We start from the raw sequence: 269,334 nt of genomic DNA, 5'->3' as shown, positions 1-269,334 counted from the left end.
ACTATCATAGAACATGAGTAGAATTGGAAGGTTTCCATATGCAACTTGATATTACATGTATCACTTCTGTATTGAAATCAAGTCTTTTCAGGAGATGTGATACATTTTTTTCAAATTCCTTGTATTAAAAACCTGCTTGTTGGTCAGCAAGGGAATATTATTTCTACCACCTTAATAAAATTGGAAATTGGATTATGTAACATACAATATGTTCTAAATAATTCTTTACCCATTTTATTAAAGATACTCAGATGTTCTAGCATCCATGTTTACATTATATTCTGTTGTAAGAAGAATAGCAATCAGAATATATGATCACCACTGTTTATGTCAGAATGGGAACTCAGAGGAAAGCATGATAGACCATATGCCATGAGAGGCGAGTAACTGGAGTCTAACACGCCCAGTGGGATGGCCACTTTGGAATAAGTTTAGTTGCAGATAATAAAAAGACACACTGAAAGGCAGGTGGGAGTGTTTAGAAGGCATAGTGGCAGCTAAGAGTTGGTAATCAAAGTAGTAATAGGGAGGTAGTAAATGAGTGTTCCCCAAATCAGATGAGGGCCTAAGAGGAGAAGGGAGGGAGGGCAGGAGATCAGGGCAGACATAAGGAATGAGTGAGAAGGTGGCAAAAGGTTAGGGGACTGGGCCTGATGAGAAGGGAATGAGGGAGTAAGGAGAGAATGCAAAGGAGAGAGAAAGGGTGAGTTCTTGAGGGAAGAAGCACGGTAGAAGGGCATGGAGAGAGTGCAAAGGGGCTCAGGAAGCCTGAACATGGAATAGGGAGAGAAGGAAGTGGGAAGGCAGAAGCAGGAGGGGGTTGGGAAGGGAGATTGAAGGAGATGAGGTATTGTGGAGGCAATCAGCTTGTTATTACAGATTTTATGTTTTGCAAGCAAAGAGGATGGATGACATCTATGGATAATTTAATTTCTATTAATTTGAGTCACTTATTTAATTCCTATTTCTTTGCTCCAGTGAGTTTAAACAATGTGGCTCCTCAAATTGTTTTGGGGCATAGGCAGAGTAAATAAATTATATATGTAAACAAAATATTAATAAATAATACAATTCTTTCACTACTAATCTACCTTCTAAAAAGAGGTACAATTAAGATTAAGCAATGGGATAATTAGCAATGGCATGTAGCCACCTGTTTGAAAGAGATGTTAGTTACTGAGAAGACTGGTATTATAGCTATCTTTTCTTTTCAAAGAAGATTAAAGTGTTGCTTCTTTCTCTGAAATACTTCCATCTTGAATTTGTGATAATGTGAGAATGTGCACAGGCTTAAATGGTCATAAGAAACTACAAAAGGCAGTGTGCAAGAAGTAGCGTTAGCTTTTACTTTAAGAAAATATTTGCAATATCGGTGTTTATTAAATCTGTATGTACAGCATATTTATTTCTCTGATATTGAATATGAATGTTACATTTTAACGATATTGTCTTTCCCAAACATACATTCTTAACTATACATATTTCAAACACTTTCTAAAGGAAATTAAGATCATTCAAATAATGATTTTTATTCCTTTTGTAAAATATGTTAAAAGGTAAGCAATTTCTTTGCCATTTAATAAAGCAATTTATGCTCTACTGTGGCCTCATTTAAAGAAACATATATAAAATGTAAAATATCTAAATTTGAATGTGCTCCTTTCTGGGTATATCCAACAAAAATTTTTTAGGTGGAACAGTTGATGCTAGGGTGTAGCATATCAGAGCTATCCCTCTGGGCCTCCCATTTTAGGATGCTGTGCACTATTGTAGGGAATGTGTTGCTTGCACTGCACAAATACTCTGGAAGGACAGTGACTCAGTATGTTAGTGGGAGGGAAAAATCAGGTGACAGAACAGGCTATTGCTAAAAGGATATGAGGTATTCTTGTATAATTAGCACATAAACACCCACACCCATAACCAAGGTAACAAGGCTAGTTTGGTCACAAGGTTTCCTGCCCTTTAAATACTTTCCTTGGGCCTCAAAATGCCCTTTTGCAAAATCCACTCTTTATACTTCCTTACACACTCCTCAACTCTCTTTACATTACCCTTTACTATTGTTCACATTGTGTGTGTGTGTGTGTATTTCCTTTATTTTGGTCTGTTTGATGCCCTTTTTAAAAGTCAGGTTTATTGAAGGATACTTTTTATACAATAAAACACTATTTTAGGGTATAGTTCTATGTTTTGATAAACACATAAAGACATATAATCAAAAATACATAACTTTTCCATCACCCACCAAAACATCTGCCTCTTTGAACAAAGCCCTTCCTTTCACCTCCAGCCCCTGGCAACCACTAATCTGTTTTCTGCCCCTACAGTTTGCCTTTACCAAGTTGTCACACAAAAGGTATAAGAGAGTATGAAGCTTTTTGAGGGTATGATTTTTCACTTAAAATAATGTATTTACACTTCATTCATGTGTTGCAGGTACCAGTGGTTCCTTCATTTTTATTTCTGACTAATATTCCTTTCAATATACCACAGTTTATTTATCCATTTTCCAGTTGAAAGGCATTTTGGTGGTTTCCAGTTTTTGGAGATTAGGATTAAAGCTGCTATAATCATTCACATGCAAGTTATTATGTGAAAATATATTTTAATTTCCTTGGATAAATCTAGGAGTAAGGTGCTAGGTTATTTGATAATTACATGTTTAACTTTACAGGAAACTGTTTTCCTAAGTGGCTGTAAAATTTTGCATTCCACTTAGCAATCAAAGACTGTTCCAGTTGCTGTGTGTTCTCTTTAGCTTTTGGTATTGTCAGGTTTTTCTTGTTTGTTTTTTTAGTCATACTATTAGGTATTGTCTTAGTCCATTTGGGCTGCTACAACAAAATACCATAGATTGAGAGGCTTAAACAAAGAGCATTTATTTTTCACATTTCTTGAGGCTGGGAAGTCCAAAACTAAGGTGCTGGCAGATCCGGTGTCTGGCGAGGGCCCACCTCCTGGTTCTTAGATGGCTGTCTTCTCATTACATCCTCACACGGCAGAAAAAGGACAAGAGAGCTCTCTTGAGTCCCTTTTATAAGGGCACTAATCCCATTTATGAGGGCTCCACCCTCATGACCCAATTATTTCCCAAAGGCCCCATTTCCTAATACCATCACATTGGTGTTATGGTTTCAAAATATGAATTTTGGGAGAAAAGAAACATTCAATCCCTAATAGGTGCTCAGTGGCATCATATTGTGGTTTTCATGTGGATTTCCCTAATGACTAATTGTGTTTAGCATTTTCTCATATGCTTTTTCTTCATCAGTATATCTTTTTGGTGAGTTGTCTGTTCAAACAATTTGCACTTTTAAAAAGTTATTTTTCTTTTTATTATTGGGTTTTGAGAGTTCCTTATGTATTCTGGATACAAATCCTTTGTCAGATATATGATTTGCAAACATTTTCTCCTACCCTGTGGCTTGTCTCTTCATTCTCTTAATCATATCTTACAAGAGCAGACATTTTAAATTTTGATGAAGTCCAATTTTTTCTTTTATGGATAATGCTTTTAGTGTTAAATCTAAGAAACATTTGCCTTAAAAATGTCACAAAATTTTTCTTCCTTTTTACATTCCTTCTTCTAGGAATTTTATAGTTTTAGGTATTACATTCATGTTTATGATCCATATTGAGTTACTCTTTGTATATGCTATAGGGAGTGGATCAAAGGTCATTTTCTTCCACATGGATACCCAATTTTTACACCACCTGTTGTTGAAAAGTCTACTCTTCCTCCACTGAATTGCTTTTCCAACTTTGTAAACAGTTGACTATGCATGTATGGTTCTATTTCTGAGTCTATATGTGTTCCATTGATCTATATCTAATAATACACTCTCTAGATTACTGTATTTTTATAATAAGTCTTGAAGTCTGACACTGCACATTTTTTAACTCTTGTTTTTGAGTTGTTTTGGTTATTCTAGGTCTTTTGCCTTTCTATATCAATTGTAGTATCAGCTTACAAATTTCTATAAAAATCGTGCTGGGATTCTCATTTGAATTGCATTGAATCAATAGAGTATATTGGAGAAAATTATGTTAATAATATTGAGACTTTGAATCCAAATGCAGTCCATCTCTCCATTTACAGAGGTTTTCTTTGATTTCTTTCATCAGTGCTTTGTAGTTTCATCACATAAAGTCTGAAAATATTTTGTTAGGTTTATATCTAAGTGTTCCACATTCTTTTATGCTATTATAAATGGTAGTTTATTTAATATTAATTTCCAATTCTTTGTTGCTAGTATTTAGACATAAAAATGATTTTTTCATATTGGTCTTGTAACCTGTTACCTTGATAAACTCACTTACTAGTTCTAGTAGATTTTTAATATATATTTTTGGTTTTTCTGAGGAGATACTCGTTTTCTATGAATAAAGAGTTTTAATTTTTCCTTTCCAATCTATATGCCTTTTAGTTATTTTTCATCTCATATTTCATTGGCTGGAAGTGCCAGTGTAATGTCAAACAGCAGTGGTGAGAATGGACATTCTTACCTTTCTTCTCCCTGACTTTTTTTTTTTTTTAATTTAAGGTAACATTGGTTTATAACATTATATAAGTTTCAAGCGTACAACATTATATTTCTACTTCTGTATACACTGCAGTGTGCTCACACACACAACATTTTAGTTTCCATCCATAACCATCTGGTTGACCACCTTTACGCATTTCACCCTCCTCCCCACCCCTTTCGCTCTGGTAACCACTACTCTGTTCTCAGTATCAACATGTTTGTTTTTGTTTGGCTTCATTTGTTCATTTATTTTGTTTTTGTTTTCTGTTGATTTGTTTTTTTATATTCCACATACAAGTGAAATCATATGGTCTTTGTCTTTCCCCATGTGACTTATTTCACTTAGCATAATACCCTCAAGTTTCATCCATGTTGTCACAAATGGCAAGATTTCATCTTTATGGCTGAGTAGCATTCCGTTGTGTGTGTGTGTGTGTGTGTGTGTGTGTGTGTGTTTGTGTGTGTGTATCTTACATCTTTATCCATTTGTCCATTGATGGGCACTTAGGTTGGCTCCATGTATTGGCTATTATAAATAATGCTGATGATCTTGGTCATGATCTTAGGGGGAAAGCATTTGGTATTTTATCATTGAGTATGAAGTTAGCTGTATGTTTTTCATAGATGTCCTTATTCAGGTTGAGGAAGTTTCTTTCTGTTCTTAATTTTCTGAGAGTTTTTATCATGAATGGATGTCAGATTTTGTCAAATGCTTTTTCTGCGTCATTGAAACAATGTGATTTTTTCTTCTTCAGTCTCTTAATTTGTTGAAGTACACTGATTGTGTTTCCAATATTGGACTAATCTTTCATTCTCATGAGAAATATCTTTTGGCCATAATGCCTTTTATTTTTTTAATTTACTTGTGGACTCTGCTCATATTTTGGAGAAGATATTTGCTTCTATGTTCTTGAAGTATACTGTATTTTTATTTTCTTGTTATTTCTCTCTGTTTTGGTATCAGGTTAATATTGGAATTAAAAATAACTTGGAAAGTGTTTCCTCCTTTTATTTTCTGGAAGAGCTTGTGTAGAACTGGTATTAGTTATTAACTAAATATGTGTTAGAACTCACCTATTGAGCTATCTGGACCTAAATTTTCTTTGTTGGAATGTTTTTAACTATGAATTCATTACTCTAATAGATACAGGATTATATTCATGATATCTATTTATTTTTATTGATATATAATTCACATACTATAAAATTCACCCTTTTGAAGTGTAGAATTTAGTATATATACAAGATTTTATCACTGACACCACTATATAATTCCAGCACATTTTCATCTCCCCCAAAAGAAACCCACTACCCATTAGTAGTCACTCCTCATTTTCCCGTCCCCCCAGCCCCTGGAAACTACTAATCTACTTTCTATCTTTATGAACTTGCCTATTTTGGACATTTATATAAATGTAATCATAGGGGACTTCCCTGGTGGTGCAGTGGTTAAGAATCTGCCTGCCAATGCAAGGGACACTGGTTCGATCCCTGGTCTGGGAAGATCCCACATGCTGCGGAGCAGCTAAGCCCATGCACCACAACTACTGAGCCCGTGCTCTAGAGCCCATGAGCCACAACTACTGAGCCTGCATGCCACAACTACTGAAGCCTGCGTGCTCTAGGGCCTGCATGCTGCAACTTCTGAAGCCTGCACTCCTAGAGCCCGTGCTTCACAACAAGAGAAGCCACCACAATGAGAAGCCCACACAGTGCAATGAAGAGTAGCCCCCTCTCACCACAACTAGAGAAAAGTCCACACACAGCCAAAAATTAAAAATAAATAAATAAATAGAATCATGCAATATGTGGTCCTTTGTGTCTGGCTTCTTTCATTTAGCATAATGTTTTCAAGGTTCATCCATGTTGTAGCATGTTTCAATATTTCATTCCTTTTATAGCTGAATAATATTCCACTGAATCTTGAGTGAGCTTTTGTTTGCTTCTTTCAAGTAACTGGTCATAACTAACACAACATTATAAATCAACTATACTCCAATATAATTTCTTTTTAAGTAAAAAATTTAAAAAATATAAAATGAAAGAAACTGGTCACTCTTATCTATTGGATTTATTGGCATAAAGTTGATTTAGTATCCTTTATTATACTTTTCATATATATAGAATTTTTAGTGATATTTCTTACTTCATTCTTGATATCTGTAGCTTGTGCCTTCTACCTTTTTTTCTTGATCGGTGAAGACAGTGGCTGATAAATTTGATTCACCTTTTCAAAAAGTATCAGATTTTGGTTCTATTGATTTTCTATATTGTTTTCTATCTTCAATTTCATTGATTTTCAGTCTTATTTTTATTATTTCCTTCTTTCTGCTTGCTTTGAGCTCAATTTGTTCTCCTTTTACTACTTTATTAAGGTAGAACTTTAGGTTATTTATTTGAGAAGTTTCTTCTTTTCTAATATAAGCATTTAATGCTATCGATTCTAAGTATTTATCTAATATTGGGGAGACAAAAACATTCATACCATAGCAGTTGAATATCTTATTTTTAAAAAAATAGACACTTTAAAGAGCAATTTTAGGCTCACAGCAAAGTTGGGAGAAAAATACAGAGATTTCTCATATACTCCCTGCCTGTATATATGAACAGCCTCTCCCACTATCAACATCTCACACCAGATGCATTTGTTACAACTGATGGACCTACACTGAAACATCATTATCACTAAAGTCCATAGTTTGCTTTAGTGTTCACTCTTGGTGGTGTACATTCTATGGGTTTTGACCAATATGTAATGGCCCGTATCCACTATTATAGTATCACACAGAATAGTTTCACTGCCCTAAAAATCCTCTTTGCTCCACCTATTTATCCCTTCCTCCTCACTGACTCCTGATAACCATTGTTCTTTTTATGGTCTCCATAGATTTGCCTTTTCCAGAATGTCATATAATTGAAATCATAATCTTTTCAGATTGACTTCTTTAACTTAGTAATATACATTTAAGGTTCTTCCATATATTTTAATGGCTTGATAGCTTATTTCTTCTTAGCACTGAATAATATATTATCTGGATATACCACAGTTTATGTATCCACTCACCTACTGAAGGGCATTTTGATTGATTCCAAGTTTTGGCAATTATTAATAAAGCTGCTATAAACATCCATGTGCAGGGTTTTGTGTAGACATAAGTTCTCAGTTCCTTTGGGTAAATAGCAAGGAGCACAATATCTGGATCATATGTTAAGAGCATGTTAAGTTTTTTAAGAAACTGGCAAACTGTCTTCCAGAGTAGCTTGTACCATTCTGCATTTCCATTAGCAATGAATGAGAGTTCCTGTTGTTCTACATCATTGCCAGCATTTGATGTTGTCAGTGTTGAATATCTTTTCATGTGCTTATTGGCACATATGTTCTGTCTGGTGGAGTGTTTGTTCTAGTATTTTTCCTATTTTTAAATTCAATTTTTTTGGTATTTTTTTTCCTTTTGAGTTTACAGAATTCTTTATATATTCTGGATCAAGGCTTTTGTCAGACACGTAATTTGCAAACATTTCCCCCAGTTTGTGGCTTATGTTTTCATACTTTTAATAGGATCTTTTGCAGAAAAAAATTTAATTAGATGAAGTCTAATTTATCAATTTGTTCTTCTATGGATCATAGCTTTGATGTCATATTTAAGAACTCTTCATCTATGACTTGTGACCCTAAGTCACAAATATTTTTCGTATGCTTTCTTCTAAAAGTTTTATAATTTTAAATTTTACAATATGATCCATATTAAATTAATTTGCTGTTGCTTTTTATTTGGTACATGCTAGCATAGTGGTAGGACAAGGGGATTTCTCTGTTGTCCCGGTGTAGCCTCAGTCTTAGACAGACCTTGTGTACCTTGGTTTACCAGAGTGGAGTTTTCTCAGCCATACTGCCTCTCCTCTGCATGGCAGCTAAATATTGCCTTATATCTTTGGTGGGCCTTTGAAGGAGAGTTTTCTGCCCCTTCTCATTGCTAGGAAGCCTCTAATTGTCTGGGTCTGGGACAGCTTTCTGCCACTCTCCTAAGGAACAGGGGGATTTTTTTTTCCTTTTCCCCTTCTTTGGAAACAGTGGGTGTTCACACATTTCCTGAGGGGCAACAGTGTGCACTGCCCACCTCCCCCTACCACCTAGTAGCATTTGTGCAGAATTTTTGCCTTTTCTGTAGCAATGGCTTCCCCTCTCTTCCAGGCCTGCAATATTCAGAGAGGCTTTACCTGGTGTTCTGCCCTGCCACCCATCATTCTCATGATCACCAGGTGTAAGTCTGTGGAGAACAGCCTGAGAGTGGATGCAAACTTCCCTGGTCTTTGCAGTTCCAAGTTTTATAATATCATGGCACTCCACATTTGGACTTTAGAAAAATCATTTTAAAATTTAACTCAATTCTCCTTACTGCTTTATGGCATCATATATCTTTTACTCCTGTGTTGTGCTACGGGTGAACCAGTGCTAGCATTCCATCTCTCCTTGGAAGGCTTGTCTTTGGATTTTAGGCTACTCTGTTGCCCTGTAACCTCAGCTTTCTGATGGGTTCAAGAAAAGTTATTACTTTGTTCTTTATTTGCCTTTTTTGTTGTTGTTAGGACAGAAATGATGCAGTTACCATCTTTTCTACATCCTAGGCTGAAGTGGAATTCTGGGTGATATCTTTTAAAAAATCAATTTGTTTAAAGAATATTTAGGGAGAGGTCATATAGGAGTTTCCTTTGGCACTGTATGTCCTTGTGTATAAGCCTAGTCATCTATTTTAGTTCTAAGATGTATTGCAATGTTAATATTTTATTATTTTTAAAAGGAGGTCAAATCTTCCTTGAGTTAAGGTATAATATTTATGTTTTTAATGAGATTTTTTCTCATTTAAATGCCATTTGATAAACAACAAAGTGTTTCTGAGGTATGAAATTAGATTCATTTTGAATAGCTATTAATTTAAGTAAGGCTTTAACTTAAATTCTTTTCTTGAAAGGGATTAAAATCCAAAAGATAAGAAATGCCATTGCAGGACCTCTGATTAAGGGTCAATTTTACTAAAAATTGAATTACCATATGAACCAGTAATTCCTCTTCAGGGTATATACACAAAGGAAATGAAATTAGTACTTCAAAGAGATATCTGGACTCCCATATTCATTTCGGCATTAGTCACAGTAGTCAAGATATGGAAATGACCTAAGCGTCTATTGATGGATGAGTGGATTAAGAAAATGTGATATTTGAAATATTATTCAATCATAAAAAATAAGGAACTCCTGCCATTTGTAACAATATAGATGAATCTGAAGGACATTATGCCAAGTGAAATAAGTCAGCCACAAAAACAAAGTACTGCATGGTCTCACTTATACGTAAAATCTAAAAAAGTTGAATAGGGCTTCCGTGGTGGAACAGTGGTTGGGAGCCCGCCTGCCGATGCAGGGGACATGGGCTCATGCCCCGGTCCGGGAGGATCCCACGTGCCGCAGAGTGGCTGGGAACATGGGCCATGGCCGCTGGGCCTGCGCGTCTGGAGCCTGTGCTCCGCGGCGGGAGAGGCCACAGCGGTGAGAGGCCTGCGTACCACACACACACACACACAAAAGTTGAATACATGGAAACTGAGAGGAGAATGGTAGTTACCAACGGCAAAGAGGTGAAGGAAATGGGGAAATATTGTTCAAAGGGTACAAAGTTGCAGTTATGTAGGATGAATAGGTCTAGAGATTATCTTCAACATGATGACTCTAGTTAATAATACTGTATTGAATCCTGGAAATTTGCTAAGAGAATAGATTTCAGGTGCTCTCATCAGACATCAAAAATGGTAAATGTGAGAATATATGTTAATTAGCTTGACTGTAGTAAACCTTTCACTATGTATATCGAATTATCGTATTGAACACCTTAAGCATATACAATTTTTATTTTAAAAATACATTTTATCTTGCTTGTATTAAATGTCCAATTACATATACTAGATCATACTCAAAGATGTAGAAAGCACAGAAGTTAGGTAGAAACTGTGTTGCCTTTAAGAACTTTTCCTGATTATATAGGCTGTATTTTCTAAGAGTGTGCTAAAGAGTTACAAGATTATTCTCTATAACATTCACTTTGAAAATCTCTTGAAACTAGACTTCAGGTCAATTCAATAAATAATTTAGGAGCTAAATGAACTCTGAACCAATAAATGCAGGAACAAAATAATAAAAATAATCTTCATTTTTAGGATGGAAAGCCAATTATTGTTTTTTTATTTTAACACCTTTATTGGAGTATAATTGCTTTACAATGGTGTGTTAGTTTCTGCTTTATAACAAAGTGAATCAGTTATACATATACATATGTTCCCATATTTCTTCCCTCTTGTGTCTACCTCCCTCCTACCCTCAATATCCCACCCCTCTAGGTGGTCACAAACCACCTAGCTGATATCCCTGCGCAATGCAGCTGCTTCCTACTAGCTATCTATTTTACGTTTCGTAGTGTATATATGTCCATGCCACTCTCTCACTTTGTCACAGCTTACCCTTCCCCCTCCCCATATCCTCAAGTCCATTCTCTAGTAGGTCTGTGTCTTTATTCCTGTCTTACACCTAGGTTCTTCATGACCTTTTTTTTCCTTTTCTTAGATTCCATACATATGTGTTAGCATAAGGTATTTGTTTTTCTCTTTCTGACTTACTTCACTCTGTATGACAGACTCAAGGTCCATCCACCTCACTACAAATAACTCAATTTCGTTTTGTTTTATGACTGAGTAATATTCCATTATATATATGTGCCACATCTTCTTTATCCATTTATCTGTTGATGGACACTTAGGTTGTTTCCAGGTCCTGGCTATTGTAAATAGAGCTGCAATGAATATTTTGGTACATGACTCTTTTTGAATTATGGTTTTCTCAGGGTATATTCCCAGTAGTGGGATTGCTGGGTCGTATGGTAGTTCTATTCGTAGTTATTTAAGGAACCTGCATACTGTTCTCCATAGTGGCTGTATCAATTTACATTCCCACCAACAGTGCAAGAGTGTTCCCTTTTCTCCACACCCTCTCCAGCATTTAATGTTTCAAGATTTTTTTGATGATGGCCATTCTAACAGCTATGAGATGATACCTCATTGTAGTTTTGATTTGCATTTCTCTAATGATTAATGGTTTTGAGCATTCTTTCATGTGGTTGCTGGCAATCTGTATATCTTTTTTGGAGAAATGTCTATTTAGGTTTTCTGCCCATTTTTGGATTGGGTTGTTTGTTTTTTTGTTATTGAGCTGCATGAGCTGCTTGTAAATTTTGGAGATTAATCCTTTGTCAGTTGCTTCATTTGCAAATATTTTCTCCCATTCTGAGTGTTGTCTTTTGGTATTGTTTATGGTTTCCTTTGCTGTGCAAAAGCTTTTAAGTTTCATTAGGTCCCATTTGTTTATTTTTGTTTTTATTTCCCTTTCTCTATAAGGGGGGCCAAAAAGGATCTTGCGGAGCTTCCCTGGTGACGCAGTGGTTGAGAGTCTGCCTGCTGATGTGAGGGACATGGATTCGTGCCCCGGTGCGGGAGGATCCCACATGCCACAGAGCGGCTGGGCCTGTAAGCCATGGCCGATGAGCCTGCACTTCAAAAATAAGGATCTTGCTGTGATTTATGTCATAGAGTGTTCTGCCTATGTTTTCCTCTAAGAGTTTGATAGTGTCTGGCCTTACATTTAGGTCTTTAATACATTTTGAGTTTATTTTTGTGTATGGTGTTAGCGAGTGCTCTAATTTCATACTTTTACATGTAACTGTCCGGTTTTCCCAGCACCACTTACTGAAGAGGCTGTCTTTTCTCCACTGTATATTCTTGCCTCCTTTATCAAAGATAAGGTTACCATATGTGCTTGGGTTTATCTCTAGGCTTTCTCTCCTGTTCCATTGATCTATATTTCTGTTTTTGTGCCAGTACCATACTGTCTTGATTACTGTAGCTTTGTAGTATAGTCTGAAGTCAGGGCGCCTGATTCCACAGCTCTGTTTTTCATTCTCAATATTGTTTGGCTATTCGGTGTCTTTTGTGTTTCCATGAAAATTGTGAAATTTTTTGTTCTAGTTCTGTGAAAAATGCCAGTGGTAGTTTGATACGGATTGCACTGATTCTGTAGATTGCTTTGGGTAGTAGAGTCATTTTCACAGTGTTGATTCTTCCAATCCAAGAACATGGTATATCTCTCCCTCTATTTGTATCATCTTTAATTTCTTTCATCAGTGTTTTATAAATTTCTGCATACAGGTCTTTTGTCTACTTAGGTAGGTTTATTCCTCGATATTTTATTCTTTTTGTTGCAGTGGAAAATGAGAGTGTTTTCTTATTTCACTTTCAGATTTTTCATCATTAGTGTATAGGAATGCCAGAGATTTCTGTGCATTAATTTTGTATCCTGCTACTTTACCAAATTCATTGATTAGCTCTAGTAGTTTTCCTGCAGCATCTGTAGGATTCTCTATGTATAGTATCATGTCATCTGCAAACAGTGACAGCTTTACTTCTTCTTTTCCGATTTGGATTCCTTTTATTTCTTTTTCTTCTCTGATTGATGCAGCTAAAACTTCCAAAGCTATGTTGAATAAGAGTTGTGAGAGTGGGTAACCATGTCTTGTTCCTGATATTAGTGGGAAGGGTTTCAGCTTTTCACCATTGACGACGATGTTGGCTATGGGTTTGTCATATATGGCCTTTATTATGTTGAGGAAAATTCCCACTATGCCTACTTTCTGTAAGGTTTTTATCATAAATGGGTATTGAATTTTGGCAAAAGCTTTCTCTGTATCTATTGAGATGATCATACGGCTTTCTCCCTTCAATTTGTTAATATGGTGTATCACATTAATTGATTTGCATATATTGAAGAATCCTTGCATTCCTGGAATAAACCCCACTTGATCATGGTGTATGATCCTTTTAATGTGCTGTTGGATTCTGTTTGCTAGTGTTTTGTTGAGGATTTTTGCATCTATGTTCATCAGTGATATGGGCCTCTAGTTTTCTTTCTTTGTAAACTCTTTGTCTGGATTTGGTATCAGTGTGATGGTGGCTTTGTAGAATGACTTTGGGAGTGTTCCTCGCTCTGTTATATTTTGGAAGAATTTGAGAAGGATAGGTGTTAGCTCTTCTCTAAATGTTTGATAGAATTCACCTGTGAAGCCATCTGGTCCTGGGCTTTTGTATGTTGGAAGATTTTTAAACACAGTTTCAACCTCAGTGCCTGTGATTGATCTGTTCATATTTTCTATTTCTTCCTGGTTCAGTCTCGGCATGTTGTGCATTTCTAAGAATTTGTCCATTTCTTCCAGGTTGTCCATTTTATTTACATAGAGTTGCATTTAGTAATCTCTCATGATTCTTTGTATTTCTGCAGTGTCAGTTGTTACTTTTCCTTTTTTATTTCTAATTCTATTGATTTGAGTCTTCTCCCTTTTTTTCTTGATGAATCTGGCTAATGATTTATCAATTTTGTTTATCTTCTCAAAGACCCGCTTTTAGTTTTATTGGTCTTCACTATAGTTTCCTTCATTTCTTTTTCCTTTACTTCTGATCTGATCTTTATGATTTCTTTCCTTCTGCTAACTTTGGGGTGTTTTTTTCTTCTTTCTCTAATTGCTTTAGGTGTAAGGTTCGGTTGTTTATTCAAGATGTTTCCTGTTTCTTAAGGTAGGATTGTATTGCTATAAACTTCCCTCTTAGAACTGCTTTTGCTGCATCCCATAGGTTTTGGGTTGTCGTGTCTCCATTTTCATTTGTTTTTTAGGTATTTTTTGATTTCCTCTTTGATTTTTTCAGTGATCACTTCGCTATTAAGTAGTGTATTGTTTAGCCTCCATGTGTTTGTATTTTTTACAAATCTTTTCCTGTAATTGATATCTAGTCTCATAGCGTTCTTGTCAGAAAAGATATTTGATATGATTTCAATTTTCCTAAATTTACCAAGGCTAGATTTGTGACCCAAGATATGATCTATCCTGGAGAATGTTCCATGAGCACTTGATAAAAATGTGTATTCTGTTGTTTTTGGATAGAATATCCTATAAATATCAATTAAGTCCATCTTGTTTAATGTATCATTTAAAGCTTTTGTTTCCTTATATATTTGCATCTTGGATGATCTGTCCATTGGTGAAAGTGGGTTGTTAAATTTCCCTACTATGATTGTGTTACTGTCGATTTCCCCCTTTATGGTTGTTAGAATTTGCCTTATGTATTGAGGAGCTCCTATGTTGGGAGCAAAAATATTTCCAATTGTTATATCTTCTTCTTGGATTGATCCCTTGATCATTATGTAGTGTCCTTCTTTGTCTCTTGTAATTTTATTTTAAAGCCTATTTTGTCTGATATGAGAATTGCTACTCCAGCTTTCTTCTGATTTCCATTTGCATGGAATATCATTTTCCATCCCCTCCCTTTCAGTCTGTATGTGTCCCTAGGTCTGAAGTGGGTCTCTTGTAGAGAGCATATATATGGGTCTTGTTTTTGTATCCATTCAGCCAGTCTGTGTCTTTCGGTGGGAGCATTTTATCCATTTACATTTAAGGTAATTATCAATATGTATGTTCCTATTGCCATTTTCTTAATTGTTTTGGGTTTGTTATTGTAGGTCTTTTCCTTCTCTTGTGTTTGTTGCCTAGAGATATTCCTTTAGCATTTGTTGTAAAGCTCGTTTGGTAGTGCTGAACTCTCTCAGCTTTTGCTTGTCCTTAAAATTTTTAATTTCTCCATCAAATCTGAATGAGATCTTTGCTGGGTAGAGTAATCTTGGTTGTAGGTTTCTCTTCCTCATCACTTTAAATATGTCCTGCCACTCCCTTCTGGCTTGCAGAGTTTCTGCTGAAAGATCAGCTGTTAACCATACCCTTCTGTGTTATTTTTTGTTTTTCCCTTGCTGCTTTTAATATGTTTTCTTTGTATTTAATTTTTGACAGTTGGATTAATATGTGTCTTTGTGTGTTTCTCCTTGGATTTATCCTGTATGGGACTCTCTGTGCTTCCTGGACTTGATTAAATATTTCATTTCCCATATTAGGGAAGTTGTCACCTATAATTACTTTCAGTATTTTCTAAGTCCCTTTCTTATTCTCTTCTCCTTTGGGACCCCTATAATTCAAATGTTGGTGCATTTAATGTTTTCCCAGGGGTCTCTGAGACTGTCCTCAGTTCTTTTCATTTTTTTTTCTTTTTTCTGCTCTGCAGTAGTTATTTCCACTATTTTATCTTCCAGGTCACTTATCCGTTCTTCTGCCTCAGTTATTCTGCTATTGATACCTTCTAGAGTATTTTATACTTCCTTTATTGTGTTGTTCATCGTTGTTTGTTTCCTCTTTAGTTCTTCTATGTCCTTGTTAAATATTTCTTGCATTTTCTCTATTCTATTTCCAAGATTTTGGATCATCTTTATTATCATTCTTCTGAATTCTTTTTCAGGTAGACTACCTATTTCCTCTTCATTTGTTAGGTCTGGTGGGTTTTTACCTTGCTGCTTCATCTGCTGTGAGTTTTTCTGTGTTTTCATTTTGCTTATCCTACTGTGTTTGGGGTTTACTTTGCGCAGGTGCAGGTTCGTAGTTCCCGTTGTTTTCGGTGTCTGTCCCCAGTGGCTAAGGTTGTTGCAGTGTAGGGTTCCTGGTGGAGGGGACTAGTGCCTGTGTTCTGGTGGAAGAGGGTGGATCTTGTCTTTCTGGTGGGCAGGTCCACATCTCGTGGTGTGTTTTGGGGTGTCTGTGGCCTTATTATGATTTTAGGCAGCCTCTCTGCTAATGGATGTGTCTGTGTTGCTGTGTTGCTAGTTGTTTGGCATAGGGTGTCCAGCACTGTAGCTTGCTGGTCATTGAGTGAAGCTGGGTGTTGGTGTTGAGATGGAGATCTCTGGAAGATTTTTGTCATTTGATTTTACATGCAGCTGGGAGTATTCTTGTGGACCAGTGTCCTGAAGCTGGCTCTCCCACCTCAGTGGCACAGCCCTCACACCTGGCTGGAGCACCAAGAGACTCTTCTCAACACGGCTCAAAATAGAAGGTAGAGAAAATGAAAGAAAAAAGAAAGAAAGACGATAAGATAAATAAAGTTATTAAATTAAAAAATAATTATTAAGGAAAAAAATTTGTTTTATTTTTTAGCATCTTTATTGGAGTATAATTGCTTTACAATGGTGTGTTAGTTTCTGCTTTATAACAAAGTGAATCAGTTATACATATACATATGTTCCCATATCTCTTCCCTCTTGCCTCCCCCTCCCTCCCTCCTTCCCTATTCCACCCTTCTAGGTGGTCACAAAGCACCGAGCTGATCTCCCTGTGCCGTGTGGCTGCTTCCCACTAGCTATCCATTTTACATTTCGTAGTGTATATATGTCCATGTCACTCTTTCACTTTGTCACAGCTTACCCTTCCCATATCCTCAAGTCCATTCTCTAGTAGGTCTGTGTCTTTATTCCCATCTTACCCCTAGGATCTTCATGAGCTGTTTTTTTTTTCTTAGATTCCATATATATCTGTTAGCATACAGTATTTTTTTTTTCCCTTTCTGACTTACTTCACTCTGTATGACAGACTCAAGGTCCATCCACCTCACTACAAATAACTCAATTTCGTTTCTTTTTATAGCTGAGTAATATTCCATTGTATATATGTGCCACACCTTCTTTATCCATTCATCTGATGATGGACACTTAGGTTGCTTCCATCTCCTGAGTATTGTAAATAGAGCTGCAATGAACATTTTGGTACATGACTCTTTTTGAATTATGGTTTTCTCAGGGTATATGACCGGTTGTGGGATTGCTGGGTCATATGGTAGTTCTATTTGTAGTTTTTTAAGGAACCTCCATACTGTTTTCCATAGTGGCTGTATCAATGTACATTCCCACCAGCAGTGCAAGAGTGTTCCCTTTTCTCCACACCCTCTCCAGCATTTATTGCTTCTAGATTTTTTGATGATGGCCATTCCGACTGGTGTGAGATGATATCTCATTTTAGTTTTGATTTGCATTTCTCTAATGATTAATGATGTTGAGCATTCTTTCATGTGTTTGTTAGCAATCTGTATATCTTTTTTGGAGAAATGTCTATTTAGGTCTTCTGCCCATTTTTGGATTGGGTTGTTTGTTTTTTGGTTATTGAGCTGAATGAGCTGCTTGTAAATTTTGGAGATTAATCCTTTGTCAGTTGCTTCATTTGCAAATATTTTCTCCCATTCTGAGGATTGTCTTTTGGTCTTGTTTATGGTTTCCTTTGCTGTGCAAAAGCTTTTAAGTTTCATTAGGTCCCATTTGTTTATTTTTGTTTTTATTTCCATTTCTCTAGGAGGTGGGTCAAAAAGAAAAAAAAAGTAAAAAGTAAAAAACAAAGAAAAATACGGACGTACGGATCCCTAGGACAAATGGTGAAAGCAATGCTATATAGACAAAATCTCCCACAGTAGCATACACATACACACTCACAAGAAGAGGAAAACGGGAAAAAATAATCTATCTTGCTCTCAAAGTCCACCTCCTCAATTTGGGATGATTCCTTGTCTATTCAGGTATTCCACAGATGCAGGCTACATCAGGTTGATTGTGAAGATTTAATCCGGTGCTTCTGAGGCTGCTGGGAGAGATTTCCCTTCCTCTTGTTTGTTCGCACAGCTCTTGCGGTTCACCTTTGGATTTGGCCCCGCCTCTGCGTTTAGGTCGCCTGAGGGCATCTGTTCTTTGCTCAGACAGGACGGGGTTAAAGGAGCCGCGATTCAGGGGCTCCGTCTCACTCAGGCCTGGGGGAGCGAGGGGTACGGATGCAGGACGATCCTGCGGCAGCAGAGGCCAGCGTGACGTTGCACCAGCCTGTGGCGTCCCGTGCGTTCTCCCGGGGAAGTTGTCCCTGGATCTCGGGACCCTGGCAGTGGCAGGCTGCACGGGCTCCCGGGAGGGGCGGTGGGGATAGTGACCTGTGCTCACACACAGGCTTCTTGGTGGCGGCAGCAGCAGCCTTAGCGTCTCATGCCCGTCTCTGGGGTCCGCGCTGGTAGCTGCGGCTCGCGCCCGTCTCTGGAGTTCCTTTAAGCAGCGTTCTTAATCACCTCTCCTCACGCACCAGGAAACAAAGAGGCAAGAAATCTCTTGTCTCTTCGGCAGCTCCAGATTTTTCCTGGGCTCCTTCCCAGCTAGCCATGGTGCACTAACCCCTTCAGGCTGTGTTCACACCGCCAACCCCAGTCCTCTCCCTGGGATCTAAGCTCGGAAGCCCGAGAGCCTCAGCTCCCAGACCCCGCCCGTCCCAGCGGGTGAGCAGACAAGCCTCTCGGGCTGGTGAGTGCCGGTCGGCACCGATTCTCTGTGCTGGAATCTCTCTGCTTTGCCCTCCGCACCCCTGTTGCTGTGCTCTCCTCCATGGTTCCGAAACTTCCCCCCTCTGCCACCCGCAGTCTCCATCCGTGAAGGGGCTTCTGGTGTCTGGAAACCTTTCCTCCTTCACAGCTCCCTCCCACTGGTGCAGGTCCCTTCCCTATTCTTTTGTCTCTGTTTTTTCTTTTGCCCTACCCAGGTACGTTGGGGAGTTTCTTGCCTTTTGGGAGGTCTGAGGTCTTATGCCAGCATTCAGTGTGTGTTCTATAGGAGCAGTTCCACGTGTAGATGTATTTCTGATGTATCTGTGGGGAGGAAGGTGATCTCCGCATCCTACTCTTCCGCCATCTTCTCCTGTCTCCAATTATTGGTTTTAAATGTCTTGTTTTGTCTAAATATGTCAGGACCCTGACATAGGCCTACTTGGGATTCTAGATGTCTCTGATACGGGTTCTGAATGTTACTTGGGAAATTAAAATAATCCTCTGCCCCCTAGTATCCACGGGGACCCCTTTCATAAATGTGTGAGCTCCTTGAACATTCATAATTCTAACAAAGTGTGAGGTTCTAAATAGAAAATAAAAAGTCTTTGGTGAGGCTAGACTTAAACTCAAAGCAAATTCTCCTCCAGGGAGCTATCCAGGGTACTACACTACGTTTACCTGAAGTTGTCCTGATCCCCTGGACAAGAACCCTCTGCCCATATCAATGTCTATGTATCTTCCTAATTTCAACTTGCTTATCTCTGACTTGTTGACCATAAGTAACCTAGAAGCTTTGTCACCTGTCCCGGTCTGTGCCCAATCTGAATCTGAATATATATACATATATATCTTTTTCTTCTGTAGCCACCCCCAAATTTGCCTATTTTCCCAGTTGAACTCCTAATATAGGGCATCACAAAAAAGGCACTTTTATTACCTTCAACTGTATATACTAATAATAATTTGTTAGCTTGCCAACTGTTTTTATATAATGAGGTCTTAAAGGGCTTCAGTGGAGTTTGTACCTTTTATAAGATTTCCTTTGTAGATTTTTTTTTGCAGTTTAAATTCGCATTTACTGTCCAATACCTATAATTTTTTATATGAGTTTAAAAATCTGAAATTTGAATGAATCATATAGGCTTTTTGAACAAAATTACTCTCTAAAATATCTGTCTCTTACTTTGGCTTATTCTAACTTAAAACAGTGGTTCTCAAAGTTTGACTCTAAGACCAGCAGCATCAGTATTACCTGGGAACTTGGTAGGAATGCAAACAGTCAGTCCCCAATCCAGATTTAATGAATCAGAAATACTGGGGCTCAGCAACCTGTGTTTTGACAGAGCCCTGCAGGTGATTCTGATGTGCACGAATCTTACCAACGACTTAGAGTACAATGTTAATAAGACCATGACCATAAGTCTGAAATTATCTGGTTCAGTTTAATACAATTCCTATTTAGAAACTTTAAATACCAGGGGAACCTAGTGAACATGTATGGATGGGCCCAGGGAAATCTTTTATCATTACCTCAGTCATGGGAACTCTAATCACATGTTTTATTGTAGGTGACAAGAGTCTTGAAAATTATATGCAAAAGACAGTCTGACACTAGGTAAATTGGTGGATGCACAAATTTACATTTTTTATTGCTTTACAGATTTATGAGTTATGTTTGAAGGCTTAGCAGGGTAACATGATTACTCTCATATCCTTAATCAAAGAATGGTCCACTTTTATCTCAGAAAGAACTCTCCTCAAAAAAATTCTAAGATTTGCAAGGGACCCAATTGAAAAATTGTGAGCTAGGGAAGAAACATTATATAACCAGTCAAATTAATTGGCTCTACCTTGGTTAATAATGCTGTGAAGGATGTGGGCAGCCAGATTACCTTCAAATCTGGTGCTATTGCTTGGGCTTATAAAAATGTATCTGTTTTGTCAACTATGGCTGGTTATTACATTTATGTATGTCATCCTCGGAATTCATTTCCTGTTTAGTAGATCCATCATTCTAACATTTTGGCAAACCCACTATTAAGATCAGCTGTTTTTTTTTTTTTCCAGAAAATGTCATTATAACCAAATATGTTGGCTGGATTTAAAGGTATTTAGAAATAAAAAGAAAATAAAATTTTACTTTTTGATATTTTGCTTGTACATAATACAGAAGAACTCCTTTGTAACCTGTGCCATTGTTAAAATGAAATGAGTTGGAGTTCTAGCTAAATGGTAAAATGTAAGTATCTTTCATAAAAATCTTAGGAGTTAGACTACAAACAATGGTTAATACTCTTCCCCCTCTCTAGTATTATTAAGTGATTTTACTCTCTGTGTACTATAAACTTTACTGTCCAAAGAGGAATAACTACTAAACTGTGGTCATATCTATCATCTATTTACTGTTTAATCTCATTCATCTCAACAAAAATGCAATAATGAAACATATTTCACAAGTATGTGTGACTTGCTCCCCCTTTTGAAGTTGATTTGTAGAGGGACCGAAGTTACTTAGTATTTTTAGAGAACAAAAGTTATCTGACAATCCTAAGGAATGATTTAAATATAAGTATTTGCTAAAACAAACGTTTCCTGTTTCTCTACATAGATCCCGTTTTTATATTTTTCAATCAGAGTATCTCCAAAATAAAATATTTGAATATCTTTCTAATAGTGCTTTTATGCTCTGTGTTGGCTCATCACTTTCCAGCTATGGATTATAAACTTCGGGGAACTAAGCAGAGATTACTGAGAGATTGTGTGGCTCTTTCTATAATTATACACTAAATATGCATTACTTTGTATATGTCACAGTTTTGGAATCAGAACCACAATGTAGGATCTGTGGGTGTTATGTGATCTTCTGATCAACGGTCCTTGGTTCATATTTCACACCCCCTTAGTGGAGCCAAGATGGGTTGTGTTTTATCTCCATATGGGTCAGTTAACTTTTTTCAGCTAAATTGCATGATCACCCACTTTCACACCTGACCCTGATCATCCAGTGTGTGCCATTTGTCACAGGCCAAAGAAGTCAGTGTGGAGGTTTGTGTACCCTTTCCCTAGTCCTGGAAATACTCAGAAAACATGCTCTAATGATGGTAGAGTCCATCTTATCTTTTTTTTTTTTTTTAGTTTTTGTAGCTGAGCATTATTTTCTTAATTTTTAAATGTATTTTATATTGGAGTATAGTTATTTTGAACAATATATTATTTAGAAACTAGTTATAGTACATCCCAGTTACAGAACCACCAAAATATTGCCAAATATTTTGTAAACTTTTAATGCTATGCTACAATAATTGGAAATCCAGAGATACATAGGCATATAGAAATTTTGAGGCAAAAATGTCCTGAAGACTGAAGGGAAAGCAACAAACTCTGCTGTGTGTACTTTGTAGAAGATTTAGAATTTCCACTCTTCATGTACTTTGTAGAAGATTTAGAAGTTCCAGTCTTCCTTAGTATATGCCTTTGTGCTTAAGTAAAGTCATCATATTTTTCACCAACAATTCAAGGGTCTTCTCGGCTAGTAGAAATTAGATCTAATAGTCCCTGGTTACTAATAACTTAAAATCAGACAATACATCTTTTATACAGGGAGTCAACACAGAACAAATAGGCATTAAACTTTGCAGAGTTAAGTACTGTCATACATTTTTATATCAGATCACAGCTTTAATACAGTGTCTGGCTAAAGTAGAGACGTGTTGTTTGTCCATCCAACATATTTATTGAGCACCAGCCATATGCTGTGAATGCAGAGCTCAATATGTTAATACAGTAACATAAAACAGCTCAAAGTTCTCTGGTAAAGAAAGATAAAGAAGTGCTAAAATTAGTATATGGAAAAGATATTATGGAAGTACAGAGGAATGGGTGACTAATTTATCCCTGGGATGAGTGGAAGGATGGAATGAAGAGGGGAAGTTAAGCTCAGAGAGGTTTCACAGAGCACCAGAGTGGGGTAGAAGGTTTGACACCAGGTAGACCTGGTTTTAATTCTAGATTTTTCATTTAATATCTGTGAGGTCTTGGGGAAATCACTGAACCTTAGGCTCAGGTTCCTCGTCTGTAAAATATAGATAATATAAATTTTCACAAGTTGTTATGCGGGCTAAATGAATTCATGAAGAGCATATGTCTGGAGCATAGTCAGCTCTCAGTAAGTAGTAGTTAATGTTGACTGCTATTAAGAGAAAGTTGTCTAGGAATACTAAGATAGGGAGGAGACAATAACATATGCATAAATTTGACTGGAATATGAACTGGTAGATGAAGCTAGGAAGATAGTCAGAGACCAGATGGGGAAAACATTTAAACATTTGCATTTAGAGCTAAGGAGTTTGGATATTTTACTGGAGATGATAGAAGAAACATTGGAGAATTTTGATCAATGGGCTGCCAAGTGAGGAGGATGGATTGGGGACAGTATAAATTTAGAGTCAGAGAGATCAGTTAAGAGGAATCATTGTTATCATTGGTTCAAGTAAATATTTTACAAGGTGGACTGAGTCAATGGCAGTGGGATAGAGCAGACATTGAAAAAATATTTGAGATAGAAGAAAAAAGACTTGTTAACTGATGGAAGATTTGAAAAATGGGAGTCTATTAAAATCATTGAGTTGAGGAAGGGATTTTCATTAATTTTTTAATAAGAGAGACATATATATGTTTATATGCTAAGGGGAATGTTGAATGAATGAACATATATGAAGGTTAAATTGTATATAGAAGCAGAGTAATACATTCATAGTGAGGAAGCTCCTTAATATAGTTGATGTGGTGTATTTATCAAATGCATAAAACAAGAGCAAAGGACAAATTCATTCATTCAGAAAATATTTACTAAGCCTCATTATGTTCCAATTATTGTGCTAGGTGCTGGAGGGAATAAATACATAAATAAATAATATACCACATGTTGATTGGTGTTATGAAGAAAAAGCAGGGTGAGGTTAGATAGTTATGGGATGGTGTTTTAAAATGGATGGTCATAGAAAGACTCTGAGGTGACATTTGAGCAAAAAACTAGTGGATGGTGGAGGTCATTAATTATTCTGAAGAAGACTAGGTGAGGAGCTGGTTGGTTAGGGTCGAATCAAGAATTCAGTTTGAATGGGTTGTTTGAGATCCCTACCAGGTATCCAAACAGAATAGGCAGTTGCATGTACAAGTCTTGATTTCAAGAAAGAGTTTATGGTTGGAGGTAAAATTTGAGAGTCCTCAGCATACAGATGGGATTTAAAGCCATGGAACAGGATGGGATATGGAAATGCCTAGAATGTTGGGGAAGGTAGAGGTCAAGGACTAAGCCCTGAAGTTCCAACTTTTAGAGATTAGGAAGGCGAAGGATGATCTGGCAAAGGACACTGAGAAGAAATGGCCAATGATGGAGGAGGAAAATGAACAATGTTTTGTTCTGGGGGCCAAGTGAAGAAAATGTTTAAAGAGTCATGAACTGCATCAAATGCTAATGAGTGGTCCAGCAAGTTGAAGTCAGTAACAGCATGTTTTTTGTTGTTGGGAAATGTCCAGTAAAGGGAGGAAAATAGATGTTGTGAAAGGGGCGGGTGGGGGATTGCAGAACAAAGCCTTTGAGTAGGCAAGAAAAGATGATATCCAAATCTCAGAAGCATTGGCCTAAGACCGTTGTCAGTTCAGCCAAAGGGGAGTTTATGTGCGTGTGCGCACACACTCACATATTTTCACTGTTTATAGCCCCATGCCCCCACTACTTTCAAAACTTTCATTTTCACAGAATCATATTCATAAAGCTCACTTTCTCCCTGGAATTTTAAGCAGAGTAGGTGGGAGTGACCTACTAGTGATCTTTGTTTGCGATTCAGGGACAATCTCTGTGGTCCGCTTTACTTTGCTAACGCTGGACACTAGATGGTGAAATAAATAGAGGGCACAGTTCAACGTTTTCCGCGAGCACAGCACCACAGCCCTAGGTGTAGTAGGTGGGAGGGGGTGCTTTATGTCTACCATTAGAAACCTCTCCAAGATACTGAGCTGGCTTAGTCGCTGTTACAGTTGCTTTTTAAGTTCTTTTAAGTGTCAAATATGGAATAACTTTTTAACTTTAAGTTCTGAAGTATTTCCATGAGCAGGATCTTGATCATCTCCCATGTATGAGGCTGTCCTTTATCTCAGTTAAATTGCTAGTGCCTAGTACAGCGTGTGGCTTAGAGTAGCAAAGCAGTAAATGTTTGATTTGGAGAAGAGAGAAAAATGATAATTACTGTCACTATAGGTCCAATATACTCAGAGCGGGGTGGAGGTGAGGTTAGCTTCATACATTCTGCCTTTACTGCCACAAGTAGAGTCCAATAAGTGGTGGTGTATGTGAATACTGGAAACATTGTGTGTCATCAATAATATGAAGACAACCAGCGTAAACACCAACACCGTGAGCAGAACAAGCGGGGGGCCGGGAGTTAGGGAGCGCAGGTGTATTGATTTATTTTAAAAGGATTTTATTCCTGTCACCAGCTTCTAGGAGGATAATGTAAAATGGATTAAAACCCCCGCCCTAGTATTTGTCACTAAGTACCAAAACGGGCGTGGTTGGGTGTATAGGGCGCCTGCTTTTGCGAGCCCGGCAAGCAGATATTCCTGGAGTCCTCCCCTGACACTGACCCCTCCGACGCTCAGGAGGGTCCCCGGTTCCCCCAACCTTTTTGGGAATCCTCCCGCCGGCAAGACTGCTCGGTAGACTTGAGAGGGCCTGCTGAGCATGTGTGAACAGCGCCGCGCATGCTCCGTGGAGAGGGCAGGTTTACCGAGGAGCTAGCAGAGGATTTTACTACTCCTCTCCCGCCTCCCCCGCCCAGCACGCCCCCCTCCCCTCTTTCCCACCCCCCACCACGCCGTCTCCCACACCCACCCACCCCCTCTTTCCCACCCCCCCCTTCACCCCAGGCTGGGGAATCTCCATTGACGTTCGGGTGACGCTGCTGTGCCGCCGCGGTGGGGGGTTCCAGGCGCCGCACAGGTAAAGCCGCCGCTGCCGCCATATTGATAGAACTGGGAGCTGGGAGGGGGCCCGAGGAAGCGGGGTGGCCGCGGGGGGAGTCACCGCTGAGCGACTGTCGCGGAGGCTGCAGCGGCGGCAGTGGTGAGCACGAGCCAAGCGGCAGCTCTTGGAGAGGCAGCACAGAGTTGTCTTCTCTATGGGGAGCAGCAGCCTGCGGCGGCGGCGACCCCTCGCTCCGAGTCTCTGAGGGACCCCACGGCGAGGGCAGCTGTCGCAGAAGGCAAGGCTGGGGATTCCGGCGGCGGCAGCGGCGGCGGCAGTGGCAGGCAAGCTCCAAAGACGGGATGCGCGGCCGCGCGGGCGGTTGGCAGCTCCTGTTCGAGTGCTCCTGAAGGGGCGATGCTACCGTTCGCTCCTCAAGACGAGCTCTGGGACCGAGAAATGGAGCTGTTCGGCGGCAGCGCAAGCAGCTGCGAGGTTAGTGCGGTGGCCAAGAGGGGCTGGAGCTGCCACCCTCCTTCTCTCAGGACCATTGCCGGGGGCCCGAGAGAGAAGGGGCGTGGGGCTGGGAAGCGAAGTGCCCAGGCCAGCCTCCTTGAGGCTGCGGGGCGGCGGAGCACGCTCTGCCCAAACCGAGCTTTCGCCTGGGAGCCGGCGGGGACTGGGCGGCGGGCTCTCGAGTTGGGAGTGAGTGCAGCCCGGGCCCGGGCTCGGCCTCGGGCGGAGTGACTGCCTCGCGGGCCACGCCAGAGTTGTGACTAAGTTTCTTCACTTTGCGACCTGAAGTGGAACTGGGGGAGGCGCCAGGTGCCGCGCCTGGCTCCGCGTGTCCCTCTTTCTACGCTGCGCCAAGTTTGCTAGTTGGGAACATTTTGGGGGACAGCTGCTGACTGCAGCTCTCTATTGAACCCCGGGCGCCTTAGGAACCCAGCGCAACAGAAACACAGCAGAGTGACAAACTCTGGGGAGATATGCACATAGGGATGAGTGCTCCTTACTTTTCTCATTTCTTTGTGGCTTATTGTGGTTCTTTGTAACAACCTAAGTGGAGATTAACTGGAGGCGAGGTTTCTTTATCTACATTCAGGTGATGTTCTGCAGCCTCCTTTGCGGTCCCCTGAATTCTACTGCCCTCTTCCTCCCGCCCCTTCTCCCTTGCCCAACTGTTGTCCCCGCCCCGTTGGTCAGTAAAAGAACACGCAAAGTAAACCCCAGCCCTTATGAGACCGATCTTTGGTAAGACAGCGAGGTTCAACCGAAGTATTTTGGTTCGCCTCTTTTCCGTTCTTCTTACTTTGAAACTGTTCTGGTTGGGCTTTGGTCAGCTGTACAGTGAGAACTTAGATGTGCACAGGTACTTTGTTTTTATTACTGCTGCTTTGTTGTTTGTTGTTCTTGTTATTAAAGCAAGAGACATTTAAACACAAAAACGAGACTTTGTGGATAGAAAGTCAGATATTTTTCTGATAACCTAATCATTGACAGCCTAGTAGTACAGTAGAGACCATCACAATCACAGACCTAAAAATACTGAATGCCAAATTGATTCACAGTAGGATATTTTGAGGTAGGACTTGCAAGCCTCCACATCTCTAGGTGCAAATTTGTCTTGAAGTACTTGCTTCATCCTTAAAAATACACGTTGGACTGCTGTCTAACTTGTTCTTTTTTCTTTTCAAATTTCCAAGTGAACTGGGGTTAAAGTTACATGCCAGAATAACATTTAACAAGAAATGTAGTGGAAACATGGAAGGAGTCTAAAGTTGAACCCTCTCTACTTATAGGAAATATTTTACTAGTACAATAAGGAATTCCTAAGTACATTTTAATATTCTACATCTCTTAAGAATGGGATAAATGAAGAGGGGTTTATTTCTTCTTGGAATGTTTCATAGTTGCAAGAATTTTCTAGAAGACTATTCAAGGGGAGAGGAATTTTGTTTTATTTATGTATGTAATCTATTGACTTGTAGTTCCAGGCATCTGGTTTATAAAAACAGTTAAATGCTTGGATATAAGGTTGGGATGGGGGGGGGGAGCTTTCGCATGCCTACTCATTATTTTTGTTAACTTTGAATGTAGAAATGTTTTAAATTGTAATTACTGCATATGGTTTTTTTTATTGTTTGCAGTATGTTTTAGGTATTATAGAGATTTAACAATGGGTCTCTCTACCTCAGCAATTTGGAAAAATACTGGAGTGGAAATTGTTAATCCCTATGAAGTAAAACGAAAGGTGAAGGTAATGTGGTAAAGATAGTATTTCTGCCTTCTTTGTCTAAAACAGTTATGATTGGTTAGATTTAACCCTGCAAGTGACTTAATTAAAAATATTCTTGGTGAAAACTAAATGCTACATCTGAATCTGCTTAGACCTGCTTAGTACTTAGAAGAGGGTTTTGTTGTTGTTGTTGTTGTTGTTGTTGTTGTTGTTATTGATGTTTGTTTATAATGGTATTCTTTTGATAAGAAGGAAACAATTTTACTTCCCAGAATTTATATTTATTTTAATTACATGTTTGTTGATGTTGGCTTTAGAAATGTTAACCTTGAGCATGAGCTTTGCAGCCCTCAATCGTGACAGTTTTTAGGACTAAGGGTGCTTTCATTGTAGAATATATTTTTTGAAAATGTGTTGGAGTCCTTAAAGAAAATGTAAGTAAGAATCTGTTAACTTTAATGTCAAAGGAAACTTTAATATCTATTTCTGTGTGTGTTAAATCTTGGTAAAATTAAAGATTATATACACTATTATATATTGTGGAGTGTTTTTCAACATCTTTTACCTGTCTTGTTTCATGGGCAGCTGTTAACCTTTGAATTATCATTCAGAAGTGTGAGAGTTGGTTGTTTAGACTCAACATATTTTTTCACAGGAAAAAAATTATTAAGGATAGTTACATTTTTAGACCAGTGCACAATAGTGAGGTATAGTGATGAAGAGTCTAATCATTGTTTGTAAAATTGTCCTATGGGAAAATGTGTCAGAGGTTTCAAACAAGAATTAGGTCGGCTCCAGTGAGAGGTGGAGAATGGGCCTGAAAAATGGAAATATGGGCTCTATTGACTCCTGAGAAGAGGGTTCTTGGGAGAGGGGAAATAGGATAAGCAAGAAGCTTTGGTTGTGAGAACTCTTACAGGGACTGTCTCAATTAGGTCTACTGGGAATAAGGACTTCAAAGGGTATCAACCCTCAGGCAGCCATATTTTACCTGTTGGCTGGATTCTGTCAGGATCAGGGAAGAGGTATAATGATGAAGAGCCTAATCACTGTTTGTAAAATTGTCCTGTGGGAAAATGTTTCAGAGGTTTCAAGCAAGAATTAGGAGGTGTGATAGGTATTGGTCATTCCTGGACAAGGGTCATTAAGAATAGCCTGTTTTAGTAAAGTGGACTTTTCATGAGGTAGTGCCATGTACATGGTTTGTGCGTTTTGTGTTTTGGTGAGGGAGTGCTTGGTTCCTGATGGAGTTTACTATAGAGTTTTCAAATTGTATATTATGTCATATCATCATATTATATTAAATTTTAATTGATACTTATTTCTTTAGCAATACTGCTTTTGTTTAAGAAGTTAGCTTTGAAAATAATACAGTTCACTGCTAAAAACAGTTTGGAGCTAAAGCCACAGACTCTAAAAATTTAACTAGGATGTCAAATATATGTCAGATTGGGAAAAACTGCTAGTTTTAATTAACTTCATGAGACCCTGTAGTAATAGGGGAAAGAATATGGGCTTTGGAGGCCAGTTTAATCTGGGTTCCAATCTCACCTCCAACGTATACTAGCTATGTGGCCCAATGCAAGTTACCTAACCTCTCTGAGCCTCAATTTCTTCATCTGTAAATGGGAGAAGAACCATCTTCAAGAGTTGTTATGTAAAAACTGAATACTGTACTGTGTTTAATTCACTTGGCAAGGTGCTTTGCACATAGTAGGCCTCCAGTTCCTTCTCTTTCCCCACAGTCATCATCATGCCCCTTGCTCTGCCCCTAAACTCTGAATTATTGTCAACTATGTTAAAATCTTAGGATTTAGATAGCCATGGTCATAGCTCCAGCTTTCCCTTTTATGAGCAGTTTTTCTTAAGACCTCCTTCGTAGATCTGATTATTTCATTTAAGTATGGTGATCACATTTGTAATCACAGGATGATTAAGGATGAAATATGAAGTCATATTTAGGACTACTTTGGGGGATAAAGAGAGAAAAATAATTTAATTTGTTATAACTGGCCAGTGAGGTGTTTCACTGACATTTATTTTTTCCTATTCTAAACTTTTGTCATGGTAGGAATTGGTTCAATTCATGAAGTGTTTATTTGGTACAAGGCAGTGCAGTACATAGCATTGTAATGTGAAGTGTCTAAAGATATAACATCCTGAATCCCATCCCAGCCCCATGGGTTTACATTCACGTGGGCTAGATAGACATACACAGAAACTGCTATTATACGGATCACAAGACCATCAACAATGGGGTGGTTGTGGTGGTGGTTTAGGGATGGATCTAGTAAGGCCTTGTGAAACAGGTGGAATTCGAGCAGGGCGTTGGAGAATGGATTATATTTTCACAGACAGATTAAAGGAACATATTTCTGGTGGATGGGGACAATATAAACAAAGGCATGGAGGTGTTCTTGGAGGAAGGAGGAATCTGATATTGCTAGGATATGTCTGTGATGTGAGAATGGGGATATAGTGTGAGATGAGGTATTCATCTAAAGGTAGGCAAGGCCCAGATTGTATGGGGCTTTTAAAGCTAGTTTAAGGGTTTTCAGTGTTGTTCTGTAAATGGGAGCTACTGAAGATTTTTGAGTTCATGAATGACATGACCAGACCTATGCTGGCGATAATGGATGGCAGTGTATAGGATAGATTGGAGTTGGGGAGAGACTGAGGGTAGGGAATATTAATCAGTGGAAGTAGTAATGAGATTTTTAAACTAGGACAGAAGGGGTAAAAGGTGAAGACTGATGGGAGATACCTTGCAGACTTAAAATAGTTTGGCAACTGATTAGATGTTGGGGAGTAAGAGAAATTAGGAGTGTTGTGGTAGGACTTAATTCAATATAACAGATATTTAATGCTTGTCTGCCAATAAAAGGGTCTATGCTAGCCACTGGACAAATATAAATAGATATTTGCAGCATAGGGAGATAGAAAGCTAAAATGACCCCCCCCACCACGATAGTGTCTTGAACAAGAGCAAGCCACTCTAAAGATTTCTGGTTATGCTTGGCATGTTTAAAATCTTTACTACTAATGGTGAATGCACTTACTACTAGCTAAAAAGTTTTTCAGTGCTTTTAAAATGGTGCTCAGGCCTGTAATTTTTGCTTTATCAATATTCATCTTAAATAGCAGCCCCCAGTGCAGAGGGCTGTGCTGAAAATAGTGACTGGTGCTTCTTTCTAGAATGTGGAAAAGAGAACAGGGACATCTGTATTTCTTATATACTTTCACCAGGTTTATTTGGACTGGAAAGTGGGGAGTGGCCAACAGGGCCCTGACCCTTCACCACCACTGGTGCCTTCCCAGTTTCTCCAAGACTATCTTCCTTTGAACCAGCCTGGTCTGGAAATATTCAGGTCAGTTCCTTCAGGGCAGGACCTCTATATTTCCCTACCTTGATTATTTCATCAAGAGGTAATCATTACCTCACCATTCCAAAATAAGGCCTGACTTGGTGCCGTTGCTTTCTCAGGCCATATTGTTGTTTCAGTACCACCCCTCTCAGTCTCTCTCATGTATAATTTTGAGAGGGAAGTATAAGATTTTTTCCCTTCTTGTTATTTCTCTCTTGGTGGATGCTGTCATTATCTTTAGCAGCAGTTCTCAGGATCTGGTAAGTACTTCGAATCTTGAAGTCTTACATTTTAGTACTTTGTCAGAATTTGCAGTATAATATTTACACATTTATGGTATTTCTAAAGATTATTTACTGTTCTTGATGATAGTAGTTTTTTTTCTTTGTCTATATTGTTTTATTTTGTTTGTTTTTAGGTGGGAAGGGAGTTGGATGGGAGAGAGATTTAGAGCTAAGCTTAAACTGGCTTTTGTAGATAATAGAGATGTTTTCTGAATTGCCCTGGAGGCATTCTATGTAACTGATTTTGCTGCTGGATTTTAACTTATATCTGTACATTTGAAGTAGGTCCTGCTGTGTGTGTGTGTGTGTGTGTGTGTGTGTGTGTGTGTGTGTGTGTGTGTGTGTGAGAGAGAGAGAGAGAGAGAGAGAGAGAGATTGAGAGGGAGAGTGTGTTTTGCTTATTCCTTGCTTCATTTCATCAAGTATTTGAGATGGTTTATAGGAAATAAAATCCAATAAAAATCATTTTGATATTCAGGATACAGGAAAACATAAAGTAGAAGGTATATGGAAAGGATGGAGGATGGAGTTGGAGGGCGAACTAGAACACAGGTAAGCAGGTTCTAGAGGTTTGCTACACATTTAAAATATAGTTGAATTGCAAATTTGGCCTTGAATTTCCTTGGGCTGGTAGTTCTCAGTTCTGACTATAGATCAGATATACCTGGGAATTAAAAAAAATTTTTTTCCATGCTAGTGCCTAACACAGAGATTCATATTTAACTATCTGGTGGGTGCCTGGGCATCATTTCCCAGATGATTATGATGTACAGCCAAGGATAAAGAACCATAGCTCTAGGCCAAAGTAAAAAGAGAAATAGTCATATAGTTCTCATTATTCAACAGGAAAAAAGCATATCAGTTCCTAAGCTAGCAATTAGCTCTAAAATAAATTTTCTGTGAATTGTAATGATTTTCTGTATGTTTTATTCTGTTGTTGTTCTAAGATATGACTGGGGCAAAGGAAGTATTTGAACTGTCTTGTATGCTCTTGCTGTGTAGTTTTGAGGAATTTGCTTTTCCATAAGAGAAAAAAAATATAGTGTCCCAGCTGATTTTTGATACAGTTTAGCCTTATAATTTGGAAGCTAAATAATCTGCATACCTTATTTCTAGCTAAGTAAGGGGATAGTGACTCCGTTGTGAATAAAATATCCTATCACATCTCTAACAAAAATTTCAAAGGCGGCAAATAATTATTCTTACTATAGGACCTGTCTCTCTCTCCTATAAAGTGGTTGGGGACAGACTTTAAGAGGAAATAGTAATTTTAACACCCAGTGTAAATTTTTTTACCCAAAAAGACATTGGACTCCATTCCATCTTAAATGTATCGCTTAACTTAAGGGAGAAATAAATGACATTTATTGAGCATGTATTATCTTTTCAGTTTTATTCACTCTTCAAAACAGTTTGGTGAGAAAAGGTGTATCTTTTTGATACATCTCATCTTTTAGACAGATGAGAAAGACATATAAATCAGTGGAAGGCACAGCTGGAATTTGAACGTAGATCGTTTTAAATTCATGCTTTTTCCTCTATACATTGTTGTCTCCCTTATAAGGACGATATTGAAGATAAGGAGAAGATACAGACAAGTTGTTGACAACCATATCAGATCAGTAAATCAGAGCTGCTGATTCAATAGCTATTTTTACTCAAAATGAAGGTCAATAAAATCCAACAAGGTTTTATGTAGACATAGACAAGTTTATTCTAAATTTCATATGTAAAAGTACAGGACCTAGAATATCTATAACAATATTGAAAAAGAAGACTAAAGTGCAAGAAATCACTCTATATGGGATGGTAATGCAGTAACAAGTAATTAAGGCAGTGTCTTATTGGAAGAATAGACACATAGATCGGTGGAACAGAATAGGGAACCCAGAAACAGATATACACAAATAGGCTCAACTGATTTCTGAGAAAAGTGCAGAAGCAGAGTAAAGGTCTTCAGTTTCCTCATATATAAAATGGAAATTAATGTGTTTATCTCTGATTATTTTGAGAATTAAATAAAATGTTCTTTATGTATAATATTTGACAAGAATAATAAATTTATTGTTTTCAACTCTTGTCTTAACTCTAAGATTTAGGTGTCCTAGACAAAGTACTTCTTTTAGCCAGATAAATAACTCAACGGACAATTTAGACTTATCTCACATTCCCCAAGGTTATATTTTAATGAAATTTCATGGACCTCATATCTCTAAGAGGTTACTACGGTGAGAAGAATTACTGCTAAAGAATGCTATGTGTGTACACATGTCATATATATATGTGCATTCATCTGTACTACACACAATACGTGTATCCTTTGAAAGTAAAATTTCCAAAGCATATGTTGTAGTTCCTATGAGACTGGCCAGATGGCCAGTGCCTTGGCATGGGGAACATTTTGGAGCTATTTAGAACCATTAAAGTCATTAGCTCTGATTTCAACCACACAGAGTAAACATATTCCTGCCTGAACAGTAACCAGGGAAGCTGCTTTACTGTCACTGGACCAAAGTTTTAAAATGTTCCACAGATACCTTCTAATGTATATATAATATTGATATGCTTAGCTCAACTCATAGTAACCTATCATTTGCACAACTACCAGTCCTTTTAAAAGCATGATGATACTTAGATTGGTTTTAATTGGTTCTAAATATTATTTTGCATGCATTAATTAAGCAAATGATCATTAAATGCCTACCTGTGTAAGTTATTGTGTTAGTTACTAGATAGGATTCATTTGGTTATTGCTCCGGGTTTCTACTGTGATAACTGAAAGCCAATTAACTGTATATCCATCCATTCTTCATAGTCACAAGGAAATGTCTGAAAGGACAGTATATTATGTCACAAAGACCAACACATTTAGGCTGACAGAAAGCTTTTTAAAATTTTAATTTTTCTGGGGTATTAATGTCTTAATTCCATACTCCTGTGAAATTACTCACAGGTTCACTGATAACTCCTTCCAACTCCTTTGCTTTTTAAAAATATTGATAGTTTTAAAAAATATTAATAGATTTCCTCCTATTCAAATCAGCTATCAAGAGTGGAGCCTCAGTATGTATGGCAATTCTATTTGTCTTATTTTTGCTTTATGTACCTCCACTCCTGGCAGTGGATTATGGCAGTTGAGGAAGATTATTATTTGGGGGCATGTGTCCCTTTTGCTTTTATTTAGTACTCTTCTACAGCCATTTTTGCTACATGGGAAAGGAAATATATTTTCTTAATGAATTGTCTTTGAATTTGGGTCTCTTAGTTATTGATATAGAAATAATGAAGAGTCTACATGTTGGTTTTCTGGGTTAGCAAGTTACCCTTCAAGTTGCTAGTGATGGTTGTGTTTGATCTTGTGTATTTCACCTCCAAGTTTCTGAGGTGTATGCTAAAATATGGCAGAGAACATAAATGGCTATTGTAGTAGTAGTAGTAAAATTTTGAAATTAGGTTTATCCTCATTGTTTTCATAATGAGATTATTCAGAAGCTGGGTAGCAAGATAAATAATAGCTTGTGTGACCAATTTTAACAGATAATGTAAGCAGTGGCTGGGAAACATGGGCTTGGCTAGATAACATAGGACTGACTTAGGCCCTTTTATTTAAACTTTTGGGCTCTGTGTTGCAGAGAGATTATTAAGAGGGCCATGGCATGACTCTTTTTCTAGAAATAACAACGTCTCTGAAGATACAGAGTGATCCTGAATTAGGGTATTATTTTGAAGACTCATCCCAATTGAATAAATTTAGTAACTTTAGAGTTATTGTTTCTTTTTAATTTGAGAGAAACAGAAATGTCATCATCATTATTTCAGTTTTTACATTTTTAGATTCTTTGTTTTTAAAAAGCAGTGTACTTGACTCTATTTGTTTTAAATCCTTGTAACACTTAGTATGACCCAGTGAAATACTGAAAATGATTTGACTGAATTATGCCAGTTCCAAAAAGTGAACTAAATATTCATTAGTCTCTTATTAGGGCTAACAACTTCTAAAAATCTAACATACTCTTCTTCCTGCCTTAAGGGAGGTGATTATCACAAGTTTCTGTCAATAAAGTTATTGGTTTCAAAAAGCATGGAAAATAAGAATCCATTCTGATGGCCTTTTTTTTTTTAATTTACAGGGTACAAGGGACATTGGAGTAAAAGTAAATTGAAAATACAGGTGGAGTGGTATGAAATTATGAATATAATCTGGATGAAGCAATATTTGTGTGTACTGCAGCAATTATAATCCCATAGAGTAGATAATTTTAGTTTGTTATTTCTTTGCTAGGCCAATTTGGTACTCTTTTGTGCATTTTTAAAAGTAAATGCTTCTAATTACTAAAAAATTATATAGTTTAGACCAAGGAGTGGTAAACTTTTTCTGTTAAGAGTCAGATAAATATTTTAGAGTTTGCCTTTTATAATCTCTATTGAATATGTTTTAAACAATCCTTTAAAAATATTAAAAAAAATTTAGCCTATGGGGCCCAGTTTAGACAATTGGCTTTAAAATGTGGTTTGCAAAGTTAAGTTTGTACTTATCTGCTGACAAAATTTAGGGTTATGAACCTTACTGAAAAAAAAAATGAACCTTTGAAATAACTCCCATGCAGTATATGAATTATCAAGAATTTATCATTTTTTTCTGAAAAATATCTTACAAATGACCAAAGCTATGTGTTTTCAAAATGATTTTGAAGAAGTTCAATTTCTGTTGGCTGTTAGAATTTAAAATTCAGTCAGAAATGATAAGCAAGATGACTACTGGAAATACTTCATGAAATTAAGTTTCAAAGTTGCTTTTAAATGTTTCAAGTAAGAAAATTAATAAAAACTAAGGAAAACCTATAGCAGCTACTTATTACTGAAGTTATTTTTACATTTAATTCTTTCAGATTACAAATTCAGTCATTCCATTCCACAAATATTTTTCCAGGATCAATTATATTATAGATAATATGCTAGATATTGGGGTTACAAGAGTCATAAGACATGATCCTTTCCTCAGGGAACTTACAGTGTGATAGAGGAATGCGACAGACACCTAAGTAAGACAGTATTTATGGATAGAAGTCTGTGTGTGGTAAGGTGGAAGGAAAAAAGGGAAGATGTGACATTGAGTCTTGATAAAGGTGAGTTAACATTCAAAAGCACAGGTATTTTAGAGATTAATCCTTTGTCAGTTGCTTTGTTTGCAAATATTTTCTCCCATCTTTAGGGTTGCTTTTTGTATTATTTATGGTTTCCTTTGCTGTGCAAAAACTTTTAAATTTAATAGGTCCCATGTGTTTATTTTCGTTTTTGTTTTCATTACTCTAGGAGGAGGGTCAAAAAAGATCTCGCTGCAATTTATGTCAACGAGTGTTATGCCTATATTTTCCTCTAAGAGTTCTACAGTGTCTGGCCTTACATTTAGGTCTTTAATCCATTTTGACTTTATTTTATTTTATTTTTTTATGATGTTATCTATAGGTTTTTTTGACATCTTTTTTGGAGTATAATTGCTTTCCAATGGTGTGTTAGTTTCTGCTTTATAACAAAGTGAATCAGTTATACATATACATATGTTCCCATATCTCTTCCCTCTTGCGTTGCCCTCCCTCCTACCCTCCCTATCCCACCCCTCTAGCTGGTCACAAAGCACCGAGCTGATCTCCCTGTGCTATGTGGCTGCTTCCCACTAGCTATCTATTTTATGTTTGGTAGTGTATATATGTCCATGCCACTCTCTCACTTTGTCAGAGCTTACCTTCCCCCTCCCCATATCCTCAAGTCCATTCTCTAGTAGGTCTGTGTCTTTATTCCCATCTTACCCCTAGGTTCTTCATGACATTTTTTTTCTCTTAGATTCCATATATATGTGTTAGCATACGGTATTTGTCTTTTTCTTTCTGACTTACTTCACTCTGTATGACAGACTCTAGGTCCATCCACCTCACTACAAATAACTCAATTTCATCTCTTTTTATGGCTGAGGAATATTCCATTTTATATATGTGCCACATCTTCTTTATCCAGTCATCCAATGATGGACACTTAGGTTGCTTCCATCTCCTGGCTATTGTAAATAGAGCTGCAATGAACATTTTGGTACATGACCCTTTTTGAATTATGTGCCCCTCCCTCCCCCCGGCCTGAGTGAGCCAGAGCCCTTGAATCAGCTGCTCCTCTAACCCTGTCCTGTCTGAGCAAAGAACAGATGCCCTCTGGCGACCTACACGCAGAGGCGGGGCCAAATCCAAAGGTGAGCCCCGGGAGCTGAGCGAACAAAGGAAAGAAAGGGAAATATCTCCCAGCAACCTCAGGAGCAGTGGATTAAATCTCCACAATCAACATGATGTAGCCTGCATCTGTGGAATACCTGAATAGACAACGAAACATCCCAAACTGAGGAGGTGGACTTTGAGAGCAAGATTTATTATTTTTTCCACTTTTCCTCTTTCTGTGAGTGTGTATGTGTATGCTTCTGTTTGAGATTTTGTCTGTATAGCTTTGTTTTCATCATTTGTCCTAGGGTTCTGTCCGTCTGTTTTTTTTTTCCTTACTTTAAAAAAAACTTTTTTTCTTAATAATTATTTTTTTATTTTTTATTTCAATAACTTTATTTTCTTTTATCTTTATTTTATTTTATTTTATCCTCTTTCTTTCTTTCTTTCTTTCTACTTTTTCTCCCTTTTATTCTGAGCCGTGTGGATGAAAGGCTCTTGGTGCTCCAGCCAGGAGTCAGTGCTGTGCCTCTGAGGTGGGAGAGCCAACTTCAGGACACTGGTCCACAAGAGACCTCCCAGCTCCACGTAATATCAAATGGCGAAAATCTCCCAGATATCTCCATATCAACACCAGCACCCAGCTTCAGTCAACGACCAGAAAGCTACAGTGCTGGACACCCTAGCAAACAACTAGCAAGACAGGAACACAACCCCACCCATTAGCAGAGAGGCTGCCTAAAATCATAATAAGGCCACAGATACCCCAAAACACACCAGTAGATGTGGACCTGCCCACCAGAAAGACAAGATCCAGCCTCATCCACCAGAACACAGGCACTAGTCCCCTCCACCAGGAAGCCTACACAACCCACTGAACCAACTTTAGCCACTGGGGACAGACACCAAAAACAACAGGAACTATGAACCTGCAGCCTGCAAAACGGAGACCCCAAACACGGTAGGATAAGCAAAATGAGAAGACAGAAAAACACACAGCAGATGAAAACGCAAGATAAAAACCCACCAGACCTAACAAATGAAGAGGAAATAGGCAGTCTACCTGAAAAATAATTCAGAATAATGATAGTAAAGATGGTCCAAAATCTTGGAAATAGAACAGACAAAATGCAAGAAACATTTAACAAGGACCTAGAAGAACTAAAGAGGAAACAAGCAACGGTGAACAACACAATAAATGAAATTAAAAATACTCTAGAAGGGATCATTAGCAGAATTACTGAGGCAGAAGAATGGATAAGTGACCTGGAAAATAAAATAGTGGAAATAACTACTGCAGAGCAGAAGAAAGAAAAAAGAATGAAAAGAACTGAGGACAGTCTCAGAGACCTCTGGGACAATGTTAAATGTACCAACATTCGAATTATAGGGGTTCCAGAAGAAGAAGAGAAAAAGAAAGGGACTGAGAAAATATTTCAAGAGATTATAGTTGAAAACTTCCCTAATATGGGAAAGGAAATAGTTAATCAAGTCCAGGAAGCACAGAGAGTCCCATACAGGATAAATCCAAGGAGAAACATGCCAAGACACATATTAATCAAACTGTCAAAAATTAAATACAAAGAAAACATATTAAAAGCAGCAAGGGAAAAACAACAAATAACACACAAGGGAATCCCCATAAGGTTAACAGCTGATCTTTCAGCAGAAACTCTGCAAGCCAGAAGGGAGTGGCAGGACATATTTAAAGTGATGAAGGAGAAAAACCTACAGCCAGGATTACTCTACGCAGCAAGGATCTCATTCAGATTTGATGGAGAAATGAAAACCTTTACAGAAAAGCAAAAGCTGAGAGAGTTCAGCACCACCAAACCAGCTTTACAACAAATGCTAAAGGAACCTCTCTAGGAAAGAAACACAAGAGAAGAAAAAGACCTACAATAACAAACCCAAAACAATTTAAAAAATGGAATAGGAACGTTTTGAGTTTATTTTTGTGTATGGTGTTAGGGGGTGTTCTAATTTCATTCTTCTACATTTAGCTGTCCAGTTTTCTCAGCACCACCTAATGAAGAGGCTGTCTTTTCTCCATTATATTGGGTTGGCCAAAAGTTCCGTTCAGTTTTTTCTGTAAGATGGCTCTAGTAGTGCTTAGTTGTCGTTAACTTCATTCAAAACAATTTTGTTAGATTGCATTGTGACAGCTGACATAGCATGCATGTAAAAAAAATCTTATCAAAATAGGTGAATTTTTGTGTAGCCATTTTAATATTGAAGATGAAAGGAAAAAAGCAACGTTTTCAGTGTATTATGCTTTATTATTTCAAGAAAGGTAAAAGCGCAACTGAAGTGCAAAAACAGATTTGTGCTGTGATTGATCAAACATGTCAAAACTGGTTTGTGAAGTTTTGTGCTGGAGATTTCTTGCTGGACGATGCTCCACAGTCTGGTAGATCAGTTGAAGTTGATAGCGATCAAATCGAGACATTAATTGAGAACAATCAACATTATGCCATGTGGGAGATATCCAACATACTCAAAATATCCAAATCAAGCACTGAAAATCATTCGCACCAGCTTGGTTATGTGAATCACTTTAATGTTTGGGTTCCACGTATGTGAAGCGAAAAAAACCTTCTTGACCGTATTTCTGCATGCAATTCTCTACTGAAATGTAACAAGAACGTTCTGTTTTTAAAACAAATTGTGATGGGCCATGAAAAGTGGATACAGTACAATAATGTGGAATGGAAGAGATTGTGGGGCAAGTGAAATGCACCACCACCAACCACACTAAAGGCCAGTCTTCATCCAAAGAAGGTGATGTTGTGTATATGTTGGGATTGGAAGGGAGTCTTCTAATATGAGCTCCTTCCAGAAAACCAAATCATTAATTCCAACAAATGCTGCTCCCAAGTAGACCAACTGAAAGCAGCACCCGACAAAAAGCGTCCAGAATTAGTCAACAGAAAATGCATAATCTTCCATCAGAATAATGCAAGACTGCATGTTTCTTTGATGACCAGGCAAAATCTGTTACAGCTTGGCTGGGAAGTTCTGATTCATCTGTCATATTCATCAGATATTGCACCTTCAGATTTATTTCAGTCTTTACAAAATCCTCTTAATGGAAAAAATTTCAATTCCCTGGAAGACTGTAAAAGGCACCTGGAAGAGTTCTTTTGCTCAAAAAAATAAAAAGTTTTGGGAAGATGGAATTATGAAATTGCCTGAAAAATGGAAGAAGGTAGTGGAAGAAAATGGTGAATATGTTGTCCAATAAAGTTCTTGGTGAAAATAAAAAATGTGTCTTTTATTTTTACTTTAAAACTGAAGGAACTTTTTGGCCAACCCAATATATTTTTGCCTCCTTTGTCATAGATAAGGGGACCATAGGTGTGTGGATTTATTCTCTGTGCTTTCTATCCTGTTCCATTGATCTATATTTCTGTTTTTGTGCCGGTACCATGCTTTCTTGATTACTGTAGGTTTGTAGTATAGTCTGAAGTCAGGGAGCCTGATTCCTCCAGCTCCATTTTTCTTTCTCAAGATTGCTTTGGCTATTCAGGGTCTTTTGTGTTTCCATACAAATGGTAAATTTTTTTTCTAGTTCTGTGAAAAATGCCATTGGTAATTTGATAGGGATTGCTTTGAATCTCCAAAATATACAAGCAGCTCATGCAGCTCAATAACAAAAAAACAAACAACTCAATCAAAAAATGGTAGAATACCCAAATAGACACTTCTCCAAAGAAGACATATAGATGGCCAACAAACATATGAAAAGATGCTCAACATCACTAATGATTAGAGAAATGCAAATCAAAACTACAGTGAGGTATCACCTCACACTGGTCAGAATGGCCATCATCAAAATCTACAAACAGTAAATGCTGGAGAGGGTGTGGAGAAAAGGGAATCCTCTTAAACTGTTTGTGGGAATGTAAATTGATACAGCCACTATAGAAAACAGTATGGAGGTTCCTTAAAATACTAAAAATAAAACTACTGTATGACCTAGTAGTCCCACTACTGGGCATATACCCTGAGAAAATCATAATTCAAAAAGAGTCATGTACCACAATGTTCCTTGCAGCTCTATTTACAATAGTCAGGACATGGAAGCAACCTAAGTGTCCATTGATAGATGAATGGATAAAGAAGTTGTGGCACATATATACAATGGAATATTACTCAGCCATAAAAAGAAACGAAATTGAGTTATTTGTAGTGAGGTGGATGGACCTAGGGACTGTCATACAGAGTGAAGTAAGTCAGAAAGAGAAGAAACAAATACTGTATGCTAACACATATATATGGAATCTAAAAAAAAAAGTGATTCTGAAGAACCTAGGGACAGGACAGGAATAAAGACAGATATAGAGAATGGACTTGAGGACACGGGGAGGGGGAAGGGTAAGCTAGAATGAAGTGAGAGAATGGCATGGACATATATACACTACCAAATGTAAAATAGATAGTGAGAAGCAGCCACATAGCACAGGGAGATCAGCTCGGTTATTTGTGTCTACCTAGAGGGGTGGGATAAGGAGTGTGGGAGGGAGATGCAAGAGGGAGGAGATATGGGGATATATGTATATGTATAGCTGATTCACTTTGTTATACAGCAGAAACTAACACGCCATTGTAAAGCAATTATACTCTAATAAAGATGTTAAAAAAAGACACATGCACCCCAGTGTTCATAGCAGCACTATTTACAATAGTCAGGATATGGAAGCAACCTAAATGTCCATCAACAGAGGAATGGATAAATAATATGTGGTACATATACACAATGGAATATTACTCAGCCATTAAAAGGAACGAAATTGGGTCATTTGTAGAGATGTGGATGGACCTAGAGAGTGTCATACAGAGTGAAGTAAGTCAGAAAGAGAAAACAAAAAACAAATATTGTATATTAACGCATATATGTGGAATCTAGAAAAATGGTAAAGATGACCTTATTTGCCAGGCAGAAATAGGGACACAGAGGATAAATGTATGGATAGCAAGGGGGAAAGGGATGGAGTGGGAAGAATTGGGATATTGGGATTGACACATATACACTATTGATACTATAAATAAAATAGACAACTGAAGGGAACATACTGTATAGCACAGGGAACTGTACTTAATTCACTGTGGTGTCCTAAATGGGAGGGAAATCCAGAAAGATGGGGATATATGCGTATGTATGGCTGATTCATTTTGCTCTGCAGTAGAAATTAACACAACATTGTAAAGCAACTATACTCCAATAAAAATTAATTTAAAAAATAACGTTATTGTCAACAATACGAAAGAAAAAAGCACAGGTAACCTGAAATGGTAAATACTTCAATGATCATTCATATTTAAATTTGGACTCTGTTATTATGCTTTGATTTGAACATGGATGTGTTTTATCAGCTATTTTACTTTATAGCAGAATCTCATATTTGTTTTTAAATACCTGACTAACCGAATAGCTCAGAGGTGGTTCTCTTTTTCCCAACCCGAGACTCTCTTTTAAAAAGATAACTCTTTCAGAGGAATTCCTGTGCTGTCCAGTGTGTGACCTACTAGCACATGGACTTGAGGATATGGGGAAGGGGAAGGGTAAGCTGTGACAAAGTGAGAGAGTGGCATGGGCATATATATACTACCAAACGTAAAATAGATAGCTAGTGGGAAGCAGCCGCATAGCGCAGGGAGATCAGCTAGGTGGTTTGTGACCACCTAGAGGGGTGGGATAGGGAGGGTGGGAGGGAGACGCAAGAGGGAGGGGATATGGGGATATATGTATACTTATAGCTGATTCATTTTCTTGTACAGCAGAAACTAACCCACCATTGTAAAGCAATTATACGTCAATAAAGATGTTAAAAAAAAAAAAAAAGACTCCACTCTTCCTATCCCTGGTCAGGGAACTAAGATCTCACAAGCCGTGTGGTGCAGGCAAAAAAAAAACCCCAAATAATAACTCTTTCAGATCGATTTGAAACACAATTGCCCTTTCTTAAATCTTCCCTGAAGCAGTGACAGTGGTTAGGTGGGTATGTTTGAAAGGACTAACCTATTGGGATAAAAACAACAGGAATATTGTATAATTAGAAAACCATAAAGATCAAAGCAAATCATTTTAATGAATATTGCAGGTGCTATCAAATCATCTATAAGTAGTCTGTTGATTGTAGAATTCAATCTAAAATATTAAAAATATAAAAAGTCTACTGGGGAAATGGCCATAACTATTAATAAACCTTTGAAAATATTTAGTAGTTTAAAACTCAGGATACAAATTAAACCTTCTATGTGGAAAGCAAAACAAAAAGACTTATTTTTGGAAATGCCCAACTAAAAGACTGTTAGTGAAATGGATAAAGTGTGTTATAGTAAAAATATGCAAAGATAACTTCTCACTTCACTCCAATTTGTGATTCTTAAAGTAAGGCATCTATGCATGAATGTATGTACCTTTATGGGTTGATTTGGAAGATTGTTTTCAAGTTGACCAAAAATGATTCTATCATTATTTAAGAGTAATGTTCCCACGATAGAATGTCAAAACTAAATCTATTAAATCAGTAGCATATGATGATGTAGCAGTAAGTTTTGACTCACAGATATATTATTTTGCACACAGGTAGCATTATGCACCTTTGGTGAATTATTAACTAAAATGTTTCATATACTTTTTTCCTGTATTTTCTTTTTGGCAAGAAAACATTCACACATCAGGTATTTATTGAGCACATGTCAGACACTGTGCCAGCTGCTTTAAGAACATTATATTAATCCTGAAAACAAAATGGGGGTTATCATGATAATATGTTTTGTTGTTGCACAGTGAGGTAAATGTGGGTGTTTGGAAGCTGGATCTGATGTTTCCAGGTAACCTCAGGATTCTCTTGGAACAAATGTTCCTAAGGAACTGTTGGGCATTTGGTCTAGTTCTGTTGACCAAACAGGGAAAGGGAACTGTGGATTTGAGTAGATGGACACAATATGCTAGGAGAATAGATGAATTCTAAACAAGACATGGTAGGGGGATACCAGTAAGATTGGAGGTAACTAAGGTAAGGGGATCTCAGTACTCAGTGAGTAGTCTGGAGCACTGATGATATATCCAACAGTCTGTTTGATTTCCTGCAGTGGCTAGACTTTGGGAAATGTGGACTAAGGGATTATTTTCCCAGGCGTAAGGGGTCTGTATGGATATTAAGAGAGACATTATAACAATATAACTCTAGTGAAAGAACTATGCCAAGAAAAGTCAGCCATTTTAATATAAAGGGGAGTAAGGGTGCCTCATTGGCCTTGGTTATTGAAAGAATCCCAAGCTGAACAGATTAATCAGATGGCCAAGAATTGGGGCCAGAGGCTTATTCCCAGCAGAGTTAAAGCAAGATCTATGGTTTTCATAGAATTACCACCAACAGAGGATGCCCACTGTATGTAGTAGGGCACAGAGCATTAAGAAACCTGTAGCCACAAGGAAGAGTCCCAAAAGTTCAGTTCTCCAGTCCTTCAAAATTAGGGGACCAAAGGGCCAGGGTCACTTTTTCTGAACTGTCATTCTAGGTGTAAACCCATTCATGAAAATTTTCACTCTTTGAAAATGTGTCTAATATAAGAAGGAGTATAAGGAGAGTGGTAGGTTGATGCATCACCAGATATTACATGATGAAGGAGATATCACAACTCTATGGTGACCACAATTAGAACAAGGGTAATGAGAGAAATTTCATTTCTGGGGATCATGGAGAGTACTGGCCTGGTCCAGAGTCTTGAAAGAGCCATCTATATCAGGTGTCATCTGTTTCACTTCTGGGTCAATTTCAGCTTTAGGTCTCCAACTGTTTCAGAGGCCCACTCAGGTGGAAACACCTTTTTAAAATGTGAAAAATGAATCCAAGAATCAGTGCTTTTAAGTTTAGCAACATAGGGGTTGGTTAAAAGTATTATGATAGGGTCCCTTCCATCTGGGCCGTAAGGAGTCCTTTAAAAGATGTCTTTTCCAATAAACATAGTCCCCTGGTTGTAAATTGTGGTGGTCTATACCTTTGTCCCCTGGGAGCACAGTGTGAAAAGATTTTTCAACCAGGTGCTCATTTTTCTTTAGAGCTGTAGTGAGACTTTAACAATAATGTAAAAGGTCTCCCTCGACTAGAAGTGGCTCATACAGTCCTGAGTCGTGAATCATGGGCCTTCCAGTGATTATTTCAAATGGTGACAGTTTCTGTTTTCCAAAGGGTATAGATCTTCAGTTTAATAGAACTATGGGTAGCAATTTAAGCCAACGAAGGCTGAAGGCCTTAGAGAGTTTTGCCAATTGAGTTTTGATTATGCCATTGGTCTTTCTACTAGACCAGAAGATTGAAGATGATAGGCACAGTGGAAATGTAATACAGGCCAGATCACAAACAGCATTTAGAATTTGTCCAGTGAAGTGGGTACCTTTATCTTTATGTAATTCCAAGGGCATTCCCCAAGTAGGAATTGTCCTTTCCAATAGTATTTTGTCTACTGCAAGGGCATTTGCTCGTTTGTAAGGAAATGCTTCTAACCAATGGGAATACATGCAGACCATCACCAGAACATATCTGTATCCTTGAGAGTGAGGCAGCTGGATAGAATCCAGTTGCCAGACAGCAAAGGAACAAGGAGGCAAAGGAAAGTGGCCTTGAGAAGTATGAGTAGGTTTTACTTAGGACAGATCTGACACCTCTGACATATTTTGGTTGCTACTGTGGGAAAAGGTTTCAAAAAGTATTGTTTTCCCCAGGCTTTCATTTTATCAGTTCCCCAATGAGTCATTTCATATGTTAATCTTAACATGGTTTCTTGAGTGACTTCAGAAAGAGCAGGGCAACCATTTGGCCCATACCAAAGCCCAGTATGTTGATCAAATGTGCATCCTTCAGAAACTCACCTCTGTTCCTTAGCTGTAGCATGCAATTGCCCATCTCTGATAATACCCTTTCAATCTTGGTGTCCTTCCAAGTAGTAGGTAACATGGTGTAAATAGAATGAACAACAGGAGGAGGTTCCTTTATGGAGCCTGAATCTTGTAATGCTGCCACCTTAGTGGCTCTATCTGCTCATTAGTCCCCTTTCCTTCCTCAGTGTTGTCTTTGGGACATGCTAGGACCATTATTATTGTCAGTTGTTGTGAGCAAGATTGCATCCTGTAAGGCCTTAATAAAGGGGCCACTTTAAATTTAATTCCCCCCTGAGGTCAGGAGACCTCTGTTTCCAAAGCATTCCAAAGTCATGAGCTACTCTAAAAGCATACCTGCTTTCTGTGTAAATGTTAGTGTGTTTGCCAGAGCCCAGAGTACAGGCATGAGTGAGTGCTTATAGTTCAGCTTGTTGGGCTGAAGAAGTAAAGGGCCAAGCATTGGATTCTATTAAAGTGAAGGGAATAGTGATAGCATACCCAGTTTTCAGATGCCCATCATCATTTCGTAAGTAGAGGTCATCGGAAAACTAAGAAGCATCGGAGTTGTCTAAAGGTGTTTCTTGTAAATCTGGATGTGGACTAGTCAAAAGATCAGTTGTGGTTATGCAGTCATGTGGGGTCTCATCTCTTGGTGATGGTAAGAGAATAGCAGTATTTAGGGAGTTACAGTGAGACAAAGTGACATTTGGAGAGGAAAGCAATAAGATTTCATAAGATGTAAGTCAGCTAGCAGATTGTGTTGTGTATAGTGTGAGTTACTGAGTATCTCAACAGAGTGAGAGACAAACACTTGTAAAGAAGACCCTATAACTGTCTGTTCTGTAGTCTGCAGAAGGGCAGCAGTGGCTGCTGTTGCTCAAAGGCAAGGTGGAAGTCCTTGAGTTAAGGGTTCCAACTGTTGGCTATGATAGCCGATAGGCACGCTTTTGTCTCTGTGCAGCTGAACGAGCACTCCAAGGGTATTTCCATTAACTTCATAGTATAAAGGGAAGAGAATAATTAGGATTTCCTAAAGCAGGGGCTGTGGCCAACTGAGTTTTTAAAGTTTTAAAAGCTGACTCAGCCTCATGATTCTAAACAAGAGGATTGTGTCTCTTGTCCTTTAAAAGGGAATAAAAGGGTTTTGCATAAAAGGAGAAATTGGGGACCCAACTCCTATAATAGCCTGCTAGCCCGGAAAAGCCTCTCAACTGGCATTTGGTGACAGGAAGGGGAAACTGTGATATGCCTTGGATGTGTGTAGTATCCAGCATTAGCCTTTGAGGGGTAAACAAATGACTCAAGCATCCTACCTTGGTTTTGCTGACTTAAAGAAAAACACACAACATAAGAGTTGTGAGTTGAAGTTTTATTCAAGGACCTTAATGAACACCTTTTTATATGCCCAGGAGACAGCCTCTCCATAGGTCTGAGGGAACTGCTTCACGGAGGTAGGGGAGAAGCCAGTATATATATGATTTTTTAGCTGGAGAATATGTGCAGGCAAGCATAATGCATCTTCCTTAAAGATTACTGCTAGTCACGAAGAACAGATATCTCAAGTTATGATTTCAGTGCTTTTCTATGTATGGGAAGATGCAAGAATCTGGGTTCATTAAAATTCTTCCTGAGATATATATCTAACTATTTAAGGGGCCTGCTTGTCCAAAGCACAGAGCATCCTGTTATTGTCTTAATTTCCTCTCAGACCGTGCTGTTGGTCAGTGACTGCAGTGGGTTGTGACTTAATCCTTGTAGAACTGGGTGGTGAGCAGAAACACTCTTTGCTCTTCTTTGTTTATATCTCGAACAAATTGGAACTTAGCCCTTGAGACCTTATGTTCTTTATGTGCTAGCTGAGTGAGGAGCTGTAGGCTATCCTTGAGGCTTGCTTTCTCAATGGGGGGAGCATAACAAAAGGTCATCACCATATTGGAGTAAAGTAGAGCCTTGGGAAAAATATAAATTGGCCAAGTCTTGTCTCAGGATCTGTGAAAAATAAGTAGGGCTGTCTGTGTAGCTCTGAGGCATAACGGTCCAAGTAAATTGATGTCCTTCCCACATAAAGGCAAACAGGTACTGACTATCTGGGTGGAAAGGAATGCTGAAGAAAGCACTACATAAATCTCTGACTGTAAAGAACTGTGTGTTTAGAGGGATTAACTTGAGAATGGTATGAGGGTTGGGGACCACAGGGTGACACGGTATGACTGTATTGTTTATAGCTTGAAGATCTTGAACAAAATGCCAACCTTGACCATGAGGCTTGCACACGGGAAGAATTGGTGTGTTGCAGGTACTGGGGCATGGGCTCATTAGGCCCTTCTGGAGGTGTGCCTCTACATTGAGATAAATTCCTTCCAGGACCTCAAGCCTGAGAGGGTATCATCCGAGGTGAGGCAAAGTTTTATTAGGGTCTACCTGGATCTTAATTGGTGGTGCTGAATGAATGCATCCTATGTTATTTAAAGAGGTGGGCCATAGATAGGAAGAACAGAATTTAGCAAATCCTTGTGATTGGGAGTTGACAAGACAGGAGCAAGGAGGGGATCTCAATATTAGGACTAGAGTTAGAAGTAGATCTTGAGGAGTCAAGGATATGTAAGTGTATTTCCCCTTTTGGGAAAGAGGAAATATTAGGTTTTAATTTTTCCAGGAGGTCTCAGCCCAAAAGGTGTACATGAGCAGAAGGAGCAAGAAGGAACTGGTGAGTTCCCTAAAGAGAGCTTATCTTGAAAGACAAGGGGGCCACCATTTGTACTTTTTCTGTACTCTGAAGAAGGGGGGCCTTGAGGCTGGTGGGATTCAAGACAGACAAAGTTGCTCCTGTGTCCATAAGAACAGTAATAGCCGTGGCTCCTATAAAAAGGTCCAGTTCTCCCAATGGGAGTGCTGGGAAGACCCCGACACTTTCCTCAGAGCATCCCTATTCATGAGTCTACAAAAAGGAGGCACTTCTCAAATTTCTCAGAAAGTTCATGAAAAAAGTCAGAGCAAGGGGTCTCGGGCTGCTAATAGGACCTTCTTTTTAACTTTAGGCAATTCTTCCAGTGGCCAGTCTACTTACAATAGTGGTGGGCACTTGGCTCCTGGAAGTGGCCCTTATGGGAACTCTGGTCTTTCCATTGAGGTGGTCACTGAGCAGCAGCAGCCAGTTGATGCAGTTGCAAATTCATGATTTTAGTGGTCTTACATTTTTTTGTACATTTGATTGTTAGATAGCTGATTAGCCAAATTGACTAGATCAGGAGAGACCACTGTTTCCCAATTTGATCGTACCCATTTCATCAGCAGTCCAAGTTCCTCATCTAGTCCCCAACAAAGATTGAATTAAAGAGGGTTGAATATTGTTTACCCCAGCATGTAGTCTGGAGTTTTCCCAGAATACTAATTTTAGGTATGAATGATAATCATGGACAGTTTTATCAGGTCTTTGTGTAGTAGACTGAATTTTCCCGTCAGTGGGGTGCGGAAAAGCCTAAGGAATTGCTTCATGAAGGGCTTGAGCCACCTGAGAAGCTGGTGCCATCACACTGATATCCTTTCTGTGGATATCATCTAAAGGGTGAAGCCAGCTGGCAGTAGTTTGCAGTGTCTGGCTTGATTTTCTCCAACTAAGATTCCTTTTAGTTGATATAAGTCAGAGAAGCCTGGATCATAGGTTTATATCACAAGGCTAAATTCTTCTGCAAAGCGGAGGGGATCCTCAGTGACCTTGGGAAATTCCTTGGCTATGACCCGTAATTCTGCAGGGGATGAAGGCCTGTAGTCTACCAGATGGCAAATGCCATCAGTGTTCAAAGTAGTGACAAAGGGAAAGGTTTTTATTGGAGGGCTAGGAGGTGGGGGTAAAGATTTTGGAGGAGGAATAGGAGAAACAGAAAGATAGAATGGCAGCTCAGCAAGTTTAGGATACGTAGGAGCCAAAGGAGAAAGAGGGGAGGAAGAGGGCCCTTGAGCCTTTTCTGGAGTATTTAGATGAGAACATAGATCTTTATTTGCAGCAGTGAGTTTGGAAACAGTATCCTGAAGTGAAGCAGTTTTAGATTTGCAAACCTTTTGGGTTTCATGAGCTCACTGGGAGGCTTCAATGTACTAATTGAAATAGGCTTCCCATTCTATTTGTTTAGTTTTAAACCCTTTAGCTTCTAATTGTGCACATAAAAAGACCAATTTTGAAATTTCAGAAGTTCCCCATTGTAGCCAGATGTTATCTCTGGTATACCATTGCCATTCATCTAGCTAAGCACAAGAGGCAGCACCATACTTTTTGTACAGGTACCCAGCTGGAGGCCCAGATGGGCGAGAATCCTCCCCCAAAACAGTCTTAGACTATGAACATCCCATTATAGTGCACTCACCAAAAGGGAGCAAGCCCTTAAGCAATTGACCAAACAAAAGACACCCACAATATGGGCCTGACTCTCAACCTAGGAGGGGGGTTTGGGACTGAGAGGACTTATTACCCAGACCCAACGCCACTGGGGAGGCGACAGAGCACAAGGGGCTCATGCAAGTATCTTGCTCGAATCCACGGCGGCTTTGGAGATGGGAGGAAGACTGCTTTGGATCCCAATTCTGACACCAAAAATGTCAACCAAAAGGACCATAAACTGTAAAGAGGTAGAAAGACAGTTTATTTGGGGTCTTAGAATTGCAATTCGGGGATCACAGATTCTGGAGGAACCCAGAATAGTGTCCCACTGGAAGAAAATAACAGGTTTTTTAATAGGAAAAAGAGGGCAGTTAGCATAGGCTTTCATAGGTTGTTTACCAAGAATTTGGATTGGAGGGTAAAATTGTTCTTTACATGCAATTGGGTTTTGAAATGTATCTCATTCATTACTAGGGAAAGGTTTGTTTTCTTTAGTCCAGAAAAAATCCAGTTCTCAGCATTATTCTTTGCTTTTAGCAACACAGGAACTATTCAGCAGTTTTAACTTAGAGCGTTCAGCAAAAGTCCAGCATGAACAGCAAACATGGAGGTCCTCAGGTCACATGTCATTCATTCCTGACATAGTTCTTTTCACAACTCATACCAACTTTCCCAAAGTAACCTGGATGATATTTGTAAAAGTTGATCCTGTGTTGATGCATGCCACCAGCATTACCCTGGCCTCCTGGATACTTCTCGTGTTTGCCAGTGCAGTCATGGCTATGGCTCACATGGCCCTTAAGTGTTTGGGTCTTCCTTAGTCTGGATGGCATGTCGGCAGCTAAGATCTGTGATCAGTGATCTTTGATGTTACTGCTACAATTCACTGAAGGCTCAGATGATGGTTAGAAGTTTTTAGCAATAAACTATTTTTAAATTAAGGTATGTACATTGTTTTTTAAGACAATGCTATTGCACACTTAATAGACTACAATATAGTGTAAACATAACTTTTATATGCATTGGGAAACCAAAACATTTGTGTGACTTGCTTTATTGCAATAATCTCTTTATTGTGGTGGTCTAGAACTGAACCTGCAATATTTCTGAAGTATGCCTATATACAGACAAAGACCTTTGTTTTAGGCAGATGTGGACCCACCTCAAAATTTAGATCTGATTTGCTGTAGCTATTTAAATGAAGTGAAAATAATTGAAGAACTCTTGTTTCTGAATCTTTTAGCAACTAACCTGTAAACATGAAGCTTATTTGAGAGAGAACATTTTCTTTATATGTGAACTTCTTAAACATTTTTAACATTAGGTACTATATAAATATAGGACTTTTGTCTACTGGGTGGAATTTGGGGATCCTGGAGACTACTTGAAAGTTTATAATACTATCAAATTTGTTGTGAATACTGGTGTCCTAGGTATGTTTTGTTAATGATTTACATCACCCATACTTCTCACTTACCTTGTACCTTGTTCTTCCTTGCTTGTTTATCTCTCTACTTCTTTCTTCAGTATATCTGTCAACACCAAGTCATGAGCTTCTTGAGTTTGACACTGAGAAACAGATGTATGCTTAATAGTGTTAGCATGGCCAGATTGCAGTCTTTTTACAAAACTCTGTGCACTTATGTGTTCATTTCCCACACCACCTCCAATTCTAAGGATCTGAAGGGAAAATATTTTTTCTCAGTTTAATTTTCCATGATGAGCTGCTTTTGTCATTAGCAGTAAGAAAATGATAGTTTTGGGGTGACCTATATGATTTTCTGAGATCAGGTGAGTACTTTGACTCAGTTTAGTATTTCTATTTGTCCAGAATCTTTTAAAGTGATCTATTTAATTATTTTCTGAGAGGATGAAAATAATTTAAAAGAATTCTCCACTAGGCTCTGATATGAGAGGGTGTTCACTTGGGTTTGAGTATTTGAGTAAATTATTACTATCTTTATAATTGTTGATAAGCTTTTCAGAATCTTATGTAGGAATTTTTTTCTTCCCTATTTGGCACTTAATTGGGGAAAACAGCCTATCTGCCTGCTTTTTCAAATTATAAATTTTATTTTTGAAATAAAGGTTTATCATCCCAGAGTATTCTGAAAATGTTTTTGTTTTCATGCAGGTAAAAATGACTTAATTTATAGTAAATATCACTGAATACTGAGGTCCTTTATAGGAATGAATATTCTTATGCTTCATGCTAAATTAATCATAAGATGGTATGAATTGGAAGTAACCAGTAACTGAGGTAACAGAGGAAAGCAGTATTACCTTTTTCTACAGATAGTCCTGAGAGCCATTTTGTAGTAAAATTTCAGTATTCTGAAATTTCAGTATTTCTGTCTTAATATTGGTTTGTGGACTCTCTTGCTGAATGTGCCTTTTCCTATATGCTAGTGATGATTTCATTACCGTGTTTTTTTTCATTCCCCATCGTCTATATGTGCTTTTGAGTTAAGATGATAAATAGTGGTGCTGTTTATTGAAATCGGGAACCCTGGGGGAAAGCAGATTTATGTGTGTGTGTGGGGGAGATCACTAATTTGTTTTTGTATTGGTTATTTTTGAGACATGTGAGATGAGCAAGTGGAAATGTCAAATAGGCAGTTCGTTATATGGATCAGGAGCTCAGAAGAGTAGTGTCTGAGTAAATGTTAGTCATGTCAGTAAATTAGCTATCTGGGGAAAGAATGAGGAGCGAGATGAGAAGGTGAGCCAAGTCCATTTCCTGAGGATCTACAATGTTTCAAGGATACTGAAAAGAGCAAAGAAATTGGAGTAAAAGAAAATTAAAGTATGATATCACAAAAACGCAAATAGAAGACAGTGGTTGGTCAACTGTGACATGCTACAGCAAGGTCAAGTAAGATAAGGACATAATTGGTGATGAACCATCATTTATTTGGTTCTTGTTGAGATTTTAGAAGAAAGATGCTAGCCAAGTAAATAATGCAGGGTAAATTACTATTTAATAAGTTAATTTTAAAATTTACCTACAGTAAAATTCACTCTTTTTCATGTAAGGTTCTGAGCTTGGACAAATACGTAGAGTTGTGTAACCACCACCACAATCAAGGTATAGATTAGTCCCATCATTCCCCCCCGCCACCCCCCGTGATTCCCATTGGTGCCTACCCCTGGGCCTAACCTCTGACAACTGCTAATCCATTCTCCATGCCTTATAGTTTTACCTTTTCAAGAATGTCCTATAAATGGAATCATACAGTATGTAGCCTTTTAAGGCTGTTTTTTCCCATTTACTATATAATGTATTTGAGATTCACCCATGTTGTTGAATATATCAATAGATAATTCCTTTTCATTGCTGGATAGTATTCCGCCTTCCTCTCTCCCCTTCCCCTGGAAACCAGTGATATGAATTCTTTCCCTATAGCATTTTTCAGTCTCATATACATGTAATCATACAATATTTAGCCTTTTGGGTTTGGATTCTTTGTCATCACAATGCATTTAAAATTTATCCATGTTGTTACAAGTATCAATAGTCTTTTCCTTTTTATTGAGTAGTATTCTATTCTTTCTCCACATTGAAGGACATCTGGAATGTTTCCAAAAAAGTTATGAACAAAGCTGCTATACACATTCATGTATAGAGATTTTTATGTTAACATAAGTTTCCATTTATCTCAGGTAAATATTCTCTTACTGGTTTCTGACCTCCATGATTTCTCATAAGAAGTCTGCAGTTATTTAAGTTGATGTCTATGTAATGTGTTTTTCTCTCATTACTTTCAAAACTTCTTCCTTTTTTCTTTTGATTTAGAGTAGTTTAATTCAGGTATGTCTTGAGGTGGCTTTCTTTAATTTTATACCTTTTGGGTTTCACTGAGCTTCTTAAAACTGTAAATTTATAGTTTTCACCAAATTTGGGAAATTTTCAGCCTTTTTTTAAAAAAAATAGCTTTATTGAAGCATAATTCACATATCACATAATTCACCCTTTTAAAATGGACAACCTTGTGTATACTTAGTATACAGTTCACAAATATGTACAACTATCACCACAGTCAATTTTAGAACTTCTTTGTCACATCAAATAGAAAGCTTTTACTATAGTTTTAGCTATCACCCCCATCTCCCCATCCCCCAGCCCTAAGGAACCACTGATTTACCTTCTGTCTCTACAGACTTTCCTCTTAACATTTTATGTGAATTGAATTGCCATTATTTATTTAATTTTTTCTGTGATGTTAATGACATAGATTTTAGATCTTCTGATATTGTTCCACGTGTCTCTAAGACTCTGTTCATTTGCTTTTAATAATTTTCACTCTCTTCTTCGTATTGGTTAATTTCTATTGATCTGTCTTCATTTATGATTTCCTCTGCCATCTCCATTCTTTTATTGAGCCCATCCAGCATTTTAAAAATATTTCATACATTGTAATTTTTAGTTTTAAAGTTATTTACATTTGATTTTTTATAATTTCTTTTTCTCTGTCTATAACTTTTAATCTTCCCATTCAAGTGTATTTATTTTCACCCAAAAGAGCATAGTTATAATAACTGCTTAAAGTCCTTGTTAGCTATTTCAACATTGGAGTTGTCCTGGAATTGATACCTGCTGATTTTGATTGTTTCAGCAGACAGTCTGTGTGGTTAGGTTCAGACTCCCAAGTTTTATCTCTCCCTTTTGGATGTTGGTTCCAATGTTAAATATGTTTTCAGAGTGTTTGGGTCAGCACCCTGCATTTGCCACTTAGTGCCTGTGCTAAGTCAGTGGTTTAGTCTGAGACTTGAGCAGTGATTGATATTGCAGTTCCATTTTCAAAGCCTGTTTTAGACTTCTTTGGTTCTATTCTACACATGTGCAGTTTGCTGTTGAGGCCAGGACTGTGTCTGTTCATACACAGAATTAGGGAATATCCTTTTCCCATTTGATCTCCTCCATGATTTCCTCTACGGATTCTCCAGTTGACATGGACCTTTTATTCTTCTTCCTCTGACCAGAAATTTGAATTTCTTGCATAGTCTTAGCCTTTCATGCTGTTACATAGCTTTGCACTGTTGGGGCTGCCTGTTGGGGTGAAGTGAAGGAGAGAGTGAAAAAAACAACAACAGGGATTACTCCCCATACTATTCTTATACGAGCCTCTTTTTCTGGTTCCTCTGACCAGAGAGAGAGGTTTTCTCATGAATGAGGCTTGCCTTGGAGCAGGAATAGCAGTCAAAAAAGGGGAAAAAAGTGGGAAAGAAAGAAAACGTAGGGTTCTCATTATGCTCACCAGCTTAAAAGTGTGTCTTTTTCTGGTCCTCTGTTTAGGAAGTGGGATTTCTCTTGGAAATTTTGTTCATACAGGTGTTCCATGACTCAGTCTCTCCTTGGTTCAAAATCAAGAGATAAAGGTGAAAAATAAACCCAAGAAACTCACCAGAGTACTAGTTACTATTCAAATTTTGATTTCCCTTCCTAATCTGCTTGCTATTATTTAGTTTTCAGAGTCCTCAGGTAGTTGCTTTTTGTGTTTTGTCCAAAGTTTTTAGTTAATAATCAGAGGAGAGATGGTCTTATTCCATCTTGGCTGTCGTCAGAAGCTCTATTTAATTTACTTTTTTCTTCTCTCTTTCTTTTTTAATATTTAAAAAATTTTCTGTGGACTCATAAATAGACAGTGGTAAAAATTATTTTTTAGACCATCTTGCTGTTGCTTAATTTTCAAACATTTTAAATCAGTGGTTGGCAGACTTTTTCTGTAAAGGGCCAAACAGTAAATATTTTAGGCTTTGCAGGCATAGGTTCTCTGTCAACTGTTCAACTCTGCTGTTGAAGTGAGAAAGCAGCCATAGATAACATGGAAACAAATGGATGTGTCTGTGTTCCAGTTAAATATTATTTATAAAAACAGTGGGCCAGATTTGGCCCATGGGCTACAGCTTGCAGACCCTTGATCTAAGTTCTCTATGCTTACTCATTCCTGAAGTATTGCTTGAAGAGTAGTATTATACACTAAGCTTTGTATTTTGAAATAATTTTGTTTCCATGGCCATTTATATTTTTCTCCTATAGTTTATTATTTCTTCTGTAGAGTAACTCAAATTTTAATTGAACTGATCGAAAGGAAAGGAATTCACAACAGTGCAATTATATGAAACTCTTCCCATCCTAATTTGCTTTGAATATATCCTCACAATAAATTTCCTCTGTGGTATTTTTCCTGTCTCATATATATTTGGTTTGGGACAGTCCTAGTGAATGTATACAGGTCATATGTTCAGTATATGTTCATTCACCATAGCAAAGCTCTAAACAATATGAAATGAAATACACAGCTCTGAAATTCAAGGATTTTCAAAGACAATCTGGAAATCATATTAATAATGTTCCTTTTTTAAGTACCTTCTATGTGTCCTTTGTCCTTTTGTGTTTCAGTAAGTGTGGATCTTGTTAAATTGTGAAGGGCAGTGCCTAGGGTTATATTTTTCTTAGTTACTACTCTTGTTCTATTACTCTTGAACTTCAGTTTTTGAACAATATTTTTCAGGTGAATGGTCTTAAAATGGTTGATGAGCCAATGGAAGAGGGAGAAGCAGATTCTTGCCAAGTAAGTACCCATGTTAACTTATTAAGCTACATTTTTAGACTATAAGGAAAGAGAATAATATGAAAGGAGAAAATCTATCAAAGAAATGTATTTAGGTAAGTTAATAAGCAAATTCAATTATTAATAAAACGGCAACAGTTCAAAATATAGGCCAGATTTTCTTGCCAGAAATTCTTATCCATAAAGTTTTTTTTAACAACTTTATTGGGGCATAATTTGCATGCCATGAAATTTATGCATTTTAAATGTAATGGATGAAATTTTTATTACCAGTATATGAGTAACTGGATTATTTAAATATAGAATCCACTGAATTAAATAAGACTGTCTTCAACTTTAGGGTAGAAAGGAGATCTAACGAGAAAACATTTAACTAAAAGGATAAACTGAGGTCATTTAAAATCTATTTCCTGGCTTTCAAAAAGGATTGCATGTAAATTATTTCAGAAATTTCTAACTAGTTTAAAAGACTGCTTAGCTATTAGGTCATTCTATGCAAGGCCTGCAATCCTAGTCTCTCATTTTACAAGATCTAGTTATACAGAAGAGAGTTCTTAAGATTTTAGGGAGGGTCTGACTAAAGTAGACATCCCCATCGATGTTGTTATTTTGATTATCATTTCTGTAGATATTTTCATAGAATTGTAGATTTTGTTTAAACCTGGAAGGAGCCTCAGAGATAGTATTCTATAATACCTTCATTGTATAGATAAGTCTACTGAGACCTGTAGAGGTTATTATGATTTATACTAGGCCATAAAACTAACAAGTAGCAGAATCAAGGCTTAATGACCCAGTGTGCCTCATGTTAGGCCAGTTGTGTATTGTGTAGATGCAAAGAAGTGGAAAATAAGGCAAGCACTGTTCTTTTCTTATTTAGTTGTGGATAAAATCATCCTTCATGTCTTTATTTTCCCCCTGAAACCGGTTAAAGTGAATTTTTCTCAGATAGGAACCAGCAGAGAGATTAAAATTGGGTTTGTCCAAGACTCTCCTTTGAATTGTCCTATGTAAAAATCAACTTTCTCTGCAGATACTGACGTTATAACAATAATCTCAGTTCTGATTAACAAGATGGGAGGTAAAATGTTGTCATTTTAGCTTTTGTAATTTACATAATAACTTTTATGTTAATTTTGAATGTAATTAAATGTAAACTTCTATCAAAATCATCTAGAGCTTTATCTGCAGATCATATGCGCTAAGGCATAGTAATATTTATGTTGTTAGTTTATAAACAATAGAGTGTAAGGAAATACAAAGGCAATGGGGAAGTGTGCATTTCAGTATTAATAAATTAACAGAGAAATACCATGCCCCACAACACAGGAGGGAAAAAAATGTGTGTGTGTATGTATGTATGTGTACATGTGTAGCCAATGTAAACACATAGACATATACATAGGGTTATTGCTAAATATTTACCTTTCTAAATTTAATTAAAAAAAATGATGGTACAAAAGAACTTATTTACAAAACAGAGTCACAGATGTAGAAAACAAACTTATGGTTACCAAAGGGGAAGGGGGGAGGGATAAATTGGGAGATTGTGATTGACATATACACACTACTATATATAAAATAGATAACTAATAAGAACCTACTGTATAGCACAGGGAACTCTACTCGATACTCTGTAATGACCTATATGGGAAAAGAATCTAAAAAGTAGTCGATGTATGTATATGTATAACTGATTCACTTTGCTGTACAGCAGAAACTAACACAGCATTGTAAATCAACTATATTCCAATAAAAATTAATCTTAAAAAATGAGCCAAGAAGTACAGTTTTAATGGAAAGACAGTAAAAATATAGTGCTCGATGTTAATGTGATTTACATTAGGCAGTCAACTTCAATGGCTAGAAAGGGGAATCTAAAGTTTTACAGAATAAGGAACCTAGAATCACTTCCAAGGATTTGATTTAATTTGTGGCCTGAGTTATTGGTCCTTAAAACATTATGTATTTCTGCTGTGTGAGAGTTCAAATATTCATTTTGTGTCAGTTAAATGATCTGGGTGATAAGAAACACTAACCATATAAATTTTATTTTATTTTAAAATTATTTTGCCTTGCCTCACCTGGCTCCTGAGTCTAGCCCATAACTGATCACAGGGCCATGGGAATACTTGGTGCTGCGTGGATTGGATTTGACCAAAATCCTGGGTAGAGAACAGGGGAAAAGTGGGTTCCCAAAGGAAATTCTGGGAGCTGTTTTACCAGATGAGTGATGCTCCCTACTCTCTCTGAGGGAGGCAGGACAGAGAGAGCACTGGATTGAGAGGAGGCCTGGGTTCCCATTCTGGTTCTGCTGTGGACTCACTGTGTGACCTTGAGCAAGTTACTTATTAACTTCTCTGGGCCTGGCTGTAAAATGAGGGGATGAGGTGGGATGCTCTCTAAGGGACCTTCCAGCATCAACAAGCTTACCACTCGGGGGCCTTTCCCATCTGTTTAGTCCATCTGTTTTCTTGTGCCTCTAGATTCTAGTAGTAAGAATCTTTAGAAAACCCAGTGGGTTTTTTGTAGGGAAAGTTTTGGAGAGTAGGGCTAAGTTTGGGAACTGTAGCAGGGCTAGAGAGGTTTAATTTTCCACATGAAAGACTGGGTTCATGGGAGAATTTGGGGCCTGAGCATATGTCCAGGGGCTACTAAGATTTAGGGCTTGTCTGCCACTGGGGTTAAACCTCACCCTGTGCCAGGTGTCAGGGCTTAGTATGTGGCCAGAGTTGGGGTCATTGTGAGTGTTGGGTTTTTTTTTTTTTAATTTTCGAATTTTACTTTATTCTTTTATACAGCAGGTCCTTATTACTCATCAATTTTATACACATCAGTGTATACGTGTCAATCCCAATCGCCCAATTCATCACACACCCACACCCAAACCCTGACGATTTCCCCCCCTTTGGTGTCCATATGTTTGTTCTCTACATCTGTGTCTCAATTTCTGCCCTGCAAACTGGTTCATCTGTACCATTTTTCTAGGTTCCACATATATGTGTTAATATACGATATTTGTTTTTCTCTTTCTGACTTACTTCACTCTGTATAACAGTCTTTAGATCCATCCAATTCTCAACAAATCACCCGATTTCGTTCCTTTTTATGGCTGTGTAATATTCCATTGTATATATGTACCACATCTTCTTTATCCATTCATCTGTCGATGTGCATTTAGGTTGCTTCCATGACCTGGCTATTGTAAATAGTGCTGCAATGAACATTGGGGTGCATGTGTATTTTGAATTATGGTTCTATCTGGGTATATGCCCAGTAGTGGGATTGCTGGGTAATATGGTAATTCTATTTTTAGTTTTTTAAGGAACCTCCATACTGTTCTCCACAGTGGCTGTATCAATTTACATTCCCACCAACAGTGCAAGAGGGTTCCCTTTTCTCCACACCCTCTCCAGCATTTACTGTTTGTAGATTTTGATGATGGCCATTCTGACCAGTGTGAGGTGATACCTTATTGTAGTTTTGATTTGCATTTCTCTAATAATTAGTGATGTTGAGCAGCTTTTCATGTGCTTCCTGGCCATCTGTATCTCTTCTTTGGAAAAATATCTATTTAGGTCTTCTGCCCAGTTTTGGATTAGGTTTTTGTTTTTTTAATATTGAGCTGCATGAGCTGTTTATATATTTTGGATATTAATCTTTTGTCCGTTCATTTGTTTGCAAATATTTTCTCCCATTCTGAGGGTTCTCTTTTCATCTTATTGTTTCCTTTTCTGTGCAAAAGCTTTGAAGTTCTATTAGGTCCCATTTGTTTATTTTTGTTTTTACTTTCATTACTGTAGGAGGTGGGTCAAAAAAGATCTTGCTGTGATTTATGTCAGAGAGAGTTCTTCCTATGTTTTCCTCTAAGAGTTTTATAGTGTCTGTTCTTACATTTAGGTCTCTAATCCATTTTGAGTTTATTTTTGTGTATGGTGTTAGGGATTGTTCTAATTTCATTCTTTTACATGTAGCTGTCCAGTTTTCCCAGCACCACTTATTGAAGAGACTGTCTTTTCTCCATTGTATATCCTTGGCACCTTTGTCATAGATTAGTTGACCATAGGTGCGTGGGTTTATCTCTGGGCTCTCTATCTTTTTCCATTGATCTATGTTTCTGTTTTTGTGCCAGTACCATATTGTCTTGATTACTGTAGCTTTGTAGTATAGTCTGAAGTCAGGGAGTCTGACTCCTCCAGCTCCGTTTTTTTCCCTCAAGACTGTTTTGGCTATTCGGGGTCTTCTGTGTCTCCATACAAATTTTAAGATTTTTTTGTCCTAGTTCCATAAAAAATGCCATTGGTAATTTGATAGGGATTGCATTGAATCTGTAGATTGCTTTGGGTAGTATAGTCATTTTCAAAATATTGATTCTTCCAATCCAAGAACATGGTATATCTCTCCATCTGTTGCTATCATCTTTCATTTCTTTCATCAGTGTCTTATAGTTTTCTGCATACAGGTCTTTTGTCTCCCTAGGTAGGTTTATTCCAAGGTAGTTTATTATTTTTGTTGCTATGGTAAATAGGAGTGTTTCCTTAATTTCTCTTTCAGATTTTTCATCATTAATGTATAGGAATGCAAGAAATTTCTGTGCATTAATTTTGTATCCTGCAACTTTACCAAATTAATTGATTACCTCTAGTAGTTTTCTGGTGGCATCTTTAGGATTCTCTATACATAGTATCATGTCATGTGCAAACAGTGACAGTTTTACTTCTTCTTTTCCAATTTGTGTTCCTTTCATTTCTTTTTCTTCTCTCATTGCCATGGCTAGGAATTCCAAAACTATGTTGAATAATAGTGGTGAGAGTGGACATCCTTGTCTTGTTCCTAATCTAAGAGGAAATGATTTCAGTTTTTCACCATTGAGAATGATGTTTGCTGTGGGTTTGTTGTATATTGCATTTATTATGTTGAATTAAGTTCCCTCTATGCCACTTTCTGGAGAGTTTTTATCATAAATGCGTGTTGAATTTTGTCAAAAGCTTTTTCTGCATCTATTGAGATGATCATATGGTTTTTGTTCTTCAATTTGTTAATATGGTTTATCACACTGATTGATTTACATATATTGAAGAATCCTTGCATCCCTGGGATGAATCCCACTTGATCATGGTGTATGATCCTTTAATGTGTTGTTGGAATCTGTCTGCTAGTATTTTGTTGAGGATTTTTGCATCTATATTCATCAGTGATATTGGTCTGTAATTTTCTTTTTTTGTAGTATCTTTGTCTGGTTTTGGTATCAGTGTGATGGTGACCTCATAGAATGAGTATGGGAGTGTTCCTTACTCTGCAATGTTTTGGAAGAGTTTGAGAAGGATGGGTGTTAGCTCTTGTCTAAATGTTTGATAGAATTCACCTGTGAAGCCATCTGGTCCTGGACTTTTGTTTGTTGGAAGATTTTTAATCACAGTTTCAGTTTCATTACTTGTGATTGGTCTGTTCCTACTTTCTATTTCTTCCTGGTTCAGTCTTGGAAGGCTACACCTTTCTAAGAATTTGTCTATTTCTTCCAGGTTGTCCATTTTATTGGCATAGAGTTGCTTATAGTAGTCTCTTAGGATGCTTTGTATTTCTGCGGTGTCTGTTGTAACTTCTTTCTCATTTCAAATTTTATTGATTTGAGTCCTCTCCCTCTTTTTCTTGATGAGTCTGGCTAATGGTTTATCAATTTGGTTTATCTTCTCAAAGAACAAGCTTTTAGGTTTATTGATCTTTGCTATTGTTTTCTTTGTTTCCATTTCATTTATCTCTGCTCTGATCTCTATGATTTCTTTCTTTCTGCTAACTTTGGGTTTTGTTTGTTCTTCTTTCTCTAGTTCTCTTAGGTGTAAGGTTAGACTGAGATTTTTCTTGTTTCTTGAGGTAGGCTTGTATAGTGATAAACTTCCCTCTTAGAACTGCTTTTGCTGCATCCCATAGGTTTGGGATCGTTGTGTTTTCATCGTCATTTGTCTCTAGGTATCTTTTGATTTCCTCTTTGATTTCTTCAGTGATCTCTTGGTTATTTAGTAACGTATTGTTTAACCTCCATATGTTTGTGTTTGTTATGTCTTTTTTCTCTGTAATTGATTTCTAATCTCATGGCGTTGTGGTCAGAAAAGATGCTTGATATGATTTCAATTTTCTTAACTTTACTGAGGCTTGATTTGTGACCCAAGATGTGATCTATCCTGGAGAATGTTCTGTGCGCACTTGAGAAGAAAATGTAACCTGCTGTTTTTGGATGGTATGTCCTATAGATATCAATTAAATCTATCTCGTCTATTGTGTCATTTAAAGCTTCTGTTTCCATATTTATTTTCATTTTGGATGATCTGTCCATTGGTGTAAGGGAGGTGTTAAAGTCCCCCGCTATTATTATGTTACTGTCGATATCCCCTTTTATAGCTGTTTGCAGTTGCCTTATGTATTGTGGTGCTCCTGTGTTGGGTGCATATATATTTATAATTGTTACATCCTCTTCTTGAATTGATCCCTTGATCATTATGTAGTGTCCTTCCTTGTCTCTTGTAACATTCTTTATTTTAATGTCTATTTTATCTTATATGAGTATTGCTACTCAGCTTTCCTTTGATTTCCATTTGCATGGAATATCTTTTTCCATCCCCTCCCTTTTAGTCTGTATGTGTCCCTGTGTCTGAAGTGGGTCTCTTGTAGACAGCATATAGATGGTTATTGTTTTTCTATCCATTAAGCCAGCCTGTGTCTTTTGGTTGGAGCATTTAATCCATTCATGTTTAATGTAATTATTGATATGTATGTTCCTATGACAGTTTTCTTGTTTGTTGTGGGTTTGTTTTTGTAGGTCCTTTTCTTCTCTCGTGTTTCCCACTTAGAGAAGTTCCTTTAGCATTTGTTGTAGAGCTGGTTTGGTGGTGCTGAATTCTCTTAGCTTTTGCTTGTGTGTAAAGCTTTTGATTTCTCCATCGAATCTGAATGAGATCCTTGCCAGGTAGAGTAATGTTGGTTGTAGGTTCTTCCCTTTCATCACTTTAAGTATATCATGTCACTCTCCTCTGGCTTGTACAGTTTGTGCTGAGAAATCAGCTGCTAACATTATGGGACTTACCTTGTGTGAGTTTTGTTGTTTTTCCCTTGCTGCTTTCCATAAGTTTTCTTTGTCTTTAATATTTGCCAATTTAATTACTATGTGTCTCGGTGTGTTTCTCCTTGGGCTCCTACTGTATGGGACTCTGCATTTCCTGGACTTTGGTGGCTATTTGCTTTCCCATGTTAGGGAAGTTTTTGACTATAATCTCTTCAAATATTTTCTCGGGTCCTTTCTCTCTCTCTTCTCCTTCTGGGACCACTATAATGCGAATGTTGTTGTGGTTAATTTTGTCGCAGAGGTCTCTTAGGCTGTCTTCATTTCTTTTCATTCTTTTCTCTTTATTCTGTTCCACAGCAGTGAATTCCACCATTCTGTCTTCCAGGTCACTTATCTGTTCTTCTGTCTCAGTAATTGTTCTATTGCTTCCTTCTAGTGTAGTTTTCATTTCAGTTATTGTATTGTTCATCTCTGTTTGTTTGTTCTTTAATTCTTCTAGGTCTTTGTTAAACATTTCTTGCATCTTCTCAATCTTTGCCTCCATTGTTTTTCCGAGGTCCTGGATCATCTTCACTATCACTATTCTGAATTCATTTTCTGGAAGGTTGCCTATCTCCACTTCATTTAGTTGTTTTTCTGGAGTTTTATCTTGTTCCTTCATCTGGTACCTAGCCCTCTGCCTTTTAATCTTGTCTACCTTTATGTGAATGTGGTTTTTCTTCCACAGGCTGCAGGATTGTAGTTCTTCTTGTTTCTGCTGTCTGCCCTCTGGTGGATGAGGCTATCTAAGAGGCTTGTGCAAGTTTCCTGATGGGAGGGACTGGTGGTGGGTAGAGCTGACTGTTGCTCTCCTGGGCAGAGCTCAGTAAACCTTGAATCTACTTGACTGCTGATGAGTGGGTCTGGGTTCCCTCCCTGTTGGTTGTTTGGCCTGAGGCAACCCAACACTGGAGCCTACCTGGGCTCTTTGGTGGGGCTAATGGCTGACTCTGGGAGGACTCACACCAAGGAATATTTCCCAGAGCTTCTGCTGCCAGTGTCCTTGTCCCCACGGTGAGCCACAGCCATCCCCCACCTCTGCAGGAGACCCTCCAACACTAGCAGTTTGGTGTGTTTCAGTGTCCCCTGGGGTCACTGCTCCTTCCCCTGGGTCCCGATGCGCACACTGCTTTCTGTGTGCCTTCCAAGAGCGGAGTCTCTGTTTCCCCCAGTCCTGTTGAAGTCCTGCAATCAAATCCCAGTAGCCTTCAAAGTCTGATTCTCTAGGAATTCCTCCTCCTGTTGCTGGACCTCCAGGTTGGGAAGCCTGACATGGAGCTCAGATCCTTCAGTCCAGTGGGTGGACTTTTGTGGTATAAGTGTTCTCCAGTCTGTGAGTCACCAACCCACCAGTTATGGGATTTGATTTTACTGTGATTGCACCCCTCCTACCATCTCATTCTGGCTTCTCCTTTGTTTTTGGATGTGGGGTATCTTTTTTGGTGAGTTCCAGTGTCTTCGTTTTGATGATTGTCCAGCAGCTAGTTGTGATTCTGGTGTTCTCAGAAGACAGAGTGAGAGCACGTTCTTTTACTCCCCCATCTTGGTTTCTAATCCTAAGTGTTTCTCAACCACATAAATTTATCTTCCCCCTTTTTAATATTTTCATATATAGGATTTGTTTTTATTTATTTATTTATTTTTTGTTGTGGTTGTCTATTCCAATGTGATGCTGGCAGCTGTGTGTTTTTTTGTGGGTGGCTTTGTTTTTTTTTATTTTTTTACATAATGGTCGATTGTAGAGACTGCTGTATGATGCATAGATTCTTTGAAACAGTATTCTTTAAATTTGAAGTTTACCTATTGCCTATCCTGGCCTGATGCTGCTTTGTGATTGAGTGTTTTAGATAACCAGTCTGCTCCATTGAAATTATTGTCACTTTAGACTTTCATGGCCATTTGATTTCCTCAATTAAAACAAGCAAAATTAAATAAAATGCTTCCCACACTCCATATATATAGCATATGATTGGCAAAGCTGAATTATAGTTAATACAATTTTAATATGTCTAGATTTGTTATGAGGAATTTGTCCATCTCCCTGAGGGCTGAAGACAGCCTTCACATTTGGTAAGCATTCAGTAATAGGTCACTGATAAAACATACCTGATATCATATTTCACCATTTGGTCCCATAATTCTCCAAACACTCTCCAGGTTAGAAAAAATACATTATGATTTTTCATTAGTAGATGACTGAAATGAGTTAATTTTTTACATTGTCAAAATAAGCATAGGTATCATATTTGGTAGATTATGACCCATTTATATTTAATTTTGTGTGTGTGTGTGTGTGTGTGTGTTGCAAAGAGTGGCTATATCTTTTTTTTAACAACTTTATTGAAGTATAATTGCTTTACAATGTTGTATTAGTTTCTGCTTTATAACAAACTGAATCAGCTGTACATATATCCCCATGTCTCCTCCCTCTTGCGTCTTCCTCCCACCCTCCCTATCCCAGCCTTCTAGGTGGTCACAAAGCACTGAGCTGATCTCCCTGTGCTATGTAGCTGCTTCCCACTAGCTATCTTGTTTACATTTGATAGTATATATATATATATATATATATATATATATATATATATATATATATATACACACATGTCCATGACACTCTCTCACTTCGTTTCAGCTTACCCTTCCACCTCCCCATGTCCTCAATTACATTCACTACATCTGTGTCTTTATTCCTGTCTGGACTCTAAGTTTTTCAGAACCATTTATTTTCTTTTTTAGATTCCATATATATGTGTAAACATAAGGTATTTGTTTTTCTCTTTCTGACTTCACTCTTCATGACAGACTCTAGGTCCATCCACCTCACTACAAATAACTCAATTTCATTTCTCTTTTCGGCTGAGTAATATTCTATTGTATATATGTTCCACATCTTCTTAATTCAGTCATCTGTTGATGGACACTTAGGTTGCTAACATGTCCTGGCTATTGTAAATAGAGCTGCAATGAACACTGTGATATATGACATTTTTTGAATTATGATTTTCTCAGGGTATATGCTCAGTAGTGGGATTGCTGGGTCGTATGGTAGTTCTATTTTTAGTTTTTTAAGGAACTTCCATACTGTTCTCCATAGCGGCTGTATCAATTTACATTCCCATCAACAGTGCAAGATGGTTCCCTTTTCTCCACATCCTCTCCAGCATTTATTATTTGTAGAGCTTTTGATGATGGACATCTGACTGGTGTGAGGTGATACCTCATTGTAGTTTTGATTTGCATTTCTCTACTGATTAGTGATGTTGAGCATCCATTCATGTGTTTGTTGACAATCTGTATATGTTCTTTGGAGAAATGTCTATTTAGGTCTTCAATCAATTTTTGGATTGGGTGGTTTGTTTTCTTGATATTGAGCTACATGTGCTGCTTGTAAATTTTTGAGATTACTAATTTGTCTGTTGCTTCATTTGCCAATATTTTCTCCCATTCTGAGGGTTGACTTTTTGTCTTGTTTATGTTTTCCTTTACTGTGCAAAAGCTTTTAAGTTTCATTAAGTACCATTTGTTTACTTTTGTTTTTATTTCCATTTCTCTAGGAGTTGGGTCAAAAAGGATCTTGCTGTGATTTATGTCAGAGAGTGTTCTGCCTATGTTTTCCTCTAAGAGTTTTATAGTGTCTGGTCTTACATTTAGGTCTTTAATACATTTTGAGTTTATTTTTGTGTATGGTGGTAGGGAGTGTTCTAATTTCATTCTTTTATATGTAACTGTCCAGTTTTCCCAGCACCACTTATTGAAGAGGCTGTCTATTCTTCATTGGATATTCTTGCCCCCTTTTTCAAAAATAAGGTTACCATATATGACAGGGTTTATCTCTGGGCTTTCTATCCTGTTCCATTGATCTATATTTCTGTTTTTGTGCCAGTACCATACTGTCTTGATTACTGTAGCTTTGTAATATAGTCTAAAGTCTGGGCGCCTGATTCCTCCAGCTCCGTTTTTCTTTCTCAAGATTGCTTTCACTATTTCGGGTTTTTTGTGTTTGCATACAAATTGTGGATTTTTTTGTTCTACTTCTGTGAAAAATGCCATTGGTAGTTTGATAGGGAGTACATTGAATCTGTAGATTGCTTTGGGTAGTACAGTCATTTCCACAATATTGATTCTCCTAATCCAAGAACGTGGTATATCTCTCCATCTGTTTGTGTCATCTTTAAGTTGTTTCATCATTGTCCTATAGTTTTCTAAATAGAGGTCTCTTGTCTCCTTACGTAGGTTTATTCCTAGCTATTTTATTCTTTTTGTTGCAATGGTAAATGGGAGTGTTTCCTTAATTTCCTTTCAGGTTTTTCATCATGAATGTATAGGAATGCAAGAGATTTCTGTGCATTAATTTTGTATCCTGCTACTTTACCAAATTCATTGATTAGGCCTAGTAGATTTCTGGAGCACCTTTAGGATTCTCTATGTATAGTATCATGTCATCTTCAAACAGTGACAGTTTTTCTTCTGCTTTTCCGATTTGGATTCCTTTTATTTCTTTTCCTTGTCTGATCACTGTGGCTAAAACTTCCAAAACTATGTTAATTAATAGTGGTGAGAGTGGACAACCTTGTCTTTTTCCTGATCTTAGAAGAAACAGTTTCAGTTTTTGACCATTGAGAATGATGTTGGCTGTGGGTTTGTCATATATGGCCTTTATTATGTTGAGGTAAGTTCCCTCTATGCCTACTTTCTGTGGGGTTCTTATCATAAATGGGTGTTGAATTTTGTCCAAAGCTTTTCTTCCATCTATTGAGATGGTCATATGGTTTTTCTCCTTGAATTAGTTAATATGTTGTATCACATTGATTGATTTGAATATGTTGTAGAATCCTTGCACTCCTGGGATACACCCCACTTGATCATGGTGTATGATCCTCTTAATGTGCTGGGGATTCTGTTTGCTAGTATTTTGCTGAGGATTTTTGCATCTATGTTCATCAGTGTTATTGGCCTTTAGTTTTCTTTCTTTGTGACATCTTTTTCTGGTTTTGTTATCACGGTGATGGTGGCCTCCTAGAATGAGTTTGGGAGTGTTTCTCCCTCTGGTATATTTTGGAAGATTTTGAGAAGGATAGGTTTTAGCTGTTCTCTAAATGTTTGATAGAATTTTCTTGTGAAGCCATCTGGTCCTGGGATTTTGTTTCTTGGAAGGTTTTTAATCACAGTCCCAATTTCAGTGCTTGTGATTGGTCTGTTCATATTTTCTATTTCTTCCTGGTTCAGTAGAAGGTTGTGGTTTTTAAAAATTTGTCCATTTCTTCCAGGTTGTCCATTTTATTTGCATAGAGTTGCTTGTAGTAATCTCTCATGATCCTTTGTATTTGTGCCATGGCAGTTGTTACTTCTCGTTTTTTATTTCTAATTGTATTGATTTGAGTCTTCTCCCTTTTTTTCTTGATGAGTCTGGATAATGGTTTATCAATTTTGTTTATCTTCTCAAAGAACCAGCATTTAGTTTTATTAATCTTTGCTATTGTTTCCTTCATTTCTTTTTCATTTATTTCTGATGTGATCTTTATGATTTCTTTCCTTCTGCTAACTTTGGGTTTTTTTTTTTTTCTCCTTTCTCTAGTTGCTTTAGGTGTAATGTTTGGTTGTTTATTTGAAATGTTTCCTGTTTCTTGAGGTAGGATTGTATTGCTGTAAACTTCCCTCTTAGAACTGCTTTTGGTGAATCCCATAGGTTTTGGGTCATCCTGTTTTCATTGTCAATTGTTTATAGGTATTTTTTTTCCTCTTTGATTTCTTCAGTGATCTCTTGGTTATTTAGTAGTGGATTGTTTGGCCTCCATGTGTTTGTATTTTTTACAGTTTTTTTCCTGCAATTGATCCTAGTCTCATAGTGTTATGGTCGGAAAAAATACTTGATACAAATTCAGTTTTCTTTAATTTACCAAGGCTTTATTTGTGACCCAAGATATGATCTATCTTGGAGAATGTTCCATGAGTACTTGAGAAGAAAGTGTATTCTCTTGTTTTTGGATAAAATGTCTTATATGTGTGTATATGTGTATATATATATATATATAAATTAAGTCCATCTTGTATAATTCAAAGCTTGTGTTTCCTTATTTTTTTCATTTTGGATGATCTGTCCATTGGTGAAAGTGGGGTGTTAAAGTCCCCTTCTATGCTTGTGTTATTGTCAATTTCCCCTTTTAAGGCTCTTAGCATTTTTCTTATGTATTGAGGTGCTCCTATGTTGGGTGCATAAATATTTACAATTGTTATATCTTCTTCTTGGATTGATCCCTTGATCATTAGGTAGTGTCCTTCTTTGTCTCTTGTAATAGTCTTTATTTTAAAGTCCAGTTTTTCTGACATGAGAATTGCTACCCTAGCTTTCTTTTGATTTCCATTTGCATGGAATAACTTTTTCCATCCCTTCACTTTTAGTCTGTATGTGTCCCTAGATCTAAAGTGGGCCTCTTGTAGACAGCATACATACGGGTCTTGTTTTTTATCCACTTGTCCAGTTTATGTCTTTTGGTTGGAGCATTTAATCCATTTACGTTTAAGGTAGTTACCAATATGTATGTTCCTATTACCATTTTCTTAATTGTTTTGGTTTATTGTCGGTCTTTTCCTTCTGTTATGTTTCCTGCCTAGAGAAGTTCCTTTAGCATTTGTTGTAAAGCTGGTTTGGTGCTGCTGAATTCTCTTAGCTTTTGCTTGTTTGTCAAAGTTTTAATTTTTCCTTCGAATCTGAATGAGAACCTTGCTGAGTAATCTTGGTTTATGTTTTTCCCTTTCATCACTTTAAATATGTCCTGACTTTCCCTTCTGCCTTGAAGAGTTTCTGCTGAAAGTTCAGTAGCTAACCTTATGGGGATTCCCTTGTATGTTACTTTTTGTTTTTCTTTTGCTGCTTTTAATATGTTTTCTTTGTATTTAATTTTTGATACTTTGTTTAATATGTGTGTTGGCTTGTTTCTCCTTAGATTTATCCTGTATGGGACTCGCTGCACTTCCTGGACTTGATTGACTATTTCCTTTCCCATTTTAAGGAAGTTTTCAACTATAATCTCTTCAAATAATTTCTCAATACCTTTCTTTTTCTCTTCCTCTTCTGGGACCCCGATAATTAGAATGTTGGTGCATTTAATGTTGTCCCAGAGGTCTCTGAGACTGTCCTCAATTATTTTTATTCTTTTTTTCCTTTGTTTGCTCTGCAGTAGTTATTTCCACTGTTTTATCTTCCAAGTCACTTATCCGTTCTTCTGCCTCAGTTACTCTGCTGTCAATTTCTTCTAGAGAATTTTAAATTTAATTTATTGTGTTGCTCATTATTGTTTGTTTGCTCTTTTGTTCTTCTCAGTTCTTTCTAAACGTTTCTTGTAGCTTCTTCATTGTATTTCTAAGATTTTGGATCATCTTTTCTATCATTACTCTGTTTTTTTCCAGGTAGAGTGTCTATTTCCTCTTCATTTGTTTGGTCTGGTGGGTTTTTACCTTGCTCCTTCATCTGCTGTGTATTTCTGTGTCTTCTCATTTTGCTTACCTTACTGTGTTTGGGGTCTCCCTTTTGCAGACTGCAGGTTCGTAGTTCCCTTTGTTTTTGGTGTCTGCTCCTAGTGGCTAAGGTTGGTTCAGTGGGTTGTGTAGGCTCCCTGGTGGAGGGGACTGGTGCCTGTGTTATGGTGCATGCGGCTGGATCTTGTCTTTCTTGTGGGAAGGACCATGTCCGGTGGTTTATCTTTGGGGTGTCTGTAACCTTACTTTGATTTTAGGCAGCCTCTCTGCTAATGGGTGTGGGTTTGTTCCTGTCTTGCTAGTTGTTTTGCATAGCTTGTCCAGCACTGTAGCTTGCTGGTCATTGAGTAGAACTGGGTCTTAGCATTGAGATGGAGAGCTCTGGGAGAGCTTTCACCATTTGATATTACATAGACCTGGGAGGTTTCTGGTGGACCAATGTCCTGCAATCGGCTCTCCACCTCAGACTCACAGGCCTGACACCTGGCTGGAGCACCAAGACCCTGTCAGCCACACGGCTCAGAAGAAAATGGAGAAAAAAGAAAGAAAGAAAGAAAAACATACAGTATAATACAATACAATAAAGTTATTAAAATAAAAATTTTAGATAATTATTAAAATTAAAAGAAATGTAAAACATAATTAAAAAAACGGACAGACAGAACCCTTGGACAAATGGTTAAAGCAAAGGTATACAGAGAAAATCACACAAAGAAGCATACACATACACCATCACAAAAAGGGAAAAAGGAAAAAAAAATAGCTATATATAAAAACATTTTAAAAGGAAGAGAGCAACCAAATCAATAACCAAATCTACCAATGATAATAAACTCTAAATACTAAACTAAGATAAACATAAAACCAGAAAGAAATTAGATGCAGAAAGCAAACCCCAGGTCTACAGTTGCTCCCAAAGTCCACTGCCTCAATTTTAGGATGATTTGTTGTCTATTCAGGTATCCCAGAGATGCAGGGTACATCAAGTTGATTGTGGAGATTTAATCTGCTGCTCCTGAGGCTGCTGGGAGAAATTTCCCTTTCTCTTCTTTGTTCACAGAGCTCCTGGGGTTCAGCTTTGGATTTGGCCCTGCCTCTGTGTGTAGGTCCACTGAGGGCGTCTGTTCTTCTCTCAGACAGGATGGGGTTAAAGTACCAGGTGATTAGAGGCTCTGGCTCACACAGGTCGGGGGAAAGGCAGGGTGTGGAATGCAGGGTGAGCCTGCGGAGGCAGAGGCTGGAGTAATGTTGCAACAGCCTGAGGTGCGCTGTGTGTTCTCCCAGGGAAGTTGTTCCTGGCTCATGGGATCCTGGCAGTGATGGGCTGCACATGCTCCTGGGAGGTGAAGTGTGGATAGTGACCTGTGCTTGCACACAGGCTTCTTGGTGGCTGCAGCAGCAGCCTTAGTGTGTCATGCCTGTCTCTGGTGTCTGCACTGATAGCCGTGGCTCATGCCCATCTCTGGAGATCATTTAAGCAGTACTCTGAATCCCCTCTTCTCTTACACCCCGAAACAATGGTCTCTTGCCTCTTAGGCAGTTCCAGACTTTTTCCCGGTCTCCCTCCTGGCGAGCTGTGGCACACTAGCCACTTCAGGGTGTGTTCACGCAGCCAACCACAGTCGTCTCCCTGGGATCTGACCTCGGAAGCTGGAGCCTCAGCTTCCAGCCCCCACTCGTCCTGGCAGGTGAGCAGAGAAGCCTCTCAGGCTGGTGAGTACTGGTCAGCACTGATCCTCTGTGCAGGAATCTCTCTGCTTTGCCCTCTGCACCCCTGTTGCTGCACTCTCCACCATGGCTCTGAAGCTTCCCCCCCATCACACCCTGTCTTTGCCAGTGAAGGAGCTTCCTATTGTGTGGAAACTTTTCCTCCTTCACAGCTCCCTCCCAGAGGTGCAGGTCCTGTCCCTATTCTTTTGTCTCTGTTTTTTCTTTTGCCCTTCCCAGGTATGTGGGGAGTTTCTTGCCTTTTGGGAAATCTGCGGTCTTCTGCCAGCGTTCAGTAGGTGTTCTGTAGGAGTTGTTCCACATGTAGATGTATTTCTGATGTATTTGTGGGGAGGAAGGTGATCTCCACGTCTTACTCCTCCACCATCTTGAAGGTCTCCCCTATATTTACTTTTAAAGTTTGTATGGAATGGTTATCATTCCCTGAAATAAAGTACATATTTTTAATGCTACCAGTGTTTTAGAAATTTTAAAAGAAGATTTTGTATATTTTATTAGCACAAGGTCAGCAATATTTTAGTCTCTAATTTGATTTATATTTTTATTATCCAGAAATGTAAATGTAACTTTTAACTGAAAATATATATTCAAAAAATAAAACTGATTTCCTGACATTTTTAAGCCATCAGTTTCGAATTTTAGAAACCATTCTTGACGTGTATCTCTCATAAGAATCTTTTAAAAAATAGTCTCACAAGGGTGTTTTACTTAAACTTTTGTGTAGCCATAAGTAGGGAGTATTTTAAGATGGAGGGTCTGCTCCTTATATGGTGTTTTTCGTTCCACTATTTGTCTTTCCATTTTGATGGACATTTAGCCTTTCTCTGCTTTAGTATTTTTCTTCCCTTTCAAAGTTGATGCTTGCTTCTGCTTTTTATTCACTCACCCTGTTTAGAAAGTAATTGGGGGACTTCCCTGGTGGCACAGTGGTTAAGAATACGCCTGCCAATGCAGGGGACACGGGTTCGATCCCTGGTCCGGGAAGATCCCACATGCCACGGAGCATCTAAGCCCATGTGCCACAACTATTGAGTCTGCACTCTAGAGCCTGTGAGCCACAACTACTGAGCCCGCGTGCCACAACTACTGAAGCCCACGCACCTAGAGCCCATGCTCCTCAACAAGAGAAGCCACCACAATGAGAAGCCTGCGCACCACAACAAAGAGTTGCCCCTGCTCACCACAACTAGAGAAAGCCCGCGTGCCGCAGTGAAGACCCAATGCAACCAAAAATAAATAAATAAATAAATAATTCTTTAAAAATTAATAATAATTGGAACCCTTCTACTACAGATTTGCAAAACAATTATTGTTCAGTTAAATGTTGGTGGGCAGCAACTATAAAGTGGAGTTGTATGCTGCACCACAAGGGATGCAAAGGTTAATAGTACAAATAAGTTTAATAGCTTTAATTTTTATAGGTGTTTTGTGGTGTTTCAGAATTCTCAGTTGACTCTTATAACCAAGATCTGAAATGGATTGGGTAGGTTTTATTCCCATTTTATATATGAGGGAACTAAAGAGCTGACTCTAGTAAGTATTGAATAGAATAAACCAACCCCAGTGGGAACTAGTTTGTCACCCTTTTTTGTTTTTCAGACATCACTACAAATTGATACAATTTTGCAAACCTAAGTATCCTGCAATTACTTTCCAGTGTGTACATCATTTGATGTGTTTAGTTCACTCTAGTGGCGTTTTGACATGTAAATTATTATTACTGTTAGCCTTCTTTCAAAGTATGCTGACACTTGGCTTGGTTTTCAATGACCCTGGATTATTCATTGCATGAAAACGGTATGTCAAGATGCTTTTCCAGAGCTCTGCATGTATCTTCTAACAAATCTGTAGTTTTAATGCTTCTTGGAATTTCAGAGTGATCAAACTGGCCTATCTATCCACAAATAAAGCAAATGTTTGAACAGGTAGGTGGATGTTGCATTATTACATAAAAACCAAAAAATTTAGGCTTTAAAAATCCCTCCTTTTGTTTTGTGTGTTTTCTGTGGGTATCTATGCTGAGTTCCACAGTCCTATGAAACTGTTGTAATAGAGTTATATAGTATGGCTTCCTAATAGATTGTCATCACAGTATGTTTCTCCAGTGTTATAGCATTGTTGGCTCCCTGAATTGAAAAAGATGATTGCAGATTTTAGAGGTCAGAGCACATTATTTTGGTTGTGGTTAAGCCTTCATAGTTTTTCTGTTTATCAACAATTACTATGAAGATCAAAAAAAAAACATCTAACATATAATGATCCTTGCCTCAAATTTGTCATTTGATGTTGGAAAGAATAGTAGTCCCTATTTCAAAGTCATTAAATCTTAATTTTATAGTACCAACTTTTTTTACACAGATACCTATGATTAGGTATACTGAGTATAAGTTTTCTAGGGCTGTCATAACTAAGTATCACATACTAGGTGACTTAAATAACAAATTTGTTTTCTCACAATTCTAGAGGCAAATTCGAGATCAAGGTGTTGGCAGGGTTTGTTTCTTCTGAGACCTCTCTGCTTTGCTTGTAGATGGTTGTCTTCTCCCTATGCCTTCACATGCTTTTTCCTCTGTGTGTGTCTGTGCCTAATCTCTTCTTCTTATAAGAACACCAGTCATATTGGATTAGGGCCCACCCTATTGACCTAATTTTACCTTAATTACCTCTTTAAAGGCCCTATCTCCAAATACAGTCACATTCTGAGGTACTATGGGTTAGGACTTCAGCATATGCATTTGAGGGGACATGTTTCATCCCATAACATATTGTATACCTTTTTGTTTTATTAAGGGACATGATACTTCTAACAACATTTGCTCTCCTCAAGTCCACATTTTATCTCTGTATCCCCAGTGTGTAGTATAGTGCCTGATACATAGCATGTGCTTCATGAATGTTGTTGATTTTTTGAGTGAGAGAATATAGAGAAAAGAGTGTATTATGAGAAGAGAAGGTGATATATCACAACTTTATTATACCAGAATAGGAAGAATTTTTTGGAAGATGATTCACTCAGGAAAAACAAATGGATCACTGATAAGTACATTACTACCTTATTTTGAGCTAGATTGCTGACACTCTTAAGCTTTCAGAATGGTGCAGAACCAGAAGAAAGGAAGGTAGAGGGAGGAAGGAGGATTGCAGATGAGAAAAAAAAAGAATATTTTAATAGTAAGCATCAATAAATATAACCTCGGGAAAGCTGAGAATTTTTAGGCAATAGACAAGGATGGGGCAGGGAGAAGATGAAATAAGAAAGACCAATATTGGAAGTGATGGAACAGGAGGATACCAGATAATTTGGCACTACAAAAGAGCTAGTGGCATACAAATACAACAGCACTTCTGTAATAAGTAGCCATTTGTGTGTGTGTGTGTGTATATATATTTGTGTGCACATCTATCTATCAATCTAACTATATATCTTAGAAGCACCTAAATAGTGTTCCCCAATTCTGACAATTTATTAGAATCATCTGGGAACATTTTAAAAAATACATATGCCTGAGCCCCATCCTACATCCTTTTTTTTTTTTTTTTTGGAATATAGATTCTTTAGGCTGCTGTGTCAGTTGCTGCTGTACAGCAAAGTGAATCAGCCATATGTATACATAATATATCCCCTCTTTTTTGGATTTCCTTACCATTTAGGTCACAACAGAGCACCAAGTAGAGTTCCCTGTGGTATACAGTAGGTTCTCATTAGTTATCTATTTTATACACAGTAGTGTATATATGTCAATCCCAATCTCCCAGTTCATCCCACCCCCACCCTTTCCTCCTTGGTATGCATACTCTTGTTCTCTACGTCTGTGTCTCTATTTCTGCTTTACAAGTAAGATCATCTATACCATTTTTCTAGATTCCACATATATGTGTTAATATACAATATTTGTTTTTCTCTTTCTGACTTACTTCACTCTGTATGACAGTCTCTACATCCATCCACGTCTCTACAAATGACCCAATTTTGGTCCTTTGAATGGCTGAGTAATATTCCATTGTATACATGTACCATATCATATTTACCCATTCCTCTGTTGATAGACATATAGGCTGCTTCCATGTCCTGGCTATTTTAAATGGTGCTGCAGTGAACAATTGGGGTGTGTGTATCTTTTGTGTGTGTGTGTGTGATACACAGGCCTCTCACTGCTGTGGCCTCTCTGGTTGCGGAGCCCAGGCTCTGGACGCGCAGGCTCAGTGGCCATGGCTCACGGGCCCAGCTGCTCCGCGGCATTTGGGACCTTCAGGGACCGGGGCACGAACCTGTGTCCCTTGCATCGGCAAGCAGACTCTCAACTACTGCGCCACCAGGGAAGCATGTATCTTTTTGAAATATGGTTTTCTCTGGGTATATGCCCAGCAGTGGGATTGCTGGGTCATATGGTAATTCTATTTTTAGTGTTTTAAGGAACCTCCATACTGTCCTCCATGGTGACTGTATCAATTTACATTCCCACCAGCAGTGCAAGAGGGTTCCCTTTTCTCCATACGCTCTCCAGTATTTATTGTTTGTAGATTTTTGATGATGGCCATTCTGACCAGTGTGAGGTGATACCTCATTGTAGATTTGACATACATTTCTCTAATAATTAGTGATGTTGAGTGTCTTTTCATGTGTTTGTTGGCCATCTGTATGTCTTCTTTGGAGAAATGTCTATTTAGGTCTTCCACCCATTTTTTGATTGGATTTTGTTTTTGATATTGAGTTGCATGAGCTGTTTGTATATTTTGGAGATTAATCCTTGTCAGTTGCTTCATTGGTAAATATTTTCCCCCATTCTGAGGGTTATCTTTTCATCTTGTTTATGGTTTCACTTACTGCACAAAAGCTTTTAAGTTTATTTAGGTCCCATTTGTTTATTTTTGTTTTTATTCTTATTACTCTAGAAGGTGGGTTAAAAAAAGATCTTCCTGCAATTTATGTCAAAGAGTGTTCTGCTGTGTTTCCTCTAAGAGTATGATAGTGTCTGGCCTTACATTTAGGTCTTTAATCCATTTTGAGCTTATTTTTATGTATGTTGTTAGGGGGTATTCTAATTTCATTCTTTTACATGTAGCTGTCCAGTTTTCCCAGCACCACTTATTAAAGAGGCTGTCTTTTCTCCATTGTATATTCTTGCACCCTTTGTCATAGATTAGGTTACTATAGGTGCATGGGTTTATCTCTGGACTTTCTGTCCTTTTCCATTGATCTATATTTCCCTTTTTGTGCCAGTACCATACTGTCTTGATTACTGTAGCTTTATAGTATAGCCTGAAGTCAGGGAGCCTGATGTCTCCAGCTCAGGTTTCCTTTCTCAAGATTGCTTTGACTATTCGGGGTCTTTTGTGTTTCCATTACAAATTGTAAATATTTTTGTTCTAATTCTGTGAAAAATGCTGTTCGTAATTTGATAGGGATTGCATTGAATCTGTAGATTGCTTTGGGTAGTGTAGTCATTTTCACAATATTGACTCTTCCAACCACGAGCATGGTATATCTCTCAATCTGTTTTTGTCATCTTTGATTTCTTTTATCAGTATCTTACAGTTTTGTGCATACAGGTCTTTTGCTTCCTTAGGTAGGTTTATTCCTAGGTATTTTATTCTTTTTGTTGCAGTGGTAATTGGGATTGTTTCCTTAATTTCTCTTTCTGATCTTTTGTTCTTAGTGTATAGGAATGCAGGAGATATGTGTGTATTAATTTTGTATCCTGTGACTTTACTAAATTCATTGATTAGCTCTAGTAGGTTTGTGGTGGCATATTTAGGATTTTCCATGTATAGTATCATGTCATCTGTAAACAGTGACAGTTTCACTTTTTCTTTTCCAATTTGGATTACTTTTATTTCTTTTTCTTCTCTGATAGCCGTGGCTGGGACTTCCAAAGCTATGTTGAGTAATAGTGGCGAGATTGGATATCCTCATCTTGTTCCTGATACTAGAGGAAATGCTTTACAATTTTCACCATTGAGAATGATTTTTGCTGTGGGTTTGTCATATATGGCTTTTATTATGTTGAGGTAGGTTCCCTCTGGCCACTTTCTTTAGAGTTTTTATCATAAATGGGTACTGAATTTTGTTAAAAGCTTTTTCTGCATCTATTGAGATGGTCATATAGATTTTATTCTTCAGTTTGTTAATATGGTGTATCACATTGACTAATTTGCATATGTTGAAGAATCCTTGCATCCTGAGAATAAATCCCACTTGATCATGGTATATGATCCTTTTAATGTGTTGTTGGATTTCCTGAGCTAGTATTTTTTTTTGTACTACACTATCTCACTCTTTTTTTTTTACATCTTTATGGGAGTATAATTGCTTTACAATGGTATGTTAGTTTCTGCTTTATAACAAAGTGAATCAGTTATACATATACATATGTTCCCATATCTCTTCCTTCTTGCATCTCCCTAGCTCCCACCCTACATTTCCCACCCCTCTAGGTGGTCACAAAGCACTGAGCTGATCTCCCTGTGCTATGCGGCTGCTTCCCACTAGATACCTATTTTACGTTTGGTAGTGTATATATGTCCATGCCACTCTCTCACTTTGTCACAGCTTACCCTACCCCCTCCCCATATCCTCAAGTCCATTCTCTAGTACGTCTGTGTCTTTATTCCTGTCTTACCCCTAGGATCTTCATGACATTTTTTTTCTTAGATTCCATATATATGTGTTAGCATACGGTATTTGTCTTTCTCTTTCTCACTTCACTCTGTATGACAGACTCTAGGTCTATCCACCTCATTATAAATAGCTCAATTTTGTTTCTTTTTATGGCTGAGTAATATTCCATTGTATATATGTGCCACATCTTCTTTATCCATTCATCCGATGATGGACATTTAGGTTAGTTCCATCTCCTGGCTATTGTAAATAGAGCTGTAATGAACATTTTGGTACATGACTCTTTTTGAATTATGGTTTTCTCAGGGTATAGGCCCAGTATTGGGATTGCTGGGTCATATGGTAGTTCTATTTGTAGTTCTTTAAGGAACCTTCATACTATTCTCCATAGTGGCCTTACCAATTCATATTCCCACCAGAAGTGCAAGAGTGTTCCCTTTTCTCCACACCCTCTCCAGCAGTTATTGATTCTAGATTTTTTGAAGATGGCCATTCTGACTGGTGTGAGAAGATATCTCATTGTAGTTTTGATTTGCATTTCTCTGACGATTAATGGTGTTGAGCATTCTTTCATGTGTTTGTTGGCAGTCTGTATATCTTCTTTGGAGAAATGTCTATTTAGATCTTCTGCCCATTTGTGGATTGGGTTGTTTGATTTTTTTGTCATTGAGGTGCATGAGCTGCTTGTAAATTTTGGAGATTAATCCTTTGTCAGTTGCTTCATTCGAAAATATTTTCTCCCATTCTGAGGGTTGTCTTTTGGTCTTGTTTATGGTTTTGTTTGCTGTGCGAAAGCTTTGAAGTTTCATGAGGTCCCATTTGTTTATTTTTGTTTTTATTTCCATTTCTCTAGGAGGTGGGTCAAAAAGGATCTTGCTGTGATTTATGTCATAGAGTGTTCTGCCTATGTTTTCCTCTAAGGGTTTGACAGTTTCTGGCCTTACATTTAGGTGTTTAATCCATTTTGAGCTTATTTTTGTGTATGGTGTTAGGGAGTAATCTAATCTCATACTTTTATATGTAGCTGTCCAGTTTTCCCAGCACCACTTAATGAAGAGGCTGTCCTTTCTCCAGTGTACATTCCTGCCTCGTTTATCAAAGATAAGTTGACCATATGTGCATGGGTTTATCTCTGGGCTTTCTATCCTGTTCCATTGATCTATATTTCGGTTTTTGTTCCAGTACCATACTGTCTGGATTACTGTAGCTTTGTAGTATAGTCTGAAGGGAGCCTGATTCCTTAAGCTCGGTTTTTCGTTCTCAAGATTGCTTTGGCTATTCGGGGTCTTTTGTGTTTCCATACAAATTGTGAAATTTTTGTTCTAGTTCCGTGAAAAATGCCAGTGGTAGTTTGATACGGATTGCACTGAATCTGTAGATTGCTTTGGGTAGTAGCGTCATTTTCACAGTGTTGATTCTTCCAATCCAAGAACATGGTATATCTCTCCATCTATTTGTGCCACCTTTAATTTCTTTCATCAGTGTCTTATAATTATCTGCATACAGGTCTTTTGTCTCCTTTGGTATGTTTATTCCTAGATATTTTATTCTTTTTGTTGCAATGGTAAATGGGAGTGTTTTCTTGATTTCACTTTTAGATTATTCATCATGAGTGTATAGGAATGCCAGATATTTCTGTGCATTAATTTTGTATCCTGCTACTTTACCAAATTCATTGATTAGATCTCGTAGTTTTCTGGTAGCATCTTTAGGATTCTCTATGTATAGTATATGTCATCTGCAAACAGTGACAGCTTTACTTCTTCTTTTCTGATTTGGATTCCTTTTATTGCCTTTTCTTCTCTGATTGTTGTGGCTACAACTTCCAAGACTATGTTGAATAAGAGTGGTGAGAGTGGGCAACCTTGTCTTGATCCTGATCTTAGTGGAAATGCTTTCAGTTTTCCACCGTTGAGGATGATATTGACTGTGGGTTTGTCATATATGGCCTTTATTATGTTGAGGAAAGTTCCCTCTATGCCTACTTTCTGCAGGGTTTTTATCATAAATGGGTGTTGAATTTTGTCGAAAGCTTTCTCTGCATCTATTGAGATGACCATATGGTTTTTCTCCTTCAGTTGGTTAATATGGTGTATCACATTGATTGATTTGCGTATACTGAAGAATCCTTGCATTCCTGGAATAAACCCCACTTGATCATGGTGTATGATCCGTTTAATGTGCTTTTGGATTCTGTTTGCTAGTATTTTGTTGAGGATTTTTGCATCTATGTTCATCAGTGATATTGGCCTGTAGTTTTCTTTCTTTGTGACATCCTTGTCTGGTTTTGTTATCAGGGTGATGGTGGCCTCGTAGAATGAGTTTGGAAGTGTTCCTCCCTCTGCTATATTTTGGAAGAGTTTGAGAAAGATAGGTGTTTGCTCTTCTCTAAATGTTTGATTGAATTCGCCTGTGAAGCCATCTGGTCCTGGGCCTTTGTTTGCTGGAAGATTTTTAATCACAGTTTCAATTTCAGTGCTTGTGATTGGTCTGTTCATATTTTGTATTTCTTCCTGATTCAGTCTTGTCAGGTTGCGCATTTCTAAGAATTTGACCATTTCTTCCAGGATGTTCATTTTATTGGCATAGAGATGCTTGTAGTAATCTCTCATGAACTTTTGTATTTCTGCAGTTTCAGTTGTTACTTCTCCTTTTTCTTTTCTAGTTCTATTGATTTGATTCTTCACTCTTTTTTTCTTGATGAGTCTGGCTAATGGTTTATCAATTTTGTTTATCTTCTCAAAGAAACAGCTTTTAGTTTTATTGATCTTTGCTATTGTTTCCTTCATTTCTTTTTCATTTATTTCAGTTCTGATCTTTATGATTTATTTTCTTCTGCTAACTTTGGGGGTTTTTTGTTCTTCTTTCTCTAATTGCTTTAGGTACAAGGTTAGGTTGTTTATTCGAAATGTTTCCTGTTTCTTAATGTAGGATTGTACTGCTATAAGCTTCCCTCTTAGAACTGCTTTTGCTGCATCCCATAGGTTTTGGGTCGTTGTGTCTCCATTGTCTTTTGTTTCTAGGTATTTTTTGGTTTACTCTTTGATTTCTTCAGTGATCACTTCGTTATTAAGTAGTGTATTGTTTAGCCTCCATGTGTTTGTTGTTTTTACAGATCTTTTCGTGTAATTGATATCTAGTCTTATAGCATTGTGGTCAGGAAAGATACTTGATAAAATTTCAATTTTCTTAAATTTACCAAGGTTTGATTTGTGACCCAAGATATGATGTATATGATCTATCCTGGAGAATGTTCCATGAGCACTTGAGAAAAATGTGTATTCTGTTGTTTTTGGATGGAATGTCCTATAAATATCAATTAAGTCCATCTTGTTTAATGTATCATTTAAAGCTTGTGTTTCCTTATTTATTTTCATTTTGGATGATCTGTCCATTGGTGAAAGTGGGGTGTTAAAGGCCCCTAGTATGAATGTATCACTGTCAATTTCCCCTTTTATGGCTGTTACTATTTGCCTTATGTATTGAGGTGCTCCTGTGTTGCATCCATAAATAGATACAATTGTTATATATTCTCTTTGGATCGATCTCTTGATCATTATGTAGTGTCCTTCTTTGTCTCTTGTAATAGTCTGTATTTTAAAGTCTATTTTTTCTGATATGAGAATTGCTACTCCAGCTTTCTTCTGATTTCCATTTGCATTGAATATCTTCTTCCATCTCCTCACTTTCAGTCTGTATGTGTCCGTAAGTCTGAAGTGGGTGTCTTGTAGACAGCATATATATGGGTCTTGTTTTTATATCCATTCAGGCAGTGTGTGTGTTTTGGTGGGAGCATTTAATCCATTTACTTTTAAGGTAATAATTGATATGTATGTTCCTATTCCCATTTTCTTAATTGTTTTGGGTTTGTTATTGTAGGTCTTTTCCTTCTCTTGTGTTTCTTGACTAGAGAAGTTCCTTTAGCATTTGTTGTAAAGCTGGTTTGGTGGTGCTGAACTCTCTCTACTTTTGCTTGTCTGTAAATGTTTTAATTTCTCCATCAAATCTGAATGAGATCCTTGCTGGGTAGGGTAATCTTGGTTGTAGGTTTTTCTCCTTCATCACTTTAAATATGTCCTGTCACTCCCTTCTGGTTTGCAGAGTTTCTCCTGAAAGATCAGCTATTAACCTTGTGCGGATTCTCTTGTGTGTTATTTGGTGTTTTTCCCTTCCTGCTTTTAGTATGTTTTCTTTGTATTTAATTTTTGAAAGTTTGATTAATATGTGTCTTTGTGTGTTTCTCCTTGGATTTATCCTGTCTGGGGCTCTCTGTGCTTCCTGGACTTGATTAACTATTTCCTTTCCCATATTAGGGAAGTTTTCAACTATAATCTCTTCAAATATTTTCTCACTCCCTTTCTTCTTCTCTTCTTCTTTTGGAACCCCTATAATTCGAATGTTGTTGCGTTTAATGTTCTCCCAGAAGTCTCTGTACCTGTCCTCAATTCTTTTCATTGTTTTTTATTTCATCTGCTCTGCAGTAGTTATTTCCAATATTTTATCTTCCAGGTCACTTATCTGTTCTTCTGTCTCAGTAATTCTTCTATTGATCCTTTCTAGAGTATTTTTAATTTCATTTATTGTGTTGTTCATCATTGCATGTTTCATCTTTAGTTCTTCTAGGTCCTTGTTAAATTTTTCTTGCATTTTCTCTATTTTATTTACAAGATTTTGGATCATCTTTACTATCATTATTCTGAATACTTTTTCAGGTACACTGCCTATTTGCTCTTCCTTTGTTAGGTCTGGTGGGTTTTTATCTTGCTCCTTCATCTGCTGTGTGTTTTTCTGTCTTCTCATTTTGCTTATCTTACTGTGTTTGGGTTCCCCTTTTTGCAGGCTGCAGGTTCTTAGTTTCCATTGTTTTTTGGTGTCTGTCCCCAGTGGCTAACGTTGGTTCAGTGTGTTGTTTAGACTTCCTGGTGGAGGGGAGTAGTGCCAGTGTTCTGGTGGTTGATGGTGGGCAGTTCCACGTCTGGTGGTGCGTTTTTGGGTGTCTCTGGACTTACTATGATTTTAGGCAGCCTCTCTGCTAATGGATGGGGTTGTGTTCCTGTCTTGCTAGTTGTTTGGCATAGGGTGTCCAGCACTGTAGCTTGCTGGTCATTGAATGAAGCTGGGTGTTGGTGTTGAGATAGAGATGTCTGGGAGATTTTTGCTGTTTGATATTACGTGGAGCTGGGAGGTCTCTTGTGGACCAGTGTCCTGAAGTTGGCTCTCCCAACTCAGAGGCACAGCACTGACTCCTGGCTGCAGCACCAAGAGCCTTTCATCCACATGGCTCAAAATAAAAGTGCGAACAAATAAAAAGAAAGAAACAAAGAGGATAAAATAAAATAAAATAAAGTAAGGTGAAATAAAATAAAGTGATTAAAATAAAAAAAATATGATTAAGAAAAATGATTTTTTAAAAAGTTAAAAAAAAGAAAAAACAGATGGATAGAACCCTAAGACAAATGGTGAAAACAAAGCTATACAGACAAAATCTCACACAGAAGCATACACATACACACTCAGAAAAAGAGGAAAAGGGGCTAAAATAATAAATCTTGCTCCCAAAGTCCACCTCCTCTATTTGGGATGATTCGTTGTCTATTCAGGTATTCCACAGATGCAGGGTACATCAAGTTGTTTGTGGAGATTTCATCCGCTGCTCCTGAGGCTGCTGGGAGAGATTTCCCTTTCTCTTCTTTGTTCGCACAGCTCCTGGGGCTCAGCTTTGGATTTGGCCCCGCCTCTGCTTGTAGGTCACCTGAGGGTGTCTGTTCTTCACTCAGACAGGACGGGGTTAAAGGAGCCACTGATTCAGGGGATCCGGCTCACTCTGCCCGGGCGGAGGGAGGGGTATGGAGTGTGGTTCAAGCCTACGGTGGCAAAGGCCAGCGTGACTTTGCCCCAGCGTGAGGCGCGCCGTGTGTTCTCCCGGTGAAGTTGTCCCTGTATCCCGGGACCCTGGCAGAGGCGGGTTGCACAGGCTCCCCGGAAGGGAGGTGTGGAGAGTGACCCGTGCTTACACACAGGCTTCTTGGTGGCAGTAGCAGGAGCCTTAACGTCTCATGCCCGTCTCTGGGGTCCACGCTGTTAGCCATGGCTGGCGCCCATCTCTGTAGCTCCTTTAAGCAGTGCTCTTAACCCCTCTCCTCGCGCACCAGGAAACAAAGAGGGAAGAAAAAGTCTCTTGACTCATTTGCAGGTCTAGACTTTTTCCTGGACTCCCTCCTGGCTAGCCGTGGTGCACTAACCCCTTCATGCTGTGTTCTCGCTGCCAGTCGTCTCCCTGCGCTCTGACCGAAGCCAGAGCCTCAGCTCCTAGCCCCGCCCATCCCGGTGGGTGAGCAGGCAAGCCTATAGTGCTGGTGAGTGCTGGTCAGCACCGATCCTCTGTGCGGAAGTCTCTCCACTTTGCCCTCTGCACCCCTGTTGCTGTGCTCTCCTCCACAGTGCCGAAACTTCCCCCCTCCGCCACCCGCAGTCTCTGCCCGCGAAGGGGCTTCTTGTGTGTGGAAACCTTTCCTCCTTCTCGGCTCCCTCCCACTGGTGCAGGTCCTGTCCCTATTCTTTTGTCTCTGTTTTTTTTTCTTTTGCCCTACCCAGGTATGTGGGGAGTTTCTTGCCTTTTGGGAGGTCTGAGATCTTCTGCCAGCATTCAGTATGTGTTCTGTAGGAGTTATTCCACGTGTAGATGTATTTCTGATGTATCTGTGGGGAGGAAGGTGATCTCCACATCTTACTCTTCTGCCATCTTCCCCTCGATCCAATTTGCTAGTATTTTATTGAGGATTTTTTCATATATGTTCATCAGTGATATTGGCCTGTAATTTTCTTTTTTGTGATATCTTTTTCTGGTTTTGGTATCAGGGTGATAGTGGCCTTGTAGAATGAGCTTGGGAGTGCTCCTCCCTCTGCAATTGTTTGGAAGAGTTTGAGAAAGATAGGTGTTAGCTCTTTAGGTTCGTTGCTTTAGGTTTGTTTTGGTAGGTCATTTTCTTCTCTTGTACTTCCCGCCTAGAGAAGTTTCTTTAGCATTTGTTGTAAAGCTGGATTGGTTGTGTTGAATTCTGTTAGCTTGTGGTTGTCTGTGAAGCTTTTGATTTCTCCATCGAATGTGAATGAGATCCTTACTGGTAGAGTTATCTTGGTTATAGGTTTTTCCCTTTTATCACGTTAAATATATCCTGCCACTCACTTCTGGCTGCATAGTTCTTGCTGAAAAATCAGCTTGTATCCTTATGGGGATTCCCATGTGTGTTATTTGTTGCTTTACCCTTGCTGCTTTTAATGTTTTTTCTTTGTATTTAATTTTGTTAGTTTGATTAATATGTGTTGGCATGTTTCTCCTTGGTTTTATCCTGTATGGGAATCTCTGTGCTTCCTGGACCTGGGTGACTATTTCCTTTCCCATTTCAGGGAAGTTTTTGACTATAATCTCTTGAAATATTTTCTCAGACACTTTCTCTTCTGCTTCTTCTTCTGGGACCCGTATAATTCAGATGTTGGTGCGTTCAGTGCTGTCTCTAAGACGTTCCTCGTTTCTTTTTCTTTCTTTTTTCTTTATTCTGCTCCATGGCAGTTATTTCCACCATTCTGTCTTCCAGCTCACTTATCTCTTCTTCTGCCTTAGTTATTCTGCTGTTTATTCCTTCTAGTGTATTTTTCATTTCATTTATTGTGTTGTTGATCACTGATTGTTTGTTCTTACTCCTCTAGGTCCTTGTTAAACATTTCTTGTATCTTCTTGATCCATACCTCCATTTTATTTTCACGATCTTGGATCATCTTTACTGTCATTACTCTGAATTCTTTGTCAAGTAGATTGCCTCTTTCCTCTTCATTATTTGGTCTTGTGGGATTTTACCTTGCTTCTTTGTCTGCAGCATATTTCTCTGTCATTTTGTCTAACTTACTGTGTTCATGGTCTGCTTTCCGCAGGCTCCAGGGTCGTAGTTCATTTCGCTTCTGTTATCTGCCCCCTGGTGGGTGAGGTTGTGCAGGGGTTTGTGTAGGCTTCCTGGTGGGAGGGACTGGTGCCTGTGCTTTGGTGGGTGTAGCTGAGTCTTTTCCCTCTGATAGGCAGGGCCCCAACAGTTAGTGTGTTTTGGGGTGTCTGTGAGCTTAGTACGATTTTAGGAGCCTGTCTGCTGATGGGTTTGGCTGTGTTCCTCTGTTGCTGGTTGTTTGGCATGAGGTGTCAAGCAGTAAAGCCTGCAGGCAGTTGGGCGGAGCCAGGGCTTGGTGTCGAGATGGATACCTCCAGGAGAACACACACCAATTAATATTCCCTGGGCCTGGGGCTTCCCTGGTGGTGCAGTGGTTGAGAGTCTGCCTGCTGATGCAGGGGACACGGGTTCGTGCCCCGGACCGCAAAGATACCACATGCCACGGAGCGGCTGCACCTGTGAGCCATGGCCGCTGAGCCTGCGCGTCCGGAGCCTGTGCTCCGCGATGGGAGAGGCCACAGCAGTGAGAGGCCCGTGTACTGCAAAAACAAAAAACATAAAAAAAACGGTAGTTTAATATTCCCTGGGCCTGGGAATCCTCTGGTGATGTAGCATCCTGGACTCAGTACTCCCACCCAGGAGGCCCAGCCCTGACCCTTGGCCAGAGAATGAAGAGCCTGCAAGCAGCGCATTGTGGCCAGAGAAAAAAGAAAAAAAGGGAAAAGAAAACCAACAGACAGACAAAACCCAATGCAAATAGCAGAAACAAAACCCAAAAAACTGCAACAACAACAACACAGGAAAAGAAAGAAAACAAACATACAAACCAAACCCAAGACAATTGATTAAAACAAAAGCAAACAAACAGAAACAAAGAAACACACCAAAAACCCCAAGAAAACATAAAACGAGAACAAACAAAATAACTCAAAAATGAAAGCAGTCAATAAAGGCTAAACTAGGAAAAAAAAAAAAGAAAAGCAGAATAAGAACAGAAAGCAAACATCAAAAAAAGCAAAGAAACATAAAACACATAAAAATGATCAAAAATGGAAAAAAGGGCTAAATACAAGAAAAAAACACAAAACAACAAAAAAAATCAAAGTAAAAATAGAAAATATATATTAAAAAAAAATTAAAACAACAACAAGAACTTCACCTTCCTGAGTCCCCTTTACTTTTTTTCTTTCTTTCATCCTACCCCATTGCAAGGGGGTTTTTCTTGTCCTTTTAGGTGTCTGAAGTCTTCCACTAATGTTTATCCGGTGCTTTATGAGAATTGTTCCATTTGTGGATGTATTCTTTATGCACTTGACAGGAGAGATGAATTCTGTCTCCTCCTATTCTGCCATCTTGACTCCTTCCCCCCACCCCATACTAATTCTAATGAACCATAATCTCTGAGGGTGGGAACCAAACATGCATATTGAATGAATATTTTATAAGTGATTTTTTTGAAACTAGAGCATTGTAAACAACTGTCTACTTAAAGGCAAACTATCTATAATTTAGTAATATACATATAGTTGTTTGTCTAAGAACATATATCTATAACAGGCAGATGAGCAATCAGTAAGTTAATATCAGCATTTTTTTAAAAGTGCAGATTCTGGGGTCATTATACCCTTCATTTGTGTTGAGTACAACACAGTGTAATAAAAATACTGATCATGAGGAATTCCATGGTGGTCCAGTGGTTAGGAGTCTGCACTTCCACTGCAGGGAGTGCGGGTTTGATCCCTGGTTGGGTAAATAAGTCCTGCATGCCATGTGGCGTGGCCAAATCATGAATTATCTGGAAAAATGTTTATTTATATTCATCATATCTAAGGAAAAATGCTTATATTATTCAATTTAGATATATTGTCATCACAAAGTCAGTTATATTCAAAATTGACATAATTCCATTATTCAGAATGAATCTCCTGTTTCCCTATTACCTTTATATGTTTAAAAATAAATTATTCATACATATTTTTCTGTTATTTAAAAAGGTATTTAAAAATAATTTTGAAGTTTCTTATTGATTAATTTTACTGTTACAAATCTTTATTTTAGAAAATAAGTTTCTCTTCATTCCCTTTTTATGAAATTGGTTGGATTTTTTTGGCTGTCTGCTCCCATAAGGTCAAACAAATATTGTGCTAAGCATTATGAATGCAGACATGAATGTGATATTACCTGGATACAGGTTGCTTACCTGTCTAGTGGGAGAGAAAGACAAGGTAATAAGTTGTTAGGACACAGTGTAACAATATTCTTTGCTGGCTGTCTGCTGGAAAAAGATGTCTTTTCTTATAGCATTTTCATGTTTGAAATTTTATAGTGTAATGCTGCTGAAAATTGAAAGAGATATTGCATTTTTAAAAGATGGGCATATGTGGATTTTAATTAGAAGAGGCATTGAGCAGACATTTCCTTTTGAAGACTTGCTTAGGTTTGGTGAAACTAAGTAGGATAGAGTACAGTTGTTTCCTAGCTCTGAATGTTTTTAAAAACCGATGTCATGACCCATGTTTATAATGATGATCTTAAATGTGGCAGAAACTGAAGTGCCTTCTTAAACATAAAAATATTATATTGTGTTCAATATAATATCACAGACTTGAAGGGGACTTTAAAGAACAGTCTAACATAATCTGTTTGTCATGTGAGAACACTGAAGTAGAGTAGTTTGTGATTTGGCCAAGGCTGCTTAGCTTATGCATGGGAGAACTAGGAGGAAAAATTAGGCTGTGACTCTTCCGTCAGTGTTCTTTACACTGGAGAAAACTTCCAGTATGCTTTTGTTATATACCATTCTTTGAAGACTATTACTACATTCATAATATGTGGTATAAAATCAGTTAAAATAATATTAATAAGAGTATACAATTTGACGTTGCTTTTGATGTACATGTATTGCAAAAGTGCATAAAGATATGCCATACTTTAATATAATTCCAAAATGTCAGCTACAGAACATATGTATGTGCATTAAAAAAGGTCCTTGACTTTTTACAAAAAAGACGCCTTGAAAAGGGGAAACTCACTCTCATAGCTATTTAAAAGAGTCCAGTGAAACCCTCAGAATGGGAGAAAATATTTGCAAATGAAGCAACTGACAAAGGATTAATCTCCAAAATTTACAAGCAGCTCATGCAGCTCAATAACAAAAAAAAAAGCAACCCAATCCAAAAATGGGCAGAAGACCTAAATAGATATTTCTCCAAAGAAGATATACAGATTGCCAACAAACACATGAAAGAATGCTCCACATCATTAATCATTAGAGAAATGCAAATCAAAACTACAAAGAGATATCATCTCACACCGGTCAGAATGGCCATCATCAAAAAATCTAGAAACAATAAATGCTGGAGAGGGTGTGGAGAAAAGGGAACACTCTTGCACTGCTGGTGGGAATGTGTATTGGTACAGCCACTATGGAGAACAGTATGGAGGTTCCTTACAAAACTACAAATAGAACTACCATATGACCCAGCAATCCCACTACTGGGCATATACCCTGAGAAAACCATAATTCAAAAAGAGTTGTGTACCAAAATGTTCATTGCAGCTCTATTTACAATAGCCAGGAGATGGAAGCAACCTAAGTGTCCATCATCAGATGAATGGATAAAGAAGATGTGGCACATATACACAATGGAATATTACTCAGCCATAAAAAGAAACAAAATTGTTATTTGTAGTGAGGTGGATGAACCTAGAGTCTGTCATACAGAGTGAAGTAAGTCAGAAAGAGAAAAGCAAATACCGTATGCTAACACATATATATGGAATCTAAGAAAAAAAAAAGTCATGAAGAACCTAGGGGTAAGACAGGAATAAAGACACAGACCTACTAGAGAATGGACTTGAGGATATGGGGAGGGGGAAGGGTAAGCTGTGACAAAGTGAGAGAGTGGCATGGACATATATACACTACCAAACATAAAATAGATAGCTAGTGGGAAGCAGCCGCATAGCACAGGGAGATCAGCTCGGTGCTTTGTGACCACCTAGAGGGGTGGGATAGAGAGGGTGGGAGGGAGGGAGATGCAAGAGGGAGGAGATATGGGAACATATGTATATGTATAACTGATTCACTTTGATATAAAGCAGAAACTAACACACCATTGTAAAGCAATTATACTCCAATAAAGATGTTAAATAAAAAAAAAAAGAGTCCAGTGAAATACTCTTTTGATGTATAAGAAACATCCATGGACATATTTTCAGAACAGATACTTCATTTCTGACTGATTAGTGGTTCTTAATACCTAAAGCTAAAACTCCTCTGCTGGATACCCTTCTTTGAGAGTAAATGTCTGACTACTTATGTAACATGGCAGTTATTTTAGCTGCCATGAAGCCCCCTTACTTGGGACCATGCTCTTGCCCATTATGACCACAGTCGCCATTGATTAATCAGTTAATTAAAGGGTGAATGGATTGGGAACATTCTTGCCATCCAGACCAGAATTGATATGATATAATGGAAAGCTACCAAGACTTCTAGACATCATGATTAACTAGTCATGTGAACTTAAACTCTGTGTGTCTCAGTTTTCTCCCCTATAGTGTCAGAGGTTGGATAATATATCCCAGCTTTTGTTATTTTGTGATATATAATACATTTGAGGTTTTTTTTTCATCCTAGCTACTGTGCTAGGGACTAGAATTACAGTTCACCTGAGTGTAGTCTTGATATAGAGTCCTCTATGAAGGAGCAGAAACACTTCCAAGGTGACTTCCTTCTGCCTGACCCAGGTGGTAGTAAATCTGGCATATAATTTATATATAAAGTTTCAATAAAAGTAGGCTCATGGCCTGGAAACATATTTTTGGGCTTTGCAGATTTTGTTTGTCTAGGCTAGTTTCTTTTTCATTGATATGGCTAGCTGGACATTTAAATATTCATATATTACTGACTACTTAAAATGGTATAGTGAAATACTATTTAAAAGAACTCTTGAGGTTCACATTTTTTGTCATGTCCCACAATTTACAAGGTTTTATCTATCTCTTGACTTTCTCTGCATCTACCTCATAAGTCATACTCCATTGAGGTTCTTAAGACTCTGTTAGTTGTTGATGTTTTACTTCTGTCTCTACCTAGTTGGAACAGAAGCTGAAGCATAGATTTTACATGCTTCTGTTTACATGAAATTATATAATAGGGGTGGTGGTGGTGATGTTCTATCTCTATGTGTTAGAAAACCCAGGAAATGGGGATGCTAGTAGCCCATAAAACTCTGTGCTAGATTTAAGGAGTTAGGTATTAAATTATTTCTGTTGTGATTTCTGGTTCTTAATGGAGCTAATAATAAGATGTTGTAAGTATATTTGAGTATTGCTTGGATTTCTTTTTTCAGGATGAAGGAGTTGTTAAAGAAATCCCTATTACTCATCACGTTAAGGAAGGATATGAGAAAGCAGATCCTGCACAATTTGAGTTACTCAAAGTTCTTGGTCAGGGATCCTTTGGAAAGGTAATGGATGCCTTTTTCCCCATTTGTTTTTCTTCTAAACATTTAACAAAAAAAGTATACACATAGGTAGAAATCTGATAAATGTGCTGTTTCTAAATTGTCAAAGGATACACACAAAGGCGGCTCTAATTTTACTGCTTTTTATTTCTGTTGTATTTTTAGTTCAATTTCTTTATTCTTCTCTGTAATAATAAAGGTTTTCTAATCCCCTGGGATCACTGATATCTCTAGGACAAAATATAGCATGCTATTTATTAGCTGCCTAAATCAAGAAAGTTTGAATTTTGTAAAAGAGATCTTGTTTCTCTGTTCACATGCTGGCATGACCTTAGCTTTCTTTCTTGGTGATTTCATCTGTATTCCTTAGCTCTATCACAGAAGCCAGAATGTATGTATCAATTCATGTACTGAATACATAAATTAATCTATCATCTTTTAAAGCAAATATGTGTGTAAAGTACAGCTATGGTAAGTACTGGGTGATATATGGATTATGTGAAACTCCTGCCTTCAAAGGGCTTAAATTTCAAGGGAAAAAGCAAAACTGAGGAAGATAAACTCTGACACTCATTATTAAAATTGGTTATTAAGGGCTTAATGGTATATGATTCTTGGAAAAGATGTATGTAGGTCTGGTTCCTGACTTTTGTATACCTAACATCTAAGACATGAAAAGTATTGCATACACATATTAAGTAACAACCTTTAGGAAACAGCAACAGTGGCAATTTAAGGGGAGGAAGTTAATGAGAAACTACTAATTTCAGGGTGGCTGAGATTTAGTTTCAAAGGGGAAAGTAAGGAAGTTGAGCATTGCTTATTTATTATGCTCTGAAACATTATAAAAGAAAGACATTTATTGAACACTTGGTTTGTGTATAACACTTTAAAAAACAACATTGGTTAATATAAAGTAGACATAATTGTTTTAAAGTAATCTGATACCTGTGTGGTATAGAATACAACATGTAAAATATAGAGAAACATTTTCAGGACACAAAAAGTACAAGCTAAGGTGGATTATGGTTTGGCAGTGAATTGGTACAGGAGGTATGTGATGACAAGGAGATAGGACTTGAATAGTTGTGCTAGGGAGAGTAAAACTAGAAGGAGCTTTCAATAGATTGTATGTGTGGGAGGTGTATTTATAGAACTGACCTGTAGAGTAGGCATGTGCATTTTGAACACCTTTATTTTTTAAAGTTACTAGAAGTACAGTATATAAACAAATATTTTACATTATATTTTATGATGTTAATTTTAGAACAGAGATGAAGTTCTTTTACATCCCCAATATATAAATGCTTACATAGTGACTCAAATAAAATATCACCAGGCAATCATTTCAAGCCATTAAAAGTATTTGTTTTGTCATTTGATATATGTAAATTTATTCATATGTGTATTTATTTATATCCAGCTTTGTTCCAGAAAGGATTTAAGGCTTTCATAGATGAATACTAAATAAAATAAAATTTAAAATAAGTGGGGAAGATGATGGAAGCAGAAAAATTGGAGCAGGAAAGATGAGATGAAGCCAGGAATAAACTCTGTTGTTCACAGATGCATGGTATAAGGGCCTAGAAATGGGGCAAAAGTGAAGACAAATATTTTGGCAGCCATTATAAAGAGGCTGAAACATTTAATTGTATGATTATTGACAGTATCTTTAAGAAACAGATCAAACAGACCAGAGAAATTTTTCTAATGGGGCTTCATGAAGAAAATACAGTATAATATAATAAAATGTCTTCAGTAACATCTTCACATTAATTATAGCAACATGCTGACAAGTTGTCAATGCAGTCCTTAAAAAAATCAGGGAACACTCAGCTTTGTACAGGAACTTTGGTTTAACAAGGATATCATAGAAGCCTTTAAAAAATTCCTAATACTAAAATACAGAATAGTGATCCTTGTGCAGTTCATCAACCAAAGAAATATTAAGGAGGTGGCTTATTTTTTTCTTCCTAGGATGTGAACATACTTGCTTGTCAGTATTATGTCATTTGCGTAGGCATTGTGTGGGTGGGACTTGTTATATGCTGAACCTATTCAGGAATTTGGCCAAGGCTGTGAATCAGATAAGTGTAGGAGCAATTCCAAGAAACTTTGGGCTGCAGTCTTATTTATAAGTTTTTCTGTGAAAGTCCCATTGTTAAAATGCAATAAATGGAATTTTAACCTATATAATGCTTTGTGACATTGAACATCTATATAGTCTATTTAATCGGGAAAATCCTACGAAAATCAGTTGTAAAATTGTACTTTAAAGAAGCATGCATTATCATAAAAGATGCATATAAAATTCTGTACTAAGCACATCAAGTAATGTGTGAATTTAAATGAAGTATACCAAACAACTTACATTACTTATTTTAAAACACAATAAAATAAAACACTTGAAAACATGTTTGACATTGTCAGACTAGCCTTTCGTATATTTCACATGTCAAATCATTTACACAAAGCATACATACATTTTAACATTCATGCTTCATATTATTTTTGCTTTTGTGATAGTAAAGCCTTTAAATATAGGACTTAAAAATGGATTTTTGAAAATGTCAAACCCTTGCCCTCCTTAGTAATTGATTAGCTATCAAGAGATAGTTTTAAAAATATATGTTTACAACTTAAAATTTCTTGCAAATGGTCCTTTCTCTTCAATCAGTGTTAAAGCTGTGCAGTTCTGCAGTTCACTTCAGCAAACACTTCTTAACGGAAAATATAAAAGTCCATATGACAGAGAGAAAAGTATATTGGAGTAATTCACTCATTCATTTCTCTTCTGAACAATTTCTGAGAATTGGATTAGAGTGACTGAAAAGAAACCTCTCTGATCAGGAAAGAGATGTTTTTAGAAACAGTAGTTTGAAGTCATGCAGCTTCTTCTGTAGTTGATGATGGGAAGAGAGCAGAGTGAGATGATGTTTTCTTGTGCTAGGAAAGTTCAGTCATTAGACCTGAAAAGAACAAATCAGGTAATGAACAAATAAACAGTTATATCTCTAGACTGTGAATGATGGCTTCTATTAGATGCCATATTGAGATACTAGTGAGTGTTTTAAGAGATAGGGGAAAAGTGGCTGCTTTGTGCTTTGGGTTTTTCTTTCTTCTTTAATTGTCTCTTTTTACCCTCTGTATTCCATTCTTTTCAACTCCACTAAAGGCTGTGTTCTAGAACAGTGGTTCTCAAAGTGGGGTCTACTACCCCTGGATATCCACAGGACACTTTCAGGGGGTTCTCAAGGTCAAGACTGTTTTATAATACTAAGATATTATTCGTAAAACTTTTGGCACTTTGGCACAGTCAAGGAAGTGATTTTAAACTACATCAGTAATCATATTCTTCACTGTCACCCACTTACAGTTAAAAAAATGTGTTTTACTTAAGAATGTCCTCGATGAGGTTTTAACAGTGATTAAATTTATCAAGTATCAACCCTTGAGTACACATCTTCTTAATATTGTGTGATGAAATTGAGAAGTACACAAAGTACTTTAGCTGCATACCAAAAGTATGATTGTCTCAAGACAGAGCACTTTTGTAATTTTTTGAGTTGTGAGCTAAATTAGACACTTTTTTCATGGAAAAGCATTTTTACTTGAAAGAATGATCGACAAACTATGGTTACTTAGACTTGGGTATTTGGTAGATGTTTTCTCAAAAATGAATGGAGCGAACCTGTTATTTCATGGAAAACAACTGATAATATTTTTGTCAATGATAAAATTCGAGCTTTGAAGCAAAAAATTAGAATTTTGGAAAATTTTTATTTGCCACTGTAGGCTCAACTGTTCTCAATACTCAAAAGACTTTCCTGATGAGATTGCTACTGTCAACATTTGGAAGATCTGAATAACTCAGTGACCCAATGTTTTTGAGTTGACCAAACACATGATGTTATCAAATCAGACATCAGTACAAAATCCATTCAAAGTGTCAGGTAGATCATGGATTATTATATAAAAGAATATGGACAGTTAATTGATGTGGTTTCAGATTTTTCATTGCAGCTAATCTTTAAGAAACTGCCACTTGTCAAATTCTTGTGTCGTATCAAAAAAGAATAACTACAATTATATGGAAAGGCTATTAAAATAGTACTCCCTTTTCCAAATACATATCTGTGTGAGGCCTGATTTTCTTCTTATAATTTAAGCAAAATAACTTAATTGCAACAGATTGAATGTAGAAGCAGATATGAGAATCCAACTGTCTTCTGTTAAGCCAGATATTAGAGACTTGCAAAAATGTAGATCAGTGTCAATCTTCTCATTGATTTTTTTGTTTTGGAAAAAATATAGTTATCTGTATAAAAATATTTATATTCACATATAACAGGTATTTATTATTTTTAATGAATTAATACATAGTTAATTTTTTTCTGTTTTAATTTTTAATATAGTAAATATCAATAGATAAAACCCACAAAAACAAAAGTACTTTAGAGTCATCAGTAATTTTTAGGATTGTAAAAGAATTCTTTTTTTATTATGTTTATCATCTTTAAGGTTTTTATTTTTATTTTTTTAATATTTATTGGAGTATAGCTGCTTTACAATGTTATGTTAGTTTCTACTGTACAGCAAAGTAAAAGAATTCTTGAGACCAAAAATATTGAGAATTGCTTTCTTGGAAGAGACTGAGAAAGATAGTTCTCTTACTTGTGGTGTAGTCAACACTCACGAAATGACTTGACTCCTTTGTTGTCAACATCTTGGTCACATGATATTGATTAGGAAAGAGGAAACTGTTTATCTACCTTTATTTGCCCATGTCAGTAAAACTGAATGAAAACTTTAAGTCTGGTGCTTAGGGTTAATGCCATTTGCTTAGCTTTGAAACGTGTGTGTGTGTGTGTGTGTGTGTGTGTGTGTGTGTGTGTGTTATGGCAATTAATTTAACCTGCTGTTTAAAAAACTGATATAGACTGAAATCAGCTATACAAATACGTACAAGTCCACTTGTTTGCCAACAGCAGAAAACTTGAAAAATACAGGTAAGAAAATGTGCATCTGGGGTCATAGCTTCTTTAGCTCACTCAATAAGTTTTATATGACATTTAGAACCCCATGGTAATCTAGTTTGTGTTTGTATTCTCTCTAACCCAGATTGAATATATTCTTCTGTGATTAAAAAGCCTGATTTAGCACTGTTCATTTATAAAATACTAATTTTATTTTCTAGTGAATCTTCATTATAAAGGAGACCGAGGGTAGGCTATAGGTGTGTTAAATTTGACATTCTGTTCCATTGCTTACTATTTTCATCAGTGAAAAATCATGGATTTTTAGGACTATCCTCTCCAAGTTTAAATGCACTAAAAATAACTCCATGGAATGAAGCTACTGAAATCTTCTGTGGCAATGCACACTTCCTTGGGGTTCTACATTGTTTGGGGAGATCTTGTTGGAGTTCAGAGTAGATATTAGACATGAAAGTAACATAGGGTAGTAGCTTTGTTAGTTCTTTCAGTACAGAAATGTTTATGGTGATATGCAATTTTATGATTTGGTTCAAGCCCTGAACTTTTCTTTTCTCCAAAGATAGTTTTATGTTGCAAAACCCAGCCATCTGTTAATATGTGAATTCTCTTGATTAGTCTACTCCAAGTGTGGTATGAACTGTTACTGGCTTACTGTAAGACATGTTCAAAAACTGAGAGTAAGCATTTAGCAACTTTTACAGAAATTTGACAAAGTAATTTTATGTGTAGAATCAATTAGTATAAAAAGGGATTGTATTTTATGACATTTAAATTTCAATTTTCTAAATAATTCATTTTGATTATATTTTATAGAAGTATGGTCTGCAATGGACTTGGAGAAAAGGGGGAAAAAAGACTGGTTGGTCTACACAGAAAGTGTGAGAAGCACTACACTAGATGAGTATGAAAACTGTAAACCTGAAATGGTCCTTGAGTTTAGGTCTGATATAAAGAATAGGAGAAGCAGAGATTAAATGAAGTAAAGATTCCACCCCCTCACCTGCCCAGTTGGCTGATACATAATTATCACATAAAATATTTGGATTAAAGGGTTTTAAGCTCTACCTTAGGAAAGAGGCAAGACAAAAAATTAGTTAAAATCTCTCCCATCTGCAGTTTTGTGTGAACAAGTTAGTTACTTGACCACATTTTAAAGTTAAGCAACACTTGAATAGAACTTGTTAGAGTTGAGGATGGCAGGTAAGGCAGTGAACACGTTTTACTAAATAGTTAAAAAATTGAAACAACCCTTTGCTAATAAATAACTCATAAAACTGTAATATACTCATAATTATCTTCATAACTGAGGCTTTTTAAAACTTAGCTTTTAATGAGTCATAATACTGGTTTGAAAATATGAGATATTATTACTTAAGCTTACTTGGTAACTTTAAATAATTTAACTTTCATTTCTTTATTGAAATATTTGCCATCTTGATTCTTTTTCTTGGCAGACAGATAAGAATTGCCTGATTTCTTATTAGAAAATAAAATACCTGGTAACTTCTAAAATGGACCAATAGGGAAGTAGAAATGAAGGTATCAAATTAATGGTCATCACATTTGTTTGCTCCTTATTAAGGTAACAAAAAGGAGCTTGGGTCTTATAAGGAGCTCCCTTAGCTCAAATTGTCTTTCGTTATATTATTTATCTCTTACATCAGAAACTTCTCAAATGTTCTTTTAAATTTTCTTTTCCACAATAGGATGTACGGGAGTGTGATTCACTAAGTGACTGAAAGTGAGAAAATATTAACCAAGTATAATTTATAGAGAAAGGTATATCTTTATAAAATTAGAGAAAATGCAGGGCCGTATGTATGTGCTAATGTATATGTTTAGCAGGAATGGCTTGGGATGTGAATTTCACTGTTTTAATTTTAATTCTCCTATTAGGTTTTTCTTGTTAGAAAGAAGACTGGTCCTGATGCTGGACAGCTCTATGCAATGAAGGTGTTAAAGAAAGCTTCTTTAAAAGGTAGAAAATTGGAAACCTTATTAAAATAGAATGTGGTAAAGCTTGTTTTAAGAAATATGCTGTGCACTGCTTATATAAGATGAGTAGATTTAGTTTCCTTTTAACATTAGTAATTGTTACAGATTTCTAGTGGTAAGTGATATTTCTAGGTTTGATATTGGCATATACCCTAATTTAGTGAGAGTGTACCCTAGTAAAAATTTAATGGGATAAAAAGTGACATGTTTTATTTAAAGTGAACTTATTTTATTAAACTATATTCTTTTATTTCAAGATTCTTATTTTTTCTATCTGTTTTGGTATTGCATATTGAGAAAGCACAGCCACCTGCATACACTTATATACACTGTCTTCCAGGCTGTGATAACAATAACACTGTGCTCAGTTTTAATCAATAAACTCATTTGAACAATTTGGAGACTAATATATAATAAATGCTTATTCACCAAATAACTTTGTGTCTCCTTAACACATCTCTAGATCTAAACTGAATTTGTTAGCTTTCTGAGAATATGGTAATTACTGTCTAGGAATATAGACTGCAAATTTGGGCACTTATAAAGTTATGTTTTATATTTCTGTATTTTTGTTGGGTGAATTACTGATGGGATCTCTACTGAAATTATATACGAGAGCAATATATTCTACCCTTCTGTAATTTTTAGTTCGAGACAGAGTTCGGACAAAGATGGAGAGGGATATACTGGTGGAAGTAAATCATCCATTTATTGTCAAGTTGCACTATGGTATGTAATCTTTTTTTAAAAAAAATATGGAATTAGAGAACTAAGATTTCCTTTCAGACAATAATATAACAGGATATAAATACTTCAAACAGGAAATGAATATGGAATGATTTAATACATTCAGCTATGTAAAATGTATTTATCTGAAATAAGAATTAATATCTAGCTTTTAGTTGTCTTTCCTGTATTTGTTGGTTAACTTGTCTAAGGTAACAAGATAGTGTCTTCTGATTACTTGTCTAGTAGTATTTCTGTACTAGGCTATACCTCCAGGGATCTTAGGCTATAAACTACTGTGACAATTTCTTCAAAACATTTTTGTGTTTGGAAGGGCCCCTCTTACATGTTCATAATGAGCATATTAATCTTACTTCCTCATTCTGTTGAAGAGGACCATATGGTATATTAGTCTATTTGAGTTATTTTTTCTTATGTTTGGCAGGAGAGGAATACAAGTGAGAAGCAATAGGTACAATGGAAAGAACATGAATTTGGAGTCAGACAGTTCTGAGGTTTTTTTTTTTTTTTAATTGCGATATAGTTGACTTACAGTATTATATAAGTTTCAGGTGTACAATATAGTGTTTCACAATTTTAAGGTTATATCCCATTTATATTTACTATAAAATATTGGTGATGAATCCTTGTGTTGTACTATATATCCTTGTAGGTTACTTATTTTATACATAGTAGTTTGTACCTCTTAATCCCCTACCCCTATCTTGCCCCATCCCCCTCCCTCTCCCCATTGGTAAACACTAGTTTGTTCTCTATATCTATGAGTCTGTTTCTTTTTAGTTATATTCCCTAGTTGGTTTTATTTTTTAGATTCCACTTAGAAGTGATATCATATAATATTTGTCTTTGATTTTCACTAAGCATAATATTCTCTGTGTCCATTCATGTTGTTGAAATGGCAATATTTCATTGTTTTTTATGGCTGATTAATAATCTCTGTGTGTGTGTGTGTGTGTATGTGTGTGTGTGTGTGTGTGTGTGTGTGTGTGTGTGTACGCCCCATCTTTTTGTTTTTCTCTTATTTTTTTCTTATTGGAGAATAATTGCTTTAAAATGGTGTGTTAGTTTCTGCTTTATAACAAAGTGAATCACTTATACATATACATATGTTCCCATATCTCCTCCCTCTTGCATCTCCCTCCCTCCCACACTCCCTATCCCACCCATCCAGGTGGTCACAGAGCACCGAGCTGATCTCCCTGTGCTATGCGGCTGCTTCCCACTAGCTATCTATTTTACATTTGGTAGTGTATACATGTCCATGCCACTCTCTCACTTTGTCACAGCTTACCCTTCCCACTCCCCATATCTGCAAGTCCATTCTATAGTAGGTCTGTGTCTTTATTCCCGTCTTACCCCGAGGTACTTCATGACATATGTTTTTTCTTATATTCCATATATATGTGTTATCATATGGAATTTGTCTTTCCCTTTCTGAATTACTTCACTCTGTGTGACAGACTCTAGGTCCATGCCCCTCACTACAGATAACTCAATTTTGTTTCTTTTTATGGCTGAGTAGTATTCCATTGTATATATGTGCCACATCTTCTTTATCCATTCATCCGATGATGGACACTTAGGTTGTTTGCATCTCCTGGCTATTGTAAATAGAGCTGCAATGAACACTTTGGTACATGACTCTTTTTGAATTATGGTTTTCTCAGGGTATATGCTCAGTAGTGGGATTGCTGGGTCATATGGTAGATCTATTTTTAGTTTTTTAAGGAACCTCCATACTGTTCTTCATAGTGGCTGTACCAATTCACATTCCCACCAGCAGTGCAAGAGTGTTCCCTTTTCTCCACACCCTCTCCAGCATTTATTGTTTCTAGATTTTTGATGATGGCCATTCTGACCGGTGTGAGATGATATCTCATTGTAGTTTTGATTTGCATTTCTCTAATGATTAATGATGTGGAGCATTCTTTCATGTGTTTGTTGGCAATCTGTATATCTTCTTTGGAGAAATGTCTATTTAGATTTTCTGCCCATTTTTGGATTGGGTTGTTTGGCTTTTTCTTGTTATTGAGCTGCATGAGCTGCTTTTAAATTTTGCAGATTAATCCTTTGTCAGTTGCTTCATTTGCAAATATTCTCTCCCATTCTGAGGGTTGTCTTTTGGTCTTATTTATGGTTTCCTTTGCTGTGCAAAAGCTTTGAAGTTTCATTAGGTCTCATTTGTTTATTTTTGTTTTTATTTCCATTTCTCTAGAAGGTGGGTCAAAAAGGATATGGCTGTGATTTATGTCATAGAGAGTGCTGCCTATGTTTTCCTCTAATAGTTTGATAGTTTCTGGCCATACATTCAGGTCTTTAATCCATTTTGAGCTTATTTTTGTGTATGGTGTTAGGGAGTGATCTAAGCTCATACTTTTACATGTACCTGTTCAGTTTTCCCAGCACCACTTATTGAAGAGTCTGTCCTTTCTCCACTGTACATTCCTGCCTTGATTATCCAAGTTAAGGTGATTATATGTGCATGGGTTTATCTCTGGGCTTTCTGTCCTGTTCCATTGCTCTATATTTCTGTTTTTGTGCCAGTACCATACTGTCTTGAGTACTGTAGCTTTGTAGTATAGTCTGAAGTCAGGGAACCTGATTCCTCCAGCTCCGTTTTTCGTTCTCAAGATTCCTTTGGCTATTCGGCGTCCTTTGTGTTTCCATACAAATTGTGAAATTCTTTGTTCTAGTTTTGTGAAAAATGCCAGTGGCAGTTTGATAGGGATTGGATTGAATCTGTAGATTGCTTTGGGTAGTAGAGTCATTTTCACAATGTTGATTCTTCCAATCCAACAACATTGTATATCTCTCCATCTATTTGTATCATCTTTAGCTTCTTTCATCAGTGTTTTATAATTTTCTGCATACAGGTCTTTTGTCTCCTTAGGTAGGTTTATTCCTAGATATTTTATCCTTTTTGTTACGGTGGTAAATGGGAGTGTTTTCTTGATTTCACTTTCAGATTTTTCATCATTAGTATCTAGGAATGCCAGAGATTTCTGTGCATTAACTTTGTATCCTGCCACTTTACCAAATTCATTGATTATCTTTAGTAGTTTTCTGGTAGCATCTTTAGGATACTCTATGTATAGTATCAAGTCATCTGCAAACAGTGACAGCTTTACTTCTTCTTTTCCGATTTGGATTCCTTTTATTTCCTTTTCTTCTCTGACTGTTGTGGCTAAAACTTCCAAAACTATGTTGAATAAGAGTGGTGAGAGTGGGCAACTTTGTCTTGTTCCTGATCTTAGTGGAAATGCTTTCAGTTTTTCACCATTGAGGATGATGTTGGCTGTGGGTTTGTCATATATGCCCTTTATTGTGTTGAGGAAAGTTCCCTCTGTGCCTACTTTCTGCAGGGTTTTTATCATAAATGGGTGTTGAATTTTGTCGAAAGCTTTCTCTGCCTCTATTGAGATAAGCATATATTTTTTCTCCTTCAATTTGTTAATCTGGTGTATCACATTGATCGATTTGCATATATTGAAGAATCCTTGCATTCCTGGAATAAACCCCACTTTATCGTGGTGTATGGTCCTTTTCATGTGCTGTTGCATTCTGTTTGCTAGTATTTCGTTGAGGATTTTTGCATTTATGTTCATTAGTGATATTAGCCTGTAGTTTTCTTTCTTTGTGACATCCTTTTCTGGTTTTGGTATCAGGGTGATGGTGGCCTCATAGAATGAGTTTGGGAGTGTTCCTCCCTCTGCTATATTTTGGAAGAGTTTGAGAAGGATAGGTGTTAGCTCTTCAGTAAATATTTGATAGAATTTGCTTGTGAAGCCATCTGGTCCTTGGCTTTTGTTTGTTGGAAGATTTTTAATCACATTTTCAATTTCAGTGCTTGTGATTGGTCTGTTCATATTTTGTATTTATTCCTGATTCAGTCTTGTCTGTTTGTGCATTTCTATGCTTTTGTCCATTTCTTCCAGGTTGTCCATTTTATTGGCATAGAGTTGCCTGTAGTAATCTCTCATGATCTTTTGTATTTCTGCAGTGTCGGTTGTTACTTGTCCTTTTTCATTTCTGATACTATTGGTTGGAGTCTTCACCCTTTTTTTCTTGATGAGTCTGACTAATGGTTTATCAATTTTGTTTATATTCTCAAAGAACCGGCTTTTAGTTTTATTGATCTTTGCTATTGTTTCCTTCATTTCTTTTTCATTTATTTCTGATCTGATCTTTATGATTTATTTCCTTCTGCTAACTTTGGGTTTTTTTGTTCTTCTTTCTCTAATTGCTTTAGGTGCAAGGTTAGGTTGTTTATTCGAGATGTTTCCTGTTTCTTAAGGTAGGATTGTATTGCTATAAACTTCCCTCTTAGAACTGCTTTTGCTGCATCCCATAGGTTTTGGGTCATCGTGTCTCCATTGTCATTTGTCTAGGTATTTTTTGATTTCCTCTTTGATTCCTTCAGTGTTCACTTTGTTATTAAGTAATGTATTGTTTAGCCTCCATGTGTTTGTATTTTTTACAGATCTTTTCGTGTAATTGATATTTAGTCTCATAGCATTGTGGTTGGGAAAGATACTTGATAAAATTTCAATTGTCTTAAATTTACTAAGGCTTGATTTGTGACCCAAGATATGATCTATCCTGGAGAATGTTCCATGAGCACTTCAGAAAAATGTGTATTCTGTTGCTTTTGGATGGAATATCGTATAAATATCAATTAAGTCCATCTTGTTTAATGTATCATTTAAAGCTTGTGTTTCCTTATTTACTTTCATTTTGGATGATCTGTCCATTGGTGAAAGTGGGGTGGTAAAGCCCCCTACTATGAATGTGTTACTGTCGATTTCCCGTTTTATGGCTGCTAGTATTTGCCTTATGTATTGAGCTGCTTCTATGTTGGGTGCATAAGTATTTACAAGTCTTATATCTTCTTCTTGGATTGATCCCTTTATCATTATGTAGTGTCCTTCTTTGTCTCTTGTAATAGTCTTTATTTTAAAGTCTATTTTGTCTGATGTGAGAATTGCTACTCCAGATTTCTTTTCCTTTCCATTTGAATGGAATATTTTTTTCCAATCCCTCACTTTCAGTCTGTATGTGTCTCTAGGCCTGAAGTGTGTCTCTTGTAGACAACATATTTATGGATCTTGTTTTTGTATCCATTCAGCCAGTGTGTGTCTTTTGGTGGGAGCATTTAATCCATTGACATTTAAGGTAATTATTGATATGTATGTTCCTATTCCCATTTTCTTAATTGTTTTGTGTTTGTTATTGTAGGTCTTTTCCTTCTCTTGTGTTTCTTGACTAGAGAAGTTCCTTTAGCATTTGTTGTAAAGCTGGTTTGGTGGTGCTGAACTCTCTCTGCTTTTGCTTGTCTGTAAATGTTTTAATTTCTCCATCAAATCTGAATGAGATCCTTGCTGGGTAGAGTAATCTTGGTTGTAGGTTTTTCTCCTTCATCACTTTAAATATGTCCTGCCACTCCCTTCTCGCTTGCACAGTTTCTGCTGAAAGATCAGCTGTTAACCTTATGTGGACTCCCTGTGTGTTATTTGTTGTTCTTCCCTTGCTGCTTTTAATATATTTTCTTTGTATTTAATTTTTGACAGTTTGATTAATATATGTCTTGGCATGTTTCTCCTTGGATTTATCCTTTATGGGACTCTCTGTGCTTCCTGGACTTGATTAACTATTTCATTTCCCATATTAGGGAAGTTTTCAACTATAATCTCTTGAAATATTTTCTCAGTCCCTTTCTTTTTCTCTTCTTCTTCTGGATCCCCTATAATTCGAGTGTTGGTTCGTTTAATGTTGTCCCACTGGTCTCTGAGACTGTCCTCAGTTCTTTTCATTCTTTTTTCTTTCTTCTGCTCTGCAGTAGTTATTTCCACTATTTTGTCTTCCAGGTCACTTATCCGTTATTCTGCCTCAGTTATTCTGCTATTGATCTCATCTGGAGTATTTTTAATTTCATTAACTGTGTTGTTCATCATTGCTTGTTTCATCTTTAGTTCTTCTAGGTCCTTGTTAAATGTTTCTTGCATATTGTGTATTTTATTTCCAAGATTTTGGGTCATCTTTACTACCATTATTCTGAATTCTTCTTCAGATAGACTGCCTATTTCCTCTTCATTTGTTAGGTCTGGTGGGTTTTTATCTTGCGCTTTCATCTGCTGTGTGTTTTTCTGTCTTCTCATTTTGCTTATCTTACTGTGTTTGGGGTCTCCGTTTTGCCGGCTGCAGGTTCATAGTTCCTGTTTTTTTTGGTGTCTGTCCCCAGTGGCTAAAGTTGGTTCAGTGGTTGTGTAGGCTTCCTGGTGGAGGGGACTAGTACCTGTGTTTTGGTGGATGAGGCTGGATCTTGTCTTTCTGGTAGGCAGGTCCACGTTTGGCAGTGTATTTTGGGGTGTCTGTGGACTTATTATGATTTTAGGCAGCCTCTCTGCTAATGGGTGAGGTTGTGTTCCTGTCTTCCTAGTTGTTTGGCATAGGGTGTCAAGCACTGTAGCTTGCTGGTCATTGAGTGAAGCTGGGTGCTGGTGTTGAGATGGAGATCTCTGTGAGATTTTTGCCTTTTGATGTTATGTGGAGCTGGGAGGTCTCTTGTGGCCCAGTGTCCTGAAGTTGGCTCTCCCACCTCAGAAGCACAGCACTGACTCCTGGCTACAGCACCAAGAGCCTTTCATCCACATGAATCATAATAAAAGGGAGAAAATGTAGAATGAAAGAAAGAAAGAATGAAACAAAGAAAGAAATACAGAGAGAAAGAAAGAAAGGATAAAATAAAATAAAGTAAGATAAAATAAAATAGTTATTAAAATAAAAATAATTATTAAGAAAGAAACTTTTTTAAAAGAAAAAACAAAACGGATGGATAGAACCCTAGGACAAATGGTGAAAGAAAGCTATACAGATAAAATCTCACACAGAAGCATACACATACACACTCACAAAAAGAGGAAAAGTGGAAAAAAATAATAAATCTTGCTCTCAAAATCCACCTCCTCTATTTGGGCTGATTCTTTGTCTATTCATATATTCTACAGATGCAGGGTACTTCAAGTTGATTGTGGAGATTTAATCTGCTGCTTCTGAGGCTGCTGGGAGAGATTTCCCTTTCTCTTCTTTATTCGCACAGCTCCTGGGGCTCAGCTTTGGATTTTGCCCTGCCTCTGCGTGTAGGTCGCCGCAGGGCATGTCTTCTTCACTCAGACAGGAAGGGGTTAAAGGAGCAGGTGCTTCGGAGGCTCTGGCTCACTCAAGCCACAGGAAGGGACGGGTGCGGATGCAGGGTGAGCTTGCAGTGGCAGAGGGCGGCGGGACGTTGCACCAGCCTGAGGTGCGCAGTGCGTTCTCCCAGGGAAGTTGTCCCTGGATCCTGGGACCCTGGCAATGGCGGGCTGCACAGGCTCCCTGGAAGGAAGGTGTGGATAGTGACCTGTTCTCACACACAGGCTTCTTGGTGGCCGCAGCAGCAGCCTTAGCATCTTATGACCGTCTCTGGGGTCCACACTATTAGCCGTGGCTCATGCCCGTCTCTGGAGCTCCTTTAAGCAGCGCTCTTAATCCCCTCTCCTCACGCACCAGGAAACAAAGAGGGAAGAAAAGGTCTCTTGCCTCTTCCTCAGGTCCAGACATTTCCCCAGACTCCCTCCCGGCTAGCCGTGGTGCACTAACCCCCTGCAGTCTGTATTCACGCCGCCAATCCCAGTCCTCTTCCTGCGCTCCAACCAAAACCCGATCCTCAGCTCCCAGCCCCGCCCGCCCCGGTGGGTGAGCAGACAAGCCTCTAGTGCTGGTGTGTGCTGGTCTCCACCAATCCTCTGTGTGGGAATCTCTCTGCTTTGCCTTCTGCACCCCTGTTGCTGTGCTCTCCTCCGCTGCTCTGAGGCTTCCCACCTCCGACACCTACAGTCTCTGCCTGAGAAGGGGCTTCCTAATGTGTGGAAACCTTTCCTCCTTCATGGCTCCCTCCCACTGGTGTGGGTCCCATCCCTATTCTTTTGTCTCTGTTTATTCTTTTGCCCTACCCAGGTACGTGGGGAGTTTCTTGCCTTTTGGGAGGTCTGTGGTCTTCTGCCAGCGTTCAGTAGGTGTTCTGTAGGAGTTGTTCCACGTGTAGATGTATTTCTGGTGTATCTGTGGGGAGGAAGGTGATCTCCGCGTCTTAGTCTTCTGCCATCTTCCCGATTCCTCCCACCACATCTTTTTTATCCATTCACCTGTTGATGGACACTTAGGTTGCTTCCCTATCTTGGCTATTGTAAAAAATGTTGCTGTGAACATTGGGGTGCATATATTTTTTGTGGTAATATTTTCTTTTTCTTCATATATATACCCAGGAGTGGAATTGCTGGATCATATGATAGTTATATTTTTTATTTTTTTGATGAACCTCCATACTGTTTTCCACAGTGGCTGCACCAATTTACATTCCTATTGACAGTGTATGAGAGTTCCTTTTTCTCTACATCTTCTCAACATTTGTTATTTGTAGACTTTTTGATTATAGCCATTCTGACAGGTGTGAGGTGATACGTCATCGTTGTTTTGATATGGGGTTTTGATACTCTGATGATTAGCGATGTTGAGCATCTTTTCATGTGCCAGTTGGCTATCTGTATATCTTCTTTGGAAAAATGTCCATTCAGGTGTTCTGCCCACTTTTTAATTGGGTTGTTTGTTTTTTCTGATGATGAGATATATGAGCTATTTATATATTTTGGATATGAATTCCTTATTGGTCATATCATTTGCAAATATTTTCTCCCATTCAGTAGGTTTGTTCATTTCATTGATGGTTTCCTTTGCTGTGCAAAAGCTTTTAATTTTAATTAGGTCCCATTTGCTTATTTTTGCTTTTGTTTCCATTTCCTGAGGAGTCAGATCCAAAAAAAACATTGCTACGATTTATGTCAAAGAGTATTCTGCCTGTGTTCTCTTCTAGGAATTTTATGGTTTAGGTCTTTAATACATTTTGAGCTTATTTTTGTATGTGGTGTTAGAGAATTTTCTAATTTCATTCTTTTACATGCAGCTGTCCAGTTTTCCCAGCACCACTTATTGAAGAGACTGTTTTTCTCCATTGTATATTCTTGCCTCCTTTGTCATAGATTCATTGACCATAAGTGCATGGGTTTATTTCTGTGGTCTCTATTCTGTTCCATTGATCTGTATGGCTCTTTTTGTGACCGTACCATACTGTTCTGATTTTTGTAGCTTTTAGCATGGTCTAAAAGTCAGGAAGTGTGATGCTTCTAGCTTTATTCTTCTTTTCCATTATTGTTTTTGCTATTCAGGGTCTTTTGTGTTTCCATACAAATTTTAAAACTATTTGTGCTATTTCTGTGAAAAATGCCATTGTTATTTTGATAGTGATTGCATTGTATCTGTAGATTGCTTTGGGTCACCAATATTAATTCTTCTAATCCATGCAGTTCTGAGTTTTAATCATGGCTCCATTGCTAGTTTAATGTATGCATGAGATTGTGGCATTTGGCTTTCCTGGAGAATTCAGTGGCATATACATTATTAAATCATTGATCCAATCTACTATGTCACTCTCAATTTTTGAAATTTAAAAAGATAGCAGCTATTGATTTTATTCTTAGGTAATTTTGACAAATAATGCATTATAGTATGTACCCAACTCTCTCTGTAAAAATTCCTCTAGAATTTTCCACCTATTATTCTTTTATTCCCCATTACCCTAATGGAATGAGAGTAGTCGTATTATCTAAAGATTTCCTTCCTTGAGTCTCTAGGATATCATTAGATTAATCACTAAAGACCAGTTGTGTTCAAAACATTCTATTCAATTCAGTGGGCTCTAGAGGTGAAATAATCTCTGATCTCAAGAAATTTATAATCTATAGGGAACACAGACATGTGAGTCCAATTAATTGTATAAATCAAAATGGATTAAGTACCATAAGAGAGACATAAATGAAGTGCAATGAGATATCAAAAGTAGTAACAAGTAATTCTGATGGGGAAGAGGTTAAGGATGCTACAGGGAAATGTGAAAAGAGGGAAATCCTTAATAGAAGAAAGCTAAATAGAGGGGGTGGCATTTTTGTTGAGCTTGACAGAATTAGTAGATTTTCAGTAGGTGGGGAAGTAGAGTTAAGACAATTGCAGTAGAACATGGTGCTCCATAAATCAGGAAAACGACGGTGGTACAAGTTTCTGTGTAAAGCTACATCCAAGGTTGATTATGTTCTGGCAAGGGGTTTATAGCTTTTTCAACACTAGTTTTAATTTTGAGATAATGTTATCCAATCATGGACCATGTGAGTAAATGCTTAATTGTTTTATAGTGTTCAGTAATAAAATTCTAAACATATATATTAATTAAAAACTATGCTAAGCTTTGTAAGCCTTAAAAATTATTATTACTACATTCTAATTTCTAATTAGCCTTTCAGACTGAAGGGAAGCTGTATTTAATACTGGATTTTCTCAGGGGAGGAGATGTCTTCACAAGATTATCCAAAGAAGTGAGTATTTGTAAATTTTTGCTATACTTTATTGAAACAAAACTAAGAATAATTGTTTTTTTTTCTTTTGCTAATTTTTTTCCTACGGAAATTTTAATTATTCTTTTTTTGTTACATAGTATTTAGTGAATGTGCCAGTTAATGGCATTTTCTGTCTGCCTGTCATTTAGATCATCTCAATGTGTTACTCATTTTTCTCTTAGGCACAAGATCAGTATAAATAACTGGATGAAGTAGCTAGGGGCAAACCTAGGACTTTGGCTACTCAAGCTACCAAAATGCCTCTGGGAGTAGTGTTTAATTTATTCATGTTTAAAACAGCTTCATGGAGGTACAGTTGACATACACTAAACTGCACATATTAAAGTACATGCTTTGATAATTTTTGACATTTGTATAAACTTGTGAAACCATCAGCACAATAAAAATATTTAGTTTATTCATCATCCCCAACAGTTTTCTTATGCCCTTTTTTAATGCTTCCCTCCTGCCTGACCCCTACTCAATCTGCTTTCTGTCACTGTTTGGTTTGCATGTTCTAGGACTTTATATAAATGGAATCATATAGTATGTGTTCTTTTTTTGGTCTGGCTTTTAAACTCAGCATAATTATTTTGAGATTCATCCAAGTTGTTGCACGTATCAGTAGTTCCTTTTTATTGCTGAGTGGTATTCCACTGTATGGATATACAATGATTTGTTTATTCATTCACTTGTTAATGGATATGTGTGTTTTTTTGCAATTTTTGGATATTACTAATAAAGCTGCTACAAACTTTCATGTGCAAGTGATTGTATGGACATGTGTTCGTCTTTCATGGTTAAATACCTAAGAATATAGTGACTGGGTTATATAGTAGGTCTATCTTTTAACATTTTAAAGACACTGTCAAACTGTTTTCCAAAGAAAATTGTTATATAATTTGTTATATAATTTTTACATTCCCACCAGCAGTATATGAGAGTTTCAGTTGCTCCATCTCCTTACCAACATTTGGTATGGTCAGTCTTGTTTTAATTTTGAACATCTGGTAAGTGTGTAGTGATACCATATTGTGGTTTTGAATTGCATTACCCTAATAACTAATGATGTTACGCATCTCTTCATGTGCTTAGTTGACATATATCTATCTTTTTTGATGAAATGTCTGTTTAAATCTTTGGCCCATTTTCTATTGGGTAATTTTCTTACTGAATTTTGAGTCTTTATATATTTTGGATGGTAAGTCTTTTATCATGTATGTTTGAAAATATTTTCTTCTGGTCTATGACTTGTCTTTTCATACTCTTTACAGGGTCTTTCAAAAAGCAGAAGTTCTTAATTTTGATGAAGTCTGATTTATATATATTTTTTCCTTTTATGAATTGTGTTTTTTGGTGTCCTGCTTAAGGCATATTCGCCTAATCCTAGGTCACAAAGATTTTCTCTTATATTTTCTAGAAGTTTTGTAGTTTCTGGTTTTACATTTATGTTTATAATCAATTTTGAGTTCATTTTCATATATGGTGATAAATATGTGTTGAAGTCCTTTTTATCGTATATAGATATCTCATTGTTTTAGCATCATCATTGGAGAATACTGTGCTTTCTCCACTCAATTACCTTGCATGTTTTGTTGAAAATCAATTGACCGTATATGTGAAGATCTATTTGTAGACACTGTTCTGTTCAGTTGATCTGTTTGTCTGTCTTTATGCCAATACAACACTTTCTTGATTACTGTACTTTTATAATATGTCTTAAAGTCAGGTACTGCAAATCCTTGAGCTTTGCTCTTCTTTTTCAAAGTTGTTTTGCCTCTTCCAGGTCCTTTGCATTTCCATATCAATTTAAAAATCAGCTTTTCACTTTCTACAAAAAAGCCTGCTGGGATTTTGATTGGGATTGTATTGAATCTGTAGTTCAGTTTTCCAATAATTGACATTTTCACAGTATTGAGTCTTCCAATCCATGAACATAGTATCTCTCTCCATTTATTTAAGTTTTCTGTAATTTCTCTCGGCAGTGTCTTGTCATTTTCAGTGTACAGGTCTTGCATGTCTTTTGTCAGATTTATCTCCAAGTATTTTCTTTTTAAAAAATGCTGTTGTAACTTGAATTACTTTCTTAATTTTATTTTCAAATTGGATGGAAATATGATTACTATTTTTGTATATTGGACTTTGTATCCCACAGTATAACTAAAATTACTGATTTTATCTAGCAACTTTTTGGTAGACTACAACTAGAACTTTCTGTTGGTAGTCTGCACATGAGTTTTACTTCTTGTTTTCCATTATGGGCATCATTTATTTGTCTTTGTTACACTGGCTTGATCCTCCAGATCAGTGTTGAAAAGTATTGGTAAGAGCAGACATTCTTGCCTTATTTCCGATTTTAGGGGGGAAAGCATATTTTCACCATAAATTACAAAGTTAAGTATAGGTCTTTTTGCATGTTCTTTATCAGGTTGAGAAAGTTCCCTTCTATTACTAGTTTGTTGGGTTTTTATCAGGAATGTATGTTAGATTTTGTCAAATCCTTTTTTTTTGCAGTTATTGAGATGATGATCATGTTTTTTTCTTCTTTAATATTTTAATATGGTGAATTACATTGATTGATTGTCAAATGTTGAAGCAGCTTTGCATCTGTGGATGAACCCCATGTAGTCATGATGTATTATCCTTTTTGCATATTATTGGACGTTATTTACTAAAAGTTTGTTAAGAATTTTTGCATCTATTTTCATGAGAGATATTTGACTGTAGTTTTCTTTATTGTTTATATCTAATTTTGGTGTCTGAGCAATTCTGGTTTCATAGAATGAGTTGGGTAGAATTTTCTCCTCTTCAATATTTTGGAAAAGTTCAATGTTAAATTGTCATTAAATGATTGGTAGTATTCACTAGTGAAGCTATATGGGCCTGAAGTGTTTTTTTAATGGTATGGTGTTTAACTATAAATTCAATTTATTTAATATACTTAGGGCCATTCGGTTCATCTTTCTTTTTGAATGAGCTTTAGTATCTTGTGTCTTTTAAGGAATTTGTCCATTTCATCAAAGTTATCAAATTCACTGGCATAAAGTTTTCATAATATCCCCTTATGACTTTTATAGGTATAGAATCGTTAGTGATGTTGATATCATCATTCCTGATGTTGGTATTTTGTGTCTTCTTTTTTTATCTCACTTAGCCTTGCTAGAGGTTTACCAATTTTATTGTTCTTCTTAGAGAATCAGCCAGCTTTTGGTTTCACTGATTTTTTCTATTGTATTTGTTTTCTGTTTCATTGTTTTCCACTATAATTTTTATTACTTCATTTTTCTCTACTTAATTTTGTGTTTCACTAGCTTTTCTGGTTTTTAAGATGGAAGCAGAAATTATTGATTTGAGACCTTTTCTTCTTTTCTAATATAAGCATATAGTGTTACAAGTTTCCCTCTAAATACTGCTTTAGCATCATCTCACAAATTTTGATATGTTATGTTTTTATTTTCTTTTAGTTCACCGTATTTTCTAATTTCCTTTTATTTCTTCTTTGTCTCATGGGTTATTTAGAAGTATGCTAATTAATTTAAAAATATTTAGGCAGTTTCCAGATAAATTTCTATTATTGATTTCTAAATTAATTTTATTGTAGTCATAAAGCACACTTTGTATGACTTGAATTCTCTTAAATTCATTTAAATTATTTTATGCTTCAGAACATGGTATATCTTGGTAAATGTTCCATGTGTACTTGAGAAGAATGTGTATTCTGCTTTTGGGTAGTAGAAGGTTCTGTAAATGTCGATTAGATTAAGTTGGTTGATAGTGGTATTAAGTCTACTATATTCTTCCTAATTTTTTCTCTACATGTTCTAACATTTTTTGAGAGACAGGGATTGAAACCTTTTACTATAATTATGGATTTATCTATTTCTTCTTGAATTTCTGTCAGATTTTGCTTCATGTATTTCAAAGTTCTGTTATTAAGTGTGTAAACCTTTAGGGTTATCATTCCCTCTTAGTGAATTTACACTTTGTCATTATGAGATGACTTATTTTATCCCTGCTAATGTTCTTTGCTTTGAAATCTACGTCAATATTAATACAGGCACTCCAGGTTTTTAAAAAATTAGTGTTAGTTTAGTATATTGTTTTCCATATTTTTATTTAATCTATTTGTCCTTATATTTAATGTGCAGTACTTAAGGCAGCATGTAATTGTCCCTGTCTTTTATACAGTCTGAAAATCTATGCTTTTTAATGGGTGTGTCAGACTTGTAACATTTAATCTGACTATTGATATGGTTGGGTTTGAATCTCCATCTTTCTATTCACGGAGTTATTTTTGTCCCTTCTGTTCTTTGTTCTTTTATTTCTCTTTTGCTGCCTCTTTTTTTTTTTTTTTTTTTGTGGTACATGGGCCTCTCACTGTTGTGGCCTCTCCCGTTGCGGAGCACAGGCTCTGGACATGCAGGCTCAGCGGCCATGGCTCACAGGCCTAGCCACTCTGCGGCATATGGGATCTTCCCGGACTGGGGCACGAACCCGTGTCCCCTGCATCGGCAGGCGAACTCTCAACCCCTGCGCCACCAGGGAGGCCCTGCTGCCTTATTTTTAATTAATTATTTTACATGATTTTATTTTTATACCTTTGGTTGGCTTTTTATCAAAATAACATTTTGTTGTTGTCTTATTTTAATAGTTGCTTTAGGGTTTGTAGTATAAATTTTTAACTCAGGAGTCAGGAATCTATAGTCTCAGGCCAAATATGGCCTGTTGATTTTTTTGTAAATAAAGTTTTATTGGAACACAACCACACCCATTTGTTTAAGTATTGTCTATGGTTGCTTTTGTGCTTCAGTGGCAGCATAATTGTATGGTCATTTTTTATTGGATGGCAGGTCATTTTTTATTGGATGGCAGGTGTTATGAATTTAATTTTCTTGTACTCTAGATACTTGTGTTTTCTTATAAGTAGTATTTAGCTTTGTTCTGGGATGCAGTTAACCTGTTGAGTCTTGCTTTTAACCTTTGTTATGTGGTACCAAAGCAGAATTTAGGATTAATTTTTCCCAATACTGAAACATGACCCTTCTTAGTACTCTAACCAGCCTATCAATTATGAGATTTTTCACTCTCACTGTTTGGTACAGGACTTATCCTGGTCCTTTGTGAGCTCTGTGAATTCTTTTTTAAAAATCTTTTAGGGTTGTTCTTTTCCTGGGCTCAAGTAGTTTCCTTAGATCCATGATTGGGAATTCTTCATTGGATGGCAGACATCCTGAAATTCACCTTGTTAGGTGATGGATTGTTTTGTATTCCTATAAATATTATTGAACTTTGTTCTGGAATTTGTGCGGAACTAGTTTATTTCAGATTGTTAAACTGGACCAGAGCAGTGTCTAATTGGGATGATTTTACACCACTGTGAAGCATCTGATTACTCTGTCCAGTGCCCTGTGAATTATGAGGTTTTCTGCTCTGTGTGGAGGTAATAGGAACTATTCCTGGCCCTGTGTGAGTTCCATGGATTAGTCCCTCTAATACTTTCATTGGTTATTTTTCTGGCTCAGGTTTCCTCACTCACATGCGCTGAGCATTTCTCTGCTGAATACTTGAGAGAGACCATCTACATAACTCTACGGTTCTCTCTCTGTAATTCTCCCTTCTGTACTCTATCTTATGAATTCTGTCCTTCTTGTCTCCCCACTCTCTCAGCTCCATCTCATCAACTCAGGAGCCTTCCAGGCTCTGGCCTGACTTTGCCCTCCCTGCATTGCTGCTTAAGAACTCTTTCCAGGTAGTGAGCTAGGACAGTTGTATGGTTGTTTCCATCTCTCAATATTCACTGTCCTTTGTTGCGATGTCCAGTGTCTTGAAAAGTGTCATTTCATATATTTTGTCCTGTGTTTTAGTTGTTTCAGATGAGAGATTAAATCCTGTCTTTGTCTACCTCATTTTGTCTTGAAGTGGTAGTCTGGGAGTAGAATTTTAATTGGGTAATAGTGGTTCAACATTTCACTTCCATAATTAAAATATGAGAAAACTACTCTTGATTCTCAGAATTCTAGAACTTGCTGTGAGAAAGGAACAGTGTGATTCTGGGATGCTAGCTAGTGCTTAAGTGGCTAAAACCTGTCTCTCTGTCTGCCTCTACCTGTCTACCTCCAGTATAGAACATTCCATGCATGAACATAGACTGTGACCTTGGTATATTCTTTACTCTAAAACAGAGTTCAGTATGTGATGGGGTCTGTCTAGGACCCCCTTCCCAGTGGGTCTTTAAAGGACCTTATTAAAAGCTGGTTCCAAGACACAGAGGGACAATAGTATAACAAGTATTCATGATTTCTTGTGTTAGATTGTAGAAGCGTGAAGAATATGTTTGAGAAATTCTTACTTGTAGTCATTTCTAATTTTCTTTTAAACTCTTCAGACCTCCATTCTCGATGTGGGACTATCTAAACCCATACTAGCACAGAGATGCAATCAGTAAGTTTTGATTCCTAAGTCTGGAATATTAGGTAAGAACAAGCATTTTAAATGCATTTCCCAAAAGACAATAAATTCGTATATTCATTGAACAGGCTGCTAAGAAATGATTTAATGGTTACTTCTATAGACAGCTTATTAATAAGTTTTTTATTGGTTATACTTCATGTGTATGTACAAAAAACTGCTATATCATCAAAAATGAGAATTTTATGCCTTAGAAAAAGACTTTTAAAAATACATTTTTGTATTTGTTAAAGAAATTTATAATGTATATCATATATATTTTAAAGGGAACAGCACCTCCCCAAATTTCTCTCCTCACAAACACACACACACACACACACACCTCTTAGATCATACCATATTTTGCTAATGTCAAGAAAATACAATGAGATGAATGGCTGAGAATTATAAAACTTCCATTTCTTCCAGAATCAATTTGTAGACTTAACAAAATTTCAAACAAAGTCCCAATAGGAATTCTTGTTTGAATTGACAGATGATTTTATCAGCGTGTTTGGAAAAGTAAACAAGTGAAAAGAACTAAGACATTTTGAAAATAAAGAACACCATTTCCTTGCCCTACCTCTTGTTTAAAACTTTATAAAGCTACTGCTATAAGCAAACCATCACAGTATCAACACAAGATTAGAAACATACTGTATAGTCCAGGAATATTCTGGTATATATGACTTACCATATATTATTATAATAGAGGAAGAATCACAAGTTAATGGCAAAGAGATTGATTGTTCAGTAAACCGTATATGAGAAATTGGTTAGGAATTTCAGAAAAAAAACATTTTAAATTGTTATCACTACCACATACAAAGATAAATATTACTTACATTAAAGAGCTAAATCTGGAAAACTTCTCATGCTAAAAGAAAATGCAACTGAATGTGTAGTTGACTATTGAATGGAGGTCTCCTAAATCATTAAAATAATGAAGTAAAATCATACAGAAATTATATATAAATTTGACTACATAAAATTAAGAATTACTGAACATCAAAAACCAGCACAAAGTGGGGAAAATGTTTACAAATAATATGATGGAGGACTGACATTTTTAATGTTTAAAGGGCTTGTACCAATTGAAAAAACAGTAAGTAAATAATGGAACATAGGCAAAAACATTGCTGATAATTCACTAAAAAAATGGAAAGGCCACTAGACATGGAAAATTATATAGCCTAAGAATCAGAACAATTGATTCCATTTTTATATATCAAATTAGAAAAGATATTTTAAAAGGATATATTCAATGCTATCATGGATGTGGTAAGACAAATGCTTTCATAAGCTGCTGATGGGAATGTAAGTTATTGTAACCCTTTGACAAATAATTTTGTTCTGTATGTCGAGAGTCTTGGACTATTTATTCTCCTTGACTGCCTAGTATTTGCTTTTTTATTTCTCAGAAATCCATTTTGGGGAAATAACCATAAATATCAAAAATATATATGCATTTACAGAGTTATTTATAATAGTGAAAAACTGGAAATAACCTAAATGAACATTAGGTAAATTATAGTAAATTAGTATGTTGAGATTGTACAGCTATTGAAAACTCTTTATTAATAAGTTAAAGATATAGAAGAATGCCTATAATATAATATTAAGTGGGGAAAAAGGAGGCCACTAAATAGTTTATGTAGTGTGATCTCAAATATGTTAAAACACACACCCTCATAGATACATACGTGAACGACTTGAAGAGCAGACAGAAAGACTAGCAGTCCTTACCTCACGGTGCTGGGGCTTTAGATGATTTTTATTTAGGGGGAGACTCAGGATAATTAGTGAATAGAAAAACATTAATGGTAGTGAACCTGAAACTTAAAAAGTTGTAACATAACATGTGGCAGAAGTGGCTTCTGGGGAAGAGGTAGTTCTTAGGGACAATTATTTCTGAGTTCAAATCCTGCCTGCTTCTTACTGTGTTTTTCTAGGCAAGTTACTTTATCACTCTGAGTCTCCATATGTAAGGTGGTGATAATACCTACCTCTTAGGGTTGTTTAGAAGATTGTAATAACAGATTGTAATAACATAATGAAAAGTGGCTGGCACGTGATAGTTACTTAATAAGTTTCTTATTTGTGTCCATCATGAAGCTTTCCTCAGAGACAATTTCATGACAAGGTAATATGCTTGTCATAAACTGTAAACTAGGCAGTTTTCTTCTTTTAGCGTTTGAAAGACTTTTGTTTAGGGTTTTCTTATGTGTTAAATTTCCATGAACGTTTTGATTAGCCTTCCTCAGAAGTGAAATAGGTAACATTTGTTTTTCTTCCTAATAAAATACCAAGTGAAAATGATGTTCTTATACTTTTACCATTATAATATTCAAATGAATTCTCCTGAAACTTAGATAATGAACAATCATTGTTTTTCTATAGAACATTTTAAAAAGTGGGTATAATATCAGAATTTATCTTTCATTGTTCATTCTCAGAAATTTTACTAGTACCTGAGTCTGCATAATGTAATTCAGTGGCCATAATTCTAAGTGGGCAAGACAGTTATAAGATTTTATGATATTTCATTAAAATTTTGAGTTTTCCTAATAATCTAGATATTTCTTTAATGAAAATAACCAATTTCTAGACAAGTTATTTGTTTTGCCAATTGGAAGCCCTTGATAAATCTTAACAATTACATCTAATGGTTGAGTAATGCCCAATTTTGTGTGTAAATTAACACTCACTTTTGAATGGATATAGACATAAACCTATAACAATAATACCTCATGGTTACACACATAGGATTTTACAATTTACAAAGTATTTTTCCCCACATAAACTAAGCTGACTCTTAAAACAACCTTGTTAAGTAGATGTAGCAGATACTATTATCCTTATTTTACAGATTTGGAAACTGAAGCCCCAAGGGCTAAGTGAAATGTCAAACATTACACTGCTAATTCTAATTCTAAGTCCAGTGCACTTTTCACTTCATCATAGCACCTCTGTTCCCAGGCAGAAAAAGATTGAGGAATTCAGTGCCTTTAAGCTCATGTATTCTACTAGCAGAAGAGTCTTGGAGCTACCCCTTAGGTCAGAGATTGGGTTTAGAACCGTGTTTAATATGAGTTACTAATTTGACAACTTTTGTTGGTATAATTGAAGCTTTAGGTTAGTAGAGCTGCTAAAAGCAAAATTCCTGAGAAGTGATAGTAGACAGTGAAAGAGAAAATAGTGGAAATAGTGGAATTACCAATGCTAAAACAAAATATCTAATATACTGCAAAGATCCTGAGAGCATCCCTATATAGTAGTGTACTAAATATAATAACCGAATTATGACACTAAGTCATTTTTAAAAAGGTAAATCCTGTGCAGTACATTCAGGGTAAAAAGATATGCAAGCTACATAATATGTTTTAGGAAGATCTACATTAAAATGTTGAAGAGAAGGATTTTTAAAAAAATTTTTCAGTATATTTTATTTTATTTATTTATTTTAATTTATTTATTTACTTTTATTTTTTGGCTGCATTGGGTCTTCGTTGCTGCATGCGGGCTTTCTCTAGTTGCAGTGAGCGAGGGCTACTCTTCGTTGTGGTGTGCAGGCTTCTCATTATGGTGGCTTCTCTTGTTGCAGAGCACGGGCTCTAGGCACGTGGGCTTCAGTAGCTGCAGCACATGGGGTCAGTAGTTGTGGCTTGAGGGCTTTAGAGCGCAGGATCAGTGGTTGTGGCGCACTGGCTTAGTTGCTCCGTGGCATGTGGGATCTTCTCGGACCAGGGCTCCAACCTGTTTCCCCTTCATTGGCAGGCGGGTTCTTAACCACTGCACCACCAGGGAAGTCTGAGAAGGATTCTTAAATAGTTTAGTTCCATCTATATACTTCTTTTATTTTCTTGTTTGCCTAGACTTGTCTGTTTACTGGTTTTTAAAGAAGAAATTTTAAATAAATTCAACCTTAAAAAAAAAAGATCAAATGGTAAATTATTATTTTATTCTAGGTTCTGTTTACAGAGGAAGATGTGAAATTCTACCTCGCAGAACTGGCCCTTGCTTTGGATCATCTGCACCGATTAGGAATTGTATATAGAGACCTGAAGCCAGAAAAGTAAAGCTATATTGTCTTTATGTATCCCTGTTACCAGTATTTCTATAACTACTTTTTTCTCCATTAAGTCTTATATTTTAAAGATTATATGAAAATATACGTGAATTATGCAGTTATATGAAACTTACTTTAAAAAGTAATCTTCATAAGATACCCATTGATTTAAATTAGTCATTTCAAAATTTTCCAGTATATCAAATAGATATTGACCTCTTTTATGATGATTTTTATGTAAATGTTTTATGTAAAAATATTTTATCCCACGTTGTTGAATGTGAATTTTGCTTTACAGCATTTTGCTTGATGAAATAGGACATATCAAGTTAACAGGTATGCAAATTTTCTCATTCTACCCTAAGCCTGTTTTATATTTTTTGTTATTTTAATATATATATTTGTCTAAGCCTGTTTTTTTCCCTCTTTCTTGATTTAATTTGCATTTTGTTTATTTCTTTGGTGAACTAAAATTCATTTAAAGGGTGGATAAGATAACTCCCAGTATGCTCTAATTGTAATACCAAAAAATTATATGGTAGAGTCACTGTCCTCATTAAGAAATGACATTTGGTTTTCTAGGAAAAATCACATCATTTTTGTTTCAGTCTAGGCTGAAAGATTTATCATAAGTAGTTATCACAGTTGAAATATAGTGAATTATAAACTTCTGAACCAAGTGTTTCATAATAAGAGGTTCATCTTATTCTTTCTTTTGTAAAAACACATTTTATTTTACTTTATTTTGAATGTTGAGTGTTTACTGTATGTGAAACACTGATAATTTTCACAGGACCTTTAGGCATAAGGTATCCTTATTATACCATTAAAAAAAACCTTTACTTTTAAAATAATTATAGACTCACAATAAGTTGCAAAAATAGTACCAAGAGGTCCTGTGTATCGTCACCCAGCTTCCCCCAATGGTGACACTTTACAAAATTACAGTGCATTATCAAACCCAGGAAATTGATAGGTACAGTTACAACTAACTAGACTATATACTTTACTTGAATTTCACCAGTTTTTGCACATATTCTTTTTTTGTTTGTCTTTGTGTATATCTCCATGACATTTTATTCACATATGTAGAGTCAAATACCATCACCACAATCAATAATCAAAACTGATCTATAACCACAAAAGAACTCTCCTGTGCTGCCCATTTATAGTCACCCTTCCCACCTTCCCTAAATCCTGGCAACCACTTATCTGTTCTATATCTCTAAGTTTGTTATTTTAAGAATATGATATAAATAGAACTGTATAGTAGTCACACACCTGAACATTTATCCTAGAGAAATAAATACTTACATGCACACAAAAAACCTAAACATGAATTTTCATAGCAGCTCTGTTTGTAATAGCCCAAGGCTGGAAATGTCCCAAATGTCCTTCAGAGAGTGAATGGATAAACAAACTGTGATACATCTATGCAATGGAATACTACCCAGCAATAAAAAGGAAATAACTCTTGATATATACAGCAACTTGGATGGACTCAAGGGCATTGTGCTGAGTGAGCCAATCTCAAAAGGTTACTTATGTTTTAAATAGATAGTAAATTCTGTATTTAATTATCAGAATGTTAAAACAGAGATAAAATGAAGATGTGGGCTTTACAGAGAATTTTGGACCAGTACACTTTAAAGGTAAGTTGCTTTAAATTCCTAAGTATACTTCTTCAATGTAAAAATAAAGTATAAAGTTGTTAACTTGAAAGCTCAAGTAAATGTGACAAAGTTCAAGTAAAGTTTAGTAAATCTTTTTTTGATTCATAGCCTGATTCTCTTTCTACTATATGAAAGAAGCAAAGCAGATTTAAAGAGATTCAAAGAGGATAAGAAAGAGAAATATGAAGAGAACAGTAGAGTTTTGAAATTTTATATAATACATAATTTTTATTTTACAACAGTCAATCTTTAGTTGCAATGCTAATTAGAATTTAATTCTTTTCATTTTTCTTAATAAGTTATGCCTGTTTTGTCATGGGTGAGGAAGAAAGGTGGGGAAAGAGTAGAATAAATTCTACCTATATCTCTCTTCTACATTAAGGTTAATTGGGTGAATAATGATGTCAACTTGTTTTATATTTAGTCTTATAATATGAATTCTGCTTTTACACCTTTTGGACTTAAACGGGCTGAGGAGTAAAGAGTAGTTAGAATCAATGTTAATTTATAAGCAAGGGACACAAGGCTTGTGACAGGAAGAAACTGTGATTTATATATATTTTTAAACAATTTAATCTATTTTCCTTTAAAGTGACACCAATATTTCTTTAAAGAAAGTACACAATGATAAATATTAGATAATTTACAGTTTCATGATCATAACAGAATTCAAAGTCTTGTAATGAATAATAAATTTATGGATGTAACCTCACAACATTCCAGTAAGGTTGGTTAAAGTGTGACCATTCATAGCAAGTGTTTTAAGACATTTCATTTTTTTTCATTCTTTCCTTTAATTTCTTTTTATTTTTATACTTCCTTTCTTTTTCTTTATTTTCTTTTTCTTCCTTTCTTGCTTTCTTACCTGCTGTGCCTTTTTCCTCCTTCCTTCCCTTCCTTTTTTCCCTCCTTCTCTTCCTATCTCCTTCCTTCCATTTTGAATACTATCATCGAGTACTATTTGCTCGATGAACTATGGTTATTCTTTTGGTTTATTTGGTGAACTATGTTATTCATTTCTATCACAGCCTGTGGAATTTGTAGAGGAAGCACAGGTCACATTGGCATCTTTTTAGAAGCAGACAGAAAGATTCCATAGCTGTCTCTTCCTGAGTTCAGTTTTCCTTGTTCAAGTTTGCATGCTTTGGCTGGTCTGGTAAATGTGCTAAGTCATGTGTAGTACTTTCAGTGAGCCCTTAGGGTTCTCATTTTAGGCAAAGGATCTAATTTCTCTGAGATATTAACTCAATTAACAACACAGCCCTGTAAATGAAAAGGCAGGAGAGGCCAGAACTGGGAATCAGGTGTGAGGAGAGGGTGCTATGGATGTGGAGGGTCAGGGCATTTGGACAAGGATGGATGTAAGAGTATCACAAACCTGGGTGGGAAAGGGAATCTGGAGTCTCCAGAATCACTTCTGAGGGACATAATTCAGAAGTAATTTTTATAAAGAGAGGGAAGATAAAATATGCAGTGTCAGAAATTAAATCACACAGTACTTGAGCTGAATATTTAAGAAAAAAATGTATACATAAGAAAATAGTTTTAAGTAATTTTTATGGCTATCTGAAAATTAGGCACTGAAATTACTTTTACATATAGTAGATACTCATAAAAGTGTTGTGTTTTGGACATGCTTTTAAAATTTAACGTCTTTAAAAGAGTCATTTAAGGAAACAAAGGTATATCTCACCCCCCCCCCGCCAAAAACCCTTTATATAGCTGATTTCTACATTTTCTTTTCAAATTAGTGTTTTGGAAAAAACACTGATTAACATATGTCTTATTTAATCTTGTAGCTAACTCTTATTATTGTAAAAATTTTTGTCCGTTGATTGCTGAGCAAATTTTAGTGTTAAATGTCAGTTTTGTCAGAAATAGTACAGCAAAGGACCTTTATGGAGTGGTGTAATCTCTGAAAGGTAACAGAGGATAAGAAAATTCTCTTCCCCTCTTCCTTCTCTGTGGACTGGCCAAAGAAGCCAGTGTTCTTCTCTACAAGGTATGTTGTTATATTCAGCTGAACTGACCTCAGAGACTAGGTTTCATTAAATTTAATTTTGAAATGGAATTGCAGAGTTTAAAAGCCTTAAAATGTGGAGAAAGAGCATAGTACATTGAAAAGATTTTTTAAAATTATGCTGAAAATCATAATGCATTCAGTTATTATACAAGAATAAGTAATTTTTAAATGAAAATATTGATTATGGTTAAAAAATCAGTTTCAAGGGGTCCTAAAATTAAGTATTAATATTGTATTTTATTTTAAAAGAGAATTATAGGGCTTATAATTTTTTCATTTATAGAATTAAGGTATAATTTACATAGAGTAAAACTCATTGTTCTTGTGATAATGGAACTAATTTGTATCTTGACTGCATCATTGTCATTATTGTGGTTGTGATGTTGTAATATAGCTTTGTAAGATAATACCATGGGGGAGACTGGCTAAAGGGTAAACGGGATCTCTGTAGTATTTCACATAATTGCGTGTGAGTCTACAGTTGCCTCAAAATACAAAAGTTTATTTTTTAAAGTTACTTTTTTGTGTATAGTTCTGCAAACTTTGACAAATGCATACAGTCAGCATCAAGATATAAAACAGTTCCCTCACCCCCCAGAATTTTCCCATTATAAATCAATTCTCCCTTTACCCCTTGACAACCACCAATCTGCTTTCTGGTCCTATGGTTTTGCCTTTTCCACAAAATAATATAAATAGGAAGACAGTATATAGTCTTTTGACTCTGGCTTTATTTATTTAGTATGCATTTGAGATTCATCTATATTGTTGTGTGTATCAGTAATTTCTTTTTTTATTGCTGAGTAGTATTCCATTTTATGATGGTACCATGGTTTGTTTATCCAATCCCCAATTAAAGGGCTTTTGGGTTGTTTCCTGTTTTTGACAGTGACAAATAAAGCAACTAGAAATATTTTTGTACAGGTTTTATGTGAACATAATTTTTTATTTCACATCAGTAAATACCCAAGTGGTGGGATTGGTTGATCATATGGGAAGTGTGTGTTTAACTTAATGAGAAACCTCCAAACTGTTTTCCAAAGTGCTTGTACCATTTTGCATACCCATCAGCGATGTATGAGAGTTCCAGTTGCTCTGCATCCGTGCCATTACTTGGTATTGTCAGTATTTTTTTATTTTAGCTCTAGTAAAAGGCATAGAGTAGTACCTCATTGTGATTTTATTTTGCATTTCCCTAACAAATGATGACATTGAGCATCTTTTCATGTATTTCTTTGGAGAAGTGTCTGTTCAGGTTTTTTTGTCCATTAAAAAAATTGGGTTGTTTGTTTTCTTATTACTGAATTTGAGTTTTTAAAAATATACTCTGAATACAAGTCCTTTATATGATATGTGATTTTCAAATATTTTCTCCCAGTCTCTAGTTTCTTTTTGATTTTCTGAACAATATATTTTGAAGAGCACTTTTTGACTTCGATAAAATCCAGTTATCAACTTTTTTCTTTTATGTATTATACTTTTTAAAATATATATATTTATTTTATTTATTTATTTTTGGCTGCATTGGGTCTTTGTTGCTGCATCCAGGCTTTCTCTAGTTGCGGCAAGCGGGGGCTACTCTTCGTTGCATTGCATGGGCTTCCATTGCAGTGTCTTCTCTTGTTGCAGATCACGGGCTCTAGGCGCACGGGCTTCAGTAGTTGTAGCATGTGGGCTTCAGTAGTTGTGGCTCACGGGCTCTAGAGCGCAGGCTCTGTAGTTGTGGTGCACAGACTTAGTTGCTCCTCAGCATGTGGGATCTTACCGGACCAGGGCTCGAACTCATGTCCCCTGCATTGGCAGGCAGATTCTTAACCACTGCACCACCAGGGAAGCCCTGGATTATACTTTTGATGTTGTATCTAAGAAATCTTTGCCTAACCCAAGCTCACAAAGATTTTATCCTGTATTTCTTTTGGAAATTTTGTAGTTTTAGGTTTTACACTTAGGTCTATTATTCATTTTGAATTAATGTTTGTTTATGAGGTATGGTATGAGGACGGATATTTGTATATCAATATTCTGTTATTCTGGCACCATTTGTTGAAAAGACTGACCTTTTCTCCATGGAATTGCTTTTACATCTTTGTCAGAAATCAGTTGGCTATATATATAGCCAGTTCTGTTATAATGCAACACATATGATCTTAAAAATCACTGTACTATGCATAATTGCATAGTAAAAAATATGACTTATGGAGAAAATGGTGTTTGGGGTTTAACACTAAAATATATAACCAGTGACACATTAAAGAAAGATAGGAGGCTGTTAAAAATGATGGCATTGTTTTATATGTTCTAACTGATTAAGAATAGATAAATACTACAATAAATATGATACCTTACCTTGAAAAAATCCTGAAATTTGCTTCTATAATTGGCATCAGAAAGGTTTCAGTTTGTAAGTTATTGTGAAGTAGTGGGAGGTAAATTATCTGGAATTGGGAGTTCTAATACTACAGGTGAACAGAAGTGGCTTGTAACACACATGATGTGCTGAAATAGCTGGTAGATATTTGACGTGTGTGCATGTATGTATTTCTGCTTGGCTCAGTTCAACTAGGTGCAGTTTTCTAGTGTTTCACCTATTATTTCTTGTGGGCAAAATTGCACATAAACCAAGCTGAAATTTGAAATTCATGTTATATTCGCCAAGCAAACTCTAGTGTTAAATGTCAGTTTTGTCAGAAAAGTACAGCAAAGGACATTTGTGGAGTGGTATAAATCTCTGAAAGGTAACAATAAGGTATCAATCGCATTGGAACAAATTTGCAGTTTTAAAACAAAAATAGCAGAGCGACTGTATATGTCAGTCTATTCTTGGACGCTGTTTTGTTGCATTCATATATGTATGTGTGTGTGTAGTCTTTCTCCAGTACAACGCTGTCTTGATTACTATAGCTTTATAGTAAGTATTGAAGTCAGGTAGTGTGAGTCCTTGAATTTTCCTTTTTTATTCAGACTTGTTTTGGCTATTCTATTTACTTTGTCTTTTTATATAAATTTTAAATTCAGCTTGTTGATTTTTACAGAAGAAATCTTGCTGGGATTTTTATTAATGTTTCATTGACTCTGTAGATCAGTTTAGGGAGAATTGACATCTTTAACAACATTGAATCTTCCAAATCATGACCAGTATCTCTCTCCATTTACTTAGATCTACTCTGATTCCTTTCATTGATGTTTATAGTTTTCAGCATGCAGATCTTGTATATGCATTCTTTGTATATTTATACCTGTGGATTTCATGAGGGTTTTTTGGTGATGTTATAAATAGTACTTTTAAAATTTCACCTTTCAATTTTTTATCTCTGGTATATAGAAATAAGATTGATTTTTATATATTAGTACCTTTAGCTCTTCTAAGACCATAAAACAAAGTGGAAATTCACCAAAACCAAAGCAAAATTTGCTTTCCTAATATTTTAAAAAGTGCAAATTACTATCATTTTTGTCTTAGTCTGTTTTAAAAATTAGATCACTATGACAGTGTTGATTTAATTTAATTGTCCTTTCAAAATTATTGAATCATATTCCTGTATAGACATGAAAACATGTATTTTGAGGATGAGGTTTAACTGAGGTAAGGAGCTTTCTTAATGGTAGTCGTAGGCCATCATGAGTAGGTTTAATTCATCGTTTAGTTTCTTTTGGTATTTTCTATTTTCTGAAGATCTTCAGATATGTTTTTTGTGTAATATTGTTATTATAGATTTTGGACTCAGCAAAGAATCAGTAGATCAGGAGAAGAAGGCCTACTCATTTTGTGGTACAGTGGAGTATATGGCTCCTGAAGTAGTAAATAGAAGAGGTCATTCCCAGAGTGCTGATTGGTGGTCATATGGTGTCCTTATGGTAAGTAGTGTTTTTTTTTTAATTATGCCAATATACAATTAGTATTGTTTAGAATTTTAATCTGAGTGTTGGGATGTGTTAGGTGAGAATAGGGTTCTCAAGTTCATGACTGTTAAAAAACTTGATTGGCTAGCTGTTATACAATAAAAATTAGGGTTTTGGTGTTCTGATTTCTTTTAGTTGCTAGATTAAAAGGTAAATGGCAGCATTCTTTTACAAGTTATTCAAATTTAAAACTTAGATAAAGGCCTACCAGATTTTAGATTTCAGAATACTGTGTTTAGTAGTTACATGGTATTTTAACTAGGTATCACAGAATTTAGCACCTTATGGTATATTATCTTATTGTCACATTTTTTCAAGCATGTCCCTAGAAAGATTGTAAACCTCTTAAGGAGGGCAATCCTGTCTTCTACTACTTATAATCTCCCACAGTATCTAGCATAATGAGCATATGGACTGACTGATTTGGCATAAGATTAAGCATAGAATTTGTAGTATTAAGTAGGGTGATAAGTGAATAGCTGTTGAATCAGATACAATTTGCTCTAGAAGCCTGATAATCCATTTTTGCCTCTTTATCACTGAATTACCGTATGATGTATCAATATATTAAGTGGCTATTATAAGCCTGGGATTTGGTAAGGGCAGTGGGGTGGGAACAGATAGAAGTACAATATTTGGCATTTTCCATGACCTAAGAAAGCATGCTATCTGGTTGGGGAAACAAATGGAATAGCTAAATAAACTGCCTGGAAATACCTTAGAAGTTCAGGCAAGAATTCATATAAGTTGATGTAAGAAAAGCGGAGGAGATAGAACTTAAATTAAGCCCTAAAGAATGGATAAAATTCAAATAGCTGTGTGTCAAGAAGAATAGTATTGTGATAGTATTAGGAAAGACCTGGAGAACCAGTTTGACTAGAGTAGTAGTGGAGAATGAGGGTGAAGGTGGAGGAAATGAGGCTATAAGCCTATAAGGATTTGCACGCAATTCTCTGGGTGGTTGGAAACTTTTGTAGATTCTTGAACACGACAGTAATTAGAGAAAAAATGTATTTTAGGAAAATTAGCCTTGGTAGCATTATATAAATGGCTTGCAAATGGAGGAAACTGAAAGTAGGGAGACCAAGAAGTTCTCCTTAGAAGACAGTTGTAAGATTATAGAATGAAAAAAAGGAGATCTTAAAGACATTTCAAGGTAAGAAGTGGCTGACCTTAGTAACAGATTAAATGCCACAGATGAAGCAGAGGGGAAAGGTCAAAGATAGAGATACCTCTAAAACTTCAGGGGATCGAAAGAAAGGTAGTTCAATAGAAAAGAGACAGCTTGGAAGGACAGATGATTTTGAAAGTGGGGAAATAATTTATTTTTAACACGTTGCATAGGTTATTGTGGGTTAGTGTTTAACCCCTTGATAGTAATGAATTAGGAGAGGGCAGTGGAGAGAGCATCAGAATCATCTGAAGACCTTAAAAAACAACAACAACAACAACAACAGCAACAACAAAAAATTACTCTGCCAGCCAGCATATAGTTTATTTGAGGGGAAGGTGTGATTCCAATGTACTATCCTTCTCTTTTTCTTTTTGTTCTTGCCTTTCCACCTCTTATTCCTCCAGTCCCCAGGAGAGAACCATTATTTTAGGTTTGGGGGCAGGGGACTGGAGCTTGAGAGAGATGATCCCCATACACCATACTTCCCTTCGTCTTCATTCCCTTTCTATGACTCCTACCCCTACCTCTTCAGGCTCCAGTTGAGAACCATTACTTTAGATTTGGAAGGGAAAACTGGGGATTGAGAGAGATTGAAACTGGAATCGATTTGAGAGTCATCAGTCATCAGGAGAGAGTTGAATGCATAAGCTAACTAAGGTTGTAAGTTCAAATAAATGAACAGAGGACTGAGGCCAAAGCCATTTTTGAATCTAAGCTTAAGATTTAAATATTAGGGATATGAAAACGTTTCTCTCTAGTGAGTTATAATGGTCTTCATTTTCAGACCTACTTTTTCTTTTAAATATGATTATTTAATGTTCTAGTTATCCACATTTCAATTAACTCTCTTAGGGAAAAAGTTTTCATTATGCTGTGTACAACTGTCTCAAATTAAAATACATATATCAGTGTGTGGTGTGTGTATCTGTGTGTGTAGCTTCTTGTTTGGTTCCTTTTTTTTTTCGTAAAGAGAGCAAAGGGAATGAGAATGATTATCTTTCTTGAGCATGTATGAATTTGAAATGGCTCAGTACTTATTTTTGCTTTTCTTTCACTGTTAAATGTTTGCTTTAAAAGCTTATCTTTGTTTTAAAAGAAAATGCCTTGTGTCTATTTCCACATTGCTTTGGTTTGAGGAATTTAGGATTGAAAAAATGGTTGGTTACATTTGCTACAAATCACCTCTCATTTGGCCTATATACTGTGGGGTACCAGAGGTGTATTTCCTTAAGTGACCTAGTTTTCTGGTCCTGTTTTGACCTACTATCATGTAGATTCTGCATGATTTGATGATCATGTATTACAAGTCTCATTTTTTTTCCTGAAGAATTTCATTGTAAATTCTAAGTTTTACTAAGTTGACTTGTGGTATTTTTTGTTTGTTTTAGTTTGAAATGCTTACTGGTACTCTGCCATTTCAAGGTAAAGACAGAAATGAGACCATGAATATGATATTAAAGTAAGTGTAAACATTTTTTTTTTCTTTTGGGAAAAATTCCTTGCTTTCAGTTTTGAGAAACTTGTTACGGTTTTCATTTGACACAAAAGAACATTTTTCACTGTCTCATTCCCTTCCACCGTATAGGGGACATTATTTGCCATTGTGATAGCATTCTTTAAAATTATTTTTGGGATTTATAAATTTAGAAGTATGGCTAGATTTAAATGAAATTTTCTGAAATCCTCTTTTCCAGAGCAAAACTTGGAATGCCGCAGTTTCTTAGTGCTGAAGCACAAAGTCTTCTAAGGATGTTATTCAAAAGGAATCCAGCAAATAGATTGGGTATTATTTATTTTCTTAGCTTTTATAACAATATACTACATGCTTTGGGAGAATAATTATGACTTTATGTTTTCTGGCCTAAGTTCATTTACTACTGTTATGTGTTTATACGTAGAATTCTATGTTTTATGTATGCAAAGATTCCAGTAAACTCTGTTATACCCATCATTAAAAATGGAGTGGTCTAGTTATTCAGAACTTATGTTTAATATATATCATTATATCATATGAATGTCTCTTTTGACATAATTCACAGAGTTCTCCCTTCTATAGGTAATCCTTTTAGATATTTGAAGATAATTATTTTGTCCCTTCCAATATTCATCAAGATAAATGTTATGTTTCCATAACTGCTCATTATTTGGCTACTTTCTAGTAGCCTTTCCCTGGATCCAAATGTGATCCTATTATCCTGTTTATGTCCATGTGTTAAAATTTCGATGCCACTTTATTCATTGCATTTTTAATTTGGCCTATAGATATGAGATCATAAATTGAATTATGAAGAAAATGAAGGGGCTTCCCTGGTGGCGCAGTGGTTGAGAGTCCGCCTGCCAATGCAGGGGACACAGGTTCGTGCCCCAGTCCGGGAAGATACCACATGCCATGGAGCAGCTGGGCCCGTGAGCCATGGCCGCTGAGCCTGCACGTCCAGAGCCTGTGCTCCATAACGGGAGAGGCCACAACAGTGAGAGGCCGGTGTACCGCAAAAAAAAAAAAAAAAAAGAAAATGAAAATTGCTTAAATTTTAATGCTATGTTAGACATGATTTTTATTTGATTCAGAAGGTATTTTAGTATTTCATGATACCCTATGTGCTTCAGCATGAACATCAACTATTTTTTTATTATATTGAATTCAGAGGACCAATTAATAAAACATCAGATAAGAAATTGTAAACTTTTCACTTCAAGGAATCTATGAAATGTATGTACTCCTATTTACAGATAATAGCCTGGAAGCCAGGTAAGCAGATTAAAAAATTCAGACTGGTAAAAACATTCTTTCCATTTTTATAGGTTCAGAAGGAGTTGACGAAATCAAAAGACATCTTTTTTTTGCAAATATTGACTGGAATGTAAGTTCAGTAGCAAGTTCGTTACTGAGTACCTTTAATAAAAGCAAAAACTCAAGAGTAAATGGTAATATATGGACTTTGCTGATAAACTTAATCCATTTGTTTTATTTTTAGTATGAGATTTTATTTACAGGTGTAGCATTTCATGCAATTACCTTGAACCAGTAGATGTGTGGATGATATGTAGTAAATTTTTGTTGCTCATTTGTCTTACCTGTTAAATATGGTTAATATTCTCCCCTATTCTAGGTTGGGGAATGTGGGGGGAAGAAGAGAAAGGAGAAAGGGAATGAATCATAGGACAGATTCTTATAGAAAAATGAATCCTAAAGAATCTAAGATGTTATTTGATTTCAAATGGTTCTTTGTCATGTATTAGAACAAATTTAATTTGTTAAGAAGTGAAAATCTTTGTATATAGGTATTTTACTAAATTTTGAGAGAACATGAAAACAGAAACATTGTGAAATTCTGCAAAGTCATGTATTAAATTTTTTTAAGTTGCAACTCCCAGACTAATGAGCTTTTCTTAGAAAAGCTCACTTTTTATTGTTGTTTACAACTCAGCTTTATGTATTTTATGTACTATTAATCATCATAGGTAAGTGTTTTTGATTATTTAATTCTGGCACTGGTATTGAAAATTATCCCTAAAGAAAAAGTGTCTCTTTTGGTTTCTAAGGCAGAGGTAGAGAGCCACTAGTCACTGACCAAATTATTATTTCTTCTGGCTTGTAGAACAGGTTTCAGAAGTTAATATTTTGATTTAGTTTTTATAGTTGTAAAACTGCAACACATTAATAGTATTAATAACCTGAAAGGCCACACAGTGAACATACTGCATGGGAGTCTGCCCTTTGTCACATCTGTGTGCATCCCTCTTTCGGTGTCCTTGCATTCCCTTGTCATTTTTTTCTAATGCTTCTCTGCTCTTCCTTTTTCTTTAACTAGAAAAACTAGAAATGATTTTTCCATTATTTTTATATCTAAACAGTTTGTTTATTCTTCTTAAATAATAAGAGTGGAATGTGTACATGTTTAAATAAATGAAAATTACTTTAAAGTAATCCTCTATTAATTTTCCCTCACTGTGAGACTGTGAGCTTTTAAAAAAGTAGATTTCCAAAAAATAGTTATGTTGTAAGATATTTTGTATGTCTTTCCAAAACATAAATTTTAGGAAGTTAGATTGTTAGACAAGTTTCAATTTTTGAATTCTATAAAAAGAGCTCTAATCAGTGCATCTAATATATATTATTATGTGAAAACAAAATAGGTATAATGCATATTTCTTGGAGTTAGACTAATTATTAATTTTGATATCCTAGAATGTTATTAGTTATTTCTGCATGGTAACATTGTGATATGTTCTGTATGGTTATTTTACCAGTGAGAATTCAAGTCAGTTTTTGAAATCCAAAACTGAACAGAATTATTCCTCGTGAATGCAACCTGTGGCATTGCTGCTGTGTTTCTTGGTCTCATTTGATTCTGTACATTATCTCTCAAGTTTAGATGATACACAGAATTTGGTTAACAGGTTAGAATTTGGTTAACAGGTATCTGAAGCCTGTTGAAATTTCATTTATGAAATTGTGAGTCTTCTGTTAAGGACTGTGAATATCATGTTCTGCTTTAATAATTTTTCAAGTATTAATACATTTCTGTGTTATTCTGTTATTTCTTCTAGAAATTATATAAGAGAGAAGTTCAGCCTCCTTTCAAACCGGCTTCTGGAAAACCAGATGATACTTTTTGTTTTGATCCTGAATTTACTGCAAAAACACCTAAAGGTAATGCATGTTTATGTGTAACATAAGGGCTTTTATTCAGTTAGATGGTTAAAAAAGTAAACTAGCTTCTTAGGTAAAAACTAAAAGAATTGTAAGTTTGCAGAGGGTGGTTTGCCCTGTGTGGAAGTGTGGATCCTATATACAGCATTGCTTGGACACCTTTCAAACAGAGGCTGTACATGGGAAGTATTTACTAGGGAAGCAGAGACTAGAGCAAAGGGTGAACGTTTTCTTTTTTTCTTACTTTAAAAGTTTTTTGACATGCTAATGCATTAAAGGATGGGGATAAGAGGTAAGATATGAGATATATCACTCTGACTCTTATAGTTTACAATTTAATGAGGTTTACTTTTATTGGCATCTGTTTCATACATTCATCAACAAATATTGAATACCTACTATGTACTAAGCAGTGACAGTGTAGAAGTGAACAGAACAGACAAAAATTATAATCTACATGGAGCTTGCATAATAGTATGGGGAAACAGATAATATAAAATAAATCAAATACCTAATATAGTATGTCTGATGATAACATTTAATGGTTTCCTTTATATTCAAAGAAATGTTCACATTTCATATCATAAAATTCTGTGTAGTTCTAATTAAATATAATTATTTGGACATTAGATTCTCCTGGTTTGCCAGCTAGTGCTAATGCTCATCAACTCTTCAAAGGATTCAGCTTTGTTGCAACTTCTATTGCAGAAGAATACAAAATCACTCCAATCACAAGTGCAAATGTATTACCAATTGTTCAGGTAAATTCCACTTAGATTATTCAGATTGGGGATAATTATTTCTTTCAGTTACTGCTAATGGATTTACAGTGGTTTTTAAGTGATTTTCAACTGCTTCATTTATCTCTGTATAATGAATTAAAGATGTCTCCATATGTTTTGGAAAAAAGCAGACAGTAGTAACCTTTAATTATATTTATGTGATCTCTTTTGGCAAGAAAATGTAATGGGTGATGTATTAGCTAGTTGATTTAATTATTGTATTGGCTTTGGGGATCTAGAAAGTCTACAATTTAGGATCAGTTCAGAATCTGTGTAAACCATTTATAAATACTGATAAAACTTCTCTAGAATTATTCTTGATTTTTAAAAGATTTAAGAAGAATGTATACTTAGGAGAGAAGATAAAAAATGTGAAACCATATCATTCTATTTTGTATTTTACTTTTTAACAAAAACAGATAAATGGAAATGCTGCACAATTTGGTGCAGCGTATGAATTGAAAGAGGATATTGGTGTTGGCTCCTATTCTGTTTGCAAACGATGCATACACACTGCTACCAACATGGAATTTGCAGTGAAGGTATTGTCTCTGAGGCTAACTTTTTTTGTTTGTTTTATATGTATAAGTTAAATTGCAGGTCAACTGACAGACAGTTTTTCAGTGGAGCAAGTGGAGAAAGCAAAGATAAAATGATGAGGAAAATCTCTTACGACTTAATATTTTCATTTTGAATTTCTTTCCAAGACTTTATTTTGTTCAATAAAAAAAGACTTATTTTGGAGGAACAGTGTGTTTCATGAATGTCTTGCTTTTGAATAATTTTATTTTAATGTAGTATGTTAAGATTGAGCAATTGTGACAATTACTGTCACATTTGGATCAAATTATCAGTATAGTTTTAGTTAGATGGAATATAATGTTGAAGAAAGTGCTCTGTTTTTTATTGTTTCAGTTATAGGAAATTTTTAAATATTAAAATAATGTGAGACAAACATTACTCTGGAGTTTTATTATTTGCTTGAAAATATAACCAAATTTAAATTATGTCATTCATTTTTAGACAAAGAAAATATTTTTCCTCTGAGATTTTTCTTGTCTTATTTCTTAGATCATTGACAAAAGTAAAAGAGACCCCTCAGAAGAAATTGAAATTTTGATGCGCTATGGACAACACCCTAACATTATCACTTTAAAGGATGTAGGTATTTAAAATCTGTGTATCAGCTAAGCTAATGAAGTTATGACTTGGCACTTTATTTTCTTATTGAAACTTTTCATGTCCATGGTATGTTTACTTTCATGCCACAAAATCTTAAGACTCTTAAATTTGCCACTTCAGTTCTTCTTTTTCCCCTGATGATTTTATACTACTACCCTTCTTATAAAACGTCAGAAAGGAACTATGACGGTTGGTAAATGAGAGTGTCCTGATTACTTGAATGTATTCTAGCTGTTAACTAGTTAACATTATCACCAGCAACATTTATTATTCTCTAGTACTACAAGTATAGAAGATACAGGAGATTGGGAATCTGCCAAATTCTAGGAGATTTTACTTTCTTGATTGTACAGCAATTGGCTGTAGCACTGTGTATTGTTGCTTGGCTGAAATAGTATTAGTCTACTTTTTTAAAAGTGAACATATGACTCATAGTAATAGATGTTACTGAATGCTGACTTTTCATGTAAAGAAAATAATGCTCTTTCCTCTGTAGAAAAGGCAGACAATAAACCATCACCTTGATCAGTTTGTTTCAGATAATATGATATACATTTTGATTTATAATCCTTAAATAGTATTTTATATATATGTAAATGTATGTATGTGTGTGGATAGATAGATATATGTCTACACATATGTGTTTGTATGTGTAGATGTAGATATCACGTGCTCTGAATAAAAGGGTGTACATATTTTTAATATATTCTCCTTGATATAGTATTTGAATTCAACAAATATTTAAGACACCATGTCAGATAATAGACTGTGGGGAAGATATTAAAAAACAAATAATATATTTACTGCCAGAAGGAAGCTTACTATCGTTAAGGAAGGAAAGTGCCTATAATACAGTAAAAAAGTGAGACAGATGCCATTTGAGAGGCACAAAGTTCTATTTTTCCATTTATATTCTTTGATGAAGTATAACAGAAAACTTCAAAAGCTAATACAATTATATGTTTAACATGGTCTCACAGAATGGTGTAAGAGTCCATTTAGCCAGTTTAACCTTCAGTAGAACCTGCACTATATTAATACTAAAGGAATAATATTTTTTAACACTAGAGATTCATTAGAAAAGCAAAGTAAATATAATTTAAAACATTTCAGAATTGTAATTATAAATAATATCATTTTGAAAATATGTTCTTTTTTAGGTTTATGATGATGGTAGATATGTTTACCTTGTTACGGATTTGATGAAAGGAGGAGAGCTACTTGACCGTATTCTCAAACAAAAATGTTTTTCAGAACGGGAAGCTAGTGATGTACTGTTTATAATAACTAACACAGTTGACTATCTTCATTGTCAAGGAGTAAGTTGTAGTTATAGTCTTCCTTTTAATTCTGGGGCTTATATCTTCACAAAATAATATATAGGATATAACACCTAAAATGAATTACTTTTTATCACATATTTTTATACGGAATAGCCTAATAAAATTCATAATTTAGTGAAGGTTATAGGATTAGGAAATTGGGTAATACCTTATTAATTTTCTTCACTCTACCTGTTAGCCCTAATTTAATAGCATATTAGTTTTAAAAGTGGTTTGAATTATATATCTAACCTTGACTTTTAAATTATTAAACCTAATCAAACTTAAAAGTGAAACATAAAAGAGTTATCCAAGGGCATGTTGTGAATATTATTCAGATTATACTATGCCTAGCATGAAAGTTCTGGCAAGACTGCATAACTTGATTGTTGCCAGCCCCTCCCCCAATACAGTAAGAAATTTGGATTCTAAACATTTGAAGTATTACTATATTGAAATTTCTAGTGGAGGTGCAGGCCTGTTATTTTGCTTCCTATCTCTTCATAAAGAAAGCAAATGAACTGAGTTATCAAAACAAGGTAACTTTTATTGTATATATAGCTAAACAAGAAAAGAGAGTCACAAATAATTTAAAAATGTAAGTTTGAATAGTTGTAGTAGTAGATATGTACCCACTTACATATAAACAATAAAACAATGAACGACTCAGAAATGACATAATGAAAATTCTACAGGGGCCAGAACTCATTTTTGAGTGTGGTTTTACAGAGTACGTTTTCAGCATTTTGAAATGTAAATTGTATAATGCTAAAGGAGTAGTTCTATAATAATTTAATTCCTTGATTGTCTTTATCAACACACTCTAAAATAAAGGATGACCAGAATTTTTGAGAAGAAGAAAATGATAAACATCTCTTTTGTTTATTATTTTAGAAATTAAACACTACATCAATTAGGTAAATTAATGACAAACGTGTTGAGCATTTCTACATGCCAGACATTATAAAAGGTATTGCAGATTCAACCATGGGTTTAAGTCTTGATCCTTGTCTTGAAAGACCTTTTAATGTAGTAAACTGCTGATTAAAAATAGGACTAGATTGAATGAAGTAGATAGTGTATCAGAAAGAAAATCATCACAGAGAATTTCAGAATATTTTCCATTTCTAGCATTTCATTTGGTTCTTACTGTTTCTGTTTTTCTGCCGAGTTTTCATGCATTGAAAGTGTTTTGTTTTACTACGTTATTTTTTTAAATTTCTCTTATATTTATTTAGTCTTGTGAATGTTGAACAAAGGCATTTTGATGAGCTATAATTGACATACAACATTGTGTACGTTTAAGGTGTACAGGTTGATTTGAGACATTTATATGTTATTTTGCCACCATAGCATTACCTAGCACATCTATCATATCACAATAATAGCCACTTTAAAATGCTTGCTGTTAGGTCCAACATGGTTTATATTGGAGTTGGAATTGATTTTCTTTTTTCTTGAAACTGTGATCTGTTTTGGGGGGAGGGGTTCTTTGTATATCAGATAATTTTGGATTGTGTACTGCACATTTGTGTATTAACGTACGGAGATTTATTATATTCTGTTATTTTTCTCCAGTGATTATTTTTTGTTTTGTTTTCAGTGGGTAATTTTCTTAGGAGGGTTTGTGCTGAAAAATCTGCTTTGTGACAAGTATGTACTCCCCACCAGAGTCTTGTCTCCTTTTGCTCATTCCCCAGTACCTTCAAGGTAGTTGATTTTTCTACTTAGGTTTTATAGTTGTTTACCGTGGGGAGGGGGTGTTGAGTAGGGTCTTAGTCCATTATATCTACAAGTGGAACTGATAATTGAGTTTTGAGATTGGAAGTGGTTAACAAAACTGGTGGCTTGATAAAAACTGGCACATCTGGGGCTTCCCTGGTGGCGCAGTGGTTGAGAGTCCGCCTGCCGATGCAGGGGACACGGGTTCGTGCCCCGGTCCAGGAGGATCCCACATGCCACGGAGCGGCTGGACCCGTGAGCCATGGCCGCTCAGCCTGCGTGTCTGGAGCCTGTGCTCCACAACGGGAGAGGCCACAACAGTGAGGGCCCACGTACCGCAAAAAGAAAAAAACAAAAATAAAAAACCTGGCACATCTGTCTGATAGAGATAATTTTGTCTGTGTACTTCAGGTTGTCAGGGCCATCATGGTTGGAGAAAGTATCATTTTCAAAATTTTATGATTGAGACATTTCCCTTTCCTGGAAATATATTAACTTACAATGTTTTATTCCACAGATATTTAGTTAGCTATAGAATTGTAAAGCTTTTTTTTTTAATGTTCAAGGTTGTTCATCGTGATCTTAAACCCAGTAATATTTTATACGTGGATGAATCAGCCAATGCAGACTCCATTAGGATCTGTGATTTTGGGTTTGCAAAACAACTTCGAGGAGAAAATGGACTTCTTTTAACTCCATGCTACACTGCAAACTTTGTGGCACCTGAGGTATTCTTTAAAACTTCAGTATTTGCCTTTCATTCTTTTCCTTTAGTTAAATGTATTTGATATCATGTATATGTTATGGTAGGTAGGTAAAAGCTGAGTTATCTTGTCCTTTCCCAGCTATAAAGCTCTTTAAATCATTGAATTCTGATAACTCCCAATATAAATATTCAAACTAATAACTAGCATCTGAAACCAACCTGAATGCAATAATCAGATTATTCTATTCTGCTGGGTTACATGGTGGTTTCAGAATCATACCCTTTTAGAGCAGGGCAGAGAGTGAAGATAACCTCACCTTAAACATATTAAATATTCTAAAGGAGGAAACTGAGGCTCAAAATACTTAATATCAGCATTCACTGTGTAACAAAGCCAGGATAGATTTTCAGATATTTTGGTTTGTGCTGAACATGAAGTGATTTATATTGTTTAGCATTATACATAACATGGGCAATGCCATCCCCGATTATCTTTAAGATCTTCTAATTCATGGAGAAAACAGCTTCACAGGGTTTTTTTAATAAGCGGTAGGGTTTTTCTTGGCAAATAACATTCGTATGTAGATCTTAGAAGAGACAGGAAAGGTGAAGATGAGGAAGTCAAGGGGTGCACGTTTCACATTTGGCAAGCTCCAGCAGTCTGTCAGTTCTGATAATGGGGATGGGAGCTTTGACAGTAGCAACTCCCACAGCAGTGAAAGTATGGGTGATGAAAAATGAATCAGGGATGGCATTGGTCATATAGATTGTTTATAAGTTTTCTTTGTAAAAGTCAAGAACTGTTCTTATATGTTATGAATAATGCTAAGTCATATGAATTATCGGATGTTTAACACAAATGAAAATACACAGATATCCTCAGGTTAGAAAAATTGAATTTTCCAAGTCAGAAGAAGAATAAAATAATTTGAGGATGAATTCCTATCTCATGTGCATGTTTTTTTTTGCATTAAATACTAGTCCTTTATGGATAATATTGCACATCAGATATAATACAAGACACAGCGTATTTCTTATATTGAAATATCAACAAATCTGTATTTTAATGTAGCTATTAGAAAAATAATATTTCTAGTGATGAAAAGAGAAACATAGAAAATAGGAAAATAACTTTCTAATAGTGAAAAGTTCCCATGTTAAAATTTATTAAATCTTCCTTTAAGATGTTAATGTTGAGGAAGAAGTATAACACCTGCTTTACAGGGTTTTTATGATAAGATTTTCCCTGTAAGAAATTGTGTATGTATGCAGAGAATGTGCTCTAATCTATATTTTAATTATATTCATAGAATAATGAATGTACAAATTTTTATCACATTAAAATATATAGAAACTGTATGTCCCAAAACAAAAATTGGGATGCATGCATGATCCAAGAAGGGGTTATTGTACTGCCCCCAGATGTAAGAGATATCTTAGGCATAAAAAATTAGCTTTTCTAGGGCATTTTAATGGTTTTATAGAATAGGAAGATAGAAATTTGAGATTAAGGTTCTTCTGTTAAATATAGGGTATACTGTATATTTCTCATTTCATTAAAATGAAAAATATACAGTATGTCTGTGTTTAGATTAATGGTTAGGTAAACATTTTTAGATTAATGGCTAGGTAAACATTTTCCTAGGTAAATGAGTACAAATCTGCAGAGTAGAATACAGCCCATTGATGCTTTTTATCCTAACAGACTTCCATTGTAGTAAGACACTCTCACCATTGTAATAGTGAAGGTTTTCAGGTGGGCATGTGGAGACCACTTGTCTGTAACTAATGCCTCTAGTGTCTGAACTACCTTTGGCTAGGTTATAATTTGTATTTTCAAAATGCTTTGAAAAGTTTTATTATCAAGAGCTGAAGCCTCTGCTAGCAATCAATGCATATTTGTAAATTGTTATAAATGTAAAACAGGTTTGGGGTAAGATTTGTTTCTAAAATTTCAGACCCCTTCAAAAATTATTAGTGAAGTGAAATGCATTATCTTTTCAACTAGAATCAGAAAGATTCAAGTATCCATGCAGATATTTGAATAAATAATAGCATTTATGAGAGTATAAATTCATTATTCATCACAGTTCATTAAGATCCCTTATTTGCTAAAAGAGAAACTAATTAGTAGTACTAATTTCAGCTGAACAATAAGGAATATTCATTCACTTTTTTGATATGCATCAATTCAGTCAACCTCTTAAGGCTTATTTACTTAATAGATGTGCTTTTGTACTATACCTATGTCACAAAAATTAATGTATCTCAAAAAATATTTATTCTTTTATAAAAGCAAATCTATCATATTATTTAACTGACATTTAATGTCTACTGAGGTCTAAGAATGATCCTGAACTAAAGGAATTTACAATATATTGGATGGATGCTATGCCTGCAACTCTTTTTAAAAAGTAAATGTGAAATTACCCTGCTTTGCTCTGGCTTTAGGCTGTCATATGTTTTCCTCCAAATATGAATTTATCTGAATGAGCATCTCTGTCTATGTTACATTTTGATGATTTGGGAAGCCAAATGAGAGAGAAAGTAAAGTCATTAACTACTTTAATTTTGACTTCTATCTTCTTTGTATTTAACTTGATGCAAGTAAGAAGGTATGAAGCATGTTACTTTCTACATTGTACTCTTTCCTTCATCCCGCTACCTTGCCTTTTTTTTTATGGCTGTATGTTCTTACTATTAATAGGACATTGAGATCTAGAACAAAAGTAGACTGCCTCTTCTTTACAGCTACAAAATGGGTTTAAGTGTGTGGTAAAGCTAAACCAAGTTTTTCATGATTGATCCTAATTAGATTAAGCAATATGATCCCTCCAGTGCCTTTCTTCTCATTAACTCTGAAGGTTTTGGGAGTATGAAATACCTATAGCTGACTCACTGATTAACCCTTGCCTGTCCAACTAGTTCACTAAGCAGTCCCTCAGCCTTGGCTTTGCATTGGATCATCCGGGAACCTTTAAAAATATTGTCCTAAGGGAACCAGGGAAAACATGGTGATGCCCAGAACTGCAAGAAATGATGAGAGGGCTTCCCTGATGTAGCAGTGGTTAAGAATCCTCCTGCCAATGCAGGGGACGTGGGTTCGAGCCCTGGTCCGGGAAGATCCAACATGCCGCAGAGCAACTAAGCCTGTGCACCACAACTACTGAGCCTGTGCTCTAGAGCCTGTGCTCCACAACTACTGAAGCCCACAAGCCACAACTACTGAAGTCCACATGCCTAGAGCCCATGCTCCACAACAAGAGAAGCCACTGCAATGAGAAGCCCGTGCGCCGCAACGAAGAGTAACCCCCACTCACCGCAACTAGAGAAAGCCTGCGCACAGCAACAAAGACCCAATGCAGCAAAGAATTATAAATAAATTAAATAAATAAATGTATTTTTAAAAAAAAGGAAGTGATGAGAAAAGGAAAGAGATAAGGGAAAAAAGCAGGAGAGGTTTATGTTTCACTAGAGGATGCCAGGTTAGGCTTATCGTGATGTGAATTGTTTAGCTCTACCTCATTATTTATTAGGGCCTTTGTAGTCTCCACTAGTGTTATTTACATAAGCCAGTTAAATAGGTATTTTGATAGCCTATTCAGCTTCCCAAGTTTGCAGATACGTGTGCTCTTATAAATACACTTTGACTATGAAAAAAACATTATATCTTGAATTTTAAGTTAGTTAGATACGTATTATTCAAGTCTGGCCATTGTCAAAGCTAAACATTAATATTTTTAGCCTTTTATAAATGAAATGTGCATTCTGGTGGTTACACAGTCCCCAGTGTTAACGCATTAATAATGTTTCTATTTTGTTCCTATGTCTAAAGGCTTTAGCAGTGGGCTTGTTTTTCTAAATTTAAAAAAAGGCCTCATTTCACCTCAGACTAGCTATTAACTTCACAGAGAATATTCACATGAATATATAATAAATATGTTATTTGATTTTTATTAATACTAGTCTCAAAAGAAAAAAGCTACCTAAATTATTATATGAAAAATTAACAAAACCATTCAGAATTTATCAAATGTGTGTTTGTGATCCAGAAATATACTGATATTTTTTAAGACATGAGCCTTGTATATAAAATATAAATTCATCTTGCTTTCATGAGATTATATATTATCTTACCACCTCTTGTGTAATAAGGAGGCAATTATCATAGATATTAAAATCACAGACACTAGAGTAAGAATGCCTGCTCCACTACTCACTAGTTTTGTGATATTGGGCAAATTACTTACCATTTACGTCAGTTTCCTCATCTTCAAAATGGAAGTAATATCTATCTCATAGAGTCAGTGTTAGGGTTAAAAGACAGTACTCTGTGTAGAATATATTAAGCTCTCTATACATATTATTTTAAATTTTGATGTGTCTGGATTTCCTGAGAGGAGGAGTGAAAGCTCATTGAGGTCAGGGATCATATCTTTAAAGGCTGTTTTTTTGTATCACTCATGTTGCTTAATCACATTAATAGCCACTTATTGAATGCTTGTTAATTGCAGAAGACTTTCCCTTTAACATTGTGAATTTATTTTTGAAAAGATTAAAATGAGCTAAATTGTGAACATTTGTGAGATTATTAGAAGCACAACTTTCTTTTAGATGAGAAAACTGAGTTTATACTGAGTAGTACCAGATGAGTATTTCTTTCTCAGGTTCTTATGCAACAAGGCTATGATGCTGCTTGTGATATTTGGAGTCTGGGAGTCCTTTTTTACACAATGTTGGCTGGGTAAGAAATTTATATACTCAAATTAATTCACATCATTATTTGAATTTCACCTGTATATTTTCATCTAGAAAGAGGACAGATGAAAATAACCTTAAGGAAAATGCTATCAATATTTCAAAATATTATATACTTATAAAATTAAAAAAACATAAGGTGTTTAAGGAGGCATTATTTAGATATATAATTAAAAGATTGTTCAGTTAGAACTAAAACTTCAAAATAAAGCATTTATTTTTATTTTGATATTTTACATTTGAGTGCATTACTTTTTGAAAATGTTTACTTGAGCATGAAATAATTTCATGGTTCAGCAGATGCTTACCCCTGAACTTGCTGGTGTTAATTTTTTTTAAGTACTTGAATTTTGGTTCTCTTGGCAATAGAGATTTAGTAAGATCGAGCTTTATAACAAAGTTAAATAAAGTGGTAACAATACTAAACTACAGAAACACGCACAGCTGCCTTCTTTTAAAAGGATAAAGAAATACTAAAAAATGTAACCATTGGATTGTGTTAATATGTTAATTTATAAATAATACAAGTGCTGTTTTAATAATGAGTAGCACTTTTATTTAGGAGTAAAAATGTGTAGCCGTAGATAAAGGCTAGGTTTAGCAAAGTCTAATGTGTAGAATGAAATTTGAAGAATTATAATATAATTGTACTTAGGTGTGAGTTTTTAAAGAAGCCATTTAGTATAATTAAATATGCTTGATGTAGCAGGAGCTTTATAAAGATAAGTTATGAAAATGGTGACTCTAAATTATTTATTGGCTTGGTGATAATTACATGTCAGTATATTCCACGTACTTTTAGACATAGGCAAAATAGTTATAGACCACAGCAAGTGCTAAAGTTAAGGGTAGCTCAAGTTTTCATGTGAACAGCAATCAGCAGTATTGGTTTCAAACCATGGGATACAATTTCTAGATAGCTGCTTTCAAATATTTACTTTATGACTAAACAAAACATTTTGTGTGTGTGCATATGTATGTGTGTTTTTGTCAACTTAATGGTTACATGAGAGAATTAACACATTAACATATTAAGACATCTTCCTCATACTTTTTAACCATAAGTCTTTCTGTTCCCAAATTTGAATACCATTTTTAGTTCCATTTGTTACAATGGTATAAAACTGATCACTTTTTGTCATTCTATAATTATTTTTTAAACTATTTTAACTTCATACAATGTATTTGTCTTCCTGTCTGTGAATACTGATCCATGTAATAATTTTAATGGCTATAGAGGATTTTTCTGTTACATTGATATAAATATTTAACCAGTTTTTCATAAACATTAATTAAAACTATTGTTAACTTGTTTTCACTGATAATATTGATAAAATGCTAATGAATAAATTTGAGCCAATTCAATAAATATATTATGAATATATAAAATTAACAATTTCTTCATAGTAGGTATATTTGGTTTGCTAACTTATGCCCGTGAGAATATAAAATTTGCATGTTTCATTCTGGTCTGATTTTCAGAATGTAGAGCTACATAAAAAGCTACCTTTATTTTATTTTACATTGATTAACTGATCAAAGGCAAAAAAAATGATTGCTGTAGGCAAGACTCTTCATTTTATTAAATAATTCATTAGGATTAAGTTTATTGTTTGAAATATAAAATTTGATATGAACAGTAAAGGGAAATTTTAGGTGGTATTCTTAATTTGCTATAGTAAATATATTCTTGTAGTTCTATACTCATCACTTTCAATTAGATTTAATATATATGTTAGGCCCTTATGTATACTTAAATCTTTTTTTATTAATAGATATACTCCATTTGCTAATGGCCCCAATGATACTCCTGAAGAGATACTGCTGCGTATAGGCAATGGAAAGTTCTCTTTGAGTGGTGGAAACTGGGACAGTATTTCAGATGGAGCAAAGGTATAAATTATAGATGTTTTGTTGAATTACTGTTAATTCCTGAAATCTTTAAGTTATAGCCTAGTCTGCATTCGCAGAGTATCTGATGGTGTTTTATGTCAGTATTTGTTTTTAAATCACAGTATTTGTTTTTAAGTCAACTCACATATATGTGTGGATTGAAGAAGACAAAGGCTGAATTTTTTTTTTTTTTTGCCATGCTTCTGGGACACATTTCTCTCTTATCAGTTCACATGTGATCAGGGAATATAAACCACTTCCAGTGTTAACCAAAACCAAAAATGTAAATCTACTGAGGAAAAATACATAAAGCCAACTAAAGTTGGTTTCTGCATTTAATATGTTTTTACACATCATATCTTCTTTAGCACAGACATTGACTAGTGATTATGTAGGTGATTTTTATATGTTAACTTATTCTTAGAGAATATACAAACTTTTTATCAGTTGTACCTAGATATATATGATTGATGGCTAAGAGCTGTTCAATAGAAATGTTCAATATGCAAGCCACGTATGTAATTTTAAAATTTCTAGTAGTCACATTAAAAAAAATAAACAGGCAAAATTAATGTTAATAATATATTTTATTTAACCTGGTATATCCAAAATATTTCAACATCTAATCAATATTTTAAAAATTAGTGAGATTTTACATTATTTTTTCATACTAATTTTTCAAATTCTTGTGTGTATTTTATACTTATAGCCCGTCTGAATTTGGACGTACCTACATTTTAAAAGTGCTTAATAGCCACAGGTGGCTAGTGGCTGTCGTTATTAGTGAAGTTTCAAAGTAACTGGCCTTACTTAATTTAGGGAAAAAATAATAGGTCAAGGCTTGAATATTAATTCTTACATTTATAGTCTAAAAATTTTAAGTTTTAAAACAACAACCCAAAGTTGTCAGCATGTGGTTTATAGGGCCCTGAAGCTTTTAAGCTACATTTTGAAGTAGAAAACATTTTAAGACAAAAGGATTTGCTTGTATTTAATATCTGCTAATGATAAAACCTAATTGTCTCAGGGACATTAGCTAATCTGTAGGATACATTATGTAGTAAATCTTGTATCCTGATCACTGTAGAATAAAAAAATCAGTGATTTGATTATCATTACCTTTCAAACATTAGAAATACAGGGAGGGGATTGTGTTTGGATCTTAGCCATAACACAAGTGTGCTGTGTGGTGTAGTAAAAGGAACACCTGATTGGAAGCCAAGAGAACTGAGTGCTAGTTTTTGATCTACTAACTGCCTGCCTCAGTTTGCTCATCTGTAAAATTTGGGGATTAAGTTCTCCCTTTGGTTCCTTCCAATTCCAAAATTCCATTTCTATGCAATTTGGTTTATTTATAATTTGTCAGATTTCCCTTTATAAAGTGATTTAAACTACTAATATTATTCATTAAATATATGTATTTTCTAATCAGCCAGGTCATGCGTCAAAAAGTACATTTTCCCAAGGAACAATTCCAATGTTTAAAGCTATACACATGAAACTCTTGTGTTCCTCTAAAAAAAAATAACTAGCAACAGTGAATCTAATGCTGAAATAGAGATTTATATGCCACTTGTGCTTAGATTTTTGGTTTTCCATGTTCTATGTGTTTTATGTTTGCGTCTGTGTAATGCTTAAGGAATAATAGATATCAAAATTCAGTTTTATTCTTACCTCATTTAGTCTGATATTCTGGAGAAATTAACATAGAAAAATATATTGGGGGATGTTGAAATATTTCACAAGGTCTTTCATGTATTCCCTTTTTATGGATTAAATTACTTTAGTTCTGTCTTTGGAATTTTTCTGAAAATGGTGGCAGATTACTGAGCAAATGAGCTATATGAACTTTAAAAAAAATCTGTACATTTTAACAGTTCGATAATTTCTTGTCTGTTTTAAATTAGTGATGAAGGTAAACTATTGTTCAGTTACCCATAACTCCTTATACTAGTTCCCTTTAGTTGGGAGAACTGTAACATTTACTGTCACCTCATGACAATTGTTTTACTCAATTATAGTTCCTTATAAGTTGTTTTTCCCTCCAGTGCTTTTCTTCACATTGGTGAGTATCACTATCAGAAGCATATAGAAAATGATTCTGTTTGCCTCCTGTCCATGCACAGTTCCTAGAATTTGTTCATTCAATTAAATGGGGTGGGGGTGGGGGTGATAGTGGAAGTCATGTTAGCTTTGTGTGTCTTATTGCTACAATAGTTTCAGCATTGAGAACATTGACATTGCTGCTTCCCTTTTGTTAAACAGTGGGGACAAGGAGAAGAATCTGGTAAACAAAACAAAAGTAGAAGAGGCAAGAGAGTAATGAAATTTTCGTGGTGTCACAATATATTAAAAATAAACACAGTAATACCTGATTAATTACAAGGCATTTCTATCTAAATTTTACAATAATTTAAGTAAGTAAAATGTCACTTATTTCAAATACATACACCCTTGACCAAAAAAAGAATTGCCGAGTAGAAGTTTTTACAGGACGGTTATTTGTGGCTTCCTCCCTTGCCTTCTTTAAAAAGAGCAACTTGTGCTTTTCCTCAACTGCATTCCTATTACTGCATTGTATGTACTTTTATTAGAGTATTAGTACTTAATCACTTTCTCCCTGGTTATATATTCATTTGTATGCATTTTTACTTTTCCCACTCAGGGAGCTTTAAATGTCATATTCACTTTTGCATTTCCTATCATACCTAGCATAATAAATACTTAATTGAATACTCTTTTCACAAGCTATTTAATCTTTTCCTCAAGTATACCTTGCATTGTTAATTTACACTCTAAGCTTTTTTTTGTCCAATATAGAAATATAAATATTTTCCTATTGTGAATGACTATAAATTTGAAATAAGTGGTCGTTTTTTTTTGATTAATCAATATAATGCCAATTTATAATAACACCAAGTTCTCATTATATGTGGGTCATTTCTTGAGCACTCTGAACTGTTACATTGACATACAGTACTTGCCCACTCCCATGCCAACATTACACTACTTTTATTTTAAAAGTCTTGTTATTGCATAAATAAGTCTCCACGCCTTATCACTACCACATCTTCTTCCTCTTCAAAATTGTCTTGGCTGTTTTGGTTCTTTCTTTTTTGTTTATACAGCAGGTTCTTATTAGTCATCAGTTTTATACACATCAGTGTATACATGTCAATCCCAATCGCCCCATTCATCACACCACCACCCCCAGCCCCCGCGGCTTTCCCCCTTTGGTGTCCATACGTTTGTTCTCTACATGTGTGTCTCAATTTCTTCCCTGCAAACCAGTTCATCTGTACCATTTTTCTAGGTTCCACATACCTGCGTTAATATACGGTATTTGTTTTTCTCTTTCTGACTTACTTCACTCTGTATGACAGTCTCCAGATCCATCCATGTCTCAACAAATGACCCAATTTCATTCCTTTTTATGGCTGAGTAATATTCTATTGTATATATGTACCACTGTGAATGGCTATAAATTCGAAATAAGTGGTCAGGTTTTATGTAAATATTTCTTTACCATTTTTGGCTTGAAGTTGCTTTTAAGTGAAGTTTTTTGTTCACATATTTAAAAGTCATAGATTTCTAGAGCTAGGTGGGATCTGGTCCATCATTTTGCAGAGAGATAAACCAAGGTGTGCAGAATTTATCTTGTCCATGGTCATACACTGAGTGGCATAGCTGGAATTGATTTTCATTCCAGTACTCTTTTCAGTCTACCACATGTTAGGGAAGACTTTCTGGAGGAAGAAAGGCTTGATTAGCTTGGATTATGTGGATGGAATGGAGAAGAAAGAGGTCTATAACCCTTTAAGGCTCAGAGGAAAGGTGTTATCGTTCACCTACTTCTTTCCTATAATATGGAAATTAAGTATACCAAAGCTTATTACTTGTTACTTAGTCTATATTGAACAGCAGCTTTACAGTTAAAACACTATATTGAAATGTAAGGCTGGACACTATAAAACTCTAAGAGGAAAACATAAGCAGAGCACTCTTTGGCATAAATTGCAGCAAGATCTTTTTTGATCCACCTCCTAGAGTAATGAAACTAAAAACAAAAATAAACAAGTGAGATCTAATTAAACTTAAAAGCTTTTGCACAGCAAAGGAAACCATAAACAAAACAAAAAGACAGCCGTCAGAATGGGAGAAAATATTGGCAAATGGAGCAACCAACAAGGGATTAATCTCCAAAATATATGAACAGCTCATGTAGCTCAATATCAAAAAAACAAACAACTCAATCAAAAAGTGGGTGGAAGATCTAAATAGACATTTCTCCAAAGAAGACATGCAGGTGGCAAAAAAAAGCTCATAAAAAGATGCTCAACATCACAAATTATTAGAGAAGTGCAAATCAAAACTGCAATGAGGTATCACCTCACACCGGTCAGAATGGCCATCATCGAAAAATCTACAAACAATAAATGCTGGAGAGGGTGTGGAGAAAAGAGAACCCTCCTACACTGTTGTTGGGAATGTAAATTGGTACAGCCACTATGGAGAACAGTATGGAGCTTCTTTAAAAAAACTAGAAATAGAGCTACCATACGACCCAGCAATCCCCACTCCTGGGCATATACCCAGACAAAACCATAATTCAAAATGATAGATGCACCCCAATGTTCATTGCAACACTATTTACAATAGCCAGGACATGGTAGCAATCTAAATGTCCATCAACAGAGGGATGGATAAAGAATATGTGGTACATATGTGCAATGGAATATTACTCAGCCATAAAAAAGAACAAAATAATGCCAACTGCAGCAACATGGATGGACCTAGAGATTATCATACTGAGTGAAGTAAGTCAGAGGAAGACAAATATCATATGATATCACTTATATGTGGAATCTAAAAAAAGGTACAAATAAACTTATTTACAAAATAGATGTAGAGTCACAGATGTAGAAAACAAACTTACAGTTACCAGGGGATAATGGGGGGGGATGAATTTGGAGATTGGGATTGACATATACACACTACTATATGTAAAATAGATAACTAATAAGAACCTGCTGTATAGCACAAGGAATTCTACTCAATACTCTGTAATGACCTATATGGGAAAATAATGTAAAAAAAAAAAGATTGGATATATGATGTATGTATAACTGATTCACTTTGCTGTACACCTGAAACTAACACAACATTGTAAATCAACTATACTCCAATAAAAATTTAAAACAAAAACGAAAACACTATACTGAAATACTTCTAGAACTTCTAGTACTATAGCTTTCAAACACCTTGTGCCAAATAATACTAGAGAAAGACTACAATGTCTAAACAAAGCTAGGGAAATGCACTAGCAAATTCAATAATTAGAATTTTATTCTTATTTAATTGTGAGGGATAATTTGTTGTTACCTTTAATCAGGGCAGAAAGTGTTACTTATGTATGGAACTCAGTCTTTTATACTGAGGAAGTATGAATTGTAATACATTTGACCAAATTAAAATGCTTGCAGTATAATTAGTAATAACTGCAGTGAAAATAATGGTTTATCTCAGTCACATGATTAAATTTGAAATAGAAGTGATGAATTATTAATCAGTAGTTTCCAAGCTTTAATGAATTTGCCATCTGAGTACTGTGAGAAGAATAGGAAAATTGCTATTCTCCCGTATTAGTGTTTGTTCAAAGAATTTAGAGTTTTGCTGACTTTTACTTAAAATGGATATTAAAAAAATAGGAAATCTTTAAGTCTAGATTAGATTAAGTTAATCATTTTAATTAGTAATGGCTTTCTTCCAACTAGATTATCTAACTAAATACCCAGTGATTGTATATAAGTGATCATTCTTGTCATAGCTCAGTATCTTTTCTTAAAACTGGCCAACACTACTATATCTACTTTGAAAAAAGTGCAAAATTATTCATAATGTAGGGACAGATTTTTGTGTACTGTGGGTGAGCTCATTTTCCTCTTAGCTATCAAGAAAATTCAGTGAATATTACCTAAGATAATGACACATTTGCTTTTTCATCTGTCATCCATCCTCTCGTCATTCTGTCAAGGAGATTTTACTTCTTATTTTTCAGGGAGGTTAAAAAGAAGTAAGATAGATTAAGCCCTATTAAAACAACTTCAGGTTCTTTAAAAGAAAGTAGCAAAATGTTGATACTGTGCTATGAAGCTATTTGATATTGTAAACTAAACAGCATTTTGTTCATCTTTCCAAGGAAACAATAATTAAAAAGTTTTATAAGCATTTAGGATATGGCCATGTTTACTGCATTTTCATTTTCATTTAAGGAGAATCCACTTTGTTTTTGGAAATCAGTCTTTGTCTCCAAATATAAATTGACAATTTCAGTCTTATATAACTTAGCTGAATTTTACCCCAGAAATAATTATATCCTTTTTGCTTTAACAGGGTTCACCATATATCACAGTTTGCTTGGAACAGTCCTGGTTTATGCCTTTGGCTCTCAACTTTCCCATTTTGGATAACAAATTGTATGGCCATCTTAGCTTTAACTGTCCTTAATTTCAGTTAAATTTTTTCAATGAATATATAATAAAGCAATATTGTTGAACTTTGTTATGAAAAACTGATTTTTTTTCTGAAACAGATTTTGATATTTTTCATGAATGCTTACTTAGTGCTGTGAACATTGAGCACTTATTGTGTGTATATGATAGTTATTACTTTAGAAAGAAAGCAGCAATTAATTATGTAAAATTCAGACATCAATACTGAGTTTAATAGGGAAGATTGAGAGGTAGTATAGTTTAGTACTTATGAGCCAGACTCTGACTGACTGCCTGGATGCCTATCCTTACTTACTAGTTATGTGTTACATACTTAAAAGCTATGTGACCTTGGGAATGGTGCTTAACCTCTTCATGCCTTAGTTTTCACATCTGTAAAGTGAAGATAGTAATAGTACCTACCTCAGGGTTGTTATGAAGATAAACCAGGTTAATAAATGTAGCACATAGTCATAATAAGTGTTCAGTTAGTGTTAGCTAATATCATTAAGAATGTATAAAGCACTTTGATGATCAAATGTTAATCTTTGAAATTCCCATTAGCAATAAAAACCCTCATGAGTGAAATTAAAGCCATAGTAGTATATTTCAATATTTGTATAGGCCCATCTCCTAAAATTCTTTTTCATTCTCTCACCATCACTACCTGTACCTTTCAGTAAACCCTCAGAATCCACAGGAAAGTACTAAAGCTCAAATAAGGTTTAATGAGGAGCAGAGTAGTGTTAAATTTTAGTATGTATAGTTAGTTTATATGTTGAAACATACTTTGGTGAGTGGGAGTAGAGGAACCTATTGTTTTGGGCTAGACCATTGATTTTTTAAAACAACTTTACTGAGGGGTGCTACACAACAAAATGAGTATATAATTTAATGTCATGACATATTTACACACCAATGAAACCATCACAAAATCAAGATAATAAACATATGCATCACCCCTAAAAGTTTCCTCATGTTCCTTTATAATCCTTCCCTCCTGCCTCACATCCTGAACTCACAATCCCCCGCCCCTCACTCCCTGGCAACCAGGGACCTACTGTCTGATGCTACGGGTTAGTTTACATTTTCTCGAAATGATTATAAATGGAAGCATATAATGTATACTCTTTTTTGTCTCTTTCTCTCATAATTATTTTGAGATTCATCCATGTTGTTGGAGTGTATCAATATTTTGTTACTTTACATCACTGAATAATAATCCATTGTATGGATACACAACAGTTTGTCCATTTACCTGTTGATGGACATTTGGGTTGTTGGCAGTTTTGTGATATTCCAGTAAAGCTGCAGTGAGTATCCATGTGAAAGTGTTTACATGGATGCATGCCTTTCATTTTTGTATGAATACTCAGGAGTAGAATGATTGGATCATATATTTAACTTTTTAAGAAACCACCAAACTGTTTTTTAGTTCCTGTACCATTTTACATTCCCACCAGCAGTGTATGAGAGTTTTAGTTCTTCCATATCCTTGCCAATACTTGATTTGTTTGTTTTTTTGTTGTTGTTTGTTTTTTTTTTCTTCTTTGGCCGTGCAGCATGTGGGATCTTAGTTCCCCAACCATGGTTTGAACCTGCGCCCCCTGCATTGGAAGTGCGGATTCTTAACCACTGGACCACCAGGGAAGCCCCCACCAACACTTGATAATGATCATTCTTTTTTAATTTTAGCTCTTTTAAAATGTATGTAATGGTATCGCGTATTATTTTAATTTGCACTTCCCTAGTAACTAACGATGTTGAGCATTTTTCATGTGCTTACTTGCCATCCATTTATCTTCTTTGAATTGCCCATTGACATCTTTTACCCTCTTCTTTTATTTTGGTCACTTTTTTATTATTGAGTTTTGAGAGTTCCTAATATAGTCTAGATGTAAGTCCTTTATCAGAGCTATGCCTTACAAATATTTTCTCTCAGTCTATAAATTGTCATTTAATTCTCTTAATTGTTTCTAATGTTGATAAAGACAGTGTTTCACTTTTATTTTCTTCTCTGCAGCATATTTTTGGTGTTATAGCTAAGAAATCTTTGCCTTGCCCAAAATTTCAAGTGTTTGCCCCTGTGTTTTCTTTTAGAAGTTTTATAGTTTTAGGTTTTATCTTTAGATCTATGATACATTTTGATTCAGTATTTGTTTTTGGTGCAAATATATGGTTCAAAACTAAATTTTCCACACAGACACCTGATTATTCTAGCACCATTTGTTGAAAATACTATCCATTCTCTGTGGAATTACATTTCTATCTTGATCAAAAATCAGCTGCCTAAATATGCATGGTTCTATTTCTATAAATTAAGTCCCCTACATATGAACGAGTTCCGCTCCAAGAGCACGTTCATAAGTCCAGTTTGTTCGTAAGTCCAACAAAGTTAGCATAGGTACCCAACTATCAGAATTGGCTCTATAGTACTGTACTGTAATAGCTTTATAATATTTTCCCACAAATGATACATAAAAAATGAACAAACAAAAAAATAAAACATTTTTAATTGTACAGTACCTTGAAAAGTACAGTAGTATAGTACAACAGCTGGCATACAGGGCATTGGCATTGAGTGAAGAGGTAAGAAGCGTTACTGACTGGAGGAGGGAGAGGAGGTGGGAGATGGTAGAGCTGAAGGATCATCAGCAGTAGGAGACAGAGGGAAAGCTGCAATTTCACTCATGCTTGACGTTGATGACACAGGTTCTGGTTCCTTGCTGGATTCAATTTTATCTACCCTCTAGAAAAAATGATCCAGTGATATCTTGGTAGTAGCTCTTTTTTTCTCGTCATAAATGACACAGCACTGCATTGCATTCTGAATGGCTGCTGCAACCTTCGTGTACCATTCTACATTCAGATCCTGTGCCTCAGAAACTAACAGTGCCTCCTCAAATAAAGAAAATCCCCTTGCCATTTCCTGTGTCGTGAATCTCTTTGATTCTTCAGTTACTTCTTCTTCCTATTATCTCTCTTTGTCCTTTCTCTGGGCTTCCAATTCCTGGCGCTTCTTAGCAGTACCAGCTACATCACCACTGCTTTTACACTTACTTCCAGACATCCTGGGCTTGAAATAAAGATACTGTACTACTGTACTCTATACAGTACTGTACAGTAAAGTACACAAAAGCACAGCCACTTGTACATGATTGGACATGCGAATGCATGTTCGCATCTTTGAAAGTTCGCAACTTAAAGGTTTGTATGTGGGGGACTTACTGTACTTTCTATTCTGTTCCATTAATCTGTTTGTCTGTCTTTACTCCGTTGCCACACTGCCTTCATTACTGTTTCTTTATAATTAAGTTTTGAAATTAGGTACTGCTAATCATCCAACCGTTTTCTACTTATTCAGAGTTGTTTTGAAATGTGTCCTTTGCATTTCTTTATGAATTTTAGAGTCAGCTTTTCAGTTTCCACCAAAAAAGGCTACTAGGATTTTGATTGAGATGGGGTTGGATCTATAAGTCAATTGGGGGAGAACTGACATTTTAACAACACTGAGTCTTCTGATCCATGAACATGGTATCTCTTTCCAATTCGTTAGACCTTCTTTAATTTCATCAGTGTTTTATAGTTGTCAATGTACACATCTTACACATCTTTTATTGTGTATTTTACCTGTTTCCTATTTTTCATGCTATCATAAATGGCATTGTTTATAATTTCATGTTCCAATTTTTTTTGCTGCTAGTATTTAGAAATACAATTGTTTTTTGTATATTGAACTTGTATACTACAACTTTGATAAAATGACATTCTAATAGCTTTTTTGTAGATTTCATCAGTTTTTCAATGTACACAATCATGCCATTCATGAATAAAGAGTTTTAATTCTTTCTCATGGATGTATTTTCTTTATTTTCAGTGGCTAGAACTTGCAGTATAGTGTTACAGAAGTGAAGAGGATGGACATTCTTATTTTGTTCCTGGTCTTGAGGGAAATCATTCATTTTTTTACCATTAAGTATGATGTTGGCTGTGATTTTACATAGATGCTTTTAATTAGGTTGAGGAAGTTCCATTCTGTTCCCAGTTTGATGAACATTTTTCTTAGGGATGGATGTTGGATTTTTTCAAATGCTGTTTGTATATCTGTTGAGGTAAATTACATGTTTTTTTTTTATTATAACATTTATAATTACATTGGTTTTCAATTGTTAAACTAACCTTGTATCCCCAGGATAAACACTTCGTCGTGATATGTTATCCTTTTTATATGTACATATAACTGAACTTGATTTGCTAAATTTTTGTTCACAAGTTTTATATTATGTTGATGAGGGATTTTGGTTTGTGGATTTCTTGTAATATCTTTCTGATTTTGGTATCAGGGTAATAATGGCCTCATTAAATGAGTTGGGAAACATTACCTCTTCTTCAATTTTCTGGAAGAATTATTTAGAATTGGAATTGCTTTTAAAATATTTGTTATATTGACCTTAAAAAAAAAACAGAAGAGCCAGTTATTTTACCAGGAAAATGAGTTTATTTGGGGAGAAGCAGAGAATTGCAATTCAGGACAAGCAAACTAGGGCAACCTATAGGCAAGACTCCATTTTAAATGAGGTTTCCTTTATTTATTTTACAGTTATAATTCACCAGTGAATTCATCTGGGCTTGGGGTTTTCTTTATTTCTCCTTGAGTGAGCATTGGTATTCTTTTCCTTTCAAGGAAATTGTTCATTGTTGAATATGATGTCATAAAGTTTTTCATAAAATCTCCTTACTAATCTATTAGTGTCTGTAGACACTGTCGTGATGTGTACTTTCATATTTCAACCATAATTATGGATTGGTCTTTTTCTCTTTTCAGATATATCAGTTTTTGCTTCATGTATTTTGAAGCTCTGTTTTTAGGTGCATAAATCGTTTATAAATTTGACCTCTTGATTAGTTGTCCCCTTTATCATTATGAAATGACCTTCTTAATCCCTGGTAATTTTCTCCATTATTATTGAAAGATATTATTGAAAGATATTATTGAAAGATACTCAGTATAAAATTCTAGATTTTCATTTCTTTGTGTTTTTTTTTAATTTCCAGTTTTTTGAGATATAATTGACATACAGCACTGTATAAGATTAAGGTGTGCAACATAATGATTTGACTTATATACATCATGAAATATTTGTCACAGTAAGTTTAGTGAACATACAGCATCTCATATAGATACAAAATTAAATAAATAAAACCCAATTTTTTACTTGTAATGAGAACTCTTAGAATTTACTCTAACAACTTTCATATAAAATATACAGCATTTTAATTATATTTATCATGTTGTATATTACATCCTTAGTACTTACTTATCTTGTAACTAGAAGTTTGTACTTTTTAGCTACTTCACACAGTTCTATTTCCCCCACACCCTGCCTCTGGTAACCACAAATCTGATCTCTTTTTCTATGAATTTGCTTGTTTGTTTTTGAAATATAATTGACCTACAACACTGTGTTAAGTTCCTGTTACACAACATAGTGATTCAATATTTCTATAAATTTCAAATTGGTCACCACGATGTCTAGTTACAATATGTCACCAAAGATTGACTATATTTCCCACACTGTACATTTCATACCCATGACTCATTTATTGCACAACTAGAAGTTTGTACCTCTTAATCTCCCTTACCTATTTCTTTCTTCACTGTACTCCCCTCCTCTCTCACAAACACCTGCTTGTTCTTTGTATCTATAACACTGTTTATGTTTTGTTATGTGTGTTCATTTTGTTTTTGTAGATTCCACATATGAGTGATATCATGTGGTATTTGTCTTTCTCTGACTTATTTCACTTCACATAGTACCTTCTAGATCCACTCATGTTCTTGCAAATGGCAAGATTTCATTTTTAATGGTTTATTAAAATTCCATTGAATGTGTGTGTATATATACACACATATATATACACATATATATGCATTTGTTAATGATGGACATGTAGGTTGCTTCCATATCTTGGCTATTGTAAAAATTGCCACAATGAACATTGGACTGCATATAACTTTTTGGATTAGTGTTTTTTGTTTTCTTCAGGTAAATACCCAGATGAAGTTGCTGGATCATATGGCAGTTCTATTTTTAATTTGTTGAGGAACCTCAATACTGTTTTCCTTTGTGGCTGCACCAATTTACAGTCCTACCAACAACAGTGCATGGGGGATCCCTCTTCTCCACATTCTCTCCCAACACTTCTTCACATTCTCGCCAACACTTGTTGTTTGTTGTCTTTTTGATAATAACCATTCTGACAGATGTGAGGTGGTATCTCAGTGTGGTTTTGATTTTCATTTCCTTGATAATTAGTGTTGTTGAGCATCTTTTCATTAGTCTGCTGGCCATCTGTAGGCCTTTGGAAAAATGTTGATTCAGGTCTCCTGTCCATTTCTTAATCAGATTTTGTTCTTTTGCTGTTGAGTGTATGAGTTGTTTGTGTATTTTGGATGTTAACTCCTTATCAGTAATATTATTTACAAATATTTTCTTCCATTCAGTAGGCAGCCTTTTTGTTTTCTTGATAGTTTCCTTTTCTGTGCAAAAGTTTTTTTTTAGTTTGATGTTGTCCCATTTCTTAATTTTTGGTTTTGTTTCCTTTTCCTGAGGACACATGTTCAAAAAATATTGCTATGTCTGATGTCAAAGAGTGTACTGTTTATGTTTTCTTCTAGGAGTTTTATGGTTTCAGGTCTTAATTCTTTAATCTATTTTTAGTTTATTATTGTATACAGTGTGAGAAAGTAGTCCAGTTTGATTCTTTTGCATGTAATTATTCAGTTTTCTCAACACCTTTTATTGAAGAAACTGTCTTTTCCCCACTGTATTGTTTTGCCTCCTTTGTTGGAGATTAATTGACCATATATGCATCAATTTGTTTCTGGGCCTTGTTCTTTTCCATTGATCTATGTGTCTGTTTTTGTGCCAGTACCATAATTTTTTGATTACTGTAGGTTTGTAGTATAATTTGACATCAGGGAGCATGATATCTACAGCTTTGTTATTTTTTCTCAAGATTGCTTTGGCAATTTGGGGTCTTTTCTGGTTCCATATAAATTTTAAGATTATTTGTTCTAGTTCTCCGAGAAATGTCATGGGTATTTTGATAGAGATTGCATTAAATATGTAGATTGCTTTGGGTAGTATGGACATTTTAACAATATTCTTTCAATCCAAGAACAAAGGATATCTTTCATTTCATTTTATTGTCTTCAGTTTCCTACATCAATGTTTTACACTTTTCAGAGGATAGTCTTTCACTTCCCAGGTTAAGTTTATTCCTAAGTATTTTATTCTTTTTAATGTGATTTTAAATGGGATTGTTTTCTTGCTTTCTCTTTCTGATAGGTTATTATTCATGTATAGAAAAGCAGTAGATTTCTGAATATTAATCTTGTATCCTGCAACTTTACTAAATTTATTCTAATAAATGGAGACATGAATTTTCTCTATATAGCATCATGTCATCTGCAAATAGTGACAGTTTTACTCCTTCCCTTGCAATTTGATGTATTTTATTTCTTTTTTTTTAATTGAAGTATAGTTGATTTACAATGCTGTGTTAGTTTCAGGTGAACAGCAAAGTGATTCAGTTGTATATATACATGTATATATTCTTTTTCAGATTATTTTCCCATATAGGTTATTACAAAATATTGAGTATACTTCCCTGTGCTATACAGTAGGTCCTTGTTATTTATCTATTTTATATATATTAGTGTGTATATATTACTCCCAAACCTACAATTTTTCCCTCCCCCGCCACCATTTCCCTTTGGTAACCATAAGTTTGTTTTCTACATCTGTAAATCTGTTTCTGTTTCGTAAATATGTTAATTTTGAATCCCTTTTGTTACATTCCACATATAAATGATATGATATTTGTCTTTCTCTATCTGGCTTACTTCACTTAGTATGATAATCTCTAGGTCCATCCATGTTGCTGCAATTGGCATTATTTCATTCTTCTTCATGGCTGAGTATTATTTCATTGTATATAAAACATCTTTCTCATTTCATCTGTTGATGGACATTTAGGTTGTTTCCAAGTCTTAGCTATTGTAAATAGTGCTGCAATGAACACTGGGATGCATGTATCTTTTTGAATTATGGTTTTCTCCAGATATATGCCCAGGAGTAGGATTGCAGGATCGTATGGTAACAATATTTTAATTTTTTTTAGGAACCTCCATACTGCTCTCCATAATGGCTGCACCAACTTACATTTATACCAACAACGTAGGAGGGTTTCCTTTTCTCCACACCCTCTCCAGCATTTATTGTTTGTAGACAGTTTGATGATGACCATCCTGACCAGTATGATGTGATACCTCATTGTAGTTTTGATTTGTATTTCTCTAATAATTAGCAATGTTAAACATCTTTTCATGTGCCTGTTGGCCATCTGTATGTCTTCTTTGGAGAAATGTCTATTTAGATTTTCTGCCTATTTATTGATTGGGTTGTTTCATTTTTTGATATTGAGCTACCTGGGCTGTTTGTATATTTCAGAGATTAATCCTTTAATTAGTCTATAAGATGTCTTTTCATTTTGTTTGTGGTTTCCTTTTCTGTACAAAAGGTTTTAAGTTTAATTAGGTCCCATTTGTTTATTTATTTTTTTTCATTACTTTAGGAGACAGAGCCAAAAAGAAATTGCTGCAATTTATGTCAAAGAGTGTTCTGCCTGTGTTTTCCTCAAGGAGTTTTATGGTGTCCAGTCATACAGTTAGGTCATTTTTTAAAATTTTATTTAATTTATTTCTGAATGTGTTGGGTCTTTGTTGCCGTGCACAGGCTTTCTGTAGTTGTGGGAGTGGGGGCTACTGTTCGTTGAGGTGCATGGGCTTCTCATTGAGGTGGCTTCTCTTCTTGTGGAGCACAGGCTCTAGGCTCGCGAGCTGTAAAGCACAGGCCCAGAAGTTGTGGCACAAAGACTTAGTTGCTCCATGGCATGTGGGATCTTCCAAGACCCAGGCTCGAACCTGTGTTCATGGATGGCAGGTGGATTCTTAAACACTGTGCCACCATGGAAACCCCACATTTAGTTCTTTAATCCATTTTAAGTTTATTTTTGTGTATGGTGTTCGAGAATATTCCAATTTCGTTCTTTTACATGTAGCTATCCAGTTTTCCCAGCACCACTTATGAAAGAGACTGTCTTTTCTCCATTCTATCCTCTTGCCTCTCTTGGTGTAGATTAATTGACCAAAGATGTGTGTGTTTATTTCTGGGCTTTCTATCTTATTCCATTGATATATATTTCTATTTTTGTACCAGTACCATACTGTTCTGATTACTGTAGCTTTGTAGTATAGTCTGAAGACCCAGAGTGTGATTCCTCCAGCTCTGTTTTTCTTTCTAAAGTTTGTTTGGGCTATTCAGGTTCTTTTGTGTTTCCATACAAATTTAAAAATTTTTTGTTCTAGTTCTGTGAAAAATGCCATTGGTAATTTGATAGGGTTTTCATTGAATCTGTAGATAGCCTTGGGTAGTATATTCATTTTCACAATATTGATTCTTCCAATACAAGAACATGGTATATCTCTCCATCTGTTTGTGTCATCTTCCATTGCTTTCATCATTTTCTTATAGTTTTCAGAGTACAGGTTTTTGCCTCCTTAGGTAAGTTCATTCCTATGTATTTTATTCTTTTTTTTAACATCTATATTGGAGTATAATTGCTTTAAAATGGTGTGTTAGTTTCTGCTTTATAACAAAGTGAATCAGTTATACATATACATATGTTCCCATATCTCTTGCCACTTGCATCTCCCTCCCTCCCACACTCCCTATCCCACCCGTCTAGGTGGTCACAAAACACCGAGCTGATCTCCCTGTGCTCTGCAGCTGCTTCCCACTAGCTATCTATTTTACGTTTGGAAGTATATATAGGTCCATGCTACTCTCTCACTTTATCACAGCTTATCCTTCTCCCTCCCCATATCCTCAAGTCCATTCTCTAGTAGGTCTGTATCTTTATTCCCCTATTGCCCCTAGGTTCTTCATGACCTTTTTTGTTTTTTTCTTAGATTACATATATATATGTGTTAGCATACGGTATTTGCTTTTCTCTTTCTGACTTACTTTACTCTGTATGACAGACTCTAGGTCCATCCACCTCACTACAAATAACTCTATTTCGTTTCTGTTTATGGCTGAGTAATATTCCATTGTATATATGTGCCCATCTTCTTTATCCATTCATCTATTGATGGACACCTAGGTTGCTTCCATGTCCTGGCTATTGTAAGTAGAGCTGCAATGAACATTTTGGTACATGACTCTTTTTGAATTATGGTTTTCGCAGGGTACATACCCAGTAGTGGGATTGCTGGGTCATATGGTAGTTCCATTTTTATTTTTTTAAGGAACCTCCATACTGTTCTCCATAGTGGCTGTATCAATTTACATTGCCAGCAACAGTGCAAGAGTGTTCCCTTTTCTCCACACCCTCTCCAGCATTCATTGTTTCTAGATTTTTTGATGATGGTCATTCTGACCAGTGTGAAATAATATTTTATTTTAGTTTTGATTTGCATTTCTCTAATGATTAATGATGTTGAACATTCTTTCATCTGTTTGTTGTCAATCTGTATATCTTCTTTGGAGAAATGTCTCTTTAGGTCTTCAGCCCATTTTTGAATTGGGATTTTTTTTTTTTTTTTTTTTGTATATTGAGCTGCATGAGCTTCATGTAAATTTTGGAGATTAATCCTTTGTCAGTTGCTTCATTTGCAAATATTTTCTCCCATTCTAAGGGTTGTCCTTTGGTTTTGTTTAGGGTTTCCTTTCCTGTGCAAAGGTTTTAAGTTTCATTAGGTCCCATTTGTTTATTTTTGTTTTTATTTCCATTTTTCTAAGAGGTGGGTCAAAAAGGATCTTGCTGTGATTTATGTCATAGAGTGTTCTGCCTATGATTTTCTCTAAGAGTTTCATAGTGTCTGGCCTTACATTTAGGTCTTTAATCCATTTTGAGTTTACTTTCATGTATGCTGTTAGGGACTGTTCTAATTTCATACTTTTATGTGTACCTGTCCAGTTTTGCCAGCAGCACTTATTGAAGAGGCTGTCTTTTCTCCACTGTATATTCTTGCCTCCTTTGGCAAAGATAAGGTGACCATACGTGCTTGGGATTATCTCTGGGTTTTCTATCCTGTTCCATTGGTCTATATTTCCGTTTTTGTGACAGTACCATACTGTCTTGATTACTGTAACTTTGTAGTATAGTCTGAAGTCAGGGCGCCTGATTCCTCCAGCTCCATTTTTCGTTCTCAAGATTGCATTGGCTATTCGGGGTCTTTTGTGTTTCTATACAAATTGTGAATTTTTTTGTTCTAGTTCTGTGAAAAATGCCAGTGGTAGTTTGATAGGGATTGCATTAAATCTGTAGATTGCTTTGTGTAGAAGAGTCATTTTCACAATGTTGATTCTTCCACTCCAAGAACATGGTATATCTTTCCATATATTTGTATCACCTTTAATTTCTTTCATCAGTGTCTTATAATTTTCTGCATACAGGTCTTTTGTCTCCTTAGGTACGTTTATTCCTTGATATTTTTTTTGTTGTTGTAGTATTAAATGGAAGTGTTTTCTTGATTTCACTTTCAGATTTTTCATCACTAATGTATAGGAATGGCAGAGATTTCTGTGCATTTATCTTGTATCCTGCTACTTTACCAAATTCATTGATTAGCTCTAGCTGTTTTCTGGTAGCATCTTTAGGATGCTCTATGTATAGTATTATGTCATCTGCAAACAGAGATAGCTTTACTACTTCTTTTCCAATTTGGATTCCTTTCATTTGTTTTTCTTCTCTGATTGTTGTGGCGAAAACTTCCAAAACTATGTTGAATACTAGTGGTAAGAGTGGGCAACCTTGTCTTTTCCCGATCTTAGTGGAAATGGCTTCAGTTTTTCACCATTGAGGATGATGTTGGCTGTGGGTTTGTCATATATGGCCTTTATTATGTTGAGGAAAGTTCCCTCTCTGCCTACTTTCTGAAGGGTTTTTATCATAAATGCATGTTGAATTTTGTCAAAAGCTTTTTCTGCATTGATTTAGATGACCAAATGATTTTTCTCCTTCAATTTGTTAATATGGTGTATCACATTGATTTATTTGCATATATTGAAGAATCCTTTCATTCCTGGGATAAACCCCACTTGATCATGGTGTATGATCCTTTTAACGTGCTGTTGGATTCTGTTTGCTAGTATTGTGTTGAGGATTCTTGCATCTATCTTCAGCAGTGATATTGGCCTGTAGTTTTCTTTCCTTGTGACATCGTTGTGTGCTTTTGGTATTAGGGTGATGGAGGCCTCGTAGAATGAGTTTGGGAGTATTCCTCCCTCTGTTATATTTTGGAAGAGTTTGAGAAGGATAGGTGTTAGCTGTTTTCTAAATGTTTGATAGAATTCGCCTGTGAAGCCGTCTGGTCCTGGGCTTTTGTTGTTGGAAGATTTTTAATCACAGTTTCAATTTCAGTGCTTGTGATTGGTCTTTTCATATTTTCTATTTCTTCCTGGTTCAGTCTTGGAAGGTTGTGCATTTCTAAGAAATAGTCCATTTCTTCCAGGTTGTCCATTTTATTGGCATAGAGTTGCTTGTAGTAATCTCTCATGATCTTTTGTATTTCTGCAGTGTCAGTTGTTACTTCTCCTTTTTCATTTCTAATTCTATTGATTGGAGTCTTCTCCCTTTTTTTCTTAATGAGTCTGGCTAATGGTTTATCAATTTAGTTTATCTTCTCAAAGAACCAGCTTTTAGTTTTATTGATCTTTGCTATCGTTTCCTTCATTTTATTTTCATTTATTTCTGATGTGATATTTATGATTTCTTTCCTTCTGCTAACTTTGGGGGTTTTGTGTTCTTCTTTCTCTAATTGCTTTAGGTGCAAGGTTAGGTTGTTTATTTGAGATGTTTCCTGTTTCTTAAGGTAGGATTGTATTGCTATAAACTTCCCTCTTAGAACTGCTTTTTCTGCATCCCATAGGTTTTGGGTCGTCGTGTCTCCATTGTCATTTGTTTCTAGGTATTTTTTTATTTCCTCTTTGATTTCTTCAGTGATCACTTGGTTATTAAGTAGTGTATTGCTTAGCCTCCATGTGTTGTATTTTTTACAGATCTTTTCCTGTAATTGATATCTAGTCTTATAGCATTGTGGTCGGAAAATAACTTGATACAATTTATAATTCTTAAATTTACCAAGCCATGATTTGTGACCCAAGATATGATCTATCCTGGAGAGTGTTGCATGATCACATGAGAAGAATGTGTATTCTGTATTTTTTTTGGATGGAATGTCCTATAAATATCAATTAAGTTCATCTATTTAATGTATCATTTAAAGCTAGTGTTTCCTTTTTTATTTTCCTTTTGGATGATCTGTCCATTGGTGAATGTGGGGTGTTAAAATCCCCTACTATGATTGTGTTACTGTTGATTTTCCCTTTTATGGCTGTTAGTATTTGCCTTATGTATTGAAGTGCTCCTATGTTGGGTGCATAAATATTTACAATTGTTATATCTTCTTCTTGGATCAATCTCTTGATCATTATGTAGTGTCCTTCTTTGTCTCCTCTAAAAGTCTTTATTTTAAAGTCTATTTTTTCTGATATGAGAATTGCCACTCCAGCTTTCTTTTGATTTCCATTTGCATGGAATATTTTTTTCCATCCCCTCACTTTCAGTCTGTATGTGTCCCTAGGTCAGATTGGGTCTCTTGTAGACAGCATATATATGGGTCTTGTTTTTGTATCCATTCAGCCAGTCTGCGTCTTTTGTTGGGGGCATTTTATCCATTTACATTTAAGGTTATTATCGATATGTATCTTCCTTTTCCCATTTTCTTAATTGTTTTGGGTTTGTTATTGTAGGTCTTTTCCTTCTCTTGTATTTCTTGCCTAGAGAAGTTCCTTTATCATTTGTTGTAAAGCTGGTTTGGTGGTGCTGAACCCTCTCAGCTTTTGCTTGTCTGTAATGGTTTTCATTTCTCCATCAAATTTGAACGAGATCCTTGCTGGATACAGTTCTCTTGGTTGTAGGTGTTTCTCCTTCATCACTTTAAATATTTCCTGCCAGTCCCTTTTGGCTTGCAGAGTTACTGCTGAAAGATCAGCAGTTAACCCTAGGGGGGGGATTCCCTTGTGTGTTATTTGTTGTTTTTCCCTTGCTGCTTTTAATATATATTCTTTGTATTTAATATTTGATAGCTTGATTAATATGTGTCTTGGCGTATTTCCTCTTGCATTTATCCTGTATGGGACTCTCTGTGCTTCCTGGAATTGATTAACTATTTCCTTTCCCATATTAGGGAAGTTTTCAATTATAATCTGTTCAAATATTTTCTCAGTCCCTTTCCATTTCTCTTCTTCTTGTGGGACACCTATAATTCGAATGTTGTTGTGTTTAATGTTGTCCCAGAGGTCTCTGAGACTGTCCTCAGTTCTTTTCATTCTTTTTTCTTTATTATGCTCTGCAGTAGTAATTTCCACTATTTTATCTTCCAGGTCACTTATCCATTCCTCTGCCTCCATTATTCTTCTATTGATCCCTTGTAGAGAATTTTCAATTTCATTTATTTTGTTGTTCATCATTGTTTGTTAGCTCTTTAGTTCTTCTAGGTCCTTGTTAAAAGTTTCTTGTATTTTCTCTATTGTATTTCCAAGATTTTGGATCATATTTACTATCATTATTCTGAATTCTTTTTCAGGTAGACTGCCTATTTCCTCTTCATATGTTATGTCTGTTGGGTTTTTACCTTGATCCTTCATCTGCTGTGTGTTTTTTCTGTCTTCTCATTTTGTTTAACATAATGTGTTTGGGGTCTGCTTTTCGCAGGCTGCAGGTTTATAGTTCCCGTTGTTTTTGGTGTCTGTACCTAGTGGCTAAGTTTGGTTCAGTTCGTTATGTAGGCCTCCTGTTGTAGGGGATTAGTGCCTGTGTTCTGGTGGATGAAGCTGCGTCTTGTCTTTCTGGTGGGCATGTCCACGTCTGGTGGTGTATTTTGGGATGTCTGTGGCCTTATTGTGATTTTAGGCAGCCTCTCTGCTAATGGATGGTGCTGTGTTCCTGTCCTGCTAGTTGTTTGGCATAGGGTGTCCAGCACTGTAGCTTGCTGGTCGTTGAGTGGAGTTGGGTCTTGGCATTGAGATGGAGATCTCTGGGAGTTTTTTCCCATTTGATATTACCTGGAGCTGGGAGGTGTCTTGTGGACCAGTGTCCTGAAGTTGGCTCTCCCACCTCAGAAGTACAGCACTGACTCCTGTCTGGAACACCAAGAGACTTTCATCCACATGGCATAGAATAAAGGGGAGAAAATTTAGAAAGAACGAACGAAAGAAAAAAGATAAAATAAAATAAAGTAAAATAAGGTTACTAAAATACAAAATAGACAGAATTATTAAGAAAATACTTTTAGAAAGTAAACAAACAATGGATGGAGAGAACCCTAGGACAAATGGTGAAAACAAAGCTATGCAGACAAAATCACACACAGAAGCATATACGTACACATTCACAAGAAGAGAAAAAGGGGCAAAAATAATATATCTTTACTCCCAAACTCCACCCCCTCAATTTGGGATGATTCGTTGTCTATTCAGGTATTCCACACATGCAGGGTACCTCAAGTTGATTGTGGAGATTTAATCTGCTCCTTCTGAGGCTGCTGGGAGAGATTTCCTTTTCTCTTCTTTGTTCGCACAGCTCCAGGGGCTCAGCTTTGGATTTGTACCCGCCTCTCCGTGTAGGTCACCTGAGGGCATCTGTTCCCCCTCAGACAGGATGGGGTTAATGGAGCAGCTTATTCGGAAGCTATGACTCAGTCTGGGGGGAGGGAGGGTACGGATGTGGGGCGACCCTGTGGCGTCAGCAGCCGGCATGATGTTGCACCAGCCTGAGACACACCGCGCATTCTCCCAGGGAAGTTTTCCTTGGTACTCAGGACCCTGGCAGTGGCGGGCTGTACAGTCTCCTGGGAGGGGAGGTATGGATAGTGACCTGTGCTCACACACAGGCTTCTTGGTGGCTGCAGCAGCAGCCTTAGCATCTCATGCCCGTCTCTTGGGTCCGCGCTTATAGCGCTGGCTTGCACCCATCTCTGAGCTCCTTCAATCGGCACTCTTAATCCCGTCTCCTCACGCACCAGGAAACAGAGAAGAAAAAGTCTCTTGCCTCTTCGGCAGGTCCAGACTATTTCCTGGACTCCATCCAAGTTAGCCGTGGTGCACTAGCCCCCTTCAGCCTGTGTTCATGCAACCAACCCCAGTCCTCTCCCTGGGATCTGATCTCTGAAGCCCAAGCCTCATCTCCCAGCCCCCGCCCTCCCTGGTGGGTGAGCAGACAAGCGTCTCGGGCTGGAGAGTGCAGGTCGGCACCGATCCTCTGTGCAGGAATCTCTCCGCTTTGCCCTCCACACCCCTGTTGCTGTGCTCTCCTCGGTGGCTCTGAAGCTTCCACCGTCCACCACCCACAGTCTCTGCCTGTGAAGGGGCTTCTAGTGTGTGAATACCTTTCCTCCTTCACAGTTCCCTCCAGGTGCAGGTCCCATCCCTATTCTTTGTTTCTGTTTTTTCTTTTTTCTTTTGCCCTACCCAGGTACGTGGGGAGTTTCTCACCGTTTGGGAGGTCTGAGGACTTCTGCTAGCATTCAGTAGGTATTCTATTGGAGCAGTTCCACATGCATATGTATTTCTGATGTATCTCTGGGGAGGAAGGTGATCTCCTCGTCTTACTCTTCCGCCATCTTAAAGCTCCTATTCTTTTTGATACAGTGGTAAATGAGAATGTTTCCTTAATTTCTCTTTCTGATCTTTCATTGTTAGTGTATAGGAATGAAAGAGATTACTGTGCATTAATTTTGTATCCTGAAACTTTACCAAATTCATCGATAAGGTCTAGTAGTTTTCTGGTAGCATCTTTAGGATTTTCTATGTATAGTATCATGTCATCAGCAGGCAGTGACCATTTTACTTCTTTTCCAATTTGAATTACTTTTATTTCTTTTTCTTCTCTGATAGCCGTGGATGGGACTTCCAACACTATGTTGAATAAAAGTAGCAAAATGCACATCCGTGTCTTGTTCCTGATCTTAGAGGAAAAGCTTTCAGCTTTTCACTGTTGCGTATGATGTTAACTGTGGGTTTTTCACATATGGATTTTGTTATGTTGAGGTAGGTTCCCTCTATGCTCACTTTTTGGAGAGTTTTTATCATAAATTGATGTTGAGTTTTGTCAAAAGCTTTTTCTGCATCTGTTGAGATGATCATATGGTTTTTATTCTTCAACTTGTCAGTGTGGTGTATCACAATGTTTGGTTTGCAGATATTGAAAAATCCTCATATCCCTGGGAAGAATTCCATTTGATCTTCTTGTATGATTCTTCTAATGTATCATTGTTTTCAGATTGCTAATATTTTGTTGAAAATTTTTGTGTCTTTTGTTCATTGGTGATATTGGCCTGTAATTTTCTTTTTTTTATGATATCTTTGTCTGGTTTTAGTATCAGGGTTATGGTGGCCTCACAGAATAAGTTTGGATGTGTTCCTTCCTCTGCAATTTTTGTTTTTGTTTTTTATTTTTATTTTCTTATTTTTTTCGGTATGCAGGCCTCTCACTGTTGTGGCCTCTCCCATTGCGGAGCACAAGCTCCAGATGTGCAGGCTCAGCGGCCATGGCTCACGGGCCCAGCCGCTCCGTGGCGTTTGGGATCTTCCTGTACCAAGGCACGAACCCAGGTCACCTGCATCGGCAGGAGGACTCTCAACCACTGCGCCACCAGGGAAGCCCCTCTGCAATATTTTGGACTAGGTTCAGAAGGATAGGTGCTAATTGTGCTCTCGACGTTTGGTAGAATTCGCCTGTATAGCCATCTGGTCCAGGATTTTTATTTGTTGGGAGTGTTTCTTTTGTAATTATATTCAAGTATAGTTCATTCACAATGTTGTATTTAATTTCTGCTGTACAGCAAAGTGACTCAGTTACATATATATATATATATATAGATAGATAGATAGATAGATAGATAGATTCTTTTTCATATTCTTTTCCAATATGTTTTTTTAAATCTTTATTGGAGTATAATTATTTTACAATGGTGTGTTACTTTCTGCTTTACAACAAAATGAATCAGTTATATATATATACATATGTTCCCATAGCTCTTCCCTCTTGTGTCTCCCTCCCTCCCACCCTCCCTATCCCACCCGTCCAGGCGGTCACAAAGCACCGAGCGGATCTCGCTGTGCTATGCGGCTATTTCCCACTAGCTATCTACCTTACGTTTGATAGTGTATATATGTCCATGCCTCTCGCTTTGTCACATCTTACTCTACCCCCTCCTCATTTCCTCAAGTCCATTCTCTAGTAGGTCTGTGTCTTTATTCCTGTTTCACCCCTAGGTTCTTCATGACATTTTTTTTCTTAAATTCCGTATGTACGTGTTAGCATACGGTATTTGACTCTCTCTTTCTGACTTACTTCACCCTGTATGACAGACTCTAGGTCAATCCACCACATTGCAAATAGCTCAATTTTCGGTTCTTTTTATGGCTGAGTAATATTCCATTGTATATTTGTGCCACATCTTTTTATTTTAACATCTTTATTGGGGTATAATTGCTTTACAATGGTGTGTTAGTTTCTGCTTTATAACAAAATGAATCAGTTATACATATACATATGTTCCCATATGTCTTCCCTCTTGCGTGTCCCTCCCTCCCACCCTCCCTATCCCACCCCTCCAGGCTGTCACAAAGCACCGAGCCAATATCCCTGTGCCATGCGGCTGCTTCCCACTAGCTATCTACCTTACTACGTTTGTTAGTGTGTATATGTCCATGACTCTCTCTCGCCCTTTCACAGCTCACCCTTCCCCCTCCCCATATCCTCAAGTCCGTTCTCCAGTAGGTCTGCATCTTTATTCCTGTCTTACCCCTAGGTTCTTCATGACATTTTTTTTTCTTAAATTCCATATATATGTGTTAGCATACGGTATTTGTCTTTTTCTTTCTGACTTACTTCACTCTGTATGACAGACTCTAGGTCTATCCACCTCATTACAAATAGCTCAGTTACGTTTCTTTTTAAGGCTGACTAATATTCCATTGTATATATATGCCACATCCTCTTTATCCATTCATCCGATGATGGGCACTTGGGTTGTTTCCATCTCTGAGCTATTGTAAATAGAGCTGCAATGAACATTTTGGTACATGACTCTTTTTGAATTTTGGTTTTCTCGGGGTATATGCTCAGTAGTGGGATTGCTGGGTCATATGGTTGTTCTAATTGTAGTTTTTTAAGGAACCTCCATACTGTTCTCCATAGTGGCTGAACCAATTCACATTCCCACCAGCAGTGCAAGAATGTTCCCTTTTCTCCACACCCTCTCCAGCATTTATTGTTTCTAGGTTTTTTGATGATGGCCATTCTGACTGGTGTGAGATGATATCTCATTGTAGTTTTGATTTACATTTCTCTAATGATTAATGATGTTGAGCATTCTTTCATGTGTTTGTTGGCAGTCTGTATATCTTCTTTGAATAAATGTCTATTTAGGTCTTCTGCCCATTTTTGGATTGGGTTGTTTATTTTTTTGTTATTGAGCTGCATGAGCTGCTTGTAAATTTTGGAGATTAATCCTTTGTCAGTTGCTTCATTTGCGAATATTTTCTCCCATTCTGAGGGTTGTCTTTTGGTCTTGTTTATGGTTTCCTTTGCTCTGCAACAGCTTTGAAGTTCCATTAGGTCCCATTTGTTTATTTTTGTTTTTATTTCCATTTTTCTAGGAGGTGGGTCAAAAAGGATCCTGCTGTGATTTATGTCATAGAGTGTTCTGCCTATGTTTTCCTCTAAGAGTTTGATAGTTTCCAGCCTTACATTTAGGTCTTTAATCCATTTTGAGCTTATTTTTGTGTATGGTGTTAGGGAGTAATCCAATTTCATACTTTTACATGTACCTGTCCAGTTTTCCCAGCACCACTTATTGAAGAGGCTGTCCTTTCTCCACTGTACATTCCTGCCACCTTTATCAAAGATAAAGTGTCCATATGTGCGTGGGTTTATCTCTGGGCTTTCTGTCCTGTTCCATTGATCTTTCTGTTTTTCTGCAACTACCATACTGTCTTGATTACTGTAGCTTTGTAGTATAGTCTGAGGTCAGGGAGCCTGATTCCTCCAGCTCCGTTTTTCGTTCTCAAGATTGCTTTGGTTATTCGGGGTCTTTTGTGTTTCCATACAAATTGTGAAATTTTTTGTTTTAGTTCTGTGGAAAATGCCAGTGGTAGTTTGATAGGGATTGCATTGAATCTATAGATTGCTTTGGGTGGTAGAGTCATTTTCACAATGTTGATTCTTCCAATCCAAGAACATGGTATATCTCTCCCTCTATTTGTATCATCTTTAATTTTTTTCATCAATGTCTTATAATTTTCTGCATACAGGTCTTTTGTCTCCTTAGGTATGTTTATTCCTAGATATTTTATTCTTTTTGTTGCAATGGTAAATGGGAGTGTTTTCTTGATTTCACTTTCAGATTTTTCATCATTAGTATATAGGAATGCCAGAGATTTCTGTGCATTAATTTTGTATCCTGCTACTTTACCAAATTCATTGATTAGCTCTAGTAGTTTTCTGGTAGCATCTTTAGGATTCTCTATGTATAGTATCAAGTCATCTGCAAACAGTGACAGCTTTACTTCTTCTTTTCCGATTTGAATTCCTTTTATTTCCTTTTCTTCTCTGATTGCTGTGGCTAAAACGTCCAAAACTATGTTGAATAAGAGTGGTGAGAGTGGGCAACCTTGTCTTGTTCCTGATCTTAGTGGAAATGCTTTCAGTTTTTCACCATTGAGGATGATGTTGGCTGTGGGTTTGTCATATATGGCCTTTATTATGTTGAGGAAAGTTCCCTCTATGCCTATTTCTGGAGGGTTTTTATCGTAAATCGTTGTTGAATTGTGTCGAAAGCTTTCTCTCCATCTATTGAGATGATCATATGTTTTTTCTCCTTCAATTTGTTAATATAGTGTATCATGTTGATTGATTTGCGTATATTGAAGAATCCTTGCATTCCTGGAATAAACCACACTTGATCATGGTGTATGATCCGTTTAATGTGCTTTTGGATTCTGTTTGCTAGTATTTTGTTGAGGGTTTTTGCATCGGTGTTCATCAGTGATATTAGCCTGCAGTTTTCTTTCTTTGTGACATCCTTGTCTGGTTTTGGTATCAGGGTGATGATGGCCTTGTAGTATGAGTTTGGGAGTGTTCCTCCCTCTGCTATATTTTGGAAGAGTTTGAGAAGCATAGGTGTTAGCGCTTCTCTAAATGATTGATAGAATTTGCCTGTGAAGCCATCTGGTCCTGGGCTTTTGTTGGAAGATTTTTAAACACAGTTTCAATTTCAGTGCTTGTGATTGGTCTATTCATATATTCTATTTCTTCTTGCTTCAGTCTTGTCAGGTTGTGCCTTTCTAGGAATTTATCCATTTCTTCCAGGTTGTCCATTTTATTGGCATAGATTAGCTTGTAGTAATCTCTCATGATCTTTTGTATTTCTGAAGTGTCAGTTGTTACTTCTCCTTTTTCATTTCTAATTCTATTGATTTGAGTCTTTTCCCTTTTTTTCTTGATGAGTCTGGCTAATGGTTTATCAATTTTGTTTATCTTCTCAATGAACCAGCTTTTAGTTTTATTGATCTTTGCTATCATTTCCTTCATTTCTTTTTCATTTATTTCTGATGTGATTTTTATGATTTCTTTCATTCTGCTAACTTTGGTTTTTTTTTTTACTCTTCTTTCTCTAATTGCTTTAGGCACAAGGTTAGGTTGTTTATTCGAGATGTTTCCTGTTTCTTAAGGGAGGAGTGTATTGCTATAAACTTCCCTCTTAGAACTGCTTTTGCTGCATTCCATAGATTTTGGGTCATCGTGTCTCCATTGTCATTTGTTTCTAGGTATTTTTTTATTTCCTGTTTTATTTCTTCAGTGATCACTTCGTTAGTAAGTAGTGTATTGTTTAGCCTCCATGTGTTTGTATTTTTTACAGATCTTTTCCTTTAATTGATATCTAGTCTAATAGCGTTGTGGTAGGAAAAGGTACTTGATACAATTTCAATTTTCTTAAATTTACCAAGGCGCTTGATTTGTGACCCAAGATATGATCTATCCTGGAGAATGTTCCATGAGCACTTGAAAAAAATGTGTATTCTGTAGTTTTTGAATGGAATGTCCTATAAATATCAATTAAGTCCATCTTGTTTAATGTGTCATTTAAAGCTTGTGTTTCCTTATTTATTTTCATTTTGGATGATCTGTTCATTGGTAAAATTGGGGTGTTAAAGTCCCCTAGTATGAATGTGTTACTGTCGATTTCCCCTTTTATGGCTGTTAGTATTTGCCTTATATATTGAGGTGCTCCTATGTTGGGTGCATAAATATTTACAACTGTTATATCTTCTTCTTGGATTGATCCCTTGATCATTATGTAGTGTCCTTCTTTGTCTCTTCTAAAAGTCTTTATTTTAAAGTCTATTTTGTCTGATATGAGAATTGCTACTCCAGCTCTCTTTTGGTTTCTATTTGCATGAAATATCTTTTTCCATCCCCTTACTTTCAGTCTGTATGTGTCTCTAGGTCTGAAGTGGGTCTCTTGTAGATAGCAAATATATGGATCTTGTTTTTGTCTCCACTCCACCAATCTGTGTCTTTTGGTTGGAGTGTTTAGTCCATTTACATTTAAGGTGATTATCGATATGTATGTTCCTATTCCCATTTTCTTAATTGTTTTGGGTTCGTTATTGTAGGTCTTTTCCTTCTCTTGTGTTTCTTGCCTAGAGAAGTTCCTTTAGCAGTTGTTGTTGAGCTGGTTTGGTGGTGCTGAACTCTCTCAGCTTTTGCTTGTCTTTAAAGGTTTTAATTTCTCCATCAAATCTGAATGAGATCCTTGCTGGGTAGAGTAATCTTTTTTGCAGATTTTTCTCCTTCATCACATTAAATATGTCTTGCCAGTCTCTTCTGGCTTGAAGAGTTTCTGCTGAAAGTTCAACTGTTAACCTTATGGGGATTCCCTTGTGTGTTATTTGTTGTTTTTCCCTTGCTGCTTTTAATATGTTTTCTTTGTATTTAATTTTTGTCAGTTTGATTAGTATGTGTCTTGGCGTATTTCTCCTTGGATTTATCCTGTATGGGACTCTCTGTGCTTCCTTTACTTGATTAACTATTTCCTTTCCCATATTTGGGAGGTTTTCAACTATAATCTCTTCAAATATTTTCTCAGTCGCTTTCATTTTCTCTTCTTCTTCTGGAACCCCTACAATTCGAATGTTGGTGCATTTAATGTTTTCTCAGAAGTCTCTGAGACTGTCCTCAGTTCTTTTCATTCTTTTTTCTTTATTCTGCTCTGCAGTAGTTATTTCCACTATTCTATCTTCCAGATTACTTATCCGTTCTTCTGCCTCAGTTATTCTGCTATTGAATCCATCTAGAGTATTTTTCACTTCATTTATTTTGTTTTTCATCGTTGTTTGTTTCATCTTTATTTCTTCTAGATCCTTGTTTAATGTTTCCTGCATTTTGTCTATTCTATTTCCAAGATCTTGGATCATCCTTACTATCATTTTTCTGAATTCTTTTTCAGGTAGACTCCCTATTTTCTCTTCATTTGTTGGGTCTGGTGGGTTTTTATCTTGCTCCTTCATCTGCTGTGTGTTTTTTCTGTCTTCTCATTTTGCTTATCTTACTGTGTTTGGGTGTCTCCTTTTTGCAGACTGCAGGTTCGTAGTTCCCGTTGTTTTTGATGTCTGTCCCCAGTGGCCAATGTTGGTCCAGTGGGTTGTGTAGTCCCCCTGGTGGAGGGGACTAGTGCCTGTGTTCTGGTGGTTGAGGCTGGATCTTATCTTTCTGGTGGGCAGGTCCACGTCTGGTTGTGTGTTTTGGGGTGTCTGTGGACTTATTATGATTTTGGTCAGCCTCTCTGCTAATGGGTGGGGTTGTGTTCCTCTCTTGCTAGTAGTTTGGCATAGCATGTCCGGCACTGTTGCTTGCTGGTCGTTGAGTGAAGCTGGGTGCTGGTGTTGAGGTGGAGATCTCTGGGAGATTTTCACTGTTTGATATTATGTGGAGCTGGGACGTCTTGTGGACCAGTGTCCTGAAGTTGGCTCTCCCACCTCAGAGGCACAGCACTAACTCATGGCTGCAGCACCAAGAGCCTTTCATCCACATGGCTCAGAAGAAAAGGGAGAAAAAGTAGAAAGAAAGAATTAGTAGAAGAAGAAAGAAAGGAAGAAAGAAAGAAAGAAGAAAAGAAAGAAAGAAAGAAAAAAAGAAAGAATGGAGGGAGGGAGGGAGGGTGGAAGGAAGCAGCAAAGGAAGGAGAAAAGAAAGAAAGAAGATAAAGTAAAATAAAGTAAAGTAAGATAAAATATAATAAAGTTATTAAAATAAAGAAAATATTTATTAAGAGAAAAAGAAAACAAAAAAAACAGACGCATAGAACCCTGGGTCAAATGGAAGCAAAGCTATACAGACAAAATCTCACACAGAACCATACACATAAACACTCACAAAAAGAGCGAAAGGGGAAAAAATCATAAATCATGCTCTCAAAGTCCACCTCCTCAATTTGGGATCATTCGTTGTCTAAAGGAGGGATGGAAGGAAACAAAGAAAGAACAAAGATAAAATAAAATAAAGTTATTAAAATAAAAACTAATTATTAAGAAAATTTTTTTAAAAAAATACGAATGGATAGAACCCTCGGACAAATGGTGGAAGCAAAACTATACAGACAAAATCACACACAGAAGTATACACATACACACAAAAAGTGAAAAGGGGGAAAAAATCATAAATCTTGCTGTCAAAGTCCACCTCCTTAATTTGGGATGATTCGTTGTCTATTCATGTTTTCCACAGATACCGGGTACATCAAGTTGATTGTGGAGCTTTAATCCACTGCTTCTGAGGCTGCTGGGAGAGATTTCCCTTTCTCTTCTTTGTTCTCACAGCTCCCAGGGGCTCAGCTTTGGATTTGGCCCCGCCTCTGCGTGTAGGTCGCTGGAGGGCGTCTATTCTTCGCTCAGATAGGATGAGGTTAAAGGATCAGCTGATTCTGGGGTTCTGGCTCACTCAGGCCAGGGGTAGGGAGGGACACGGAATGCGGGGCGAGCCTGCGGCGGCAGAGGCCACCGTGACGTTGCACCAGCCTGATGCGCACCGTGCATTCTCCCTGGGGAGTTCTGCCTGTATCACAGGACCCTGGCAGTGGCGGGCTGCACAGGCTCCCTGGAAGGGGGGTGTGGATAGTGACCTGTGCTCGCACACAGGCTTCTTGGTGGCAGCAGCAGCAGCCTTAGTGTCTCATGCCTGTCTCTAGTGTCCGTGCTATTAGCCGCGGCTCACACCCGTCTCTGGAGCTCCTTTAAGCAGCATTCTTAATCCCCTCTCCTCACGCTTGAGGAATCAAAGAGGGAAGAAAAAGTTCCTTGCCTCTTCGGCAGGTCCAGACTTTTCCCCAGACTCCCTCCCATCCAGCCGTGGTGCACTAACCCCCTGCAGGCTGTGTTCATGCCACCAACCCCAATCCTCTCCCTGCGTTCCAACCGAAGCCCAAGCCTCAGCTCCCAGCCCCGTCCATCCCGGCGGGGGAGCAGACAAGCCTCTCGGGCTGGTGAGTGCCAGTCGGCCCTGATCCTCTGTGTGGGAATCTCCCCACTTTGCCCTCCACACCCCTGTGGCTACGCTCTCCTCCACATCCCCGAAGCTCCCCCCCTCCGCCTCCCACAATCTCTGCCCACGAAGGGGCTCCTAGTGTGTGGAAACCTTTCCTCCTTCACAGCTCCCTCCCACTGGTGCGGGTCCCATCCCCATTCTTTTGTCTCTGTTTATTCTTTTTTCTTTTTCCCTACCCAGGTACATGGGTAGTTTCTTGCCTTTTGGGAGGTCTGAGGTCTTCTGCCAGTGTTCAGTAGGTGTTCTGTAGGAGTTGTTCCACGTGTAGATGTATTTCTGGTGTATCTGTGGGAAGGAAGTTGATCTCCATGTCTTACTCTTCTGCCATCTTCCCGGAAGTCCCCCATTATGGTTTATCACAGGATATTGAATATGGTTCCCTGTGCTATACAGTAGGACCGTGTTGTTTATCCCTCCTACATATAATAGTTTGTATCTGCTAATCCAGAATTCCCAATCCTTCCTTCCCCCACCCTCCCCACCTTGGCAACCACAAGTCTCTTCTCTGTATTTGTTAGGTTTTTTTTCATAGATATGTTCATTTGTGTTGTATTTTAGATTCCACATAAAAGTGATATCATATGGTATTTGTCTTTCTCTTTATGACTTACTTCACTTAACATGATAATATCCAGGTCCATCCACGTTGCTGCAAATGGCATTATTTCATTATTTTTTATGGCTGAGTAATATTCCATTCTACGTATGTACCAGAACTTCTTTATCCATTCATCTGTTAATGGACACTTAGCAATGGTTGCTTCCATGTCTTGGCTATTGTACATAGTGCTGCTATCAACATAGAGGTGAATGTATCTTTTCGAATTATAGTATTGCCTGGGTATATGCCCACGAGTAGGATTGCTGGATCATATGGCACCTTTATTTTTAGTTTTTTGAGAACCTCTGTACTGTTTTCCATTATGGCTGCACCAATTTACATTCCCACCAACAGCGTAAGAGGGTTCCCTTTTCTCCACACCCTCTCTAGCATTTATTATTTGTAGACATTTTAATGATGGCCATTTTGCCTGGTTTGAGATGATACCTCATTGTAATGTTGATTTGCATTTCTCTAATAATTAGTGATAATGAGCATCTTTTCATGTGCCTTTTGGCCATCTGTATGTCTTCTTTGGAGAAACGTCTATTTAGGTGTTCTGCCCATTTTTCATTTGAGTTATTTGTGTTTTTTTGTTATTGAATTGTAGGAGCTATTTGTATATTTTGGAAATTAAACCCTTGTTGGTTACATGATTTGCAAATATTTTCTTCTAGTCCGTAGGTTGTCTTTTCGTTTTGTTTATGGTTTCCTTTACTGTGCCAAAGCTTATATGTTTGACTAGGTCCTATTTATTTTTGCTTTTTTTTCTGTTGCTGTGTGAGACTGACCTAAGAAAACATTAGTAGAATGTATGTCAGAGAATGTTTTGCCTGTGTTCTTGTTACCGAATCCATGCTCACTCTGCTTGCCGCATGACTGGTCAATAAATTGGGAGATGAGGTGTTGAGGCACGGAATATGACTTTTTTTGGGAAGCTGGCAGACCGAGAAGATGGCAGGTTAATGTCTCCAAAAAACCATCTTATCGGGGTCTGGATGCCCACTTGTTTTATAGAAGAGAAAGAGGGAGGAGGTGAGGAAGTAAAATAAAAAGGCTGTGTCTTGCAAATATCTCCTGGAATGGCCAGCCTTGGGGAGGAGATGTGTTAATTTCTTCTTTTTTGCAGCCATTCACAGGTAGACAGGATCAGGATGTTTCCCTGAACAAAGGCACTTTGGTTTAACATTCACGCAGAGGGGCAGGGTTCTGCAAGGCAGGCCATTATGTATAGACAGTATCCTGTCAGTGAACAAAAGTAACAGGAAGCAAAGGTTAAAGTAAAGAAACAGATCCAACATGGAGTCAGGATTGGCTCTTCCCTGTTACACTCTCTTCTAGGAGTTTTATAGTATCTTGTGTTATATTTAAGTCTTTAAGCCATTTTGAGTTTATTTTTGTGTATGTTGTGAGAGAGTGTGTTCTAGCTTCATTGATTTACATGTGACTGTCCAGCTTTCCCAGCATCACTTGCTGTAGAGACTGTCTTTTCCCCATTGTATATTCTTGCCTCTCTTGTCAACGATTAATTGCACATAGGTGTGTGGGTTTATTTCTGGGCTCTCTGCTCTGTTCCATTGATCTGTCTCCTTTTGTGCCAGTACCACGCTGTTTTGATTACTGTAGCTTCATAGTAGTGTCTGAAATCTGGGAGGGTTGGTTATGCCTCCTGCTTTGTTCTTTTTCCTCAGGATTGCTTTGGCAATTCTGGGTCTTTTATGGTTCCATATAAATTTTAGGATTATTTGTTCTAGTTCTTTGAATAATGTCATAGGTATTTTGTTTAGAGCTTTAAATCACAGATTCAATTTCACTACATGTAATTGGTCTATTCGTATTTTCTATTTCTTCCTGATTAAGTCTTGGGAGATTGTACCTTTCTAAGAGTTTGTCCATTTCTTCTAGGTTGTCCATTTTATTGGCATATAGTTGCTTGTAGTAATCTCTCATGATCCTTTGTATTTCTGTGGTGTTCGTTGAAACTTCTCCTTTTTCATTTCTAATTTTCTTAATTTGGGCCCTTTCCCTTGTTTTCTTGATGAGTCTGGCTAAAGGTTTATCAATTTTGTTTATCTTTTCAAAGAACCAGATTTTAGTTTCATTAATCTTTTCTATTGTTTTCTTAGTGTCTATTTAATTTATTTCTGCTCAGATCTTTGTGTTTCCTTCTACTACCTTTGGGTTTTGTTTGTTCTTCTCTCTCCAGTGCCTTTAGGTGTAAGGTTAGCTTCCTTATTTGAGATTTGTCTTGTTTCCTGAGGTAAGCTTGTATTGCTATAAACTTCCATCTTAGAACTGTTTTTGCTGCATCCCATATCTTTTGGATCTTCATGCTTTCATTTTCACTTGTCTCTAGGTATTTTTTTTGATTTCTTCTTTGATTTCTTCAGTGATCCATTGGTTGATTAGGAGCATATTGTTTAGCCTACATGTGCTTGTGGTTCTTTTTGCAGTTTCTTTCTTGTAGTTGATTTCTAATCTCATAGCATCATGGTTAGAAAAGATGCTAGATATGATTTCAATTTTCTTAAATTTACCAAGGCTTGCTTTGTTGCCTAGCATGTGATCTATCCTGGAGACTGTTCAGTGTGCACTTGAAAAGAATGTGTATTCCGATCCTTTTGGATGGAACACTCTATAGATATCAGTTAAGTCCATCTGGTGTAATGTGTCACTTAAGGACTGTGTTCTTTATTGATTTTATTTCTTTTCCTTGTCTGATTCCTTTGGTGAGGACTTCTAGTACTATGTTAAATACAAGTGGTGAGAGTGGACGTTTTTATCTTGTTCCTGATTTTAGAGGAAACACTTTTAGATTTCATCATTGACTATGATGTTAGCTGTGGGTTTGTCATATATGGCCTTTATTATGTTGAGGTATATTACCTCTATACCAACTTTGTTTAGAGTTTTTATCATAAATGATGTTTAGGGGCTTCCCTGGTGGTGCAGTGGTTGAGAGTCTGCCTGCCGATGCAGGGACACGGGTTCGTGCCCCGGTCAGGGAGGATCCCACATGCCGCGGAGCGGCTAGGCCCGTGAGCCATGGCCGCTGAGCCTGCGCGTCCGGAGTCTGTTCTCCACAATGGGTGAGGCCACAACAGTGAAAGGCCCGCATACCAAAAAAAAAAAAAAAAAATGATGTTTAATTTTTTTCAAATGCATTTACAGCATCTATTGAGATAATCATATGATTTTTCTTCTTCAATTTGTTAATGTGGTGTATCACATTGATTGATTTGCAGATACTGAAGCATCCTTTACATCTCTGGGATAAATCCTACTTTATCATTTTGTGTTCCACTTAATAGGTTGTTCAATTTAGTTTGCTAATATTTTATTGAGGGTTTTTATCTATGTTCATCAGTGATATTAGCTTGTAATTTTCCTTTCTTTGGTGGTATCTTTGGTTTTGGTATCAGGGTTATGCTTGCCTTATAAAATGAGTTCAAAAGTATTCTTTTTTGTTTAATTTTCTAGGAATTCTTTGAGAAGGATGTGTGTTAACTCTTATTTAAATGTTTTTAGAATTCATCAGTGAAGCCATTTGTCCTGGACTTTTGTTTGTTGGGAATTGTTTTTATTACTGATTCAGTTTTATTACTGGTAATTGGTCTGTCCACATTTTCTAGTTCTTCCTGGTTCAGTCTTGGAAGAATGTATGTTTCTAGGAATTTATCCATTTTTTTCTAGATTGTCCATTTTTTGGAGTATAGCTGTTTGTAATAATCTCTTATGATCCTTTTTATTTCTGTGCTATTAGTTATTTATCCTCTTTCCCTTCTGATTTTATTGATTTGGGCTCTTTCTCTTTTTTTCTTGATGAGTCTGGCTAGAGGTTTTTAATCTCTATTTCATTTGTTTCTGCTCTGATCTTTATTATTTATTTCCTTCTACTAACTTTGAGTTTTGTTTCTTTCTTCTTTTTCTAGTTCCTTTAAGTGTAAGGTTAGATTGTTTGGCATTTTTCTTGCTTCCTGATATAGGTGTGGATCACTGTCCACTTCCCTCTAATAACTGCTTTTGCTGTGGCCCATAGATTGTAGATCATTGTGTTTTTGCTTTCATTTGTCTCTAATTATTTTTTGATTTCCTCTTTGATTTCTGCAGTGATCCATTGGTTGTTTAGTGCATGTTGTTTAGACTCCACATGTGTGGGGTGTTTTTTTTTTTGAAGTTTTTTGTTGTTGTTCTTGTACTTGATTTCTAGTCTCATACCATTGTTGGAAAATATGCTTTATATGATTTCAGTCTTCTTAAATTTATTGAGGCTTGTTTTGCAACCCAGCATGTGAACTGTCTTTGGAGCATGTTCCATGTGCCCTTGAAAAAAATGTGTGTTTTTTTGTTTTTGGATAAAAAAGTTCTGTATATTTGTATTATTTTCATCTAGTCTAATGTGTCATTTAAGACCAGTTTTTCCTTTTTGATTTTCTGTCTGGATGATCTCTCCATTGATGTAAGTGTGATATTGACATTGACTACTATTATTGTGTTACTGTCAATTTGTCTTTTAATATCAGTATTTGCATTATGTATTTAGGTATTCCAACTTTGGTTTCATATATATTTACAATTGATATACATCTTGCTGGATTGACCGCTTCATCATTATGTAATGTCCTTCTTTGTCTCTTGTTACAGTCTTTGTTTCAAAGTCTATTCATCTAATATAAGTATTGCTACCCCAGCTTTCTTTTCATTTCCATTTGGATGGAATACCTTTTTTATCATGTCACATTCAGTTTTTGTGTGTGTTTACATCTGAAGTGAGTCTCTTATAGGTAGCATATAGATGGTCTTTTTTTTTTAGTCATTCAGCCACTTTCTATGTATTTTGATTGGAACATTTAATTTATTTACATTTTAAATAATTATCAATAGGTATGTATCAATACTTATTGCCATTTTGTTAATTTTTTTCTGGTTGTTTTTGTCTTTTTTATCTTTCTTCATCTTTTGCTCTCTTCCCTTGTGATTTGATGATTATCACTAGTGTTATGTTTGGATTTCTTTCTCTCTCTCTCTCTCTCTCTCGTGTGTGTGTGTGTGTGTGTGTGTGTGTGTGTCTGTTACAGGTTTTTGCTTTGTGGTTACCATGATGTTCGTATTTCACAATATATATGATTATTTTCAGTTGATGATCTCTTAAGTTTGAACTCATCTAAAAACCCTGCATTTTTATACCCCTCTTATGTTTAATGTTTTTAACATCATATTTTCCATGTTTTTATGTGTATTTCTTAACTACTTTATTTGTATATATAGGTGATTTTACCACTCTTGTCTTTTAACCTTCCTAGTAGTTTTATAAGCGGTTGACTTTTACTGTGCCTTTGCCTTTACCAGTGAGATTTTGCCTTTTGTAATTTTTATATTTCTAGTTTGGGTCTTGTCTTTGCTATTTATAGAAGTCCCTTTAGCATTTCTTGGAGAGCCATTGGTTTAGTGATACCTAACTCTTTTAGTGCTTGCTTCTCTGTAAAACATTCTCTCTCCTTCAAATCTGAAGATAGCCTTGCTGGGTAGAGTAGTCTTGGTTGTATGTTTTGTCCTTTCATCACTTTGAATACATCACTTTGGCACTCCCTTCTGGCTTGCAGGTTCTGCTGAAAAGTCAACTGAAAGTCTTATGGGAATCCCTTTGTATGTAACTAGTTGCTTTTCTCTTGCCATTTTTAAGATTCCCTATCTATAATTTTTTGACGTTTTAGTTATAGTGTGCCTTGGTGTAGATCTCTTTTCGTTCAGCTTGTTTTGGACTCAGTTGCTTCCTGGACCTGGATGTCCATTTCCTTTCCCAGGTAGGGGAAGTTTCCAGTTAATATTTCTTCAGATAAATTGCGTCCCTTTCTCTCTTCTCCTTTGGGACCCTTATAATGTGAATATTTGTACTCTTGGTATTTTTTCCAGAAATCTTTTAAAAGCTATCCTCATTTCTTAAATTCTTTTGTTCCCTTTTTCTGTTCAGCTTGGGTGATTTACATTATTCTGTCTTTCAGTTCACTGATCTGTTTCTCTGTATTATGTCATGTACTCTTGATTCCTTCTTAGTGTTATTTTTGTTTTTTTTTTTTAATTTCAACTATTGTATTCTTCAGCTCTGTTTTATGGTTCTTTATACTTTGTAACTCTTTGTTAGACTTCTCACTGTGTTCATCCATTATTCTCCCAAGTTCATTGAGCAGTTTTATGATCATTACCTTGAAGTCTTTATTGGGTAGGTTGCTCTCTTCCAGTTTGTTTAGTTCTTCTGAGATTCTGTCTTGTTCCTTTGTTTGGAACATATTCCTCTGTCTCCTCATTTTGCCCAGTTCTCTGTGTTTATTTCTATTTATTAAGTAGGTCAGTCATGTTTCCTGATCTTGGAGAAGGGCATTATGTAGGAGATAGCCTATGGGGCCAATCAGCATACTCCACTCTGGTCACCAGAGCTATATGTCCTAGGGGTGCCCCATGTGTGTGCTGCGTGGGTTCTTCTGTTGTGGTGGGGCCACTACTCTGGGTGTGCTGGCAGACAGGGCTGGCTCCCAGCCCAGTTGGTTGCCAGGCCCTGTGTTGTGGTGGCTGCCAGCCCACTGTTGGGCAGGGCTGGGTCCTGGCATGAGTGGCTGTTCAGTCCCAGTGGTCCCAAGGCTGGTGCTGCCTTGCTAGTAGGGGGGACCAGGGGCCTAGGTGACTGTCTGCAGGGTCTGGGGGGACCTAGGGCTGGTACCTCACCACTGGTGGGTGGGGTTGTCCCAGGGCAGCTTAATGTATGTGCCTATGGGGCTTTTATTTTTATCTTTGTTTCATCATATGTAACATGTCTTTTTCTTTTCTCAGTTACTTTTAAAATTTTCTCTGTCTTGGGTTTTGAGCAATTTGGTTTGATGTCCCTTGGTGTAATTTTCTTTATTTCTTTTACTTGGGGTTCACTGACCTTTGATATGTGGGTTCATAGTTTCCATAAAATCTGGAAATTTTAGAGACATTATTTCTTCAAATATTGTTTTCTTCCCTCTTACTTTCTGGGACTCTAATTGTAGTTGTGTGCTTTGTCAGTTGAAGTTGTCCCATAGCTCATTGATGCTCTGCTCTTTTGCTTGCTTGTTTTGCACTTTTTTTTTTCTTTTTTATAGTGTTTATTGCCGTGTCTTCACCGGTCTTTTTACCTGCCATCTTAAATTTGCCATTAATCCTATTTGGTTCTTTTTATTTTTTTTTGTCTCACATTTTAGTTTTCATCTCTGTTTTATTTGTTTCTTTTTATGTCTCTCTACTTAACTTTTGAACATATGTTTCAGTTGTGGGTCAATTTTGATTGATTGATTTTTTTCTTTTCATTTTGCATTGTATTTTCCTTCTCTTTTGTATGCCTTGTAATTTTGGATAAGAAGCTTGACATAGTGAATTTTACCTTGGTGAGTGCTGGATGCTTTTGTATTCCCATTCTTGAGCTACTTTCTGAGTTAAATTAGGGAAAACAAAAATTGATACTTTTGTGCCTTCCTTTTAAGATATTTTTAGGCAGGACCAGAGTAGTGTTTAATCTAGGGATACTCACTACTCAGGCAGGTTTCTTTCAAGTTCTCTAGCAAATACTCAATGAATATGAGATTTTTCCAGTCTGACTGGTGGGAACAGGCAATATTCTTCACCCTGCATGAACTCCCATTTCCCTCTAATCCTTTCATACAGTTCTTCCCATGACCTTTGTTATTTTTTTCACCACATATGGGTTTGTAATGAAGACACTTGAAAGAGACCCCCTACAGGGTTCTCTCTCTGCTCCTCTTACCTCTTCATTAATCTTTCTTGCTTTTTCTGCCCTGGTCTTCCCTGACTCTCAGTTCTGCTTCATCACCACAGGGAATCTGCCAGGCTCTGCCTGAGTTTTCCTTACCTACCCAGCATCCTGAAAACTCTTTCAAGGTTCTAAGCTAGAGCAATCATAGGGCTTACTTGATTTGTTTCCCATCTTTTAGGGGTTACTTTCCTTCATTGCCTAATATCTGATCTCTTGAAAACTGTTGCTTCCTATATTTTATGGGTATGTTTTTTTGGAGGGGCTGGGTTTCAACCAGGTGAGTGAATCCAGTTCCTGGTTTTACATCTTGGCCAGAGGCACAGAAGTTCTGGGAACTTTAATCATTTTTATGATTATCATTTATGTCTGTTTTATTGATGTAATTCACTGTTATGTTCTTTTTAATATTATTTTTTCATTTATTTCTGCACATATGTTCTTTTTCCAATAGATTTTTTTGATTGGTTGTTCTACTCCTCTACATAGTTTCAACCAATTACATTATTCTTCAAATTCTGACATTACAGTGTAGTCTTTGGTTTCTCACTACCTCTGCTAGTGATAAAAAGTTCACAAATGCTTTTGTTTCTATATTAGAAGATGCTTGTTAAGGAGAGTTTAATTCTCCTTTCTATAAAAGATGCTTGGTAGAGAGTTTATTTTAAATTGTTACATCATTTAATAAATTTAAAATTGTGTTTTACTATGAGGTTATATTACATTTATAAGTTTTTATTACAACATAGAGAAAATAAGCATATTTACATTTACTCTGATGAAAAATATATGATATTCTGACCACTACATTGCTAGAAATCAGCTGCTAACCTTGGATTTATGTTTTGCTTTCTTTAGTATTTTATACAGTAAACCACCAGTTACTGAGCATATTAACAACATGGGACCCCCATTCTATGATGTTGTATCTGTATACAGATACACTTATACTTTGGGGCCCAGATTACCAGCAAAGATCTATAGTTCCTTTCTCCTCCTGACCATTTAGCATATTCCACCATAGTTCCTGCTACTTTACATTTTTCTCCTCCCTCACTAACCACATTCAAGTTACACAGCATTGGTATCCCCTGATTTTAGAATGGTAAATAAGGATATGCTGTATTTTGAAAAATCTGTTTTAAGATTCTCTTTTGACAGTTAACCATGCAGTATATGGGTTTTGTTTACCCTAATGATAGGTCAACTAAAACAGATTGCAAAGCTATTAATCCTCTCATACTTTGAGAAAATGTGAAATGATATATTTTACTAAAACCTTTAATGATATGTAGTTTCATGTATGTATATATATATTTTTTTCATTTTAATTTAGGATTTGCTTTCCCATATGCTGCATATGGACCCACAGCAGCGGTATACTACAGAACAAGTATTAAAACACTCATGGATAACCCACAGAGATCAGTTGCCAAATGATCAGCCAAGTAGAAATGATACATCACATGTTGTTAAGGTAAAACAAACATACTTTTAAGCACTTTCTAAATGCTTGATACTAATAATGCCATTGCATGCCATCCACTGATGACACATATAATTACTTTAAAGTATCTTTATTTTTTAAAGGTATATTTATAGATTTTTTGTTTTGGTTTGCTTTTTTAAGTAACAAACTTTTTTAGCTACTGCCCTACTGATGATAAATAAAATTTTCTTGATTGTATTTGACTTGCTCTTAAGAGATACTGGGGCTAGGAGCAGACTAAATTCAAGTTTTGTATGGAACCAAAAGATGGCTAGTGGTTCCTAAATTAATAACCATTGGTTTCCATATTTATAGACATTGAACCTAGATTTTAAAGTTTAGTGTTTTATCCATTTATCTGTTGATGGACACTAAGATGTTTCCATATCTTGGCCATTGTGATATTGCTGGAATGAACATGGGAATGCAGATAATCTCTGAGGGTAAAGAAATTGTGATGTGTGTGTGTGTGTGTGTGTGTGTGTGTGTATGGAATATATTATATATAATAGAATATTATTCAGCTTTTTAAAAGGAGATCTTGCCATTTGCCACAACATAGATGAACCCATAAGACATTATTGTTAAGTGAAATAATGTAGACACAGAAAGAAAAATAGTACATGATCTCTCTTATATGTGGAATCTAAAAAAGTCATATATGTAGAAACAGAGAGTAGAACAGTGGTTACCAGGGGCACGGAGGTGGTGGAAATGGGGAGATATTTGTTAAGGTATACAAAGTTACAGTTATGTAGGATGAATAAGTCTAGAGATCTAATGTGAAGCCTGATGACTATAGTTAATAATACTATTTTGAGTACTGGAAATTTTCTAAGATTTCAGGTGCTCTCATCACACAAAAAGTGATAACTGTGTGAAGAGAAAATATGTTGATTAGCTTGACTGTAGTAATCATTTTACTATAGATATCAAAATAACATGTTATATGCCTTAAATGTATACAATTCTTATTAAAAATAAGATTAAAAAGATATTTAAAAGCAAATTCAAAGAGTTTTGAAAGACTGATAAAAATAATACATTTTAGTGTTTTAAAAATTTGTAAGAAGCATAGTTATTGAAGCAAAAAATATACAAGTAATCAAGTGTTAATTAATCAAGGGAGCATCAATGCACAGATTAAGGATTCTCAATTATTTTCCTGGGGGGAAAAAGTTGTAGTCTAGTTAAATTTCTCATGATATAATGTGGAAGTTTTCTTACTTCCAGAGATTGTTATTCATTTTGTGATATTTTTCATTATTTTAGGGAGCAGTGGTCGCCACATATTCTGCCCTGACTCACAAGACCTTTCAACCAGTCCTAGAGCCTGTTGCTGCTTCAAGCTTAGCTCAACGACGGAGCATGAAAAAGCGAACATCAACTGGTCTGTAAGATTTTTAGTGTTCCTCAGCCTAACTGGATGAATAAAAATTTAAATGTGTGGCTTTTTGTCTAATCCTATATCAAAGGCATTGTTTTCTACTACATTACTTGAATATTCTGTTTAAGCTTCCTTTTTTTAAGGGGGAGTGAGATTAAAAACACATACAGGTCCACAATATTCATACCGCATTGTTTTTCAGTAGTGTCCAAGTGTTTATTTAAGTATAAAATTGGTATCTACAAGGTCCTACCAACTTCTCTGCACACTAACTTCTAAAGTTCCTTTCAAATAAAGTTACTTTAATAGTTTTTCTGGTTGTGTAAAATAATGGTTTGGGGAATCATTACCAACAATTAAGATGGAAGTATAATAGTATAATGCCAAGCAATGTCAGTATTTTTTAACATTAGATCCTGAAAGGATAGGCTTCTTTTTTTTTTTTTTAAGAAAAACAAACAAAAAATGTATTGTAGAAGCTTATTATGTGTAACCAAAGGACTCCGTTCATTTGACTCTCTGTAGTTACTAAAATGTAAACATAGTAGTTTGGTGCCAGATTAAAAAATCATTTATGCTAATATGTTAACTCCTAATATGGTTGATGCTAAATTTTACAGGAGAATTAAATCACAGATAATGTGTGCCGACAGACCTGTGTATTATCCATAAAGGGCCTCATCTAGAAATAAAGGTTTTCATAAGGCTTCTGTAAATTTTACATCTAATGGAATTGTAGTACAAGTGAAGAAAATTTTAGCCAAAGGCTTTATATTGGTGTTGTAATCTACTAAATAGGTCATAGTTAAGCCTTTGAAAATAAAGTACATGGTGTTGGCACTACCTTGGTGTTATGTAAGCTGACTTTCAAGTTAACCAATTGGATTTAATTATCATCTGTCCCTTTATAATGAACTACACTGTTGTTTTTTGGACTTCCATGTGCTTTGAATTACAGTGTAGCATATTAATATATCTTTAATCCTATGGTCATATAGTTGAAACTTTACTATAGTGGACTTGTGAGCTTAGCACACATCATATAGTTATAATGCACTTCAGTAAACTTTAGATAATGCTACATAATAGTTTACTTCAAGAAGATAAAGTCTTTTTAAATAGGAAGTAATGTTAATGATATGCATAAAATTTGAACACATTTTAAAATCATATTTATAATAAAAAGCTCTGGCCAAATTTGTCCTATTATTAAATTTTATGATTCAGAACCACTGCGTAGTATGTATTGTTTTCTCTAAATGATGGAATTTGAAAGAATCTTTTTGTGTTGTTGAAGAAAATACCATTACTACTACTTTAAATACCATTACTGCTACTACTACTGCTGCTACTGCTACTGCTACTGCTACTGACAGAAGGAACTCATGAATGTAAACTGGAGGATATTATACTTTTCTTTAGTGAATATAAGTGATCTACTTGTGCATGCTTGGTATTCTGTTTGCTGTGTATTTTATTTTGCTTAGTTCAGAGAGAGGTGATTATTGAGTGCTGAAGTATACAATTTAGTCTAGGAGACTTGTAACTTCAGTATTTAATAAAAGAAACTATACATAATTCTCTTTATAATGTAAGTGATGTATATTCCATTCACAAAGGTCTGTTTCTTGTGTGTGATATATAAAAGTATGTATCCTTATTTTGAGGTGTCTTTTTGCAATAATGGAAAGACATTAAAGAACATCTAGTGTTACATGTAAAACATTACTTAGAAACATACTGGGATCATATCTTGTAGATTTTTATGTCCCAGTTTGGCTTTTTCTTTCTTCATTTTGCTTTATTACTAGAAGTACTTGTGTGTGACAGTTTGTGTTCTTATATTCTGGCTTATTTTCCTCTTGTCATTATCTTGTTTGTGATGTTATATCTTCTTATCAGAATTGATATGACAAACTCAGAGGTAAGATTTTGGTGTTCAGCTTTTCAGGACAGAGATGCTCTTTCCATGTATGCTTTTGTAGTAGTAGAATTAGGGTAAGTAAAGTTGGAAAATGAAAAATGACCACAAAATAACTTTCAGTCTTTCAATAATCAGTAGTTTTTGAAAGTAGATGATCTTAATTTTTCAAAGAGTATGCTCAGAAAGATCATGTCATACAGTCCCTTCCTGAAAGGAACGTGATCAGAAATAAGCAATGAACAGCATGATTCCTTATCACTCAGTGAGGATTGACAGTGTATAAAAGATGCAGATGTGCTAGTGGATTTTTCCAATAATTGTGAGAGCTTTCTTCTGGAAAATTCAAACATGGTAGCTTAACAGTAGTAGGGGGCAACCTTATTATAAGGGAAAACTTCAAATTACACCCTCATTCTGTAGGAGGAACCCAGGTAGGGATACCTAACCATGTCTATTTTGGTTAGAACTCTAGAGCAACAAGAGCAGATATGAACGGGACATTTTTTTGATGGGATTTCTACAAATACTTAACCAGTATAAACAAATCCTTTCTTTGAGACTTTAGAATACTTTGGTTTCTAATGGATTTGTGAACACTATTTTGCATTGCTTTTCTTTCTAGTTGATGGTTCTTGGTAGTATTTAATCATAGCACAGTTTGGGGGTTTTATTGTTGTTCTGGAAAGGAGAGGATATTGTATTGTTTTTCTCGAAGGGAAAAACCAGATTTTCCCAGATAGACTTTACCATCTATTGTACTAAAGCACATATTATTATGAATAAACTCAGGAAACCATTTGTATGAAAATTAAAATGTAGTGCTGGTATTGGTGATTTTGTGGAAAAAAGCAATGGTTTTAATTCTTTCATGAAAATCAAACTTTAGCCTATTTTCTTAGATCCATGAATGCCTAAACTTTGATTTTTGTCATTCATTGCCATTGGTAATTAAACATAGTAAAGCATTTTGATAGCACCTCTGGTTAGCCCAAAGAGATTTTATATGTATAGGCAACTTGAAACCTTAAGAATAGATGCTTGGTGTTTATAACAGGGGTCCCCAATCCCCCGGGCCACAGACCCATACCGGTCTATGGCCTGTTAGGAACCAGGCCACACAGCAGAAGGTGAGCGGTGGGTGGGCAAGCGAGCGAAGCTTCATCTGCTGCTCCCCATCGCTCCCCATCACTTGCATTACCACCTGAACCACCCCGCCCCCCCACCCCCGATCCATGGAAAAATTGTCTTCCATGAAACCAGTCCCTGGTGCTAAAAAGGTTGGGGACTTCTGGTCTATAATGTCTCCTCTTTGAAACGTCATGTTAAAATAGTACTTCCCACAGAAACTTATTCATACTGATTGAGTAGCATTTTCCTGACAGTAAGAGGCCCTTCATATATGAAGAAGGAAAAGAACCACTTACCTTGGCTTTAAGATCAACTAGAAAACTTAGGCTTTAAACTAGGCAAAGTATATCTTTGGCATTCTCTACATTCTCTTCCTCCTGACTTTCCAGCTCCTGCATGCTATCCTACTTGAGTAGCTCACAGAGGACTCCAATGATTAAAGCTTAATCCAGAAGGATTCTGTGCTCCAAAAGGACCTCTACCCTTCCCCTTCCATGAATCAGAACTTCCATTCTCACAGAGCAGCTATTTTCAGCTAAAAAGGTGAAAGGAAAGCGATTTTATTAAATTAATTTACATTTTTCTGTCAGTGGCTAATAGATAATTTGACATTTTTCAAGGAAGAGGTCCATTAATCAAATGAGTTTCTAGTTGCTGGATTTTCAGGCAGTCTAGCCAGATGAGAATAATTTTAAAATCAGTTATTATCAGGGAAGATATTTTGGGACAAGGAACTTACACAACGTGCCCCTAGTATCAGATTATCAAAAAAAAAAGTGTCCTTTTTGTGTTTTTTTTGTTTTTTGTTTTTTTGCACAGCTCCTTCCTTACTACTTCTCAATCTACATTTTCTCTTAAAAACTTCCAAGCTCTTTCATCACAATGAACTTCACAATGAACTTTTATGACAGAATTGTGTGGAGGGAGGCAGTTGTTGTTAAGCCCATATTTATCTGTATTCTTGTTTCTCATATTACATAGTCCATATAACATAAGTAGTCTCCCCCCTAGCCCCAGACTCTATTCCTATTTTATTGATAGAGAAACAAGAGCACAGAAAGATTGAATGCAAACTATCAGTGCAGTCAAAGTCTCCAGATCCTTTGACTAGATTTCAGGACACAGAGAACCTATTTATCACAATGTTATTCCTCAACAAGAATGCAACCCATATTAGGTATAGATTTGTCAACTACACTTAAACTCCTTTAGAACAGGTTCTTACATTTCAAAGCTTATTCAAGTATTTTTGGCGTGTATCTCAAAAGGGATTAACAGAATAATTCAGTAGTGTGCTACCTGCCTTCCTATGCAAGAGTGTAGTGTCATTGATAGTGATTATTATCAAATACATTATTATCAATACATTATGCTCATGGATGCACTGTTCCTGGTTTTAGTCATACAATATAGTGAAGTCCATCATATAATTTGAATGAAATGATAAAGCTTGATCATCTAAAATTCAGTTTGATTGCTAATACTTGAAGGTATAGTAAACCCTAAATTATAGGCATAAGCTTCTTTGAAATATGAAGAAAAACACAAAGGAAAATAATTTTTATAATATAGAAATTCAAGATTGCTTAGTTAGATAATATTCCACAAATTATGTACCTTTTAGTTTATTGACCAGCAAGAAGTCTTAGCTGAATGCTTAGGAATATAGACATATATATGTATATATACATATGTATATGATAGACACATTCGAATTTGTTTTATATTCACATTTCTAAACCGTGTACAATAGAACTTCTTTGGATGACTTTTGCTTTCATTTTGTTTGTGTAATAACATAAACTAATTTACTCGTCAAAAAATGTCTTATTAAGCATCTAAGTTTATGTGGGACAGTTTTAGAGAATGTACAAAGTGCATTAGTTTCTTAATAAATTGTCAGAATGTGACCAATTAGATTTATTTGCTTCTTTTCTTTCCTATCAACTAATATTTCTCAGGTCACATTTGAGTTCTCTTTTCAAATTCTCTCCCTCTGAAATTGATACCACTTATAGCAAAAATGTTGTTTGTTTTTTAGTATGATAAAATCATTTTAAACATCATGGAAGCAGTGTAGCAAGAAACAACCATTTTAAAAGTTATACAAGGGAACTTCCCTGGTGGTGCAGTGGTTAAGAATCTGCCTGCCAATGCAGGGGACACGGGTTCGAGCCCTGGTCCAGGAAGATCCCACATGCCGTGGAACAACTAAGCCCAGCACCATAACTACTGAGCCTGTGTTCTAGAGCCCCTGAGCCTCAACTACTGAGTCCACATGCTGTAACTACTGAAGCCCGTGCACCTAGAGCCCATGCTCCACAAAAAGAGAAGCCACTGCAATGAGAAGCCCGCGCACTGCAAGGAAGAGTAGCTCCCACTCGCTGCAGCTAGAGAAAGCCCGCTCACAGCAATGAAGACCCAACACAGCCAAAAATAAATAAATAAATAAATATTTTAAAAATAAATAAATAAAAGTTATACAAGAAACTTTGATTAAATATCCAAATGCAAGCATGGTTTGGAAACGAGAATTTATTTTGCATTAAATTCCGTACTACAAGAAAAGGAGAAAGAGATTTTCCTGTGTTTGATTTTTTTTTAACAGTAAATAGTGTTGGTAGTTGTGAGTTACATAGGATTTATGCAGAAAGAGCATGGTTTGCTATAGCCACAGTGGCAAAAAAAAAAAAAAAAAAAAAAAAAAACAATTGTCCTGCCAACACTTCCCAAGCACTTTGGGATTCATCGGCTTATTTTCTGATGTAAGAAATATGATATTTACTGACGTTTTTTGCACTTCTCAAGACAGAAATGGCATTAAGTAGAAGTTGTGTGTATATTTGATTCACGTGTACTTAAAAACTCAAAAGCTGAAATTGAAAGAAAAGGTCCTCAGTAGTCAGATTTTTAGTATTTTCTTTTTCTGCCTGCATTATGGAGTTTATACCATAATTTATTTTATAAATGTTTTCTTTAAGATACTGTTCCTTTTGACATTAACGTTTTTATTGTATTACATTTTTTGTGTAAGACCAAATCCAGTACTGCATTTATAGTGTTTTTCCCCCTCATAGTGCTGCTAAAGAAATAGCTATCATTTTGAATTTACAGCATGCCAAACATGACATAGAAATTTTATTTATTTTTATTCTTGTTAAAACTCTGTGAGCAACATTTATCAAGATATCATGTTAAATTACTAGCATTCTCTGGGTACTAAATAAAAAGGCTGCAACTTTCTAACATTTTACATTAGACCTTGCTTGATCATTTATGGATATAAAATTGTGTCAGCTTTTATACACACGTATATCTTCTTTCATATTTCATTGAAAATTGCTATACATTGTTCAGGAGCCAGTTGTAAAAAAGGCGTATCAAGATATCATTTGTTTATGCATATAACCTTGATATTTGAACTGTAATGTTTTCCCACTTTAGGATTACTCTTCTAATGTTATTAAAAGGCATGGGAATTCAAGAAAATAAAGATGAAAACTTACAGTATTTTTAGGACTTATCAGGAGAATTCATCTGTCTGTAAGTTAAGGTGACAACTTAATCTTTTCTACAGTAAGGACAAATGAAAATCTTAGTCTCTAAATATTGGAAAATTTATTTTAAGCTTGAAATCAAGTAGAATAACAGAAATTATATCCCCTAACATTTGTAGGCCATGTTAGGTTATAGCAGCTATGCATACACATGTAGAAATTTAATTTCATATGAGGTTCAGAAATACATCTAGATCCTGGCAGTCAGAATCTCCACGTACCTCTTCTGTTTTTCTCAACTTCCTAAAAGTAAATAGATAGACCCTAGTACAACTTTGTGAAGACTTCAAAACTTGCTTTCTCATTGGCCACATCTTTTTCATCACTCTTATGCTTTTGCTTCTTTCATGCCTCCCATCTACCCCATCCCTTAATAAAATATCTGATCACTGCTTATACATCATAATACTTTAAGAAACTTCTTCCCACTAAAGTATACTTCATTCTGCATTTGTCTTTTAAACATTAGCTACCAGGATAAAGAATGCATTTTTGTTGACTGGTGCCCTGAAATAATTTAGTCCTACCAGGCTCAACTTGGTTTAATCTTCTTAGGTTGACTTGGAGGGTAGGGTGAGGGGTAGAAGAAGCAGACCACAATTTGTTTCTCCCATGATTCCCCCACTGCCCTCCTATTTACTTGGAGAGATAGATTGAAAATTTTGGGGACCTATTTGTGAAGGTAAGGTTTATGTTCTTTTACCACTGGATTTTTCTAGAATTAGAACCTGCTCTATTCAAGCCTACAACAGCCTCTGTTTCTTTATCTCTTTCCCTCATCTCCATGCCCCATCTCCCTGCCTAAGCACAGGTTAGGAGCCAAGCCTTGCCTTTCTCTCTCCTTTTGCTTCAAGACTCTCAGATACATTTGTTATATTTTCTAAACATAGGTATTTTACATTTTCTTTTAGTATTGTAAAGTAAGCCACTGTATTTTACTTCCTCTGATTATTCAGATTCTGACAAAAAATACATTCTCTTTGTTAATAGTTGCAATTTTTACTTAACAGATGTATGGTGTGTTTTCTTGCCAGACACTATTACTGATTTTATTCTTCATTCTTCTAAAGGAGATTCAAGGTTATTTATAGTAATAAATATGTATGCAATAAGGCCGTTAAAATTGAAACACAAAAACAAAACTGTGAAAAATGATAAGGAAAGTGTGCTGAGAGCCAGGGCTAACAGGTCACTTAATTGAACATTAAATTGAGCTCTGAGCTTCCTGACAGGGAAGGCAAGAAGAGAAACTCAGCAGATTAGATAACAATTACGTGACAAGAAGCATGCCAGTTCTGCAAGAGATGCTTTTTGCTGATGCTGAAGTTTTGAAAGTATTTAACATAGGATAACCTTATATAAGGGGCACTGAACTAAATAATGTCTTTAACCATGGTGTTGTAGCAAATCCATTAGGATCTTTTTAGTGCAATGCTAACACCTAACTCAAACTGACTTAAACAAGCAAAGGGGGTTTGTTGACTGGATTCATATCTTAGGCAGTATCATGAGGACATTTTTTCTCCATCCTTCAGATCTATTTTCAATGCTGACCCATTCTCAGGCTCTACATGATGGCAAGATGGCAGTAACAGGTCCAAACATTACCTTTTCCCTCATGTTTAACTCTTGGGGCTAGAGTCAACTCTGTAAGAAATACTTGAATAGAAAATGGGAAGAGGAGTGATCCTTCAGATGGAAATTGATGTAGCCATAATAAGGGCAAATTGATGCAGCATAACATATCATGTCCGCTATTCCCCTATTGGCTACCCAGTATCCTTCCCACATATACACTTTTCTAAATGCCTATGTCTACATAAAGTTCACATACCACTCTTCCCCAAACAGAATACTTAAAGTATCTTCCACTTAAACAATGTACTTTCAGGACCATGAACTCTAGGTGACGTGCAGTTTCCTCAGTCAGGTAGGGATGCTGGATGACTTATGACTAAGTTTGTTGTTGTTTCTCTTTAGTGTGGTTATGTTTTTCATTTGATGTTCATTTGGGTTTGTTTAATTTCATTTGAATTTTACCTCCCCCTTTCTATTCTTATTGGTTTAATTTAATTTAATTTGAGATATAATTGACATACAAGCTTGTATTAGTTTTAGGTGTACAACGTAATGGTTTGATATATGTATATATTGCAAAATGATTACCAGAATAAATTTAGTTTAATATCCATCACCACACAAGTTATAATTTATTTTATTGTGATGAGAACTTTTAAGATCTAGTTTCTTAACAACTTTCAAATATACAATACAGTATTAACTATGGTCACCATGCTGTATATTACATCCTCATTACTTATTTATCTTATAGCTAGATGTTTGAACCTTTTGACGATCTTCACCTATTGTATTAATTTTATTTTTAAGAATACATAGAATTTCAGTGTTTTCAAAAGTCAAAACTGTACAGAAAGGTATACTCAGAGAACTATCACTCCCTTCAGTATCCTCTCTACCCCATTTTCCCACACCCCTTATAGGTAGCCAACTTCATTGTTTTCTGGTTCATCCTTCCAGTGTTTCTTTATGTAAAGATAAACAGATACATGCATGCTTTATTATTTTCCCTCTTTTCTTGCATAAAAGATCGAATATTCTGTGTTCTCTTGCACTTTGCTTTTACACTTAATATATTTTGGAAATTCGTATAGGTTTATAGATATCCTCCATATTCCTTTTTACTGTTATTTATGGCAGCCTAATTTGTTATTGTAAAATATTGGAAACTACATAAATGTGAAAGCATGGGAGTATATAAGTTTTCTTATTTTTGAAGTTGCATGGTCAGAGTAAATTTCTAAAAGTGAGATTGCTCGATTGAACGGTAAGTAAATATGTAGTTTTATTACATACTGCCAAAATTCCCTGCAAAGTCATAAAGCTATTTTGCATTCTCCCCAGCATGTATGAGATAACCTGTTGTTCCTAGCCTCATCAGCCGAGTATATTGAAGGACTTCGGTACTTTTTTAAAATTTTTATTGTGTATTGGAGTATAGTTGATTAACAATGTTGTGTTAGTTTCAGGCATACAGCAAAGTGATTCAGTTGTACATATACATGTATCTATTATTTTTCAAGTTCTTTTCCAATTTTTATTGGAGATTACAGATTTTTACAGATTTTTTTACAGTGTTGTATTATTTTTTTTAATTTTCATTTTATATTGGAACATACTTGATTAACAGTGCTGTGTTAGTTTCAGGTGTACTGTAAAGTGATTTAATTATACATATACATGTATCTATTCTTTTTAAAATTCTTTTCCCATTTAGGTTATTACAGAATATTGAGTAGAGTTCTCTGTGCTATACAGTAGGTCCTTGTTGGTTATCTATTTTAAATAGAGTTGTGTGTATATGGCAATCCCATACTCCCACTCTATTCCTCCTCCCCACCCTTCCACACAAGTTCGTTCTCTGAGTCTGCTTCTATTTTGTAAATAAGTTCATTTGTATTATTATTTTTTAATTCTGCATGTAAGCAATATCATATGATATTGTCTTCCTTTGTGTGACTTACTACACTTAGTACGATAATCTCCAGGTCCATCCATGTAGCTGCAAATAGCATTATTTCATTCTTTTTTTTTTTTTTTTTTTTTTTTTGTGGTACGCGGGCCTCTCAGTGTTGTGGCCTCTCCCGTTGCGGAGCACAGGCTCCGGATGTGCTGGCTCAGCAGCCATGGCTCACGGACCCAGCCACTCCACGGCATGTGGGATCTTCCCAGACAGGGGCACGAACCCATGTCCCATGCATCGGCAGGTGGACTCTCAACCACTGTGCCACCAGGGAAGCCCTATTTCATTCTTTTTAATGAATGAGTTATATTCCATTGTATATATGTACCACATCTTCTTTATCCATTCATCTGATGATGGACATTTAGGTTGCTTCCATTTTGGCTATTGTAAACAGAGCTGCAATGATCATTGAGGTGCATGCATTATTTTGAGCCATGGTTTTCTTCAGATATATGCCCAGGAGTGGGATGGTGGCATCATATGGTAGATCTGTTTTTAGATATTTAAGGAACCTCCATACTGTTCTCCACAGTGGCTGTACCAATTGCCATTCCCACTAACAGCGTAGGAGGATTCCCTTTTCTCCACACCCTCTCCAACATTTACTGTTTGTAGTCTTTTTGATGATGGCCATTCTGACTGGCGTGAGGTGATACCTCATTGTAGTTTTTATTTGCATTTCTCTAATAATTAGTGGTGATGAGCATCTTTTCATGTGCCTGTTAGCCATCTGTATATCTTCTTTGGAGAAATGTCTGTTGTGGTCTTCTGCTCATTTTTCTGATTAGGTTGTTTGTTTTTTTGATATTGAGCCACATGAACTTTTTGTGAATTTTGGAGATTAATCCCTTGTCAGTCGCATTGTTTGCATATATTTTCTCCCATTCTGTGGGTTTTCCTTTTCTTTTGTTTATGATTTCCTTTGCTGTGAGAAGCTTTTGAGTTTAATTAGGTCCCATTTGTTTATTTTTGTTTTTATTTACATTACTCTAAGAGAGAGATCCAAAAAGATCTTGCTGTAATTTATGGCAAAGAGTGTTCTGACTGTTTTCCTCTAAGAGTTTTAGAGTATCAGGCTTTATATTTAGGTCTCTAATACATTTTGAGTTTATTTTTGTGTATGGTGTTAGGAAGTGTTCTAATTTCATTCTTTTACATGTAGCTGTCCAGTTTTCCCAGCACCACTTCTTGAAGAGACTGTCTTCATTATATATTCTTGCCACCATTGTCAAAAAAAAGATGACCATATGTGGGTGGGTTTATCTATGGGCATTCTATCCTTTTCCATTGATCTATATTTCTGTTTTTGTGCCAGTACCATAATGTCTTGATTACTGTAGCTTTGTAGTATAGTCTGAAGTCAGGGAGCCTGATTCCTCCAGCTCCGTTTTTCTTTCTCAAGATTGCTTTGACTATTTGGGGTCTTTTGAGTTTCCATACAAATTCTGAAATCTTTTGTTCTAGTTCTATAAAAAATGCCACTGGTAATTTGATAGGGATTGCATTGAATCTGTAGATTTCTTTGGGTAGTATTGTCATTTTCACAATACTGATTCTTCCAACCAAGATCATGGTATATGTCATCATCTGTTTGTATCATCTTTAATTCCTTTCATTAGTGTCTTATAGTTTTCTGCATACAGATCATTTGTTTCCTTAGGTAGGTTTATTCCTAGGTTTTTTATTCTTTTTGTTGCAGTGGTAAATGGGAGTGTTTCCTTAATTTCTCTTTCATAGATTTTGTCATTATTGTATACGAATGCAAGAGATTTCTGTGCATTCATTTTTTATCCTGTTACTTTAACGAATTCATTGATTAGCTCTAGTAGTTTTCTGGTAGCATCTTTAGGATTCTCTATGTATAGTATCATGCCATCTGTAAACAGTAACAGTTTTAAATGTTTTCCAATTTCGATTCATTTTATTTCTTTTTCTACTCTGATTGCTGTGGCTAAAACTTCCAAAACTATGTTGAGTAATAGTGGTGAGAGTGGGCAACCTTGTCTTCTTCCTGATCTTAGTGGAAATGGTTTCAGTTATTCACCATTGAGAACGATGAGAGCTGTGGATTTGTCATACATAGCCTTTATTACGTTGAGGTAAGTTCCCTCTACACCTAATTTTTGGAGAGTTTTGATCATAAATGGGTGTTACATTTTGTTGAAAGGTTTTACTGCATCTATTCAGATTATCATATGGTTTTATCCTTCAATTTGTTAATATGGTGTGTCAATTGATTGATTTCTGAATCTTAAAGAAGTTCTGCATTCCTGGGATAAACCCCACTTTATCATGGTGTATGACCCTTTTAATGTGCTATTGAAATTTTTTTTGCCAGTATTTTGTTGAGGAATTTTTCATCTATGTTCATCAGTGATATTGGCCTGTACTTTGCTTTTTTTGTGACATCTTTTTCTGGTTTTGATATCAGGGTGATGGTGGTCTCATAGAATGAGTTTGGGAGGGTTTCCCCTTCTGCTATATTTTGGAAGAGTTTGAGAAGGATAGATGTTAGCTCTTCTGTAAATGTTTCATAGACTTTGCTTGTGAAGCCGTCTGGTCCTGGGCTTTTGTTTGCTGGAAGATTTTTAGTCACAGTTTCAATTTCAGTGCTTGTGATTGGTCTGTTTATATTTTCTATTTCTTCCTGGTTCAGTTATGGAAGGTTCTGCTTTTCTAAGAATTTGTCCATTTCTTCCAGGTTGTCCATTTTATTGGCATAGAGTTGCTTGTAGTAATCCCTCATGATCATTTATATTACTGCAGTGTCAGTTGTTACTTCTCCTTTTTCATTTCTAATTCTGTTGATTTGATTCTTTTTTCTCTCTCTTTTTTTTTTTTTTGATGAGTCTGGCTAATGGTTTATCAATTTTGTTTATCTTCTCAAAGAACCAGCTTTTAGTTTTAATGATCTTTTCAATTTTTTCCTTCATTTCTTTTTCATTTATTTCTGATCTGATCTATATGATTTCTGTCCTTCAGCTAACTTGGTTTTTTTGTTGTTGTTCTTCTTCTTCCTCTAATTATTTTAGATGTAAGGTTAGGTTGTTTATTTGAGATGTTTCTTTTTTCTTGAGGAAGGTTGTATTTCTATATACTTCTCTCTTAGAACTGCTTTTTCTGCAACCCATAGGTTTTGGATCATCGTGTTTTCACTGTCATTTGTTTCTAGGTATTTTTTGATTCCCTCTTTGATTTCTTCATGGTTCTCTAGGTTATTAAGTAGTGTGTTGTTTAGCCTCCATGTGTTTGTATTTCTTACATATTTTTTCCCTGTAATTGATATCTAGTCTCATAGCATTTTGGTCACAAAAGATACTTGATATGATTTCAATTTTCTTATTTTTACCAAGGCTTGATTTGTGACCCAAGATATGATCTATCCTGGAGAATATTCCATGAGCACTTGAGAAGAATGTGTATTCTGTTGTTTTTGGATGGAATGTCCTATAAATATCGGTTAAGTGCATGTTGTATAATGTATCATTTAAAGCTTGTGTTTCCTTATTTATTTTCATTTTGGATGATCTGCCCTTTGGTGAAAGTGGGGTGTTAAAGTCCCCTACTATGATACTGTTACTGTCGATTTCCCCTTTTATGGCTGTTAGTATTTGCCTTATGTATTGAGGTGCTCCTGTGTTTCGTGCATAAATATTTACAATTGTCATATCTACTTGGATTGATCCCTTGATCATTATGTAGTATCCTACTTTGTCTCTTGTAATAGTCTATATTTTAAAGTTTATTTTGTCTTATATGAGAATTGCTAATCCAGCTTTCTTTTGATTTCCATTTGCATGGAATATCTTTTACCATCCCCTCACTTTCAGTCTGTATGTGACCCTAGTTCTGAAGTGGTTCTCTTGTAGACAGCATATATATGGATCTTGTTTTTGTAACCAGTCAGTCACTCTATGTCATTTGGTTGGAGCATTTAATCTTTTTACATTTAAGGTAATTATCGATATGTATTTTCCTGTTACCCTTTTCTTAATTTTGGGGGGTTTACTTTTGTAGGTCTTTTCATTCTCTTGTGTTTCTTGCCTAGAGAAGTTCCTTTAGCATTTGTTGTAAACCTGGTTTGGTGTTGCTGAATTCTCCTAGCTTTTTCTGTAAAGATTTAAATTTCTTTGTCAAATCTGAATGAGATCCTTGCTGGGTAGAGTAATCTTGGTTGTAGGTTTTTCTCCTTCATCACTTTAAATATTTCCTGCCACTCTATTCTAGCTTGCAGAGTTTCTGCTGAAAGATCACCTGTTATCCTTATGGGGATTCCCTTGTGTGTTATCTGTTGTTTTTCACTTGCTGCTTTTAATATGTTTTCTTTGTATTTAATTTTTGATAGTTTGATTAATATATGTCTTGCCATGTTTCTCCTTGGATTTATCCTGTATGTGAATCTCTGTGCTTCCTGGACTTCATTAACTATTTCCTTTCCCATATTCAGGAAGTTTTCAACTATAATCTCTTCAAATATTTTCTTCATCCCTTTCTTTTTCTCTTCTTCTTCTGCAATCCCTATAATTCAATTGTTGGTACATTTCATGTTGTCCCAGAGGTCTCTGAGACTGTACTCAATTCTTTTCATTCTTTTTTCTTTATTCTGCTCTGCAGTAGTTATTTCCAATATTTTATATTCCAGGTCACTTGTCCGTTCTTCTGCCTCAGTTTTTCTGCTATTGATTCCTTCTAGAGAATTTTTAATTTCAGTTATTTTGTTGTTCATCACTGTTTGTTTGCTCTTTAGTTCTTCTAGGTCCTTTTTAAGCATTTCTTGTATTTTCTCCATTCTATTTCCAAGATTTTGGATCATCTTTACTATCATTATTCTGAATTTTTTTTTCAGGTAGACTGCCTATTTCCTCTTCATTTGTTATGTCTGGTGGGTTTTTGCTTTGCTCCTTCATCTGCTGTGTGTTTCTCTGTCTTCTCATTTTGCTTAACTTACTGTGTTTGGGGTCTCCTTTTCACAGGCTGCAGTTTCGTAGTTCCCGTTGTTTTTGGTGTCTGTCCCCAGTGGCTAAGTTTGGTTCAGTGGGTTGTGTAGGCTTCCTGGTGGAGGGGACTAGTGCCTGTGTTCTGGTGGATGAGGCTTGATCTTATCCCTCTGGTGGGCAGGTCCATGTCTGGTGGTGTGTTTTAGGGTGGCTGTGGTGTTATTATTATTTTAGGCAGCCTCTCTGCTGATTGATGGGGTTGTGTTCCTGTCTTGCTAGTTGTTTGGCATAGGGTGTCCTGCACTGTAGCTTGCTGTGTGGTGAGTGGAGCTGGGTATTGGCCTTTAGATGGAGATCACTGGGAGATTTTCACCATTTGATATTACGTGGAGCAGGGAGGGCTCTTGTGGACTAGTGTCCTGAACTTGACTCTCCCACCTCAGCTGCACTGCCCTGACGCCTGGCTGGAGCACCAAGAGCCTGTCCTCCACACGGCTCAGAATAAAAGGGAGAAAAAAAAGATAGAAAGAAAGAAGAAAAAATTAAATTAAATTAAATTTAAAAGTATAATAAAATAAAGTTATTAAAATGAAAAGTAATTATTAAGAAAGAATTTTTTTTAAGTTATTTTAAAAAAACCCATGAAAGAACGGACAGACAGAACCCTAGGACAAAGGGTGAAAGCAAAGCTATACAGAAAAAATGACACCCCGATACTTACACATATACACTCTCAAAAAGAGAAAAAGGGAAAAAATATATATATTGTTGCTCCCAAAATCCACCTCCTCAGTTTGGTGTGATGTGTTTTCTATTCCGGTACTCCACAGATGCAGGGTACATCAAGTTGATTGTGGATATTTAATCCGCTGCTGCTGAGGCTGCTGGGACAAATTTCCCTTTCTCTTCTTTGTCTGCACACCTCCAGGGGTTTAGCTTTGAATTTGGACCCACCTCTGCGTGTAGGTCACCTGAGGGCCTCTGTTCTTTTCTCAGACAGGACAGGGTTAAAGGAGCAGCTGATTTGGGGGCTCTGGCTCACTCATGCCGGGAGAAAGGAGCGGTATGGATGCAGGGTGACCTTGCGATGATAGAGGCCGGCATGACATTGCATCAGCCTGAGTTGTGCCATGCGTTCTCCAGGGGAAGTTGTCCCTGGATCACTGGACCCTGGCAGTGGCGGGCTGCACAAGCTCCCAGGAGGGGAGATGTTGATAGTGACCTGTGCTTACACACAGGCTTCTTTGTGGCTGCAGCAGCAGCCTTAGTGTCTCAGGCCCATCTCTGGGGTTTGCGCTGGTAGCCGCAGCTCACGCCCGTCTCTGGAGCTCCTTTAAGCAGCGCTCTTAATCCCCTCTCCTCTCACACCAGGAAACAAAGAGGCAAGAAAAAGTCTCTAGTCACTTTGGCAGCTTCAGACTTTTTCCCGGACTCCCTCCCGGCTAGCTGTGGCGCACTAGCCCCCTTCAGGCTGTGTTCATGCAGCCAACCCCAGTCGTCTCCCTGGGATCCAACCGAAGCCCGAGCCTCAGCTCCCAGCCCCCAACCCCCACCCATCCCAGCGGATGAGCAGGTAAGCCTCTTGGGCTGGTGAGTGCTGGTCGGCACCGCTCCTCTGCGCAGGAATCTCTCTTTTTCCTCTGCACCCCTGTTGCTGTGCGCTCCTCCATGGCTCCAAAGCTAGCCCTCTCCACCACTCGCAGTCTCTGCCCACAAAGGGGCTTCCTAGTGTGTGGAAACCTTTCCTCTTTCACAGCTCCCTCCCACTGGTGCTTGTCCTGTCCCTATTCTTTGGTCTCTGTTTTTTTGTTTCTGTTTTTGTTTTTTTTTTTTTGTTTTTTGTTTTTTTTGCCCTACCCAGGTACGTGGGGTGTTTCTTTCATTTTGGGAGGTCTGAGGTCTTCTGCCAGCATTCAGTAGGTGTTTTTTAGGAGTTGTTCCACATGTAGATGTATTTCTGATATATTTGTGGGGAGGAAGGTTATCTCTGCATCTTACTCTTCCTCCATCTTGAAGCTCCTCCTTTGCTTGCTCTTTAGTTCTTCTAGGTCCTTGTTAAACGTTTCTTGTATTTTCTCTATTCTATTTCCAAGATTTTGGATCATCTTTACTATCATTACTCTGAATTATTTTTCATGTACACTGCCTATTTCCTCTTCATTTCTTTAGTCTGGTAGGTTTTTTACCTTGCTTCTTCATCTGCTGTGTATTTTCCTGTCTTCTCATTTTGTTTAACTTACTGTGTTTGGGGTCTCCTTTTTGCAGGATGCACATTCTTAGTTCCTGTTATTTTTGGTGTCTGCCCCCAGTGGTTGAGGTTGGCTCAGTGGCTTTTGTAGTTTTCTCGGTGGAGGGGACTGGTGCCTGTGCTCTGGTGGGTGTGACTGGATCTTGTCTTTCTGTTGGGCAGTGCCACGTCGGGTGGTGTGTTTTGAGGCGTGTGTGAACTTAGTATGATTTTAGGCAGCCTCTCTGCTATTGGGTGGGTTTGTGTTCCTGTCTTGCTAGTTGTTTGGAACGGGGTGTCCAGGACTAGAGCTTGCTGCTTGTTGAGTGGAGCTGGGTCGTAGCTTTGAGAAGGAGATCTCTGGGAGGGCTCATGCCAATTGATACTATGTTGAGCCGGGAGATGTCTGGTGGGCCTGTGTCCTGCACTCAGCTCTCCCACCTCCGAGGCTCAGACCTGACACCCAGCCAGAGCATCAAGACCCTGTCAGCCACACGTCTCAGAAGACAAGGGAGAAAAACAAAAAGAAAGAAAGAAAAATAAAATAAAGTTGTTAAAATAAAAATTAAGGAAATATTATTAAAATAAAGTATTTAAAAGTAATTAAAAAATAAGACAGCAACCAAATCAATAATCAAATCCACCAATGATAACAAGTGCTAAATACTAAACTAAGATAAATATATAAATCAGAAACTAGTTGGTCACATACAGCAAAACCCAAGTGTATAGTTACTCCTAAAGTCCACCACCTCAATTTTGGCATCATTGTTTGTCTATTCATGTATTCCACAGTTGCAGGGTTCATCTAGTTGATTGTGGAAATTTAATCAACTTCTCTTGAAGCTGCATGGAGAAGTTTCCCTTTTTCTGGTTTGTTTGCACAGCTCTTGAGGATCAGCTTTGGATTTGGCCCTGCCTCTGCATGTAGGTTGCCCTCTGGCATCTGTTCTTTGCCCAGACAGGGGGGGGTTAAAAGTGCAGCTGATTAGTGGGCTCTGGGTCTCTCAGGCCTGGGGGAGGGAGGGATACACAATACGGAGTGAGCCTGTGGTGTCAGATGCTGGCGTGACATTACAACAGCCTGAGGCATGCCATGTTTTCTTCTGGGGAAGTTGTCCCTGGATCACAGGACCCTGCCAATGGCAGGCTGCACAGGCTCCTGGGAGGGGAGGTGTGGATAGTGACCTGTACTTGCACACAGGATTCTTGGTGGTTGTAGCAGCAGTGTTAGCATTTCATGCCCGTCTCTGTTGTCTGCACTGATAGCCATGGCTCGCACCGGTCTCTGATCTAGTTTAGGTGGTGCTCTGAATCTCCTTTCCTCGAGCACCCTGAAACAATGGTCTCTTGCCTTTTAGGCAGGTCCAGACATTTTCCTGGACTCCCCCCCTGCTAGATGTGGTGCACTAGCCCCCTTTAGGCTGTGTTCATGCAGCCAACCCCAGTCCTCTCCCTGGGATCTGACCTCCGAAGCCTGAGCCTCAGCACCCAGCCTCCACCCGCCCCAGCGGGTGAGCAGAGAAGCCTCTCAGGCTGGTGAGTGTTGGTTGGCACCTATCTTCTGTGTTGGAATGTGTCTACTTTGCCCTTTGCACCCCTGTTGCTTTGTTATCCTCCGTGGTTCTGAAGCTTCCCCCCTCCCCACTCCCGTCTCCACCAGTGAAGGGGCTTCCTAGTGTGTGGAAACTTTTCCTCCTTTACAGCTCCCTCCCAGAGGTGAAGGTCCCATCCTTACACTTTCTGTCTCTGATTTTTCTTTTTTCTTTTGCCCTAGCCAGGTATGTGGCAAGTTTCTTGCCTTTTGGGAAGTCTGAGGTCTTTTGCCAGTGTTCAGTAGGTGTTCTATAGGAGTTGTTCCATATGTAGATGTATTTTTGATGTATTTGTGGTGAGGAAGGTGATCTCGATATCTTACTCCCCTGCCATCTTGAAGGTCCTCCTTCCAGCTTTCTTGTTATTTCCATTTGCCTGGGAAATTTTTCCATCTCCTCACTTTCATGCTGTATGTGTCCCTAGGTTTGAAGACGGTCTCTTGTAGATAGCATATATACAGTTCTTGTTTTTGTATCCATTCAGCCAGTCTGTGTCTTTTGGCTGGAGCCTTTAATCCATTTACATTCATGGTAATTATCGATATGTATGTTCCTATTAACATTTTCTTAATTGTTTTGGGTTTGTTTTTGTGGGTCTTTTTCTTCTCTTGTGTTTTCCACCTAGAGAATTTCCTTTCATATTTGTTGTAAAGCTGGTTTGGTGATGTTGAATTCTCTTATGTTTTTCTTGTCTCTAAACCTTTTGATTTCTCTGTCAGATCTGTATAGGATCCTTGCTGGGTAGATTAATCTTGGTTGTAGGTTTTTTCCTTTCATCACTTTAAATACATCTTGCCACTCCCTTCTGGTTGCAGAGTTTCTGCTGAAAAATCAGCTGATAACCTTACTGGGATTCCCTTGTTTGTTATTTTTTGCTTTTCCCTTGCTGCTTTTAATATTTTTTCTTTGTGTTTAATTTTTGTTAGTTGATTAATATGTGTCTCGCTGTGTTTCTCCTTGGGTTTACCCTGTATGTTACTCTCTGCTCTTCCTGAACTTGGGTGGCTATTTCCTTTCTCATGTTAAGAAGTTTTTGACTATAATCTCTTCACATATTTTCTCAGACCCTTTCTCTTTCTCTTCTTCTTCTGGGATCCCTATAATTTGAATGTTGGTGCATTTAGTTTTGTCCCAGAGGTCTCTGATACTGTCCTCAATCCTTTTCGTTCTTTTTTCTTTATTCTGCTCCTCAGCTGTTATTTCCATGTTTCTAAATTCGTGCTCACTTATTCGTTCTTCTGCCTCAGTCACTCTGCTATAGATTCCTTCCACTGTACTTTTCATTTCAGTTATTGTGTTGTTCATCACTGTTTGGTTTTTCTTTAGTTCTTCTAGGTGTTTGTTAAACATTTCTTTGATTTTCTTGATCATTTCTTCCATTCATTTCTGAGATTTTGAATCATCTTTACTATCATTACTCTGATTTTTTTTTCACATAGGTTGTCTATTTCCTCTTCATTTGTTTGGTCTTGTAGGTTTTTACCTTGCTCCTTCCTCAGTAACATATATTTTTGCATCTAATTTTTTTTTGATGGATGGGGCTCCTTTCCTATCTTACTGGTTCTTTGCCCTGAGGCTTCTAGCACTGGAGTTTGCAGGCTCTTGTGTAGAGCCAGGTCTTGGTGCAGAGATGAGGACCTCTGGGAGACCTTACAATGATTAATATTCCCTGGGGTCTGAACTTCCTTGTTAGTCTATCATTTTTGGCCTGGTGCTCCCACCACAGGAGCTCAGACCCAACCGCAATCCTGTCTTCTTCTTGTATTGATCTCTTGATCATTATGTAGTGTCCTTCCTTGTCTCTTGTAACAGTCTTTATTTTAAAGTCTATTTTGTCTGATATGAGTACTGTTACTCCAGGTTTCTTTTGATTTCCACTTGTACAGAATATAATTTTCCATCCCCATACTTTCAGTCCATATGTGTCCCTTGATCTGAAGTTGGTCTTTTGTAGACAGGATATATATGATTGTGGTTTTTGTATCCATTCAGCCACTCTATGTCTTTTGGTTGGAGCTTTTAATTCATTGATGTTTAAGGTAACTATCAATACATATGCTGTTACTGCCATTTTGTTAATTGTTTTGATTGTTTTTTTTATAGGTCTTTTTTCTTCCTTTCCTCTTTTGTTCTCTTCTCTTGAAATTTGATGACTAATTTTCGTGTTGTCTTTGTATTCCTTTTTCTTTTTGTGTGGTATCTATTTTACATTTTTGTTTTGCATTTATCATGAGGTTTTGATATAGCAGTCTATGTATAAATAAGACTGTTTTAAGTTGCTGGTCATTTACTATCAAATGCATTTCCAACAACCTGTATTTGTACTCTCCTCACCATTGTTGGTTTTGATATCATATTTGTGTGCAGATGGTTTCCTACATTTACTGTATGTTTGTCTTTACTGGTGAGCTTTTCCATTCATAATTTTCTTGTTTTTAGTTTTGACCTTTTCTTTTCCACCTAGAGAATTTCTTTAGCATTCATTGCAAAGCTGGTCTGGTGGTACTGAATTTTCTTAGCTTTTGGTTTTCTGTAAAGTTTTTGATTACTTCATCATATCTTAATGAGAACTTTGTTAGGTAGAGTATTCTTGTTTGTAGATTCTTCCCTTTCATCACTTTAAGTATATCATACCACTCGCTTCTGGCCTGAAGAATTTCTGCTGAGAAATCAGCTGATAACCTTATTGGAGTTCCCTTGTATGTTATTTGTTGCTTTTCCCTTGTTGCTTTTAATATTTTTTGTGTCTTTAATTTTTGTCTATTTGATTACTATGTGTCTCAGCCTGTTCCTCCTTCAGTTTATCTCGCCTGGGACTCTTTGTGCTTCCTGGATTTGGATGACTCTTTCCTTTCCCATGTTAGGGACATTTTCAGCTATTATCTCTTCAAATATTCTCTCAGGTCTTTTCTCCTTTCTCTTTCTGTTTTCCTTCTGGGAACCCCTATAATGTAAATGTTGGTGTGTTTAATGTTGTCCCAGAGGTCTCTTAGACTGTCCTCATTTTTCCATTATTTTTTCTTTATTTTGTTCCATGGCAGTGATTTCCACCATTCTGTCTGGCAGGCCACTTACCCATTCTTCTGCCTCAGTTATTCTACTATTGATTCCTTCTAGTTTATTTTTCATTTCATTTCATTTATTGTATTGTTCGTTTCTGTCTGTTTCTTCTTTAGTTCTTCTAGGTCTTTCTTAAACATTTCTTGAATCTTCTCGATTGGTGCCTCCATTTTTTTTTCAAGATCCTGAATCATCTTTACTCTCATTACTCTGAATTCTTTTTCAGGTAGATTGTATATCTCCACTTCACCTAGTTGTTCTTCTGAGATTTTATCTTTTTCCTTCTTCTGGAACATATTCCTCTGCTGTCTCATTTGTCCAACTTTCTGTGATTGCAGTTTCCTTTCTGCATGCTGAAGGTTTATAGTTCTTCTATCTTCTTATGTCTGCCCCTTGGTGGATGAGGCTAAGAGGCTTGTGCAGGATTCCTGGTGCAAAGGACTGTTTCTCACCCACTGGCAAGTTGAGCTGGGTCTTATCCCTCTGGTTGTCAGGGCTGTGTCTGGGGATTTGTTTATTATCAAGCAACTGTTTATTCAGGAAGATTTTAAGCAGCCTTTCTGCTGATTGTTGGGGCTGTGTTCCCAACTTATTGGTTGTCTGCCATAAGGTGTCCCAGCACTGGAGCATGCAGGGTGTTGGGTGGGGCCCGGTCTTGGTGAGAAAATGGCAGCCTTCTATAGGACCCATATTAATGACACTCACCAGAGCTGCCATTGCCAGTGTCCCTTTCCCCACAGTGAGCCATAACCACCCCCTATCTCTGCAGGGGTCCCTCCACTACTATCAGGTAAGTCTGCCCCAGTCACTTATGAGATCACCACTTTCTTGCCCGGGTCCTGGTGTGCACAAGACTTGTGTGTGCCCTTCAAGAGTAGAGTTTCTGTTTCCCCCAGTCCTGTGTATTTCCTGTGTTCAATCCCTGCTGGCCTTCAATGCTAGACTCTCTGGGGGCTCCCCCTCCCATTGCCAGACCCCAGACTGGGAGCCTCATGTGGGGCTCAGTCAGAACTTCCACTCCTATGGGAGAACTTCTGTGGTAGAATTATTTTCCAGTATGTGGGTTGCCCAGCTGGCATGTATGGGATTTGATTTTATCATGATTGCCCCCCTCCTACCATTTTGTAGTGGCATCTTCTTTGTCTTTGGATGTAGGGTTGAATCTACAATCTTAAAAATTGGTGTCATTGTGTTATGGAAATATACACCTTATAGAAACAAAATTAGAAATTACTTTTAGAAGTGTCATGATCCTTGGAGAGTTATTATTGGATACACTGTCCTTTGAGAACTTTCTTATAAAATTCTAGGTAAGTAGTTTGTAGCAATTAACAAAGCAAGGAAAAAAATGCCAGTAAGCCTCTAAGATTATATGTCAGAATGCGTCCTATGTGTCTAGGGTGCTGTGGCCACAGAGAGATTAGTTTAACATAATTGATGATTAAAAATGACCCTGATATTTCTACCTAATAAACAGTACTCCTACAGTTCACTAAGAATACCCAATGGTCAGTGCAGAGGAAATTTTATGGCTATAGCCCTGTTTTTTCTTTTTCTTTTTCTTTTTTTTTTTGACTTTGAAATTAAGAAAAGAGAAGAAATGGACATGACAAAAAAAATTGAGCCTCTTCTTGAGCTTTAAATTTGTGTGGGTGGAGTACATTCAACTCTGGTTAAGAAGCCAAATTCATTCTTATGCACCAGTGAAATGGGGAGGCCTTGCTAAGTGGAGACTGACTCAGGACACAGAGTTTTAGAGGGCTAGAAATCTCTCATTAGCCTAATTAGGAAGACAGTAGCCTGTGTGGGAGAAGAAAGGAATTTTTTTCCTTACTCCTCTCTCTGAAGAATTAAACTACTAAGCAGAGCTTCCTTTTAGTTAGTTGGTACACTTTACTGTTTATTGAGAAAAGACTCTGTTTCAGAAACAGTCCCCTGTAGCTTGTTTTTATACTTGTGAAATAAATGATAATGTCAATGGTAACTCAAGTAGAATTAAACCTTTCTTACCTCATCCTACTTGATTTAACTTTGTCTGGCACTGAAACATAAGTTGGGTGAGGTTTGGGGGAGAGAGTGCAGCCGTGTGTGAAAGCTCTGTACACACCAAGAAAGTGAGTTCTGCCAGTTATTTCTGAAGTGTACACTTTAGCTCTCCAAACCCAAACAGCAGAATATTTGGCATCCCTTGTGTTTCTTCCTTTTATTTTTCACCATCTTATGCTTTCCATATTTCCTTCCCCCTCCTCAGGACCTTGTCTCCAAAACCTTGCCTTGGGCTATTCTCTCATACAGAATAGGTGGTTGAATTGTTACCTTTTTTCTAAAGAAGATTAGTTTAACTCCATTGTAGGAGACTTCTGGGAGTGTTTCTAAAAAGAGGCTTAATATCAGATCAAAGTAAGAGCCCTTCAATGTAAATTATAGGTATTGAAATAAGATAAACTTTGTAAGAGAAATTCAGTTTGTACCATCAGAAAAAGGTATTGTATGGCTTTGAAAGTTATCTTCAGTCACCCCAACTTTGTTTCCCGTAACTTTTATAGACAGTGAGGGATATAGAGTGCCTATACCTTTCAGTTCAGTGTACAGATCAATGTTTAGTTCTTGACTTAAAATGTGAAAATCTGGTATTATTACTATTTTTTTATGAAAAGATGCATGCTTACTGTAACAAACTCAAATATTACTGAACTGTTTTAGTAAGAAGTCAAATCCCACCCCACCCACCTCTTTTCTCTCCATTCCACCCCTCAAAGTAACCTGCATTAATATTTTAGAGTGTATCTTTCCAAATACTTTCTTATGTATGTAAAAATAATTTTGTGCACATTTTTCTTTACTATACATATTGTATACCTGATTTTTTCAAACATAATGAGATTTTATTTAATTAACAATATTTCTTTCCACGACAATACATACCTCATTTTGTTCGATGTCTACCTAATGTTCCATTTTGTGGATGTGCAATAATGCATTTAGTCTGTTATTGATAGTCTTTTGAAACACATCCAATTTTCCCATGTTATAAACAATACTAGAAAGAATAACCATGTGAATTTATATCAGTATTCACACATGATAGATTCTTATAAGTGGGATTTTTAGGTCATAGGGTCGTCAACGATATACATTTAAAATTTGAAGATATTGCCAATTTGTCCTCCAGGAAGTTATCAATTTTCACTCCCACTAAGTATGTATGTGTGAGTGCCAATTCTTTAATGTTGAAAAACTTGAAAAGTATATTTTAAATACCAATAGCTATCATATTGAATTTCTAAGAATGTGGGACCTAATGTGCATTTTCACTCTAGCTCAGCACTTCTAAGATGCTCTACAGCCTAGGTACAAGAGTGACAAATGTGGTTTCTTGGATTTACCCAGGATCAAAAAGTAATAAATTTAGGTTGCTGTTGAATACACTACTGAAATGGTATTCTTTGACATCTAGGCTGGATAGGAGGAAGATCCCAAATTAGTACCCTAATTTTCCATCTTAAGGCACTAGAACAAGCAGAGCAAACAACTAACTCCAAAGCAAGCAGAAAGAAGGAAATGATAAAGATGAGAGCAGAAATAAGTGAAATAGAGAATATTTTTTTCTTTTTTGTAGCTATTTAATAATTTATTAACTATTTGGGGATACAGTTTGCCTTATTTCACTGTTTGCAAAGCATGCTTAGTTTCAGTCATTCATTCCTGCTTCCAATTACAAAACTTTTGTCAAAGAAGTTTGTTGAAGAATAAATTATTGTTTAATAGGGATATAACCTCCTAAAAAGCAATAATGTGGTAATCTAATTTCCAAAAAAAATCAATAGTACTTCCCTCAAGCCCTTCTCTTTTCTCTAAACCATTTAGTTTATTTTTTTTCACTCTAAGCATTTCTTGGGGGATGGAAAGCTCTAGAAAAGCCACCTTCACATCTCCAATCAGATAAATCCTGTTTATAAGTAAAATGGCTTAAAAGCTAGTTCAGCTGTCATATGAATACTTTCATATTCATTCCTTCTGTAACGTGCATCATTTTGGAATGTTTTTCAGGATAGACAGAGATTTCCTAAGAAGAAGTACAGGAGCAGCTTTGTGAAACATCTGACCTGCAACCAGGTCCCTGGCCAGGGTCGAGGGTCCTCCCTGAGCTGCCTCTGACATTGTGGGTCATGGGGCAGGTGGTTTCTGCCACTATCATAAGTAATGGGCTGTCTCCGTGGGACTGGCAAGAAAGAACTAAGAGTGAATAGTACATTAGCCCATAGGAGTGAGAAGATGACCCAGTTTGAGACAGGGAGAGGTTTCAGGATGAGTTCAGAGGCATCATGGCAGAGTAACAGGATGGCTGGATCAATGCCAGTGGTCATGTTGCTGTCCCGCCAGCCAGCCTGTGGCCTTGCCCAGCAGCTTACTTCTCTACTTGGACCACTCTTTTCCCTTCCGTAAAATAAAGGGCCTCTGAAGAGCTTTCTGCCTCCTTCCAAATGTGTTTTTATGAGGACAGGTTTTCAGATATGTATGTTCAGATCTGCAATACGCTGATGTCTCTCCTCAGTAGACACATTTTTTTTTTCATCTGTGCCCATCATTTGCCTCAGAACCAAACTGATTTTGCTTTTCTCTCTTATCTGAAGAGCTATCCATTCTCCAGAACAACACAATCATTTAGTTTGTAAGGTAGTTTCCCTCTCTGATTTGCCTAATCCGGAAGCTGTTTGGTGTCAAAATATTAGAATTATCCTAACATTTTTGAATAGCTTTCTTCCAGTTCCTAATCAAAAACAGAAAAGGCCAGCTGCTTTTACTAATCTGGGTTATTTCAGTGAATGGAGACACAGTGCAGGATGACCATAGTTATTCATGTTATAGCGACCTTGGCTGTGCCCTTGGATGAGGGTAGCTCAGTCTGTCTGTCCATTTATCCATTTATCCATCCATCAATTTATCTGCCTATTACCTATCCATCCACCCATCTATCCTTCCTTCCTCCCTCTATCCCTCCCTCATTTCTTTCCATGCATCCCTATCTATCTATCCCATGTTATAAAGAAATTTTTCCTTAAGCAACATGCTTTTCCTTCCTTTATCAATGCTTCATTGAATCATCTATCATTCATTTCAAAAATTAGAATCCTGTGTTACTATATAGCTGTAGCTTATTTCATGCAGGATCACAAGGAATTTGTTTGTTTGGGTTTTTTTACATCTTTAGTGGAGTATAATTGCTTTACAATGGTGTGCTAGTTTCTGCTCTATAACAAAATGAATCAGCTATACATATACATATGTTCCCATATCTCCTCCCTCTTGCATCTCCCTCCCTCCCACTCTCCCTATCCCACCCCTGCAGGCAGTCACAAAGCACCAAGCTGATCTCCCTGTGCTATGCGGCTGCTTCCCACTAGCTATGTACCTTATGTTTGGTAGTGTATATATGTCCATGCCTCTCTCTTGCTTTGTCACAGCTTACCCTTCCACTTCCCCATATCTTCAAGTCCATTCTCTACTAAGTCTGTGTCTTTATTCCTGTCTTACCCCTAGGCTCTTCATGACATAATTTTATCTTAAATTCCATATATATATGTGTTAGCATACGGTATTTGTCTTTCTCTTTCTGACTTACTTCACGCTGTATGACAGACTCTAAGTCTATCCACCTCATTACAAATAGCTCAATTTCGTTTTTTTTATGGCTGAGTAATATTCCATTGTATATATGTGCTACATCTTCTTTATCCATTCATCTGATGATGGATACTTAGGTTATTTCCATCTCTGGGCTATTGTAAATAGAGCTGCAATGAACATTTTGGTACATGACTCTTTTTAAATTATGGTTTTCTCAGGGTATATGCCCAGTAGTGGGATTGCTGGGTCATATGGTTGTTCTATTTGTAGTTTTTTAAGGAACCTCCATAGTGGCTGTACCAATTCACATTCCCACCAGCAGTGCAAGAGTGTTCCCTTTTCTCCACACCCTCTCCAGCATTTATTGTTTCTAGATTTTTTGATGATGGCCATTCTGACTGGTGTGAGATGATATCTCATTGTAGTTTTGATTTGCATTTCTCTAATGATTAATGATGTTGAGCATTCTTTCATGTGTTTGCTGGTAGTCTGTGTATCTTCTTTGGAGAAATGTCTGTTTAGGTCTTCTGCCCATATTTGGATTGGATTTTTTGGTTTTTTGAGCTGCATGGGCTGCTTATAAATTTTGGAGATTAATCCTTTTTCAGTTGCTTCATTTGCAAATATTTTCTCCCATTCTGAGGGTTGTCTTTTGGTCTTGTTTATGGTTTCCTTTGCTGTGCAAAAGCTTTTAAGTTTCATTAGGTCCCATTTGTTTATTTTTGTTTTTATTTCCATTTCTCTAGGAGGTGGGTCAAAAAGGATCTTGCTGTGGTTTATGTCATAGAGTGTTCTGCCTATGTTTTTCTCTAAGAGTTTGATAGTTTCTGCCCTTACATTTAGGTCTTTAATCCATTTTGAACTTATTTTTGTGTATGGTGTTAGGGAGTGATCTAATCTCATACTTTTACATGTACCTGTCCAGTTTTCCCAGCACCACTTATTGTAGAGGCTGTCCTTTCTCCACTGTACATTCCTGCCTCCTTTATCAAAGATAAGGTGACCGTATGTGTGTAGGTTTATTGAAATAGAGAATTTTTTTAAGTAATAAGGAAATATCGAAGAAACAGAAAATTAGTACTTGGAAAAGTTCAATAAAATAAACAAAACTTTGCTATACTGACTAAGAAAAAAAATTCAAGTTACTAATATCAGGAATGAAAAAGATGTTATTTCTTATCTTACCAAAATAAAAAGGATAATAAGGGAATACCATGAACATGTTGGTAAAATAGATAACATAGATAAAATGAACAATTCTTTGAAAAACACACTACTAAAACTGGCTCAAGAAAAAATAGAAAAATCTGAACAGAACTACAGTAAGTATAAATATTGAATTAGTAATAAAAACAACTACACACAAAGAAAAGTACAGGCTCAGGGGGCTTCTTTAGAGAATTCTGACAAACATTTAGAAAGAATTAATACTGGAGTGATGTCACCAACCTGGCAACATAGGTTGTTCCTGACTTCATTTCCCCTCACAAGAAGAAAAACTAACAGCTATTCATTGACAAGACACTACTGAGAAAATTCTAGAACATGGATGTGAGGCTGAAGCACCCTCACGCACTACAGAGACCAAGACAGACTGAATTAAAAGGATAAGAAGAGTGGCTACATGCAAACTGCATTGCTTCTCCCCCAGACACGTGTAGTGCTGCACTGAGAAGGCCCCTCTGAGTCTATAGTTCCTCCAGTGGGAAAAAAGAGCCCAGGAGGACATCCATTTTCTCCAGCATCGTGTGCCACTTCTAGGGAGCCCCCACTCTGATCTTGCCCTGTGGGGAATATGGCAGAATATGCAGGGTTTGACCACTAGGAATCTGATTGTGATGGAGAAGGCGGGAAGGGCTTGAAACAACAAACATTCAGATCTTAACAAACCAAATTCCTTCCTGCAGCACCCAAGTAGTAGTCCCAACCAGCAGCTTTGCTCATCTGCAGAGTCAAATGGTGGCACAGTCTGACCAGGGAACTTGGCAAAGTTCAGGTCTGCTTGATTTGGGTCCTCAGAAGAAGAACATTATCAACACTGTTATCTGGTTGGCCCCCACCAAGGCAGGGGAACTGAGTCATAACCTTGCCAACTTCTGAGTGTAGCTCCAAGCCCCACCTGATCCAGAAAGGCTGGCTAGAATATCTGGAAGCTGTGTAGCCCAACAACGTTCAAGCAGAGAGTACAACAGGCAAAACTGATCATCCACAGAGCAAAGCCAGTACCCTGTTCAGCCAGGGAATGTAGGGATCAGGTTGGCTTGATTCAAGATCACAAGCAAAGAGTCTTGCTGGACGTGGAGTCAGTTCAGTTGCTCTTCCCAGGAAAGGGAACTAAGTCACAACCTCACGTACTTCTGAGTGTAGTTTCTGGCCCCCTCCTGACCAGGAAGTCTGATCTGGAACACCTGGGAGCCTGCTTCGAGTGGGCCCTCCCATGCCACACATGCAGGGAGCTAATTCGTATCCCTGCCACTGCTGAGTATAGCTCCTGGCCCCTCCTGACCAAAATGCCTGATCTGGAATATCTGGTAGGTTGCTTGGAACTAGCTTTCCTATCCCACCCAGGCAGGGAACCTGAGTCATATCCTGGTCAACTACTGAGTGTAACTTACAGCTCTGCCAGATCAAAAAGACTGGTCAGGACAACTGGAAGCTGTGTAGCTCAGTGACACATGAACAAAGTTCAGCAGGCAGAGCTGATCATCTGCAGAGCAAGACCAGTATCCCTGTTTGGCCAGACTACTTGGGACACAGGTTGGCTTCAGTCAAGATGACAAAAAAAAAACCTTGCAAGCCTTAGAGCTGGTTCTCCTCCTCCACCCAGGCAGGGAAACTAATTCATAGCTTCTCCCATTGCTGAATACAGTCTTTGGCCTGCCTGACCAGAGAAATAGCCAAAGCTGTATAGCCCAACCAATACTACATACAATGGCACTTGAACAGAGAGCACAACCTGTGGCTTTCCTCATCTGCAGAGCAAAACTGGTGTCCCTGTCTGGCTGTAGAATTCAATGCAGTGTCCTGCCTAATTCTGGTCTCCAAACAGCAAGATGGGCAGGCCCTGTGGCTTGTCCTGCTGCCCTGTCATATTAGGAAAGACAATTCATAGCCCTGCCTACTTCTGAGTGTAGTACCCAGTTCTGACAGTGTAGAAAACCTTATGAAAGAACCCAGTCAACCATGGAGCCCATTCTTCCATCTCACTTGGGCAGAGAACCAAGCTAGCAGTCCTATGCAACTGTTTTCAGTCAGCAGCATTCCCTCCCCCAGATATCAGAGCTTGGTCAGTGACCTCACCCCTAAATAGTCCTTTATAGCAAGTCCCACCTGCAGAAGGACATTATCAGCAGACATGCTCAGACACTCAAATTGAGCTGACTGCTGAAGAACTGTCTCTGCCAAAGCAAACCTGTAAAGTCTGAAAGAGGAGACCACTTACTAAAAATCACAGATAACCTTTTAAGAAATCAAGGATCATGAAAAATAAGATAAACATGACAACACAAAAGGAAATTAATAAAACTCCAGTAACTGACCCTAAATAAATGGAGACCTATAAACTGTCAGACAAAGAATTCAGACTAATTCTCTTAAAGTAGTTTAGTAAACTACAAGAATACACAGGCAGACAGTTAAATGAAATTAGGTAAACCATAAATGAGCAAAATGAGAAGTTCAACAAGGAAATAGAAACAATAAAAAATTAAACATAGCTGAAAAATACAATGACTGGAGTGAAGAATCAATAGAGAACTTCAAAAGTGGACTTGACCATACAGAAGAAAGAATCAGTGACCTAGAAAACAGGACATTTGAAATTAGAGGAACAAAAAGAAAAAAGAATGAAAAAGAGTGAAGAAAGCCCGTGGGACTTATAAGAGACAAACAAAAGAAACAATATCCTCATTATGGGAATTCCAAAAGGAAAAGAGAAAGAGAACAGGACAGAAAGTATATTTAAAGCAATAGTGGCCGAAAACTTCCCAAACCTGGGAAGACATTCAGATCCATGAAGCCCAAAAGATGCCAAATAGGTTGAACCTGAATAAGTTTACACTGAAACACATTATAATTAAATTGTCAAAATCCAAAGATAAAGAAATAATTTTGAAAGCAACAAGAGAAAAGAGATAAGTACATACGAAGGAACCCCCATAAGACTATCAGTGGCTTTTTTCACAGAAATATTTCAGGTCAGGAGAAAATGAAAAGATATATTCAAAATATTGGAAAATAAGTCAATCAAGTATTCTATGCCTGTCAAAGCTGTCCTTCAGAAATAGAGATAGAGGTTTTTCTGAACAAACAAAAGCCAAAGGAGTTCATCACCACTAGATCTGCCATACCCCCTTTAAGACCTATCTTCCTAAAGGGAGTTCTTTGAGTGGAAATAAAAGAATGATAATCAACATCATAAAAACATAAGAAAGGGGCTTCCCTGGTAGTGCAGTGGTTGAGAGTCCACCTGCCAAGGCAGGGGACACGGGTTTGTGCCCTGGTCCGGGAAGATCCCACATGTCATGGAGCGGCTGGGCCTGTGAGCCATGGCCACTGAGCCTGCGTGTCCAGAGCCTGTGCACTGCAATGGGAGAGGTCACAACAGTGAGAGGCCTGTGTACCGAAAAATAAATAAATAAATAAAATAAGAAGGTAACATAAAACTCAGTGGTAATGGTAAATATATTGTTAAAGTTAGATTCTGCAATATGGTGATGGTGGTGTGTAATTCACTTTCAACACCAGTTTAAAAGTTAAGAAAAAAACATAGTAAAAATAACCATGTCTACAATAATCTGTTATTGGTTACACAATATAAAACATATAAATTGTAGCATCAATAACCTAAAATGTGAAGGAGAGGAGAAGTAAAAGTGTAAAACTCATGAATACTATTGACGTTAAGTTGTTATTAGTTTAAAACAGGGTGTTATCATTTTAAGGTTTTTCTTGTAAGCCTTATGGAAACCACAAAGGAAAAACCTGAAGCAGTTACACAAAAGAACATGATAAAGAAGTAAAAGCATACTGATACCAAAAGATATCAAAAACAGAGAAAAAGACAATAAGTTAAGAAGCAAGGAACAAGGGATCTACAAAACAACCAGAAATCAACAAAATGGCAATAGTAATTCCTTACCTATCAATAATTACTTTAAATGTAAATAGATTAAATTCTCCAATTAAAAGACAAAGAATGGTTGAATGGATAAATAAAATCTAACACAATTCTGCCCACAAGAGACTCATTTTAGCCTTAAAGACACACATAGACTAAGAGTGAGGGGATGGAAAAAGATATTTCAAGCAAATGATAACCAAATAAGGCAGGGGTAGCTATTCTTATATCAGTAAAAAAAAGACAAAGAAGGTCATATAATGATGAAGGGACAATATGTCAAGAAGATATAAAAATTATAAATGTTTATGCACCAAATTGGGCACCTAAACATATAATGCAAAAGCGAACAGAGCTAAAAGGAGAAATAAACAGTAATGCAGTGGTATCTGGGGACTTCAGTACTCCACTATCAACAATGGATATATCATCCAGACAGAGAATCAATAAGGAAACAGCAAATTTGAAAAACACTATAGATCAAATAACACTAACAGACATACACAGAACAATCCAATCCATCAGACAACAGCAGAATACACATTCTTCTCAAGAGCATATGGAACATTTTCTAGGATAGACCGCATGTTAAGCCATAAAACAATTCTTAGCAAATTCATGAAGATTGAAATCATACCAAATATCTACCCTAACTATGGTATGTCATTAGAAATCAATAAAAAGAGGATTAATACCAAATTTTCACACATTCTTCCAAAAAATAGAAGAGGAGGGAATGCCACTCAACTCACTTTTTAAGGCCAGTATTAGTCTGATATCAAAACCTGACAATAAAATAAAACTACAGACCAATTTTGCTTATGAATATAGACACAGAAATCATTAACAAAATACTAAAAAAAAAAAACAAATCCAACAACATATAAAAAGGATTATATATCATGACCAAGTGGGATTTATCCCTGGATTGCATGGTTGGTTCAACCTGTGAAAATCAATTAATGTACTATACCATATTATTATACTAATGGATAAAAACCATATGTTCATTTCAATAGACACAGAAAAAAGCATTTGTTAAAATCCAACACCCTTTAATGGTAAAAACCCTCAACATACTAGGAATGTAAAGGAACTTCCTAAACCTTATAGAGTGCCTGTACACAAATCCCACAGCTAACTTAATATTTCATGGTAAAGACTAGATGTTTTCCCCATAAGATCAGAAATAAGACAAGGATGAGGACTCTCATTTTTATTCAACATTGTACTAGAGATTCTAACTAGGGCAATTAGGAAGAAGAATGAAATAAAAGTAATCCATGATTGGAAAGGAAGAAATAAAACTACCTCTATTTGCAGATGACATGATCTTCTATATAGAAAACATCATAAGGATTAACTAAAAAACTATTAGAGCTAACAAATGAGTTCATCAAGGTTACAAGATATGAGATCAATATACAAAAATCAATTATATTTCTATACACTAGGAATAAACAATTCAAAAATGAAATTAAGAAAATAATTACATTTACTGTAACTTAAAAATAATAAAATATATAAGGATAAAGTAGACAAAAGAACTTCAAAGCATGTATGCAGAAAATTGAAAATGGCAGCATTATTAATTTAGCTTCATCTCCTAGAGTAGTGGAAACAAAAGCGAAAATAAAGAAATAGGACCTAATTAAACTTAAACCTTTTTGCACAGCAAAGGGAAATATAAACAAAACTAGAAGACTACCTACAGAACGGGAGAAGACATTTGCAAATGAGGCAACTGACAAGGAATTAATTTCCAAAATATACAAACAGCTTATATAGCTCAATATCAAAGAAACAAACAATCCATTCAAAAATTGGGCAGAGGACGTAGATAGATATTTCTCCAAAGAAGACATACAGGTGGTTAACAAACACATGAAAAGATGCTCAACATCACTAATTATTAGAGAAATGCAAATCAAAACTACAATGAAGTATCACCTCATACCAGTCAGAAAGGCCATCATCAAAAAATCTACAAAAAATAAATGCTGGAGAGGGTGTGGAGAAAAGGGAACCCTCTTGCACTGCTGGTGGGAATGTAAATTGATACAGCCACCATGGAGAACAGTATGGAGGTTCCTTAAAAAACTAAAAATAGAACTACCATGTGACCAGCAATCCCATTCCTGGGCATATACCTAGAGAAAACCATAATTCAAAAAGGTACATGCACCCCAATGTTCATTGTGGCAGTATTTACAATAGCCAGGACATGAAAGCAACCTAAATGTCCATCAACAGATGAATGGATAAAGAAGATGTGGTACATGTATACAAAGGAATCTTACGTAGCCATAAAAAGGAACAAAATTGTGTCATTTCCAGAGACGTGGATGGACCTAGAGACTGTCATACAGAGTGAAGTAAGTCAGAAAGAGAAAAAGAAATATCATATATTAACTCATACATGTGGAATCTAGAGAAACAGTAAAGATGATCTTATTTGCAAAGCAAAAATAGAGACACAGATGAAGAGAACAAACATATCAATAACAAGGGGGAAAGAGGGTGAGGGTAGGATGAATTGGGAGATTGGGATTGACATATATGCACTATTATGTATAAAATAGATAACTAATGAGAACCTACTGTGTAGCACTGGGAAGTCTACTCGGTGCTCTGTGGTGACCTAAATGGGAAGGAAATCCAGAAAGATGGGATATATGTATATGCATGGCTGTATCACTTTGCTGTACAGCAGAAACTAACACAACAGTGTAAAGCAACTATACCCTGATAAAAATAAAGTCTACAAATAATAAATGCTGGAGGGTGTGTGGAGAAAAAGGAGCTCTTGTACATTGTTGGTGGGAATGTAAATTGGTGCAGCCACTATAGAGAAAAGTATGGAGGTTCCTTAAGAAACTAAAAATAGAGCTACCATATGATCCAGCAATTCCACTCCTTGGCATATATCTGGAAAAGATGAAAACTCTAATTTGAAAAGATACATGCACCCCAATGTTCATAGGAGCACTATTTATAATAGCCAAGAATGGAAGCAACCTAAATGTCCATTGATGAATGGAAAAAGAAGATGTGGTGTATATATATATATATATATATATATATATATATATATATATATATATATATATATACCACATATATATATGTTACATATACACACACATATATACATATATATACACATACATACATATGAATGGAATATTACTCAGCCATAAAGAAGAATGAAATAATGCCATTTGAAGCAACATGGATGGACCTAGTGTCTCCTAAGTCAGACAGAGAAAGACACATATCATACAATATCACTTATATGTGGAATCTAAAAAAATATACAAATCAAGTTATTTACAAAACAGAAATAGACTTACAGACATAGAAAACAAACTTATGGTTACCAAAAAAGAAAGGGGGGAGGGATAAGTCAGGAATTTGAGATGAACATATACACACTACTATATATAAAATAGATAAACAAGGACCTACTGTACAGCCCAGAGAAGTATATTGAATATTTTGTAATAACCTATAATGGAAAAGAATCTGAAAAATATATATATATATAATATAATATATGTGTGTACCTGAATTACTTTGCTGTGCACCTGAAACACTGTAAATCAACTATACTTCAATACAAAAGGAAAAAAACTGCAAATATTGTTGAAGTAAATTAAAGAAGTCCTAAGTAAATGGAAAAAAAATCATGTATATGGAAATGTAAGGTACCCAGAATAGCCAAAACAATCTTGAAAAATAAGAATAAAATTGGAGGACTCATATTTCCCGGTTTCAAAACTTGCTACAAAGTTACAGTAATAAATACATTGTGGTACTGGCATAAGAATAGATTTATAGATTAATGGAATAGAATTTAGAGTCCAGAAATAATATGATGTATTCGTGGTTAATTGGTTTTCAACCAGGATGCCAAAATAATTCAATGGAGAAAAGAATAGTCTTTAAACAAATGGTGCTGAGGGAAGTGAGTATAAAGTGCTAGTACATGGTACAATGAGGATGAACCTTGAAAATATGCTAAGTGCACATAGCCAGACACAAGAAGTCACTTACTGTATGTTTTCATTTATATGAAATGTCAAGAATAATCAATTCCAAAGAGACAGAAAGTAGATTGGTGGTTGCCAGGGGCTGGGGGAAAAGAAGAATGGGGAGTGACTGCTAATGGGTATGGGGTTTCTTTTTGGGGATGATAAAAATGTTCTCAAGTTAAATAGTGGTGATAGTTGCACAACATTGTGAATATACTAAATTCCACTGAATTTTATACTTTAAATGAGTGAAATATATGATGATATAATTATATCTCAATTTAAAAAGTATTTGGGGCAGCTATTCCATGCCAAACACTATACTAGGCAGTATCTATAATGATTGTGTAACTGGAGTGTGTATCACAATTGTCTAGTTTATTGACATGCAGATTATCAAGCATATATATACATGTATATATACACATATACATATTCATATACATATTTATATAGTCGTAATGCTTATATATGCTAAAAAAATACTTCTAGGAGGGTATTCAACAAATGGGTAACAGTGGTTGTGTCTGGGTAGGAGAGCAGTGTACAACCAGGGATATATGAAGGTTTATTTTTCATTGTATACTCTTTTGAACTGTTTGAATTTTTTACCATGTTTGCATATTTTATAAAGTTTTTCTATTAAATTTATTTGAGACATTCATTATTGTTATAGAATCATCTAGGGAGCCTGTTAAAAATGTAGTTTGGCAGCACCACTGCGAGATGTTCTAATTCAATGGGTCTTGGGTGGGTCCTGTGGTACCGCATTTTTAACATGCTCTTAGATGACTTTGATGCAGGTGGTTCTAAAACCACACTTTGACAAGGGCTTTTGTAAGGAATATCCAGAGTATAAGAGAGTCCTTGCCTGTGGGCATAGGACAGAATGACAAGGCAAAAAAGATTCCTGAATGGCTGTTAATTTTAGGGAAATCTGTTTTTTATTGAGCTGTGTATTGTTCTCTCCTTTTGATTTTATTTCTACCTTCACAATGGAGAGAAACACTTGGCAAAAGTATCAAAATGCCAAAAAGTTCACAGTGGATGTGCTAGGGCAATGGGTTACTTTATTCTTTTCTTTAGTTTGCATAATTTCTTCTGCAATAAAAATACATTTATAAGAAAAAGAAACACACATACTGGACAAAACAAATCTAATTAGTTTACTCTGAGCCTCAGAGGAAAAAAAATGGCCTGAAATTCAAACTTCCAAGAAATGAGGTGCTTAAAAGAGTAGATTGATATATGAAACGCCCAACCCCTCAATCACCCATTCACATACACACACACACACACACACACACACACACACACACACGCACACGGCGAGTGATATTTTCATTCACCTATAAGAGCATTTTAATTAGCAACAGCAGCAGGTTTGACTCATTCTATTAGAAAATAAATTTAGGACAAAGGAAGGTTGAAAATAAATTTAGGAGGAAGGAAGGTTGAAAATAAATTTAGGAGAGTGGCAATAACTAGATTATCTTCCTCATGATAATAGAAGTGCTGCTGAGCATACTAATGAGAACACCTTACATTTCCATTGCATAATGGTTTTGCAAAATAATTTTATATTCTCATCCATTTTGCTCTGGAGCACTTCCAACAAGTTTGTAAGTAAGGTAAGAAAACTGAGGCCTGGAAAGTTTGTATGACTTGACCAGAGTCACATAACTAGTTGATATCTTCTGACTCCTAAATGCTGTGTTCTTTGCATCTCATGAAAAGGTCAGAAGGAAAAGAGCTTGTATTTGTTGGGTACATAAACTATCTTCCATGCACTTTGTATTTATAATTTCATTGAATTTTCAAAATAATTCAGTGAAGCAGGTGTGATTGCCATCTCCATTCTGCACAATGGGAGAAGGGAAATCAATTAATTACTCACAGCCACAGAGTTAGTACGTGACAGATCCAGGATTCAAATCTTCATCAATCCAATCCCAACACCAGATCTGTCTTCTTCATGCTGTGTTCTAGAAGCAAAGGGCTTAAGGAATGGAGACCATCTGTCCCAATGATTTGAGACGGAGCAGACAGATGTAACTTGAATGTTTAGTTGCCTTTGTGATGAGACACTGGTGCCCACCAAATGGTGGTCTGTGGTCAGCCTACTAGTTCCATTAGCTTGATCTGGCTTGCTTTCTCCCTTTATCCTGAATCTTTTGCCGTTTATGGCTGATTATAGCTGTGAGTGTTTTGTTGTTTGTGCACATGGGCTGCATGTGCTGTTTCAAAAATTCCTCAAAGCACTTGATACATTGTCACCTAGAAGCTGTGCCACAAGTGCTGTTGACTGGCTCATAAGATATAAAACCCCTAGAAATGAAACACCTTCTTTAGATAGGAATTATTTGTATAAGAACTTATTTGGCAGCTGATTATAATGAATCAAACTCTCAGATGTACAGAAAAACTGGTCAGCTAGGCTTTTATAATAAAAAGGCATCCATGACTGTGTCAGAAACACTGGCAATAAAGCAAAAGCTGTGTAGTGTATGGTACTGTATTTTTCCTACCAACTACCATTTTAAAATTGGGGAAACCATATTCAGAGAAAGAATGGACAGCACATATAATGAATTCAAATTTAAGAATGAAAACAAAAACAAAGAGAAGTAAAATCCCCAAATGCCACCCCGAACCCTTTTTGCACCAGTTTGGAGAAAAACTGACAAGAAAATATGCGGTCAAAGGATCACAAATGCCATAATTTCCACAAATGTCAGAGATGCTCCTCACGGATTCTGGAGCTGCCTGAATAGCAGCAGGAAGAAACTTTATGATTTGCTTCACTCTGTGAGTTAACTCCAGCCCAATGGCCCCTGCTTCTCTTGATCTCCCAGAATACACACTCTTTATGTTGTCTGGCTAGTATAATTGTTATTTATGTAGCTACCTCTGCTCCCAGACTGTGAGCTCCCTTTTCTCCCCTACAGGCCAAGCACAGTTCTCCACATAATAATCACTCAGTAAACGTTTGTTGAATAGAACAAATGAATGAATAAAAGATGAATGAGTGATTCAGGCTAGGCTGCCAGGGTAGGAAGAAGGGAGAAATTCTGTGGTTTTCTTGTATTTGGACATCTCAATCAAGTTTCTGTTTTGTTTTTGTTTTACTCCCTCTAACTCTATTGCATCTTTATAAAACTTTTGGCAAGTTTTTTTTAACCCATTCTTGCCTGCACACTTGCTCTGCCTCCCTTTCTCTCTTGCCTGGCAAATGAGTTGAAACATATTAGTCTGAGAAGCTTTAAGCTTTTAGGACCAAAGACTATGCTTACAACAGAATCACCTTACATATACCCAGTAGGTTCTCCATAAAACTTTTTTTTATCAAATAAATACATTTCTAAAAATATTTTCAGTAATCTTTTCATCTTCTTCCTAGAACGTATTCAACAGTCCCCTACTTTTCACCAAAGCAACTTAGTATTGGAATTCTGAGAAACAAGCCCAGGAATTAGTCTTCTTTTTTGCATTCCAGTTATAATTACTAGGTTTTCAATTTAACAAGTTGATGTTGAGCACCGATTGGGTATTTAGCACTGGAAGATAAAGGAGACAATGTCCCTGCCTTAAGCAGCTTATTGTCCCATGGAGGATAACACAAGTATACAAAGTACTGCAATTTGTCTTCAGAGGAGGCACTAAGCACATCTTTTCATCAAGGGGACAAGAAACCTTACTTGGAACAGATGGCATTTGAATCAGACTTGCATGAATTTTGCTAGATATACATGGAATAAAAGGCATTTCAAGCAAGGAGATTAGCATAAGTAAGTGTCTTAGGTTGCTTTGCCATAACAAAATACCATAGGCTTGGGTGGCTTGAATAACAGACATTTATTTCTATAGTTCTGAAGTTTAGGAAGCCCAAGATTAAGGTGCCAGTCAGTTTTGGTTCCTGGTTAGAGCTTTTTCATGGCTTGCAGATGGCGGACAGATAGGAAGCTCTGGTGTCTCTCTCTCTTCTCATAAGGGCATTGAAACCATCATGGGGGTTCTACCCTCGTTACCTCATTAAACTTAATTACTTCCCCAAAGCCCCACCTCCTAATACCATTGCTCTGGGGGTTGGGTCTTCAACCTATGAATTTTAGGAGCACACAAATGCTCAGTCCATAACAGTAAATGCGTGGAGAAGTGAAAGTGATGATTCAGAGAACAGCAAGGGGTCCAATTTGGGGAAGAGGCATTGATGTAGAGAAGGCGGTAAAGGTAATTTGAAATCAGAAAGTGGAAAGATTTAAAATGCTAGGCTAAGTTTGGACTTAATTTAGTAAGTAATGGGGAGACAGTCTAGGTTTTTGAGCAGAGAGAGATAAATATCGTGAGCAAAGCTGTCCTTTGTTAAGACTAGTCTAGAAGTAGTATGGGAAAAGGAATAGGGATGGAAAGTGATTTTGAAACAAGAGGACGGTCACAGTCTTGGTGAGATGTGGAAATAACTAACACTGATTGAGCCATTACTGTACTATATATCTGGAAGTTTAAAAAGTGCTTTGTAAGTATAGGTCATTTAATCATTAGCAAAAGCTTTTAAAGTAGACGTTTTTGCTATCTTCATGATATAGACAACATAATGGAGGCACAGAGAAGTTAATTACCTCCCTCAAATTCACAAAGTTAGTGATAAAATCAGAATTCAAAAAGATCTATATGTCTCAAGATTCTAAGGTTTGTTTGCTTGTTTCATTTTCTTTTTTTTTAACACAGAATGTATACAAATTAATAAGAGAAACTCTAAGACTCAGAATGTGTATATATAATCATGATCAAGTGACTTCAGCATATAACAATGAGATACTATACTGGTAAATTTAGTCTTTTAATATAGAATTTTAAAAACTATAAAAATAGCTAGAGTTAACATTTATTGAGTGCTTATTATATGGCAGGCAATATTTAAGGATCAGTGTATTAACCTTTACAACAACCCTAAGAGGTCAACAATTGCATTAGCTCCACTTTACAGATGAGAAAATTGAGACTTACAGAGGTCAAGTAATTTGCTCAAGCTCACAAAGCTACTAAGAAACAAAGGAAAAATGCACAACCAGGTAGCCTGGCTTGAAAGTACACTTTTAGCCATTAAACTACATTATGGCGAAGAGAGGTGAGATAGCCACTATCTAATAGATTGTTGATGAGGTTTTGTTTACTCATTTACTTTTTAAAAACATGTATAAACCATCTAAAATGTTCTAGGCATTGTCTTACGTGATGAGAATATAGTTGTATAAGGAAGACAGACATGATGCCTGCCTGAATAACTTTTACAAGCTCATAAAATGATACAACCTTTCTAATGAGATATTTGGCAATTTATATCAACAGCCTTGTAATGTTCATATCCTCTAACTTAGTAATTCCACTCTTAAGAGTCTATGCAAAAGACATATTGAGAAAAGACAGATATAGATTTATTATTCGAGTTTTTTTGTGGTAGCATTATTTATAATAGCTTGAACTGAAGCGTTATGAAGACTACACACACACACACACACACACAAACACACACACATACCCCTGCTATATTCCTAGTGACATACATAGTGCCTGACATATGGCAAACACTTATTAAATATTTGTCAAATGAATCAAAGGCAAATATAAAGAACAAAACTGAATGTTAAACAAGATGGCTTAAGTGTATTGCAGTATATTCACATAATAAAGATGACTATTAAAATAACTATTGAGGGGGGTCAAGACAGCAGAATAGGAGGATTTGGAGCTCATCTTCCCCTACAAATACCTCAAAAATACATCTACACGTGGAAAAATTCTCATGGAAAACTAACTGGAAAGTGGCAGGAGAACTCCTATAATACCAAAGCTGCAAAAAAGATCTCCATGTAACTGGGTAGGACAAGTAAATAAAGGCATCATGTCAGGACATGTGCCCCTGGGAGGGATCTGTAAGAAGAAGAAGATCCATACAGGTGGACCCTCACCCTGGGTTGTGAGTAGGTCAACTCACAATCTGGGAAACCTAGTCCTGAGGTCCAGCACAGAGGAGACAAGCCCCCTTGCCCCCTGGGAAATCTACTGAGACAGATAGAAGGGCTGGAGAAACCTAGACTCTATTCATGAAGAGTGTGAGCATGTTGGCTTGCTAAAAATCAGAGAAGAGAGAGCCTTGCACTGGCTGCTGCCACCTCATTATATTTCCCAATCTGAGGGGGTGAACATCCCAGCTCTGCTCATTCCACATCACAGCCTAGCACAAGATCAAGGCAAAGATTCAGTCTAGCTACAAAGAGACAGACCCAGGTGCCTGGGGTGTGATCTAGGCAGAGCCGTGGACACCATTCAGTGCATGCACTGGTGTGGGTGGCAAGTCTGTGTAGACACTGTCAGTTTGTGCACAAGGAGGTGAAACTAGATGGGCAAACCCTGTCAGTGTACACAGTGATCGGCACCACAAGAATGTGCTAACACTGAATCTTGGTCAGACAGGACCTGGGCAGGAATATGCAGTGTTTCCTTGCCCAGCAAAAGCACCCTGCCTCCACCCACTCCATGCCGTAGCTTAACCCTAGATCTGGGGCAGACAGGTCCTGGGAGAAGTCTGCCATAGAGGCAGCCCAGATCTCAGGAAGCACAAAGGCCAACTCAATTCCCGCAGCCACAACCCTAAATCGCAAACCACAGCCTACTCCACATCAAAGTCTTGCACTAGATCTGGGACAAACACAGCAGAGAAAGGACTCGACCTTGGGCTGCTTCTGAGCAGAACCATGGACACATACATGGGCAGTGCATAAGTTTGCTGAGACCTCATTGGCTTCACATACTTCAGCAATCACTTCTTTTAAGGTAGGACATTTACTCAAGGGCAATGGAGCCTAATGGACTCCAACCCTTAGGGCCTCTACCCTAACAATTGCAGAGCAGACACCATGCCACACAGGTTACAGGTACAGAGATAGCCATGAAGCAAAGAGGAAGACCTGCCTCACATCCAGCACAGTCTCTGGACACCAAAACACCAACCACATGCCCTATCAAGGGGATAACAGTCAGCACATTCTGAAGAAAGATGTGGCTGGCATCCATACCAAAACCAGCCTTTGCACCAAAAATATTGGACACACAATCTACAAAGGGATGTTCCCAAATTAAAACACCCCTTCAAGGCCGCAGTAGTTAACTGTTTCTCCTAAATTTATATATAGAGAGGAAGTTAGGTAAAATGAAAATGCAGAGGAACTACTCCCAATTTAAACAATAAGAGAAATCCCCTAAAAGAACAAAAAAGGAAACAGACCTCACCAATCTACTATACTGCAAGTTCAAAAAGAGGGCAATTACAATGCTAAAGGAATTAAGAAAGGTTATCAATAGAAATGCAGATCACTGTAACGAGGAACTAGAAACTTTAAAGATGAACCAATCAAAAATAGACAAGTCAATTGTTGAGATAAAAACCAATCTAGAAGTGATGTTATTGCACATTAAGTAATACAGAAAAACAAATAAGTGATCTGGAAGATAGAATAATAGAAATCATCCAATCAGAACAGCAGACAGAAAGACAAGTGAAAAAAAAAAGTAAAAGCAACATATGAGACCTATGGGTTAATATAAAGTATGGCAACCTATGCATAATAGGGGTTCTAGAAGGAGAAGAGAGAGAGGGGAGATCAAAAATGTATTTGAAGAAATTATGGCTGAAAAGTGTCCAAACCTAAAGAAAGAAATAGGTATCCAGTTATAGGAAACACAGAGGGTCCCAAACAAGACAAACTCAAACCATTTCACACCAAGACATATTGTAATTAAAAAGGTGAAATTTAAAGAGAGGATTGTAAAGGCAGCAAGAGAAAAACAAAGAGTCAGTTAGAAAGGAACCCCCGTGAGGCTATCAGCTGATTTCTCTGAAGAAATTTGCAGGCCAGAGTGTCATGATATATGCAAAGTCTTCAAACAGAAAAGCCTGCAATGTAGGATACACTACCCAGCAAGATTATCATTTAGAATAGAAGGAGAGATAAAGAATTTCTCAGACAAGAAAAAACTAAACTCGGAACTACTGAACCTACAATAAAATAAATATCGATGGGTCTTCTCTAAATAGAAAAGAAGTGAGAATCTATAGGAAAGGGAAAATAACAATACAAAAGCTAAATATATAAAAGGATTGAAGATCACTTAAATAAACGAGTACATAGATTAAAAAACAAACAATTGTAAAAGCAATTATAACCACAATTAATAGTAAAAGGGTAAGTATGAAGATGTAAAATAGGATATCAAAATCACAAAATGTGGGAGAGGGGAGTATAAAAATGTAGATCTTTTAGAATGAGTTTGAACTTAAATGACTATCAGTTTAAAGCAGATATGTATAGTTATGGGCCAACATACTTGTACTACATGATAACCACAAATCAAAAACATACAGTAGAATCACAGAGAATAAAAAGAAAGGAATTCAAGCATACTACAAAAGAAAATCATCAAACCACAGAATGAAAAACAAAAAGAAGAAGAAATGAACAAAGAAGAACTACAAAAACAACTGGAAAACAAGGATTAAAATGTCTGTAATTACATACCTATCAATAATTACTTTAAATGTCAATGGGATAAATGTGCTGATCAAAAGACACAGAGTTAGAGATTGTATAACCCCCCCCCCCAAGAACCTACATTATGCTGCCTATGACAGACTCACTTTAGGGTGAAAGACAAACAAAGATTGAAAGTGAAAGGATGGGAGTTTTGGGAAGATTGCAGAGGAGTAAGATGTGGAGCTTACCTTCTTCCCCACATATACATCAAAAATACATCTATATGTGGAACAACTTGTACAGAACACCTACTGAACACTGGCAGAAGACCTCAGACTTCCAAAAAGGCAAGAAAATCTCCAATAATTGGGTAAGGCAACAGAAAACAGGAGAAAAAAAAATGACAAAGGAATTAGGAGAGGACATGCACCTCTGGGAGGGAGGTGTGAAGGAGGAAAAGTTTCCACACATTAGGTAGCTCCCTGGCTGGCAGGGACATGGGAGAGCTTCAGAGCCTCAGGGGAGAGTGCAGCGAAAAGAGTGCAGAGGGCAAAGTGGAGAGAATCCCGCACAGAGGATCGGTGCCAACCAGCACTCCCCAGCCTGAGACGCTTGCTTGCCTGCCAGGGTTGGTGGGGACTGGGTGCTGAGGCTTAGGCAGAGGTCAGACCCCAGGAAGAGAACTTCAGTTGGCTGCATGAAGACAGCCTGAGGGGGCTAGTGCGCCACAGCTGAGGGAGTCCAGGAAGAAACCTGGGCCTTCCAGAGAGGCAAGACCATTGTTGTGGGTTCATGAGGAGAGGGGTGTGCCCGCCATAGGAGCTTCTTTCTCTGTGTGCTCACAGAGAGCAGGGCACCACCTACATGACCTCTAGGACTGGGTGCAAGCCACAGCTGCTATCTAGGACCCCAGAGGTGGGCACGACGGCTACCTACCACAGCCGCTGCTGCCACCAGGGTTCCTGTGAGCAAGCGCAGGTCACCGACCAAATCTTCATGGGAGTCTGTGCAACCCACCACAGCCAAGGGTCCTGCGAGCTGGGGCCAAATTCCCAGGGAGAGCAAATGGCACACCTCAGACTGTTGCAACTTCCTGCTGGTCTCTGCTGCTGAAGTCAGTCCCTGAATATCCTAATTGTGACTGTCGTATCCCTTCTTCTCCCTGGCCTGAGTGAGCAAGTGAACCCTAATTAGCCACTGCTTTTGCCCCCCCTTGCCTGGGTGGGGAACAGACGCCTGAGGGTGACCCAGTGCAGAGACAGGGCCAAAACCAAATTTGAACTCCAGGGGTAGTGAGATCAAAGAAGGGAAAGGGAACTCTCTCTGTGCAGTTGCAGGAACAGCAGATTAAATCCCTGCAATCAGCCTGGTAAACCCTGCATCTGTGGAATATCTGAATAGATAATGAGTGTTCCCACAATTGAGCCTGTGGACTTTGGGGGCAGGTACATGGAGGAGTAAGGCCAGGTCAGAGTCTGAGCTGGCCCCACAGTGCACACAGAAGGTCCAGAGACCTACCTAGAGTTTGCTTTCTGCTTTTAATTTGTTTTGGGTTTTATGCTTTTGTTATTTATTTTCAGTGTTTGTTTTCACTTTTGTGTTCGTTTATTTGGTTGCTTTCTTCTTTTTTGTTTTCTCTCCTTTGTGTATGTGTGTGTGTGTGTGTGTGTGTGTGTGTGTGTGTGTGTGTCCTTCTGTGTGTCTGTTTGTTTTCTTTATTTTTCCCTTTGTTTCCACACCATACAGCTTGCAGGGTCATGGTGCTCTGGACAGGGGTGAGACCTGAGCCTCTGAGGTGGGAGAGCTGAGTCCAGGACATTGGATTCCCAAAGAAGTCCCAACCCCAGGGAATATTAATTGGCAAGAGGTCTCCCAGATGTCTCCATCTCAACACAAAGACCTGGCTCTCCTCAATGGTCAACAAGGATCATGACAGATTTCTACAAGCAACAATATGCCAATAAAATGGACAGGCTGGAAGAAATGGACAAATTCTTAGAAAAGCACAACCTTCCTAGACTGAACAAGGAAGAAATAGAAAATATAAACAGACCAGTCACAAGCACTGAAATTGAGGCAGTGATTAAAAATCTTCCAACAAACAAAATCCCAGGACCAGCTGGCTTCACAGGTGAATTCTATCAAACATTTAGAGAAGAGCTAACACCTATCCTTTTCAAACTCTTCCAAAAGATAGCAGAGAGAGGAATACTCCCAAACTCATTCTACAAGGCCACCATCACCATGATACCCAAACCAGACAAAGATGTCACAAAGAAAGAAAACTACAGGCCAATATCAATGATGAACAGAGATGCAAAAATCCTCAACAAAATACTAGCAAACAGAATCCAACAGCACATTAATAGGATCATACACCATGATCAAGTGGAGCTTATCCCAGGAATGCAAGGATTCTGCAATATATGCAAATAAATCAATGTGATACACCGTATTAACAAATTGAAGGATAAAAACCATATGATCATCACAATAGATGCAGAAAAACTTTTTGACAAAATTCAACACCCATTTATGATAAAAAAAAAACCTCCAGAAAGTAGGGAGAGACAGAACTTACCTTAACAAAATAAAGGCCATATATGACAAACCCACAGCCAACATCGTTTTTAATGGTGAAAAACAAAACATTTCCACTAAGATCATGAAAAGGACAAGGTTGCCCACTCTTACCATTATTATTCAGCATAGTTTTGGAAGTTTAAACCACAGCAATCAGAGAAGAAAAAGAAATAAAAGGAATCCAAATCAGAAAAGAAGTAAAGCTGTCATTGTTTGCAGATGACATGGTACAATACATAGAGAATCCTAAAGATGTTACCAGAAAACTACTAGAGATAATCAATGAATTTGGTAAAGTAGCAGGAAACAAAATTAATGCACAGAAATCTCTTGCATTCCTATACACCAATGATGAAAAATCTGAAAGAGAAATTAAGGAAACACTCCCATATATGGTTGCCACAAAAAGAATAAAATACCTAGGAATAAAACTACCTAAGGAGACAAAAGACCTGTATGCAGAAAATTATAAGACACTGATGAAAGAAATTAAAGATGATACAAACAGATGGAAAGATGTACCATGTTCTTGGATTGGAAGAATCAACATTGTGAAAATGACTCTACTACCCAAAGCAATCTACAGATTCCCTGCAATGCCTATCAAACTACTACTGGCATTTTTCACAGAACTAGAACAAAAAATTTCACAATTTGTATGGAAACACAAAAGACCCCGAATAGCCAAAGCAATCTTGAGAAAGAAATATGAAACTGGAGGAATCAGGCTCCCTGACTTCAGACTATATTACAAAGCTACAGTAATCAAGACAGTATGGTAATGGCACTAAAACAGAAATATAAGTCAATGGAACAGGATAGAAACCCAGAGACAAACCCACACACATATGGTCACCTTATTTTTGATAAAGAAGGCAAGAATATATGATGGAGAAAAGAAAGCCTCTTCAATAAGTGGTGCTGGGAAAACTGGACAGCTGCATGTAAAAGAATGAAAATAGAACACTCCCTAACACCATACACAAAAATAAGCTCAAAATGGATTAAATACCTAAATGTAAGGCCAGAGACTATAAAACTCTTAGAGGAAAACATAGGCAGAACACTCTATGACACAAATCACAGCAAGATCCTTTTTGACCCACCCCCTAGAGAAATGGAAATAAAAACAAAAATAAACAAACGGGACCTAATGAAACTTAAAAACTTTTGCACAGCAAAGGAAACCATAAACAAGACGAAATGACAACACCCAGAATGGGAGAAAATATTTGCAAATGAAACAACTGGCAAAGGGCTAATTTCCAAAATTTACAAGCAGCTCATGCAGCTCAATATGCACAAAACTAACAACCCAATCCAAAAATGGGCAGAAGACCTAATTAGACATTTCTCCAAAGAAGATATACAGATTGCTGACAAACACATGAAGGAATGCTAAACATCACTAATCATTAGAGAAATGCAAATCAAAACTACAATGAGGTATCACTTCACACCAGTTCGAATGGCCATCATAAAAAAAAAATCTCCAAACAGTAAATCCTGGAGAGGGTGTGGAGAAAAGGGAACCCTCTTACACTGTTGGTAGGAATGGAAATTGATATAGCCACTATGAAGAACAGTATGGAGGTTCCTTAAAAAATGAAAAAATAGAACTACCATACAATCCAGTATTCCCACTACTAGGCATATACCCTGAGAAACCCATAATTCAAAAAGAGACATGTACCACAATGTTCATTTCAGCTCTATTTACAATAGCCAGGATATGGAACAACCTAAGTGTCCATGGACAGATGAATGGATATAGGAGATATGGCACATATATACAATTGAATATTACTCAGCCATACTAAGAAACGAATTTGAGTTATTTGTAGTGAGGTTGATGGACCTAGAGTCTGTCATACATAGTGAAGTAAGTCAGAAAGAGAAAAACAAATACCATATGCTAACTTACATATACGGAATATTTCAAAAAATGGTTGTGAGGATCCCAGGGGCAGGACAGGAATAATGATGCAGATTTAGAGAAGGGACTTGAGGAGATGGGGAGGGGAAGGTTAAGCTTGAACGAAGTGAGAGATTGGCATGGACTAATATATGCTACCAAATGTAAAATAGATAGCTAGTGGAAAGCAGCCGCATAGCACATGGAGATTATCTTGGTGCTTTGTGACCATCTAGAGGGGTGGGATAGGGAGGGTGGGAGGGAGACACAAGAGGGAAGAGATATGGATATATATGTGTATGTATAGCTGATTCACTTTGTTATAAAGTAGAAACTAACACACCATTGTAAAGCAATTATACTCCAATAATGATGTTTAAAAAAAATGAATGCCATAAAGAAAGACAGGTATTATATAATGATAAAGGGATCAGTAAAAGAAGAGGATATTACACTCATTAACATATATGCACCCAATATAGAAGCACCTACATATAGAAAATACTAACAGATATAAAGGGAGATCTGGGCAATAATACAATAATAGTAGGAGACTTTAACACCCCACTGACATCAATGGATTGATTATCCAGACAGAAAATCAATAAGGCAACCAATTGAAGAATAAAAATCATGTGATTATCTCAATAGATGTAGAAAAAGCTTTTGAGAAAATTCAGCAACGATTTATGATAAAAACTCTCCTGGAAATGGACATAGTGGGAACATACCTCAACATAATAAAGGCCATTTATGACAAACCTACCACAACGTCACACTCAGTGGTGAAATCTAAAAGCATTTCCTCTAAATCAGGGAAAGAAAAGGATGCCCACTCTCACCACTTCTATTTCACATAGTATTAGAAGTCCTAGGCACAGGAATCAAACAAGGAAAAGCAATAACAGGCATGTAGTTTGGAAGGAAAGAAATAAAACTGTCATTATTTGCAGATGACATGATGACATGTAGGAAACCCCAAAGTCTCCCCAAAAAGCACTACAAAGTTATTAGAACTAAAAAATGATTTCAGTACTGTTGCAGGATACAAGATATATAGAAATGTGTTGCTTTTCTATTCAATATTAATGACCAATCAGAAAGAGAAAGGATGACAATCCCATTTAAATTCACATTAAAAAGGAATAAAATTCCTAGGGATAAACTTAACCAAGGAGGTGAAAGACCTATGCTCTGAAAACTATAAAACATTGAGGAATGAATGTGAAGATGATCTAAAGAAATGGAAAGGTATCCTATGTTCTTGGATTGGAAGAATTAATATTATTAAAATGTCCATAGTATTCAAAGCAATCTACTGATTTACTGCAATCCCCATCAAATACCCATGACATTTTTCACAGAACTAGACATATAATCTGAAATTTTTTATGGAACCATAAAAGACCCCAAATTGCCAAAGAAATCCTGAGAAAAAAGAAAGAGCTGGAGGTATCATGCTCCCTGATTTCAGACTATACTAGAATGCTACAGTAGTCAAAACAGAATTGTACTGCCATGAAAATATACACATAGGTTAATGAAATAAAATAGGAAGCCCAGTAATAAACCCACCCACTTATGGTTAATTAATCTACAACAAAGAAGTCAGGAATATACAATGGAAAAAGACATTATCTTCAATAAGTGGTGCTGGAAAATTGAACAGCTACATGGAAAAAAATGAGATTAGAACAATTTCTCATACCATATACATAAACAAAATAAAATAGATTAAAGAGTTAACTGTAAGGCCAGAAACCATAAAAGTCCTCGAAGCAAACATAGGTAGAATACTCTTTGACATAAATCATAGCAATATTTTTTGGACCTATCTCCTAAGACAAAAGAAATAAAAGTAAAAATAAATAAATGCAGCATAATAAAATATAAAAACTTTTGCACAGCAAAGGAAGCCATCGACAAAATGAAAGACAACCTACTGAGTTGGAGAAAATATTTGCAAATGTTATGAATGATAAAGTGTTAATATCCAAAACATATAAATATCTCAGTTCAACAGCAAAAAAACCCAAACAACTCCATTAAAAATGGGCAGAAGAACTGAATAGTCATTTTCCCAAAGAGGACATACAAATGGACAAAAGGCACATGAAAAGATGCTCATCACTAATCATCAGAAAAATGCAAAACCACAGTGAGATATCACCTCACACCTGTTAGAATGGCTATCATCAAAACGATGACAAATAACAAATGTTGGCAAGGATGTTGAGAACAGGGAACGCTTTTACACAGTTGGTGGGAATGTAAATTGGTGTAGCCACTGTGAAAAACAGTTTGGAGGTTTCTCAGAAACTAAAAGAAGAACTACCATATGACCCAGCAATTCTACTCCTGGGTATATACCTGAATAAAATGAAAATACTAATTAGAAAAGATACATGCACCTCAATGTTCATAGCAGCATTATTTATAATAACCAAATTATGGAAGCAGCCTAAATGTGCATCACCAGATGAATGGATAAAGAAGATTTTGTGTATATATATATATATATATATATATATATATATATATATATATATACACAATGGAATATTACTCAGCCATAAAAAATGAAATTTGCAACTATGTGAATGGACTTAGAGAGTATTATGCTTAGTGAAATGATTCAGATAGTGAGAAATATTCTATGTAATCACTTATACATGGATCCTAAATAAATTAAAAAATGGGATTATATAGCGAAACAGAAACAGACTCACAGATAGAGAGAAAAACTAGTGGTTACCAGAAGGGAGAAGGAATGAGGGAGGGGCGAGATAAGGGTATGTGTTCAAGAGATACAAACTACTATCTGTAAAATTTATAAGCAGCAAGGATATATTGTAGAGCACAGAGAAATATAGCAATTATTTTCTAATAACTTTAAATGGAGTACAATCTATAAAAATATTGAATCAAAATGTTGTACACCTGAAACTAATATTATTTTTTAACTCAATTATACTTCAGTTTAAAAACATGCACCAGAGGACTTGACACCAGATATTTCGTATATCACTTTTAAGAAAGTTACTGGAAACATATACCATTCTCATCTCTCTTATTAATGAAACACAGATTGTTAAGTATCTATTCTTTTTCAGATTCTTTTCCTGTATAGGTTATTTCAGAATATTGAGTAGAGTTCCCTGTGTTATGCAGTAGGTCCTTGTTGATTATCTATTTTATGTATAGTGGTGTGTATCTGTTAATCCCAACCTCCTAATTTATCCCTCCCCTGAATTGGGGGTTTTAATATGCACTTTTGTAATGAAAAATAATACTAAGCTTATTTTCACGTGCTTATTTTCTATACATATAACTTTAGTGAAACATCTATTCAAATTTTTGGTTCAGTTTTTGTAGGGTTGCCTTCTTATAATTTAATTGGAAGATTCATTTATTTATTTTGGATACAAGTCTTTTCTCAGATATGTGTTATAGAAATATTTTCTCTTAAGTCTATAGCTTGTTTTTTTCATGTTAAACAGCAGAAATTTAAAATTTTGATGTAGTGCAGTTTACCAATTTTTTTTCTTTTGTGGTTCATGCTTTTAGTGTCTTGTCTAAAAATACTTTGCCTAACCCAAGTGACAAAGGTTTTCCTATGTTTTCTTCTATAAATTTTATAGTTTAGCTTTTCCATTTAGGTCTATGATTTTGAATTATTTTTTGTATATCTTGTAAGTGTTCAGGATCTTTTAAAAGTTTGTGGGAAAGACTATTCTCCATTGGATTATCATGGAACCTTTGTCAAAATCCAATGGCCTGTATATGTGTGGGTCTGTTTCTAGACACTCTGTTCCTACATGTCTGTCCTTACGCCAAAACCCCATTCTTTTGATTACTGTACCTTCATAGTAAATACTTGGAAAAAAAAAAGAGGGCAGAATATATTGTTTTATTTGACAGAGACATCATTCATAAAATCCTCTCTCTGTCCAAGTCAGGCTTGAAACAAAATATTATCACCCTTTACTATGTTTGGAAGCATGCGGCAAAAGGAACTTATTATTCTGCCTCCCTTATTTAGTCTGGATTCATGAGGGCTTTAGGCTATGGGGCAATGGGTGATTTTCAATGGTAAATCAAACTGTATGAGAAACATCATATCCTGAGTTTTACCCCTATTATTATTACATGGAGATTTATTATATTATCTCAAAATTTTCCCAAACATAATACTATTCACCAATTAATATCAAGCACTTGAGTTTATCAGAGTTCATATAATTAATTCCTCCTACTTTTGTGTGTTGTTATAGACTGAGAGCTTGTGTCCAAATTCATAAGTTAAATAATTTATAATGTGGTTGTATTTGGAGTTGGGCCCTTTTGGAAATTATTACTTCATGAAGGTGGATACCTCATGAATGGGATTAATGCACTTATAAGAGACCCCAGAGAGCTCACCTGACTCTTCTGCCATGTGAGGACACAGCAAAAAGATGGCTGTCTATGAACCAGAAAGTGGACCCTCACCAGACAGGAAATCTGCTGGCACCTTGATCTTGGACTTCCAAGCCTCTGAAAGTGTGAAAAATAAATTTTGTTGTTCCACTCAGTCTGTGGTATTCTGTAATAGCAGCCCAAATCGACCAAGTTAGAAATTTAGTTAAGTTTGAAATTTGTAGAGTTATTTCAAGTGATGAGATAAAAATGTGTTAATTGTCTATGTTCATTGGTTTATAAGCTCCCTGAAGTCAGGAAAATTACTAATTGTCTTTGTGTTCTCTATTCCTTGCACAATATATGGGATGTAGAATTCACTCCACAAAACTTCTCAATTACTTGAATTCTTCTTGATCTATTGGAATTAGAATATTTATTGATAACTTTTGATTAACTCTTTCTATGTTAAATATACATATTTGCTACAAATATTTACTCTTTTTTGGCATTTGCTATAAATATATTATTTATGTTATAATTATGGGTATTTTTATACAAAGATTTTACATATTAATATGCTTTTACTTTTTGATATTTTCCGTCACATTGCTCTTGGAAAATTCAATTTCCTTCCACTGATTTTTATAAATTTTAGCCTCATGTTTTTTTAATAAATTTTCAAAACACTTTATTTTTTAACCCATCTAGAATGTATTTTTGTTTGTGATGAGGAAACATCTAAGCCTATATATCCCAAACAGGTGAAATAACCTGGCAACATTATTAAGTAATATTTTGAAAATTTTCTATTTAATATATCTGGTTATACACCATCTAGAAGGTTCAATTTTGGTGCCATTTCTCTTCCTCTTTCTCCTCCTCTTTCCCCTCTGCCCCTTCCTCCTTCTACTTTGATATATTCTCCTACAACTAACATATTTCAATAGTCAAGGATTTCTAATGTGTACTTATACCTGGTAGGGATAACCTCCACTAATTACTCACATTTTTCAAATGCTTCCTGCCGTTTCTAAATATTTATTTTTCCTGATAAACTTTAGAGTCATTTCATAAAGTTTGAAAACTTCCCATAAAAATATATTTATTTATTTTTAACTATTTTTAAAATTGAAGTATAGTTAATTTACAATATTGTGTTAGTTTCAGGTGTACAGCAAAGTGATTCACTTATACATACATATATATATATATACATGTGAGCATATATATATATATTATATATATATATATTCTTTTTCAGATTCTTTTCCATTATACGTTATCACAAGGTATTGAATATAGTTCCATGTGCTATAGTTCCAAGTCCTTGTTGTTTATCTATTTTATATATAGTAGTGTGTATATGTCAATCCCAAACTCCTAATTTATTGCTACCCCCACACCCTGCAATACCCTTTGGTAACAATAAGTTTGTATTCTAGGTCTGTGAGTCTATTTCTCTTTTGTAAATAAGTTTATTTATATCATATTTTTAGATTCCACATATTAGTGATATATTATACTTGTCTTTCTCTGCCTGACTTACTTTACTTAATATGATAATCTCTAGGTCCATCCATGTTGCTGTAAATTACATTATTTTATTCTTTTTTTTCTTTTTTTAAGCATCTTTATTGGAGTATAATTGCTTTACAATGTTGTGTTAGCTTCTGCTGTATAACAAAGTGAAGCAGCTATATGTATACATATATATCCCCATATCCTCTCCCTCTTGCATCTCCCTCCCACCCTCCCTATCCCACCCCTCTAGGTGGTCACAAAGCACTGAGCTGATCTCCCTGTGCGATGCAGCTACTTCCCACTAGCTATCTATTTTACATTTGGTAGTGGATCTATGTCAATGCTACTCTCTCACTTCATCCCAGCTTATCCTTCCCCCTCCCTGTGTCCTCAAGTCCATTTTCTACATCTGTGTCTTTATTCCTATCCTGTCCCTAGGTTTGTCAGAATCTTTTTTTTTTTTTTAGATTCCATATATATGTGTTAGCATATGGTATTTGTTTTTCTCTTTCTGACTTACTTCAATCTGTATGACAGACTCTAGGTCCATCCACCTCACTACAGATAACTCAGTTTCATTTTTTTTAATGGCTGAGTAATATTCCATTGTATATATGTGCCACATCTTCTTTATCCATTCATCTGTTGATGGACATTTAGGTTGCTTCCATGCCTTGGCTATTGTAAAGAGAGCTGCTATGAATATTGGGATGCATGTATCTTTTCGAATTAGAGATTTTTCTGGATACATGCCCAGGAGTGGGATTGCAGGATCATATGGTAACTCTATTTTTAGTTTTTTAAGGAACCTCCATACCGTTCTCCATAGTGGCTGTACCAATTTACATTCCCACCAATAGTGTAGGAGGCTTCCTTTTCCTCCACACCCTCTCCAGCATTTATTATTTGTAGATTTTTTAGTTATGGCCATTCTGACTGATGTAAGGTGATACCTCATTGTAGTTTGGATATGCATTTCTCTAATAATTAGTGATACTGAGCATCTTTTCATGTGTCTGTTGGCCATCTGTATGTCTTATTTGGAGAAATGTTTTTTAGGTCTTCTGCCCATTTTTTGAATGGGTTGTTTGTTTCTTTGATATTAAGGTGTATGAGCTGTTTGTAATTTTTTTTGAAATTAATTTCTTGTTTGTAGCTTCATTTGCAAATATTTTCTCCCAGTCGGTGTTTGTATTTTTGTTTTGTTTATAATTTCCTTTGCTGTGCAAAAGATTTTAAGTTTAATTAGTTCCCATTTGTTTATTTTTATTTCCATTACTCTAGGAGATAGAGCCAAAAAATTATTGCTGCTGTTTATATCAAAGAGTGTTCTGCCTATGTTTTCCTCTAGGAGTTTTATAGTATCCAGTGTTACATTTAGATCTTTAATCTATTTGAACTTATTTTTGTATATGGTGTTAGAGAATGTTCTAATTTCATTCTTTTACATGTAGCTGTCCAGTTTTCCCAGCACCGCTTATTGAAGAGACTGTCTTTTCTGCTTTGTATATTCTTGCCTCCTTTGTTGTAGATTAATTGATCATAGGTGTATGGGTTTATTTCTTGGTGTTTTTGATCCTGTTCCTTTGATCTATATGTCTGTTTTTGTGTCAGTACCATACTGTTTTGATTATTGTTTCTTTGTAGTATTGTCTGAAGTCAGGGAGTGTGATTCCTGCAGCTCTGTTCTTCTTTCTCAAGTTTGTTTTGGCTATTCTGGTTTTTTTGTGTTTCCATACAAATTGTAAACATTTTTGTTCTATTTCTGTGAAAAATGCCATTGCTAATTTGATAGGGATTGCATTGAATCTGTAGATTGCCTTAGGTAGTATGGTAATTTTAACAACAATTGATTCTTCCAATCCAAGAACACAGTATATATTTCCATGTCTTTGTGTCACTTTTGATTTCTTTCATCAGCAAAAATATATATATTTAGAATGTCACAACTCTGCATATTTACTTTGTGGAATATTACATGCTTTGATATCTTCTTTTACCAAACAGAATAAGACATATATTGTGAAAAATTAATTGATGTCTCAATAAAAATTTGTAACCATCCCATAGATTGTACATAAGTCTTGCATTTTGGTTTTCTTATTTAAAAAGAAGATTCTCTTATTTACATTTGACTCACATTTTCAATGAGCTGGTCAGAAAGGGCTTAGTGTCTTTTGCTGGGATGAATTACCACACAATTCTCAAAGTCATGAGGATATGTCCTTATCCAAGCTTTCATAGGCTTGTATTCACCAATACATGTGTGTGTATCCCACCACACACTCAGATCTGTACGCAACCTCATGTGGATGTATGACTTCATGTATGTACATATTCAGTGATATGTTAGTCTGTATCCAATTGCACATATGTGTCTATATGTGAACACAGGCCTGTGTCTGACAACACATGGATCAATCAATATCTGACTACCTATATCAATGCATTTGTATATGTATATGCATATGTATTTCACATGATCACATACAGGTCTGTATCTGTCTACACACAGGGTTGTATCTTGTTATACACAGGTCTATGTTTGATGATACACAATCCTGTATCTGTCCACATACAGGGCTATATCTCACCATACACTGTTCTGTATCTGACTGTAATTAATTTATGCAGAACTTGACTGAATAATTCTTCTATTCCATGTGGCATGGACTGAGGTCACTCTCTGCTATTCAGCTGACTATTGGGATTTTAAGGTGGGTCTAAGATGACTTCACTCATATGAATGGTCTTGTTAGGAATGGCTGAAAGACCAGGCTCTTCTGTTTCTCTCTCCTTCTCCATGTAGATACAGGGCCATGTAGACAATTTCTGTCCAGTGAGGTTGTCAGACTTGTAAAATGGCAGCTCAGGGCTCCCAGAGGGAGGAAGCAAAAGCTATTAGGCCAGTTAAGTCTCATTCCATCATGACATCAGCTTGAAGTCCACGACCTCAAGTTTTAAATCCAGATTGCTTCTGTGCATCAAAGGAAACAATCAACAAAATTAAAAGTTAACCTATGGAATGAGAGAAAATATTTGCAAATCATATATCTCATAAGGAGCTACTATCTGAAATATATAAGGAACTTCTACAACTCAATAACAAAAAAACAAATAACCCAATATGAAAATAGGCAGGTTCTTTGGAATATTATTCAGCCATATAAAAGAAGGGAAGCCTGTCATTTGTGAAAATATGGAAAGACTTTGAGGGCCTTATGTTAAGTGAAATAAACAGAAAAAGGAAGACAAATACTGTGTGATCTCACTTATATGCGGAATTTTAAAAAAAAAACCTCAGAAGTAGAGGATAGAATGTTGATTGCCAGGGCATGGAGGGTGGGAGAAATGGGGAGATGTTGCACAAAGTGTACAAACTTCCAGTTTTAAGATGAACATGTTCTGGGGAGCTAATCCAGCATGGTGACAATAGTTAACAGTTTTGTATTATATACTGAAATTTGCCAAGACTTAAATGTTTTCACCACACACGCACAAATTGTAATTATGTGAGGTGATGGATGTGTTAAATAACTTTATTGTGGTAATCATTTCAAAGTATATATGTATATCAAATCATCATTGCTGTACTCCTTAAACTTACACAAAGTTTTCTGTCAATTGTATCTCAATAAAGCTGGAAAAATATTTAAAACAATAAAATTATATTTTATGAATTAAAAAATATAATCCAACACAATGAAATATCACCTCACATCTGTTAGAATGGCTATCATCAAAAAGACAAGAGATAGCAAGTGCTGGCTAGGATGTGGAGAAAAGAGAACGCTTGTGCACTATTGGTGGCAATGTAAGTTGGTGCAGTCACTATGGAAAACTGTATGGAGATTCCTCAATAATTAAAAATAAAACTACCGCATGATCCAGCAATTCCACTTCTGGGTATATATTCAAAGGAAATGAAATCACTATTAAGAAAGAGACATCTGCACCTTCAGATTCACTGTAACAATATTCACAATGGCCAAGACATGGAAACTTAAATGTTTATTAGCTAATATATGGATAAAGAAAATGTGATATGTATATATATATATATATATATATATATAATTGTGTTGTATACCTTAAGTTAATACAATGCTATGTGTCAGTTATATAACAATAGAACTGGAAAAAATAAAATTCACCCTTTAAAAGGGTATGATTCAGTGATTTTTAGTATATTCACAAAGTTGTACTACCATCACAACTAATTTCATAACATTTTCATCATACCCCCAAAAGAAATCCCGTACTCATTAGTATTTTCTCCCCATTCCCCTCTCTCCCCTACCCCTGGCAACCACTAATCTGCATTCTGTCTCTATGGATTTACTTGTTTTAGACATTTCATATAAATGGAATCACACAATATGTAGCTGTTTCTGCTTTTCTCACTTAGCATAATGTTTTTGAGGTTCATCCATGTTATAATATGTATCAGTACTTCATTTTTATTGCTGAATATTATTTCTTTGTATAGAATAACACCTTTAGTTTACCCATTCATCAATTGTTTGACAATTGGGTTCTTTAAAATTTTTAACCATTATAAATAATGCTGCAATGAACGTTGGTATATATATGTTCCTGTGTGGACATATGTTTTTATTGTTCTTGGGTCATATATAGGAGTGAAATTACTGGTTCTTATGGTAACTCTCTAATATTATGAGGAACTGTCAGACTGTTTGCCAAAGTGACTGCACCATTTTACATTCCCAGCAGCAGTATACAAGAATTCCAATTTCTCCACATTTTTGCAGTTGTAATTTAGATAGGGATTGCTTGAATCTATAGATTGATTTGGGGGATTATGGCCATTCTAATAATATTAAGTCTTCCAATCAATAAACACATAGTGTCTTTTTATTTATGAAGTTCTTCTTTAATTTCTTTCAACAATGTTTTGTAGTTTTCAGTGTATTTCTTTTGCTAAATTTATTCCTCAGTATTTTATTCTTTTTGATACTATAGTAAATAGAATCTTTTTCTTAATTTCATTTTTGAATTTAAATTCTTAATGTATAGAAGTAGAACTGATTTTTATAAACTGATCTTGTATCTTGCAACTTTGCTGAACTTGTTTATTACATGTAATATTTTGTGTGGATTCCTTAGAATTGTCTCTATATAAGATCATGTCATCCTCAAATAGAGATAGTTTTACTTCTTCCTCACCTAACTGGATGCCTTTTATGTCTGTTTCTTGTTTAATTGCCTTGATTTGAACTTCCAGTACAATTTCAAATAGAAATGTTGAGACAAAAATCTTTGTCTTGCTACAAAATTTAGAGAGAAAGCATTCAGTCTTTCACCAGCAAGTACATTGGTAGCTGTAGGTTTTTCATAGATGCCCTTTATCGGTTTGAGAAAGTTGTCCTATATTTCGAATTTGTTCAGTGTTTATCATGAAAAGATGTTGAATTTTGTCATTTTTCTGGTTTTTGTCCTTTATCCTATTAATATGGTGTATTATATTAATTGATTTTTTTGTGTGTTGAACCAATTTCCAATATAGGGATAAATCACGCTTGGTGATGGTGTATAATCATTTTTATAAATTCCTGGATTCTATTTGTTATTATGTTGAGGATTTGAGGGTCTACATTCATATCAGATATTGGTCTGTAGTGTTACTTTCTTGTGATATATTTGTCTGGTTTTGGTATCAAGGTAATACTGTCCTCATAGAATGAATTTGAAAGTGTTACCTTTTATTTTTTGGAGGCATTTCTAAAGGATTGGTGTTAATCTTTATTTAAATGTTAGGTAGAAATTACCAGTTAAGCCATCTGGTTCCGAACAATTGTTTGTTGGTAGATTTTACTTTTTAACTCATTTTTTCCTTACAGTTTTATTACAATATAATTGACATACAGCACTGTATAAGTTTAAGTTGTACAGCATAATGATTTGACTTATATGCATCATGAAATGATTAACACAGTAAGTTTAGTGAACATCCATCATCTCATATAGATACAAAATTATAGAAATAGAGAAACATATTTTCCTTGTTATGAGATCTCTTAGTATTACTCTCTAAGCAACTTTAATATATAACATACAGCAGTGTTATATGTTTATCATGTTGTATATTATATCCCTAGTACTTGTTTATCTTATAACTGGAAACTTGTACCTTTTGACCACCTTCATCTAATTCCCTTTCTCTGCACCCCCACCTCTGATAACTGAAAATCTGATAATTGTTTCTATGAGTTTGTTTGTTTGTTTGTTTGTTTTGGCCACACCACGTGGCATGTGGGATCTTAGTTCCCTGACCAGGGATTGAACCTATGCCCCCTGTATTGCAAGCATGGAGTCTTAACCACTGGACTCCCAGGGAAGTCCCATTTGTTTGGTTTCTTTTGAAGTATAATTGACCTAAACACAATATTAGTTCCTGGTACACACATTATAGTGATTCCACTGTGTGTGTGTGTGTGTGTGTGTGTGTGTATACATATACACACATATATACATATATATCACATCTTCTTTATCCATTCATCTATTGATGGGCACTTAAGTTGCTTCCATATCTTGGCTATTGTAAATAATACTTCAGTGAACATAGGGGTGCATATGTCTATTCAAATTAGTGTTTTCATTTCCATCAGATAAATATACAGGAGTGGAATTTCTGGATCATGTAGTACTTCTATGTTATTTTTTAGAGGAATATTCATACTGCTTTCCAGATTGGCTGCCAGCACCAATTTACATTCCCTCCAACAGTGTACGATGGTTCCTTTTTCTCTACATCCTTGCCAACAATTGTTATTTGTTGCCTTTTTGATGATAAACATTCTGACAGGTGTGAGGTGATTAGTTTTGATTAGTGATATTGAGCCCCTTTACATGTGCCTGTTGGCCATCTGTATGTATTCTTTGGGAAAATGTTTATTAAAGTCTGCTGCCCATTTTTTAATTAGGTTGTTTGTTTTTTGATGTTGAGGTGTATGAGTTCTTTGTATGCTTTGGATCTTAATCCCTTCTCAAATACATCCTTTGCAAATATGCTCTCTCATTCAGTAGGCAGTTTTTTCATTTTGTTCCTAGTTTCCTTTGCTTTGCAAAACCTTTTCAATGTAATGTAGTCTAATTTGTTTATTTTTGCCTTTGTTTCCTTTGCCTGAGGAGACATATCCAAAAAAATATTACTAAGACTTATGTCAAAGAATGTACTGTGCATGTTTTCCTATAGAAGTTTTATGATTTCAGGTCTTACATTTAAGTCTTTAATCATTTTCAGTTCATTTCTGTATATTGTTTGAGAAAGTAGTCCAATTTGACTTTTTTTTGCATGTAGTTGTCCAGTTTTCCCAGCATAATTTATTAAAGAGACTGTCTTATCCTCATTGTATATTCTTGCCTCCTTTATCATACACTAATTGCCCACATAAGTATTGGTTTATCTCTGGGCCCTCTATTCTTTTCCATTGATCTATGTGTCTGCTTTTGTATCTGTACCATACTGGTTTCTTAAATGTAGCTTTGTAGTATCATTTGAAATCAGTAGTCTGATATCTCTAGTTTTGTTCTTCTATATCATCATTGTTTTGGCTGTTCAGGTCTTTTGTGTCTTACATAAAAACTTTAGAATTACTTGTTCTAGTTCTCTGTAAAATGCCATTGGTATTTTGATAGGGATTATTTTGAATCTAGATTGCCTTGGGTAGTATGATCATTTTAACATTATTAATTCTTCCAATCTATGAATACAGTATATCTTTCCATTTGTTAGTGCTGTCTTTAATTTCTTTCATCTGTGTCTTATTTTCAGAGCACAGGTGTTTTACCTCCATTAGATTTATTTCTAGTTATTTTATTCTTTTGGTGTAATTGTAAATGAAATTGTTTTCTCAATTTCTCTTTCTGATCTTTCATTGTTAGTATATAGAAACACAACATATTTCTGTATATTGATTTTGAATCCTGCAACTTTACCAAATTCATTAGTGGGTTCTCATAATTACTTGGTGGCCTCTTTAGGATTTTCTATATATAGTATTATGGCGTCTACAAACAGTGACTATTTTACTTCTTTCTTCCCAATTGGGATTCCTTTTATTTCTTTTTCTTATCTGATTGCTGTAGGTAGGACTTCCAATACTAAAGTCAATCAGAGTGGCTAGGGTTGGTATCATTGTCTTGTTCCTGATCTTAGAGGAAATGCTTTCAGCTTTTCACCATTGAGTATGATGTTAGCTGTGGGCCTGTCATATATGGCCCTTATTATGTTGATGTTTAATCCCTCTATACACACTTTCTTGAGAGTTTTTAACATAAATCGATGTTGAGTTTTGTCAAAAGCTTTTTCTGCATCTATTGAGATGATCATATGGTTTTTATTCTTTAATTTGTTAATGTGGTGTATCACATTAATTGATTTTCAGATATTGAACCATCCTTTACATCTTTGGGATAAATCCCACTTGATTGTGGAATTTCATCCTTTTAATGTGTTGTTGATTTTGGTTTGCTAATAATTTTTTGAGGATTTTTGCATTTATGTTTATCAGTGATATTGGGCTGTAATTTACTTTTTTTCTGTGATATCTTTTTCTGGTGTTTGTATCAGCGTGATGCAGGTCTCATAGAATGAATTTGGAAGCATTCTTTCCTCCGCAATTTCTTGGAATAGTTTGAGAAGAATGGGTGTTAACTCATCTTTAAATGTCTGATAGAATTCACCTGGGAAGCCATCTATCCTGGACTTTTGTTTATTGTTAGGTATTTTTTATTAGTGATTCAATTTTATTACTGATAATTGATCTGTTCATATTTTCTATTTCTTTCTCATTCTGTCTTGGGAGATTGTGCATTACTAGAAAATTTTCCATTTCTTCTAGCTTGTCCATTTGACTGGCATATAATTTTTCATAGTAATCTCTTTTTGATCTTTTGTATTTATGTGGTATTTGTTGTAACTCTCCTTTTTCATTTCGGACTTTTATTTATTTGGGCCCCCTCATTTTTCTTCATGAGTCTGGCTAAATGTTTATTATTTTATCTTTTCAAAGAATCAGCTCTAAGTTTCATTGATCTTTTCTATGTTTTTTAGTCTCTACTTAATTTATTTCTGCTTTGATCTTTATTATTTCTTTCCATCTAATAACTTTGGGTTTTGTGTATCCCTTAACTCCTTAAGTCCACTCCCACATTTACTGTTTTTGACATCATATTTTACATCTTTTGGTTTTGTGTATCCCTTAACTACTTATTGTGGATATAGATGATTTTACTTCATTTGTCTTTTAACCTTCTTACTAGCTTCATAAATGTTTGATCTACTACATTTATTGTATACTTGTCTTTACCAATGAGATTTTTCCTTTTGTAATTTTCAAATTTTTGTTGTGGCCTTTTTTTCCACTTAGAGAAATTCTTTTAACATTTCTCATAGAGCTGGTTTAGTGGTGCTGAACTCTTTTAGCTTTTGCTTGTCTTTCCTTCAAACCTGAATGACAGCCCTTCCAGGTAGAGTATTCTTAATTGTGGTTTCTCTCTTTCCATCACTTTAAGTATATCATGCGGCTTCCTTCTGGTCTGCAGTTTCTGCTGAAAAGTCCACTGATAGCCTAATGGGAGTTCCCTTGTACATAACTTGTTGCTTTTATCTATTATGTCTTCTAATATGTTCTTTCCCTTTCTCTCTTTTCTCTCTCTGAGACTTCTATTATGTGAATTTTAGTAGTCTTGGTGTTGTTTCAAAGGTTTCTTAAACTGTCCTAGATTTTATTTTATTTTTTCTGTTCAGCTTGATTGATTTCCACTATTCTGTTTTCCAAATTGTTGATCCATTTCTCTATATTATCTACTGTATATTACGTATATTACATCCAGTGTATTTTTAAATTTCAATTATTGTATCCTTCAGCTCTGTTTAGTTCTCCTTTATATATTTTAACTCTGTTAAACTTCTCACAGTGTTCATCCATTCCCCCAAGTTCATTGATCATCTTTATCATCATTATCTTGAACTCTTTTTTGGGTAGACTGCTTATCTCCTCTTCACTTAGATCTTCTCCTAGGGTTCTATTTTGTTCTTCATTTCCAAACATTCCTCTTTTGTCTTGTTTTGTCTGACTCTCTGTTTTTATTTTTATGTGTTAAGTAAGTCGGTTACATTTCTGCATCTCTGAGAAGTAGTCTTATGTAGGAGATGTCCTGTGGTGTCCAGCAGAACACCCCCTCTGTTCACAGGAACTATATTCTCTAGGGGTGCCCCTTATATGGACTGCATGGGCCCTTCTGTTGTGGTGGGGCTGATTACAATGGGGATGCTGGTAAGCATGACTGGCTCCTGGCCCAGTTGCTTTCCAGGCCTTACCTAGGACAAAGGCTGCCAGCTGCTTGTGGGCAGTGCTGCATCACAGGTGGCTGGATTCAGGAGCAAGTAGCCCCATGGCTGATGCCAGCTTGTTGGTAAGCAGAGCCAGGTCTTGGGATGACTGGCTGTGGAGCCCTAGGGTTTACTGGTACTAGTGCTGGCCCACTGATGTACAGAAACATATCCTTGGGTGGCTGGCATTGGGCCAGGGGTCCACCTGCTCATAGATAGGGCCAGGTCACTGGGTCTAGTGCCAGCCCACTGATGGTTGGGACTACTGGCTGAGGTATGCAACATGTCTGGGAGCTGGTTTCTGCTCCTGGTGTGTGGTACCAGGACCCAGGTAGTCAAGGGGCTGGTGCCTGCCCACAGGTGGGTGAGGATGTGTCCTAGGCTTAGTGCCAGCCCACTGATGGATGGTATTGTATCCCAGGGTCTCAGGCTGAGGGCCCTGGAGCTGGTATTTGTTCTCTTGTAAGGTGTACCAGATCCTGGGTTGTCTGGTAGGTAGGGCTAAGTCCTGGGATGGCTGGAGTCTCAGAGAGGCCTACAGCAGCTGTCAACCTCCTGGTGGGAAGGCTGCAAGGCTAGTTGTGTCCCTGTAAAGCTAGTTGTTTTGCCTGGGGACCCCAGGACTGGTGCCGATTGGCTTGTGGGCAGGTTGGATCCTAGTACTTATAAGCTAGATGAAGGAATCCAAAATGGCACTTGCCAGCACCCGTACCCTCATGGTAGAATTAGCTTCCCAAAATGGGTGCTTCCATCTCTATTTCTCCAGGGTGAGTCCCAGTTTCCTCTTGCTTCTCAAGGAGGTTCTCCAAGATTAGCAAGTAGGTCTGACCCAGGTTCCTTTAAAATTACTGCTTTTGCCCTGGGTTTCAGAGTATGTGATATTTTGTATGCACATTTTAAAAGCAGAGTCGCTATTTCCTACAGTCCTATTGCTCTCCCAAAAGCAATCCCCACTAGCCTTCAAATCCAAATATTCTGGGATTTCTTCCTGATGCAGGACCCTTGAGTTGGGGAGACTAATATAGGGTCCAGACCCTTCATTCCTTAGGAAGACTCTCTACAATTGTGGTTATCCTCACATTTATGGGTTACCTATACTGGGGTGTGGGTCTTGACTATACCATGTTTCTGTCTTTCCCACCCATCTTCTTGTGGTTCCTTTTTTTACATCTGTAGTTGTAGAAGATCTTTTCTACTAGTTGTTAGGTTGTTCTCCTCATCAGTAGTCTGTAAATAGTTGTGATTTTGGAGTGTCACTGGGATGAGGTGAGCTCAGGGTCTTCCTCAGCCAATTTGGTCACACCTTATTGGTAGCTTTTAAATTACTAATTAAATATCTTTACTTTTGTAGATTTATTCAGATTTCCCATTTCTTTGGATACAGTTTTGATATTTTCTCTCTTCTTAGGAATTTTTCTTTTTCTAAGTTATGTAATTTGTTTACATAAGATTTTTTGCTGTATTACCTTATAATCCTTTTTATTTCTGTAATGTGAATGTTCTTTGTTTCATTATTGATTTTAGTAATTTTAGTCATCTTTTTTCTGCTCTCTATATTTTTCCTAAATAAAGGCTTTTTAATTTCTTTTTAATATTTTCAAAGAATCAACTTTTGGTTTGTTGTTTTTCTACCCTTCATTTTATTTTTTCCCACTATAATCTTTATTTTTTTCTTTCTTTCTGCTTGCTTATGGTTTAGTTTGCTCTTGTTTTACTAATTCCTTAAGGCAGAAAATTGAGTTACTGATTAAAATCTTTCTTTTATTAGATATAGAATTTTTGGTTGACAGTGTTTTTCTTTTATCACTTTGAAAATGTCATTCCAGTGCTTTTTGGCCTCTATGGTTTCTGATGAGAAACCCACTCTACTGAGAATCATCTGCATGTAATGAGTCAACTTCTCCCTGGCTACTTTCAAGATCTTCTTTATGTCTTTAGACAGATTGGTAATAACATGTCTAGGTATGATCTCTTTGAGTTTACCTTAGAATTTTTTGAGATTTTGGATACATATATTAATGTTTTCATCAAATTTTGAAGTTTTGTGAGGTTATTTTTTCATATAGTCTTTCTTTCACCTCCTCTCTCTCCTTTACTTCTGGACTCCTAGTATGTGTGTTTTAATAGGTTGATGGTATCCATAGGTCCCTGAGGCTCTGTTCATTTTGCTTCATCATTTTTCTTTCTGTTCCTCAGACTTGGTAACATCAATTGACCCATCTTCAAGTTCATGGATTGTTTCTTTTGTTTGCTTAAACTGTTGTTGACCTCTTGTGGTGAGGAGTTATTTAAATAATTATACTTTTCAACTCCAGAATTTCTATTTAGTTATTGTTTTCTAAAAAAAATAATTTCTACCTCTTTATTGATATTCCCTTTGCTGAAAAGTCATTCTCATATTTTTTTCTTTAGTTCTAAAAATATAGTTTTCTTACTTCTTCAAAAATATTTTAAATAACTTATTTAAAGCCATTACAAAAACTAAACACTCCCCAGATTGCTGCAAGCCTCTGGTTAATTTTTAGAATTCTAAAAAAGTGGTTTCTGGGCTTCCCTGGTGGCACAGTGGTTGAGAGACTGCCTGCCAATGCAGGGGACATGGGTTCGTGCCCCGATCCTGGAGGATCCCACATGCCATGGAGCGGCTAGGCCCGTGAGCCATGGCCACTGAGCCTGTGCATCTGGAGCCTGTGCTCCGCAATGGGAGAGGCCACAACAGTGAGAGGCCCGCGTACTGTAAAAAAAAAAAAAGTGGTTTCTGACTTTTATTTTACCAGCTTTCTCACTGCTTTTATGGAGGAGAGAAATTTTGGAGACTCTTACTCCATTAATTTCTATGATATCTGTACTATAATGACATTACGGACTATACTATAATGAATAATTTTATAGATCTATCATTTATAAAATGTGTCAGTATATCTATAGGATAAAGTTTTAGAAGTTAAATTGGTCAAAGGGCAGTTAATTTGTAATTATGTTAAAATTGTCAATTTTATGTTGAACATTGTTTTCCCTTGAGGTTTGATACATAAAGTTTTCACAAATCTTTTAGATTGTTTCTACTTCTTGGATTGGGTTATTTCCTAGTTTCCTATAGAGAAAATTGAAGACTGACAGGTAGTAGACCGTGTATATCTATTGTCCAGCATAGTGCTTGATGCTTAATATGTGTTCATATAAATACATGAGTGAATGCATGAATAAATGAAGTACCTGTGTCCTCTTCTATAACATAGTTTATCAACTATGTGGAGTAGAGAAGTGGAATTACACCTTCAATCTCCTAAACAAGGTCCTTGAAAATTAAGATATATGTTGAGCTCCAGGCTCAAGTCACTATACTTGGCCAGTTTATGAAGCTGAAAGACATCATATATAAACCAGACTGTACTTTCCAGGGCTGAAGGTGACCAAACACAAATTGGGCTATCTTGTTCAGTGTGTTCACCAGAGTCAAGATAGTTTCAAGCCAGTGATAGAGTTAAGATCAGTAATCAATAATATCCTCTGTCACTTGCTAGCTCTGTGACCTTAGTTAAATTATTAAAGATCACTGAATCTTAGTTGTTTCATTTATGAGGTGGAGTTAATAACAGCACCTTTCATTGGGTCATTTCTGAGGATTAAAATATTCATATTTCATGAATATATTAGCTATTGATTCCAGACTGGTGGTCTACATTCTGAAAACTGCTTTCACACATGTTTAGTTTGACCCACACAATGCTTTTTAAAAAAAATAATCACCCATATTTAAATATTGGAAGATTTCAAAACATCCAGATATTTTCAAGTTTCTCTTGGGAAAAAATGTCACTATATGATATCATCTAAGTTCCAGGGGTTGAATTTGATATGTAGAAGGAATCTGCTTGTTCCTGGAGCTCCATGCTTCAAAGGTGGCTTTCCCTATGTTTTGTCTCCCAAATCAGTTGGTTCTTTTTTTCTGGGATCAATGTGGAGAAATAACTTCAAAGGTATCTTACAGTGATTATAGGTTCCTCCTTAAACCAACAATTTCATTATGTCACCAGTGGTTCCAATTTATATTATTAATAGCTATTGTAATTCAGAGTTCATGTAGGCTTCATAGCACAGTGGTTAGAAGAGTAGACTTTGAAATTTATCTGACACACACTACCTTTATGACCCTAAGCACATTACTAAAATTTACTGAATCTAGGTTTCTTCATTTATGAAACAGATATAATAACAACACAATTCATTGGGTTTTGAGGATTAGATGAGATCATCCATATAAAGCATAAAACATAAAATTTGGTATATCAAAAATGTTCAGTGAAGGTTAGTTATTATTGTAGAAAATTTTGCAGGGTGAAGATCATCTTCAACATTTAAAATACCTCACCCATAACTAAATTCAGTGAATTAATCTGTGACCTTCAATTATAATGTTGGTTTTATGTGCCTTCAGCCTGGCATAAGGCCTAATGAATGTCAAAGACTAGGAAAATTTGAATGTATTTGATGATTCTGTGTTGCTGAAAGGAAGGTGGAACTTTACCACATCACCCAGATTTCTTAGTAAAAAGTTGTGCCCAATCATCTTGAGGAACATAGATGCAAAAATCCTCAACGAAGTATTAGCAAACTGAATCCTACAATACATTAAGGAATCATACACTATGACAAAGTGTGATTTATTTCAGGGATGAAAGGAGGGTTCAACATCCACAAATCAATCAACATGATACATCACATTAACAAAATGAAGGACACAAACCATAAAATCCTCTCAATAAATGCAGAAAAAGAAACTGAGAAAATTCAACATCTACTTATGATAAAAACTCTCAACAAAATGGGTTTAGAGGAAATTTATCTCAACATATTAAAGGCCATATATGACAAGCCACAGCTAACATCATACTCAGTGGTGAAAAGCTGAAAGATTTTCCTCTAAGATCAGAGAACAAGACAAGGATGCCCACTCTCACCACGTTTATTCAACACAGTATTGAAAGTCCTACTCACAGAAATTAGACAAGAAAAAAAAGGCATCCAAATCAGAAAGGAAGAAGTAAACCTATCACTAGCTGCAAATGACATGATATTAAATATAGGAAAACCTAAAGACTCCACTAAAAACTTTTAGAACTAATAAATAAATTCAGTGAAGTCACCAGATCCAAAACCAATATACAGGCATCTATGGCTTTTCTATACACTAATAACAAATTATCAGAAAGATAAATTAAGAAAACCATCCCATTTACAATTGCATCATAAAGAATAAAATACCTAGGGATAAATTTCAATAAGGAGGTAACAGACCTGTACACTGAAAGCTATGACACTGATTAAAGAAATTGAAGGTGACACAAATGAATGAAAATGTATTTTATGTTCATGGCTTGGAAGAATTAGTATTGCTAAAATGTTTCTACTACCCAAAGCAATCTACAGATTTAGCACAATCCCTATCAAAATTCCAATGGCATATTTCACAGAGCTAGAACAAATGATTCTAAAATCTGTAAAGAATTACAACATATCCTGAATAGCCAAAACATTCTTGAGAAAAAAAGAACAATCTGGAGGTATCATGCTCCCTGATTTCAAACTATACTACAAAGCTAACAAAAGCAAAAGTAAACATGTGGAACTACATCAAACTAAAAAGCTGCACAGCAAAGGAAAGCAAATGAAACCACCAACAAAATGAAAAGGCAATGTAATAAATGGGAGAAAATATTTTCAAATTTGTTTGCTAAAGTTTTAATATCCAAAATATATAAAGAACTCAAACAACTAAATAGCAAGAAACCAAACAATCTGATTATAAAATTGGCAGAAGATTTAAATAAATATTTTTCCAAAGAGATCATACAGATGGTCAAAAGGCACCTGAAAAGATGCTCAGCATTACTAATCATTAGGGAAATGCAAATCAAAATCACAGTGAGATATCACCTCACATCTGTTAGAATGGCTATTATTGAAATGATAAATAATAACAACTGTTGGTGAAGATGTGGAGAAAAAGTAACCCTTGTAAACTGGTGGTTGGACTGTAAATTGGTGCAGCCACTACAGAAAACAGTATGAAGATTCCTCAAAAAATTAAAAATAGAACTACCATATGACCCAGGTATTCCACTTCTGAATATTTATCTAAAGAACACAAAAACACTAATTTGTAAGGATATATGCACCCTCATGTCCATTGCAGCATTATATAACCAAGATATGGAAATAACCCAAGTATCTATCAATGAATGAATGGATGAAAAATATGTGATATCTATGTATATCTGTATACATAGTTATATAGATGTACAATGGAATACTGCTCACGCATAAAAAGAATGAAATCCTTCCATTTGTAACAACATGGATGAACCTTGAAGGTCTGTTCCTTTTTCTGTTTTGTAGGTAAGTTTATTTGTATCATTTTTTAGATTACACATATAAGCAATATCATATGATATTTCCCTTTCTCTACCTGACTTATTTCACTTAGTATGATAATCTCTAGGTCAATCCATGTTGCTTTAAATGGAATAATTTCATTCATTTTTATGGCTGAGTAATATTCCACTGTGTATATATACTGCATCTTCTTTATCCATTCATCTGTTGATGGACATTTAGGTTGCTTCCATGTTTTGGCTATTGTAAATTGTGCTGCTATGAACATTGGGGTGCATGTATCTTTTCAAATTATAGTTTTCTCCAGTTATAGGCCCAGGAGTGGGATTGCTAAATCTGCCTTACATGAAATACTAAAGACAGTTCTTCTAGTAGAAATGAAATGACACTAATTAGCAATATAAAAGTATAAAACTGACTGTTCCTTTTGAATTTGACATATAGTCAAATTCAGAATATCCTAATACTGTAATTGTGATGTGTAAATTATTTTTATCTCTAGTATAAAAGTTGAAAACAATAATATTAAAAATAACTGTAGCTACAATAATTTGGTAATAGATGCACAATATAAAAAATATAGTGTGACTTCATTTGTATAAAACATGAGGGGAGAAGTAAAATTGTACAGTTTTTGTATGAGATTGAAGGTAAGTTGTTTTCAACTTAAAATAGACTGTTATATCTATAATATGCTTTTTGTAAGCCTCATGGCAACCAAAAAGATAAAAAAACTATAATAGATACACAAAAGATAAAGAGAAAGGAATTAAACTATACTACTACAAAAAAAAATCAAAAAACAAGACAGCAGTGAGGAAGGAAGGAACAAAAAATCAGCAAACAATTAACAAAATGACAATAGTAAGTCCTCATCTATCAATAATTACTTAAGGCAAAATGGACTAAATTACCAATCAAAAAGCAAAAATGTAGCTGAATTATGAAGAAACAAGATTGTTGGAAAAATTAATAAAGTAGTGTTGTTCAGGCTTCAGAGGCAGAAGCAGACCTCTGACTGACCTGTGACTTTGTCTGGACTGCATGCCTGGTTGCACACATAAGAATTGCTGCTAGCAAGTCAAGCAGCACTTACAATACGAAAGGGAATATGTCTTGGAATTTCTTGAGCCCTGAGGACCTGGCCAGTCCCCCGGGGTCTATAAAATACTGTGACTCACATGGTGAAACCAACAGCATTGTTAAAGTGAATCCAGAGTTGCATTTTTGCATGCAAATTGATGTCATTTTGTGGCCTGGAATTCTAAACAGAAGCCCCCAGAACTCCAATCTGAAGTCTCACCTGTGGGGTGGATGCACCACCCAGGACCCTTCCCAACTGGGGCTCCAGATTGCTGTCACTTGGGACTTCCCAGCACTGCTTGGATCTGGATGTAGGTGCTTCTCCAATTCGGTGATGTATAAACCTCTCCCTTTACTATTCTTTCTTAGTTATACCATTCTTGTTTTTTTAAAGTTTTTATTGAAATATAGTTGTTGTACATATTATATAAGTTACAAGTGTACAATATAGTGATTCACAATTTTTAAAGGTTACACTCCATTTATAGTTATTATAAAATATTGGCTATATTCCCCATGTTGTACAATATATCCTTGTAGGTTATTTTATACGTAATAGTTTGTACCTCTTAATACCCTACCCCTATATTGCCCCTCCACCTTCTCTCTCCCAACTTGTAACCACTACTTTGTTCTCTATATCTGTGAGTCTTTTCATTCTTTTTTGTATTCACTAGTTTGTTGTACTTTTTAGATTCCACATATAAGTGTTAGCATACAGTATTTTTCTGTCTACTCTACAAGCCCATCCATGTTGCTGTAAATGGCAAAATTTCATTCTTTTTATGGCTGAGTAGTACTCCATTGTATATATGTACTGCATCTTTATCAATTCATCTGTTGATGGACACATAGTTTGCTTCCTTGTCTTAGCTATTGTAAATCATGCTGCTGTGAACATTGGGGTGCTTGTATGTTTTCAAATTAGTACTCTTGTTTTCTTTGGATATATACCCAAGAGTAGAATTTCTGGGTCATATGATAGTTCTAATTTTAGTTTTTTGAGGAACCTTAATACTGTCTTCCACAGTGGCTACACCAATTTACATTCCCATCAACAGTGTATGAGAGTTCCCTTTTCTCCACATCTTCACCAACATTTGTTACGTGTGTTCTTTTTTTTTTTACATCTTTATTGGAGTATAATTGCTTTACAATGGTGTGTTAGTTTCTGCTTTATAACAAAGTGAATCAGTTATACGTATACATATGTTCCCATATCTCTTCCCTCTTGCGTCTCCCTCCTTCCCACCCTCCCTATCCCACCCCTCCAGGCGGTCACAAAGCACCGAGCTGATCTCCCTGTGCTATGCGGCTGCTTCCCACTAGCTATCTACTTTATGTTTGGTAGTGTATATATGTCCATGCCTCTCTCTTGCTTTGTCACAGCTTACCTTTCCCCCTTCCCATATCCTCAAGTCCATTCTCTAGTAGGTTTGTGTTTTTATTCCTGTCTTACTCCTAGGTTCTTCATGACATTTTTTTCTTAAATTCCATATATATATATGTGTTAGCATATGGTATTTGTCTTTCTCTTTCTGACTTACTTCACTCTGTATGACAGACTCTAGGTCTATCCACCTCATTACGAATAGCTCAATTTTGTTTCTTTTTATGGCTGAGTAATATTCCATTGTATATAAGTGCCACATCTTCTTTATCCATTCATCTGATAATGGACACTTAGGTTGTTTCCATCTCTGGGCTATTGTAAATAGAGCTTCAATGAACATTTTGGTGCATGGCTCTTTTTGAATTATGGTTTTCTCAGGGTATATGCCCAGTAGTGGGATTGCTGGGTCATATGGTAGTTCTATTTGTAGTTTTTTAAGGAACCTCCATACTGTTCTCCACAGTGACTGTACCAATTCACATTCCCACCAGCAGTGCAAGAGTGTTCCCTTTTCTCCACACACACTCCAGCATTTATTGTTTCTAGATTTTTTGATGAGTCTACCATTCTTTTCTTAATTAATATACCGTAGTCTTTGCTAATTCATTAAGCTCTCTCTAAATTCTTGTTTAGCTGAGTGTATAGAGGTTATTTTGCCAGCAAATCCAACAAACCTTGAAACTGAAAGTAAGACTTTTGGCAAAAAATAAAATCCAAGTATATGCTGCCTACAAGAGACTTGCTTTAGCTTTAAGGATGCATATTGAAAGTGAAAAGATGTTAAAAGATATTCAATGCAAATGGTAACCCAAAGACAATAGGAGTGCTATACTTAAAAAAGATAAAATAGACCTTCTGTCAAAATTGGTCAGAAGAGACAAAGAATATCACTATATAGTGATAAAGGGGTCAATTCATCAAGAGAATGTAACTATTATATATACACTCAACAGTAGAGTGCCTAAATATTTATAGCAAATATTAACAGAAGTAAGTGAGAATAAGACAGAATTACAATTATAGTAGTGGGCTTCAATACTCCATCTTAAACATTGGATAGATCATCCAGACAGAAAATTAATAAAGAAACCGCAGAAATGAATAACACTATGGATGAAATGGACATGACAGAAAAAACATATAAAGAACATTTCATCCAACGGCACCAGAATACACATTTTTCTCAAGCACACATGGAATATTTTCCAGGATAGACCATATGTTGGAACAAAAAGGAAGCCTTAAGAAATTTAATAATATGAAAAGCATATTTAAAATCTTTTCTGACCATAATAGTATAAAATTAGAAATCAACAACAGGAGGAAAACACAAAAATCCACAAAATAAATAGAAATTAAACAGCATACTCCTGACAAACAGTGGGTGAAAGAGGGAATCAAAAGAGAAATAAGAAGGATATTTAGAGACAAATGAAAATGAAAACACAACATACTAAAACTTATGGGATTCAGCAAAAGTCATTCTAAGAGAGAAGTTTAGAGTGATAAATGCTTACATAAAAAAAAGAAAGGTCTCAGATAAACAACATAACTTTACACCTCAAGAAATTAGAAAAAAATACGAACAAACCGAAAGTTAGCAGAGAGAAGGAAATAATAAAATTTAGCACAGATATAAGTGAAAGAAAGACAAGAAAGACAACAGAAAAAAACTAATAAAACTAAGATTTTTTTTGCAAAGATACACCAGATTGATAAATCTTTAGCTGGACTAATCAAGAAAAAAAAGAAGATTCAAATAAACAAAATGACAAATGAAAGTGGGGACATTACAACTGACACCACAGAAATACAAGGGAACATAAAATCTACTGTGAGAAATTAAATGTCAACAAATTAGATAACCTAAGAGAAATGGATAAATTCCTAGAAACATTAAGCCTACGAAGAGTGAAACACAAAGAAATAGAAAGTCTGAAAGGACAAATAACAACTAAGGATATTGAAACAGCAATCAAGAGTTTCCCATCAAAGAGAAACGTATTCTGTAATAACCTAAATGGGAAAAGAATTTGAAAAAAGAATAGATACATGTATATGTATAACTGAATCACTTTGCCATACATTTGAAACTAACAACATTATTAATCAACTGTGTTCTAATATAAATAATAAAAATTAAAAACAGAGACCCCTGGGATCAAAATTCTATCAAATATTTACAGAAGAATTAACAGCACTAATTAAGAATTCTAAAACACTTCTACAAAGTTGAAAAGGAGGAAACACTCCTTTTATAAGGCCAGCATTACTCTCATACCAAAACCCAGATAAAGACATTACAAAAAAGAAAACTACAGGCTA

The 269,334-nt window shown here is 36.3% G+C and overlaps 1 protein-coding gene across 11 annotated transcripts; it reads left to right on the top strand.

Annotated features, from left to right (window-relative positions):
* Positions 1 to 25,772: 25,772 nt before the first annotated feature.
* RPS6KA6 (ribosomal protein S6 kinase A6) lies at positions 25,773 to 193,017 on the top strand. 11 transcript variants are annotated; one of them, XM_079911626.1, is made up of 24 exons: positions 25,773 to 25,838; positions 26,028 to 26,297; positions 57,671 to 57,730; positions 93,944 to 94,060; positions 99,868 to 99,913; positions 100,951 to 101,032; positions 101,698 to 101,778; positions 112,174 to 112,253; positions 122,690 to 122,796; positions 123,089 to 123,126; positions 130,199 to 130,341; positions 132,949 to 133,019; positions 133,255 to 133,343; positions 134,363 to 134,421; positions 136,112 to 136,214; positions 136,845 to 136,975; positions 137,416 to 137,538; positions 138,068 to 138,157; positions 139,339 to 139,497; positions 141,789 to 141,950; positions 146,596 to 146,672; positions 148,462 to 148,579; positions 190,534 to 190,674; positions 191,959 to 193,017. In XM_079911626.1, exons 3-24 carry the CDS (start codon positions 57,675 to 57,677, stop codon positions 192,082 to 192,084), a joined length of 2,199 nt encoding a protein of 732 aa, XP_079767752.1. In that variant the 5' UTR covers positions 25,773 to 25,838; positions 26,028 to 26,297; positions 57,671 to 57,674; the 3' UTR covers positions 192,085 to 193,017. The 11 variants fall into 11 exon arrangements, 10 of the variants coding, with proteins under 10 accessions (XP_079767752.1, XP_079767748.1, XP_079767754.1 ...); XM_079911622.1 differs by lacking the exon at positions 99,868 to 99,913; XR_013825835.1 differs by lacking the exons at positions 99,868 to 99,913; positions 190,534 to 190,674; positions 191,959 to 193,017 and adding an exon at positions 141,104 to 141,210 and having other exon boundaries at positions 148,462 to 148,511.
* The last annotated feature ends 76,317 nt before the right edge of the window (positions 193,018 to 269,334 follow it).

This window comes from Stenella coeruleoalba, assembly GCF_951394435.1.
Source record: "Stenella coeruleoalba genome assembly, chromosome: X".
Taxonomy (NCBI): domain Eukaryota; kingdom Metazoa; phylum Chordata; class Mammalia; order Artiodactyla; family Delphinidae; genus Stenella; species Stenella coeruleoalba.
Note: the sequence above shows the minus strand (reverse complement) of the source record. Positions and strands in the feature narration are given on the sequence as shown.

Excerpts from the sequence above, each read along its gene's own strand:
- RPS6KA6 (XM_079911624.1), top strand. The coding sequence starts at position 27,982 with ATGGGTCTCTCTACCTCAGCAATTTGGAAAAATACTGGAGTGGAAATT. Across the intron at positions 139,498-141,788 it reads ACTATCTTCATTGTCAAGGA|GTTGTTCATCGTGATCTTAA; the intron begins GTAAGTTGTAGT and ends TTAATGTTCAAG. Across the intron at positions 148,580-190,533 it reads GTATTTCAGATGGAGCAAAG|GATTTGCTTTCCCATATGCT; the intron begins GTATAAATTATA and ends ATTTTAATTTAG.